The 264,849-nt window shown below is 45.0% G+C and overlaps 16 protein-coding genes, 1 long non-coding RNA gene, 2 other non-coding genes and 1 pseudogene across 26 annotated transcripts; 14 read left to right on the top strand and 6 right to left on the bottom strand.

Annotated features, from left to right (window-relative positions):
* The first annotated feature begins 1,563 nt into the window (after positions 1 to 1,563).
* Positions 1,564 to 33,448, top strand: Cd4 (CD4 molecule). Its single transcript, XM_026403301.1, has 10 exons — positions 1,564 to 1,633; positions 8,375 to 8,475; positions 8,582 to 8,743; positions 27,019 to 27,177; positions 27,635 to 27,865; positions 28,915 to 29,250; positions 30,138 to 30,332; positions 30,852 to 30,976; positions 31,276 to 31,343; positions 31,962 to 33,448. The coding sequence occupies exons 2-10, from the start codon at positions 8,427 to 8,429 to the stop codon at positions 31,990 to 31,992; spliced, it is 1,356 nt and encodes a 451-aa protein (XP_026259086.1). The 5' UTR covers positions 1,564 to 1,633; positions 8,375 to 8,426; the 3' UTR covers positions 31,993 to 33,448.
* Positions 33,449 to 36,391: 2,943 nt separating this feature from the next.
* Positions 36,392 to 40,359, top strand: Gpr162 (G protein-coupled receptor 162). 2 transcript variants are annotated; one of them, XM_026403292.2, is made up of 4 exons: positions 36,392 to 37,403; positions 38,304 to 38,493; positions 39,025 to 39,182; positions 39,702 to 40,359. In XM_026403292.2, the coding sequence occupies exons 1-4, from the start codon at positions 36,537 to 36,539 to the stop codon at positions 40,251 to 40,253; spliced, it is 1,767 nt and encodes a 588-aa protein (XP_026259077.1). In that variant the 5' UTR covers positions 36,392 to 36,536; the 3' UTR covers positions 40,254 to 40,359. The 2 variants fall into 2 exon arrangements, with proteins under 2 accessions (XP_026259077.1, XP_077655279.1); XM_077799153.1 differs by having other exon boundaries at positions 39,025 to 39,175; positions 39,663 to 40,223.
* An 853-nt stretch (positions 40,360 to 41,212) lies between these two features.
* On the top strand, positions 41,213 to 53,518 carry P3h3 (prolyl 3-hydroxylase 3). Its single transcript, XM_026403257.2, has 15 exons — positions 41,213 to 41,790; positions 42,708 to 42,860; positions 43,218 to 43,419; positions 43,508 to 43,639; positions 44,142 to 44,278; positions 44,745 to 44,834; positions 46,164 to 46,216; positions 46,336 to 46,403; positions 46,524 to 46,648; positions 49,319 to 49,420; positions 49,749 to 49,899; positions 50,150 to 50,267; positions 50,370 to 50,445; positions 52,686 to 52,826; positions 52,981 to 53,518. The coding sequence occupies exons 1-15, from the start codon at positions 41,293 to 41,295 to the stop codon at positions 53,143 to 53,145; spliced, it is 2,211 nt and encodes a 736-aa protein (XP_026259042.1). The 5' UTR covers positions 41,213 to 41,292; the 3' UTR covers positions 53,146 to 53,518.
* A 1,077-nt stretch (positions 53,519 to 54,595) lies between these two features.
* Positions 54,596 to 60,705, top strand: Gnb3 (G protein subunit beta 3). The gene is made up of 10 exons (XM_026403264.2): positions 54,596 to 54,682; positions 54,907 to 54,993; positions 55,254 to 55,292; positions 56,443 to 56,549; positions 56,629 to 56,692; positions 56,813 to 56,975; positions 57,058 to 57,124; positions 57,220 to 57,421; positions 59,139 to 59,355; positions 60,204 to 60,705. Exons 2-10 carry the CDS (start codon positions 54,937 to 54,939, stop codon positions 60,308 to 60,310), a joined length of 1,023 nt encoding a protein of 340 aa, XP_026259049.1. The 5' UTR covers positions 54,596 to 54,682; positions 54,907 to 54,936; the 3' UTR covers positions 60,311 to 60,705.
* A 1,329-nt stretch (positions 60,706 to 62,034) lies between these two features.
* Cdca3 (cell division cycle associated 3) lies at positions 62,035 to 63,704 on the bottom strand. 2 transcript variants are annotated; one of them, XM_026403265.2, is made up of 5 exons: positions 63,585 to 63,704; positions 63,228 to 63,357; positions 62,560 to 62,853; positions 62,322 to 62,422; positions 62,035 to 62,190 (listed from the first exon to the last, which is right to left on the bottom strand). In XM_026403265.2, the coding sequence occupies exons 1-5, from the start codon at positions 63,702 to 63,704 to the stop codon at positions 62,035 to 62,037; spliced, it is 801 nt and encodes a 266-aa protein (XP_026259050.1). The 2 variants fall into 2 exon arrangements, with proteins under 2 accessions (XP_026259050.1, XP_026259052.1); XM_026403267.2 differs by having other exon boundaries at positions 62,560 to 62,778.
* Positions 63,705 to 64,381: 677 nt separating this feature from the next.
* On the top strand, positions 64,382 to 78,798 carry Usp5 (ubiquitin specific peptidase 5). Of its 2 annotated transcripts, none has more exons than XM_026403256.2 (20): positions 64,382 to 65,007; positions 68,073 to 68,198; positions 68,586 to 68,652; positions 68,838 to 68,971; positions 69,123 to 69,268; positions 69,536 to 69,720; positions 70,158 to 70,252; positions 71,111 to 71,304; positions 72,011 to 72,082; positions 72,623 to 72,710; positions 72,834 to 72,959; positions 73,702 to 73,855; positions 73,945 to 74,119; positions 74,706 to 74,794; positions 75,743 to 75,865; positions 76,425 to 76,568; positions 76,650 to 76,795; positions 77,011 to 77,164; positions 77,457 to 77,541; positions 78,161 to 78,798. In XM_026403256.2, exons 1-20 carry the CDS (start codon positions 64,897 to 64,899, stop codon positions 78,252 to 78,254), a joined length of 2,508 nt encoding a protein of 835 aa, XP_026259041.1. In that variant the 5' UTR covers positions 64,382 to 64,896; the 3' UTR covers positions 78,255 to 78,798. The 2 variants fall into 2 exon arrangements, with proteins under 2 accessions (XP_026259041.1, XP_026259040.1); XM_026403255.2 differs by having other exon boundaries at positions 64,384 to 65,007; positions 75,743 to 75,934.
* A 788-nt stretch (positions 78,799 to 79,586) lies between these two features.
* Positions 79,587 to 82,878, top strand: Tpi1 (triosephosphate isomerase 1). Its single transcript, XM_026403295.2, has 7 exons — positions 79,587 to 79,845; positions 81,010 to 81,133; positions 81,244 to 81,328; positions 81,402 to 81,534; positions 81,804 to 81,889; positions 82,102 to 82,189; positions 82,315 to 82,878. Exons 1-7 carry the CDS (start codon positions 79,620 to 79,622, stop codon positions 82,431 to 82,433), a joined length of 861 nt encoding a protein of 286 aa, XP_026259080.2. The 5' UTR covers positions 79,587 to 79,619; the 3' UTR covers positions 82,434 to 82,878.
* Spsb2 (splA/ryanodine receptor domain and SOCS box containing 2) lies at positions 82,666 to 85,496 on the bottom strand. Its single transcript, XM_026403294.2, has 3 exons — positions 85,408 to 85,496; positions 84,370 to 85,117; positions 82,666 to 83,345 (listed from the first exon to the last, which is right to left on the bottom strand). The coding sequence occupies exons 1-3, from the start codon at positions 85,441 to 85,443 to the stop codon at positions 83,218 to 83,220; spliced, it is 912 nt and encodes a 303-aa protein (XP_026259079.1). The 5' UTR covers positions 85,444 to 85,496; the 3' UTR covers positions 82,666 to 83,217.
* A 22,721-nt stretch (positions 85,497 to 108,217) lies between these two features.
* Lrrc23 (leucine rich repeat containing 23) lies at positions 108,218 to 117,151 on the top strand. Its single transcript, XM_026403251.2, has 8 exons — positions 108,218 to 108,288; positions 108,920 to 109,107; positions 109,184 to 109,293; positions 109,906 to 110,159; positions 111,580 to 111,710; positions 113,709 to 113,845; positions 116,275 to 116,575; positions 117,126 to 117,151. The coding sequence occupies exons 2-7, from the start codon at positions 108,970 to 108,972 to the stop codon at positions 116,546 to 116,548; spliced, it is 1,044 nt and encodes a 347-aa protein (XP_026259036.2). The 5' UTR covers positions 108,218 to 108,288; positions 108,920 to 108,969; the 3' UTR covers positions 116,549 to 116,575; positions 117,126 to 117,151.
* Positions 117,152 to 117,806: 655 nt separating this feature from the next.
* Positions 117,807 to 126,472, top strand: Eno2 (enolase 2). The gene is made up of 12 exons (XM_026403249.2): positions 117,807 to 117,894; positions 118,999 to 119,098; positions 119,648 to 119,743; positions 119,895 to 119,953; positions 120,255 to 120,324; positions 120,752 to 120,885; positions 121,070 to 121,292; positions 122,544 to 122,741; positions 123,710 to 123,911; positions 124,186 to 124,294; positions 124,722 to 124,780; positions 125,528 to 126,472. Exons 2-12 carry the CDS (start codon positions 119,014 to 119,016, stop codon positions 125,595 to 125,597), a joined length of 1,305 nt encoding a protein of 434 aa, XP_026259034.1. The 5' UTR covers positions 117,807 to 117,894; positions 118,999 to 119,013; the 3' UTR covers positions 125,598 to 126,472.
* LOC144254862 (uncharacterized) lies at positions 122,078 to 123,724 on the bottom strand. The gene is made up of 3 exons (XR_013343617.1): positions 123,657 to 123,724; positions 123,270 to 123,426; positions 122,078 to 122,098 (listed from the first exon to the last, which is right to left on the bottom strand). It is a non-coding gene; the product is annotated as an uncharacterized LOC144254862 (long non-coding RNA).
* A 4,523-nt stretch (positions 126,473 to 130,995) lies between the features above and the next one.
* On the top strand, positions 130,996 to 143,572 carry Atn1 (atrophin 1). 2 transcript variants are annotated; one of them, XM_077798239.1, is made up of 10 exons: positions 130,996 to 131,082; positions 136,343 to 136,508; positions 136,659 to 136,796; positions 136,940 to 137,053; positions 137,654 to 139,671; positions 139,868 to 140,090; positions 140,505 to 141,201; positions 142,067 to 142,210; positions 142,711 to 142,891; positions 143,065 to 143,572. In XM_077798239.1, the coding sequence occupies exons 2-10, from the start codon at positions 136,482 to 136,484 to the stop codon at positions 143,096 to 143,098; spliced, it is 3,576 nt and encodes a 1,191-aa protein (XP_077654365.1). In that variant the 5' UTR covers positions 130,996 to 131,082; positions 136,343 to 136,481; the 3' UTR covers positions 143,099 to 143,572. The 2 variants fall into 2 exon arrangements, with proteins under 2 accessions (XP_077654365.1, XP_026259003.2); XM_026403218.2 differs by having other exon boundaries at positions 137,651 to 139,671.
* Positions 143,573 to 144,439: 867 nt separating this feature from the next.
* Positions 144,440 to 146,350, top strand: C5H12orf57 (chromosome 5 C12orf57 homolog). The gene is made up of 3 exons (XM_026403219.2): positions 144,440 to 144,818; positions 145,108 to 145,284; positions 146,116 to 146,350. The coding sequence occupies exons 1-3, from the start codon at positions 144,767 to 144,769 to the stop codon at positions 146,265 to 146,267; spliced, it is 381 nt and encodes a 126-aa protein (XP_026259004.1). The 5' UTR covers positions 144,440 to 144,766; the 3' UTR covers positions 146,268 to 146,350.
* LOC113193002 (U7 small nuclear RNA) lies at positions 144,449 to 144,510 on the top strand. The gene has a single exon (XR_003302090.1). It is a non-coding gene; the product is annotated as a U7 small nuclear RNA (small nuclear RNA).
* An 8,142-nt stretch (positions 146,351 to 154,492) lies between the features above and the next one.
* On the top strand, positions 154,493 to 167,067 carry Ptpn6 (protein tyrosine phosphatase non-receptor type 6). The gene is made up of 16 exons (XM_026403252.2): positions 154,493 to 154,634; positions 154,724 to 154,846; positions 155,109 to 155,303; positions 159,721 to 159,910; positions 160,062 to 160,178; positions 160,281 to 160,394; positions 160,574 to 160,670; positions 161,263 to 161,342; positions 161,536 to 161,685; positions 163,287 to 163,418; positions 163,551 to 163,705; positions 165,671 to 165,738; positions 165,845 to 165,996; positions 166,094 to 166,185; positions 166,563 to 166,704; positions 166,885 to 167,067. Exons 1-15 carry the CDS (start codon positions 154,627 to 154,629, stop codon positions 166,675 to 166,677), a joined length of 1,788 nt encoding a protein of 595 aa, XP_026259037.1. The 5' UTR covers positions 154,493 to 154,626; the 3' UTR covers positions 166,678 to 166,704; positions 166,885 to 167,067.
* Positions 167,068 to 171,963: 4,896 nt separating this feature from the next.
* Phb2 (prohibitin 2) lies at positions 171,964 to 176,824 on the bottom strand. Its single transcript, XM_077799215.1, has 8 exons — positions 176,569 to 176,824; positions 176,314 to 176,398; positions 175,996 to 176,075; positions 175,019 to 175,203; positions 174,195 to 174,324; positions 173,981 to 174,084; positions 173,497 to 173,574; positions 171,964 to 173,251 (listed from the first exon to the last, which is right to left on the bottom strand). Exons 1-8 carry the CDS (start codon positions 176,693 to 176,695, stop codon positions 173,171 to 173,173), a joined length of 870 nt encoding a protein of 289 aa, XP_077655341.1. The 5' UTR covers positions 176,696 to 176,824; the 3' UTR covers positions 171,964 to 173,170.
* On the bottom strand, positions 173,665 to 173,928 carry LOC113193005 (small nucleolar RNA U89). Its single transcript, XR_003302092.1, has one exon. It is a non-coding gene; the product is annotated as a small nucleolar RNA U89 (small nucleolar RNA).
* A 101-nt stretch (positions 176,825 to 176,925) lies between the features above and the next one.
* On the top strand, positions 176,926 to 184,441 carry Emg1 (EMG1 N1-specific pseudouridine methyltransferase). Of its 2 annotated transcripts, none has more exons than XM_026403208.2 (6): positions 176,926 to 177,232; positions 182,469 to 182,570; positions 182,686 to 182,827; positions 183,364 to 183,422; positions 183,499 to 183,648; positions 184,019 to 184,441. In XM_026403208.2, exons 1-6 carry the CDS (start codon positions 177,065 to 177,067, stop codon positions 184,130 to 184,132), a joined length of 735 nt encoding a protein of 244 aa, XP_026258993.1. In that variant the 5' UTR covers positions 176,926 to 177,064; the 3' UTR covers positions 184,133 to 184,441. The 2 variants fall into 2 exon arrangements, with proteins under 2 accessions (XP_026258993.1, XP_077655342.1); XM_077799216.1 differs by having other exon boundaries at positions 177,172 to 177,246.
* On the bottom strand, positions 178,516 to 231,420 carry Lpcat3 (lysophosphatidylcholine acyltransferase 3). Of its 3 annotated transcripts, XM_026403206.2 has the most exons (14): positions 231,080 to 231,164; positions 226,048 to 226,129; positions 191,441 to 191,548; positions 189,905 to 190,011; positions 189,275 to 189,368; positions 189,070 to 189,107; positions 188,463 to 188,641; positions 187,544 to 187,652; positions 186,684 to 186,770; positions 186,422 to 186,588; positions 185,590 to 185,737; positions 185,353 to 185,511; positions 185,132 to 185,260; positions 184,589 to 184,900 (listed from the first exon to the last, which is right to left on the bottom strand). In XM_026403206.2, the coding sequence occupies exons 2-13, from the start codon at positions 226,052 to 226,054 to the stop codon at positions 185,144 to 185,146; spliced, it is 1,320 nt and encodes a 439-aa protein (XP_026258991.1). In that variant the 5' UTR covers positions 226,055 to 226,129; positions 231,080 to 231,164; the 3' UTR covers positions 184,589 to 184,900; positions 185,132 to 185,143. The 3 variants fall into 3 exon arrangements, with proteins under 3 accessions (XP_026258990.1, XP_026258989.1, XP_026258991.1); XM_026403205.2 differs by lacking the exons at positions 184,589 to 184,900; positions 226,048 to 226,129 and adding an exon at positions 178,516 to 178,782 and having other exon boundaries at positions 231,080 to 231,420; XM_026403204.2 differs by lacking the exon at positions 226,048 to 226,129 and having other exon boundaries at positions 184,588 to 184,900; positions 231,080 to 231,420.
* A 30,072-nt stretch (positions 231,421 to 261,492) lies between these two features.
* On the top strand, positions 261,493 to 261,614 carry LOC113193003 (small nucleolar RNA SNORA42/SNORA80 family; annotated as a pseudogene).
* The last annotated feature ends 3,235 nt before the right edge of the window (positions 261,615 to 264,849 follow it).

Genomic DNA, 264,849 nt, shown 5'->3' with positions numbered 1-264,849 from the left:
AGGCTTGCCTTGAATTTGCAATCTTCCTGCCTCAGCCTCCCAAGTCACTGGGATTATAGGTATGTGACACCACGCATGGCCTAACACTTTCATTTATATTTATTAACCCAAATAAGTTATTTGGTCACCTCCTTGCTGCAAGGGAAGCTGAGAAATATCTATTAATTCTATGTATCTAAAGCTGGGGCATGGTGGTGCACGCCTATAGTCCCAGCTACTATGGAGGCCAAGGCAGGAAAATCACTCAAGCCTAGGGAATTGAGAACAGCTGGGCAGTATAGCAAGACCTCTTTACAAAAAAAGTATTTATTTATTTATTTATTTTTGTTGGGCACAGTGGTGTATGCCTATAATTCCAGAGGCCTGGGAGACTAAGACAGGAGGATTGTGAGTTGAAAGCCAGCCTCAGCAATTTAGCAAGTCTCTAAGCAACTTAGCAAGACTCTGTATCTAAATAAAATATAAAACAAGCTGGGGATGTGGCTCAGGGGTTAAGCATCCCTGAGTTCAATCCCTGATACCAAAAAAAAAAAAAAAATTATGAGCTCAGCTAAAAATGAGGGCTCTATTACAAGGGAAGGAGAAAACAGATTTGGGGGACAAGTGAAGTGATCGCTAAAACCTGAAGAATGAATAAAAATTACGTGGAGTCCTCATTCTCAAAGTGTAAGTGTGGTGGCCTATTGACTTCTGGGAGATCCTGATACCTTTCAGGGTATCTTCAAGTTCAAACTATTTTTATAAAAGTGACTGGCTATTCTTTGTAACTGTGTTGACATCATAATGATGTTGCAAAAGCAATCTGGATAAAACTGCTGCCTTAGCACAAATCAAAGCAGTGGCACCAAAGCAGGCACTTGCAATAAAAAAAGAAAAAAGAATAATAATGCCAGTTTTACTGAAGAATGCCCTTGATGAAGCAATAAATGTTAATTTTATTAACACAACTCTTAAGTACAATGTGTTGTGAAAAGAGAAGTTGCATAAGAGCAGTGGCCGGTGTAGTGGAGCATACTATAATCCCAGCGGCCCAGGAGGTTGAGGTAGGAGGATCTCAAGTTCAAAGCCAGCCTCAGCAACTTAGTGAGACCCCCGTCTTAAAATAAAAACTAAAAAGGGCTGGGGATGGGTTCAGTGGTTAAGTACTCCTGGGTGCAATCGCTGTAACTGCCCCCCCCCAAAGGGAGTTACAAAGTGGTAAGTGATAGCTCTGTATTAATTATTGGTGTTGCAAGCTGAACTAGTAGTGTTATCAGCGTAGGGAAACCGTAAGCTCACAAGTGCTTCTCACTTCTTTCCCTGAAGCCCCACTAGATCTGGCTGCATCATTGAGGGAGTCTTTTCTTGCCTCTCAACAGTGACAGTGGCACTATGGGCTCCGGCCTGATTCTGCTTAAATTTTTCCCATGACTTTGGCATTTTCACTCTGACATCTTCCCTGACGTTGGGGGTTGGCCCAAGCCTGGGTGGTAGAGAAGCCTCGCTACGAGGGTTCTTCCTGTCTCTTTATTTAAGTTCCTCTCCACGGAGGAAACAAAGCCCTCTCCCCACTGGGCTCCTGGTTACAGAGCTCCAGGCCCTTACATAGACATATCTGTGCAAGAAGCAGAGTGGAAGAAAGACAGGTCCAGAGGTAAGAGAGGCTCACTCAACTTCATTTCTTTCCAGGGAGCTGGGAAGGGGAGGTGAATGTGGCGCAGGTGCAGCGGAATGTGCTGGGCTCTCGGTCCTGTGCTCACAGCCCAGGATACCTTCTTATGCATTTCTCTCAGAACTGGTCATAAGCAGTGATGTCCCACTGGAACTGTGAGCTTCAAGAGGCCAGGACTAGGCCATACTGCTTTTTGCCTCTGTACCAGACATAGCTCAGTGCCCAGAACATAAGAAGGGCACTGAGGTACTCTCTAGAGGGGTATTGACTAGAATCACAAGATCAGAGAGTAAACAGCCGAGAAAGGCAGTGGAAGGCAACTACTCATGGGGCAGTGGAGGAGGTGAAGACGGGAAGACCAAAGAGAAGAAAAGACCTAAGGAAGGGTGAGGGGGCAATGAAAAAGAATAAATAAGTATTAAGGTGTAGAAAACCTATAAATAAGAAATTAAAAGAGGAAAAATGGTAAAGGCAAGAAAAGGGCAATAAGAAGTGGAATCTAGTCTAGAGGCAATTCTCCTAAAATCAATTTTCCCAATAATACGATCACTAAAAATTCACACCAAAAATCATACATGCAGCATTTCATAGGCCATGTGATCTATGTGACCTTTTAAAAATCTTATGTATTTTAAAGATTTTGTCCAATTTTGTGCATTTAAGGATTTTTGATCGATATATCTAAAGGTGCTTGTACTTTAGTTGGCTTGGTTAAAAAAAAAGAGAAAGCTCAAATTGTCAAAAAGTGCATAACTGAGCTCTTAGATATGAAATGCTATAAAAGCGTTAGATCGTATTTTTAGGTAACTATGTCATTAGAAAAACTGATTCTAAGATTATTGGTTTTGGAGGCTGATAGAGTTAGAAAAGGATTTGCAGACCGCCCCCACCCCAGGCTTAATGGGGTTCTTCACCCAAGAACCCTCAAGATGAGATGCCCTGCACCACCCAGCCTGCTACCTCTGCAGCCTCAGGCCTATCCCTTCTGAGATCTCACAGCTTTGAAGCCCTGCTGCCTGCCAGGTGTTCTCTGCCTTCAATTCATAGATTTGTTCTGGGAAAGACTTCTCCTGGGGGTACAGTCTGATCCCTGAAAATAGAAAGGTTCCATTTTTAATAAGTCAAAGATTTTACCCAGCGACTTGCGAGGCTGAGGCAGGAGGATCTGTGAGTTCAAAGTTAGCCTCACTAACTTGGCAAGGCATTTAGCAACTCAGTGAGACCCTGTCTCTAAATAAAATGCAAAAAAATGGGTTGGGGACGTGGCCCCGTGCTTAAGCGCCTTTGGGTTCAATCCCTGTTAGCAAAAGTAAATAAATAAATAATCCACTCTGAGTGGGATAGCTCTTCCTGAATGACCTGCTCTTATAAGACACACGTTTCGGAGCACAAGGCTGGGAAAAGAAAACCATGGTGGAGATCACTGCTCTTTCATGTTTTGACGATTTCGATTTCGTGTGCTGTGTCAGATTTTGTAGGCTGATACAAAATGGCTCCCCTGAGGAGCAGCCGGAAGAGCTCCTGAGGACAGGCTCACAGATGTTCAGTCTTTGGGTCTGGTCTACTTCTAAGTAAAACTGCCCCCATCATCTGGTTGTAGGCAGAGCCTCAGAGCAGCCCCATGCCATGTTCCTGGTCATGATGGTGGGGTGACACTGAGGAGAGTTGGGTGGTCAAAGGTCCTGCACATTTTAGAAACCCCATAAATGTTTGTGGAATGAAATAACTTTGATGCAGATGGGAAACCGGATACTTGGGTGATGGGAACAGTTCAATGGGTTAGGGTCTGGTTTGCAAGGCTTGAAGATCCAGCATCTGTTCAGTACCCTTCTTTCGGGGGATAAGGGAAGGAAGGAGGGCACAGCGCCCCCCCCCCCTGCGTGGGCGTTGAGGCAAAGGAGAGGATGGCGGAGGTTGCAGCCACTGAACCACAGGGGTCCCTCAGAGGGGTCATATATCTAGGAAGTTTGTAGGAAGCCAGTCAGCAGTCGCAGGGTGCCATGTGGGGCGGGCATTCTGCGGCTGGGCTTGAGTGGGCTGACTGGGGGCAACAGGGGGAAGATAAAAGTGCTTGTGGGACCACAGACTGTCACTGTGGTAGGGCTGTGCCCTCTTCCTCTCCCCAGCCTCCTCCTTATCCCACCCTGGGGGGCAGGGGGTGAGGGTGGCAGGAACCTCAAGCGCCCTGGCGGAACTCAGTGTGTGTTGCCATTTTGTTCACATCCCTGTCCTGGTCCCTCTTTGTCTCTAGTTTGGTCTGCTGCTGTCTGTGTATGTCTTGCCTCCAGAATTTCTTTTTCTTTTTACTTTTTTTTTGTACCAGGGATTGAACCTAGGGGCACTTAACCACTGAGCACATCCCAGCCCTTTTTATTTTGAGACAGGGTCTCGCTAAGTTGCTTAGGGCCTCACTAAGTTGCTGAGGCTGGCTTTGAACTTGCAATCTTCCTTCCACAGCCTCAAGAGCTGCTGGTATTATAGGCGTGGACCACCATGTCTGGCTCCCTCCCAGAATTTCTTCACTTCTTTGCCTCTGTTCTACCTTTTCTGTAAGACTCTGAGCTTTGCATGTGATGGTAGATTGTATTGAGACAGAAAGACCATCCATAGGCAGCCATAAAACGGGTCTCAGAGAGGGAAAGGAAGAAGAGAGACCTGAGAAACCAAGGCTTCTGATCTCAGCTGATCCTAGCCACGAGGACAGTTTGTTAACAACTACAAAAGTTACTTCCTCTTGTGCCAACAAATCCTCACTCCTACTCTTGTGCTAATTAAGTCTTAGACATCACTTTTCTCTAGACTTTCTGAAGAGGACAAAATAGAGTTGATTGGCCCCTTTCTGAATCCTGTTATCCCACAAATCAACTCTAGGAACAGATCAAACCCAAAAAACCCTTTAGACAACAGACACCCATTGGCACACCTCCCCTTTAGGAACTCTGCTTTCTTTCCTTCTACTACTCTAATAAATCCTGTTTATACTTTGTTCTCACCCTAGTGTTGTAGATTTCGTTCTTGGAATTTGTGAAACAAAGAACCCACTCAACCAAGCTCCGTGTACAGTATGAAGAGTGGCTGTTGCTTTAACCGGCTGCTCTGGGTCTCTCTCTTCTTCCCTTCCTCCCTCCTGTCCTCCCAGAGACCTCTGTGTGCTTCTGAGATGATCTGCCCACCTCCCTTTGTCCGCTGTGTCCCTTCCACCATGCAGCCATCTCCCTTGCCCACCCACAGACCAAAGCCTGTGAAAAGCTTGCTTTCCTGCAAGAAGCCTTGCCGCCTGTTTACAGTATAGAAGGAACTAGATCTTGGTGGCAGCTGGATGAGAAAGGAGAAAAGGCAGGGAGAACTCCAAGTGAGAAGAGAAGGAGAGCCCAAAGGTTCCTGGCATGAGGCACACACAGGAGTTGAAAGGAGGCATAGGCATGGGGAAATAGAGTATCAGAAATGTACAGGTGTAAGCAGAGGGAGAGGCAGAAAGAGAAACAAAGAGAGAAAGGGAGGGAGGGAGGGAAGGGGGGAGAGAGACAAGAGACCAGGAAGGTGGGGGGGCGGGGAGACACACGACCAGTCAGCCCTCCTAGTCTCTCCCAGGGATGATGGTACACAGAATGCTACTGTACTGAGGTACAGTGCCTCTGGGGACGCTGAGGATGTGAGAATCAAAGGCCAGATCTCTAGGGTGGCAGCGGAAGCCCAAAACACCAAAGTGAACAGCAGCTGGAAACCCACAGCCTCTAGCCTCTTCCACTCAGCTGAACCCTTACTGAGATGGGGCTGTGCAAGGAATTAGAAGAAGGAGGTGGCCTTCTGCACAGACCCTGGAGTTGTGGGGAGGGAAGAGACAAAATGGCCACCATCCAGGGAAGGCTGAGGACACTCCTCTCCTTCCTCAGGCATGGTAAGCTGAATCTGAACCCCAGAGAAGGAAGTCTCAAGTGGAGACATTGTCCGTCTTCAACGTCTCCTCACAAGGACACAATCAATCTGGGATGGGGGGCAGTGGAAACAACTAAACATTTAAGGCTGTCCCTACCCTCCTCTTCTCACCTCAGACTCCCCCTAAATGCTTCCCGCTCCCTGTGTTAACTTGTAAACAACTTCACCCGTGACTGTGACTAGCGTGACTGGAGACTAGTCTCCCTCCCTCTTTTCCCGGAAGCCTCTTGCCTGACTGGGTAATTCTTCTTCTGGGCAGATTAAGTAACTGGAAAGGGCTTTTCTTGTCTTCTCCCAAACCTCATTAGGGTGAGCAAACCCTAACACCTCCTCTGAGTGCTACACCCCTATAAAGAATTATATATTTGTGTCTTAAAGAGAACAGAGTCGGGGGTGGGGGGTGGTGGGGGGGTGGAGTTGTGGCTCAGTGGTAGAGCACCAGCCCAGCACAAGGGAGGCACTGGGTTCGATCCTCAGCACCGCATAAAAATAAATAAATAAAATGAAGGTATGGTGTCCAACTACAACTAAAAAAAATATTTAAAAAAAGGAAACAGAGTCTGGGGGATGGGGTTATGGCTCAGCAGTAGAGCACTTGGCCTAGCACGTGTGAGGCCCTGGGTTTGATCCTCAGCACCACATAAGAATAAATAAATAAAATAAAGGTTTGTGTCCAACTACAACTAAAAAAATAAACATTTAGGGGCTGGGGATGTGGCTCAAGCGGTAGCACGTGGGGTGCTGAGTTCAATTCTCAGCACCACATAAAAATAAAGATGTTGTGTCCACTGAAAACTAAAAAATAAATATTAAAAAATTCTCTCTCTCTCTCTCTCTCTCTCAAAAAAATGAATATTAAAAAAGAAAAGAAAAGAAAACAGAGTCTGCTTCAGGTGGTTCAAAGGATTGTAGAAAGGGGGTTATTTACAGAGATGTGGATAGGGTTAAGGAAAGCAACTAGTGTGTTGAGGCAAACACTAGTAACAGAAGCAAGGGTCCTAAAGAGGTAGAAATGCTGTTTCTGGAATCGACAGAGGACTTGAGCTGTGGATAAGGAAGCACCTGACCAGAGCTGTGATGTGGCAGAGCAGGAAGAGGTTAGACACAGAGTGATTACCAGAAAACACACACAGAGCAAAGTCAGAGCAGACATACCCCAGCCTCTTGTTTGAACCCCTTTGTCTCTTCCTTTTCAGACATTTCCTATTGTCCAGCCCCAAGTAGTAACAAGAGCATTGCATCCTAGCCTGGCTCTGTGTTGTGTTTCCCATGACTTTGCCACCTTTGTTGGGAATCCTTTTCTAATCTCAAATGGCAAACAGCTCACTTCCCCCTCCACCTTTTTTTTTTTTTTAAACAAACAAACAAAAACCCATACAGGGTCTGCAAGTGTAGATCAGTGACAGGGCTCTTGCCTAGCATCTGTGGGGCTCTGGGTTCAATCCCCAGCACCACCCAAAATAAATAAATAAGCAAACTATTTTTTCCACCTCAATATGTGGTATGTTGAATTTTTATGCTTTAAAGCTCAGGATGCCTCTGCTTTCAATTCTACGTGGGCCTGATGCATCCAAGCTTTTGGCAAGCAGGCAGGAGACTCAACAAAATCAAAATGAGAAAAAGGCAGCCTGAATGCAAGGCATATCTGGAAACATATTGTATATTTGAAAATTATAACATTGGGGTTAGGGAAGAAGCTCAGGGCACTCAGAGCACTTGCTGGCATGTGGGTTTAATCTCCAGGACCACACCAAGAACAAACAAACAAACAAAATGACATCTGTAGAAGTGACACAGTTAACAGTTCACAGGTGAAATAAAATTTTATATATAAACGTGTGTGTGTGTGTGTGTGTGTGTGTGTGTGTAATTTACATGAAGTGAAATTGGCAATTCATGCTTACATTTTTAAAGTCTAAGCAGGGAAGAAATCCAACTGAAAAGAGATTTTCTTTACTTGAGTCCAGTATTTCCTTTCATGAACTATTTGTTAAAAGCCTCAAATAATCAACAGAACAAGAAAACCCATTCATACCACAGACTTTCAAAACTGGATATTTCTTAAGCAAAGAAAAAAATCAAATGTAGTTACTTTCTCTCAAATTCTCCCAAGAAATCTATTATACTTTTAGTAGAAGACTACAACTCTATATAAATGCCCTGATACTTAAGCCTGTATTTTTTAATACAGTACAATTTTTATTAATATAAAACACATAATATATTCATATTTTTATTTAGTATCCAGGGATACATTAATTTCTGTATGTTTGTGTGTGTGTGTGTGTGTGTGTGTGAGAGAGAGAGAGAGAGAGAGAGAGAGAGAGAGAGAGAGAGAGAGATGTGAGGCTATGTCAGGCCAGAGAAATTGCCGTTATGCTACTAATATCACCCAATATTAACCAGGGCATTACATTTGTTTTTTGGCACTAGGTAGTTTTATTCAGCCATTTAGAAAAATGAAGAGCTATTTAACCACTGAGCCACATCCCCAGCTCTTTTTATTTTTTATTTTGAGGTAGCTCTCACTATGTTGCTTAGGGTCTTGCTAAGTTGCTGAAGCTGGCTTTGAACCCATGAGCCTCCTATCTCAGCCTCCCAAGGCGTGCACCACCATGCCTAGCTAGGGCATTACATTTTGTGACATGTACTAGAGGTATAAGCAAGTCCGGTTTCCTGGGCTGGATTAAGGGTCCTGAGGAAGAGCGAGGTCTCCGCATGCCCAGGTCCAATGAATACCTATTGACTAATGATTATTAACTCTCTTGGTCTCTACCATTTCTGCAGGTTCAGGTCCCTGATGATTCAGGCCCCTGCCTGATACCTCAGCAAGGCTAAAATGAACCAAGGAGTTGCTTTTTGGCAACTGTTCCTGGTACTGCAACTGGGTAAGTGCTCACACTTGGGGTTTGGGAGCAGATGGTGTGGGAGGTGGGGAAATGCTAAGATGAAGCATTGCAGTACAGAGGCCTGATCCCTTTCTGTTTCACCCAGCACTGCTCCCAGTGGTCACTCAGGGAAAGGAAATGGTGATGGGCCAAGTGGATGGTTCAGTGGAACTGCCCTGCACAGCTTCCCAGAGGAAGAACATGTTGTTTACCTGGAAATATTCTAACCAGAAGATTCTGGGAAATCAGAACAACTTCTTGACCAAAGGTAGGATTTCTCTGTCCCCCATCCAGGGAGGAAAACAATGGATTGAACACTCCTGTGGTCAGAGATCTGCTCCTAGTAAATTCTGGGACCCCCAAAGAGCTGGAGTTGATAGAAATTCTGTGGCACTGTTTTCTGGAATTTCCCTACTCTGACTGCTGGTGACAAAAGGCTTTTAGTACTGTGATATTTTTAGTATTTTAATGGTTATTAGAAAAATAATTATCACATAAAATGCATGGTTTCAATAATATTATTGCTACAGCCGAGCACGGTGGCACACACTTGTAATTCCAGTGACTGGGGAGGCTGAGACAGGAGGATTGCAAGCCAGCCTCAGCAAAAGCTAGGCGCTAAGCAACTCAGTGAGACCCTGTCTCTAAAGAAAATACAAAACAGTGCTGGGGATGTGGCTCAGTGATTGAGTGCCCCTGAGTTCAATCCCAGGTACTATACCAACAACAACAACAACAACAACAAATATATATATATATATTTACAGACTCATGTGGATGATACTTTATTTCCATTGAAAGCAACAGAATAGCCAGGTGCTATGGCATACTTGCAATCCCAGCAACTCCAGGACCTGAGGCAGGAGGACTGCAAATTTGAAAATGCCACAGCGATTTAGCAAGCCTCTCAGCAATTTATAGAGTTCCTGTCTGTCTTTAAATTAAAAAGTAAATAAATAAATAAAGAAGGCTGGGATGTAACTCAGTGGGAGAGTGCCCCTGAGGTCAATCCTTAGTATCAAAAAAAAAAAAAAAAGTAACTGAATGATTTTTTCCTTGCTTTTAAAGTAAGTAACATCTCCTTAGAAACATTTTGTAAACTTTTTCATATATATTTTATTCTCATTGTCTTTATAACTCTGTGTTTTTTTTTTTTTGAACCCATACTAAGCAAGTAGCTCTACCACTGAGCTACATCCCCAGCCATCGAATTTTTTTTTTATTTTTAATCTTATTTTTTTTTTGGTGGGGTTCTTTTTTTTTGTCTTTTTTGGAACTGGGGGTCAAACCCAGGGCTTTGTGAATGCAAGGCAGACGCTTTGCCACTGAGCTACATCCCAGCCCGAATTTTTTAAATTATTATTTATTTATTTTTTAGACAGGGACTTACCAGTCTGGCCTCAAACTTGTGATCTTCCTGCCTTATCCTCCAGAATGGCTGGGGATTGTAGGCATGCTCTGGCTGCTACTGTTCCTTCTTGTTGTTGTTGTTGTTGTTCTTCTTCTTCTTCTCTCTCTTTCTTTCTTTTTTTTTTGTTTTCTGTTTGTTTGTTTGTTTGTTTTGTACTGGGGAATGAACACAGGGGTGTTTACCACTGAGCTACCCCTAGATCATTTTATTTTTAATTTGGAGGCAGGGTCTTCCAAAGTGCCCCGGTTGACCTCTAATTTGCAATCCTCCTGCCTCAGCCTCCCAAGTAGCTGGGATACAGGCTTATGCCACCTTTTCACCTTGTTTAGCAGCTTTTGTGTTTTTGTTTGTTTGTTTTACTGTTGCTTCCTTTTATGGCAGGTAACACTGGCTTTCTGTTCATGTTAATGTTATAGTTTCCTTTTTAAAATATTTATTTAATTAAAAAAATTAAATGGGGCTGGGTTTGTGGCTCAGTGGTAGAGTGCTTGCCTAGCACATGTGAGGCACTGGGTTCGAACTCCAGCACCACATAAAAACTAAATAAACAACTAAAAACATCTACAACTAAAAATTTTTTAAAAAATTAAAGATATTACATAAATTGGATAGGTAGATTTGGCTAAAATTGTATATGAGGTCTGTGAATGGATGAAGTTTAGGAAATATGACTCCAAGTGTCGGTTTTACTGGTAAGGAAGCTAAGGTCAGGGCAGAAATCCTTGCTTTTGTGCCCACATAGAGTCAGAGTTTGAGCTAAATGAACTCTGGTCTTTTGACTTTCAGGCCTAGGGTCTCTTAGAGAAAGTTGTTTCAGAGCACTCAAAATTTTCTTTTTTTCTTTTTAAAAAGTGTATCAGATAGCCAGGTGCAGTAGTGCATGCCTGTAATTCCAGTGGCTTGCAAGGCTGAGGCAGGAAGATTGCAAGTTCAAAGCCAGCCTCAGCAAAAGCGAGGCGCTTAGTAACACCCTGTCTCTAAATAAAATACAAAATCGGGCTGGGGATGGGGCTCAGTGGTTGAGTTCAATCCCCAGTACAAAAAAAAAAATATATATATATATCTTTTGAAGATGGTTTTATATTCATATGTGTGTATGACACATACACACACATGTATATATATACATACACACATACATATACACATATATAAATATTTTTAACTTCACTTCTTTTAAGTAATTGCATAGATCCTTTGCATAACTACAGCATGATTTCTTTGACTAATCTTGTATTGTTGGACATTTAAGCTATTTTCAATTTGTTATCATAAATAATTCTGTAGTGAATTACCTTATGTCTTTGGACACACATGTAAATGTCTTTATATGATTCTCTTGCCTCAGCCTTCTGAGTGGCTGGAACTAGAAGCACATACTACCAAGCTTAGCTTTATCAAACTAATTTTTTTTTTGGTAGTGGGTATTGAACCCAGAGGCGCTTTACTACTGATCCTCATCAGCTCTTTTCATTTTTTGAGACAGGGTCTCATTAAGTTGCTTAGGGCCTTGCTAAGTTACTGAGGCTAGCTTTAAACTTGTGATTCTCCTGCCTCAGTGTCCTAAGTTGATGTGATGACAGGCATGTACCAGCACACTCAGTTTATTATAGACTAATTTTTAAAAATAATTTGGCATCAGGTATGGTGGCTCGTTCCTGTAATCCCAGCAACTTGGGAGGCTAAGGCAGGAGGCTCACAAGTTCTAGGTCAGACTCAGTAACCTAGTGAGACCCTGAAGCAACTCAGCAAGACCTTGTCTCAAAATAAAATAGTAACAATAATAATAAACTAAAAAGGTTGTAGCCCAATGACAAAGCTCCTCTGGATTCAGTCCCCAGTATCAATAAATAAACAAATATTATCTGGCAATATTTTATAAATAAAAAAAAATCTAAAATCCTTTACCTAGTAACAGCTATTCTGGAAAATATGTTTAACAGAAATAAAATTGTGAATACTTATTGATATCTGTGCAAGGATTATAAAATTACAAGAATTATTTGTAATACCAAAACAATAGAATTCAACATGAACATCCATTAATGAGGGAAGAGTTAAATTATAGTACAATTGTGAGTAATTCAAGAAAAGGAGGGCTTGTGGGAAAAGGGAGTAAATATATATCTTAAGTCTACTAGGGATACCATATTGAAACATCATAGACTGGTGGCTTAAGCAACAGAAATTTATTTATCACAGTTCTGGAAGCTGGAAGTCTGATTTCATGGGCAGGTTCTGGTGAAGGCTTTCTTCCTGGCTTGTGGACAGCAGTCTTCTTCCTGTGTCCTCACATGGCACAGAGAAAAAGAAAGTAAGATCTCTGTGGGTTGATATAAAGATCCTCATCCAATCATGAATGCACTATCCCCATAATCTCATCTAATATTAAACACCTCCCGAAGGCCCCATCTCAAAATACCATACCATCGTGTTGGGGGTTTGAACTTCAAATGAATTTGGAAGAAGGACTCCATTCAGTCCACAGTATTCAGCTAGGTCCCTCAAAATTCATCTCCTTTTTACATGCAAAATGCACTCATTTAATCTTGACAGCCCCCAAAGTCTTAACTCCTCCCAGCATCAACTCTGAAGCCTAAAATCCAAAGTCTTATCTGAATATTCTCCAATTAGCCAGGCTCAGTGATGCACACCTGTAATCCTGGAGACTTGGGAGGCTGAAGCAGGAGGATCACAAGTTCAAGACCCTATCTCAAAATAAAAATATAAAAGGACTGGGAATGTAGTTCAGTGGTAGAGCACTCCTGGATTCAATCCCTAGTGCTATAAAAAAATAATAAATAGACTAATAAAAATATGATCCAATCAGATAAGGGTGATATATAATTCATTGAGGTATATTTGATCCCCAGGAAAAATTCCTCTCCAGCTGTGTGTGAAATCTGACAAGTGTGGCCAGGCATAAGACAGATTTTTTCATTCCAAAAGGGAAAAATCAAAAAGGGGGAAGAAGTGACAGAGTCTTTCTAAGTTGCCCAAGATAGCCTCAAACTTGAGCTCCTCCTGCCTCAGCCTCTCAAATTGCAGGGATTACAGGCAAACTTTCTCCTCTTCTTGAAAAATGGCTCACACTCATATCTGAATAACTCTATTGTCTGTCCTGTCAAATGCAAGGAGTCCGTTCTTCATTGCCTCCCACCTCTGACCTCTTCAATTCAAACAAGTAGCGTTTCTGCTCTTATAAGCCTGTAGGTTCTTTGTTGAATGATAGTATACCCAACTTTTGGTGTTCTCTTGGAAACACGTTTTCTCATTTTTGCAATATGAATAGGCTGAGAATTTCCCAAATCTTCAAATTTTGGTTCCCTTTTGCTTAGAAATCTCTCAGCTTTAATCCCCAGAACCAAAAAGACAAACAACCCCCCCACCCGCCCACCCACCTAAAACAACTCCTCAGCTAAATATCCAATTTCTTTTTTTCTTCGTCGTTTCCTTCTTTCTTTCTTTCTTTGGAACTAGGGATGGAACCCAAGGGCTTTTATAATTGAGCCACATCCCAAGCCCTTTTTCTTTCTGATTTAGAGACTAGGTCTCACTAGGTTGCTTATAGCCTCACTAAATTGCTGAGGCTGGCTTAGAACTTGCGATCCTCCTCCTTCAGCAGCCCTAGCTGCTGGGGTTTCAGGCGCATATCACCATGCCTGGCTAAATACCCAATTTCAATGCTTGCAAATTCTACCTCTGCAAAACACTACACAATTAAGTCAAGTTCTTTGTCACTCTATAGTAAGGATCTAATTTCCAGTAACATGTTCCTCGTTTCCATTTAGTCCTGGAAACAGCAGTAGATACAGACAAAAATATGCCTCAACAATCGCCAGCTCTCTCTAGCTAGAGACTAGGAAAGAGCAATCGAGCAAGACTTTTAAATGAAAACCGCTTTACTCCAGCCAAACACCAGAGGAAAAAATGGTGGCCCTATCTCCACCTATGCAGCATGGGCTGAGTGGGGAGCCTAAATTTGACCCTCCTGAGAGTGCAGTGAGTTGTCCCAACAATTTCACTGGGATGGTGTCAGAGAAGGCAAAGTAGAGAGCTGGGATGTTCATCCCCACCAATTCACACTCTGCAACATTAGTGGAGAATAAGCAGTAAAAAGCCACCCTTCCTGCAGGGCTGGTGTCAGAGGAGGCCTGGTGGAGAGTCAAGACTTTTGTCATCACTCAGCAAGGACAAGGCCACCCCACTGCACAATCTATGGAGGCCATATGGAGAACTGGAATCCCCACTCTCTCCAACTGTAGTGAAAAACATCTTCAAGTGGCAATGAAAGATGAGAGGGAACCGAGATTTCTACCTCCACTTGGCAGTACTAAGGCAGCCCCCTCTTTCCTTGACAAAGCAACATCAAAGAAAGCCAGTTAAAGCAGAAGGTTTAATACAACTCAAAATTTCATAACATAATACTCCAGTGTCTAGTTTTCAATAAAAAATTACTCACTACAAAAAAAAAAAAACAACTCAGACCAAATTAGAAAGAAAGAAAGAGGCTGGGGATATATCTCAGTTGGTAGATTGCTTGCCTTGAATGCACAAGACCCTGGGTTCAATCCCCAGCACCAACCAAAAAAAAAAAAAAAAAAAAAAAAGCCACAATGAAATGCTGAAATGGAAGTTAGAATTTTCTGACAAAGATTTTTAAGGCAGCCATGGTAAAAATCCATATGTAAGCAATAATGAACATGCTTTAAATGAATGAAAACACCTTAAGGAAACTCAGCAAAGAGAAGAATTAAACGGAAATTTTAGAATGGAAAAATTTAATAGTTAAGATACAAAAATGAGTGAATGGACTCAACAGCAAAATGGAAAGGGCAGAGGAAAAAAAATAAGTGAACTACCAGAGAGAAAAATAAAAAGTACACAGTGTGAACAACATAGAGGAAATAGACTAGAAAAAAAAAAACTTTTAACAAAGCCATAGCAACCTGTAGGACTATATTAAAAGATTTGTGTCAATGAAGACCAAGGAAAGAAAAAGGAAAATTGTGTTGAAAAAACTACTTGAAAAAATAATCACTGAAAACTCCCCAAATTTGGCAAAGGATATTAACCTAGATTCAAATGCAAGTAGCTGAGCAAACAACCTCAAACAGAATAAATCCACATCAAGAAATCCACATCAAGACACATCATAATTAACTGGGTACAGTGGAGTGCAACTCAGGAGGCTGAAGTAGGAGGATTGCATGTTCCAGGCCAGCCTCTGCAACTTAGTAAGACCTGGTCTCAAAAAAAAAAAAAATTAAATTTCTGGCAATGTAGCTCAATTGTAGAGCACATCTAAGTTCAATCCTCATTACTGCAATAAACTAAATAAATACATACATAAATAAAAATTTAAAAATCTGTATACTATTAATCCTATACCAAAAGAAATGTATTTTGGGAATGAATGAGAAATGAAGACATTCTCAGATGAATTTGTTGCAAGCAGAACTGCTCTGAAAAAAATGGCTCAAGGAAAGGAAAATAAGAACAAATCTTAGCATATCAAGAAGGAAAGAGCCAGTAAACAATGTATGGCTAAATACAATAGGCTTTCTCCTTCCTCTTGATCTCTTTTTCTTTTTTTCTTTGCGGGGGTTTGGGATTGAATTCAGGGTCTGGCAACTGCTAAGCATGTGCTTTTATATTGAACTATAACACCAACTTCTTTCCATTATGAAGTTGAAAGCAAAAGTTGTGCCACTATTTGAGTAATTCTAGATGTGTGTGGGGAAAATATTTAAAGCAATTATATTATAAATGGGGACGGCAAAGGGACATAAAAGGAAGTATGGTAACATGACACCAGTAGACTACATCTGTGTACATATATATGTAATACCTAGAACAATCACAGGAAGTAAACAGAGCTACACTCAAAAACTTTATAGAAAAATCAAAATGTATTCTAAAACACTCCTTAAAATGTCTATACCCCAAAGTATAGACTAAATATATGAAACCATACTGATATAACTGATTGAATAAATAAACGGACAAGAGAGAAATCTCTCTTGTAGAAGAATTCCAAATAATTTGTATTGATTATCTGTCCTCAAGGAGGTAGGACATAAGGGCTAATGAGGGCTAATGTATAAGTTCTTACTCCCAAAGAGTTTGATATGGAGAAGAGGGGTGAGGGCAAGAATAACTTTGCTTAGCCTTCTGAGTGTCAGGCCTGTGCCACTGCTCAGGGGAAACTGGGTGTGGGGTATATGAGAACTCTGTACCATTTTTACAATTCTTCTGTAAACCTAAAATGGTTCTAAAACACACTTGGTTACAAAATGATGTTCAAGTAACCCTTAGGAAGGCAGGAAAAAGAAAACAGAAAAACCAGAAAGCAAAAATAAAATAGCAGACTTAAGCCCTAATCTCTCAATAAATATGTTAAATACATGTGATCTACATACACTTATTAAAAGACAGAGGTTGATAGAGTGGATTAAAAAACATAACCCAACAATATACAGTCTATTAGAAACTGACTTCAAATATAATAACATAAGCAGGTCAAGCAAGTAAATCAAAGGGAAGAAGGAGTAGATATATTAATATTAGATGAAGTCAACTCCAGAACAAATAAAACTAGCGGAGACAGAGAACTACACTGTATCATTATATAATGATGAAACAGTCAATCTACCAAGAATCCCAGGGGACATAGCAATGATTGGTTGTTGGGGTTTTTGTTTTGTTTTGTTTTTGCATTGCACCTGACCAGTAATCCTCAATGTGTATGCACCAAATAACAAAGCAGCAAAAAATGAAAAAAAAAAAATAGGGAGAACTAAAAGGAAAAATGGACAAATACATCTCTTCACTCCAAACAATTGATTGAACAACTACACAGAAAATCAGCAAAGACATAAGAGAATTCAACAGCACCACGCTTGCCATTTATAGAACAATCTGCCCAACAGCAGCAGAATATACATGTTTTTCAAATGTCTACAGAACGTGTATCAAGGTAGTCCATATCTTCAGCCATAAAACAAACCTCAGGAATGTTTTTTGTTTTTAAGTGAAATTATTCAGAATGTGTTCTCTGATCACACAGAATCCAACAGACATCAGTCTTGATAACAGAAAGATAAGTCTGTTAAGAAAGGAAAGTCTCCAAACACTTGGAAATATAGCAGTAATACTCATGCAAGGGTTTGCATACTAAAAACTACACACTGGAGATGAAAGAAGTCAGAGAAGATCTAAATAAATGCTCATGGATTGGAAGAGTCAACATAGTGAAGGTTTTCCCCAAATTGATATGAATTTAACACAATTACTACCAAAATTCCAGCAAGTTTTTTTTTGTAGATATAGACAAGGTTATTCTTTTTTAAAAATATGTTTTTAGGGGTTGGGGTTGTGGCTCAGTGGTAGAGCACTTGTCTAGCACGTGCGAGGCACTGAGTTCAATCCTCAGCACCATATAAAAATAATTAAATCAAATAAATGTATTGTGTTCAACTACAACTAAAAAAAATATAAAAATACATTTTAGTTGGTGATAGACTTTTAATTAATTAATTAATTAATTAATATGTAGTGCTGAGAATCAAACCCAGTGCCTCACACATGCCAGCAAGTGCTCTACCACTGAACCACAACCACAACCCCCTAGACAAGGTTATTTTAAAATGTATATGGAAAGCCAATGGAACTAGAAGAACTGAAAAAAAAATGTTTTAAAAAGAAGAAGAAAGTAGGAGAAATCAGTCAATCTTAAGACTTATTATATACCCAGAATAATCAAGACTGTGGTATTGACAGAGGGATAAACAAATGATAAATGGAACAAAATAGAGAAACAGATCCATATAAATATGTTCAACTGATTACTTTTTACAAAGGTGCAAATGTAATTCAATGGGGGGAAAGACAGCCTTTTCAATAAATGGTTGCTGGAACAATTGGACATCCATAGGTTAAAAAAAAACATAGTGAACAACAAACCTAAGTTTTCTGCCTTATTCAAAAATCAACTTGGTCTGGGGTTGTGGCTCAATGGTAGAGTGCTCACCTAGCTGCGTGAGGCACTGGGTTCAATCCTCAGCACCATGTGAAAATATAATAAAAGTATTGTGTCCACCTACATCTAAAAAATAAATATTAAAAAAAACATAAGGGGCTGGAGTTGTGGCTCAGTGGTGGAGCACTTGCCTCATATGTATAAGGCACTGAGTTCAATCCTCAGCACCAAATAAAAATAAAGGTATTGTGTCCATCTACAACTAAAAATATATAAAAAAAATTAACTCAAAATGTATTATGACTTTAAATGTAAAATATAAAATTATAACACATAGAATACCTTCAGGATCTAGTATAGGCAAAAAATTCTTAGATTGACATCAAAAGCACAACTCATGGGCTGGGGTTGTAGCTCAGTGGAAAGTGCTTGCCTAGCATGTGTGAGGCACTGGGTTCAATCCTCAGCATGACATAAAAATTAACAAATAAAATAAAGGCATTATGTCCATCTACAACTATAATTTTTTTTTTAGAAAGCACAACTCATAAAAGGAAAAATTGACAAATTAGTCTTCATCAAAATTTTAAAAATTTGCTCTGCAAAAATTAAAGACAAGTTACAGGAAAAGTAAAAGAAAATATATTGATAAACCATGTATCTAATAAAGGAATGGTATCTAAAATATATTAAAAGAAATAAAAAATGAACATGAAAACCCTAATCAATCCAATTAGAATATGGGTAAAATACAGGGCTGGGGTTGTGGCTCAGCAGTAGAGTGCTTGCCTAGCACGTGCAAGGCCCTGGGTTCAATCCTCAGCACCACATAATAAATAAATAAATAAATAAAGGTATTGGATCCAACTACAACTAAAAACATAAATATTAAAAAAAAGAATATGGGTAAAATACATGAACAGATATATCACCAAAAAGGATATACTTGGCTTATATAAAAATAGACATATAAGCAGTTTTTCAACATCATTAGTCATTAGGGAAATGCAAATTAAAATCACAATGAGATATCACTACACCTATCAAAATAGCTAAAGTAAAAAATAGCTTTTTTGGGAAGCTATTGGAAGGTGTAGCTCAGTGGTAAAGCACTTTGCCTAGCATGGATGAGGCCCTGGGTTTGATCCCCAGCACTTCAGGGGGAAAAAAAAAAGTGTCAACACCAAATGCTGGTGAGGTTGTAGGATAACTGTAGGTTGTAGCCACTCTGAAAAAATACTTGAATAGTTTTTTCAAAAAATTAAACTTGCAACAACCCAGCCATTGAACTCCTAGGTATTATTCCAAATCAATGAGGACCTATTAACACAAGAATCTATAATAGCCACAACTAGAAACAACCTAGATATCCTTCAATGGTGAATGATTACATTCATTCCATGGAATACTTTTCAGCAGTAAAAAGAAATGAATTGTAGCATACACAACAACCTGGATGAGGCTCCAGAGAATTGAGTGGAAAAAAAGCGCCAATCTTAGAAATATAATACACTGTATAAATACATTTATATAACATTCTTGAAATGACAAATTATAGAAATAGAGTGCAGATTAGTGATACCAAGGATTAGCAAGGTGAGAGATCCAGAAGGGAAGAGCATTTGCTTAAAAAACATCTTCATGATGCTGGAAGTGTTCTGTATCCTGATCATATCAGTGTCAATATCCTGGTTATGATCTTGTACCATAGGTTTGCAAGATGTAACCATTGGGGTAAATCAGGTAAAAAATACACAGGATTTCTTTGTTATTTTTTAGTTGTAGGTGAACACAATACCTTTATTTTTTATTTTTATATGGTGCTGAGGATCAAACCCAGTGTCTCATGCGTGCTAGGCAAGCGCTCTACTACTGAGCCACAACCTCCACCCCTTGTATTTTTTTTATAATTGTATGTGAGTCTACAATATCTCAAACCAGAATTTAAAAATTAGCTTTCATAATTGCAAAGCAAAAGAAACAAAAAGAATAAAGTTCTACATATATATGCTTAGAAGGATGTCAAGGGTATTTCCTTAAATGAAAAGATTAAACTTTTAGGATGTGGCAGTGAAGGCCTATAATCCCAGCAATTTGGGAATCTGAGGCAGGATGATCACAAATTTAAGGCCAATCTCAACAACTTAATGAGACCTTGTCTAAAAAAAAAAAAAAAAAAAAAAATGAGGGCTCAGGTGTTGGCTCAGTGGTAAAGCACTTACCTAGCATGCAGGAGGCCTTGGGGTCAATTCTCAGCATTGCATATAAATAAATGAATAAAATAAAGGTCCATCAACATCTAAAAATATTTTTTAGAATTAATAAATAAAATAAAACATGAAAAGGAAAATAGATGTGACTCAGTGGTTAAGGGTCCCTGGGTTTAATCTCCCATACCTACAAAACAAAAAGAGAAAACAATCCAAACCTTAAAAATGTATGAGTAGCCGGGTATGGTGGTACACGCCTATAATCCCAGCGGCTTGGGAGGCTGAGGCAGGAGGATCATGAGTTCAAAGCCAGCCTCAGCAACCGCGAGGTGCTAAGCAACTCAGTGAGACCCTGGGGAACCCTGTCTCCAAATAAATTAAAAAAAAAAAAAATAGGACTGGGAATGTGGCTCAGTGGTTGAGTGCACCAGAGTTCAATCCCGGGTATCAAAAAAGAAAACAGAATTAAGGATATGAAATTTTTTAAGTTGTGGGAGAAGCCAGGCACAGTGGCACACACCTGTAATCCCACATACTTTGTGAGCTGAGGCAAGAAAATCACAAGTTGGAGGCTAACCTAGACAACTCAGTCAGACCCTGTCTCAAAATAAATAATACTATGGGCTTGGGTTCTATCCCTAGGACTGCAAATCATTATATATATATATATAAGAGAGAGAGAGCAGAGAGAGAGTTGGAGCTGGGAAAAATGGCATGAGCCTATAGTCCCAGCTACTTGGGAAGTTGAGGCAAGAGGATTATTTGAGGCCAGGCATTCCAGGCCAGCTTGGGTAACATAATGAGACCCTGTCTAAAAACAAACACCAAACAAATAAGTAAAAATAGTGGGCATATACTGCATTCCAGAAAGATGCTGTTTACATTAACTCTGGTTAATGTTACTGTGTGCCTCTCTCACTAGCACCCTAGCCAGCACTGAATGTTATTTAAACTGTCTTTTCTAATTTGACAGTTGAAAGATTTATCATTATTGCTTTAATTGGCATTTCTTCTATCACCTGTAAGATTCAAATATTGTGCTGTTTTCTAAATCTAAAAATTCTTATGTCTTTTGAATTTCTGTTTTGTTTCTACGATCCGATCCATGTTACTTCAATTTCTGAATCAGAGAGTCAAAATTTTTTTTCCTCTTCTTCAATCTCTGGTTTCCCATGAGTCACCAACTATGGCTACTCCTTCCTTCGACAATGTTATTTGGTTTTGTCCTTTTCTTTCTTTCTTTTTTTTTCTTTTAATGACATGTTATGTGAGCAGCCTCATATCTTTTTTTTTCTAATATCTTTATTTTTTCACTTGTTTGTTTTTATGTGATGCTGAGGATTGAACCCAGCGCCTCACACATGCGAGGCAAGCTCTCTACCACTGAGCTACAGCCCCAGCCCCTGGTCCTCTTCCTTGTTGGGAATGCCACTATTACTAACCCAGGCCCACATATCTTTCATGTGCACTACTGAGAGCACCCTGACAATTCTCTTTGCTACTAGTCTCTCCTACTTGGATTTCTTTTCCTCCTGCTGCAGTAATGACTTCCAAAGCAATGTTTTATACACATCACTCCTTAGCCCATTAGACCAAGCCAGGGAGCCTCTGCGGGACATTTTGCCTTCTCAGTACCACTTCCCACAACTTCCTAGCTGAAAACTGCCACACACAGGTGGTCTCCAGACAGTTTGCCTACACTACTTTTCTGGGCCTTTTCCCCTTTCTTGGAATGTCCTTGCTGCTCCCCTTCTCTCTCTCCCATTCCCTATAAAACATTTTTTTTTCCTTGCTGGTACACAAGGAACCCAGGGCCTCGTGAATGATAGGCAAGTGCTCTACCACTGAGTTGCACCCTCAAACTGCCTACACTTTTTTTTATTTTTTGGTACCAGGAATTGAACCCAGTGGTGCTTAACCGTGGAGCCACATCCCCAATCTTTTTGTATTTTTTTTTTTTTTTTTAGAGAGAGAGAGAGAGAGAGAGAGAGATAATTTTTTTTAATTTTTTTTTTTTTAGTTTTCGGTGGACACAACATCTTTATTTGTATGTGGTGCTGAGGATCAAATCCAGCGCTGCAGGCATGCCAGGCGAGCGCTCTACTGCTTGAGCCACATCCCCAGCCCTGCTTTTTGTATTTTATTTAGAGAGAGGGTCTCACTGACTTGCTTAGGGCCTCACTAAATTACTGAGGCTGGCTTTGAACTTGCAATCCTTCTGCCTCAGCATCCAAGCCGCTAGGATTACAAGAATGTGGCACCGTGCCCAGCTCACCTACACTTCTAAGACTTGTTTCCATACTGGTCTCTCCCATGAATTTATCCCAGGTTTTCCCATTCTCTTAGATTTTCCATACTATCTAGCAATTGCTTTTCCAAAGTATAGAACATCACAGAAAAGTGGGTCATGGTTTTCCTCATAAGAAAAACAGGAAAGCAAGAAGAAAGAGATATTTTAGGATATACATTTTGTTTTGAACCAATGGAGTCTGGAGCAATGGCAGGATATTTATATAGAGTTTTCTGTTGGTCCATTGAAAATGTGAGCCCAGAATTGAGGAGAGAAATTGGAACTTAGAATATGAATTTGGGGGCTGGGGTTGTGGCTCAGTGGTAGATCACTTGCCTAGCACGTGTGAGGCACTGGGTTTGATCCTCAGCACCGCAAAAAAATTAAATAAATAAACATATTAAAAAAGAATATTGGTTTGGGAGTCATCTTCAGAGCTGACTGGGGATGCATCAAAATTTAGAATGTCGGGGCTGGGGATGTGGCTCAAGCGGTAGCGTGCTAGCATGTGTGCGGCCCTGGTTCGATCCTCAACACCACATACAAATAAAGATGTGTGTCCACCGAAAACTAAAAAAAAAAATAAATATTAAAAAATTCTCTCTCTCTCTCACCCTCTTTTAAAAAAATTAGAATGTCTATAGAAATGGGGGGAAATACCAAAGACAGTCTCTGGCAACACCTAAATCTAGATGTCAGAACGAGAGTTCAAGAAGAAGAAAAATAAGTGGTACTTAGGTATAGAGGGGGGACTCGAAAGAGGTAAAAAGTGGGTAGAAACAGAGTAGGCTACTTTTTTAAGACATTTGGTCAAACTAGTGGGCACAGTGGCACATGCCTATAATTCCAGAGACATTCGAGGCTGAGGCAGGAGGCTCATGAGTTCAAAGCTAGCCTCAGCAACTTAGCAAGGCCCTAAGTAACTCAGCAAGACTCTGTCTATAATGTAAAAAAAGACTGGGGATGTGGTTTAGTGGTTAAGCGACCCTGGGTTCAACCCCTAGTGCTAAAAAAAAAAAAAAAAAAAAAAAAAAAAAAAAAAAAAAAAAAAAGTTTGGACAATTGTGTAAAAAATGTAGAAAAACTGGGGAACTAAATCAATGTGTAGATCCAGGGGGAAAGAGCAAGAGCAAGTCAGGTAGAAACTACAAAAGGGACAAATAAAAGGGTAGAGTGGTCAAATATTAGGTGTGTGCCCAGGGCTACAAGGTTGTCTGGAAAGGGACCTGGAGAGAATGAGCCTGAGCAGAAGGGAAGAGAATGATAACCTGAGATCAGGGATGCTGGAGTGCATGGTCAACATGATATCCGGTCTCCAGCACCAAGGCAACAGCGGGAATGGGCCTAGGAGTGCTCAAGGAGGCAGAGACATGCCACTGGGGTGGAGAGAGGCTTCATCCTCAGTCACATTTGTCCTCTCTCTCTAATTATATATTCTAAGTGAAAAATGTCTGTATTTACTATACAAATTTAGCTTCTATTTTCCTCTTTTTCCTTGGTACCAGCATTGAACCCAGGGGCCTTAACCACGGAGCTTTGAACCCACATCACCATCCCTCTTTTACATTTTATTTAGAGACAGGGTCTCCCTGAGTTGCTCTGGGCCTCTCTTAGTTACTGAGGCTGGCTTTGAACTCAGGGTCCTCCTGCCTCAGCCACCCAAGCTGCTGGAAATATAGGCGTGTGCCACCATGCCCTGCGCAAAGTTAGCTTCTAACTCCCTTTCCTACAGGAATTGTGGAGCTGCCACTGCACCCAGAAAATGGTTAGTTAAAGAAAGGAATACCCTCTTGATGATAGTAGTTAGACATTAACAGAGTATGAGGGTGGAGACTGAAGCTGGGGCTGTAGCTCAGTGGTAAAGCACTTGCCTAGCATGTGTGAGACCCTGGGTTCAATCCCCCAAAACAGAGGAAACCACATATCCATGCTAGAGGAACTTACCAGAGATAATATTGCACAGTGTACCAATCAGGCCTGAATTTTAATTCTAGCTCTACTTCTTATTGGAGATTTAAAAAAAAAAAAAATGGAAAGGGCACACAGTGAACTCTCTCTCCTACACCCAGCACATGATTATTTATTTACTTCTATTTTCCAGAGGCAAGTGAGATTATTTTCTTTTGTTTACTTTCCATATTTTTTACAAGGCATACACACATAATATATGCACACACACACACATGCACAGACATACACTTTCATTCTTAGTTTTCATGGGGAATTAGTTCCAGCACCCCCTCTCCTCACTAATGAAGGTACCCTGATCCACAAATGCCCACCTCTCTTATAAGCAACAGTGTAGTATCTGCATATACCCTAGGTACATCTTCCTGTATACTTCAAATCATCTTTAGATTATTGATAACACCTAATAATGTAAATGCAAAGTAAATAGCTGTTATACTGTACTGTTTAGGGGGAAAGTCTGTATAAGCAAGTATAGATGCAATTTTTTTTCAAATATTTTTTACCCATTGTTGGCTGAATGCAAAACCCACTGATATGGAGGGCAATCTCCCTCTCTCTCCATATATATACATTCACACACATGATTTTTTTTTTTAAAGAGAGAGTGAGAAAGGAGAGAAAGAGAGAGAGAGAATTTTTAATATTTATTTTTTAGTTCTCGGCGGACACAACATCTTTGGTGGTATGTGGTGCTGAGGATCGAACCCGGGCCGCACGGAAGCCAGGCGAGCGCGCTACCGCTTGAGCCACATCCCCAGCCCCATGATTTTTTTTTTTTTTTTTTTTTTTTTTGGTATCGGGCATTGAACACAGGGGAACTTGACCACTCCATTGAGCCACATCCCCAACCTTATTTTGTATTTTATTTAGAGTCAGGGTCTCACTGAGTTGCTTAACACCTTGCTTTTGCTGAGGCTGGCTTTGATTCTCCTGCCTTAGCCTCCCAAGCTGCTGGGATTACAGGTGTGTACCACCATGCCTGGCATATATATAAATTTTTTGTATCATTTTAATTTTAATATTTTGAATTATATATATATATATATATTTTTTTTTCCTGTTTATTTACTTCTGGTGCTAGGAATCAAACCCAGGACCTTGTGCATGCTAGGCAGGTGCTTTACCATTAAGCTACAACTGCCAGCCCTAGCCCTTTCTTTTAAAATAAATAATAACTTTCCTATGTACACGTATGAATATACCCCAGAGAATCTCCACATCATGTACAACCACAAGACTGGGATCCTAATTAGAATAAGATATACTCCATGTTTTTTGTAAATATGTCAAAATAAACTTTGCTGTCATATATAACTAAAAAGAACCAATAAAATAAAATAATTACATTATAAAAATAAATAAATAATAATCTGTTTATTATCTTACTTTATTCAGTTAGTAATATTTCTTGGGCTGGGGCTGTGACTCAGCGGTAGCCCACTTGCCTGGCATGTGTGAGGCACTGGGTTCGATTCTCAGCACCACATGTGAATAAATGAAATAAAGGTCTATCAACAACTAAAAATATATTTTTTTTAAAAAAATATTTATTTTTAGTTGTAGTTGGACACAATACCTTTATTTCACTTATTTGTTTTTATGTGGTGCTGAGGATCGAACCCAGGGTCTCGCACATGTGAGTGAGCACTCTGCGGCTGAGCCACAACCCCAGCCCATAAAAATATATTAAAAAAAATATTTCTTAGGTGATATTGTTTCATATCAGAATAATGTAAAAAAATCTTCCTTATTCTTCTCCCTTCCTTCCTTCCTTCCTTCCTTCCTTCCTTCCTTCCTTCCTTTCTTTCTTTCTTTCTTTCTTTCTTTCTTTCTTTCACCAGGGATTAAACCCAGGGGCACTTCACCACTGAACCACATCCCAGCCCCTTTTCTATATTTATTTAGAGAAAGGGTCTTGCTAAGTTGCTTAGGGCCTCACTAAATTGCTGAGGGCAGCTTTGAGCTCAAAATCCTCTTGCCTCAGCCTCCTGAGCTGCTGGGATTACCACACCTGGCTCCTCATTCTTTTTTTAATGACTGCATAGCAATCCACTGAAGGGTGAACTATAATTTATTTAATCTATTCTTCTGTGTGTGTATGTGTGTGTGTGTAACTTTTAGCATTTTTATTGTTGTTGTTGTTATTATTATTTGTTTGTTTCTTTTTGAGGTTTCTTTTTGTGATGAAACCAGTGCTTCATACATGCCAGGCAAGTGCTTTACCACTGAGCCACATCCCCAGTCCATGGTCATTTAGTTTTGCATGTGCATTTGCGATTCTGATAGATATCACAAATTAGCTTCCAAAGAAATTGCATTGGTAGTATGTAAGAATTTGGGCAATTGCTTAATTTCTGACTCTCAATGTCCTTATATGCACCATAAGTAAAATAGTACCTTTTTCTTGACATTATTGTAAATATTACTGGATATAACAATGTTAAGTATTTGATGCTCTCCAAATAAGTACATTGTTTCACAGTATTTTTGAATTAGTAAGACATGATCCTTGCCAGGTAAATGGATATGATGGGACCTCCTCTCCAGACTGGGATTCTCTGACTAGGACAAGCAGCAAATTCTGCAGGAAATTAGCAACTCAGAGTTGTGGGCACTACTCCTCCCAGGGGTGCCATAGCATCAGAACATCTCAACCTTTCCATATGGCTTCTACTCACAGGTTCCTCCCATCTGAGTGATCGCACTGACTCAAAAAAATCCCAGTGGGATCAAGGATCCTTTCCTCTTATCATCTCTAAACTTAGGATGGAAGACTCAGGGACCTACATCTGTGAAGTGGAGAATAAGAAGATAGAGGTGGAATTGCAAGTGTTCAGACGTGAGTGGAACAGGCCTGGGATGCAAACGACACAATCCATCTCCCTTCCTCCCCTACTCCCACCTCTGCACCAAAACCAGGGCCTGAGCTAATGACACATCATAGCCTGCAAATGGATCATACTGGTCACTGAGACTTCTCAACCCTCCTCAGGCCTTTGGTCGAGGTTAAGGAGGGAGCAAGTCCTAGAGAAAGGGAAAGAAAAGAAATGGAAGCAACCAAGAGAAGAATAGAGAAAGACTAGGGAGGAGATGAAGATGTGGAAGAGAGTGAGATGGAGAAAGAGGGAGAGGAGAGAGAAAAGTCCTACCTTGGGCTGGGAGTGGGCCTCAGGATGTTGGGAAGAAAGGTAATATTGGGACAAGGGACAGTGGAGAAACATTTTTGGTTTCCTCTCCTCTTCCCGTCTCCTTGAGGATGGTATGAATGTGACACAGGTGATTTGCTTCCTCCACAGTAACTGCCAACCCGAGTACCTCTCTGCTACAGGGGCAAAGCCTGACCCTGACCTTGGAATCCCCTCCTGGTAGTAAACCTTCAGTGAAATTCAAGCAACCAGGGAATAAAATTAGTACTAATGTCAACGTCTTAGTACCCAATGTGGGATTCCAGCACAGTGGCACCTGGACATGCTTCATCTCCCAGGACCAGAAGAGTCTGGAGATAAAAATAAACATCTTGGTGTTGGGTAAGAAGTGGGGCTTTCTCTGCAGGCTCTCCCTGCTTAGGGGCTCCCAGGCTCACCCCCCGGCATTCTCACTGCCCAGCTGCTGGCTCTGCTGCTGGAGGGTGGGTCCAGACTCCCCTCGATTGAGATCTGTCCTGAGTAACACACTGGGCCCCTCCCCCTCCTCGGTAAGCTAATGACAGCCACCCCTGAGCATGGCAGAACTGGGGGAAGGAAGAGATAGGGAATATAAGGATGTGACAGGCCCCAAAGGAGGAATGGCAAAAGCATCTATTTTCTTTTTTGCCCCAGCTCCCAACCCCTACCAAGTTGGCAAATCCTCCTGCTCAAGGACACTAACCCCAGCAAGCCAACCCTAATGACTTTCTGTATTGCAAATGTATAATACTGAGTGAGAGAATTATAGGGAGACCAAGAACCCAGAACATGGGTTCTACCCCAGATTCTTATGTGCTTTTGTGACATAAGGCAGCATAGTGTGGTGATTTAGTGCACAGATTCTGATTTAAATCTTGACTCTGCCACAACCATGTATGTGTCCTCAAGCTAGGCATGGAACCTCTGTGCCTTAGTGTCTACATCTGTAAAATGTAACGGTGCTAACTGTGGCTGTGACAGTGCCTACCTGTCATCTCATAAATTGCATGTAGGACTGTGCCTGGTACACAGTAAGCTATATTTAAGTGTTAGCGCTTATTCTATGAAGGGTGATAACTTATGCACCTAAGGAGCACAGGCTAAATGGTTTCTGTGCTCCTGGAGTCTGGAGGAGGGAAAGTTCCCCTATCCCCTGTGGCTGAGCTGTTCTATAAAGACTTCTGGAAGCCATGGAAGACGGTCTGCTACAGGAACATGATGGATGAATGTTAGGGTGGAAGGGAAGATGGGAGAAACAAGAAGGAATATAGTACCTGACATGAGAACCTCCATGTGTGGGCTTACCTGGTCCTCTTCCATCTCTTTGCTGCCCTGCCACATGCCTACCAACCCTTTACTCCCTCATTTTCCTATCTCCTCCTCGCTCAGGGTTGTTCCCTTCCTATCTCCAGGTTTCCAGGAGACGCTCAACACAGTCTATAAGAAAGTGGGGGAGCAGGTGGAATTATCTTTTCCACTGAATATCGGAGATGAGGACCTGAGAGGGGAACTGAAGTGGCAGGCAGAGAGGTCTTCTTCCTCCAAGACCTGGGTCACCTTCTCCTTGAAGAATAAGCACTTTTCTGTGCAAAAGGTTACCCAGGACCCAAAGCTCCAGGTGGCTGAGAATCTCCCGCTGCGCTTCACCCTGTCCCAGGCTTTGCCTCAGTATGCTGGTTCTGGAGAACTGACTCTGACTCTTGACAAAGGAAAACTGCAGAAGAACGTGAAGCTGGTGGTAATGAATGGTAAGGAGTGGGCTGAGAAGAAGAGGGCAAGAGAAGGAAGTGGAGGGGCTGGCCCAGGGTACCCTCTGAGGCTGGCTAGGTCCCAAAAGGAGGTGCCTACGTCTTGCTTGGTTGATTGAAGTGATCAAGGGCCCTCTGAGTTTGGGCCTGGCATATTTGTTCCTTTTGATTTTGGTGTGGGGGACGTAACCCAGGGCCCCTGTATATGATAAGCAAGTATTCTACCACTAAGCTACACTTCCAGCCCTGGACTGGTTTTGAACTGAGTCTGAAATTTGTATATTCTTCCCCAATATCCATGAGACAGCCTGGATGTGGCTCCCTGAGAATCTCCAAAGGGCTTGGGCTAACAACCAGGGGTCTAGATCTGCCTCTGCCCAACCTTAGCCCTCTGTGATCCTGGCTAAGGCCCCTACCCACTGTGGGCCATCTTTCTCATCTTTTTAATAAGCTAACAATTTGTTCTGTTTATGATAGTAATGAAAAAATATCAAGCTTAACATTGAGTTCTTTGAATTCTTACTATAATAACTAAAAAAAAAAAATAATGGCTAACACTTGATGCTTAGTGCATGTGAAGCCCAGTTCAAATATTTTACATGTATTCATACATTTAAAATTATCCTCTGAGGTTTAGCTGTTAAACAACTTTCTCAGGGACATACATCTTATAAGAAGTAAAGATAGCTTGGATTCAAACCCAAGACCAGTGGAACTTACAAGCTGTTTTCTTCCTTACAATGGCACGAAAATGTGCCCCGAAAAGAGTAAAGAAGGCTACATGTGGAAAGGATCACTTTATTGTCCTACTGAATCCCCTTAGAGCTTGAAGGTACTAGGAACCCAGAGGGCCAGGCTCCTGGTCTCAGCCTCTTGTTCCTCTACAGTGACTTATCACCAGAATGACTTGATCTGTGAGGTGCTGGGACCCATTCCTCCCAAGCTGGTGCTGAGCTTGAAGCTGGAGAACCAGGAGGTCTCAAAGCCCGAGAAGAGGATTCGGGTGCCAAACCCCAAGGCAGGGATGTGGCAGTGCGAACTGAAAGATGGGGCCAAGGTTCTACTGGATTTCCAGATTGATGGTGAGGATCCAGGTTCCAAGGCCTAATCCCAAGATTGGGCCTCCTAGCTGTAGAAGCTTCCTGGGGTTTGTAGAGACCACCCAGTGCCCCACCCTCTCAATCCCTCTAAGATGGAAGAGTTATATGTATGGTGTTCTGGAGACACAGAGGTGAGGTGGGATATGATCCTGGGTCCCACATATACCTTCCAAGTTCCCACCTCCTTAAGGTTTGCAGCTGAGGAATAGGGCCTCCTTCCAAGAACAATCCTCTTTGACTTCTCTTCAAACCAGACATAAATACACACATATTCACACACAGGCCCCCAGGGTCTGAACTACTGCTTCTAGCTCTCTGAATACTCTGTAGTCTCTAAAATATATAATCCCTTCCCAGTTTTGCTCTCTCAAACCCTTTTGAGAGCCCTGCTTCCCTGATCCTTTCTCTTAGCCCTGGGGACCAGATCCTTGTTTTCCTCTCCAGCCGGCCCTCTGACCCTCTGATAGTGGTTGGTGTGCTGAGTATCCATCTCTCTTGCAGTTTCACCCACAGGGTTAGACCAGTACCAGCCAATGTTCCTGGCTGTCATAATTGGAGGCGCCTTGAGCTTCCTGCTCCTCGCCGGGCTCTGCATCTTCTGTTGTGTCAAGTGCCGACACCGAAGGGTAAGCAAGCCCTCAGGACCCACTCTGTCCCCCACTAGGCCCTTGAACACCTGAGGCTGGTAAAAACACATCCTGCATGTGTGACCTTTTCTGCCCAGCCCCTCACTGCAAATCAGGCCTTGTCCTGGATCCTATGCAGAAGGAGAAGAAGGAAGGAGTAAAGAGTCAATTCTAGGACAGATGGTCTTAGCCATAATAACTGCTTCTCCTCTACCAGCTTTCCCCACTCCTCCCTCCAAGGGGTGCCTACCTTCTGGAGGCCTGGAACCCTCATGACTCTCCTCCTTGTTCCTGGACAGCGCCAGGCAGAGCGGATGTCTCAAATTAAGAGGCTTCTCAGTGAGAAGAAGACCTGCCAGTGCTCCCAGTAAGGATTTGGGCAGAGTTGTAAGGGAAGGGAGGAGGGAGGGAGAGGAAAGGGAGAGAGGAGGAAAGGTGAGGACAGTGGGGGAGAAGGGAAGGAGATCTAAGAAGTTGAGAAGAGAAAGAAGGAAGGGGTAAGGAGGAGGGATGGTAGTGAGCCCACAGGGGCTGAGGGGAGAGGGTAGAGATGAGAATGGGCCCAAAGGGATGTGGAGGTGGTAGGAAGGAGGAAGGAGGAAGGTAGAAGTTGAGGGTGCAAGTGAAAGGGCAACAGGCCTGGGGCATTTCTGGGTGGGCCCTTAAGTCATGCCCAGACACTTTCACTGTGCTGGAGAAAAGTGGGGTCTGGGAGCCATAGAGGTCCTAGAATACAAAGTGACTTAGGGACACACTGGCTCCCTTTTTTTTTGGTACTGGAGATTGAACCCATGGGCACTTGACCACTGAGAAACATCCCCAAACCTTTTTATGATTTATTTAGAGACAGGGCCTCACTAAGTTGCTTAGGGCCTCAGTAAGTTGCTGGTTTTAAACTTGTGATCCTCCTGCCTCAGCCTCCCAAGCTGCTGGGATTATAACTGTGCACCATCGTTCTCAGCTCCCCTATTCTTTCTTCCTCTAGCAGGCTGCAGAAGACTCACAGTCTCACTTGAGGTGCAAGAGCCTGGGAGTTTCCCATGTGCATCCTCCCCAGCTATCTTCCTCGAACTTCCTCTTGGACTTGGGCCTGCAGACCAGATGAATGTAGCATATCCCAGCACCCCTGGCCTCCTCTTGCTTTCTTCCTCCACACTGACCATTGTTTCTCCTCTTTTGTTCCCAGCACCATTGGCAGAGTCTTGCTCTCAATTTTTCCTTAACAAAATCATTCTTCCCTATTTCCTTTTCTTCCAAATCCTAGCCCTTCTTTAATTACTTCTTCTGGACCTACTCCCCAGCTGTTCACTTAGATCCCAGGGCAGTGAGAAGGACCAGCCTTGCCTGGCATGAGGGCAGGCCTGGGTCTAGAAATATGCAACCCAAGACTGTCAGTTTGTTGGAGAGGAACCTGGCACCAAAGAGGGTGGAGATTTGCCCAACTGGTTAAGGACAAATACAGATCCAGGGACTCCTAAAGCCAGTCCCCATAGTCCCATGTTGCTTGCTTCTCACCCTATGTGAGCAGGGCTGTACCTTGATCCAAATAGGCTCAGGTACACAATCCATGTACAAAAACACTAGTCCACAGACAATTTCTTACACCTAAGCAGTTTATAAACCATTTTCTCATCTTCAATTTGACCCTTACAAAAACCCTGCAAGACTGATAGTGACAAAACCAAGATTATTATCTCTAGTTTTCCAGAAATGAAACCCAGAGAAGCAAGAAGATTCCCCACGGCCCTATAGCCAGCAAGTGCTGGAGTCAGGACTAACCCAGGTCTCCTCACCCCTGTACCACCGCTGTTTCTTAATGCAGGGACAAATACCACACAGATCTCTGCGGTGGCTAGTCACAGGTACCCAGCATGCACCTTTGGATCCACGGAAACACATCACCCACAGGAAGGCCTGTCTCAAGAGCTCAGGAACATGGGAGAAGATCTTAGTGTCTAAAACCCCCTCCTTTATCACCTGCTGGTCGTGAGGCTTGATACTGGAAGAAAATCCATTCAATTTTCTTAATCAGAACACAGGATGGGAGTATCGGCCCCTTGGGAGAGAATGTCCAGGGAACTGCCACTTACCATGTACAGAACCATCAGGAAGGCGAGCTGTGCTTAGGGGAAGAGGCAGGGAGTTATCCTCGGGTGACCCTCTGAGGGGACCTCCTATGAAAGGTGATGATGTTGGGCCTCAGCCCACCTCTTGTACCCTCCTTTTTCTCCCCCAAAACAATTCAGGACATGGGGAAATTGAGGTTATATGTATTCTCATTCCTTCCCTTCATGATCCATTTCTCTCAGGATCCCCAGCCTCCTATGCCTCTCTCCTTTCCCTTTCTTACCACCTCCCTCAGTCCCAACTCCTTGTCTGTTTTCCTTTCTCCTCTTTTTCTTTTCATCTTGCCTCTCTTACATACAGGAAGATCACCTATCTGCTGCCAGGGTCCCCATTGCTTACTTTATGTTTGTGCCTACTCCCAGTCCTAAGCTGACAGAAAATACAATAAAATTACTATGAAAAATATTGTGTGTGTGTGTGTGTGTGTGTGTGTGTGTGTGTGTGTGTGTGGAGAGAGAGAGAGAGAGAGAGAGAGAGAGAGAGAGAGAAGGGAGGATCCTTCTCTGGAGAGAACAGGAATCTTTGGAATCAGACCCAGAGAAGAGGTTGCCAGACCTGTCCCAGAAGGAAGGAGATGAAGAGATGAAGTTTCCCTGGGAAAAATCCCCACAGGCTGATTGCCCACTTCAACCACCCAAAGTGTGTGTGACTAAGACTTTGTAATTACATGTGTATGACAGGCCAAGGGGGAGATAATGTAGGGTTTATGTGTGGTTGGGAGAAAGGACTACAAGAAACTGCAATGTATGTTTGCAAATGGTGTGTGTCTCCAACATAAGCGTGTGCTTGTGTTCCAGTAGGAGGAAGCAGGATGTGTGTCTCACCACTCCCCAACTCCACCAGCAGCACCAGCTTGCACCACATGCCCCCTTACTCCCAAGAGCCTACAGTCCATGCCCCTTTGAACTCTACCCAAGGCACAGCCCTCACACGGAGGCACACAGTGACACACAGTGACACACGATGCCTCCTCCCCAAACAGCTAGCTCCTCAGTCCCCCAAAACACCAGCTGCCTCTCTGGGCTTGTGTTCGTGTTGAAAATCCGGGATGGGGTGGGGGCACAACACCAATCATTTCACCCATGAAGCCCGCTCCCCGCATCCTCCTCGCCCCCTCCCTCCAGCGCCTTCCTTGCCCCTCCCCCTCCAAGTCACCACCGTCCAGTTTCCCCGCCCTAACCTCTCCGCCCCCCACCCCAAAGCTGTCTTTCAGTCCCCTAACCCCGGCTACCAGGCCCGACGACCTCGGGAGAGGGGAACCTGGAGGGGCTGACAGGGGCAGAGACGGAGTGAAGAGCGGGCTGAGCCGGAGAGGCCGGGGCTGGGGGGAGGGAGGCCCGAGGGAGGGAGGGAAGAAGGAGGAGGGCGGGCGAGCCGGAGCCGGCAGGCGGCGGGAGCCCGAGCGAGCCGCGTCGGGAGTGCGTCTCCACGGCGGTGCTGGGCGCAGCCAGAGGTAAGACGACCCCGGCCCCGTCCCCCCAGCGTCGCCTCTGCTCTTTCCCCCACGCTGCCTCCTCTCCCCTCCAACCCGCCCCTCCTCCCCAGCCACCTGCTGTTTCTGCCCTGAAGAACGCGGTGGGTGACTGGAGGGAGGAGCCGCCTGACCTTACCCCTTCACCGCGAAGGGCGAGGGACCCTGTGGGCGTCGGAGCCCCTAGGATCCTTCTCTTTGCTTCTGATCTCTCTGTCCTTCACCTGCTTCTCTCTGCCCTTCACATCCTGCCTGCCTCCCTGCCTCCCTCTGACTCCCACCTCTAGCTTCCTAAACCCACCAGCTGGGCCTGGGGGTTGGTGTGTGGGAAGGGGTCCAAAGCTGTAGAGGAGGGTGGTGGTGGGGGCCTCCTGACCAATTCCCTCCACCTCCTTCTGGCTGGCCATTGCCATGGCAACTAGGGAGTACTGGGCTCCAGAAAAGAGACAAAGGTGGGGGTGGACTCGGACCTCTTCAGGAGGGCAAGGGTCTTCCACAGGAAATAGACGCTGACACTGTTGTGCCTGGTCTTATCTCATAGTTCAAAAGCCATTATGCCCATCTTTATAGCCTCCACTCTATTCAGAGTTTCACCCGATTTCCTCTTAGCCCCCTCCCCAGGGCACACTGAAGCTCAGTCTTACTAAGATCAGGCTATTCTCCTTTCCATCAGAGGGAAACTGAGGCTCTGGGCCAGGGGAGGAAAGCCTCAGGTCTCTCAGTGGGAGTGGATACCTTAATGAGCAGCGGGTTTTTCTTCTCAGCTTGCCTATTCCCGGCTCCCTACCTCCATCCTATCCCTCCTCCTTCTACGGTCTCCTCTCCAGGGGCTTCTGTGCTTTTCCTTCTATTTTCAGATACTATCACTTTGCCCCCTCTTTCTTTTCTGCTCAAACTCTCCTCCTTCTCTCTAGTTCCCCCTCTTTCCATTTCTGGATGATTCTGATGTCAGTGGTTTCCCCGCCTTCAGGTTTCCTAGCCCCCCCCCCCACCTCTGGTCTCAGCCTCCTTTCTCCCATTTTCCCAGATCCCTGAGTAGCTTGGAGGGAGGGTGATTATCCAGGCTTGGGGAAGTGGGGCTGAGCACCAAGACCACTGGTCCAGGAAACTGGCAGTAGGGGAGTTGGTTTACTGTAAACCCCCAAGAATAAACAAGTCATGTGTCTCCCATCAGTAGCTCTGAAGGGAGATTTGGGGACATGAAGATAGGGGTGGAGTAGTACTGAGCAGGGGATATTATAAGAAGGAATCTGGAAGTTGGTATGGGGAGGGCTAAAAAGGGATGGGAGACAGGAAAGTAAGAATACATTTTTCTCTGGCAGTCTGGAAGCATGGGTGCTCATATCTACGTGAGGTGTTTGGCCATCTAATTTCAGGCAGAGGAATGCTCTGAATCACTCCCTTGACTCACAATAATCAATCATTTCATTAGTTTAAAGAGAATGAAACTATTGGGGGTACAGGAAGCTGGTTAGAGAGCAGCCTAGACTCAAACTCTGCCCTCTCCCACATCTCATCTTTCCCTTGCAGCTTGTCCAGGTGGAGAGCCCCACACCCAAACCCTCGGGGCATCTAGAAGATTCACTGGTCAAGAACCTGAAGGAAAAAGAGACCTGCAAGTCTCAGCATAGGGACCAGAGTCCCCCAGCCAGCCTCATAGTTGGGAAAGTAGCCAGCTTGCCTCCCTCATCAATTACGGGGATACTTAAGGAAGGGCCCCAACTACCATGGAGGCTGAGGACTGCCTTTGCTGACCGTCAGTCAGCCTCCTCTCCTGCCCTGCCCATCTGACCTTAACTGGGTCAGTCATGCGAAGCTGAGCAGTAGGGTGGGCCTGGGGACAGCCTGCCTAACTATAGGGCAAGAATTGGGGGCATCATGGGGGCGCTTGTGAGTGGGGCTCCTGGGTGAGACCTAGCCCCCGCCCCCAGGAGCTCAAGGGGGTGGGGGGCTGAGGATAGGATGGCTCGGGGCGGGGCAGGGGCAGAGGAAGCCTCCCTGCGCTCAAACGCATTGTCCTGGCTGGCCTGTGGGCTCCTGGCACTGCTGGCCAATGCCTGGATCATCCTCAGCATCTCAGCCAAGCAGCAGAAGCACAAGCCACTGGAGTTGCTGCTCTGCTTCCTCGCGGGCACACACATCCTCATGGCGGCTGTGCCCCTCACCACCTTCGCTGTGGTGCAGCTACGGCGTCAGGCTTCCTCTGACTATGACTGGAATGAGAGCATCTGCAAGGTCTTTGTGTCCACCTACTACACACTGGCCCTGGCCACCTGCTTCACAGTTGCATCGCTCTCCTACCATCGCATGTGGATGGTGCGTTGGCCTGTCAACTACCGTCTCAGCAATGCCAAGAAGCAGGCACTGCATGCTGTCATGGGCATCTGGATGGTCAGCTTCATCCTCTCCACACTGCCCTCCATTGGCTGGCACAACAATGGCGAGCGCTACTACGCCCGGGGCTGCCAGTTCATAGTCTCCAAGATTGGCCTCGGCTTTGGTGTCTGCTTCAGCCTCTTGCTACTTGGGGGCATTGTCATGGGGCTGGTTTGTGTGGCTATCACCTTCTACCAGACGCTGTGGGCTCGGCCTCGGAGGGCTCGCCAGGCCCGGAGAGCGGGGGGCAGTGGGGGAGCCAAGGCGGGTGGGCCAGGGGGACTGGGTACCCGGCCAGCTTTTGAGGTGCCAGCCATCGTGGTGGAAGATACCCGAGGGAAGCGTCGATCCTCTTTGGATGGCTCTGAGTCTGCCAAGACATCCCTGCAGGTCACCAACCTGGTCAGCGCTATCGTCTTTCTCTATGACTCACTCACAGGGGTGCCCATCTTGGTGAGATTGGTGTCCTCTGACCTGTTCTCCCTTAGTCCCCTGCACCATCATCTGACCTTCAACTTCATTAGTCATGCAGCAGTTTCATTATCTTTCTCCAGTTCCATCATTCATCTTCTTCTCCTGTACCTGTCCCCAAATTCATTGTTTTTGTTATGTTTTTGGTACTGGGGAGTGAACCCAGGGGGACTTTACCATTGAGCTACATTCCCAGCCCTTTTTATTTTGAGACAAAGTCTCACTAAGTTGCTTAGGGTCTCACTAAATTGCTGAGACTGGCCTCAAATTTGCAATCCTCCTACCTCAGTCTCCTGAGGTGCTGGGATTATAGACATGCAACACTGAGCTCGGCCCCCCCAATCCATTTGTGATCCTCCATCTCCATCATTTATTTTCTAGTTCCTGCCACCCCACTTCCCAGCTCTATCATCTGTGCTTTAGTCCCCATTATTCAACTCTCTTATCCACCCTTCAGTTCCACTGCCTATCCTTCAGCTCTATCAGCTATCCCACAGCTCCCCTGTTCAACCTATTCAACTGCTGAGAGCCATTCTCCATTCCCTAATTCCCTCATGAGACCATACAGTCTCATGCACAAAACTCCCCCATGGTTCACCCCACTACCCCAGCCAGTCTCTATTCCTGGATTTCTCCCCGTCTTCAAATTTCCTACGCCATCTGTGTTCCTCTCCCTCCTGACTCCAGCACACTCCCCTGACCTTCCCCTGAGTTGATCCTTTCCCCTCTGTTCACTCCATCTTCACTTCCAACTTACTTCTGTCCATTCACAAGGACAGATATCCCTTCCTGACCTCTTGTCCACCAACTGCACTAGGATATCCAAATCAGGTAGGCCCCCTTGGCTCTAGCTCTAAGCCTCCTTCCCTATCTCCCCACCAGGTGGTGAGCTTCTTCTCTCTGAAGTCAGACTCAGCTCCCCCATGGATGGTGCTGGCTGTGCTGTGGTGCTCCATGGCACAGACGCTGCTGCTGCCCTCCTTCATCTGGTCCTGTGAGCGCTACCGTGCCGACGTGCGCACAGTATGGGAGCAGTGCGTGGCTATCATGTCTGAGGAGGATGGCGATGACGGTCAGAGGAGGGGCCTGGCTTGTGCTTTCCTGGACATCTCTATTCTCTTTTCTGTCTTTTCTACTGCTTGGAGCGCCCCCTGCTGGATGGAGCATGTGCACCCGGGGGGTGGGGGTCCCCTTTGCCTAATCATGCATTCTGCCGCTCATGGCTTCCTTATGCACTGTGGGCTCCCTTCACTGGAATTGGGCACCCTCTAGAAGGCCACCCTGCTTAGCTCTACCCCCTGCTCCAGGTAGAGTGCCTGAGAAACAGTCCCCAGTCCTAATGCAAAGGCTATGATACTAAACAGAAGCTAAACTTCCTGGGAGAGACCCCCACTTTGGGGACAGTTTTTGGAGGACAGGTAAATTTCAATAAGTAGGTCTATAGGTATGAAGCACTAGGGATTTGGCAATGACTGCAGCAAATACAAGCCACTCTCAAAGTCTTCTTAGAACTTATAGATTAAAGGGTACTGACAGGTTCTCTGGGACTTCTGGGACAGGGTGGGTGTTTTTTGCCTGTAACTCTGCCCCTTTTCTCTCCTAGATGGAGGCCTCGATGATTATACAGATGGCCGGATATGCAAAGTTCGCTTTGATGCTAATGGGGCCACAGGACCAGGGGGTCGGGACTCCACCCAGGTGAAGCTACTTCCTGGACGGCACATGCTTTTCCCCCCTCTGGAGAGAGTACACTACTTACAGGTGGGGGAATGGAGGTCCCACCCTCTACTCTGGTTCCCTACTCTACTTTTTTTGATACTTAAACCCCTAATTCCTACTCCTAGACCGCAGGGCACCCTAAAGGGCAGGTGAAGGAAAGGCATGGGAACAAAGTTTCCCTCAGATCTCTCAGAACCAAGTTTTCCCTCTGGAGGAAAAGTTTTGAAGTTAAAGACGTGGAGCCATCTATTTTTATTTTTTTGGGGGGGGGCAAATTATTATTATTTTAAAATTGGATTACAACCAATTTTGTTGGCATTAAAATTAGAGATATTTTAAGTTTGAGTAATGGCTACATACCAGTACTCAGAAATTAAGTTTGGCAAAAATGGGAATAGTTTCCTGTAATTACAGATCAGAAGGTAGAATTCAATTTCAGGAAACATAGACAAAACCCATGTTTACAAGATGGGCCCATCTTGCAGAGTCCCTACTGTGGTTCTTGCCTTCTCTTCCTTTGTTCCTGCAATATCTCCAGGTTTCACCTGCTCTTCTTCCCAGGTTCCTTTGTCTCGCCGTCTGTCTCATGATGAAACCAACATCTTCTCTACCCCTCGGGCACCAGGCTCCTTCCTGCACAAGTGGTCATCCTCTGATGACATCCGAATCCTCCCAGCCCAGAGCCGGGCCCTTGTGGGTCCTCCTGACTATCTGGGACAAAGACACAGGCTGGAGGACGAGGAGGATGAGGAAGAGGCTGAAGGTGGAGGGCTGGCCAGTCTTCGCCAATTCCTGGAAAGTGGGGTTCTGGGATCAGGTGGGGGACCCCCACGGGGTCCTGGCTTCTTCCGTGAGGAGATTACCACCTTCATTGATGAGACACCTCTGCCATCTCCAACTGCCTCTCCAGGACCCTCTCCTCGCCGTCCCCGGCCACTGGGTCTCTCACCCCGCCGACTCTCCCTTGGGTCTCCTGATACCAGAGTTGCTGGACTTCCTTTGGGGCTAAGTGCAGGGAGACGATGTTCCCTAACAGGGAGTGAGGGGAATGCAAGGGCTTGGGGAAGATCCTGGGGCCCTGGAAACCCCATCTTCCCCCAGTTGACCCTGTGAGCCCATGTGGGCCTGCTGGACTCAGGAGAGGGGCCTGGGTGAGTACACCTCATTCTGGCCCTGAGACAAGGGCAGTTGTCTCCAGACTCTGGGGAGAGGGGCACTAGATCTGGGGCTCCAAAGCCCATGCTGTCTCCCATCCAAGTGACCAGATGACCTGCTCACCTTCCATCATCCCTAGCAAAATGTATTAAAGTCTGAAGTGTTGCCATGGAAACTTCAGTGTCCAGTGTACTGTGGTGGCAAAGGGTATAGTCGGAAGTTGGGGGTGGAGTGGGGCATGGAGTGCAGTAGCAGGGGACAGTGGCACAGAAAGACACATGGAGAAATCATCACACAAACTCCAACATGCAGTCCTAGCAGAGAAAAGTACTAACATATAGTGCTGGAGCACTGAGAGAGACACTTGAGTTTGTTGGTCTGGGGGTGTAAGGGATCTTTGTTCAGATTTGTGAAGGTGGTTTTAGAGTGTGGGTCCATCCCCAATGCCCCAACCTGCCTGCTTCCCCAAAATCCATCCAGGGACTCACCTTCTGAGCAATAAAGGTTTGGGGCCTGAATTGGTATCCTAGGCTTGGAGTTACCCTCCTCCAGACTGCATTCTAAAGCTTTTTCTCCAAAGGGGTGGATTGGTACATGAGAGTGTGGGAGGTCCTTTTCTTGCGTCCTTTTCCTGGACACAAGAACTGAGGAGAACACAGCTCCAAGTACCCTCCACACTCTGGGCCACAAGCATGGCATCACCGGGTCCTCCAACAGGCGCCAGTTCCCCTCATTCTGTTCTCCTCTCTCCATTTTCCCTTTTTCACCCACACTAGCCCCACTAGTCTTAAAGACCTGTTCCCCCACTGCTCACTTGGCTCTCTCTGACTTCTCTCTCCATCTCTCATTGGCCTCCCTCACGGCCTCGTCTGGTCTCTTTGGCCTCACTCATTCCTTCTCTCTTCCTCTCCCTCCTCCTCTCCATCTCTCCTTCCTTCCCCTCCCTCCTTTCCCCCTTTCCTCTCCCTCCCTCGCGGCTGCCGGCGGCTCTGGCACCATGCTTCGGCTCCTCCGGCTGCTGCTGCTACTGCTGCTGCTACCTCCCCCGGGGTCCTCCGAGCCCCCCGGCTTGGCCCCGCTCGTCCCGGGGGCGCCTCCCCAGGCCCCCGACTTGCTCTACGCGGATGGGCTGCGCGCCTACGCGGCCGGGGCTTGGGCGCCGGCTGTGGCACTGCTGCGGGAGGCGCTGCGAAGCCAGGCGGCTCTGGGCCGCGCGCGGCGAGACTGTGGGGCTAGCTGTGCAGCGGAGCCGAGTGCAGCGCTCCCCGCCCAGCTTCTCGGCGCCCCAGAGCCTGATTCCGGGCAGGAACGCGCACTGGAGTCCTGGGAGCCGCTGCTCCTCCGCGCCGCGCTCCGCCGCGCCGAGTGCCTGACCCAGTGCTCTGCACGGAGGCTGGGCCCCGGGGGCGCGGCGCGGTTCCGCGTGGGGAGCACGTTCCGGGACGCCTTTCGCCGTCGGGAACCCTACAACTACCTGCAGAGGGCCTACTACCAGGTGCGGGAGCCGCGAGGGTCCTACCCCTTCCCAAGTTCCTGTCCTACTCGGAGCTGACCAGAAGAGAGAGGATTGCTAGCGGCTGTAACTCTGGGTGGGACCGACTTCTACCTTTGAGTAGGTCCCGTCAAAACTAGGGCAAGGACTAGTGAAGGTCCCAGGACAGCCAAGGAAGTGTGGGAGCCAAGTTGGATTGACGGTGGAGAGGTCATGAGGCGGGGTGGGAGTGGATTGAAGATAGAGGGAAGAGGTCTGGTGATTCAGTTTAGTAGGCCTTATTGAGACCTACATGGGGTGAGAGCGCCTCTTCTAGAAATGAAAAGCAGAGGGCGTGGGGGCGAAACCGGCCAAAGGATGGGAAGTGTGAATATGCGTGTGTGTTTGGTGGCGGTGGGGGTAGATTGAGTGTGAGTGTTTGCTGGGAGTAGGAGGGAGCTTCGTAAAGGTTAGAAAAGAGAGGCAAGACTGAGGGCCCCTGAAGTCAGCCTCTGGGGCCCTGCCAGTGGACACTGCTCAGCAGCCACCAGGACAGTAGCTATTGCCTACGTGGCTGGGGGAGGCGGGGGCGTTGGTTCCACACACCTCAGCTCAGGGTCCTAGAGACCTGCGGATTTTGCTAATGGCTCAGGTCTCTACCTTGTCGCCTAAACTGAGACCAAGTCCTCTCTGACAACATCCCACCTACTTCAAAGTTTTCAGACCCCTTTTTCTTTAAATACCAGTTTCCTGAGAGTCTCAATATTCTGGCTTCTGCGGGTCTATAGGTTGGGAGGTGGGGCAACTGGGATGGGCCAGAGTTTCATAAGGCTCTTAGGCAGTCCCAGAGTATGTGTCTGGGGTAGGGAGGCTGGCCAGGGGACAGTGGTCTGACACCTCCACTTATGGGCTCTGATATTCCCATTCCTCTGTCTTCTCAGCTGAAGAAGTTGGATCTGGCAGCAGCTACAGCACACACCTTCTTTGTAGCAAACCCAACACACCTACAGATGAGGGAGGACATGGCTAAGTACAGACGAATGTCTGGGGTTCGGCCCCAAAGCTTCCGGGACCTGGAGACACCCCCACACTGGGTGAGACCCTCAGCACCACCTCTGTTTTGCCACAAACCTTTGACTGCCTAGATACACAAGCCTCACTGGATTGTGGCCCAGTGCCGTGTGGGCATCAGGTGATCTGGATAATGGTTATTAGTGGCCCTGGATAGAGAGTCCTTCCCAAAAATTTAGTTTCCCTCCTTGGTGGTCACTAATATCTGATATTCTAATAGTTTGATTCTGAGGCTATGACTGTTCTTCCCCAAGGTTCAGTTGGACAGGGAGTCCATTCCCCAAATGAGATCAGAATGCCTCTCCTTCTTTCTACCTCCCAATCTTGTTTGGTATCCCTCTTCCCCCAGAATCTCAGGTGACTGCTCCTCTTCCACACAGGCAGCCTATGACTATGGTCTGGAGCTACTGGAACGCCAGGAAGCAGAACTGGCACTGCCCAGGCTGGAGGAGGCCCTGCAGGGCAGCTTGACTCAGATGGAGAGCTGCAGGTCTAATTGTGAGGGGCCTGAGGAGCAGGAGGAAGTAGAAGAGGAGGAGGAAGGGGCCAGAAGCCAGGGGGGCCTCTATGAGGCCATTGCAGGTAAGGGGAGGGGACTGTTTGAGTATAGGAGGGGCTGGATGCCAAGGAGCAGCAGGCACAAGCCAAATGGCTCACATGTCTTCCGCAGGACACTGGATTCGGGTCCTGCAGTGCCGGCAGCGTTGTGTGACAGACATAGCCACACGTCCTGGTCGAAGTTTCCCTGTCCATGACTTCCTTCCTAGCCAGCTGAGACATCTGCATGAGGCCCATGCTCAGGGTCAGTTGGGGAAGGGTAGGCCCTGGGATTGAGTGGGGTTGGAAACAGACAAGAGTGAAGATTTGTCTCCGATGATATCCTGAGCCCCATCTCTCCCTCCCATCTGTCTCTGGATCTATAGTTCTACTGTCAGGGGCCATGGGGACCATCACTTCAGGAGGAAGACTCTTAATTTGCTCTCCTTCTTTGGCGTCTTCATGAAAAGCTCAGGAGATGGTTCAGAGGGCTCCTTCTACCCTTGCTTCCTCTCACCTCCCTTTGCTCTCTCTCCTTTCTTCCTCTTCTTTGAACTCTGCCAGCAAAGGTATGTTTGGGTACGTTTCTGAAAGAAATGATAGGTGGGTATATTTGCCAGACAGACTGGGGGCTCTTGGATTTGTTCAGATGGTCCTGGGAGACCACCTTCTATAGCTCTGTCTCTGTCTATGTGTCTTGTTTGCCCTGCCCAAGGGTCATTGTTGTTCTCAGTCTCTGTTCCCCTCCCCCATTCCTCCATCTTCAGTGGGGAATCTGACTCAAGCCATGGAAAATGTCCTGAGTGTCCTACTCTTCTACCCAGAGGATGAGGTTGCCAAGAAAGCTCTAGCCCAGTATCAGGCTCAGCTGGGAGAGCCAAGACCTGGGCTTGGACCAAGAGAGGTAACTCCCTTCCCTGCACTTACCCTACGTGGCAGCCCTAGATCAAACAAATAGACCTAAAAAATAACCTGGACACTCCATCCTGGCCTCTTACCCAAGTGCTCTAGCCACCAGTGGGAACCTGAAGTCCAACATCTGATTTCTGCTTCAACTCCCTGCTCCCCACTTCAGACTGCTTTGGAATCCAGCTCCCCCCATACTCTTCCCTTAACCTCACTCCTGCCTGCCTTGCCTTCTCTCTCTCTCTCTCTCTCTCTCTCTCTCTCTCTCTCTCTCTCTCTCTCTTACACACACACACACACACACACACACACACACACACACAGACTCCTTTCCAGTTTGAGCCCAGATCTCTGAAGTCACTGAGGAAGGAAAGTTGAACCCATAACCAGAAGGAGCAGTGAAGGGCTCAAGGAGTGTCCAGGCCTTCACTTCCCTTCTTCTTGTCCTCCTCTACCCACCTCAGGACATCCAGCGCTTCATCCTTAGATCTCTGGGGGAGAAAAGGCAGCTGTACTATGCCATGGAGCACCTGGGCACCAGCTTCAAGGATCCTGTGAGTAATGCTGTTTTCCCATCCAGCCCACCCCGTTATGCTGCCCAGGAGGGAAGGAGCAGGAATGGCCTACATTTATATGTCACTTCTGTTTGCAACAGTCTTCCACTTTTCCGTAGCCCCAGGAGGCTAGGCGAGGGCTGTCATCCTACTTTCCCAGGGACAGAGGCAGAGTGCCTGTAGTTAAGGGCAGCTTTGGGGTTATGCCAGGCTAAATGTCAGTCCTTCCTCGGCCACAGGCTCTGAACCTCAACTTGCTGTGGCCTCAGTTTCCTTACCTGTAAACTGAATGATCACACCTGTCCCAGAGCGCTGTTGAAGCCCTGTCATATGATATAAAGCACAGAGTGCCATTGCTACCACTTACCTTGCCCTCCTTGTTGTTATGAAGGGATAGTGAAGGGTGGAGGTTATCTATGGCTGGTATGTTACCATAGAGCGCAGTTCTCTATTGATTTTTTTTTTTCCCTTTGGTACCAAGGATTGAAATCAGGGGCACTCAACTACTGAGCTACATCTCCAGTCCCTTTTTGTATATTCTTTTTTAGAGTCAGGGTCTCACTGAGTTGCTTAGTGCCTCACTGTTGCTGAGGCTGGCTTTGAACTTGCAATCTTCCTGCCTCAGCCTACTGAGCTGCTGGGATTATAGGCATGTGCCACCACATCTGGCTCTCTATTGACTTTTTGAGGACTGGAATGTAGCTCAGTAATAGAGCACTTGTGTACAAGGCCCTGGGTTCAACCCACAGCACCAGAGGAAAGGAAGAGATTTTAGCTCTAATAATTATTTGTTGGGGATCAGGAAGGAAGCTGTTCTGTGCATTATAGGGGGTTCAGCACCTTGCCTGGCCTCAGTGATGTCAATAGCACAACTATAGCCCGAGTCACAACAATGTTCCTTGCTTCCTCTTAGAACTCCTAGATAAAAGCAAGGGCAGTGAAGCTGGTTTAAATCCTACTCTGTTAATTACTAGTTGTATGATCTTAAGCATATTACTTGACCTCTCTGTGTCTCAGGGCCCATGACAAGAGGGCATTAGCACAATTTGTTTCATAAAACTATTGTGAATCCTAAGTTCCACTTCCATGTATAAAGCTCTTAAGGTACCTTACAGATAGCAAGTGCTATTAAATTGTTTTTATTGCTATAGAGTTTGGTCTAATGCCCAGGGTACTACATTAGATAGCCCTTACATTGAGATCAGGGCTTTTTCTACTTCTGCCTTCTCTTCTGGAAACAGGAGGACCTTAATGTGATAGCTTGGATTGATTGCAGGGATCCCAGGGGCTGGACTTGTTTGGTGATAGCACTTTTCTTGACTGTCACAGGATCCTTGGACCCCAGAAGCTCTCATCCCTGAGGCACTTAGAGAGAAGCTCAGGTAGGAGATGCTCTGTGGTGGGAGGCACCTGGTCTTGGCTGGAAGGAGATGAAAGGGGTGCTGGGAGGCTGGGTCTGGACTATCCTGTGCATGCGCTGAGCATGTTTCTCACCCCTGAGAGAGGATCAAGAGAAGAGGCCTTGGGATCATGAGCCTCCACAGCCAAAGCCCTTGACCTACTGGAAGGGTGAGTTCCTTATGGTGGTAGGATATAGGAGCTGGAGGGTCTGGGGGCTGCCAGCTGCTGCTGGGCTTGCCCCTCAGAGATCCTCAATGACCTGTGTGTGCCCTGTCTCTTTCCTTGCAGATGTCCTTCTCCTGGAAGGAGTGACTCTGACCCAGGATGCCAGGCAGCTGAATGGATCAGAGAGAGCAGTGTTGGATGGGCTGCTCACCCCAGCTGAGTGTGGGGTATTGCTACAGCTGGCCAAGGTAGAAAGACCCATGAGTGCAGCCTGCTGGTTAGGGATCTTAGTCACAGCTTCTTGCTCCCTTGCCCTTGGCCTGTCCCATCCCTTCTTTGGTTTATCCTAATTCTCCACTGGGGACTGTACTAGCCACTGCCTCTTCAGTGGAAAAGGCACCACTGATATGGGATGGATGTTCTTTAAAAATGAACTTTGTCAGAAATTGATAGGAAGAACAAAAGAAAAACACAAAGGCAGCCCAGTGTAGTGTTACACTCCCAGCTACTTAGGAGGCTGAGGCAGGAGGATTTCGAGTTCAAGGCCAGCCTCTGCAACTTAGCAAGACCCTGTCTCAAAATAAAGCCTAAAAAGGGTTGGAAAAGCAACTCAGTGGTTAAGTGCTGGGGGCTCAATCCCTAAAAAAAAAAAAGAAAAGAAAAGAAAGAAAGAGAAAGAGCAGTGCTAGCTGTTGCTATTGTCAGGCTATATATTATCAAGAGGTGGTAAGAGAAGAGGGAGAGAGCCAAAAGTGAAGACCCAGGGACAGTGAGGGCCTTTTGCCCCCTAGCAGGGAGTTGGGACTTTATTGTTGGCTGGCGGACAGCTGCTAAAGGATTTCAGAGGTTGACTTCAGTGTTCCCATAGACCTTCCAAGTGCAGGTTCTAGCGTCAGCATTTTGTAGAATCAGTAGAGCTCTCTAGTGGCAGTGTGTAGAATGCAATGGGAGAAAAACTATGGAAACTTCTGGAGTGAGTCAAGTGCCACTGCCTTAGGTCTTCATTTCAAGGGAATAAAGAGAGAAAAGGTGAGAAATGTTCAGAACATCAACTATAGAGAAGTTAAGGACCATATCTGTGTGCAAGGTAGAAAGAGGAACGAGTCAAAGATAATTGTCAAGTGTCAGATCTTCTTTCTATTCTTGATCACATTTAACTCATTCTGGCCTCAGGACCTTTTCATTTGCTGTTTCCTTTGGAAAATTTTCCTTTAGACACTCAAGTAGTTCCTTTTCATTATTCCATTTCAATTTAGATGCCATCTCTTCAATTAGCTGTCAACCCCTACCTGAGAAATTTCAATGTTGTAACTCTGTTTTAAATTTTCTTCATAGCATTAATCATGTCCTGAATTTTCTGGTTTGTTTATTTATTTACTTATTTGTTATCTCAAAATAGAAATCTTATAAGAGCAGGGACCTTTTCTTATTCCCATTTCTCTCCCCAATGTCTAGAATAGTGACTGATACATAGTAGGTGCTCAGTATAAAAGTGTTGAATGAATACATATAAAAATAGAAGGTTTGTGTCAGACATCGTGGCACATTCCTTTAATCCCAACAACTCAGGAAGCTGAGGTGGGAGAATTGTATGTTTGAGACCAGCCTCAGCAACTTAACAAGACCCTCTTTGTTCTTCTTCTTCTTGGTACCAGGGATTGATCCCAGGGGCACTAAACCACTGAACCCTATCCCAAGCCATTTTTACTATTTTATTTATTTATTGTGATTATTTTCCTTTTCTTTTTATTTTATTTATTTATTTATTTATTTATTTTTGAGACACGGTCTTGCTAAGTTGCTGTGTCTGGCTTTGAACTCTAGATCCTCCTGAGCTGCTGGGATTACAGGCATGTGCCACTGCATCCGGCAAGACCCTGTCTTTTTTTTTTTTTTAAATATTTATTTATTTATTTTTAGTTCTTGGCGGACACAACATCTTTGTTGGTATGTGGTGCTGAGGATCGAACCCGGGCCGCACGCATGCCAGGCGAGCGTGCTACCGCTTGAGCCACATCCCCAGCCCCAAGACCCTGTCTTAAAATAAAAAAGGAAAAAGGATGTGGCTCAGTGGTAAAGCTCCCTGGGTTCAATTCCCAGTACAAAAAAGAAGGTTTGGGCTGGGGATGTAGCTCAGTGGAAGATCACTTGCCTAGCAGGCATGAAGCCCTGGGTTCCATCCCTAGCACCAACAAATAAAATAGAAGATTGGGTAACTAGGAGGTCTCACAGAGATGAGATTTGTATGCTGGGGTAATGTGGTTGTGGTACTTAAACTGAGATCTAAAAAGAAAACAGAAAAACAGATGTCAGAAAGTGAACAACCCAGTAATGGACATCCAAATAGTGGGTGACCTGTAGATGATGTGCTGAATGGTGGTAGGGTAATTAGCACTCAAGATCAAGAAGCAATGAAGACATAGAGATCATAGGTTCTCCAAAAAAATATATCAAACGGGAAGAGGTCAGGCTGTCTTCCACCAAACTCAGTTTCCTCCCAGGACCTAGTCTTCAGACTTCCTGTTAGGATTCCACTTCCAGGAAGACCTCTCTATTCTCAGCCAATCAGGGATGAGTGGCCAAGCCCTTCCTGCCCCAGTCCACAGCTCTGCTTCTCTCCAGCTATCCTTACCTTCTCAGAGGCCCCTTCTCTACTATAGGGAGTTCTCCAGAGTTCTGGGCACACATAGTTCCCTTGGAAAGTGGGATTTCAGACCTTTGCCAGGAAATGATATTCCAGACAACCATGGTGATATCATTCTCTGGAAAAGGGCAGCAGCTCAGGAAAAGGAGCCACAGGGAACAAGGACCTCTAGCCTCTTCCGGGCAGTGGGAAGACCAGAGGGAAGGCCTGGAGCCCTATTGACAGTGGGTGGGCTGGGAAAAGTGAGTCTACAATGAGTTCCCTCTCTGTCTAGGAGGCAGCTGGGGCTGGAGCCAGGTCTGGCTATCGTGGTCGCCGCTCCCCTCACACCCCCCATGAACACTTTGAGGGACTCACAGTACTCAAGGCTGCACAGGTGAGCAGAGGCACCCATGGCTCTGGAGAAGACTGGAGAAGAGGGTATGCAGGATGCTGGGCACCTAAGCTTGGGCTTCTGTGGAAGAACTCTCCTGGGACCAAGACTACCAGAGTCCTAGGCTGAGAGTTGAGAAAGAGGATGTTCCAAGACCTGGGGACCTGGGGTGTTGCCACAGAGCTGATGGAATGAGCAGTTAGGGTTGATGGACAGAGATGATTGCTGAGACTCCAAACCCATGGGTGGAAAACAGTGGAGATTAACCAGGGGCTAGGGCTGGGACCACCATTCATTGCTTCCCTCCTTTATTATCCTTTTTCTGCTGCAGCTGGCCCGGGCTGGGATTGTGGGCAGTCAGGGTGCCAAGCTGCTTCTAGAGGTGAGCGAGCGTGTGCGGACCTTGACGCAAGCCTACTTCTCCCCAGAACGGCCCCTCCATCTTTCCTTCACCCACCTGGTGTGCCGTAGTGCCGTAGAAGGTAACTGCCAGGGACCTCCACTCTCCCCACTCTCAGGTCCCTGTTGGGTCCCGAACATTCTCAGCACCCACAACTTGCATGGGTTTCTGTCTTCATTCTACAAAGACCCCAATTCCCCTGCCCAGGTGGGGGATGGCTTCTCCACCCAACGTGATTGCAGGAGCTGTAGGATACTTGTGGGTAGTGTGAGTCCATGGGGTGGTGAATGACAGGAGCACAGGAGCATTCACCAGATCCCTTTGTATACTAGGAGAGCAAGAACAGCGCATGGACCTGAGTCACCCAGTGCATGCAGACAATTGTGTCCTGGACCCAGACACCGGAGAGTGCTGGCGGGAGCCCCCAGCCTACACCTATCGAGACTATAGGTGGGAAGGCCCTCCAGGGAACAGGCAGGTGGGCACGCAAAGGACATCCCACAGCAGGCCTGGGTGGGAGTCTCACTGCCTTCTGTCATCTTTGTTCTGCAGTGGACTCCTCTACCTCAATGATGACTTCCAGGGTGGTGACTTATTCTTCACACAGCCTAATGCCCTTACAGTCACGGTAGGTGTATATGTGTGGTGGGATGGGGGTTAAGGGGGTGGGGAGGTGGGGGAGTAGGTGTAACAGAGGACACACCTGTGGGGTCAGATTCAAAACAGAAGGTTCCCAGAGGCAAATGCAGGGAAATGGCTGGGGCCACCTTAACCCTTTCTCTCCCCACTGCTGCACACTTCCTGGCCACTTGGCTGTGTTCATGTCAGGGCTCCTGACAGAGGTTGATTGAGTGCCCCCAGCAATCTCTAATTAGCTCCCCAGGCCTTAACTTCAGGGTTTTCTGTACCCCCTAAAAGAGGGTGAATATAGCCAGGTGTAGTGGTGCAGACTTATAGTTCTAGCTGCTCAGGAGGCTCACTTTAGGATCACTTGAGACCAGGAGTTGGAGAGCAGCCTGGGCAACATAGAGAATATCACACATACAAAAAAGGAAGGGTCCCTCCAGAACCCCATGTCCCAGCTGGGTAGAGCAGTGTACACCTATAATCCTAAAGACTAAGAAAGTTGAGGCAGAAAGATCACAAGTTTAAGGCCAGCCTCAGCAACTCGGTGAGACTCTGCCTCAAAAAAAAAAAAAAAAAAAAGGGCTGGGGATGTAGCTCAGTGGTAAAGCACCCCTGTCTTCAGTCCCCAGTACAAACGAACAAACAAAAGAACTCCATGTCCCTAGGGATTTGAAGAAATTAAAGTAGTCCTTCCTCCCCCATAGCAAGACAAGCATGGTGGTTAGTAGCACAATGTTGGGCCACCTGGACTAGAGTTCAGATTTTTTAAAAATAACTTTATTATTATTATTTTGGTACTGGGGATTGAACCCAAAGGTGCCAACCACTGAATCACACCCCCAGCCTTAAATTGTTTTGTAGTTGTAGATGGACATGGACAGAATGCCCTTACTTTATTTATATATTTTTATGTGGTGCTAAGGATCGAACCCAGTGCCTCACACATTCTAGGCAAAGTGTTCTGTCACTGAGCTACAGCCCCAGACCTAGATTTTGGTTTTTAATTTTTCTGAGGTTCATTTCCTAAATGGAGGTTATAGTAATAGTTCCTACTTTATTTTTAAAATTTTTATTATAACCAGGCTTTGTGATGCATGCCTATAGTATCAGCAGCTCAGAGGCTGAGGCAGGAGGTTCACAGGTTCAAAGCCAGCCTCAGCAATTTAGCAAGACTCTAAACCACTTAGTGAGACCCTGTCTCAAAATAAAACATATAAGGGCTGGGGATGTGGCTCACTGGTTAAGTGCCCTTGGGTTAAATCCCTGATACAAAATATGTATATAAATTGGATTTATTTGGGGCTGGGGATATTGCTCAGTTGGTAGAGTGTCTGCCTTACATGCCAAGGCCCTGGGTTCAATCCTCAGCACCACACACACACACACACACACACACACACACACACACAAATATATATCTATATCTATATCTATATATATATATATATATACTTATTTTGCAGTGCTGGGGATGGAACCCAGGGTCTTGAGGGAATTAGTCAAGTGCTCTACTACTGAACTATACCCCACCTGATTGTACCTATTTTAAGGGTGATTATAAGAAGTTATTTAGATAATATATCTAAAAGAATGAGCTAGTGGCTAGTATTAATAAGCAATTTGTGAATGTTAAGACATAGCTCAGTGATAGAGTGATTGCTTACCCTGCAGAAGGCCCTAGGTTCCATTTCTGGCATTGCCAAATAATGATTGAATGAATGTTAGGTGGAATTATCCCCCTATTCCTAGGTCATGGAAATTTCTAGGTAGACACCTAGAAATGGGTAAGAAAAGAGAGGCTTTTAATTCTTGTCTAATCACCTTCTTCCTTCCTTACCCACCTATAATCCAGGCCTTTCTTGCAGGATGGAAAAATGCCTTCCAAAGTCCTATCTCCTTCTGTCCTAAGTCTAGTACCCTTATTCATACCCTCTGATATCTTTATACCCCGGGCTCCAGGGATTGGGCAGGAATGATCAGAGCACCAGGGGAAGGAACCAACAGGCAACACTCAGTGGAAGCCACTGTACCCTTTGGCTCCCAACTTCCCTAGCCTAAATCTGGCCTTTTTGCTCCTGAAGTTGAGGCCCATTTCTCATTTGCCCAAGTCAGTCCTCAAATGAGGAGGGGAAAGTGAAGACCATCTGAACCCCCTGTCCATGTCCTGCTCCAGGGAGTGAGGGCCATGTTCCCTGAGAGGGGTGGGCTGATCCCTGAAACTGAACCTGCCCTCACCCCCAGGCTCAGGTTCGTCCTCGCTGTGGACGCCTTGTGGCCTTCAGCTCTGGTGGGGAGAATCCCCATGGTGTGTGGGCTGTGACACGAGGAAGGCGCTGTGCCCTAGCATTGTGGCACACATGGGCACCTGAGCACAGGGAGCAGGTAAGGAGGAGTGGAGGTATGAAGGAATGTGGTTCTCCTGGGGAGTGAAGGGTGGGCAGGCAGCCACTGAGGAGGCTCTCAGGAGGGTGAGATGGGGCTGAGATGGCCTAGGGAAGGTAAATGCAGGGGTCAGACTATCTTCCCCATCCCCCAGGAATGGACAGAAGCCAAAGAACTGCTGAAGGAGTCAGAAGAAGAGGAGGAAGAAGAGGAGGAAGAAATACCCAGCAGAAACCCTTCCCCAGAACCCCCTAGTCAGAAGCTTCAGAGGGTCCAAGACAAAACTGGGAAGCCACCTCGGGTTAGAGAGGAGCTGTGAGTGGCTGAGCCAGCTTCTGGGGAATGTGACCACTTAACTTGTGAAAGGACCCAGGAGAAGCTCCCATGTGACATCAGGAAGAGAACAGCAAGATCTCTGTCCCTGCACTCCTCCAACTTGGAGATTCATGAGGGCCATCCCTCACTGGACTCAGAGAACACTGAACAGACAGCCTAGAACTCATCAGGCCTGAGAACTAGGCCTGACCCCAGCTGATGGACCTGAAGCCCCAGGATAGACACAGGACACTACGCCTCCCTGAAAAGAAATGGCAAGGGTAGAAAACTGACTGCTTTCAGTGAGGAGGATAAAGGGAAGATAACCCACCCCTCTCTCCCAGCCTGTGCAATAAAGAACATGAAGATCCTCAGCCAGGGACCTGTCCCGTGTATCACAATTTCTGTGGTGGCTGGCCTGGGAGGAGACAGTTGTCTGGGGCTCTCAGAGTTGGGACTGTGTGAGCCTGTGATTTGTCAGGGAAATCTCAGCCACCTGCTCCCTCATGCAAATGGACCCAAGCCCCTGACAGCTGTTCTTTGGGCCTCCAACTCTAAGCCCCATCTTCCCTCCCTGAACTTGGTTGAGATAGGGCGGGTGTGATCCCTCTGGCTTCTGCTTTCACAGTCCCAGCAGGGCCCATAAGTCTAGGGGGCAAGGAGGGGGCCACGCCCCATCCTGGAAGCTGGGGACAGGTTTGTCCTCTCTTGCAGTCCTTCTTCTGCCCAAAGAAAGGGCAATTCTTTCTAGCCTTCTCTCTGGATCCCCTGTACCTTTCTCCCTCCCTAGGATCAGGCCCAGGGGCAGCTGGTTAGGGTTTGTTGAGAAGAAGGATTATCCAGATCAGTCCCTTCTAATCTCAGCTCCTGTCTGTACCCTCCCAGATTCACCATCCTCTTCTCCCACCTCCCTCAGCAGGGGAATACAATTTGGGGTGTTGACAGTGGGTCCGTCCATTGTCCTGATATCCTGGTTACTGGCCTGGTTTCTGAGCAGGCTCTGACTCCAAGATCTTGACCATAGGTGGGGGCTAGAGCTGAGGGGGCCACAGGAACTATGGCTTCTCCTGCTCCTCTCCCAAACCCCACCCTTAATCCTCACAGCTTTGCTCTGATCCATGGGGCCTGATGCTCTTATCTCTGCCTGCAGAGACTGACCAGGGAGGCACCCCTTCATCCCCTCCTCCCTCTCTAGGCTAGCTGTGGGGGGCCACTCCTTTCTCTAGCCCATATTCCTGCTCCCACCCCTCCTACAGGCTGGGCCCAAGTCTCTCTAGAAGCCACACACCTTCCTCCCTCCCTATCCTCTCCCCCAGTCCCTGCCAGCTGATTTCATTTGCCTGAGTTGTTGGTTGTTGTCATTGGCCCTACCCTTCCCAGTCAGTCTCCCCCCCCACCACCCAGCACAGTCAGGGCCAGGCCAGGCCAGCTTCTCTGGCAGCAGAGCGGGGCAGGTGACAGGCAGGCGTCGCAGCTGAGGGAGTGAGGAGGCGCCTGGGAACCGGAGCTGGAAACCTGGGATAGGTCCAGCCAGAGCCCAAGTAAGAGGGAACTGGCCGGGGGCTCTTCCTTCTGGGGTTGGGGGGCCGCAAAACAGAAAGGGCTGGGGTTGGAGGCATAGGACTCCAAATGGGAGGATCTAGCTGGGGAAGGGGTTCAGGCACCCTCTCCATAGTTTTCCCATTTACCATAATGGGACCCAGTCTGGGGTGGGGTGTGAAGGACAGAAAAATGGCCTGCCAAATCTGCCCCATGTTCCTGGCAGGAGCCGGAGCTACCCCTCTACCTGTCCGCCATGGGGGAAATGGAGCAGCTGAGGCAGGAAGCGGAGCAGCTCAAGAAGCAGATTGCAGTAACCCCAGAACCTTCTCATTAGGGACCCCAGAAAACTGAGGATAAGAGGGAGTGTGGCCTGGGGGAAGAGGGCTGGGTTTTCTCCTGTTTGACACCTCAGAGGCCTCTGACCTAGAAGGGTCAGAGACTTTCTGAACTTGGATTTCACATTTGAGACTCCCCCAAAACCCAGAGCCCCATACCCATCTGTATCTGAGGCTCACACATGGTGACCCCCACCCTGCTTGTAGCTTTCCCTGATATCTGCTTTCCCTACAGGATGCCAGGAAAGCCTGTGCTGACACTACCCTGGCAGAGGTGAGACCCCCCTATACCCCCAAGGGTAGGTCATGAGGGGAGAGGACAGGAGCTCCCTGACTAGCAACAAACTGGTGCCTGGGCTTTTTAGTACAGTGTGTTCTTGGAGTAAGGAAAGGCATTAATGAATTCATTCAACAAACATTTAGAGAGAGCTGCTCTGTGCCAGGTACCATATTAAATGCTGAAGATGCAGACATTGTTCCTATTCTCATCCAAAAAACAAGAGTGATGATAGCCCCTCTTGGGCCCTGGAGATGAAAGAAGTGAGAGGGCTTGGCAAATCCTGAAGGCCACATAGATTCTAGTTGATGGTTATCTAAGACTGATTTCCACTAATTCTAAGATATGCATTTCTTAATTTTTTAGGCATCTCTGAAATCAAGATGTATCCAACAATTGGATGATGCCCTACAATTATTATTGATAGCACTTTTGCTTTCATAGTGGGACATAAAATAACGGTGCTTTTTAGAATTGATGGCATATTAGATTGGATTAAATATGTTAATAATAGTAAATACCGTAGGCCAGACCCTGGGCTAAATTGTTTAGGTGCATAATTTCACAGAATTTTCATGACAACTCTGCAAGATAGGTGCTATGATATGCCTCATTTTATACCTTGAGGAAGAGGGTAAGTAACTTGACCAAGATAATAAAACAAGTAATGGCAAATTGAGTCTGTTGATTCTGGAGCCCCAGTCTAAGTCTAGAGGCTGGCTAGCATTCAAGGGGCCTAAAATCTCAAATTTTAGGAGGTGAAATGCAGGGTCATAGTGATACCTGGGTACCCAGTTAGAGCTGGCCATGCTGCAGTGGTGTGAGAGAGCAAGTGCCTACAGGCTTGGGAAAGCAAACTGTGTACATCTTTTCCCAAGTTCATTTTGGAAGCTTGAAATTGATCAAGGTGTGAGAATTTACATTAGAAAAACCTCTCCTTCCTCCCTGCAGTCTGGTGAAGTGTTGCTAAACACAGGCTACTGGTCATGCAAGCATCTGTCTCCCATAGGAGTCTGAATCACTTCAGGGCAAGGACTTATTTCTCTAAGGCCAGGGCTGGGAGAAGGGGGGCTACCCTTGGAGCAGGAACTTGTATTGATCAGTGGCTGTGGAAGATATCTGACATCTAATCCCCCTTTCTCTGCAGCTGGTGTCTGGCCTAGAGGTGGTGGGACGAGTCCAGCTGCGGACACGGCGGACATTAAGGGGGCACCTGGCCAAGATCTATGCCATGCACTGGGCCACTGACTCTAAGTGAGGCTTGAGAAGAGCCCAGAGGGGAAGGGGAGGCAGGGAAGAGAGGTGTAGATGACATGGGTTGCCCTTTCCCTAGGCTGCTGGTAAGTGCCTCGCAAGACGGGAAGCTGATTGTGTGGGACACCTACACCACCAACAAGGTACCAGCCATACCTACCCACCTCCACCACCACAATCTTCCTATGCCCACTCTCCTCTGCCCCTGAGCACCTGGAGCTCAGCTCAGTTCTCACCTCTGCCTGAATCTGCCCTCCCTGCAGGTGCATGCCATCCCACTGCGCTCCTCCTGGGTCATGACTTGTGCCTACGCCCCATCGGGGAACTTTGTGGCATGTGGGGGACTGGACAACATGTGCTCCATCTATAACCTCAAATCCCGTGAGGGCAATGTCAAGGTCAGCCGGGAGCTCTCTGCTCACACAGGTGAGAGATCCTCTCTTCAGTTCAGGCCCCTGGCAGGTTGTGCCCTTGCAGCCTGGGGCACTGTCCTTCTAACCACCTCCAGGTTATCTCTCCTGCTGTCGCTTCCTGGATGACAACAACATTGTGACCAGCTCAGGGGACACCACGTGGTGAGGACCAATTGCTGTGGGTGCTGGGGCCTGGGAGATAGTCCTGTTTGGGGCACATGTGGCCTCTCAGTGATAACTTACCTCCCTCTTGGCAGTGCTCTGTGGGATGTTGAGACGGGGCAACAGAAGACTGTGTTTGTGGGACATACGGGTGACTGTATGAGCCTGGCTGTGTCTCCAGACTACAAACTCTTCATTTCGGGGGCTTGTGATGCCAGCGCCAAGCTCTGGGACGTGCGGGAGGGGACCTGCCGTCAGACTTTCACTGGCCACGAGTCTGACATCAACGCCATCTGTGTGAGCGCCTCTCCCTGTGCCCATTCCCGATACCACCTCACCCCATAACATACATTCCTTGCCTCCCCCAGAGCTCCCTTAGCCCCTTATTTTTCACTTCTTACTTTGAAATAATTTCACCTTATAGGACAGTTACAAAACTAACAAAAGAAGGCTAAGGCTGGAAGATTGCAAGTTCAGAGCCAGTCTCATCCACTTAGTGAGAGCCTAAGCAACTTAGCGAGTCCCTGTTCCTCAATAAAGCAACTTAGTCACTAAGCAACTTAGCAAGTCCCTGTCTCTCCACGTCAAGCTCAAGGGCTCAGTGATTAAGCACTCTTGGGTTCAATCCCCAGTACCCTCCCCCCCAAAAAAAAAACTAAACTAATAAAAGAACTGCCAGGTACCTTTAAGTTAGACACACTGTTAACATTTTGCCACATTTATTTATCACTGTTTCTGGAGACACACACACATATATATATATACACATACACACCAGGTGTCTGCCCACTTCTTACTGATTCTGTTTACTTTTGTTTTGAGATGCTGGGGATTGAGGAATCCCTGTAAATGCTAGGCAACCATGGAGCCACACCCCCAGAGTCCTTTCTCTGGGTCTTTTGATAGTAAGTTGCAGACATCATACAACTTTACCCCTTAAATACTTCTAAAAAATAGGCCATCCTCTAATGTAGCCACTGTATAATTCTTAAAATCAGGAATTCAACATTGACACAATACTGTAGTATACATTCAGATTTAACCAGTTATCAGCCAAGTGGCATATGCCTATAATTCCAGTGACTTGGGAGGCTGAGGCAAGAGGATCTCAAGTTTCTTAGCAATTTAATGAGACCCCCAGCAACTTAGTGAAAAACCCTGTCTTAAAATAAAAAACAAATAGACCTGGGGAATGTAGCTCAATGGTAAAGTGTCCTTGGGTGTAATCACCATTACAAAAAAAAAAAAAAAAATTAATCGGTTATCAAAAAATGTCCTCAAAGGCAATGTGTTTTTCTGTCCAGGATTCAATGCAGAAACCTATGTATTTCCTATCACATTATTTTTTTTTTAAATATTTGTTTTAGTTGTAGTTGGACACAATACCTTTATTTTATTTATTTATTTTTATGTGGTGCTGAGGATCGAACCCAGGGCCTCACACGTTTGGTGAGCGCTCTACTACTGAGCCTCAACCCCAGTCCCCTTATCACATTCTTTTAGTTTCTAACTAGAACCATTTACCCACCTTTCTCTTTCATGACATTAACATTTTCTTGAGTACAAATAAGTTTCTATACTTTCCCTATGAGTTTATCTGAAGTCCCTTATGATCAGATTCATTTTATTTTATATAGCTGAACTGGCCCTATTCTTATATACCCTAACCAGCCCACTTGTGTAAAATCTGTGATGACCTCAGCCCTTCTAGCTATGTGACCTCAGAAGAGCCCTTGTGCTCTTGCCTGCAACATGGGAATAACACCTGCCTGAAGCACTGTAGTAAGGATCAACGAAGGTGATGGGGGAGCTGTGCCTGAGCCAATATGTGATAAATTTCAGCAGTGAATAGCCAAGCTCTGGCTGTTTCTCACCTCAGGCCAGGGAAGGGACAGGCAGGTGGACTGAGAAAAAAAGCTTGCCCTGAGCAATCAGGTGGGGGCCAGAGAACAGGCAGGAGGGCAGTGGCTGCCTCCAGTCTGAGTCCCATCTGCTTTCCCACCCGTACCCTCAGTTCTTCCCCAATGGAGAGGCCATCTGCACAGGTTCAGACGATGCTTCCTGTCGCCTCTTTGACCTTCGGGCAGACCAAGAACTGACCAACTACTCCCATGAGAGCATCATCTGTGGCATAACATCTGTGGCCTTCTCACTTAGTGGCCGCCTGCTCTTCGCAGGCTATGATGACTTCAACTGCAATGTCTGGGATGCCTTGAAGTGTGAGCGTGTGGGTAAGGACCCAGCCCCCAGCCCTCCTTCCCAGTTCTGTCCCTTCCTACCACCAATCTTTATAGGTACCATCTTACTACTGCTGCTCTTCCCTAATTACTGGATAACTCTACCCTAAAAAACCATCATCCCTTCTTCCCAATTTAGGACCATGTCCCCTCTCCTCCCCTGCCCAGTGGCATGGCTGCTCCCTGCTGGCCACTCCCACATCTGTGGACCTTGAATGTCCAGTCTATTCTGGGTGCCTGAAGCTTTAAGAACATGCACTGAAGGGAAGGTTAGTCTCAGGGAGCCAAGGAAGAGAGTAGAACCAAGATCTGAAGTGCCTGGAGCATCCTGTAGCCCCAATCTAGGGACTTGTCTTGGATCAGCCTGGACTAGAGCTGAAGCAGATAATTTCATTTCTTCAACTGGGAGAGACCAGGTGCTAAAAAACTTGGGCCTGAGAGTCAGGATCAAAAACCTAATTTGGTTGCTTATTGTCTAAGTCCCTTTGCACAAGTCACTTCTCTCTGGGCCTCATTTTCTTCATCTATAAACAAAGGAACTAGATGAAAAGGGTGTCCCTTCCCTATTTCCCCATTCCCATCAAGGTGACCCTAGCTTTTCTCATAGCACACAACACTTTGAACCTTTCCCTGCCTGCCCCACCCTACCCCCAACCTGAGTTCTAGACAGAGGAATTGGCCTCAAGAGTAATCCCTCCCCTTAAGGCTAATCCTCTTTTAGTCCTTTAGTCTCCTTCAGGGGCTGAGTCCAGCCTACCCCATCTATGGTTCCTGCACACACACACACACACTACTTTCCAAGACACATGGGAGGATGGCTGATTCCCTTTCCTCCTCCTTAGGCATCCTCTCTGGTCATGACAACAGGGTCAGCTGCCTGGGGGTCACAGCTGATGGGATGGCTGTGGCCACTGGTTCCTGGGACAGCTTCCTCAAAATCTGGAACTGAGGCCTGTGGAAGGCCATGAAGATACTCAGCTGACCCCCGACACCTGATCTCTTTTAGGGTCTCTCTTCTATATCCCAGGGGCCACTCCCACTAAGCTTCTTCCTCTGAGGTAATGGGAGTATGGGAGTGTGCCTTTGGGAGGCAGTATCAGGGACAAAGGGGCAAAGAACTGCCCAATCTCCTCCCATGGCTTCCCCTCCCTAGAGTCCTTACAGCCTTTCCCTTAGGTGCAACCCTTACCCATTCCTTTGTAGGCCTAGAAGTTTTCCAAGGTGAAACCTCAGGCCCTAGGAGTCCTCCTCTAAGAGCCATTACTTTTGTACACAGCCCTGTGACTATGGCTCTAACACTGATAGACTCCTGGTCCTTTTCTCCTTCATGCTCTCTCCTTTTTCTATTTTTTGTTCCTCTCCCAAAGTACTTGTAATAAAATGTAGAACTCGGTACCTCTGTGATATTTGGCTTCCATTCCTCTTCCAAAATGACGTAGGTCCCACTTAAGGGAAATAAGGTAATATTGGTGATTTGATGAAGGCTGGATACTGTGCAGATTGTGTACAGGAAGAAGGCTGAAGGCAAAAGCTGTAGGGAGACCTGAGTGGGTCAGAGAAAAAGGTGAACTCACAGGTGGCTGGGGGTTTGTATGTGTACAACAGTTCACTATTGCCTACTGTAGTGAATATGTATGCATGTGTGTGTGTTGTGCAGGGTTAGATTATAAAAGGACTCTAATGCAAGGCTAACAAGTCCAGACTTTACTCTTCATATAATGGGAGGTCACTGAAGAGTTTTGAGCAGAGGAATATGATCGGTTATGCTTCTAAAAAAGAATGCTCTAACAGCAGTGTAGGCTGGTAGAATGGAAGGAGAGACTGGCACTCTGGAGATGAGGTAGGAGGCATGTGGCAAGAAATGCAAGAGAGACAGGACAGCACTGAGGATGTAACTCAATTGCAGAGTACTTGCCTAGCATACACAAGGCTCTGGGTTGGATCCTCAGCATCTCAAAAAGTGACAGGACAGGGGGCAAGGGAGAGGAACTGGGAAGAGATTAAAAGACATAAAATTATCAAGATTTAGTGACCAACTGCTAAGATATGGGATATTAAGAGGGAAGGATTTGATATGATGGCCAATGTTTGGGATTGGGCAGATGAATAGATGCTATTCACAAGAACAGGGAAGAGGGAATGAGAAATAGCTTTTGGGGGAAGATCATAAATTCAATTGTAGATAAATTGACTTTAAAGTGCTTATAGGGCAGTTACATAAGGATCAGGGTTAGAAAGAAAAAGACCTAGAAGTTACCAAAAACTAGGTAAAGGATAGCTAAAGTTCTAGAAGTCAACACTTAAAAGAGAACAAGAGAAAAGGGCCAAAGAAAGAGCCTTGGGGAACACCATGACTTAAGGAAGGTATGCAAAAATGAGTCAGAAGTATCAGTGGGGAGATACACAGGGAATACAAGGTTGCCATTCTACACACAGAAGAGCCACTGCAAGCTTTAGGTCTTTTAAAAGCATCATTTAAAATAATTTCCTTTAATACACAAGAAATATACAAGACAAAAAGTAAGTCTGATAAAATTCTAAGTCCCAGAGTTGGTAGTTTTGGAGGAATCAAAGAAAATAAGCCTTTCCTCAGTCTCCCTGGGAAAGAAGGGGTGACAGGAAACAGAATATCACCAGGCCCAAGGTGAATCCAGTATAGGGGTAACACAGGGCCTAGCTCTCTACCAAAGCAAAGTGCTGGTTTTCCTTGTCATGGTCCTGGCCTTGCTCCCATGCTCGTCCTCCAGTTTTCAGAAGTCGTCCAGTTCCAAGAATGGCTCCTTCCTTTAATTCCCTAACATTTTCACTTAGGGGAGAAGGTCGCTTACCCTGCAAAAGGCAGTATGTGAGTTGGGGGAACAGGGGATAGATGTTGTTCAGGAGAGGGAAGACCTGGGTAAAAGGGCCTCCCACCCTCTATGTTGGATATCTTAGTAATAGCTTTCACCCTTTCTCTTTACCTGCCGTGGTGTCAGGGTCCCTGGGGAGTTGTCATCCTGCAGGATGGTGAGGGGGGATCTCCCTAGGACCTTGTTTGGTTTCCGTCTACTGAGCTTAGAACCTAGGGTGAGTAATGTGTTAAAGCAAGTACTCAAAATAGGGGGCTTGCAGTTTATTTTCCCCATACTCATCCATGTACATTATCCCAGGATATTACCCTATTTTCTCTTCCCTATACCTTGCCCTTAGATTTTATACCTGAAGATCGAGGACTCTCAGGGTCTTTTGAGAGTTTGTCTGAGCTCTGGCTGGCCACAGGGGTTTCTGTGGGATGTCTTGCATCCTCTTGAGAAGACACCTGTTTGGAAGGGAGCTCAGTGTCGTTCCAAGGTAGCACCTGGTCCTTAAGGGATAACTGGGTATCCAGAGGCAAGTCCAATTCAGAAGATGAAGGTACTCCCAGGGGCAGAACAAATTCTGGGGGAGGATCTGATTTGGATGCTTCAGTCTCAAATACTTCACTCAGCTCTCTTATTACTGGACTCTGAGGGTCTAAAGGAAAAAAAAATGACTTAAGTAGTAATCTACTTTTAGGATACAAATTTATAATGATACAAATCATTCAGCAGGGAGGGAAAGATACAGGAACCTTAGGGCTTGTGTCTGGGTGGTTGAGGGAATGGGAAGAATGAAATCAAAGTAAGAGGGCAAAATGTTGATAAGAGTGAGATGGTGAGATGCAAACTGGGGATGTAATTCAGTGTCAGAGCGTGCAGTAGGCCCCAAGTCTGATCCCCAGCACCTCCCCCTGCTCAAAAAAAAAAAAAAAAAAAAAAAAAGTCTTGAAAGGATGGCTTCATCACCTTGACTCCACCCAAGAATAATAAAGGATGGCCTCATCAACACTCCCTGGGTCCAACACTTACCTGCACTGCTGGTCTTCATAGGTGTCCGTGCAATGCCAAGAGTAGGTGAGCGGGGATCTGAGTCCAGGGCCTGTTTTGGACATTTCAGTTGTTCTCCTGCTGGTAGGCTTGACTGTGGGGAGCTCTCCACCTGTCAGGACAATAGGCTAGAACAAGCCTGGGCCCTGATTTTCTTATCTCCTCCCCATTTTCCAGGCAGGAATTGCTAAGGCTCTCAGACATTCAACCTACCCCATGCAGAATGAGCATGTAAGAAAATGTCTCCGGTGGGGTGGGGGTATGAGGGCTCTCCCAGAATCAGGTTAGGCAGAGGCCCAAGGATTCAGTTTCTCCACCTTTTTCATGATGGCCGAGTACCTGGATGGGAGTGCGCTGAATGCCGGCACTAGGTGAACGAGGGTCCGCTACTCGAGCCAGATGCTTGTTGTGCGGTGGAGCCCGCGCTGGAGTGACTGGGACGCTCTTGGCTGAGCCCATCTTCACTAGGGGCGGGGACAGGGCCCGGCAAGGGTAGAGGAGAGGATGCCTGTGAAAAGTGACTCAGGTCTCAGCTCTTACTGCGACCATGTCGGACCTCTGACTCCAAATCACTCAATTTTTCCAGCTGAGGAACTTCCTAGTCACTGGCCCAGAGGCCTCTGCAGGGTAATGACTACTCTATGAGTCGTTTAGAAAAGGACTCATTCTGGGTCTGCCGGATCTTCTAACTTATTCATTAATTTACTCAAATCACTTACCGGGCCCCAACTGGACTTTTGGGTGCACACAAGCAAGCGCCAGACTCAACTCCCGAAGCTAGGAGTTTCAAACTTCCCGCCACGCCCCTCACCCTTACTCTATTGGCTGGTTCGACGTATGCTCCCATAGGCTTGCTATGTGAGACCCGCCCCCAAGGAAGGAAGCCATTGGTCTATGAGGATGTCTATCATGAGGACTGCGGAGGAAAGGGCTTGGTTTGCCCAAGGGTGACGCCTCCTTGGTAGGTGGGGACTTTTTTTTATTATCTGTGAGCTGTACGTGGTGAAATTTTGATTAATGCCAGTCTTCACGGAGACCTCTAGTTTTAAACACAAATTACTTTATTAAATAAAATAGAACCATGAATGATTACGTTATTATTCACAAATTCAGATAGTTATGGTGGTTTTCCTGAGACGAGACGGTAATCCTTATTGGTTGACGGAGTTATCACTCACGTTAACCCTCTCAAACTCCGCCTCATTGGAGACCTTATGTTCATGTTCAAATACCGAGAAAACAACCACCCTTCTACTTTCCGATTGGACGAAACCCCAGGAAAGTTTCAGAAGTGGAGAGGTTTAAACAACCGTCGGTTTCGGCTCTTCACGCGAAGGAACTGCAAGGGTTCCCGTGTCCGAGCAGTCGCAACTCCGGAGACCACCTGGCTGCTCTACATGCGCTCCTACCCTGGAAGAGTGGGATTGGTCCTTTTGACTATCAATTGCATTAGGAGCGCTTTTCATTGGCGTTAGCCAAGAGTAGGGCAGAGGGCGGAGCGCTAGCAGGCTGGCTGCCTCCAACTGCCATTCTCGCGCGTCTTGCCTTCGGCGCATGCACCTAACGAGTAGTGCTCATTGGACGGGAGAGCAGGGGTGGGGGACTGGGAACGGTGGGAGCCGCCGTGTGTGGAGGAGCTGCTGCCGGTGTCATGGCGGAGCTGAGTGAGGAGGCGCTGCTGTCAGTGTTACCGACTATCCGGGTCCCCAAGGCTGGAGACCGGGTCCACAAAGACGAGTGCGCCTTCTCCTTCGACACGCCGGTAAGCCCATTTCCCATACCCGCAGAGAACACGACTTCCTTCCATCGCCCTGGTCATTCTGCCGGGGCCTGCAAGGCTTGCGCTACCGCCTCCCTGCGATGCACCCTGGGATTTGTAGTCTCCCACGCTCCTCTTTGCCATTGCTTTTCATTAGATGGGTCTGTCCTGTGACTACCGCCCCCGGAAGCCGCCGTGCTCGACTCGCCCGCTTCGGGTCTCGTGGAGCACTGTGGGCATTGTAGTTGCTCACTGCCCTCGTTGTCGTTCTAAGCCAGGGTTGCAACCCAATGGTCGGACTACATCCTCCATCGGCCCCTTGCGAAAGCATGGGAGTTGGCCCTGCCTGTCGCGCACGGCTCTCCGGGTTTTGTAGTTTCATGTCGGAGGGATGGGGGAGACTCCCCAATGTTCTGGGCCGGGGTTGGGGTTGAGAAGGTGGGGACTGCAGTTGGAAGCGGCTTATAGTCTGGAAGTGGACTGTGAAGAAAACCGATTCTGAGGAAGATGGAGTTAGCCTCCACCCATGGCTAATATGGATAGGGGGCGGGGAGGTGGGTCATTAGTGGTAGGGAAGAGAGGAAAAAGGAAAGCTTTAGTTCTTTTTCCTTTGAAGTGAAATAGGCTGCAGTCCCCTCTCCTCCCCCCTCCCCGCCCATCACAGGGAGTTGAGAGAATCCCTTTTAAAGTATTCCTACAGGGATGCTTTCTTTCTTGGAGGATGTTAGGGCCCCCTTCCCATCCTGCTCCCACTCTTGTCTACTTAGACAAAGCCGCCACCCACACTGTGCTTCACGTTTTACAAGATCCCACCCGTTACCTCCCTTCCTGCTATTCTGCCTTCCTCTGTCACCGTCAACCTGAGACTAGCCTCCAGGCCTGAACAGAGAGGGCAGCAGCTTGGTTGGGATCCGCCCCCCTCACCACCCCTCCCCTTAAGCCATTGCTGGGCCCTGCCCAGTGTGTTCAGCCAGACCAGCTCATGGCTTGAAAACTGCAAGTCAGAGTGGAAAGGCTTCATTAATTCATCACCAGTGCTGAGTATAGCAGCATGATGTGAGGCCCAGTTCACGACCATCACTGTGATTTGTGGTTTGCTTGGTTGCTGGATTTTGATCCGGGCCAGATATTGTGCTGCTTCTCTGAAATCTGGGTTTGGCAGAGGTAAAAAAAAAAAAAGATGCTTGGAGCAGAGCTCCAGGGTTCCCAATTCATGGTAAACCATCATCTTTTATTTCCAACTGAAGAGTTTAATCATTTAGGAGCTCCCACTGTCCTCCCAGGAGGGAAAGGTTTTTCTTAATTACCAGCAGATGGTAGAAGTCAGTGGGTCCCTCTTTATACTTAATTCTCTCTTTTTTCTCTCTCTCCTTAGTAACTTCTTTGCTTAATACAAAAAAAGGTTTTTTTTTCTAATTTTCTGACATTTTTCCTTTTTCATTCCAAGTCAGAAAATCTTCAGTGTGGCCTAGTTTACTAACCAACTTCTAGCATATTTGGTTATCTTCAAATCATAATAAAAAGAAGGCTTAGCTGACCTTTCTGTTAGAGATGCTCCATTTGTTTTATGAACATTGCAGTAATAGCATCGTAGGAAGTGGTACAGAACAAATTGATGGGCCCAAGAACAAACTTAGACAGTGCCCTTTATTTAATATCAGAGCAGAGAAATTTTATTTCAGCTAGAGGATGCCTGTTGCTCAAAGACTTGTAACTGAGGCAAGACACTATTTTTTCCAGTTCCCTCTCCCACCTTCTCCAGCACTCTTGTTTACAAAGGCCTTTGTAGACTTGCTCAGCTTTGAGGGGTAGACACTTATCTTCTCTTGTTCTTCTTGGGTTGTATGTGTTCTAGCTGTTTCAGCAAGTATTGCTAAATTGTTCTCGAAGGGGATGGCTTTGTTGTTGGAAGTTGAATTTCAGTGGGGATCTTATTGGTCAGAGGGCAGGAGTTGGGGGCTGGTGGCTGTAGAATGCTGGACTTCCTGGCCTTACTAGACAGGTTCAGGTTTAGCTGTGAATCTCAAACAAGGCATGGTTCCCTGGAGTCAGGCTTCAGCAGGAGAAGAAAGGGAAGGACTCAACAGTATGGACCAGTGTTCAGTTTTCCTGGCCAGTATGGGAAAGGAAAGGTCTAGGCTCTTAGAAAACTCAGGGTCAGGTGTATTGTTCTGTGCTGGAATTTCTGTTTTTCCAGTCTGAAAGGTTTTCTAAGTTATGGAGATCAGATAAAGTTTGTTGTGGTGTCCCAGCATCTGACATTTTTCCTTTCCCAAGAAAAGGACCCCTTTTCCCTCTGAGTATAATCCCTGGCCCTGGAAGCCTACATTGTTTGATCCCCATTTATTTTCTAGAACTCTTGGCCCTAGGAAAGAGATGAAGGGTATCCTGTGTGATTATTGGGCTCCAAAGCCCAAAGGAGGAGCAAGAGGTCAGATGAGGGGCTAGGGTTGTAGCTCAGTGGTGGAGTGCTTGCCTAGCACATGGAAGGCACTGGGTTTGATCTTCAGCACAATGTAAAAAATAAATAAATAAATAAATAAATGAAATAAAGGTACTTAAAAAAAAAAAAGGAGGGAAGCTGGGCAAAGTGGCACACACTTGTAATCCCAGTGGCTTGGGAGGCTGAGGCCAGAGGATCATGAATTCAAAGCCAGCCTCAAAAAAAGTGAGGCACTAAGCAACTCAGTGAAAACCTGTCTCTAAATAAAATACAAAATAGGGCTGGGGATGGGATATGGCTCAGTGGTTGAGTGCCCCTGAGTTCAATCCCCAATACCCAAAAAGAAAAAAAAAAGGGGGGGAAAGGTCAATGGTAACTGAGAAATGTTACTCAGCTTCTTGGTGTCCTTGTTGGTTGTTACCACAGTCACAGAAGGAAATGGAGGAGAATCTCAGCCATCTCCCGTAAAGTCCTAAAAGGCTAAATAAGTTGCCAAGGGCCCCACAGTATTAAGAAAACAGAAACCTTTCTGGAAACTAGCATTTTCTGACTCCATGTCCTTGGTTTCCCCACCTGGCCAGGCTTCATCCTCCTTGTGTTTCCTTCCTTGCCTCGTGCCCTGCAGGAGTCTGAGGGTGGCCTCTACATCTGTATGAACACATTCCTGGGCTTTGGGAAACAGTATGTGGAGAGACATTTTAATAAGACTGGCCAGCGCGTCTACCTACACCTCCGTCGGACCCGGCGCCCGGTAAGCCCAGGCTAGGATAAGACACTTTCCATAGGGTACTCATTTTGAATCTGTTTGATTCTGACCCCCTGTTGGCCTCAGTTTCTCTCTTTCACCTACTTTTGTTTATGTCATTAAATCTTGGCACAAATGGGTTAGGACTGTAGCTCAGTGGCAGAGACCTTGTCTAGCATGCATGAAGCACTGGGTTTGATCTTCAGCACCACATAAAAATAAACAAAATAAAGGCATTCTGTTCATTTATAATTACACACACACAAAAAAAGCACAAATGTTTTTTAGCTTTAGTCCATTCAGAGAGAGATTAACCACTAAATTCTCTCCATCTTCCCCATTTGTTTTGTCCCTGGTGCTCATTGCTGATCCTGCCCTTGCCCTTCATTGTAGAAAGAAGAGGACACTACTGCAGGCACTGGTGACCCACCGCGTAAGAAGCCTACCCGGCTGGCTATTGGTGAGCTCCACTGCAGTCCTAGTCTCCCAAGTTGGTCTTTCACGCTCTCAGTGGTACTAGGAAAGCCGTGGGTCTGAACAGTGGCTCTAGAGCTCTGGAAGGGATAAAGTAAAGTGCTATATTGAAGGAGGGGCATTGACCTGTAGTGGTTGCCCTACTCTCCCTCTTTTTCCCTGTCCCACCAGGTGTTGAAGGCGGATTTGACCTCACCGAGGAGAAGTTTGAATATGACGAGGATGTGAAGATTGTCATTTTGCCAGATTACCTGGAGATTGCCCGGGATGGGTTGGGGGGGCTACCTGACATTGTCAGAGATCGGGTATGAATGTCTTCCCTTCCCACCAAAGATGCTAGGGCAAGAAGGGCTGGAGTAGTGGTGGCTTGGGCAACACTGACAAAGCTGAAGACCAAGTGGGAAAGCAGCATGTCAGGCAGGGGTTCGGTATTGTCTGACCCTCTGCTTCACCCAGGTGACCAGTGCAGTAGAGGCCCTACTCTCAGCTGACTCAGCCTCCCGAAAGCAGGAGGTACAGGCCTGGGATGGGGAAGTTCGGCAGGTATCTAAGCATGCCTTCAACCTCAAGCAGTTGGACAACCCTGCTCGGATCCCTCCCTGGTGAGGCCTGGCCCCTCTACCTCTGGGCACAACCCCCAGAGCAAGGGCAAAGAGTCTACCCTTTGGGGGATCTGGTGGGAGAGAGGCTAGGGAGTGGGACAGGGAGGGAGACTTGGGGGATGGTGGGGAAAAAAAAAGCTGGGGACATCCAAAGGAGAGGAGAAGAGTGGGTTCTTGGACTGACAGGGAGCCTGTAGAGTCTTCTCTCCCTACCAGTCCCATATATCCCTGACCCATATTTTAGCTAACTTTCTTCTTCCTGGGTAGTGGCTGGAAGTGCTCCAAGTGTGATATGAGAGAGAACCTGTGGCTCAACCTGACAGACGGCTCCATCCTCTGTGGCCGACGTTACTTTGATGGCAGTGGGGGCAACAACCATGCTGTGGAGCACTATAGGGAGACAGGCTACCCATTAGCTGTCAAGCTGGGGACCATCACACCTGATGGAGCTGGTATTATTCTCCCCCTTCTCCACTTAATTTTTCAATTGTTACTCATTTTGTATGGTATTAATAATGCACAAATGCATTCTCTTTATAAAAATTAAAATACAGTAAATTTTCAACACCCCCTCACAAATCCTAGTCTGCTTCCTAAAGTTAACTATCTTTATTTATTGATTATTCTTCCAAACTTATCCTAGTACCTTATGCTACAGGAATAGAGTCAGAATCACACTTAATTTCAATCCTCACCCTGTTTCACTCCATCATCATGACAGCTTATCCCAAAAGGACTTGTGACCTCACTAATATTCTTGGGAGCCAAGAAAGTGACCCTTACAGACTGTCCTTCTATCTGACCAAGGCCTCTCTGGAAAGGAGATGGGGTGGGTGGCCATGCTACCCTCATCCACATCCCCTGACTCCATGTCTGTCTCCTGTTCTAGATGTGTATTCATATGATGAGGATGATATGGTCCTGGACCCCAGCCTGGCTGAGCACCTGTCCCACTTTGGCATTGACATGCTGAAGATGCAGAAGGTGAGATCCTCATTAGCTTCCAATTCTTTTAATTTCTGCCTGAGGCTGAGGGGTGTTTTGGACAGAGCTTCCACAATTAACCCAGTCCCCTTATATGTGGGCTTCCCTGGAAGAACTTTATATATATATACATACATACATATTGTTTTTTGGTCCTGAGGATTGAATCCAGGTCCTCGCACATGCTAGGCAAGTGCTTTACCACTGAGCTATATCCCTAGCCCCTTGAAGAACCTTCTAGAATTATTTAGTTTTTTTTTTCTTAATTAAAATACATGACAACAATGGAATGCATTACAATCTAGTTATTCTGTGAATGCTACTGAGTAGCTACTATGTGCTAGTCACTATGATAATACAAGTGTGGTCCAAGTTTTCATAGATTTATATTCCAGAAGGAAAGGTAGGCATTAGTTACATACACAAATAAGTGAATAATTAAACTGATAGGTGCTGTGAAAGAGAAGTGAGGGTAGTATACTGCAATACTTTAGAGCAAGGGAACTTGGCATAGTCTAGGGAATCAGGGATATTTCCCTCCCTAAAGATGTGCTCCTCAAATGACAATCTGAAGGGCAAGTAGGAGTAACTTTAGAATGGAAAAACCATTTTAGATAGAAGGAGTCTTACTCATTTCATTCTCTCATTCAAGCAGAGGTCTGATGACAGCCTCTGGGATTGTTACCTGTGGCCTTCCAAAACTTGGATTGGTTGATAACTCAACATGCCTCCCTGATGAAGTCCATAATTCCAATAATTCTGCGCTATAGCTGAGTGTCATCCTAAACTCTGAGAGATCAGTGTAAAAAAATACAGGGCTGAGTTCTCATCTGGTCTAAAGTGTCACTTCCCATATAGACGGACAAGACGATGACTGAGTTGGAGATAGATATGAACCAGCGGATTGGTGAATGGGAGCTGATCCAGGAGTCAGGTGTGCCACTTAAGCCCCTCTTTGGGCCCGGCTACACAGGCATCCGGAATCTGGGTAACAGTTGCTACCTCAACTCAGTGGTCCAGGTGCTCTTCAGCATCCCTGACTTCCAGAGGAAGTGAGTGGTTCCCTCTCCCCACTACTGACCCTTTTGCTTAACATCCCCTACTCTTCTCCTGGTTACTAACCTCTGGGCATACTCTTCTTCAGCTGCCCTCAGTACCTGTGTATTTGATCTCAGTCTTAAATAGTTTCTATTGGTGGTGTGCTGTGAGGAGAGCAAGTTTTAGAACTACCTCAACACACACATCCATTTCTGATAGTGTAGAACACCAAATCTCGTGGCCTTCTGATGGCCTCAAGGGTTAGCAGGTGATCTTTATTTTAGGCAGTGACATCAGATGAACACCTAACATGGACATGTAGTACTTTGGGGGGAGAGAGGAGAGCTTAAGACATTAATGTAGAAGAAAGGCAGATTCTTAGCATAAACAAGTTTACTATCTAATTGGGAAACAGAATGTGAGAGCTTAGAATGTGTTGACAAGTTCTGTCCAATAGAATATAAACTCTATCCTAATTCCAGGCTGCCTTCTCCCTTCCCTGGCTTTATCTCAGGGAGGAGCCAGGGAAGAGTACCTTGGAGGACACTCATGCTGATTTAGTTGAGAAAGGGAGAATGGACAAGTTGCTGGGGAATTAACCACAGTAATTCCCCACTTTGGGTTGAGCCTGTTCATAGAATTAGTAGATAAATTGTTCCCTTCCCTTTTCTTCAATGCTTGGGTTAGATGTCCCTCCAGTTATCTTCCTTTGACCCTTAGGTACGTGGATAAGCTGGAGAAGATCTTCCAGAATGCCCCGACAGACCCTACCCAGGACTTCAGCACCCAGGTGTATGTAGTCAGGTCCTGTGTATAAAGGCATTTGAGAATCACAGCCTATGTGCTTGCTTGCTTGCTTGCTTTTTTTTATTTTTTGGTACTGGGCTTTAAACTCAGGGGTACCTTACCACTAAGCCACACCCCCAGCCTTTTTTATTATTTATTTGAGGCAGGGTCTTGCTGATTTGCTTAGGGCCTTACTAAGTCACTGAGGTTGGTTTTGAACTTGAAATCATCCTGCCTCAGCCTCCCAAGTTGTTGGGATTACAGGCATGTACCACCATGCCTGGCCAATATGCCTTCTTTCTCTTCTGTGACCATCTAGGGTGGGCAGCAGTTGAGCCTCTAGATAGTATAAGATTTTGGGTGACTGCTTTTGAACATGTTGTCTGCCTTGAGCTGGGTTCCTATGCATTTCCCCCCCCCCCCACATTCTTGAGAGTTGTCTAAGGAAGTCCATGAGCAGGGTTGAATTAGGGAGGAAAAGATAAAGATAGCTGTGAGAACCTCCAGTTGACTGAAGCTAAATGGTTTCCTTGGCTATTAACACAGGGCCAAGTTGGGCCATGGCCTTCTTTCGGGAGAGTATTCCAAGCCAGCACCAGAGTCCGGTGATGGGGAGCAGGTGCCAGAACAAAAGGTAAGTTTGGGATTTTGTCACTTTCAGAATCTGGAATTTGGGGGATATAGGTGTAGGAGATGTCTAAAGAAGGCCACTTGAAGGCCTCAGCCCCAGCTCAGTCCCTGTCCTGGCTCTTCCTAGGAAGTTCAAGATGGCATTGCTCCTCGGATGTTCAAGGCCCTCATTGGCAAGGGCCACCCCGAGTTCTCCACCAATCGTCAGCAGGATGCCCAGGAATTTTTCCTTCACCTTATCAACATGGTGGAGGTAAGGGCTGAAAGATGGCAAAGGGTCCACACTTCACATTCCTTCACTCTGCCTTCAGTTCACTCTCACTCCCTCTTGCCCATCCTTTCCTTTGTCCACATCAACCCAGTCTTATCCCTGTAACCTGACAATCTTGCACTGAGCCTGCCCTATGAGTAGTGTTTGTTCCTGAGGAGAATAGTCAAGACAAGTGATAATCCTTACCCTTGATGGGCTTGTAGTCTAAATGAGGATAGACCCAAAGAAAATGGCCCAAGCAGGCTACAGGTATTGCTCAGTGGTAGAGCCCTTGCCTAGCTGGGTTCAATCCGCAGCATTGCAAAAAAGAAGAAAAGAAAATGACAGAATAAGCACCTAGCTGGGAGTTGTGACTCACACCTGTAATCACAGCAATGCAGCAAGGCTGAGGCAGGAAGATCTCAAAGCCAGCATCAGCAACTTAGTGAGACTCTGTCTCAAAAATAAACAAGGGTAGGGACATAATTTAGCAGTAGAGTGCCCCTAGGTTCAGTCCCTAGTACCACAAAAAGAAAAATATAAGCACCTTCCAATACAGTCCCACAATGCTATGATGGGGTCAGAATTGGGTCAAGAAGATGTTTAATTAAGGGAGGCTTTTACTCTCCTCTTGCATCCCCATGCCCGCAAATAGTCTTCTTCTATCCATTTCCCTCTCCCAGTGAACCAAGGTTGTTCTGTTCCTTGGCTTCCCACACCTCCCTACCCTGCCTTTTTCCCATAGAGGAATTGCCGGAGCTCTGAAAATCCTAATGAAGTGTTCCGCTTCTTGGTGGAGGAAAAGATCAAGTGCCTGGCCACAGAGAAGGTTAAGTACACCCAGCGAGTTGACTACATCATGCAGCTGCCCGTGCCCATGGATGCAGCCCTTAACAAAGGTGGGTTGCTTGTTCTGCTAGGCCTTGGTATAGATGAAGGCAAAGAGGCAGCATCCTCTAAGAACCTACTATCTGATTCTATTCACCAGAGGAGCTTCTAGAGTATGAGGAGAAGAAGCGGCAAGCTGAAGAGGAGAAGGTGCCATTGCCAGAACTGGTTCGTGCTCAGGTGCCCTTCAGCTCCTGCCTGGAGGCCTATGGGGCTCCTGAGCAGGTGGATGACTTCTGGAGCACGGCCTTGCAGGCCAAGTCAGTAGCTGTCAAGTAAGTCCTTTTGGCCTGGGCTTAGGCTGCAGGCCTGTGGCAGAGTAATTCCTAAAAACATATCTGCCTCTTGGCTATTTTTTAATCCTTACTGTTGGATCTCAGGGTTGAATCTGAGGAATTAGTCAAGGGAACCAGTAGATCCTGACAAGGATAGACATGGGTGATGAACTCTGTTACCTCATCCTATACCACTAGTCCCTCTTCCTTTGTAGTAGAGTCTTTTTCCAGTGTGGCCTCTCTGTATTTCCTTCCTCTATATGGCAGAGCACAGGCACTTAGTATCAGCTCTGGGCAGAATTTGGACTTCCAGTAAATGGTCTCTGACACAGGCCTAAGATTAAAGGAATGCTTTAGTCTCAGGGATTCAGCCCCCAGGCCTTTGCTGCACTTGCCAACAAAACAGCCCTCCTTCTGGCTTCTACAGTTCCTTTGCTGCTGGAACTAGATGCCTTCCTAGGGGAGGAGGAGGAGTGTGGAACATTTTTTGGGACTCTTATTCAGGAGAGGCCAAGCCCCAGGGTAGGAGTTTCAAGAGAGGAGAGCCTTGGGGTCTCTGGGTTCCATCATATTCTCTCTTCCCTAGGACCACACGGTTTGCCTCATTCCCTGACTACCTGGTCATCCAGATCAAGAAGTTCACCTTCGGCTTAGACTGGGTGCCCAAGAAACTGGGTATGGTGGCTGGTATGAGGGTGGTGAAGGAGAAAATGCTAGAGAAAGAAAGAAGACCTTAGTACATATAAACTAGTATTTCTCAATGGGGAAAAAATTATCTTAGATATTTCAAAATGTATTTAGTTTGAAAAGTATTGACTAAAACTATTAAAAGACTAATTTGGGGCTGGGGGTGTAGCTCAGTGGTAGAGGACTTGCCTAGCATGCTTAAGGTCCTGGGTTCCATTCCTAGCACTGCACCAAAAAAAAAAAAAAAAAAAAAGTAGTTAGCTGAATATGGTAATATGGTAGTACACTCCTATAATCCCAGCAACTTGACTGGGGGAAGCTGAAGTGGGAGAATAACAAGTTTGAGGCTAACCTTGGCAACTTAGATTCTGTCTCAAAATTAAAAAATAAAAAGGGTTGGGTATATAGCTCAGTAGGAGAGTACCTATGAGTAATCCTTAGTACTGTGCTTGTGCATGCACACACACACACACACACACAACTTTGACTTCATAGTTATGATTTACAACTAAAAATTCTTTTTGGTTTTGGTCTTATAATTGATAAGATGTTTTCATTTTGATAATCTTGAAACAGTTAATTCTCATGACTCTTACAGGTCCCTTGCCATAACTTGAAGACTGCTGTTTTACCTTCAGTTTCTAGATAAAGAAGTTAAGACCCACAGCAGTACAGTCATTTTGTCTCACAAGCCAGAGCCCCTGCCTTGTCTTTAGCCAGAGTGGTAGATCTAGTACTAGAATCCAGCTCTCCCGACTCCTGGACTCACTAGTATTTATGTTACATTGCAATTCCAAAGTTGGTACTGCTTTTAGCAGTCCCTTATTTCAGAGTAATTCCAGGATATGGGCAGAGGTTTGCGAGTACCAAAGTGCCTTTACAAGTGAGCCTCAAGGAGCTACTGAGGTGGTCCTTTTCTTGCCCTTCTAATTGTAGATGTGTCCATTGAGATGCCAGAGGAGCTAGACATCTCCCAATTGAGGGGTACAGGGCTGCAGCCAGGAGAGGAGGAGCTGCCTGACATTGCCCCACCCCTGGTCACTCCGGATGAGCCCAAAGGTAGCCTTGGTTTCTATGGCAACGAAGACGAAGACTCCTTCTGCTCCCCTCACTTCTCCTCTCCAACATGTTAGTGACTCTTCTTCCTGCCTGTCTCTCTACCTTGCTGATTGTTGGGGGGCTTCTCTGCTTGCCTCCTCTGGCCCTGTCCTTTGTGTTTCTCCTGTCCTCCCTTTCATATTTTTTCTGCCCTCTTTGGATGGACATGGAAACTGGAGTACTCCCAGCCACATCCTCATTCATTGTGGATGGCAATAGCACTGATTGTTTTTCTACTCTTGTTACCTCCTTGGTTTTAGTAGGGTGGGGAAATCATGCTCCAGAAATGGTACCCATTCTGTGAGAATGGGCAGGAAATCAATAGTCTTTGAGATACCAGGCCCACATTATATTGCATAGTCATTTTAGTTTTGGGATCAGGTACCAGTCCATGGAAGAAAAATACATGGAATGGTTGATTGGGAGAACACTAGGGGCCTGATGTGTGGGAGGGAAGAGGGGCAAATAGAAATAGTGGCCTAAGAAGTCAGGTTACTGAGCCCACCATTCCCCACTGCAGCACCCATGTTGGACGAATCGGTCATCATACAGTTGGTGGAAATGGGCTTTCCTATGGATGCCTGCCGCAAAGCTGTCTACTACACGGGCAATAGTGGGGCTGAGGCCGCCATGAACTGGGTCATGTCACACATGGATGATCCAGGTAGACCAGTGGGTACATGGTTGGGTGGCAGGGTAGGACCTCCATCCTCCCCCAAAAACTTCAACCCCTTCACATTCACAGATTTTGCAAACCCTCTCATCTTGCCTGGCTCCAGTGGGCCTGGCTCCACAAGTGCAGCAGCTGATCCCCCACCAGAGGACTGTGTGACCACCATTGTCTCTATGGGCTTCTCAAGGGACCAGGCCCTGAAAGCTCTGCGGGCCACGGTATGGACTGTTCTAGCTAAAAACTTGGAGTCTCTGTGGACAAAGTGGTGGGATTGAAGTTCATACTTGTCGAATAGGACCAAGGACAAGTGTAATGCAGCCAAGGCTGGGTGCCCTCTTGTGTGGCTGCAAAGTAGGAACTAAGGCTTCCCCTCACTGTTGGTATCCTTGCCCCAGAACTTTTTAGGAAAAATAACACTTCCCTCCTCTCCAAGAACAACAGTTTAGAACGGGCTGTGGACTGGATCTTCAGTCACATTGATGACCTGGATGCAGAAGCTGCCATGGACATCTCGGAAGGCCGCTCAGCTGCTGACTCCATCTCTGAGTCTGTGCCAGTGGGACCCAAAGTCCGGGATGGTCCTGGAAGTGAGTATTCCCAGGAAACAGGACAAACCTTGGTGGAAACTAGCCACTCTGCTATACCAGGTTCCTCATTCTAAGGCAGCTCTGCTTTCCTTAGATCCAAGGGGTCAGAAGCTTCTTTCCACTAAAGAAACTTGTGAGGGTGGGATTCCAGGAGGCTGAGATAGACTTTGGCCCAGGATACACCCCATATCCCCTAAAACTCCTGTCCTGAATTTGATCTGTTATATATATATCTTTGGACTGTCAAGGGTCACGCTCCTATTTCTCTTCTGCCTTCTATCTTCTTCCTTAGAGTATCAGCTTTTTGCCTTCATTAGTCACATGGGCACCTCTACCATGTGTGGTCACTACGTCTGCCACATCAAGAAGGAAGGCAGGTGAGGGGCTGGCAGTGTGAATGGAGAAGTGGTGATGGGAATGAGGAAGGATAACCTGGAAATCCCTAGCATGTATATGGGAGAGGTAAAGGATTCCCTGAGGGGGCATGAATACACCTGAGATGGAGAGAATGTCTTTTGTCAGAGACAAGCAAACTGCAGCCCATGGGCTAAATCAGGCTACCTGCTTGTATAAATGAAGTTTAACTAGACATAGCTATGTGCTTTTTTATGTATTACTGCCTGTGGCCATTTTCATATGGCAGCAGGAAAATTGAGTGGTTGTATCAGAGATTAGGTGACCTGCAGAACCAAAAATATTGACTGCCTGGCTTAGAGAAAGTTTTCTGACCCCCTGCCTCATAGGAATTGGGGTGAGGGTTAAAAGGAGACTAGAGGAGCTGAATATACCAAATAGAGGAAATGACCCTTGTTATGAGATTGGGAAACTCCCTTCAGATTAGTAGCAGCTGGACAATAGATATGGAGATCCAGGCAGAGAATGTTGGGAGCCTTGCTCCAGGATTACCTCCAGATGCCATGGCTGAGAGATGAAGTTTTTGCAACTTGGAGTGCCCAGTTTGTTCATCCTATTCTGTCCCTTCTCCTACCCCATCAGATGGGTGATCTACAATGACCAGAAAGTGTGTGCCTCTGAGAAGCCACCCAAGGACCTGGGCTATATCTACTTCTACCAGAGAGTGACCAGCTAAAACCTGCTCTCACCCCTTACCACTGAGGGCAGGGGACAAACCACCTGGTATGAGGGACAGGGGCTGAGGGATGAACTTCAGCCCCCTGCTCTATACCCTTTTTCTTTTTGTCCCCAGCAGCAGGGAAGAAGCTGGAGGCCATAGGAGAATGGCCAAGCAAAGCAGAGGGGCATTCGATAGACTTTGGGGATAGAGTGAGAAGGGGACAGGAGGGGGCTGACCACCTGTCTGTAAGGAGACTCTGTTGGTTTCCCCTGCCCCTTCAATTCACAGTGCTCTACTTCTGTGTAACCCTGCCCAGCCCCTGGTGTAGGGGGAGGGGTCTTATTTGTGTCTGCGAGTGGGTGTAGCTTTGTGCATCCTCTTCCAGGGGAGGGGAGCACCTGTGCTTCCCCTCCTATGTGTTTTCTCCTGTGTGGTTGGGCAAGGAGGGATATGAGGGAAATGGGGACCCCCCCTTGCCCTCCTGCCTCAGTCTTTCCCCCACCCTGTCTCTTCCCTGTCCTCTGAAAAATGCCAAAATACACGATGTGAATAAAAATACAATGGCTAAACTGTCCTGTTTGTTACCTTGGGGGAGACTTATCTTGCTGGGGAAGATGATTGTCCAGGGGACCAGATTCAGAAACTCTTGCTCCTCCCCAGCTCCTAGACATTTTTCTACTTGTCACTAGCTTTAAAATTCTTGGAAAATTGAGTGTGAGGTGGGGAACTATAATAAAGTGACCAAAAAAAAATGCAGAACACAAAGGAAAAAAAGGGGTAAAGAGCCCTTCCTTATGGCAGTCACATAGGAAGAGGCCTAAGTATTTCCCCAGAAGTCTGAGGTGGACCTCTACAGTTCTATTCAGGCTTTGGCCAACTGAAGCAAAGAGTGGGACGCCCAGGGGTGAGGTGGGGGTATTAACTGGCTTCAGATTTCTGAAGTACCTCTTGTCTGCACAGCTGATGATATGAGCTGATCCTCCTACTGAACCTAGTATTTGCCCAGTAATTGTGGGTTAGACCAAGGGTGTCTGCTTAGCCATCAGAGATGTAGTTAACTCCGATGGGGGAAGGGGGCTCTGAGAGACATTCCCTCAGCGCTCAGTCCTAGTGAGCGATCTGGTCTAAGGCCAGGTTGCTCAGCTAACCCCACTCTGAACCCTCTCTGGGGGGCTGAAGTTATGAAGAGAGTTTTCCTGAGCGCAGGTTCTCACAGTTTTCACTTCTACAAATCAGACAATTGAGACAAGAACGACTGATCCCTCGGACACCCCTAGAACGTTGCTACAAGAAAGGGGGGAACGTCAGAACTTTGCAACACTGGGCGGTCGGGGGACTGGGCTGGTGGGGAGGCCGCTGAGGCAGGGGGCCGGGCTAATCATGGCTGAGGGCGGGGAGGAGGCGGAGTTCTGCTTCACAGCGGTATATATAAGCGGGCAGTGGCCGCGGCTGCGCGCTGATACTGACCTTCAGTGTGCCGGCACCAGCACCATGGCGCCCTCCAGGAAATTCTTCGTGGGGGGCAACTGGAAGATGAACGGGCGGAAGAAGTGTCTGGGGGAACTCATCTGTACCCTGAATGCGGCCAAGGTGCCCGCCGACACCGGTGAGCCCTCCTTGGGGACCGTTGGGACTGGTGGAGAGTGTCGGGCGTGGCAGCGCCCTCTCCCGAGCTCCCCGAGTCCTGGTAACCGCGTGGACCTGGATGCAGGGCTGAAGTACAAGGGTCGTTGCGTGTCTGAGAAGTGGCCCTGCAGCCGCAGTACCGGAGATGTGTGGACGTGGAAAGAAGGGCATTTAATGGTGCTCTAGCCTGGTGGGGCAGGAAATGAATTATTGGGTCCCCGGGAGGAAGATGGCCCCTGGGCGTGGATTGGGTTTGCACCAGCCTTGAGCCAGGGTAGGAGCCGAGCCTGAGCCTCTGTGGGAGATCCGGAGAAGCGGGATACAGCACCGCCAGAGTGTGGCGGTGGAGGCCGAGCTGGCGCGGTCTCCCAGTTACCCGCGGCCTCCAACTACCTGCCCCTTCGGCAACCGGCTCCGTGCGCCTCTGCACGTAGCCCATGACTCCTCCCCAGCGCCCTGCGGGGCTGGGCTCCTGAGCGGTAGGCACTGGTCGCTTCTTGGCAGCCTGGGTGACTACTGCCTTCCATGGAAGGGACTGGGTAGATGCCTAACAACCTGAGCCATTTGTAAATGAGCGATCCTACAGCTTTCCCCAACCTGGAAACGAGAAAGCGCAAGGCCGCTATGAGCCGCTCAGCTCCCTGCCACCACAGGCAGAGTGCTATCCTCCATACTTCCCTTCCACCCACCTAAATCATCAGACCACAGATCTGATCAAAGGGACATCACCTTCTCGATTATTTCCCTAAAGACGCCAAAACAAGCCCAAGAGTTGGCCCCCTCTCTTTTTTTTTTTCTAGTGAGGATAAGCTATTTTAGAAAGGAGGTAGATTGGCCACCAGAGAATGCTGAGTCTGGGAGGTACTCATGCCCAGAATAACCCGAGGAAATTGGAGCCACAGCTGTTAAAAGAGCAGAGGGCAGGGTGAGGGCTGTAGCCTGGAAGGGATACTTGGAAGTCTCCAGGAGTTGGGTGCAAGCCTAGGCTGGGAAGTGGACAAAGGTCATCTTGCTGGGGTTAAAGGAGGAGGAAAGCAAAACCAAGAAAGTTGAAGGCTAGAGGGCTGCCAGACACTGGATGGGAAGTCTGGAGAATGAAGGCTTCCTTTGGTCTCATCTGGGTATGCCAACATCTCATCCTCAGAGGTGGTTTGTGCGCCCCCCACTGCCTACATCGACTTCGCCCGGCAGAAACTAGATCCCAAGATTGCTGTGGCTGCGCAGAACTGCTACAAAGTGACTAATGGGGCCTTCACTGGGGAGATCAGGTGAGATGGAGATGGAGAGAGAAGTGGTGGGGAACCTTTCACTTTTTTCATGGAGGGGAAAGGTACAGGGTGTGCTTCCTGCTAAACTTGAGCTTTCTCTCTTCCCTTAGCCCTGGCATGATCAAAGACTGTGGAGCCACGTGGGTAGTCCTGGGGCACTCGGAGAGGAGGCACGTCTTTGGGGAGTCAGATGAGGTTAGTAACCATGAGAAGAGATAAGAGATGCTTATTCCAAGAAAGGTGTCTCACCAAGTCTGTTCCTCAACAGCTGATTGGGCAGAAAGTGGCCCATGCCCTAGCAGAGGGACTCGGAGTGATCGCCTGCATTGGGGAGAAGCTAGATGAGAGGGAAGCTGGCATCACAGAGAAGGTTGTTTTCGAACAGACCAAGGTCATCGCAGGTATCTCTGGAGAAAGGGACCTTTGAACCTAGCCAGGGCCACAAATGGGGCGGAGGGCGGGGGGGGGGGGGGTGTCAGAAGCCCTGCAGACTGCCTTGATCCCCATGTTGCAAAGAAAGGTGGAGTTCCTTTCAAGCTAATCACTTCTGCTCTTGCAGAATGTATAGATGCCACCAGGGGGCAGTAGGCCATCATCATTCTTCACACTCTGTGGAAATTGGCTATATAGCTCCTTGTTCACCCTTCCCTCTGTGATCTGTGTCCTGCAGATAATGTGAAGGACTGGAACAAGGTCGTCCTGGCCTATGAGCCTGTGTGGGCCATTGGTACTGGCAAGACTGCAACACCCCAACAGGTATCTGAGCCCAGGAGTCCTGCCTTCCCAAACCCCAAAACACAGTGATTTGTCCAAGGGCATCCATTCCAGGGCTTGGCTGGTTTTGGAGCCTTAGTATTCTGACTCAGATTCCAGGGCTCTTGCCTTGACACACTCTCTCTCCATTGGTGCCAGTGATTTCCTCTTTAAAGGGCAGAAAGGGTCTTTCTTAGACTGCCTTCTTGTTTTAGGCCCAGGAAGTACATGAGAAACTTCGGGGATGGCTCAAGTCCAATGTTTCTGATGCAGTGGCTCAAAGCACTCGCATCATTTATGGAGGTAAGTGGGTTTGGCTCTAGCTTGTGAAGCCTATCAAGTAGGCTGAGCCCACTATAGACATGGAGGTAGGGATGGAGTATATTCATCTCATCCCTGACAAAACCCTCTTTCTACCTCCTCCCCAGGTTCTGTGACTGGGGCAACCTGCAAAGAGCTAGCCAGCCAGCCTGATGTGGACGGCTTCCTCGTGGGTGGTGCTTCCCTCAAGCCCGAATTTGTGGACATCATCAATGCCAAACAATAAGCGCCATCAATCTGTTCTTCCCGATAAGCCAGGGATTAGGTAGTCCAGAAGCCAAGTAACTGCCCTCACCCTTCACATGCTTCTGATGTTGTCATCTGCCTCCTCTCAAGGCCTAATCCACTGTACCTTCCTTTACCATTTACACCTTTCCCCTGTGATGGTTTGAACCAGGTTAATCCACCACTTACTATAATGGTTAGAACTAAACATGTCACCAAGGTGGCTTCTCCTCAACTGAGAGGTAGAAGGAATGGAGCTCGCTCATGGGTCCCCTCAGGCCCTGGTGAGAGCAAGAGAGAGAAACCATGTTCCTTTCCCTTCTCACATCAAGGCCAATATCCTCCCCTCAGAGGCCAGGGATGCTCCTTCTCCCATGGTGCCAATTCCTGTGTGTTGTGTATGTGAGCTTTCGCACATGTAAGGAAAATAAAACATCTGGCACTAAGTCGGTGGTTTGTTCTCCTTCACTGTAAATATTTTTCCTTTTTAAGGCCCTCTCCAGACCCCAAAATGGGCTTTTTGAGGTAGTCACAGACTACCCTTGTTTAAAAAGGCAAACAAAAAACCCCATTAACAGGTTTCTATAACAACACATCTCTTAGTATTTTTACTTTAAAAAAATGTCTTATGTACCAGGCTGCCACAGCCTTGAAAATTCTCTGCCACACTGTTTTGGGTAGCACTGAGACTTGTGGAGCTCCCCAGAGCTTGAATTGGGGGAGGGACCCAACCTCACTGCTGGTCTAGGCCCGCAGTGGCTCCAGCACACTCTGGTATCCCAGGTTCACTGGTAGAGCAGGTAGCGCTTCATGGATGGGGGCAAGGGCAGAGCAGACACCTGGCCCAGCCGGGTATCCCCCAGGGCGTGGCGTACACACAAGCGGCTCAGATGCAGAAGGGAGTGTGGTTCCGCTGGGAGAGAGAAGAAGGAAAAGGTAAATAGGGGTTCAGCCACCAGCCAGACATCTTCAAACTACAGGATCTTACCCAGCCTCCCTCCTTTCTTGCTGTACACCTGACTCCACCTTGGCTGAGGGAGATATAAGGCATCACAATTGATTTCACAGCTGAGATTATCTTGAGAGAGCTGGACTGAAGCTCTAGCTAAAGACCTCTAAGCAATAGGCCAATATGGGCCCATTAGTGGTGGAGGTGGCCCAGGCTTTGATTCAAGAGGGACCTTGGAGGGGATGGGGATGTGGCTCAAGCAGTAACGCACTCGCCTGGCATGCGTGGGGCGCTGGGTTCGATCTCAGCACCACATAGAAATAAAGATGTTGTGTCCACTGAAAACTAAAAAATAAATATTAAAAGGAAAAGAAGTGGGGCCTTGGAGCTGGGGTGAGGAAATGAAAGGAAGGATGGGCCTGCTCCACTGTGTGGCTCAGTATGGGTAACAAGAGGACAGGCACCAGCCCTCTGCTGAAGACTGCAACTTCAGAGCTAACTCCCAGTACTGGTCCCATTCGGTTCCCAAGGAGGCTCCTCCCTTGCAGCCCCACCCAAAGCCATGACCAGGGCCCCAAAGGCCCCATCCTGGGATTTGACAGGAAAAGGAAGTAGGTATGTGGCACATACAGGTCAGAGCCCAGGAAATCTGATACACACTCTTGGTACCGGGCACTGCCAGTCCTTTTCTGGACCTGTAAACCCAGCCCAGGACCCATTTAACCCTTTGCCCATCTTGCTCAAGGGTTGATATCTCCCAAGAGCCTCCCTCCATTCTGAGGGTTCACCAAGAGAATATGAGCAAGTTGTTCCCAAGCCTCAGTTTTGCCTCCAAGTAAATTAGATAACAGCTTGAAGAACCTCAGCCATTCCTGGAACTGAATAAGGATAGGAGACAGGTCGAATGAAAGCCTCTGCTCTTGTCCAGCATTGGACAAATCCCTGCCACTAGTGACAATACCTTTCTTCCCCACACCCCCGGCCTCACCTCTCCTTTCGCCCAGGTAGCGGATGTGGACCTGGCACTGGCCCCAAACAGCGCTTACAGCTGGATAGAGGGTCCTGCCCTTCAGTCCGCGGAAGGCTGGCCCCAGATATGTGCCCCCAATAGCGTAGCCCAGAGTTCCCTCCTCCATGTCCAGAACCACCAGCAGCCTCTCTGGCACCTCCAGCTGCTCACCCTGAGGTCTCGCTGGATACTGGGGGGCCTCAGGCCCCTTACTCTGATGGTACAGCTTTCCCCGCCCAATGTCCCAGCCCCACGACTCGCTGTTGCTGCCCAGCAGCGCCGCATAGTGGTCTGCCTGCAGTGGGGCGAGGGCCGTGGCCACGCCCACTACCGCGTGTGTGCCCCTCTGTTCCGGGGGCCAGCAGATCTCCCAGGCGTGCAGGCCTCTGGAGTAGCCCCTCTTTCCCCGGACCCCATCAGTGCTCTGGGCCACAGGTCGCCGCTCAAAGCATAACCCCCCTTCTTTGACCTCGATGTTCTCTGAGCAGTCCTTGGGGTTCCAGCCATGGCGCCGTTGGGCCCCCAGGTCAGGAGGGGAAGCAGACAGGAGCTCTTCCAAGCCCTCGGGACAAGAAAGGTCAGGATACAGAGCCTGCGAGGTGGGGGTGCTGTTGCTGCCCCCTGCCAGGGCCGTCTGGCCCATGGAGGTGAGCAGCTGGAGGACGCCCCGAAACAGTCTTGCTGGGGCGTCTCTCTTCTCAAAGTTGAGTTCCAGATTGGGAATGACCTGGAGGGGAGTTGGGAGAGAAAGGGATATGAAGCGCGGTATTCTGGATGGGTGGTCCTCACCCGGACAACCATCCTTTCACCACGCATGCCGACTGGCCGGCTTCTCTCTGCCGGCACCCCCAAAGCTCCAGGGCCCATCACCCTGCCTTCGCTCTGTGCTGGGTCGCCCAAGACACTCGAGTTCGCCCTCTCCGGACCTCACAGTAGGCTGTCCTTCTTGCCTACACAGAGTCCCCGACCCCGTCCCCACTACCGCCCCTACCCCTGCCTCCGACCCCGACCCCGAACCTCGCTCGCCTTCCCAACCGGGAAGTCGCGGGGCATCGGGATGAAACCAGCCAAAAGAAGCCCCGTTGCCTGGAAGCGGACAGCAGGCCGCTTCCGCCTTTGGACCCTACCACTGCAGGACACGCAGGCCTCGCGCCCCGCCCCCAGGGGGGGCCTCTGGGGCGGTTAACCCTCTCGTCGCCAACCACGTCACGCCCACCCAGGCCACGCCCCCAGAGTACCTCACTGGGAGGTTAACAGCAATTGGGTTGCTGTGGTAAAGGGCGCGCCCTGTTCCCGGTTCCCGTAGAGCACTCTCGGGGCGGTTAACCAACTTCTAGTCACCTGCCCGAGCCACAACCCGCCCCAAGGCCTCGTCTCCGTGGGTAGGACGTGCAGAGCCGTTAACCCTTCCATCGCCGCCACAGAATCTGCTCTCAGGTGTCCCAGCTCAGAATTAATCCTTTGATGTCATCATCACCTTGGGATCTCTGTGGAGGTGTTCTCCCCAATGAAGACCTTTGAGCCGCCTGAGCCACCAACCAACTCCTGAGCCCAGAGTTTATGATACAGGGCATGGGGCCAAGGAAGGTCTTCCATCATGCCTGCATTGTTTCCATTTCCCTGCGATTCTGGGTCAGTCTTCCAGGGCTGCTCTCTTTCTGCCCCAAGTTGTGAGTCAAACTTGTGCTTTTATCTGAGGTTCTGAACTCTGTACGGACTGAAGGTTGTAGATGTCAAAATGGGTTTCATCCGGGACGCCAATCCCTTCCAGGGTTGTCGGCAGACACAACATCTTTTGTTGGTATGTGGTGCTGAGGATCGAACCTGGGCCGCACGCATGCCAGGCGAGCGCGCTACCGCTTGAGCCACATCCCCAGCCCCCTTTTTTTTTTTTTTTTTTTTTCAATATGTGGTCTTGTTATATTGCCCAGGCTGAAGGGATTCTCCTCCATTTCCTGAGTAGCTGGAATTACTGGCGCGCTGACACCTTATAGGTTTGCTTGTTTGTTTTAGTTGTAGATGGACACAATACTTTTGTTTGTTTGTTTAGTTATCTTTATGTGGTGCTTAGGATCAAAACCAGTGCCTCACACGTGCTTAGGCGAGCACTCAGCACTCCTGAGCCACAACCCAGCTCATTTTACCGGGCTTAAGACACTGGTCTTAAGTTATAATCTAAGTAAAGCATTTAGCACAGAGCCTGGGGTGTGGTATGTACTCACTGAGCATAATTATTGGTTACTTAACACTTACTGAGTGCCCACTCTATACACAGGCAATATAATAGAGCATGAAATATGCCAACTGTTGTCTAGTGTGGTGGCACAGGCACCACAGCAGTTCCGGAGGCTGAGGCAGGAGGATCCTAAGTTCAAGGCCAGTCTGGGCAATTTAGTAAGACCCTGTCTTAAAATAAAAAATGAGGGCTGGGCTTGTAGCTCAGTGGTAGAACACACCTGGGTTCAATCCTTTCCACCAAAAATGAAGTCAACTTTGGAGACAAACTGGGCATGAGTACCTGAAGGCCAATATGCATGCAACCTTGAGGAAATTACTTCACCTCCCTGTGCCTGTTTCTTTCTCTATGTCAGCAATAATAAGAGTATTTATTGCATAGATATAGTGAGGAGGCAATGAGTTGATATAAATGTAAAGCACTTAGAATGGTTTCTGTTTCAAACTTAATTATTTGTATTAAGCACTAGAGATTAAGCAATGAATCTTCCAAAAGGATACAAACTATTTGTAAAACAGTTTATCAGTGAATTGATGGAGATATAAAGAAAGTAGGAGTAAAAAAGGACCCCAAGTAGGGGTGGTCAAGCAGTTAGGAAAGTAAATGTTACCCTATAGGACAGGCCAGTAATGGAAAGCCACCTTAGGAGATAAGCAGGAGAAGAACATAGGGAGAAAAGGATCTACTATGCTTAATTTCTGGTAACTGGGATTGAATCCAGGATCACTCTACCGCTGAGCTACATCCCCAGCCACCCCCACCCTCATATATATATGCTTAGTTGTAGTTGGACACAATACCTTTATTTATTTATTTATTTATTTTTTGTGTTGCTGAGGATCGAACCCAGCACCTCACACATGCTAGATCCCCAGCCCTTTTTAATTTTTATTTTGAGACAGGGTTTTGTTAAGTTGCTGAGGCTAGCCTCAAACTGGTGATCCTTCTGTCTCAGACTTCTGAGTTGCTGGGATTACAGACAGATGAAGGAAAATTCAGTTTTGATTACTGTACTTAAAAGATTTTGGGGGCTCAAGGTTATTGACAGCTTTGGTGAGAGAACACATATTGGGAAAGGAGGTGGAATTCCTGGGTAAAGTGGCTGGATTTTCACTTTCTGGGTGTCAAGAATTGTGCTACAGGGGTGGGATTGTAGCTCAGTGGTAGAGCACTTGCCAAGCAAGTGTGAGGCACTTGGTTCAATTCTCAGCACCACATATAAATAAATAAAATAAAGTCTATCAACAACAACAAAAAATATATTAAAAAAAAAAGAATTGTGCTACAGATTTCTCATTTGGAGGAGATAGAATAAAAAAGGATAAGGTAACAATTATGTCACCTAGTCAAAATTCCTTACTCTACTTATTACATACAGCGTGTTTGTTTTGTGTAAAAATCAACATAGGGCCAGGTGCAGTGGCACATACCTGTTGTTACAGCAACTCAGAAGGCTGAGGAAGGAGAATTAGGAGTTCAAGGCCAGCCTTAGCAACTTATCAAGACTCTAAGCAATTAAGTGAAACCCTGTCTCAAAATAAAAAATAAAAGGACAGGGATGTGGCTCAGCAGTAAGTGCTCCTGGCTTCACTCTCCAATAAAAACAATAGCAACAAATCAATATATGGTAGTATGATGTACAGAATAAAAAAAAAAATAGGGGGTATTTAACTCAGAGGCCCTTACCCAACTGAGCCACATCCCCAGCCCTTTTTTATTTTGAGACAGGGTCTCTCTAAGTTGCTAGGGCCTCCCTAAATTGTTGAGGCAGGTCTCTAACTTGCAATCCTTCAGCCTCAGCCTCCTGAGTCTCTGGGTTTACAGGTGTGCACCACTGCACCCAGTCCAGAATAAAATTTTATAATAAATTAATGTGCATGTGCATGTACCACACACATATACATACACACACACACACACACACACACACACACACACACATATTTTCTTGATGGAGATCCATTTCAAGCCCTCTTATGCAAATATTCTACCACTATGTTACATACCCAAGTGCACTAAAAGCAAAAATAAATGTGAATAAATGTAAAAAAAAAAAAAGTTGCACCCTCAGCCCTTAAAATATTTTATATTACAGAGGAAGAAGAAGCATACTAAAAAGAAAGAAGTGAATCTGAATGCTTGTCATCCACCCAATCTAGATATTCTTGCCAGTGTGTAACAATAACAATAAAGACATCATGACTATGGATAGCTTGTACATAAAGGCTTGGGAACACATAGGGAGCCTAAGAAATGGCTGGCTCTAGTTCAGCTTGAGAAGTTAACCACACTTGCTCAGCTGCTGCTACTTTTTAAAAATGTTGATCAAATGTTGCCACTGAATTTTAAGCTGCTCAAGTATTTGTTGATATAGCTCCAATATTTGATAATGCTACAAGTAATTTTAACTTTGTACTTTTTTGATTTGCAACAAATATAAACTAACTTTTTTTTTTTTTTTTTTTTTTTTTTTTTACCAGGGATTGAACTCAGGGGCACTTAATCACTGAACCACACCCCCAACCCTTTCTGGTATTTTTTTAGAGACAGGGTGTTACTGAGTTGCTTAGGGCCTCATTAAATTGCTGAGGCTGGCCTTGAACTTGCAATCTTCCTGCCTCAGCCTCCCAAACCGTTGGGATTACAGGCATGCACCACCATGCCTGTCTGAAATAAACTGTCTTAACTTAAATTACCCAATAATTGGCTTTTCTTCTTTTTCTTTTCTTTGGCACTGAATCCAGGGTCTTGCACATGCTAGACAAGAGATCTACAACTGAGCTACACCCTCAGCCCTGCCTAACAAATTTTTTCATGTACCATACACTTGCATGATTACCCCCACCAAGATCAAGATCAACAGTCATGGTAGCACATGCCTGAAATCCCAGCGGCTTGGGAGGCTGAGAGAGGAGAATCTTTTTTTTTTTTTTTTAATATTTATTTTGTGGTTTTTTAGGTGGACACAATCTCTTTATTTTATTTTTATGTGGTACTGAGAATTGAACCCAGTGCCTCATGCATGCTAGGCCAGCGCGCTGCCACTTGAGCCACATCCCCAGCCCTGAGAGGAGAATCTTGAGTTCAAAGTCAGCCTCAGCAACTTCTAAGCACTAAGCAACTCAATGAGACCCTGTCTCTAAATCAAATACAAAATAGGGTTGGGGATGTGACTCAGTGGTTGAGTACCCCTGAGTTCAATCCCCAGTACCAAAAAAAAAAAAAAAAAAAAAAGAAGTCAAGATCAAGGATCTTTCCAGGATCCAGAACACTCTTTCTTGCTCTTCCCTGACACTACATCCCCAAGGTTAACTCCTATTTGACCTCTATCATCAATGAAACCATACTACATACACACAATACTACAATATAGTATTGCATTTTTGTGTCTGATTTATTCTTCTTATCTGTGTCATCTATGTTGTTGCATGAAATATTATCTAATTATGTACATTATTCCATTATCTGTTCTACTGTTAATAGACATTTGTTTCCAGTTTTTAGCCATTTTAAAGAAAGCTTCTGGGGCTGGGGATATGGCACAGTGGGTAGGGTGCTTGCCTCGTATTTACAAGGCCCTGGGTTCAATCCCAAGCACCACACACACACACACACACACACACACACACACACACGCTTCCATATGAACTTCTATATGTACTTCTATGTACTAATATACATAGAAGTCTTTTTGTAGACTTCTATGTACAGTAGTACTTCTATGTACATTAGTACATAGAAGTCTATACAATTTTTTCCCCTGGTACTAGGATAGAACCCAGGGCCTGGCACATGCTAGGCAAGAGCTCTACTACCAAACTACATCCCCAATCTTTTTTTTTTTTTTGGTTGGCGGGGGGGGGGGGGGGGGGGGGATGGAGAATGGTGGTATTTTTTGTTTGTTTGTTTGTTTTTTCTGGTACTGGAGATTGAGCCCAGAGGCACTTTATTGCTGAGCCACATCCCCAGACGCTCTTTTTTTTTTTTTTCTTTAATATACAGGGTCTTACTAAGTTGCTGAGGCTGGACTGGAACAGGTCTGTGCCACCTCACCCAGCTGCTGTTGCTTGATTTAAAGGCACCAGGATTAGTAGCCCTATAGAACTATACTACCACTGGACCTGGGAGTAGGGGAAGGAAAGTGTTCAGAAGGTTGCTTTTCAAACAGGGCCTTCTTTGAGATTTTTTTCTTTTTTCTTTTCTTTTTTTTTTTTAAAGAGAGAGTGAAAGAGGAGAGAGAGAGAGAGAATTTTTAATATTTATTTTTTAGTTCTCGGCGGACACAACATCTTTGTTGGTATGTGGTGCTGAGGATCGAACCTGGGCCGCACGCATGCCAGGCGAGCGCACTACTGCTTGAGCCACATCCCCAGCCCTTTCTTTTTTCTTTTTATGCAGTGCTGGAGATGAAACCTAGGGCCTCATGCATGCTAGGCAAGCACTCTACCACTGAGCTACACTCCCAGCTCTTTTGTTTCTAGTTTGGAAACATAAATACAGTTAGGCATAATTTCCCTATAAGACATAAGCCTCACTGTATTCTGGAAGATTGCTCTTTTGCCAATCATCCTAATAATACTGGGTAGATTTCGCTGCCTCTTACTCCACAGACACAGCCTCACCAACGGTTTGCATGCTTTTGAGGTTGAAGTGGTTTCTACAACTCTTACACCATCCTCCACTAGTTGTGAAATCCTTCCATCCAAAGATTATCTTCTCTTTTTTTTTTTTAAAGAGAGAGTGAGAGAGGAGAGAGAGAGAGAGAGAATTTTCAATATTTATTTTTTAGTTCTCGGCGGACACAACATCTTTGTTGGTATGTGGTGCTGAGGATTGAATCCGGGCCGCACGCATACCAGGCGAGCGCGCTACCGCTTGAGCCACATCCCCAGCCCCAGATTATCTTCTCTTGACTGAAGGTTTTGAGGCAGGAGTACAGGTCTAAAAGTTGGTGAGAGTCAACAGGAAGGCACACATGTTATATGCTTAAGATAAATGGTATAAGTGGGGCATGGTAGTGCGTACCTGTAATCCCAGCAATTTGGGGAGGCTGAGGCAAGAGAATCCCAAATTGGCAATTTAGTGAGACTCTGTCTCAAAGTAAACAATGATAAAGGGCTGGGGATGTAACTCAGTGGTAGAGTACACTTGGATTCAATCCCAATTACCAAAAAAGAGATAAATGACAGTGGTAAACACCTGTAATCCCAGTGACTCAGGAGGTTGAGGCAGGAGGATCACAAATTCAAACCCAGCCTCAGCAAAACTGAGGTGCTAAACAACTCAGCAAGACCCTGCCTCTAAATAAAATACAAAACAGGGCTGGAGACATGGCTCAGTGCTTCAGTGCCCCTGAATTAAATCCCTGGTACCATCCTCCACCCCCAGAAAAAGATAAATGACAGGCACAGGAATGCAGGGTTAAAGTTTAAGTTGTTAAGGTGAAAACAATTACAAAAAAAAAAAAAGCACTACACATTTTATGTTTAAGATAAATTGTAAAAAGTCCTCCCCAACTACATCATTGTTCAACACAAACAGCAAGAAAGCACTGAAACCTATAGAAGGAGGTCTTGATCAGAAGTAACCTGGATCATCATTTAAATGCAGGGTCCATGTTAAAAGATATGCCCAGGAGCTGGTGTGGTGGCATCTGTAATCTCAGTTTCTTTGGAAGATAAGGCAGGAGGCTAGCAAATTTGAGGCCAGACTGGACTTAGGGAGACTCTTCTCTCAAAAGTGATAGAGTGCCTTTGGGTTCAATCGCCAGTACTGGGAAAAAAAAAAAATTAACACAATTAGGCACATTTTGAACCCTGTGCAAATATTTTTGACTGTGTGTAAAATGACACAGGTGCAATGAATGCTTATCTGATAGTTTAGGAATATGTTAATTTCTAGCCCAGAAAACCTATATATGCTGTTCACCCCTTGATTTCTTTTTTTTTTTATTAGTTGTTCAAAACATTACAAAGCTCTTGACATATCATATTTCATACATTTGATTCAAGTGGGTTATGAACTCCCATTTTTACCCCGTATATAGATTGCAGAATCACATCCGTTACACATCCACGTTTTTACATACTGCCATCCTAGTGTCTGTTGTATTCTGCCTTTCCTATCCTCTACTATCCCCCCTCCCCTTGACTTCTTCATTACTCTACCTATTAAGTAGCCACATTGCTATGATATCGATGCAATAAATGATTTTTTTCTCTCTTTGTTAACTGTGGTTTCTGTCCAGCACAAGCTAAGGAACCTGCTGAGCTGATGAAAGTTTGAACTGTAGATGTCATAAAAGCTGTAAACTTTTCTTAAGTCACTTGAGACAGTTTTTTTTTTTTTTTTTTTTTTTGGTATGGGGATTAAACTAAAGGGCACTTGACCACTGAGCCTCATCCCCAGCCCTTTTTTATTTAGAGACAGGGTCTCACTGAGTTGCTTAGCGCCTTGCTTTTTGCTGAGGCTGGTTTTGAACTCATGATCCTTCTGCCTCAGCCTCTGGAGCCACTGGGATTACAGGTGAGACAAGAGAGTTTTGTTTGTTTGTTTTGGTGCTGAAGATTGAACCCAGGGCCTTGTGCATACCAAGCACATGATCTTCCATTAAGCTATACCCCCAGCTTGAGACAAAGAACATTCCCCACCTCCCTGTTTTTGCCACTTATTAGTATGGTAAGGCACACATTTCTGACTCATGTCTTCTAATACTTAGTGGACTCTCAACCTTCAGTAAAGGGTAATCATTTGTACTTTACTGTTACTGTAGCAGTGGGAGAACTTGATTGGACTGCCTTCAGATGGGTCATGTTACACAAAAGAGAGGTATGGTAAAACATTAGAACCTAACTTTAAAAACAAAACACTAAAATTACAGATAGCCCCACAAAATACCCACTGAGAGGCCAGGCACTGGGGCCCAGAGAACACATTTCCATTTACCATCTTACTCACACTTCCGTGGAATGGGACAGCACTCTTGGGACCCTCACCTCTGAGCTATACTCCCAGCCCTTTTTTGAGACAAGATCTTGCTAAACTGCTGAGGCTGGCCTCGAACTTGTGAGGCTCCTTGATTCAGACCCCCAAGTCCCTGGGATCACAGACCTGCGCCACCGCGCCGGGCTTGCTCTGCCCGTTTAACCTATTACTGAGTGCACCTTAAGTACGTCTATGGTCAAATTACATCATATTGCTTTTCATTCTTACAAGAACTTATTCCAGTTTCTACAGACTCCTACGTGAGGCCTAAGGAAGTTAAAATACCTGTCCAAGTGGTAGCGTCAAAATTCAAACCTAAAAAAACTCTCTAAAACTCATCGATGGGGAGGAAATGGCGACTGATTCGATTTATAAACCCGGGATTTCTGGGCGCCGCCCCGCCCCACGCCGTCGCCCCGCCCACGCCGTCGCCCCGCCCCCTCCGCGCCGCCTCCTGCTCTGGGGGCTAGTTACGTAACTGCAGCACAGCTCCGGGCGGACTCACCCGCGCCAAGGGTCACGTGAGCCCGAGCGGCTGGCGATTCTGTGGCCAGGTTGCTCAGCGGAGTCTGCGCAGCGGCAAGCGGCGCGCACAACCCGGGGCCCTCCCTAGGAGGGCAGCTCCTGCGTCGCGGGTGTACTCCCCACCTGGCCACCTGCCGCCCTGGGCACGTTTTGCCCCGAACGAAGGCCCCAGGCAGAAACCGGGGCCTGAGGTTGAGGGGCCTCTAAGTCAGCTGCGTGGGGCAGTTTTAGCCCAGGATCCAGAAAGTGTGGTGTGCTTGTGAAAATCTCGTAACTGAGGCTTCCCCCTACCTCCTCGAATTTCTTTACGTTTTAAAGGTCCCATTCTGTCATTCCTTAAAAAAAAAAAAAAGAAAAAAAAAGTTTTCCTTGTTTCTCCTATTCCTTCCCTAGTATATCTAGGGATCTTACACAGGGAATCACTTGTCCCAAAGAGGGCGGTCATAAGAAGGAGATGCCCACGTTGCTAGGATCTACCGGATAAGGGGCACACCTACTGAGTAAGAATAGTCAATGGTCAGCAATCAGAAGTGATAGGCCCCAATTGAGTGAGGTCTTTTGTTTGTATTGTTTTGATATTATTGAGTTGTTTTGTTCAGTTGTAGTTTTATTTTTATGTGGCGCTGAAAAGCGAATCCAGTGCCTCACACAAGCTAGGCAAGCACCCTACCACTGAGCTACAACCCCAACTGAGGTCTTGTTTAAATGCAGAAACCACACCTGGAGGCTTACAGGTAACATTAATGAGCACCCTCAGGGCCTATTTCAAATGTAAAAGACCTTTGGTTTCACCCTAGAGAAAACTCCCAGCCCTCTCCTTTGTCCCAGAAACAGGAAGGTGGAAGTGGGAGTTACAGGAATGATTAAAAGTCCAGGCTACCGGACACTGCTTATACTTTTTAAATTTTTTTTTTCCTGCTATGTAGGCCCCCTCCCCCACGAGGGTGAAACCGGAATTTTGAGATGAGACTGGCTTCCCCGCGTTGCCAAAATCCTTCTAGGTTCTTGTCTCACTTTTTTTTTTTTTTGGGGGGGGGAGGTGGTGCTGGGGATTGAACCCTGGGCCTTGTGCATACGAGGTAAGCACTCTACCAACTGAGCTGTATCCCGCAGCCTTCACTGTCTTGTTTTTGTTTTTTTGTTTTAAGAATTGTTTTGATTTTAGTTGTTGATGGACACAATACCTTTATCTTATTTATTCACTTTTTTTACGTGGTGCTGAGGATTGAACCCAGGGCCTCACACATGCTAGGTGAGCACTCTACCACTGAGCCACAACCCCAGTCCCAGTCTCACTATTTTTTAAAAATATTTATTTTTTTTAAGAAATATTTTTTAAAGAGAGAGAGAGAATTTTTTAATATTTATTTTTTAGTTTTCAGTGGACACAACATCTTTGTTTGTATGTGGTGCTGAGGATCGAACCTGGGCCGCTCGAAAGCGCGCTACCGCTTGAGCCACATCCCCAGCCCTATTTATTTTTTAGTTTTAAGTGGACACAATAACTTTATTTTATTTTTATGTGGTGTTGAGGATTGAACTCAGCGCCCTGCGCATGCCAGGCAAGCGTGCTATGCTTGAGCCACATCCCCAGCCCCTCACTATTTTTTTTTTTTTTTTAAGAGGAGAGAGGGAGGGAGAGGGAGAGAGAGAAAATTTAATATTTATTTTCTAGTTTTTCGGTGAACACAACATCTTTGTTTGTATGTGGTGCTAGGGATTGAACCAGGGCCGCGTGCATGCCAGGTGAGTGCGCTACTGCTTGAGCCACATCCCCAGCCCCCCCCCCTCACTATTTTTGAAGAGTAAAATCCATGGACAGGGCTGGGGTTGTAGCTCAGGGGTAGAACGCTCCCCTAGCACGTGCGAGGTACTGGGTTCCATTCGCAGCACTATATAAAAATAAATTTAAAAAAATAAAGGTATTAAAAAACAAAACAAACTTAAAAAAAAAATCCATGGACAATCACGGAAGGGATGAGTAAACCGAGCCATGAGGGAGGAGGCCTGATAGCAGAAAAACATTTAAGCTTAAGAGTTCGTATATATGGTTCATATGTATGGTTCTGGGTAGAGCATGGAGCAAAAACAGTGTAAAACAGGTCCTGAAAATAGCACCAAGCGCGGGGGTGGAGGTGGTGCACCCCTGTAATCCCAGCAGTTGAGGAGGCAGTAGATTGACAGACCAGCAATTTAAGAAGGTGCGAAGTAACTCAGAGAGACCCTGTCTCTAATAAACTACAAAAGAGGGCTAGGGATGTGACTCAGTTGTCAGGTATGCCAGAGTTCAATCCCGGTACCCCCGCCTCCCCCCCCAAATAAAGCATCAAAGTCTACCTAAACAAGTACTGAAAACTGCACCAAGGCTATCTTGTTTTTTTGAATTCTAATTCTTCCTATCAACTTCTAGCTGAGTTCACCCCCACCTTCTGGTTTTCCCATTTCTGGGACAAAGGAGTTGGCTGGAGGTCACCACGGGTAACCCTTAAGGCTTTTCACATTTGAAATGTGCTCATTAATATTTCTACTGGTTAGCCTCTGGTTCCTCCAGGTGTGGTTCCTGCCTCCAGGTGTGGTTCCTGCCTTGGAACATGACTGACCATTGATATTCTTATTTAGCAGGAGTTCTAACTCTTCTCACTTAAATTCTATACCCTCTACTCTTCCCTTCTGTTATTGTCTGTGGATTTTATTCAAATTTGCTAGAAAGAACCCAGAAGAAAATTGGGGAAGCAGAGAATCTAGTTTCATTTCTAGTTTCAATAAATGAAATGAAGACAGTCTCAATACCTTTATTTATTTATTTTGTATGTGGTGCTGAGGATCAAACCCAGTGCCTCACAGGTACTAGGCAAGTACTCTACCACTGAGCCACACAACCCAGTCCCTGGCCTGGAAATTTTGATCCACCAGACTCAACCTCTGGAATTGCTGGGATTATAGGAATACACCACAGTACCTGTCCTATTTAATATTAAAAAAAAAAAACTACTTGGGCTGGGGGAGTGATTCAGTAGTAGAGCACTTGCCTAGAAGACATGAAGCCCTGGGTTCAATTCCCAGTACCACAAAAATTAATTAATTAATAATACTAAATCACCTTTGTAGTTTTCCTTCCACTTTTTTTTTTAATATTTATTTTTTAGTTATCGGTGGACACAACATCTTTGTTGGTATGTGGTGCTGAGGATCGAACCTGGGCCGCACGCTCGCCAGGCGAGCTCGCTACCGCTTGAGCCATATCCCCAGCCCCCCTTCTAGTGAATTCTGAGGATGTCTTCCAGGCTTATCATTTGTTTACTCCTCATCAGTGATGCTCAAAGCAGAGGGAGGAAATAGAGTATTTATTGATAAGAACAAGTCCAAATTCAGGGGAAGTTTCCATGATTACATTAAAATAAATAAATAAATAAATAAAATCTAATATTATTCTCTCAGGAAATATTTATTGAATATTTACTATATCCCATGTAGTAGGATGCAGAGTGAAACAATCTATTGGAGTTTGCTGGGGTTGTAGCTCATAGGTAGAGGGCAGTGCTTAGCATTCCTGAAACCAAATGAAAACCAAAAAAAGATCCATTAGAATAATTCAACACAGCCAACCTTGACGACACCAAGAAGGTGCAGAATGGGCTGACTGTGAAATAAAGGTTAAGAAAGGTTGAGCAGCAAAAAAAAAAAAAAAGAAAGAAAAAAAAAAACAGCCTCAGCAAAAGCAGGGTGCTAAGCAACTCAGTGAGACCCTGCCTCTAAATAAAATACAAAATAGAGCTGGGGATGTGGCTCAGTGATTGAGTGTCCTAAATTCAATCCCCCCCCCCAGCCCCGTACCCTACCCCGCCAAAAAAAAAAGACAAATTATGGGCCCACAGTAGTGGTTCACCCTTCCAGTGAAACTGAGAGCTCCTGGTGTTACTGAAAGCTTGGTCCTTGTCCCCATACCAATCTCATAATAAGGAGACTTTTTTTTTTTTTTTTGAGAAAAAGGAAAAAGAAGTTTGTTGCTTTACTAGAAAAGGAGAAACATGAGGGACTTAATTCCATAGGCTGTTTCTGCCCATCAGGAGGAACAGAGGGGTTTTAAAGAAACACTAAAAATACTCCAGACTCAGTGACTTAAACAACAGAAGTTTATTTTCTCATAGTTGTGATGGTAAGATGTCTACAAGCAAGGTATCAGCAAGTTTGCTTTCTTTTGCTTACAGATGGCCACCTCCTCACTGTGTCCTTACATAGCCTTTTCTTGTGAGCACACATGTCATTGGTGTCTCTTTTTTCTTTCTCCTTCTCTTTCCATCCTGGGGACTGAATCCAGGTGCTCTCTATCACAGAGCCACAAGCCACAACACAAACCGTGCTTTTTTTTTTTTTTTTTTTTTTTTTTTTTGACAGGGCCATAACTAAGTTGCCCAGGCTGGCCTTGAGTTTATAATCTTTCTGCCTCAGCCTCCCTCCCAAGTAGCTAGGATTATAAGTAAGGCCAGCTTTTTGTTTTTTTTTTCCCCCAGAAATTGAACAATTTAGGGGTGTTTACCATTGAACTGTTCCCACCCACGTCTCCTACGGGCATTGGGAATGGGGTTCCTCTTGGTGGAATGGGCTAGCTGTGAAATAAAGACTAAGAAAAGTTGAGCAGCAAAAAAAATATAGATCACAGAAAATATTTTAAGATCTAGATGATCTTAGGAATTGAGCATCCACACTAAAAAGAGCAAAATGGAGCCCACTCTTGCTATATTTATATTGGGGAACATCAAAAGTTTTCCATGGAATGTTCTTTGCCAAATAAGGTAGAGGGTGGGCTGTCCAGTTTCCAACAGGTTATGCCCAATTCTGGAGCTATGAAAGGGGTCTTCCTAGTAGAACAGAGATAGAGGTCATGTGCCTTGGGCAATCTAATGCCACTGGGGGAGCCAGGATTGTTTCCAAGGAAAAACCTAAATATCCATGGCTCAATACCAAATGAAGACCCTCAAATAATTCACTGGTGGCTCCCTGCAAACTATAACCCTAGTCTTTTCATTTTTTCAGTTTTGGGACAGAATTTCACTATATTAACCAGATTGGCCTTAAACTTGTGGTACTACTGCCTCAGCCTCCAGAGTGGTTGGGATTGTAAGTGTGTGTCATCAAGCCCTGCATTTGTTTTTGTGTTTTGCAGCGGTGACAATTGAACACAGGGTTTCCCACAAGCTAGGCAAGCACTCTACAATGGAGCAAAACATGCGGTGACAATTGAACACAGGGTTTCCCACAAGCTAGGCAAGCACTCTACAATGGAGCAAAACATGCGGTGACAATTGAACACAGGGTTTCCCACAAGCTAGGCAAGCACTCTACAATGGAGCAAAACATGCAACCTTGGGCTGGGGATGTGGCTCAAGTGGTGGTGGGCTTGCCTGGCATGCGTGTGGCCCGGGTTCAATCCTCAGCACCACATGCAAGCGGAGATGTTGTGTCCGCTGAAAACTAAAAAAATAAATAAATATTTTAAAAAATTCTCTCTCTCTCTCTTTACAAAAAAAAAAAAAAAAAAGATTCTGCTTCTAAGCTCCCTTAGCCCAATTCCCTTAAAAAACAAACAAACAAAACAACAACAACAAAAAAAAAAACATGCAGCCTTCCCCCACCCTTTTTTTTTTTTTTTTTTTGGTACTGGGGATTGAACTCAGGGGCACTTAACCATTGAGCCACATTCTCACATCCTCAGTGTCAGGTTGGTGGCGGGAAAGAAACATCCATCAGGCACCGACAGAAACGCCTATCAATCAGCGGTATCTCCTGACTAACATCTATCATCAGGGCCCCCTGGCCAATCCTGGAGTTCAACCAGCTCCCCTGACCAACTCCAGCTGGACAAGGGACTCTAAAAACACCTTTTCCGGTCCCAAGCCCTTCCCTTCCTGTCTAAGCCCCATAAAATCCCAGTCCCCTGGAACTCCCTCGCAGTTTCTCCTCAGACCCTTCTCCAGTCCGCTCTGTGGGTCTGATTCCCGCCCCCCCCCCCAACCCCAGTGATATCTCAAATAAAGCCTCATTGGGCGGCCTTTTAAAATCTGCCTCCTTTGGTCTCAGACACTCAGCCCTATTTTGTATTTTATTTAGAGACAGGGTCTCACTGAGTTGCTTAGCACCTTTCTTTTGCTGAAGCTAGCTTTGAACTTGGGATCCTCCTGTCTCAGCTTCCCTCCCCTAGTTGCTGGGATTACAGGCGTGTGCCAACCATACCCTGCTTCCTCCAATTTTTTTATTGGTGCATTATAGTTGTGCATACTGATGGGATTTGAATATGTAGCAACACATTAGTACATGCAAACAATGTAACAACATAATTTGGCCAATATCACTCCCCAACACTTTCTCCCTCCCTCCACACTTCCCACCCCTTGGTCCTTTCCTCTACTGATCTCCCTTTGATTTTCATGAGATCTGTGACTATGTTACTTTTCCTTTTTCCTCTCTAGCTTCTGCTTATGAGAGAAAACATATGACCCTTAACCACCTTCTTCTCCTCCTCCTCCTCCTTCTTCTTTTAATATATTGGGGATGAACTTAGGGGTGCTCAACCACTGAGCCACATCCCCAGCCCTATTTTGTATTTTTTCTATAGAGACAGGGTCTCACTGATTTCCTTGGTGCCTCGGATTTTGCTGAGGCTTGCTTTGAACTCCTGATCCTTCTGCCTCAGACTCCTGAGCCATTGGGATTACAGGCGTGCGCCACCATGCTCAGCATATGACCCTTAACCTTCTGAGTTTAATGAATTTCACTTAACATAATGATCTCTTGTTCTATCCATTATCCTACAAATGATGTAATTTCATTTTTTTATGGCTGAATAAAATTCCATTTTGTATTATATACCACATTTTCTTTGTCCATTCATCCATTGATGGATACCTAAGCTAGTTCCATAGTTTGGCTCTCATGAATTGTGCTGCTATTATAAACATGAGTATTCATTATCACTGTCATATGACTTTAATTCTTCAGGATAAATACCAAGGAATGGTATTGGGGGTCATATGGTGGTTGTGTTACAGAGCTGGGGACTTCTGGAAAACTGAGGCAGCTTGAAGACCCACCCTTCAAACTCCAATTCTTTCTTTCTTTCTTTCTTTTTTTTTTTTTTTTTTTTTTTTTTTTTTGGTACCAGGGATTAAACTCAGGGGCACTCAATCACTGAGCCAAATCCCCAGCCTTGTTTTGTATTTTATTAGAGACAGGGTCTCACTGAGTTGCTGAGCACCTTGCTAAATTGTTGAGGCTACCTTTGAGCTTGCAATCCTCTGGCCTCCGCTCTGCCTCCCAAGGCGCTGGGGCTACAAGCATGTGCCACCATGCCAGGAGAAACTCCAATTATTGAAATTAAGTGAGGACATGTTGCTCAGAGCAACAGGAATGAGTTTATTGAAGGAATATGAAAAGGGAAAGGGGGACACTCTCAAGGGAGAGAATAAATCCTCTCAGAGAGGAGAGGAACAGTATGCCTCTCCTGCACTCCAGTTTTATTGGAGATCCCAGAGAAATTTCCAGAGAATCCTGCCCAGGTCCACCTCTTGACTTATCTGACAGCAAGATGACATCAGACTTTCCAAGTCCCCATTGCCTTGGCAACTTTAGGTCACCTTGGCCCATGCTGACCAGTTTTAATTGGATTCTTACCCATACATTCTTACAGATTTTATGATCAGGAGGAATTCTCCTTATCTCCCTGAGTTTCAGGATTTGATCTATGAAAAGGGTCCCAAAAGCCAGCAGATAACAGATAGTTTGCTGAGGAATGTGACATATCCTGTTCACTTAGCCCAGGCAGGGCTTCAGGTAAATTGCTTCTTAGAAAAGAAAGCATGTAGGGGTCAGCACAGTGAGCCCATTTTGTAGAATTATTTTCTTAACTTTGGTTTCCCACCATTCTAATCTGTCTGTCCCCTAACAGTTCCATGGCAAGCCTTTTTTTTTTTTTTTTGTAGTGGGGACTGAACTCAAGAGCACTGAACCACTGAGCCACATCCCCAGTCGTTAGAGATAGGGTCTCACTGAGTTAATGCTTTAGTACCTCACCTTTGCTGAGGCTGGCTTTGAACTCACAATCAATCCTCCTGTCTCAGCCTCCTGAACCACCGGGATTACAGGCATGCATCAAGCCTTCTGAGGAAGCTTTATACTGATTTCCATAGTGGTTGTACTAATTTTGAATCTCAGCAGCAGTGTAAAAGTATTCCTTTTTCTCTACACCCTCTCCCACACTTATTATTATTTGTATCCTTGATGACTGCCATTATGACTTGTGTGAAATAAAATCTCAACGTAGTTTTGAATTGAACATGGAATTTTGAAAATGTGTAATACCATACTATGATATAGTGTTTCCAACATATAGGCACAATAAAGATCATAGATAATAGGTCTAATGTGGTGGCCCATATAATCTCAGCTGCTTGAGAGGCTGAGGCAGGAGTATTGCAAGTTCTAGGCCAGCCTGGACAATTTTGGGAGAAACTGTCTCAGGAAAAAAAAAAGGGGGGGGGTGGCGGGGAAAACTACACTTCTCAAAGGAAGAAATACAAATGGCCAACAAATATACATAAAAATTGTTCAACATCATTATCAATTAGGGATATCAAAAGGACTGGGGATGTAACTCAGTGGTAGAGCACCCACTATCAATCCTGAGTATCAAAAAAGAAAAGAAGTGGGGCTGGGATTGTGGCTCAATATTTTATATATATATATATATATTTTTTTTTTTTTTTTTTTTTTTTTAAGAAAGGAAAGAAAGGGGCTGGAGATGTGGCTCAGCGGTAGCGCGCTCGCCTGGCATGCGTGCGGCCCGGGTTCGATCCTCAGCACCACATACCAACAAAGATGTTGTGTTGTGTCCGCCGAGAACTAAAAAATAAATATTAAAAAAATTCTCTCTCTCTCTCTCTCTCCTCTCTCACTCTCTCTTAAAAAAAAAGAAAGGAAAGAAAAAATAAGGGACTGGGGTTGTGGCTCAGTGGTAGAGCACTCAATTAGCATGCTTGAGGCACTGGGTTAGATCCTCAGCACCACATAAAAAATTAAATAAACAAAATAAAAGGTATTGTGTCCATCTACAAGTAAAAAAGAAATTCTTACAAAAAAGAAAAGAAAGACATTCTTCTGAGTATCTAAGATTTACAAAGAGAGGTGTATTGAAATACTTTTCATTGAGTTTCTGAACTCATGTTGTTCCCAATTTAGGGAACATAGATATGTATGTGGGGTGCCACTGGGAAGCTCCAGGACATAGGGTTCGAGCCATCCAAGTCATCATGTCCATCTGCACTAAGCTGCAGAACAAAGAACATGTGTCTGAGACCCTACATTGAGTCAAATTCAAGTTCCCTGGCAGCCAAAATACCCACATTTCAATAAGTGACATTCTTAATGGATGCATTTGAAAATGTGGTATCTGAAGCTGGGTGCACACTGTAATCCCAGCAATTTCTGAAGCTTCGGCAGGAGGATTGCAAAGTGGAGGCCAGACTCAACAACTTAGTAAGATCCTATCTCAAAATAAAAAGTAAACTGGAATGGGAATGTAGCTTAATGGCAACATGCCCCTAGGTTCAATCCCCAAATCCCCAGTACCAAAAAATAAACACTAAGAAGAAAATAAAAGAAAGAGAGAGAGAGAGAGAGAGAGAGAGAGAGAGAGAGAGAGAGAGAGAGTAGAAGAGATGGTATTTGATTTTGGAATCATAAAAAGCAGAGTGCCTTCCATCTTGGTCTCTTCTGTCAGAATACATGCTTTGGGGGAAGACAGCTGCCATGTTATGAGGACACTCAGTCCCCTTGGAAAAACCCAGATGGCAAGGAGCTGTCTTGCCAACAATCATATGAGTGTACCATGTTGGAAGCAAATCCTCCAGCCCCAGTCAAGCTTTCAGATAACTGCAGTCCCAGCTGACAGTTTGACTGCAACCCAGTATAGCCGCTCTTGGATTCCTGACCCACAGAAACTGAGATAACAAAGATTTAAATAAATTAAAAAAAAAGTTTTTGGCTCTTTTTTTTTTTTTTTTTGGTACTGGGGATTGAACCACCCAGGGGCGCTTAACCACTGAGCCACATCCCCGGCCCTTTTCATATTTTATTTTGAGACATGGTCTCACTAAGCTCCTTAGGGCCTCACTAAATTGCTGAGGCTTTTTTTTTTTTAACGTCTTTATTTTATTTTTATATGGTGCTGAGGATCAATTGAGCCCAGTGCCTCATGCATGCTGAGTGAGTGCTCTACGTCTGAACCACAACCCCATCCCTGGGACAGGGTCTGAACTTGCAATCCTCCTGCCTCAGCCTCCCCAGCCACTGGGATTACAAAAGTACACCACCATACCCAGATAAAAATGTTGTTTTAAGATCATAAATTTTGGGATAATATTACAAATTCTGTAATCACTTAAGAATTACATTTACCTACAACAGAGATTCCCTCAAGCCCAGTGGCTTAATGATTTTGTTTTTCTTTCTCACAAAAATATAAGTTGGAAGATTGGCAGTTCAGAATTGGTATGACATCTTCACATTCTCTTCCATAACCCAGGTTGCTCTCCATTTTTATTCTGGCATCTTAACTGTGGCTTGATTTCTCTAGTTTTTCTCCCCATATTGCTGCTGGAACTCCAGCCATCACATTTTAGACAGGAAGCAAATGAGAGAAGGGTTTTCTGGAAGTTTTGCCCATGACTTTAATTAATAGGTACATCATTGACTTATGGCAGTTGAGAAATGTTTTTTAGTTGGGCACAGTGTTGACCAAATAGTATAAATCGTCTGTTAGGCAGGGCAAGGTGGCTCATGCACACCCGTAATCCCAATGGTTTGGGAGACTGAGGCAAGAGGATCTTAAGTTAAAGCCAGCCTCAGCAGTTTATTGAGACCCTGTCTCAAAATAAAAAACACCTAGAGGCTTAGGAGGCTGAGGCAGGAGAATCTCGAGTTCAAAGCCAGCCTAAGCAACTTCGAGGCACCAGGCAACTCAGTAGACCCTGTCTCTAAATAAAATACAAAATAGGGATGGAGAATAGGGCTGGAGAATGTGGCTCAGTGGTCGAGTACCCCTGAGTTCAGTCCCCAGTTCAAAAAAAAAAAAAAAGAAAGAAAGAAAGAAGACTCAGTAGTTAAGTCTCTCTGAGCTAAATCCTCAGTACCACATAAATAAATAAATAAATAAATAAAAATAGAATTAGTAGAACGTTTTCCAAATAAGATATTCAAGTGGGCAATAAGAACATAAAAATATGGGCTGAAGTTGTAGCTTAGTGGTAGAGCACTTGCTGAGCATGTAAGGCACTGGGTTCTATTCTCAGCACCACATATAAATAAAAATAAAGGTACATTGACAACTAAAAAAAAGAAAAAAAATTTAAAAAGGACATAAAAATATGCTCATTATCTTTAGCCATTAGAGAAATGCAAATAAAAACCACAATGAGATACTACTGCACATCCACTGTGATGACTATTATCAAATAGGTAACTATTGGAGAGAACCTGGAGAAATGGGAATCCTCAAACACTACTGGTGGAATTGTAAATGGTACAGCCACATTGGAAAACAGTTTGGGAGTTCTTCCAAAGGCTAAATACAGGATTACCATATGCCTAGCAATTCTACTCCTGGATATATAACCAAGAGAAATGGAAACATATGGCCACATAAAAACTTGTACATGAATGTTTATAGCTGCATTATTCATAATTGCCAAAAAATAAACTGGGTATGTTGGCTCACTCCTATAATCCCAGCTTCCCTGGAGGCTGAAGCAGGAGGATAGCTTGTACCCAGGAGTTCTAGGCCAGCCTGGCAACAAAGTGAGACTTTGTCTCAAAATAAAATATAACAACTGGGTGTGTGATGTATGCCTGTAATCCCAGTGATTTGGGGAGGCCTAAGTAGGAGATTGCAAGTTTGAGGACAACCTCAGCAATTTAGTGAGGCCCTAATCAATTTTTTTTTTTTTTAGACTAGGGATTGAATTTAGGGATGCTTAACCACCAAGCCACATCCCCAGCCCTTTTAAAATTTTTTTTTTTTTTTTTTTTTTTTTTTTGTGGTGCTGGGGATTGAACACAGGGTCTTGTGCATGCTAGGCAAGCACTCTACCAACTGAGCTATATCCCCAGCCCCCTTTTTAATTTTTAAGACAGGTTTTCATTAAATTGCTTAGGGCCTTGCTAAATTGTGGAGGCTGGCTTTGAACTCCCTAACCTCCTGCCTCAGCCTCCTAGGATTACATCTATAGTTAGGGATATGAAAGAGGCTCAAGGCATGATTAAATTAAAAAAAAAGTCCTGTTGATGAACAGTATTTATGATTGATGTGATTTGTTTTATAAAAATTGAACCCAGAGGCACTTTACACATCCCAAGCCTTTTTTTATTTTGAGACAGGTTCTCACTAAATTGCTTAAGGTCTTGTTAAATTGCTGAGGCTGGCCTGGAACTTGTGATCCTCCTGCCTTAGCCTCCTTAGTCCCTGGGATTACAGGCCTGTACTATCACACCTGGCTTTGATATCTTGGTCTTTTTTTTTTTTTTTTTTTGGTACCAAGGATTGAACCCAGGGGCGCTTAGCCACTGGGCCACATCCCCAGTCCTTTTAAATATTTTATTTAGAGATAGGGCCTCCCTAAATTGCTGTGGCTGGCTTTTAGCTCAAAATCCTTCTGTCTCAGCCTCCTGATCTGCTAGGATTACAGGCATGCACCACTGCCCGGTTTAGCTTTGATCTTTATTCAAAGGAGAATGGTGCTGTGGGAAATCATGTTCTTCTATATATGCTTCTGAATTTGCTTTTTGTTTGTTTGTTTTTGTGGTGCTAGAAGCCAGGCCATGGAGCATCATGCTAGGCAAGCTCACTACTGCTGAGTCACAACCCTAGTCCCAACTTGCATTTTTATTTAAAATAAAGATTACTTTTGTAATTGAAGTAGATTCTATCTAGATCAATCGTTGGAGGAAGAACATCAAGAATATCATGGACTCTATAGCATTAGTTACAGTGTAGTCAGTCCTTTCCAGCTAAAGACAAAGTCTTCAGTGACTCCCTACAGCTTCCAGGAAAAAGTCCAGATTTCTCACTGTGATCTGTTCCCTGCTCCTAGCTCATCCTGCTCCCACACCAAACTTAACTGTTCACCCAGTAGAACCACCTGCTTTCCTTGCACAGGTACTACATGTGCTTTCTCTGCCTAAACATATGATGGATTATGAAATCATCTCCTAGCACGGAGGAGATCCTGGATTCAATCCCCAGTACCACAAAACAACAATAAAAACAAAAACAACAACGAAACAACCAACACTTAGTAAAAACTCTACAGTATTGGCTATCATTATAACATCTTTCTCAGTACATATTTTCTTTTTTTTTAACCCTGTTTTCTTTCTCATTATATTGAGTTACTTATGCACTTGTGTACTTCACAAGTTGTTAATTTGGTGAGACCTGGTCGCCAAATAAAAAAATGAAAAGGGCTGGGATGTAACTCAGTGGTAAAGCACCCCTGCTTTCAATCCCTTACCAAACCAAACCAAACCAGATTAAACAAACTCCAGAAAACAAACACGCCTTGACAAGGTTCCTTCCAAAAGTCTACCTGAAAATTAATGGGCGAGCCTTTGGGGGAATTAGACCATGTATTTTGGTATTTCTTCTCCTTGTATACCGCCCCTGTCCCTTTTGCTTTTAGGGACGAGTTTCTTCGGAATTCACAGTGCTTTTGCATCAAAGATATCCAGTCCCGGGGCTAGGGCTGGGGCTCAGTGGCAGAGGCACTGGGTTGATCCTCAGCACTACATAAAAATAAATAAATCAAAAAAAGATATCGTGTCCATCTACAACTAGAAAGAAAAAAAAAATCCAGTCCCTTTAAGGTCTTAGATGACGTAATGGCTAGCCCCTCCTCCCTCCCGCCTCTCTGGACTCTTCTAAACCCTTCCCACTGTTTTACGACCTCCGGCAATTAACTACACGACGTTTTCTGTGCTTCATCCGGGCTCCTGGGACTGGGAAAGTGGCTTCGTAACTAGGCAACTACGGATCCACCCCCTCCCGCGGATTTGCAGTTCAGTTGGTCTGTGCTTCTCACTGAACGGTTGCGGATTGCGGTAGCCAGGTGCCCCCTTCCCGCCCGCCTTGCGTTGCCATCACAACAGTACACAACCCTATTAACCACCCTGCTCCTCTTCCAAAACAATCCTTCCTTCTCAGATTCAAGACCCTCTTCAGAACTGCTTCTAGTTGAGCAGAACCGGGGTCAGCACCCCTTTGCGAATGGGGATTAGTTTGGAGGGTTGAAGACTGCACGTCAGGCTGATGTTCCAGAAGAGTCAGAGGAATGAGGCTAAACTGAGAGGCAAAGTTATTCGTAACTAATGCAGGGGGGTTAGAGTTGGAAGAGGGGAGGTGAGGGTAACCGAGGGGAGGAGGAGAAATTGGTAGGGAAGATTGAATAGGACTTGATTGAAGGGGAAGGTGGAAAAAGTGGGGAGAGGGAAGTCCAGGAAACAGGGACTGGAGAGTTGGAGCCACTGCAAAGGGCAGGAAAGATCTGGGGGTCCAGGAAGGCATTCTGAAAGGAGAGGAGTCCTTGGTGGTATGTATGAAATGGGTGTTGGAAGTCAAAACGAAATATTCACAGGATGAGGGAAGAAGTTCAGTTGGAAAGGCAGGGGTGATAGGCCAGGTACATGTCCATGGAGGCCAGGGAGTTGAGGGTTGGTGGAAGCCAAGTCTTTCTTTCCCAGGTCAAGGATTGAGCTTGATCTGATTCCAGAACCTTCCAGCGGGGAGAACGATGTCAGATGAGGATGATCTGGATGACTTTGAGCCAGAGTCAGAGCCAGACCAGGAAGATCTGGAAAAAGAAGAAGATGAGAAGGAGACAGAGGAGTGGGAGGACTACAAGAAGGAGGGGGAAGAGTTCTCCGAGGAAGTGAGAGCCGACAAGGGGAGGGTCCTAGGGCTGGGGTGGGCTGAAAAGGGATGTCTCACTTTACTTCCTCCTGCAGTGGATGCCGGTCCCCCTCACTGAGAACATGATGAAGGAAGGGCTTTCTTTGCTGTGTAAGACTGGCAATGGGCTGGCTCATGCTTATGTTAAGCTTGAGCTTAAAGACAGGTGCGTTTATGAGGGACCAGATAAGGACTAAGACATTGTAGGGCCCTATCTGCTTTCCCACTCTCATTCCTGGGTATTTGGACTGAAAGTTTGGATCTCTCTCATCCTGAACTAATGGGGAGGGAAAGATGGAATTTACTTTTTAGGATCTCTTAAGTCTTCCTAGGGGAGGGAGGTATAGCTCAGTGGCAGAGTGCTTGCCTAACATGGGCCCTAGGCCTTGGATTGGACACCATTGAAACAAAACTAAGGAATAAAATTCTCCTTGGAGAAATGTAGCCTGACAGGATATTGGAGATGTTGTTGCTGGACTTCCTCACCTGTCCTACAGAGTGTAGATCTCAACTCTTCAAAGACACAGTCTCTGCCCTCCGTTAAGGACTCATGTACTGGGCTGGCTATGTAGCTAAGTAGTAGAACACTTGTGTTTGATCCCTGGCATCACCGAAAAAAAGAAAAACAAAAACCAAAAAAATCCTCCTCTATCTTCTCTTCCCCCTCCTGTCACCTAGTCACTCCATTATAAGCCATCTCCATATTGCCTTGTGCTTTAGCACCTCTGCCTATTCTAACTGTGTTCTTACCTCTAATCCTTCTTCTGCCATCTCCTAGGGACCTGACAGATATTAACTTGCTTCACTCCTACATCCATCTGCGCTATGTGGATATTTCTGAGAACCACCTGACTGACCTATCTCCACTCAATTTCCTCACTCACCTGCTGTGGCTTAAGGCTGATAGCAATCAGCTTCGGACTGCCCGATTGAATGAACTACCCTACCTGCAAATTGCTAGTTTTGCCTACAACCAGATCACTGATACTGAGGGCATCTCTCATCCTCGTCTAAGAAGCCTAGATCTCAAAGGTGGGTTCTTAGGATGGGCTACACAAGATTCTTCCCTTCATTTTTTTTTTTTTTTCTTTTGGTACTGATTAAACCGTCGGCCTAAAGCATGCTAAACAAGCACTGTACCACTGAGCTACATTTCTGGGCCAATTCTTTCCTTCCTAGTCTGGGTCTGATAGAAGGGCAGTGTTGTCCTTGACTGAATTACACAGCACTCTTCATTCATTCTTTCTTTTATTCATTAAGGCATTTGCAGAGGTAGGGGTAGCTCAGTGGAAGAGCACTTGCTTAGCATGTATGATTCCCTGGATTCATCCCCAGCACCAGAAACACACACACAGACACAGACACACATAGAGACACGCACACACACACACACACACACACACACACACACACACACATACACACCAAGAAGCTCACTATGACTGGATGCAGTGTCGCACGCCTTTAATCCCAGTGGTTTGGGAGGCTGAGACAGGAGGATTGAGAGTTCAAAGCCAGGCTTAGCAAAAGCAAGGCTGCTATGCAACTCAGTGAGACCCTGTATCTAAATAAAATACAAAAAGGGCTGGGGATGTGGCTCAGTGGTTGAGTGCCCCTGAGTTCAATCCCCAGTACAAAAAAAAAAAAACAACTCATTATAATTCATCATGACAGTTCTTTGTGTTGGGGATATAACAGTGAACAAAACATAAATTTCACCCCTGTAATTCCAGCAATTTGCAAGGCTGAGGCAGGAGATCACAGGTTCAAAGCCAGCCTCAGCAATTTAGCAAGGCCTTAAGTAACTTAGTGAGACCCTGTCTAAAATTAAAAAAAGAAAAGGGTTGGGGATGTAGCTCAGTGATAAAGCACCTCTGGGTTAAATCCCTAGTACCCTCCAAAAATATTCCAATTCTTGTGTAGCGTACATTCTAGTTGGGGAAGACAGACAATAAACAATTAAAAAAAAATAAAATTATCTGAGCATGGTGATGTATTCCTGTAATTCCAGTGACTCAGGGGACTGAGATAAGTGGATTGCAAGTTTGAGTCCAGCCTGGGCAACTTAGCAAGATCCTGTCTCCAAATTAAAAAAAAAAAATGCTGGAAGTATAGCTCAGTGGGTTCAATTTATAAAAGATAAATGCAGTGGAAAAGATCAGAAAAGGGGGATGGGGGCAATTTTAAGATGACATTTAAGCAAAAACTTGAGGAGAGGGAGTAGATAGGTAGATTGCTTGGACACTCTTCATTTGATCCTCAAGGCTTGGGTGGACATGTCTATCTGGTCCACCTGCCCCAGGGCTCCAGAGACATTAGTCTGAAGCTATCCCTTCTCACTCTCCACCCTGTGTTAGAGGGAGAGGACAATTAATAAGCACCCCAAATTCAGGCTCTGTTGCTGAACAATCAGAGTGGCCCTTTGAATTCTTGACACCTTCCTTTTTCCCAGGGAACCACATCCACATGGTAACCGGTCTTGACCCCCAAAAGCTGAACAGTCTGCACACCCTGGAGCTTCGGGGAAACCAGCTAGAATCCACCCTGGGAATCAACCTTCCTAAGCTGAAGAACCTCTTCCTGGTAGCTCATTGGACCATAGGGTGGTATGGGAAGAGGGTACTATCCTAGGATCCTTAGGCTTTGCTACTAACTTCATCATCATAATTACAATCATTATATATTTTTTCAAAATACATTTATAGTTCATATCCAAGAGTCTAAATAATCTTAACAGTTACAGATTGCCCAAAAGTCCAAGTCCAAAGTCACATCTGAGACTCAAGACAAATTCTTGGCTGTGAGGCCCTGTAAAGATCAAAACAAGTTACATATAACCAATATATAGCGGCAAATAACCGCTGTCATTTTTTGAGCCTTTACTGTCATTTTCTGAGTTGTCAGATTGTCCTTGACTGAATTACACAGCACTCTTCATTCATACTATGGAGATGTAAAATTAAAGCTGGCAAGATGCTTCCTACAAAGCAGGACTAACAATACACAATGTGTAGATAATAATAATTTGCTTTGATACAGCAAAATGCAGCAGTAAAATGTACCATATCTGAAGTACAGATATCAGGCTAAGGAGTCCCCTTAAATGGTTGGGTTTTTAGATTTGAGATTCTTCATTCTAGGATGGTGCAATAGCCACTTCTCAGTGGAAGAATAGGACTCCTGGGCCTGAGAATGGGTTAAAGCATCTCCTCCTCCTTAATTAGAGGTAGCTTTGGTGGGATATCTGGTAGGCAATTACAGCTGACCTTTCTCTGGGATGGCAGCTTCTCCTAGACTACCAAAAAAAAAAAAGATTTTATACTGGGGATTGGATTGAATCCAGGCACTACCACTGAGCTACATCCTTAACCATTATTATTATTATTATTTAAAATTTTTTTTAGTTGTAGATGGACACAATATCTTTATTTGTTTATTTTTATGTGGTGCTGAGGATCAAACCCAAGCACTCTATCACTGAGCCTCAACTCCAGCCCCAACCCTTTTTATTATTTTGAGATAAGGTCTTTTTTTTTTTTTTTTTTTAACCACGGATTAAACTCAGGGTGCTACACAACTGAGCACATTCACAGCCCTTTGCCCTATTTATTTTTTATTTTTAAATTTTTGTCACTAGGTTGCTGAGGGTGGCCTCAAATTTGTGATCTTCCTGCCTCAGCCTTCTGAGTTTCTGGGATTACAGGTGTGCACCACTGTGCTTGGCTTACTTCTCCCCACCCCCACCAGGTAGTGGGGATTGAACCCAGGGTGATTAACCACTAAGCCACATCCCCAGCCCTTTTGATTTTTTATTTTGAGACAGGGTCTCACTAAGTTACTTAGTGCCTTACTGAGTTGCTGGGGCTGGCTTTGAACTTTCAGTCCTTCTGCCTCAGCCTCCTGAGTTACTGGGATTACAGGCATGAGCCCACCACACCTGGCTCCTGCATACTTTTAAAACTTTTTTGGGGGGGGTACCAGGGATTGGACTCAGGGGCACTCAACCACTGAGCCACATCCATATCCCTATTTTGTATTTCATTTAGAGACAGGGTCTCACTGAGTTGCATAGTATCTCACTAAATTGCTGAGGCTGTTTTGAACTCGGTCCTCCTGCCTCAGCTTCCTGAGTTGCTGGGATTATAGGTGTGCACCACCATGCCTGGCTCTTTTTTTTTTTAAGTTGTTGTTGGGCACAATATCTTTATTTTATTTATTTATTTTTATGTGGTGCTGGGGATCGAACTCAGGGCCTTGCATGTGCTAGGCAAGCGCTCTACCACTGAGCCACAATTCCAGCCCCCATGCCTGGCTCTTTTAAAACATTTTGCAGTTCTGGAAATGGGGCCTAGGACATAGCAGGGCCTTGCATGTTAGGCAAGCATTCTACCACTGAGCTATCCCCTTAGCCCTTTCCTGGACTTCTTCACTCTCTATACTATCCTCTACTCATTCATCCTCATTACTCTTCCACAGCCCCCCACCACTTGGATTTCCTCTTTTGCTTCATCTCTTTCTGACTTCCTTTTCTTCTCTATCCCTGTTCTATTCTTAATCCATTTACTGTATCCTGCTGTCTAGGCCCAGAACTTGCTGAAGAAGGTTGAAGGCTTGGAGAACCTAAGCAATCTCACTACCTTGCATCTCCGAGACAATCAAATTGAAACTCTGAATGGGTTCTCCATGGAAATGAAATCACTGCAGTACCTCAACCTGAGGTATGTGCCTCCTCCCAAGCTTCCCCTTATGTCGCCATTGACCTGGATTTTGAGCCTGTGTTCTTCCCTAGCTCCTTCTAGCGCATAGCTAGGTACTCACCTCATCCTTCTGGATCATCACCCCTGCTTTTCTTACTTAGTTCTGCATTTGGTTCTAATTCTAACACTAAGACCATTTATAACTGGTAACTCTTAAATCCTTAATTAATTAAATACACAATTAATAAGAATATACTATTGCCAGGCCTTGTATTGTGTTGTGTTTTGGGAACATCTAAAGGAATCAGAGATAGTCTCTGATTTTCAGGGGCTCACAATCTATCTCCAGCTCTTTTCCTGGCAGCAGTATTATTATTATTATTATTATTATTATTATTATTAGTGGTGCTGGAGATTGAACCCAGACCTTGTGCATGTCAGGCAAGCATTCTACCAACTAAGCTATACCCCCAACCCCTTGGCCTTATTCTATAGGAATTCCCACTTCCTTTCTCTATGTCCTAGGCCCCATTTCCTGCCTCTCTTCGCCTTGGCCCACCTGTAAGGGATGGCTTCCTTACTGATATTAAACACAAGATGTGTTCAGATTTGAGGGAGGAGTATTTTAAAGAAACTCTCCAGGTAGAAAGGTGCTAGGGTCTGGAGATTCTTTCACCAACTCTTATCTAATGAAAGATTTTTTATTTCTTCCTTTCCTACCATTTGCTTCTTTCTTCTTTCTTTTTTTTTTTTTTTTGGAGGGGGGGGCGGTGCTGGGGATCAGGCCCAGGAACTCACACATGCTAAGCATACACTCTACCACTCAGAGATATCTTCAACCCCTGGAGGATTTTATGTGTGTTTCTTTAAGCAATGATGTAAGGAAATTGTCTCTATCCTTGGGCAATAAGAAGAAATCAAGAGCTGGAGTTGGGCTCAGTGGTAGAGGGCTCGCCTAGCAAGCGTGCCCTCATAAAAATAAAATAATAAAGATATTGTACCTACCTATAACTAAAAAATAAATATAAAAAAAGAAGAAATCAAGAGAAAGAGAATATCCAAATAGGAAGAGGTGGTTGCGCCTTGAAATCCCAATTCCTGCCTTTGACCCCTGGAGCAATCTCTTATTAATTAGTTCTGCCACATAGATCTGCTAGAGTGCATTTGTGTATGTGAGTTTTCCTATTAATGGGCTAGACAGGGATAATAGGCCCTTCCTTAGTGACTGTTAATCGGGTATGTTTAGAGGTAAGTGGAGGAAGGGGTGCACATGTTGTCTAAACCACTGGAAGGTGCTTCTGAGGCAAAGACGCTAAACAGAATATTCAATACAAAATGCACCTGCTCTGCTCCCTGGCATCTTCCAACCTATCCAAGTGAGAAACACTGCAGGAGGCCTAGCACATTCACTAAGATCAGGCTGAAACAGCTAGGTGCAGTGGCCACACTTGGGAAGCTGAGGCAGGAGGATTGCAAATTGGAAGCCAGCCTCAGCAACTTAGGGAGGCCCTAAGCAATTAGGGAGACTCTGTCTCAAAATAAAGAATAAAAGTGGGGGCTGGGATTGTGGCTCAGTGGTAGAACACTCACCTAGCACAGGCGGGACCTGGGTTTGATCCTTTATTTTTATGTGGTGCTGATCCCTCAGCACCACATATAAATAAAGGCATTGTGTTGTGTCCATCTACATCTAAAAAATTTAAAAAAAATTAAAAAAAAAGAATAAAAGTGGTTGGGGATGTAGCTCAGTGGTAAAGTACTCTGGATTCAATCCCCAGTACAAAGAAAAAAAGAAAAGAAAAGAGGAGAGAAGAAAGATCCGGCTGAAATATTTAATAAATATGAGTATCCCACAGTGAGGCACATTAGGAAACCAAACTTGTTCTTCAGACTGGGAGGCCTGGCCCAGCCCTAGCTCTAGGCTCCTTCTTGTGGGGAGCATCAACACAGCACCTACTTTGCATCCCTTCACAGTTAATACTCTTTTTGTGTGTGTATGCTGCTGGGGATCAAACCCAGGACTTCAAGCATGTTAGGCAAACACTCCGTCAATGAGGTACATCCCCAGCCCTCCTATTCCTTCTCTACTGACCTTGGTCCTACCTTCTATCTTGATGTGTGATTGACACAGAAAAAGTCTGTTCTGTTTATATACGGACATTTGCCCACTCCTCCCTAGCTACAGGGCAGGGTGTGACCTAGCTTTGCTCCTCCAAAAGTATAAAGATGAGACATCACAGAGTAGAGATTCATGGAAGGGCAGAAGCAGGACAGGAGTGGGACTGGACAGCATCTCTGCAGCAAATCTGGCAGCATTTAGCAGGCCTGTCCTCATAGTCTGTTTCAAGAAAAATAGGCCTGGTGGGAAGTTCCCTCCAGAGGTCCCATTCCTAGCAGCAAGGAACCAAAGTCCCTTATTCCTGGATGAACCCTCTTGACCACACCTGCAGGGGCAACATGGTGAGTGACCTGGGAGAGCTGGCAAAGCTTCGGGACCTGCCCAAGCTTCGAGCCCTGGTGTTGCTGGAGAACCCAATTACAGATGAGACTGATTACCGTCAGGAGGCCCTGGTACAGATGGCACACCTGGAGCGTCTGGACAAGGATTTCTATGAGGAGGAAGAGCGGATTGAGGCTGATGAGATCCGTCAGAGGATCAAGGAGGAACAGGAGCAGGAAGCTGAGCCTGAGCATGACTTGGAACTGGAGCAGGCATTGGTCTAGCAGTGGTTCTTCTACCCTCCAAGGATAGTAAGGATGCTGGCAGGGAGGCAGCAAGAAGATGCCAAGGGCTGGGCAGAGAGGGGAAGAGAAGGTGCTGCAAAAGGCAGTGGGTAAGGCAAGGAAGGGCTAAGGCAAGGAAGACCCTCAAAGAGACCAGAGTTAGGGGAGAAAGGTGAGGAGAAAGGACCAGAGAGCCTGGGAGAGCTGATAAAAAGCCTAGGAGATACATCAAGAGGTCAGAAGAATAGGTGAGAAGAACTGGGGGTGGCAGGCAGAGGACTTGGTTAGCAGCCAACACTAGCATAGAGTGAAGATCATATGAAAGGACAGATCTTGGGGCATGGAGTGGTATGGGGAGTGGTAGGTAGAATATGAGGAATGCAGCAGGGCCTGAGAGAGAAGGCAGGAGAGGAAGATCCTGCACTAAAACTCTAAAGCTAAAAATAACAGGACACAGGAGTGAGGAGAAGAAAAGAGGGCAGGGTGAGGCAGAAAGAGATTGAGAGGAGCCCAGGGAAGTGATGCAGCTGGCACTTCAGGTTTGGATGGACACTTTACTTCTGTTCTCTTCCTCCAGGAGACCAATGACCTCGGCCCCAAGACCTGATAACACTCCAGTCATGGAAGACAGGATGCTTCCTTTTGCTCCAGAACTGGGAATTCATCACAGCCTGAAATCCAGGCTCAGTGATGGTCACCTGGGCACTGTTGGGTGCAGTGTGAGGTGTTCTGGGGGCCTGGGCTCCCTCTGGAGCCTAGGCAGGGGGCAGCCCTCACGCAGGTCTGGGTAAGCAGCAGGGGATGCTTATGCTTGGAGGGTTGGCTGGAGAAAAGTGCTGCGGAGGCAGGCAGGGGTGTTAGGGACACTTCCGTTGGTTTTCAAATAAATAGACATTTTGATACTCTTTTGTCTAACTTGATTTATGAGATACTGAGTCTTCCATGGGCTTCTCTGTCAGTGTGGGACTCAGTACCCGCTGGGTTATGGCGTGAGACCGCGCTTGTACCCTTAGAGTGGATCGGAGCATTGGTGAGCGCCCGTGTGCTCGGTCGGTCGGTAGCAGGGCAGGTCGCGGGTCTTCCCTGCCTCTCCCAGTTTGCTTCTCTCACCTCCCCACCCCACCGATCCCCCACCCGCGCTGGTACGTGCGCCTTCGCCGGCAGCTCCTGACTCATCGGGGGCTCCGGGTCACATGCACCGGACCGGCCCTATAGGCGCCTCCCCCCGCGCCCGCCCCCCGCCCTCGCTGGGGAGCCGCAGCAGCCTCTGCTGCTGCCACTCCCGCTCTCTTTGCGCCTTCGCCACCGCCACTGCCGTCGCCACCAGCTGAGTCTGCAGCTCCGAGGTGAAGCCCTGGTCGGCCGGCGCCCCTCTGGCTCCCTTTCCTTGTCCGTGTTCCCTTCCTCCTCCCTCGTCTTTCGTGCATCTCTGCCGGTGGCGCTACGCACCTGCTCTTCACCCGCGCTCCCTGGCGCCTTCCATCCCCCGCCTTCGCCGACCTCTCCTCTCTGGCTTTCAGGTTTTCGCCCCCTGGTTTAGGAACTAGCCTCTCTGCACCTGCTTCTAACTGCGCGTTTCTTCACCCTTGCCTGCTTCTTTCCCCGCGCTTCATGTCCAGCCGATTTGTTTCTTAAGTTCGGCGTCTCCGCTTTGTGCATTTTATTCTGACAAGTCTTTTTTTTTGCTTTGCGGTTGGGGAAATGTCTTCTCTCACCCTTCCTCAGCTCCCCCAGACTTCCTCTAGACTGCCCTCTCTCCCACTCCTTTCCCACGTAGCCCCTTTCCTTTTACATTTCCTTTTCTCAGCTCTATGGAAGGAGTGGGGAATTTGGGGAATGGGGAGAGAGTAGGCCTAGCTTCTACTACCCCATCTGGTCTCATGCTTTCCCACTCAGCTGCAACCCCCAGGGACTGGAGCCCCACCCCCCACCCCCTTCCTCTACTGCACGTTTCTCAGGAAGAGGGACTCGCGTTTGGGAGAGAGGTTGGGACCCTGGAGTGTTAAGTATGGGTAGGATGCGGACTCTTTCAGGAAAGGTTGCGCAGACAACCCACCTTCCTTCCTCTGAGGAAAAATGCCAGCCTGGCAGCCATTCTGCTCTGGGGATATCTGGGGGAACCCCACCGGCTAGAGAAGCTGCCGAGGGGCGAGGGAACCACTGTCTTGTCCCTCCTCCATTCACTGCGGAGTTATCCCATCTTCTTTTTTGATCGCACCCCGCCTCCGTCTGCAGTGACCTCCCCTTCCTCACTGCATTGACCTTCTCCTCTCTCTATGGCGGGAGGGGGGTACCTCTTCTATAGCCTCTGACTGCAGCCAGCTCCTCCCCACGCCCCACCCACTGCAGTAACCTCTTTCTCATCCCTCCCAGCCTATGGCCCCGCCCACTGATATGAGGCTCCACCCCTCTAAGCCTCCTATCTTCTCCTTTCTTCCCTTTCATCCTAGGAGATCCCAGCCATCATGTCCATAGAGAAGATCTGGGCTCGGGAGATCCTGGACTCCCGTGGGAATCCCACTGTGGAAGTGGATCTGCATACTGCCAAAGGTAATGTACTAGGTCTGGTCTGGGTTGGGAGGCCTTCCCTGATACCCTGAAGGAATGGGTTCCAGAGCCAGGCTCCCAAGCTGGATTGTGGGGTTGAACCTCCTTATCTAGGGGAGCCAGGTCTGTGTTCTAGTTTACTGTGAGACATGCCTTGCCTCTACATATCTACTTGTATGCAGCCCCACTTCCAGCTTAAAGACTCATTCTATCCTTGGACATCAGAATAGAAGGGCCCCCACTTTAGGAATTCTGAGGAATGTGGGTGAAGGTGTGTGTGTGTGTGTGTGTGTGTGTGTGTGGTGTGCTTCCTGGCATAGCTTCATTTCTGTGGCTTCCACTTGCGCCTGTGGGCCTCTGTTGGGTGGATGAGGAGCCACTATTTGTGCAGCTGGCTGTGTGTGCGTGGGTGGGTGTGTGTAGTGTTAGGGAGCAGTATGGGGAGAGGACTGGATGTAGCAAGCAGAATTTTAAGATCAGGACTGAAGGCTGAAGGAATCCCTGTCCCTATAGTGCCTTTCTCCCTCCCTCCTCATTCTTTGTCTTCTCCAGGTCTTTTCCGGGCTGCAGTCCCCAGTGGAGCCTCCACTGGCATCTATGAGGCTCTGGAGTTGAGGGATGGGGACAAACAGCGTTACTTAGGCAAAGGTGAGGCCCTTTCTCTTTTATAGGGTCTGCCACTCCTCAGCCTTATAGCCTTACCTCACACCCTCGTCAACTCTTTCCTAGTTTGCCTTCCCCTCCTCCTATTTTCTAGGGCCTGACTCTGACCCAGTCTAGCCTCTCTTCCTCTTCCTAGGTGTCCTGAAGGCAGTGGATCACATCAACACCACCATTGCACCAGCTCTCATCAGCTCAGTGAGGCCCGCTGTTTGCTAAGGATGGCAGGACCAGTATCCTGGAAGGAATCCTGGATGGGGAGGAGGATGGGGAGGGAAAGACCCACTTTTTAGGAATCATGGTTACAAGGGGAAGGGTGGGAAAGTGTTCTTATTGTCCCCTGCTTCTATGGGAGTTCATATCCCATAATGCTAGCAGGCTGCTGTCACAGAGACCTGGTTGGATGCTGGCCAGATGAGAGCCTGGGTGAATGGGGGGACCCTCTACCCTAGGGCCCAGCCTCTATCCTGGCCATGCGTAATGGGGGCTGTGCCCACAGGGTCTCTCTGTGGTGGAGCAAGAGAAACTGGACAACCTGATGCTGGAGTTGGATGGGACTGAGAACAAATGTAAGTAGGGGTTGGGAGAAAGTGGGCATAATGGTGAAATAGTAGAACACACAGGAACTAAAGGAGTCTCTGCTGAGGGGCTCAGAGACCATCAGAGGACTTCTTCCATCTTTTTCCCAAAGCCACTGCAGTGGGAAGGAGTAACATTAGACAGAAGAAGAATTTCTTTGTAGCATAAAGTGGAGGGAGTTGGCCTAGATAGTCTGGGGGAGTTTAAAAGGGGTGTGGCTTTCTGCCCTTTCTATCACCCTCCTTTCCACTTCCTCCCTCTGTCCTGCCTTTTGCAGGAGAGAATGGATGGGATGTCACTGGGGTGGGGAGAGGAGAGGGGTCTCTTTTCCTGTCTCTTTTTGGGGAATATAGGTAAGTCCAGGGCTAGAAGAAAAAGGAATATTTTTGCTCAGTGACTTCTTCTTTAATCTTCCAGCCAAGTTTGGGGCCAATGCCATCCTGGGTGTGTCCTTGGCCATTTGTAAGGCAGGGGCAGCTGAGAGGGAATTGCCCCTGTATCGTCATATTGCTCAACTGGCTGGGAACTCAGACCTCATCCTGCCTGTGCCGGTGAGCACTGAACTTTGCCTGCGCCTTTCTCAGGGGTGGAAGGGAGGGAGCGGGGAAACCTCAAGAGAAACAATGGAGAAGCTAATGAGAAGGGATGGGGACATGAGACTCAGTCTGGTGATCTGGGTTATATTCCCAGGGGCAGGGGGGAAGGGCTGTTTGACTATCTTCTGTGGCTCCCTAGGCCTTCAATGTGATCAATGGTGGCTCTCATGCTGGAAACAAGCTGGCCATGCAGGAGTTCATGATCCTCCCAGTGGGTGCTGAGAGCTTTCGGGATGCCATGCGCCTTGGGGCAGAAGTCTACCATACCCTTAAGGGGGTCATCAAGGACAAGTATGGCAAGGATGCCACAAATGTGGGTGATGAAGGTGGTTTTGCCCCCAATATCCTGGAAAACAGTGAAGGTGAGGTCAGAAGCCCCACTTCCAGCTTAAAGGCTCATTCTATCCTAGGACATCAGGATAGAAGGGCCCCCACTTTAGGAATTCTGAGGAATGTGGGTGAAGGGTCCTTGAAACTCCTATAAACCTCAAGAGGTACCAACCCTTGGGGTGGGTTCCTGGGGGTCTGCCAAGTTCACATGCAGACACAGAACAGTCTTTTACCTGCTTAGCTAGATCTGTTAGTATCTGTAAGTTCTCACAGCAGCCCCTGAGAACAATGGGAGATGATCTAGGTAATCATTCTTTAACATCATAGGAGTCTCAGTTTGATGAGATATCATATTCCAGAGAGCCCATTCCAAATCTGTCCCATCCTTACCCCAGCCTTTTAGGCCTCTAGGATCCCTAAATCTTTCTGTGCTCTGAGAGACGCTGTATTGTGGTTCAGTTATAGGTAGTGATTAAGAGTTAATTTCTGGGCTGAAGGTGTAGGTCAGTGGTAGAACATTCACCTGATTATACTGGAGACCTAGGTTTCATCTCCAGCACTGCAAAATAGAAAAACAAAAGTAAAGAGAAAGAAGAGTTAAGTTTCTGGGACCAAATTGCTTGAATTTATTTGAACCTTGACTTGAAAAGTTATACAGTAGTGATCTTTCTTTCTTAACTTCTCTGTGCTTCCTTTTCCTTATCTATAAAATGGAAATAATAACACTTTATACCTCATAACATCATTGTGAGGATTAAATGAGATTATATCTAGGGGCTGGGATTGTGGCTTAGTGGTAGAGTGCTTACCTAGCACGTGCGTGGCCCTGGGTTCGATCCTTGACACCACATAAAAATGAATAAACAAAATAAAGATATTGTGTCCAACTACAACTAAAAAATAAATATAAAAAATGAGATCATATCTATAAAGTACTTAGGTGATGTGATATCAATAAAGAACAACTATTTGGGGCTGGGGTTGTAGCTCAGTGGTAGAGCGCTTGCCTAGCATGAGTGAGGCACTGGGTTTGATTCTCAGCACTGCATATAAATAAACAAAATAAAGGTCCATTGACCACTAAAAACTATTTTTAAAAAAGAACAACTATTCATAATAATGCCATTTCTCTGTCCTAGAAGATGACTTCTCCCAGACCTAGAGACAATCCACATAACCACCTTACCCATACCTCCCCAGCAACAGTCCTTTACTTCTGCTTAGAATTTTTCTCTCCCTCTTCCCTCCCTCCTGCATATAATCTCATTGTATTCCATCTCTAGCCTTGGAGCTGGTGAAGGAAGCCATCGACAAGGCTGGCTACACAGAAAAGATTGTCATTGGCATGGATGTTGCTGCCTCAGAGTTTTATAGAGATGGCAAATATGACTTGGACTTCAAGTCTCCAGCTGATCCTTCCAGATACATCACTGGGGACCAGCTGGGGGCACTCTACCAAGACTTTGTCAGGGACTATCCTGGTGAGAAAAAAAGGGTATGGGAGAGAGGGCAGGGGGAGGAGCAGGGGCCAGACAGGAATATGTAAGGGCAACTCTGGACTTAATGGTTCCAACTCAGGTGCCAGGTAGAGGAACTTGAGAATTAAGGATAGAGTAAGGGAGCCTTGGCAGACTGACTTTGTTGTGCTAATGTGCAGGTACCTGTGATGAGTCTGTTCTACTTTGGATCCTGATTAAAGTTGTGGGCTCTAAAAGCTACTAGGAAGCTGGCACAGTGGTGCATGCCAGTTAATCCCAGCAACTTGGGAGGCTGAGGTAGAAGGATTTTAAGATCAAGGACAGCCTAAGAAATTTAGTAACATCCTAAGCAACTTAGTGAGACCCTGTCTCACAATAAAATATAAAAAGGGCTGGGGATGTGGCTCAGTGGTTAAGCACCCTGGGTTCAATCCCCAGTACAAAAAAAAAAAAGCTACTAGGATCATGGGGAGGATTCTGGAAGGAAACAAGGATGATGAGAGAGTGAATAACCTAGCAGGGAACTAGCACCTTTCAGTCTGTTTGATTGATGAAACTGGATGCTTAATGGAGCCAGGACTGATGTCTGAATGGAGAAGAGGCTGAGGAGGGACTGAATTTGAATTATCTTCTCCTAGTCTTCCAAGGGCTTTTATCCTAGGGTGAAGGGCAGGTGAACTCCATCTTCCTGAGACAGAGTAAGAGAAAGTAGACATCAATTGAAGAAGGAAAATTTAGATGAGTAATAACAAAGGGCTTCTTGGCAGTGAGAATGGGAAAATACAATGGGAGGTTGTGGGAAGGTTTTATGAAATAAAAATCAGGATAGGAATCAGGACAGGCTTGTTTTAGTGAGGGGTAGGGGAGAAAGATGAGGGGACCTGTACATTTCAGGGGATCAAAGTGGGGTCTCCCTACCTGAAGCAGAGATCAGGGTAAGATCAACAGTCACTTCATCACTCCTTCTGCAGTGGTCTCCATTGAGGATCCATTTGACCAGGATGATTGGGCAGCCTGGTCCAAGTTCACAGCCAATGTAGGGATCCAGATTGTGGGTGATGACCTGACAGTGACCAACCCAAAGCGTATTGAGCGGGCGGTAGAAGAAAAGGCTTGCAACTGTCTGCTGCTGAAGGTCAACCAGATCGGCTCAGTCACTGAAGCCATCCAAGCGTGAGTGCCTACTGGCCCTTCTACTTGACCCCTGTTTTTATAGGATCCCAAATGCTCCTGGTCTGATCCTGCCCAGGGCTGCTGAAAAGAGCAGGGAACTTAGAGTCCCCTTCACAAATTCTCTCAACTCTGCTCTCTTCACCCCAGATTCTCTCTGCTCCTTTCCCAGACACTTCCCTCCAGGTGTTTCTTGACATAGACTAAGGTTGGGAGTGGGAGAGAATGACCATTGTGTGGGGCTCGGCTGGGGATCAGTGTTGATATGTGGACACAGGTGCAAGCTGGCCCAGGAGAATGGCTGGGGGGTCATGGTGAGTCATCGCTCAGGAGAGACTGAGGACACATTCATTGCTGACCTGGTGGTGGGGCTGTGCACAGGCCAGGTGAGTGGGGACAGCCTGTAGGTTGGAGGGAGATCTTTGTGGGATTGATGGGTTATAGGCTCAGGTGGGTCTCTCCAGGTGTTTGAGGGTGTCAAGGAAATTTCAAGAGTAGAGGTTTCGTGGCTTAGGAGGCTGAGGCAGGAGGATCACAAGTTCAAAGCTAGCCTCAGCAACCGGGAGGTGCTAAGCAACTCAGTGAGACCCTGTCTCTAAATGAAATACAAAATAGGGCTGGGAATATAGCTCAGTGGTTGAGAGCCCCTGAGTTCAATCCCTGGTGCCCTCCTACCCCACAAAAGTAGAAGTTTCAGGGATGGGGTATAGCTCCTCCTTGGTGGAGTACTTACCTAGTATGCATAAGAGGTTTCTTTTTAGCAGTGAAGGGGTAGCTGCTGAGCTAATCTGCATATCTTTTGGAATGTTTCAGATCAAGACTGGTGCCCCATGCCGATCTGAGCGTCTGGCTAAGTACAACCAGCTCATGAGGTGAGGGTCTCCAGGGAAAGGGAGCCCAAGGTCACAGAGAGTTAAAAACCATGATTGCCCAGCATCTAAGACCTGAATTAACAGTAGAAGTCCAATTGGGTGTGGTGGCATATTTCTGTAATCTTGGAGACTCAGAAGGCTGAAGCAGAAAGATCTCAAGTTCAGGGACAGCTTTAGCAACTTAGTGAGATCCTGGTCTCAAAATAAAATATAAAAAAGGTTGGGGATGGCCAGGTCCACTGGCACATGCCTGTAATCCCAGCAACTTGGGAGGCTAAGGCAAGAGGATCCCAAGTTCACACCCAGCCTCAGACAACTTAGGGAAGCCCTAAGCAACTTAGTGAGACTCTGTCTCTAAACAAAATATAAAAAGGGCAGGGGATGTGGCTCAGTGGTTAAGCGCTGGACTCAATCCCTAGTACCAAAACAAACAAACAAAAATGCTGTGGATGTAGCTCACTGGTAGAACCCCCTGGTCCAATCCCCAGTCCTAAAAACCAAACCAAACTAAACAAGACAAAACCCATGACAGCAGATGTATAGCAAATATTTGTCTTTGCTGGATTGGTTTACTGATGGCCTGATTGGTAGGCCACTGAAGTCACATGGGAAAGCCAAGAAATGCTGGCTGTGGGACAGGCCTCAAAAACAGGTGGAATGAAGGAAGGTAGAGGCTAGAGGGAACTCCTGGAAAGACATGCAGGTCCCTCCTGCTTCCCTGACCATTTCCTTTCTGGCTCATCTCAGAATTGAAGAAGAGCTGGGGGACGAAGCTCGCTTCGCTGGACACAATTTCCGCAATCCCAGTGTGCTGTGATCCCTTTACTTGCCTGGAGACTTGGACCCTCTGTCCCATCCTCCTGGAACCTCCTTCTTGCTATCCTGACCTGTGATAGTTCACCCTGATACCCTGAGCCCCAGGGCACTCAGAAGTCCCCTGATTAGCCTGCTCCAGATGCCCGTCAGCTTCCCTGCCCCTTTGCTGTTTCTGTTCTCCCTCCTATGGGCTCCATTCTTTGGAGTACCATACTTTCCACTCTTCCTTTTTATTATTTTCCCTCAGAAACTGGAAATGAGAATGAGGACTTTAAGGGGGTCCATGAAAGAATGATTAGTGTCTGTGACAGGAACTTCAGGGTTGGTGTGTTGAGGTGCTTAGAGGGGGGCCATGTGTCACTTATGCTTTGCTCTGTTCTGTGTTTTTTCCATGTTGCATATGAGCCATGAACTGGGCATAGTGCTGAGCAGTAGGGAGTGCTTGGTGTGTGGCCGTGCCCAGCTAAAGCTTAGTGTATTTATTTATTTATTTATTTTTAATTCACCTATTAATAATTTCCTTGAAACTCTCAGGCCTAAATCTGGCCTGACTTCACAGAACTATGCACCTGTATTTCCTGTGGCTATAGATCTGATAATGATCTGGGGTGGGAGGTCATGCTAGAATGGGAAGGTAACAGAAAAGGGCCTTAATATCAGTTATGTTGTGTTTACTGACTGAAGCCTGGGTTGGTCCAGAGTGGGGCTTTGTGCCTGGGGGGACTCTTCCCCTAAAAATCTCTCTCCAGCCCTACGTTCCCTGTTCTTCCTCCAGCTGCACCAGAGTGCCGTCTCACTTCCCTGTGCTGTTCCACACTTGCCACTACCTCTGTGGCTTGAAATGAGCACCATCATTAAAGTCTGAATCACACTGCATTTTTGTGTCTGAGGACTCTTACTCAGTTCCATGTGAGTGAAGAGAAGATGGAAGACTTGGAAGTTGGTGACACTGGATAGCATAGCTAGGAAGGGCACAAAGAGGAAGACCAACTGAATAATTTTGGTTAAGTGATGGCACTGCCTACCCCAACCTGGCTGGGTTGGGTCCATGTTGTTGTACCTGCCTTTAGCAGCAGGCCTGGCCTCAGGACTCAGAATTAGGGGTTCTTAACCTGGAGCCCAGGAGTCATTGGAAGTATCAAAAGTTGCGTGTATGTTTATGTGTGTGTTTGGGGGGGAAAGCAGTCTAAAAATTCCCTAAGGGTCCTTGTCCAAAGAAAAGATAAAGCTGTAGACTGGAGCAGCTCCCATACTCGTCTCTCTCCCCCAAATCCTGGCTGATTCTGAAGTGGAACAGGACTTCATGGCCATCAGTCCCCGAAATGGGGGTGTGGGGAGGGAAAAATAGTAGCAGGGGTGCAGAGGCAGGCCCAAGGAAATAGTCCTCCCTCTAGTAAACTCAAAGTAATCAACATACTCTTTGGCTGTTGGACTGTAAGGTGGGTGTCAATTTGTGACTAGAGGCCCTCTGTAACTCTTCCCGCTCTTATGGAGCCTCAGCATTGAGCTGCTCAACTTAAGGACCACCTTGGGGAACAAATCCCCTCCCAATACCTTGGAGCTAGGGCAGGCACATCCATCCCTTCAGGCAGGGTCTACACACAAAGATAGTGCCACTAGAGGGAGTCAAGGTTCTACAGGACACTACTGGACACAACTGAGGTGGAGTGGGGAGCGATTTCAAGGTTGTACCCTTTGCAGGCCTCCCAGTCTGCTCCTACTCTCTTAAGTTCTGGTCCCAGGCTCCCTCTGCCATTTTGCCCATCTTAAGGCTAAAAGAGGATTCTGGTTGTGTATGAGCAGGGCCCAGGTCCCTTTGTCCTCATTCCTGTATTCCTGACACTTCAGCCATTTTCAGTTCAAACAGCTTCTTATGCATGGGCATGATGTCACACACCTATAATTCCAGCGACTCTGTGAGGCTGAGGCAGGAAGACTCCCAAGTTTGAGGCCAGTCTCAGCAATTTAGGAAGACCCTCAGCAATTTAGGGAGACCCCGTCTCAAAGTAAAAAGGACTGGAGATGTAGCTCAGCGGTAAAATGTCCCTGGGTTGGATCTCTGGTACCAAACCAAAAATAAAAAACAGTCTGAAGATGTAGCTCAGTGTAGAGTGGCCCTGGGTTCCAACCCTAGTACCCAAAACAAAACAAAGCTTCTTGCCCTGGTCTCGCCTGTGCCTCTTAATTTCAATATGGGCATCTCATCTTTCGCTTCTCTCCTAGGTCCCTTTATGTCCCATGGGGCTCTTCCCACTTTTCTCTTGGCTCTCTTTTCTCTGGGGTCTATGAAACTTATCTTCCTCAGTGACTCCCAGGCTGGCTAGGATTATTATAGTTGAAGCTACCTTTGCTAACCTGTCCTTTCTTCCCTCCCTCCTTGCTAGGTTACCTCTCTAACAGTTATTGCAATTACACACACACACACACACACACACACACACACACACACACACACATGTGCTTGCGCCACACCAGGTACAGGGTTGGATTGGGTTACAGCTAGCTCTGCTTGGGCCTCCCAGGCCCCTCTCTCCACTTTCCTTTTGTGCCGTTGCCTGGAGACCAGTGGGTTGTGGGGGACTGGGGCCAGAGAGGGAGCTGGGGTGAGGGATGGTAGAGGGTGTGTATGTGTGATGGTTCCTGCAGTTAAGATGTGAGCCTGGCCCCCAGGTAGGGAAGAAATTGGAGAGGGTAGGTCCTGGCTTCTCTTCCCACTCTCATAATCCTTGCCCTTACCTGATGTCTACATTTTTCTTTTAGGTTCCTATAAGTCACCATCCTGTCCCATCCATGCCTTTGTGGTTAAAAAACAAGGGAGGAAAATCTCAGAATGGAAGGGATTTGGGAAGGGCCTGGGCCAGGGCCCAGTGGGAGAACTGAACTGAGAAGTGCAGAAAGAGAGGGAAAGCAATGGCTGTGAATAGGGAAGGAGGAGTTAGGTGATAAAAGGAAGAAGTAGAGGCTGTCCTAGAGCACTGAGGAAGGGTTCCAACTCCACAGTCCTAGCCAGCCTTGGAGTCACCGAGGACAGATAAGACGCCAGAAAAAAAACAGAGCCACAGAGAAAAGTGCCCTAAGAGAGACAGAAAGGAGATAAGAAGATAGGGAGCTGGCCTGATTTCTAGGAGGCCCTGGGAGGGGCAAAAGGTGGACCTGTGGTGGTAAAGTGAGTGCCAACAGATTTAGGGCAGTTCAGAGGGGAATTCATTCCTAGGCCAAGGAAGCATTCTGACTTCTGTTCCTTGTTCCCAAGTTCTTTGGAATCTGTTTAGAGCTTTTGGATACTCCCAGATTTGGCTGAGTTTGGCCTAAGGAATTGTGAGACAAAAATCTACCGAGTTGCTACAAAGCCAACCACCTTCTTCCCAGAAGACAAGTGGAAGCCTGCCAGTTCAGGGTCCCCTAGGTCTCCAGAGGGACTGGCCCCACAAGTATCCTACCCCCACCCCAAATCTGGAAAGCTACTGAAGACTCCCAATCCACACTCCAGCTCCAGTTCTTCCTGTTTCCCAGCCTGCCTCCCTCCCTTTTTCTGGCCTTCCCAATTTCAGCTGCCAAAAATCACCCTGTGTCTCTGGTGTCCTTTGTCCTAGGAGATGTTGCTGCTTGGTGTGGGGCCAGGGAGGGAGCCAAGAAGAAGGCACTGATGGTAGACTGGTGGGGGTGCTGGCTTCATGGTTGAAGACTAGGAATAGCTGCACACTGAGTCAGAGACTGCCTAGAGATCAGGGGAGGAGGAAGGGTTAGGAAGAACCTGTGGCCTATAGTAGGGACTGTCTCTATGTATAAACAATTGGGAGAGGGAACCATGATACATACCTAGGTCTACCCTGAACCCTTCAGGTGACCTAAGAAACCATTAGTGATAACTTCAGACTTGGGAAGGAAGATGGAGATGAACTGGATGGATGGGCCTGAGATGGTGTCCCACTCCTTACCCACCTGCCATCCCCCATTTCTGTCATTTTCCTCATAGCTCTCTCTCTTGCCATCTCCAAGTTCTTCTCTTTCTCCATCAATGACTTTCCCTCCATATTGCCACCAAAGGCGTTATCTTCTATTTTCTTCCAATATTTTAACCCCTTCTTCCCCATTTTATTTGCTAAAGGAAAGCCTCCTGACTGGAAGCTCCCATCTCCAGGATCCAGCCATCCCACCTCCTTTCACACCTAGCCCAGTCTTCCCCTGAAATAGGCATCTGGTTCCTCCTCCTTCATCCCTAAGGTTCCTCATGCTTTCACTTCTCTGTACTCACAGATATCTCCTCTGGGTTTTCTTCTCCTTCACCAGCCTCGAATTCTTTACTCAACCCTTTTATTCATCTTCCAGAAACCTCATCCTCCTATATATGTCTTCTTTTCAGTTTTTCCCAAGTCCCCAAACTTCCATCTCATTCTCTCTGAAAATATTTCCCCAACCCTTCCACCCTAAGCTTCTTTCACTTCTCCATGCCACACACCTCATGGCCCCAAAGATCCCAAGAACCTCCATCTTTCCAATCTAACCCTATTATACAAATCTCCACTTCAATATCCCCCAAACTCCTCTCACCTCACCTCTGCTACCAACCGTGTCGCCCCCAAACTTCTCCAGCCTTTCTCCTGTCTGCCTTCACAATCTACAACCTCTCCTAACCAGCCCTCTCCCACACTAGGCCCGCGGGCTCCCCATATTCTGCCACAGCGAAGCCCTCCCCGCGCCCCGGCCCCCTAGTCCTCAGGCTCGGCCAACTCGCACGGCGCCTCCCCTTCCCCGATCCCCCTCTCTCCCCCCTCGCAGCTTGCCTCGCGCTCCCTCCCTCGCGTCTCCCTCCTGGCCCCTCTCCTCCGTTCCTCCGCTCTCCCTCCTTCTCCCTCTTCCTCCCTTCTCCCATCCCCCTCTCTCAAGCGCCCTCCCTCCGCCGTCCGCTTTCCTGTGCGAGTCGCCGGACGCGCCGCCCAGCCCGCCCGCAGCCCCGCGCCGGGCCGGGTCCTCGGGCCGGGACCAGTTTCGGGGGCACCGCCGGCCTCGGGGAGGGCCTAGGGGGCGAGGGAGACCACCGCCGGGAAGGGGCGGGGGGGCCGCGGGCGAGGCCGCCTCGGGGCCGGGGACCGCGCGAGTGCGGGCTGCGCGCGGCGGCGCGGGCGGCGGCGGGCCAGAGCGGCGCGGAGGGCCGGCCGGGCGCGGGGGCGAGCGGCGCGGCGGGGGCGGACGGCGCGGCCCGGGGCATTCCGGGCGGCCGGGGGGAGGCGGCGGGCCTGGGCGGGGGAGAGCGAGACCGCCGATCCGGGTCTGCTCCTGGGCCGGCGAGCGACCGGGGCCGGGCGGGGGAACAAGGCATGGGGGCCGCCCTCCGGGGGGGTCAGGGCCGCCGCCGCCGCAGTTGCGGCGGCGACTGAAGCCGGGAAAAGAAGAGGGGGGCGGGGGATCGGCCGCCACCGCCCCCCGAAGGCGCTGGAGCCCGGACTCCCGCTCGGAGCCAGCCAGCTGTCCCGAGCTACAAGCAGGTAAGATCCGCGGGCGCCCGGCCCCCCGGCCCCGGGCCCGCCGGGGTTCTGGCCCGCCCGGGTTCCGGCCTGCGACTCCCCACCCCCACCCCTCCCCGTTCCCCTCCCGCCGCCGCCTCCATTTGTTATTTTCCCAATCCTGTTTCCCCACTGCGGGCACTGCCTGGCCCGAGACTGGGGGCTCAGGGGGTGGGGCGGCTCCGAGGAGAGGTGGGGGCCTGGGAGCTCCTGGTGGGAAGGTGGGGAAGTAGGGGGTCTCAGGAGTGGGGCTGGTGGGGCAGGAGGGTAGCTCGGACTCGGAGACCAAAAGAGGAGGATCGCCGAGGTGGAGGGTTGGTGAAGGAAAAACTGGAGATGCTGTGAGGGTGGTTCATCGAGAAGGCAGAATGGATTGGAGAGATGGCAGCAAGGTGGGGCATGAAGACGGAGAAGACCCAGAGGCCCAGAACATGGGTTCCAGAGCCCGCCGGGGTGGGGGGGGTGGGTTGCGGGTGTTAGGAATAGAAGGGAAGTGGGAGCCGGGAAAGGGGTGTGGTAGGTGGAAAGAGAGGGATTGTAGCTACTGAGAGGGGAATGGAACCTGGGGAAACTGAGGATGGGAGAAGGGCCAGAAGAGGTCCATCTTTGAGAAGGAGAGTCAGAGGTTTTCTGAGGGTGGAAGTGGGAAGGCCATGTCTTTTGTGATTCGGTTTTCTTTTCTCTACTCCAGTTCACCTCTGACCCTGTTTTTCCAATCCCAGACAGTTACTTCTTGAGAGGGGCGTCGGGGCTCAGTCCTAAAACTAATGAGAAGGACAGGAACACTAAAAGGAAGAGTTAGGAAGAAGGGGTTTCTGGGAATATGGAAAAGAGGGAATTGGGCAACCTTACAGACATTCCAAACAAGTTGTGACCTCCACCCTCAAATCCTCAAAGCACTGGATGTCCCTCAGCTGAGAGCTCTATAGAAAGGCCTTTCTTACTACTATGAAATTAGAGGTCTCCCTTTGTGCCTGGGATAGGGTCAGGGGACAAGATACCCTCCCTGTAGGTACTACAGAAGGATAGGAGTTGTTTTAGCAACTGTGGTGCTGGCAGTGGCTGCCAAGATGGGATGGTCTCTTGAAGGGCATGTTGTTTTACCATTTTGTTGCGTGGCAGTGATGCAGTGGGATATCCAATAGGTAGGGTTTCAGAATGTTGATAGGACCCAGCCACAGAGACTGGGACTTTTGACTGGATTCTGCAGAATGTTTCTGGTGCTGCCAGTGGATAGAAGTTTCCACAGGGAGTGTACCCGCTTCCATCCATCAGTCTGTTGGAACAGGTAGATGTGTTACTTTCAGGTCATTGTGTTTTTCCATGCCTCTCCTCCTAGGAATAGTTGGGAAGATGAAAATGGTCTTGTTCAAATCATACATCTGGGATTGGAGGGTAGGTAGTTTAGTGGTAGAGTGCTTGCCTAGCATATTTGAGGCCCTGAGTTCAATCTCCAGCACTGAAATAACAACAAAATAAGTTTTACCATCTTTGGGCAGATTGTTCTGGCTTCTACCTCTCTTATTATAGTTCATATACAGTACTCGTTTTGCTGCTTTGCACTATTGTTCCATTTTCTTAAACTGGATTCCTCTTTTTTGAGTCTCCTTTCCTGAGTATCTCTTCTTCTTTCCCAGAGAGTCCCCAAGGTGAGCCCTTTCCTCGCTAACCTTTGACCTTCTACTTTCCTGACCTTTTAGGTATGGCTGGGTTCTCCATGTCCGTTCTAGGTGAGGGGGGTCAGGGGACAAGACTGTGAAACAGCCAAGAGCAGAGCAGATATTCTGGAATGAAAATCGGGAGACCTGATGTCGGCTTGCCTGTGCCTCTAACAAACTCTGACCTTGGGCAAGTCAATTCTCTTGCTTTGAACCTCTCCTACATTGTAAAAATGAAGGGATTATAGATGAGATGATCTCAGGCCCCTCTGATCGCTCTGGATTCCAAGAAGGCTTAGGCCAGTGCGTTGTTATCTGCTGGTCTCTGCTGGTCTGGGCTGCTTTAGTATCAGAGTCACTTTGGACACTTTAGTCTGGCAGCACTGGAATGGTGGGGGATGGGCCAAAGATCCTGAAATTCACTCTGCAAACACTTCCCAGAGAGCCTTGTGATTTGATTGTATTCTTTGACATCCTTCCCATATTTTTTTCCTTAATTTCTTTTCTTCTTCTTACTTAGAGTTCTTTTCCTGTTTTTTTTAATTTATTTTTATTTTTTTTATTGTTAATTTTCCACCTGCCACATCAATACATCAATTTCCTTTTGTAGTAACATAATGAAAGTGAATGTGTATTGAAAGTGTTCTGTGTATTGACAGATACATAGAAGGTACTATATAAATATTAGTTACAGTATCTGTCTTCTAGGACAAAGATGAGTTTAGTTTAGCTGTTGGTGCCAGAACACAGCTCAGGTTCAAAAACAGACTTACAATTCAACCCAACTCTGTCCTTCCTGCTGTCACCCTTGTCATTACCTCCCTTTTAATAAGTGCTTTTCTCCCTTAAAGCTATTCATTGCAAATTTTATCAGTTTTCAGCTGATTAAAAAATAAGAAGAGCACATATGATTGCTCGGTTATTCAGGTACATTTCTGAATTTTTCTGGTCTTTTGGATCCCTAGGTCTTACCTGACTTAGTCAACAGGTCTGTGATGAGAAGGAGAGAGGGGCACCCTGCCATAGGAAGGCTGGCAAAGATACACCAGCCATCTTTGCTCTGCTATAGTTTTTTTTTTTTTTGTGTGTGTGTGTGTGTGTGTGTGTGTGTGTGTGTGTATGTGTTGCTTTGTGCATGCAAGTTAAGCACTCTACCAACTGAGCTATATCCCCAGCCCCCTGTTCTGTTATTGTTAAGATTGTTTTCTTCTTTTATTTTGTTGGTTCTTGTTCTTTGGATTTGGTTGTTGTTGTTGTTTTTAGCTGATATATTTTATTTATTTATTTATTTAGGTACCAGGGATTAGACCCAGGGGTGCTTAACCATTGAGCCACATCCCCTTTTTATTTTTTATTTTGAGACAAGGTCTCCTTGAGTTGCTTAGGGCCTCTCTAAGTTGCAGAGGGCAGCTTTGGACTTGCAATCCTCCTGCCTCAGCCTCTTGAGCTGCTCAGGTTATAGGCATGTGTCACCCCCCCCCCACCTCCAGTTGATAGTTGTTAAGTAAAACCAATATACATAACAACTCAAAAATGTGGTATTAGCTGTAGTTAAAAGAGAATGACTAGTCCACTGGGCAGAGCATCAGTTGAAAGGTCAGACCTGGGGTTCTGTCTCAGCTATCTTGTGACTCTTAAGTAAACTGCCAGTTTTCTGGAAAGGTTAGATGCATTCCCTGTTGCCTCCCTCAATATGGTTCAGTGGGGGCGAATGAGAAGTAATTATTTTGTATTCCTTATGGAAAATATGCTATAGAATATGAAAATGCCATTTACCTAGCAGGCCTTCTAACTTTGGATAGGTAGGCAAGCTTAATACAGTCCCACCAAGGCTAGCAGTACTTAAAGCAAGAAGAAAGATCTACTGAAGTTGCTGAGTTTAAACATTAATAGCAAGAAAAGAAAACACACACACACACACACACAAATTATATCAGCCGAGGATATAGAGAGGAAAACTGTATGAAAATAGCATTTTTTGCTCACAAAAGATCATATGGTCTGTAATATGGAGCCTTGACTCTTAGCAAGAAATACAAACAAGTGCAGATGAAAATAGCTGGCTATGGAGAAACCAATATATGACAACATCTATATCTATTGATAGGTATCATCTTTGCCAAGCAGGAGGATAGGCTTAAAATTATAAATCTGTATTGTGTGCTCACTCATCTTTTGAGTCTTTTTTGTTGTTGTTTAATATTTTGGTTGTTAATGTGAAGCCTGGCTTCTCTCCTAATTTTAGGGAACACATTGTTCCCTTGATGTCTGAGGAAATTCATTCCAGGACCCCCTGCTGATACCCAGATCAGTAGATGTTGAAGTTCCCTGTGTAGAATAATGCAGTATTTGCACATAACCTATGCAGTCCTCCCATACACTTTAACTCATCTAATACCTAATACAATGTAAATGCTATTTAAATTGTTGGCATAAATAGTTGTCATACAGTATTGCTAAGGGAATAATGACAAGAAAAGCAAGTCTGTATGTATTCAGAACAGAGGAAACAAGTTCAGAAAGAGGCAACTAGCAATCCTAGGCCTAACTACATAGTATATGAAGGACATGAGGCAAATAGTGAGAGCTGAGAAGAGATTGAGGACCTGTGAAGGCACAGGAAGCTATAGCAGGGGACGTCTAGACATTATTTCATTCTCAGATTCAGCATAGGGCTTGGTGTATGGCAAATTCAAGTTTTATTTTATAGAACTCTCTGGAATTTTCTCTCCAAATATTTTACATCTATAGTTGTTTGAATCTGTGGATGCAGAACCAGTGGATGTGGAATGTCAACCATATTGGAGGATGGGTTTTTGTGAGGTCTCCAAAACCAAGTTCTGCAACTTGGGGGATATTTAGATTTGGTTTTGGGATTCACTGGGCTCTGCTCCTATGTATTGTAGAATGGGACATTCTTCCGCCTACTCTGGTATGAAAAAATTCTTATCTCTGTGACTGATCTAGGCTCTCTGAGAATTCTCCCCACCAACTTCTAAGGAGAGTATAGCAAAGTATAGAAGAAAGAGTTTGAAGTCAAGAGAGACAAGGGCTTGATTCTGGCTGTCATTGGGTCTTCACTGTGGGAGGTTGGGCAAGTCACACAATCTTTGAGCCTAAGTTCCCTTCTAATGAGAATAATACTAATACCTACCTTTCAGGGTTGATTGTAAATATTACATGATATCATGTATTAAAGGACTTGACACAAGGAAGACACTTAATAAATTAATACTTCAGCTTCATTTCTCTGTCCTCCTTTGTAAAGCTCTGTGGAATTCACAGGTACATAAATATTCTTTAGTGATCATAAAGGGGAAAACTGAGCGATCTGGATTGGAGCTCACAGGTACATCTCAATTTTTTGTCTTCCCCAGAAATAAGAGATTGTAGTATGAGTAGAATCTCCCTCATTTAAACAGCTGAGATAACCCATGGGGCAATCCAGCAATGAGTGTCTTGTTAACTGTCCCACTTGTCCAGAAGGCTCAGGGCTGAGCTGCTTAGCCCTCTGACAGGCACAGTAGTACCTCTTTCAGATTTTGTTCTCCAATATGAAGACTCTTATGGTCTTTTCCAAACAGGTTTTGCTGAAAACAGATCCGTTCCAGGTGACTACACCTGCTTCCCAGGCCACGGCTGTGGGGAGCTTGAGGCAGAGCAGAGAAGTTTCTGTATTCAGCTGCCCAGGCAGAGGAGAATGGGGTCTCCACAGCCTGAAGAATGAAGACACGACAGAATAAAGACTCAGTGAGTAATAGCTACTATGAGAGGCATGAAAGGTTGGGGCAGGTGCAGAGAAACTAGGAGGAAGGATCTAGAAAGGAAAAACAGAAATAAGATGCATTATAAAGTCAGGTGAAATAAAAAACATTACTTGCCTCCTTCTTCCTTCCTTAGATGTCAATGAGGAGTGGACGGAAGAAAGAGGCCCCTGGGCCCCGAGAAGAACTGAGATCAAGGGGCCGGGCCTCCCCTGGAGGAGTCAGCACATCCAGCAGTGATGGCAAAGCTGAGAAGTCCAGGCAGACAGCCAAGGTATTTTGTCCCCAGGTCTTCACACAGCATGTTCTGGCACTGGGGCTAAGGGTGTGTCATGGGGGGAGCTTTCAGGCTGGCAGAAGGTAGTAACAGTGGAGGGTTGGGAGGAAGAAGACAGGAATTTTCTTTCTCTTTTACAGAAGGCCCGGGTAGAGGAAGCTTCCACACCAAAAGTCACGAAGCAGGGCCGGAGTGAGGAGATCTCAGAGAGTGAAAGTGAGGAGACGAATGCACCAAAAAAGACCAAAACGGAGGTAGGAGACCTTGTTATCCATTCTGACTCGTTTTTTGACCATTCTTTCCCCAAACTTCCTTTTGCTCACATTTCTACCTTGCTCTCTGCTGGGATATAAGAGAAAAATCATAACTTAGTGTTTATTAAAGTGATCATGTCTATATGTCAGACTGATCTTTTGGCTTTGGTCAGACCAGTAGATGACCAGGCAGGGTTAAAGGAGAATGGAAGAACTGAAGGATTAAGAAGTCTTACTAGAAGGAACAAATAAGTCATAAGGAAAATGCAGAAGTGGTCTTTTTGAGAACCAAGGGTTTGGGGGTTGAAAAATTAAAGGGAGTCAATGAGATGAGATGAGGGTAAATATGAGGTAGTGGAAGACAAGGATATGGAGTAAGCTGTGGAGGGGGTGAAAATGCTTGAGATGAACACTTGAGAAGGAATAGGGTTTGAACAAGGAGGGAAATAAGCCTGGTTGCTGGGAAAGCTGAGATGTGGGGAGATTGGGGGAACCCCAGATGGTAGGAATCCCCATCACATCACAGCACAACAGTTTGCTGTGAGGAGGAAATGACTGTGGGAGAGAAAGGAAAACATGGTCCTCTTCTCTATGCAGCAGGAGCTCCCTCGGCCACAGTCTCCCTCAGATCTGGATAGCTTGGATGGGCGGAGCCTCAACGATGATGGCAGCAGTGACCCTAGGGATATAGACCAGGATAACCGAAGCACATCCCCCAGCATCTACAGCCCTGGGAGTGTGGAGAATGACTCCGATTCATCTTCTGGCTTGTCCCAGGGCCCAGCCCGCCCCTACCATCCACCTCCACTCTTTCCTCCCTCCCCTCCACAACCAGACAGCACCCCCCGACAGCCAGATCCTGGCTTTGAACCCCATTCCTCTGTGACACCAACTGGATATCATGCTCCCATGGAGCCCCCCACTTCCCGAATGTTCCAGGCTCCTCCTGGGGCCCCTCCCCCTCATCCTCAGCTCTATCCTGGGGGAGCTGGTGGAGTTTTATCCGGACCCCCAATGGGTCCCAAAGGAGGAGGGGCTGCCTCTTCAGTGGGGGCCTCTAGCGGGGGTAAGCAGCACCCCCCACCCACAACCCCCATTTCAATATCAAGCTCTGGAGCTAGTGGTGCTCCCCCAACAAAGCCACCTAATACTCCAGTGGGTGGTGGAAATCTAACCTCTGCTCCACCACCAGCCACTTTCCCTCACGTGACACCAAACCTGCCTCCTCCACCTGCCCTGAGACCCCTCAACAACGCTTCAGCCTCTCCTCCTGGCCTAGGGGCCCAGCCACTCCCTGGACATCTTCCCTCTCCTCATGCCATGGGTCAGGGCATGGGTGGACTTCCTCCAGGCCCAGAAAAGGGCCCAACTCTGGCTCCCTCACCCCACCCTCTGCCTCCTGCTTCCTCCTCTTCTGCTCCAGCTCCCCCAATGAGGTATCCTTATTCATCCTCTAGCAGTAGCTCTGTGGCAGCCTCTTCTTCCACTTCTTCCTCCTCTTCCTCTGCTTCCCAGTACCCAGCTTCCCAGGCATTGCCCAGTTATCCCCACTCCTTCCCTCCCCCAACAAGTCTCTCTGTCTCCAATCAGCCACCCAAGTATACTCAGCCTTCCCTCCCATCCCAGGCTGTGTGGAGCCAGGGTCCCCCTCCACCTCCTCCCTATGGTCGACTCTTGGCCAATAGCAATGCTCATCCAAGCCCCTTCCCTACTTCTGGGGGCCAATCCACTGCACACCCACCAGCCCCAACACATCACCATCACCACCAGCAGCAACAGCAGCAACAACAGCAACAGCAGCAGCAGCAGCAACAGCAACAACAGCAGCAGCAGCAGCATCATGGAAGCTCTGGGCCCCCTCCACCTGGAGCATATCCCCACCCCCTAGAGAGCAGTGGCTCCCACCATGCACACCCTTACACCATGTCTCCCTCCCTGGGGTCTCTGAGACCCTACCCATCAGGGCCAACACACCTGCCCCCACCTCACAGCCAGGTGTCCTACAGCCAAGCAGGCCCCAGTGGCCCCCCAGTCTCCTCTTCCAACTCGTCCTCTTCTTCTCAAGGCTCCTACCCATGTTCGCATCCCTCCCCTTCTCAGGGCCCCCAAGGGGCGTCCTACCCCTTCCCACCGGTGCCTCCGGTCACCACCTCCTCTGCTACCCTTTCCACGGTCATTGCCACCGTGGCTTCCTCGCCAGCAGGCTACAAAACAGCTTCCCCACCTGGGCCCCCACCCTATGGCAAGAGAGCCTCGTCCCCCGGGGCCTACAAGACAGCCACCCCACCGGGATACAAGCCCGGGTCACCACCTTCCTTCAGAACGGGGACCCCACCGGGCTTTCGAGGCACCTCCCCGCCAGCAGGCCCAGGGACCTTCAAGCCAGGCTCACCAACTGTGGCGTCTGGGCCCTTGCCACCTGCAGGGCCCTCAAGCCTATCATCTCTGCCGCCACCACCTGCGGCCCCTGCCTCAGGGCCACCCCTGAGTGCCACACAGATCAAACAAGAGCCAACTGAGGAGTACGAGACCCCAGAGAGCCCCGTGCCCCCAGCCCGCAGCCCCTCGCCCCCTCCCAAGGTGGTAGATGTGCCGAGCCACGCCAGTCAGTCTGCCAGGTGAGCAACCTGGGTCGGGTGCCGGTGGGTTTGGAGTCGGGGTACGGTGGACACCGGAGCCTCGTGTTTATGTGGTGCTTTCTAGAAGTACACTAAACAGCTCTCCGCCTTCACGGAGGCTGCTTTTGAGGATGGAGCAGGATGGCCGCCGGGCCGCTAGCAGGAACTGAGCGCGCACTGCCTCCGCGCCCCACAGGTTTAACAAACACCTAGACCGCGGCTTCAACTCGTGCGCGCGCAGCGACTTGTATTTCGTGCCGCTGGAGGGCTCCAAGCTGGCCAAGAAGCGGGCCGACCTGGTGGAGAAGGTGCGTCGCGAGGCTGAACAGCGAGCGCGCGAAGAAAAGGAGCGCGAGCGGGAGCGGGAACGCGAAAAGGAGCGTGAGCGCGAGAAAGAGCGCGAGCTCGAACGCAGCGTGGTAAGTGCGTCACAAAATGCGCCACCCGCCGCCTTTCCCTCCCTTCTTGGCGCTGCGTAGTTGGGCTCCGGATGGGCTGGGGCTGGGACTAGGGGCGAGACGAGAATCACTTCGCCACCTGTCGGAGAGGATGAACCACTGCAGCCCATAACTAGGAGCCTAAGAGGATTGCAGTGGGAGCAATCTGTATTTCTGGGTTTGGGGAAGGCTTGCTTAGGTCAGACTACCAGTAGATCACAAGAAGGGCAAATTTGCGGCGGGGTCGGGGTGCAGGGACGTTCTTTCACAGTCAGGGTTGCAACATTCTTTTATAAGCATCGTGGCATTCAGTTGCTCAGACAGTTGGGCAACTTGGGACCAGCCAAATATCCTCGTAGGTCCTCTTTTAACTCCACTTCTTCCTCTACCCCACAGAAATTGGCGCAGGAGGGCCGTGCTCCAGTGGAGTGCCCTTCTCTGGGCCCAGTGCCCCATCGCCCTCCATTTGAGCCTGGTAGTGCTGTAGCTACAGTGCCCCCCTACCTGGGTCCTGACACTCCAGCCCTGCGCACTCTCAGTGAATATGCCCGACCGCATGTCATGTCTCCTGGCAATCGCAACCATCCATTCTACGTGCCGTTGGGGGCAGTGGACCCGGGGCTTCTGGGTTACAATGTCCCAGCCCTATACAGCAGTGACCCAGCTGCCCGGGAGAGGGAGCGGGAAGCCCGTGAACGAGATCTCCGTGATCGTCTCAAGCCTGGCTTCGAGGTGAAGCCAAGTGAGCTGGAACCCCTACATGGGGTCCCTGGGCCAGGCCTGGATCCCTTCCCCCGACATGGGGGCCTGGCTCTGCAGCCTGGCCCTCCTGGCCTGCACCCTTTCCCTTTTCATCCAAGCCTGGGGCCTCTGGAACGAGAACGTCTAGCGCTGGCAGCTGGGCCAGCCCTGCGGCCGGACATGTCCTATGCTGAACGGCTGGCAGCTGAGAGGCAACATGCTGAAAGGGTGGCAGCCCTGGGCAATGACCCACTGGCTCGGCTGCAGATGCTCAATGTGACCCCTCATCACCACCAGCACTCTCACATCCACTCTCACCTGCACCTGCACCAGCAGGATGCCATTCATGCAGGTGAGACCCCTGCTTCCTGGCTTTGACATGTGGGGCTGCCTTACCTGATTGGGCTCTTCTGTTTCTCAGACCCACTTCCCTTTACTGTTCTGACAGAACCTCTCCTGAGAAAGCTCCCCTGATTTTTGCCTCCCTGACATTCCTCCATGCACTTGCTTAGCCGTAGAGCTTGTGCATTCCCCACACCCCTTCCCCTCGATAGAGGCCCAAGCTGGAGTCTTTTTGAGGGCACACCACTTTTCCATCCTTGCATCCCTTTTCCCAAAGCCCTTAGCATACTAATTTTCTTGTTCCCCTGGATTCAAATCTTGTTTCTTGCCATCCTTTCCTTCTGTTCCAGCTGGAGGTCTTTTATGTTCCTTCCCATCTCTAGGTCTGAAACCCCCTAGAAAGGGCTCTTTAACTTTGTTTTGGGTGTTGCAGGCAATAATGAGCTTTACTTACTATCCTTTCCCCATATTTCTTTATAAGAAACTTTTATAATATTTCATAAACATTGCCCAGCCTAGCCTTACACTCATGTTCAGTTTGGGATCCCTTGTGCTGTCTTCTTAATCTCCCTACTCTTCCTGTTTCATTTTCTAAACTTCCATCATCTCCCACCTTCTCAAAGTAAGTTTACTCTCTCCTTCCTCATTCTCAGAACCCTTTGGCAACTGTAATCTGACATCTGTGTGTCCCTACTCCTGTAGGGTCTCTTCTTGTCCATTCCCCAGGTCTCTAGTGCTTCCATTCTACCTTTGTTCCACTTTGGATTCCCTTGTGTTTGTCCATGTTTCTTCCCAGACTCAGATCCCCCACCCAAATGCATGGTTTTTACCAAAACATGCCTTCTAGTGACACATTCCTCTTTTCTGCCCTCTAGCCTCTGCCTCGGTGCACCCTCTCATTGACCCCCTGGCCTCAGGGTCTCACCTTACCCGGATCCCCTACCCAGCTGGGACCCTCCCTAACCCCCTTCTTCCTCACCCTCTGCACGAGAACGAAGTTCTTCGTCACCAGCTTTTTGGTAAGGACAGAGGTTGGGGTAGGGAAGCACTAATGAGAGGACAGAATGCGGGTATTGGGGATGGGTCTAGTGAGAGTTGGGAGGCATGAATAGCTGGAATAAGAATAGGAGAGCTACAGCTCAGGAGGCTGAGGCAGGAGGATCATGAATTCAAAGCCAGCTTCAGCAAAAGTGAGACACTAAGCAACTAGTGAGACCTTGTCTCTAAATAAAATACAAAATAACGCTGGGGATGTGGCTCATGGCTGAGTGTCCCTGAGTTTGATCCCTGATACAAAAAAAAAGGAGAGCTGAGGTTTTGCTCAAGAGAGGCTCAGGTTTTAGGGCCAGGCTAAGAGGTTTGATTTCTAATTCCATTCCACCATCGGCAGCTTGCAAGATGGGCAACGTTACTTTATTTTCTACTCTTTTCTCTATATGGAAAATGGTTGTCTAACCCCTGGCCCAAAGCATGTACTCAGTATCCATCGGTCATGTGCCCCTTGCTTTTCTACTCACAGCTGCCCCTTACCGGGACCTGCCAGCCTCCCTCTCTGCCCCGATGTCTGCAGCTCATCAGCTGCAGGCCATGCACGCGCAGTCTGCTGAGCTGCAGCGCTTGGCGCTGGAACAGCAGCAGTGGCTGCATGCCCATCACCCGCTGCACAGTGTGCCGCTACCTGCCCAGGAGGACTACTACAGGTACTGTGGGGTGTTCATAGACCACGAGTCAGGGAAGAAGGGCTAGGCCAGCATGGGATGGGCAGTAGGGTCCTAGGGGAGGAACCCCCTGCTTTCCATCTATCTGTGAAGAAGACAAGGTCACAGTTGATCTCAGTCTCTCATTTCTCTGCTGTGCATCACTTCTTCCCTAGTCACCTGAAGAAAGAAAGTGACAAGCCACTGTAGAACCTTCGATCAAGAGAACACCATGGCTCCTACATCTGAACCTTGAAGGACCCCCTCCTAGCTGCCACCCAGAGCCAAGGAGAGGGTGCTATTCAATTGCAGGGCCTCCACAGCTGGGCAGAGGGAGGGAGGAAATAAGGAACAGACAGAAGGCCAAGGCCCAGGTGGTGTGCAGAGGGCAGAGGTGGGGAGGTGGTAAAGGTGGGGATGGAAAGTGCACAGTACCTTGGACCAGGTCCCTCTTCTTTTGTGCCCTACTTTCCTCCTCCCCTATGCCCAGCCCTCGGTGGTCACTGCCCTTCCCCCACCCCGTTGGTGTGATTATTTCATCTGTTAGATGTGGCTGTTTTGCGTAGCATCGTGTGCCGCCCCTGCCCTGCCCCTTCCCAATCCCTGTGTGCGCGCCCCCTCTGCGATGTATGCCCCTTACCCTCCCCCACATTAATAATTTATATATATAAATATCTATATGATGCTCTTTAAAAAACATCCCAACCAAAACCAACCAAACAAAAACATCCTCACAACTCCCCAGGAAGATGGCTGTGACTTGTTCTTTGTGGGCTAAGGGGGTTCGGGTGAGGTCTTGTTGCAACAGGGAAGTGGGAAGGGATGGGATTATTAAGGAACTGGGTGTAGGGACCCAAAAGAGTTGAACAGGAACCTCAGAAGAACTCAGATTCTTGGCTCTGCTGGCAATGGTATACTATGGTGCTAGGCCTTTCCTTGACCTCAGCAAGGAGGGCCTGGGATGAGCCTACATCTGGCAAACCCAGATCAAAGAAACTACTTAAATCTTGAAGGTGTTCCTGTCACTGATCCTACTAGGTGCCCCCTGAGGCCTCTAATGAGGGCCTCAGGGTCGCGAATCCTTTCCGAGAATAGTCTGAGGCACATTATGAAGTGCGAGTGTAGATTCGGTAAACTCGTGTGATTAGGACTTGGCATTCAGTGGGTGACAATTCCAAACGCCTGGAAGGGAAAGGATATAGAGCGTTATGCACCACTACCTACGACTATACAAGGCCATTTTAAAAGATCCGAAGGGTTCTCGTTTTTTTTGAGCTTTCATTGCTGCGAATCACTGTCTTGGTTCTTAAGAAAGGGGCTGTGATTGGCTGCTTTCTCAGCCAGTCAGCATAGAGCTCATTTGCATACACGAAATCAAACATTCACAAACTCTAGAAATGAATCACTTAAATTCCTTAGAATATTGTTTTTCTTACCGAAGGTCATAATATGTCCTATTGCTTCTACATTAGCAAGGGTTCGAAAAGCACCACTTTGATCTCACCCTCACTAATAATGGAGTTAATGTACACCCCAAGCTGGCTCCACACTTTCCTTCATAAGTGTTGCAGCTCTTTTAGAATTTGTCTAGCAGGCTTTCTGGCAGTTGCCGGAAAGCCCCTCTCACATGATTTGTCTCTAACGACAGAATGGCTCTTACTGGCTGGTGCAGTTCTTTATTTTCCCGGACAAATAGAGTCGGGAATTTACAGTCCCCGAGATTAAAGCTCAGCTAACACTTCCGGCTACGGATGATGCTGTTTCCCCTCCGCCTCCACCAGCCTTGAGAACTGCTGTAGGAGGTGGCTTGTTTGTCTAGGTGTTTCATTTCTCGTTTTTGTTTTACATCTTCGCTGCACGTGCAGCTTTCGTCGTTCTATGGCGTCTGCCGCGGCCCAACCCGCGCCCCTGAGCGCGGAGCAGGCCAAGGGTGAGAAGCACCTTAGTCATGGTTTGGGCTGCCCGTTGCGGTGGGGGTTACTGGGCCAAAGACCCAGCCACTTTCCGCGGGAAACGGGGACGGAGGGCTTGGCATACCGTCCCTTTCCTCCGCCTATGTGGGGTCCTTGCTCGTGGAATTCGGATTATGAGCTTTACCGGGTTACTTACGTTCTCGATTCACTAATTCCCCGCCCTCTTCCCTGCGCTTTCTGCTGGGCCTGCCGGCCATGTCCTGGCGCTACCCCGGGACGCCTCCCTGGGCTGCATCTTGTGCGTAGTGGTCCTGGCGGAGGTGATCCAGGCGTTTTCGGCCCCGGAGAACGCCGTGCGCATGGATGAGGCTAGAGACAATGCGTGCAACGACATGGGCAAGATGCTGCAATTCGTGCTGCCCGTGGCCACGCAAATCCAACAAGAGGTTATCAAAGCTTATGGCTTCAGCTGCGACGGGGAAGGTGGGTCGGACGCGGGTCGGCGGTGGGGTGGTTGGGGCGCAGAATGTGTGGGCCCCAGTGCTGCCGTCCTCTTTCTTGCCACACGGCGGCAGCCACAATCTAACAGTATTGGCACACGCAGCCCAAGACCTACCATGAACTTTTGCCGGCGACGTCCTAAATGCATTTTTTTAAAAATATTTTTTAGTCGTTGATGGACCTTTTATTTATTTATATGTGGTGCTGAGAATAGAACCCAGTGCTTCACACGCGCGAGGCAAGAGCTCTACCGCTAAGTTACGACTCCAGCCCCCTAAGTGCATTTTGTTTTAACTATTAGTCACACCATTTTTCCATATTAAGATGGAACAGACTTTAAAGCAAAACAAGTGCCCAGGGTAACAAGTACTAGGAACTTGAACCCCGTCGTTTTGGTAGTTTTAGCAAGATGTCTGCATGACAGTACACTTCTGTAGTTCCTGAAAGGTGTTTCAGCTAATCAGTTCAAGGCTTAGAGGTTGAATTTCCCAAGCGTGTGCATTGATTCAGTCCAGCTGCCCCACTGTCTTCCTGTGTCCCGCTATAGATATGGGATCTCATGGATGTTCATACTTGGGGTTCTTGTGACTAGTGCTAAAATGGCCCACCTCAGACTGAGCAGCACACTATTTCTGGGATATTTTTATTCACTGCATCCCATCCCATCCCATTGTAACCAGTACAGACCAGAAGTGATTGATTCAAACCCTGCAGAGCCAGTATTTCATATTCAAGCCACCCTCCACTCCCCACTAGCTGTCTTTGTCACACTGGGCCCCAGAATGTGAGTTGACTGTCCACTCCCTCTTCCAGGTGTCCTTAAGTTTGCTCGCTTGGTTAAATCCTATGAAGCCCAGGATCCTGAGATTGCCAGCCTGTCAGGAAAGCTGAAGGCTCTGTTCTTACCACCCATGACGCTGCCGACCCATGGGCCTGCTTCTGGTGGCAGTGTGGCTGCCTCCTGAGAGTTGGCCTTTCCCTGTGCTGCTGCAAGGGAGAGGAAGAACCTCAGGTGTTTCAGAGGAAAATAAATGTACCTGTGACTTAATCCTGTGTCAGTCTTTTGTGATCTTGACAACCCACTCCTATTCCCCAACCTCCTTGGATTCCTTGTGCCTTTCCAGGTTGCTACATTCCCTTGTGAAAGTCCTTCTTGTAACTTCCTGCTGTGCCCAACCCTACTCCAGTGAGAGCCTAAGGCTCCTCCCCTCACGGAAAGGTGAGAGGGTGGGTCTACACAGGTGGCACCTCCTTCTTTGAGAACTGGGTTTCCGGGGTTTTTTCCTTGAACTCCTTGGTTTCCATAGACTGAGAGGTTCCCCATTGGTCGGTGTTCCCTTGGCCAGCATTACTTCCTGGTCTTTGCCCCTACAGGACCTGCAGCTGCTTTATCAGCTGGCACTCCAGGTGGAGCTGCAGGTAGCTCCTCCCCTCTTAAGAGAAGGAAGCCCAGGACTGGCAGGCTGCCTGTTGGACTAGAGTCGGGTAGCGGGGGTGAGCAGGCTGCTGTGGGCGGTCTCAGACCAGCCCCGCCCCACCTGTTCTTTCCCCGGAGACCATTAGTTCAGGGGCTTGTCCTTTCAGTGCTGTTGGCCTGGAGGGCTGGATCGAGGAGGAAGTGGCTGAGATCAGGCGTGTTCTTCCTTCCTGGACCACTGTGCACAACTGTGCCACTGGCTCCTCCCCACCCCCTGTGGCCCTCTGTCTGTGATTCCCCCATCCTTCCAAGGAGATGCTGTCCCGTGGGTAAGTCCTCTGTACCACTTGGTTCCAAAGTCTGTTAGTTTGGGAGGGAGGGACATTGTTCATGTTTATTGCCAACAGGTGTGTGATCATGATTATAATCTGCTGCTGCCCCTGCCCATGCCTGTTTCCTGTCCCTTCGGACTTTCTCCTCCCCACAAGATATAAAGACCCTTAGGCTCATTCATGCTTCTCTGTCCTTTTTCTTTCACACTTTTCCCCTGATAGATGTGTATCTTTTCTCACCATCACATTTCTATCTCCAATCTCTGGACCTCTTCTCTGCCTTCTATCTAGGACCTTTTCCCCTGAGTAGTTCACATCACCTCAAACATGATAGTCTGAAAGGCACACCAGAGAAGACTCCCATTTCCAGCACTTCCCAACCTCTGGCCTTGGTTCCATTTTGTTTCCCTTCATTCCCCCTCCCCTGCAACATTCATTCAATGGGTACATGTTGAGTATCTGCTATGTGCCAGGTATGTTTAAGATTCTGGTGGGAAAAAAAAAAGATGCTGGTGATACTGGAGTGAATGAGATAGACATGGTCCCTGCTCCCCCAGAGCTGACATTCCAGGGAAAGGTGACAGACTGAACAGATAATGCAATAAAATAGAATTATTTCAGATGTTCAGAAATGTTATACAGGAAATGAAACAACTTCATGTGCTAACAAGAGACTGGTGACATTACTAGCTGGTGGAGTCAGGGAGGGCTTCCTGAGAAGGTGACATTTGAACTGACAGGAGTCAAGCACCTCTATGCAGAGGAAATGGTGAATATAAAGCCTGCTGTGGGAACACATAGGAAAAGGACCGTGTGCCTATAGCAGAGGGAACCCATAGAGAGGAAGGAGGACCAGGGTAGGTTAGACTTTGTTGGAGTTTGGATATTATGTGTGAAAACCTGCATACACAATGTTGGTGACTTCGTGTATTGGTTGCCCCCACCCCAGTCCTGCTGATTCTTGCTTCTTACATTCATATGTGTCATTTCTGCTTACACTGTCTCCCTCACTACATGCCTTGTCATTGTTAGCCCCACTAATGGGGACTTTTCTAGTTCCCGAGCCCTTCCATACTCCTGCCATGATCATTTTCTCATCAAGTGGCTCAAAAGACCTCTCCCAGGGCGGAATCCTTTCTTGATTCTTTTTTTTTTTTTTTTTTTTTTTTTTTAGAGAGAGAGTGAGAGAGGAGAGAGAGAGAGAGAGAGAGAGAATTTTTAATATTTATTTTTTAGTTCTCGGCGGACACAACATCTTTGTTGGTATGTGGTGCTGAGGATCAAACCCGGGCCGCACACATGCCAGGCGAGCGCGCTACCGCTTGAGCCACATCCCCAGCCCCACCTTTCTTGATTCTTCATCCTAAACATATGAGATCCTCTGAATCTGGTCCCAGCCTCTCTAGATTTGTTACAGCCACACTGCCCTGCTTACACTGGTTTCTGCTCAAGTGCATCTGTTCATGCTAACTCTGGTTGCCTCCTGCCTCTGTGGGGGAACACCTACTCACTCCATCTTCCATGATGGGATGTGCTAGTACCCATGTCTGCCCACAGCAGTGTGGTTGGTGTGGTAGACACGGCAACAGGCTCTGGCACCAGACAGACTTGGTTTGTTCACCTTCCCACTCATTAGCTTGTGACTCTGGCTTTTACTTAACATCTCTGAATCTTCGTTTTTGTTTCTAAAATTGGGCTAGTGCGGGCTGGGAATGTGGCTCAAGAGGTAGCGCGCTCGCCTGGTATGCGTGCGGCCGGGGTTCGATCCTCAGCACCACATACAGACAAAGATGTTGTGTCCGCCAAATACTAAAAAAATATATATATAAAAATAAATTAATAAAAAAAAAGAATTAAAAAAAAATTGGGCTAGTGCAACTTAATAGGGTTTGTGGTATGTGCCTGTGTGCCAGCTACTCAGGAGGCTGAGGCAGGAGAATGACAAATTTGAGCCTAGCCTCAGCAACTTAGCAAAACCCTGTCTCAAAATAAAAAGTGTGTGTGTATACGGGTGTGGCAGGGGCTATATCTCAGAAGTAGAATCCCCAGTAACAGACAATAAATATAAACAAATAGGGCTGGGTGCGGTGGAGCAAGCCTGTAATCCTAGTGGCTCTGGAGGCTGAGGCAGGAGAAACTCTAGTTCAAAGCCACCCTCAGCAACAGCGAGGCTCTAAGCAATTCAGTGAGACCCTGTCTTTAAGTAAATTCAAAATAGAGCTGTAGATATGGCCCAATGGTTGAGTGCCCCTGAGTTCAATCCCCAGTACCCCACACACAACAAAAAAAAAATCCAAATAGGGTTGGAATGAGAATAATACAGCTGTCCCTTAGCATCGATGGAGAGATGGTTCCTGAACTACCTAGATACCCAAATCTATGAATGCTTGAGTGTCTTGGTTAAATGATATAACATGAGCCATGGCATGCATGGCTGTAATCCCAGCTACTTGAAGGGCTGAGGTAGGAGGATTGCAATTTCAAGGCCAGCTTTTGCAATTGAGCAAGACCCTGTCTCAAAATATAATAAAAAAGACTGGGGATGTAGCTTCGTGCTTGAGCCTCTGGGATCAATCCCTAGTACGCCAATGAATGAGTGAATGAATGAATGAATAAAATGTACAGTATTTGCATAGAACCTTTGCACATCCTCTGGTATATTTTATATCACCTCTAGAATATTTACAATACTGAATACAATGCAAATGCTATGTAAATTCTTGTTACACTGTATCATTGAGGGAATAACGATGAGAAAAAAGTTTATATATGTTCAGTACAGATATAACTAAAACATATAAATTTTCAATTATCCATGTTCAGTGGCCCACACCTGTAATCCCATTGACTTGGGAAGCTAATGCAGGAGAATGATAAATTTGAGGCCAGCCTCAGCAACTTAGTGAGGCCCTAAGCAAGTTGATGAGACTCTGTCTCAAAGTAAAAAATATAAAGGTCTGGGAATGTGGTTCAGTGGTAAAACAGCTCTGAATAAAATTCCTAGTACCAATAAATAAATACATACATAGAGAGATAAATAGTTTTCCATCCATGGTTGGTTGAACCCGCAGATGAGAAACCCTCAGATACCGACTGCTGACTATGTGAGGCAACCTGATAGGATACCTGTCTTCACCCTGGCCCAGGGACACCTTCATCTCAGGAGTCTCTGAACTCTTGAACTCTACCACTTGCCATCTTCTCTCTCTCTCTCTCTCTCTCTCTCTCTCTCTCTCTCTCTCTCTCTCAGCGGGGGGGGGTGTACCAGGGATTGAACCCAGGGGTGCTTCACCACTGAACCACATCCCCAGCCACAGGGTCTTGCTGAGTTGCTTGGGGCCTCACCTCACTAAGTTGCTGAGGTTGGCTTTGAACTTGTGATCCTCCTGCATCAGCTTCTCAAGCCACTGGGATTACAGGTGTATGCCACTGTACCTGGCTTTTCTTTTTTGAGATGAGTTCTCACTATGCTGCCCAGGTTGGCCTTCAACTTCTGGGCTCAGGAAATCCTTCTGGCTCAGCCTCCAGAATTGCTGGGTTAACATTTTACATCATATTTAGAAAATATTATTAAACACATTTATCAGATGGGGATATTGAGGCTCAGAAAAGTCCAATGACTAAAGATTATTTCACATTGTTTGCTCTTCCAGGCTGCCTGTCTTCCTGCATCACCACTGATCTTGATTTCTGTCTCCCTGCTTCCCAAGAGAATACTTTTCTGAATGATTACTGAGCTGTCCGAGGTCCAAGAGGGATGACTGTTTATGTGCAGTGTTCTGTCCACTTCAGTGTACTATGCCATCATAAGGGAGGGTTGTTATTATTTATTTTCCTGCCCAGGGACAGCAGGATTATACTTTTTTTTTATTGGTTGGTTTTCTTTTTGGTACTGGGGATTGAACTCAGGGGCACTTAAACACTGAACCACATCCCCAGCCCTTTTTCATATTTTATTTAGAGACAAGGTCTCACTGAGTTTTTTAGGGCCTTGCTCAGTTGCTGAGGCTGGCTTTGAACCTATGATCCTCCTGCCTCAACCTCCTAAAATGCTGGGATTATAGCCATGCACTACTGTGCCCAGCTGTTTTGTTTTTCATTTGTCCTGGGAATTGAGCTGAGGGTCTCACACTTACTAGCTCTACTACTGAGCTATGTGCTTGTTCCTTTTTATTGTATTTTGAGACAGGACCTTGCTAAATTGTTGAGATTAACCTTGACCTTTTGGTCCTCCTGCCTCAGCCTACTAAATTGCTTGCATTACATGCTTGCACCACTGTGCCCAGGAGGGACTCTGAATTTCATCTGAGTATCAGTCTGTCTTCTGGCTTGATACCCCTGGAAGAAATTCCTACCTCTTCCATGGATCAGGAGTTTTGGGTTCCTAGTTTGTTCCTTGCCACCAGGTGGATTTAACCTTGGAGGGAGAATGTTGTGGGTGTAATGGGTATTTGATGCTGAGCATGCACCTGAAATTTAGTTTGTAATCAGAATTATGTGTCCACGTTGGGATTTTGCCCCAGAGTAGATATATTTGTGGATGCGCCTGGATCATGAAGTGGGTCTGGTGGGACTGTGCACACGGAAGTGGTGTGCTCTTGTGTGCACTCATCTGTAGAGACCAAGTAAGGTGTGTTTGGGACCAAGAAGATATACTTGTGACCTTGTCTGTGCACATGTATTGATGTGTTTGTTCACTGGACACGTTCTCTGTGCCAGGCACTGTGCTAGGCTCTGAATGTTGGGAGAGGCAAGCTAGGATGTCAGTCAGTGGTTTCTCTCCAAAGTTGGTGGAACCAACTTTGTACAGATTCTTCCTACCTCTTGGTGTGGGCAGAGTCCATGGGAGTTCCAGATCTTTCAGGGTTTAATGTCTCAACTGAAAGTGTAGTCAAAGTTGAACCATGTGACAAATTGACCAAGCAACTTCCCAAGAACAGCCATAAGAGAGAAATACCAAAAAGGTTAAACCAGGCTCTAATCCCAGTGGCTCAGGAGGCTGAGGCAGGAGGATCCCAAGCTCAAAGCCAGCCTCAGCAATTTAGCAAGGTGCTAAGCAACTCAGTGAGAGTTGCTGTTTCTAAATAAAAATTTTAAAAAATGGCTTGTGGCTCAATGGTTAAGTGCCCCTGAGTTCAATCCCTGGTACAAAAAAAAAAAAAAAAAAAGAGAAAACAATTTAAATTTTTTTGGGAAAAATTATACTTGAGTAATGTTTTCAAAAGTGATAAAATGAATGCTGTCATAGGGATATTACACTCTTTTTTTTTTTTTCAGTGCTGAGGATGAAACCAAGCATCTTATGCATACTAGATAAGCACTCTACCACTGAGTGACACCCTCAGACTGTGTTGGGCTTTACCACTTTGTTATTTATCTCTCTCTCTCTGTCTCTCCTTTTGGGTACCAGGGATTGAACCCAAGGGCACTTAACCACTGAGCCACATCCCCAGCCCTTTTAAATATTTTATTAGAGTCAGGGTCTCACTGAGTGGCTTAGGGCCTCTCTAAGTTGCTGAGGCTAGGTTTGAACCATGATCTTCCTGACTCAGCCTCCCGAGTTGCACCACTGTGCCCTGCTATTTCTCTTATTTTTTGTTGAGTTATCACATGCATAATGAATAAAATATTAAGCCTACCTGATTAATTTCACACTTATTTATTAATTTATTTATTTTGGGGCTAAGAATGGATCCCAGGACCTTACACATGCTAAGTATGTGCTTTGCCATTGACTTATACTCCCAGCTTAACTTGACATTTAAATACTGTCCAGATGGAGAAAAAGTGTTCCCAGCACCCCTAAAAAGTTTCCTAGAAATTACTCTCTCCCAGTCAGTTTATAGTGATGGGAGAGAGTTGTATATTTTTATAAAGGTCACACATAACCACTATACAACATTTGTGTGTGTGGTTCTGGGATGGAACCCAGGGCCTCACACATGCCAGGCAAGTGCTCTACTGCTGAGTACAATCTTAGGCCCTTACAACATTCAGAAAGATGTAAGGATGCCAGGCACACTGGCACATGCCTGTGATCCCAGTTACGCAGCAAGCTGAGGTGCAAAAGGAGGATCACAAGCCAGTCTTACCAACTTAATGAGTTAATGAGACTCTGTTTCTAAATAAATAAATAAAACAAAGAAAAGGGCTGGGGATATAACTCAGAGGCAGACCATTTGTTTGGGATGTACAAGGCCCTGGGTTCAGTGCCTGGTGCTGTAAAAATTAAAATTTAAGTAAAGGTATAATGACAATGTGTGATCCCTCCCACCTCTGTCCCTAGGGAATCTACCAATAAGGGTTTCTTTGTGTCCTTTGTTGAGCAACTTGCCTCTGGTCTTGGCTTGATGGTGTTTGTGTTTGTACTTGGGATTTCATGTACAGACAAACTTTTAGTTATTTTCTTTAAAAATTTTTTTGTTGTTGTTGTTGACGGACCTTTATTTTATTTATTTATATGTGGTGCTGAGAATCGAACCGAGTGCCTCACACCTGCTAGGCAAGTGCTGCACCACTGAGCCACCACCCCAGCCCAAACTTTCAGTTTTTATAGCTTCAATTGTCAACCAGTCCTGAGAATGTCTGCCATGGCAGGGAGATTGACCCAGGAGACAAGCGCCTGCTCTGAGTCCTGGGACAGGGCAAAGGCCTAGGGACTGGAAGTAGAAAAGGCTCAAGTTTGACAGGGCTTTTCAGGGCTCGTGTTGTCTGTTCCTTCAGAGGTGTGATAGGTGCAGGAGGGCACCCTTCCCTCTCTTAAACTTCTGCAAGGTTTTGCTGTTAGGGAGTTGTCCTCTCCCAAGGCAGTGACTTTAGACATGGGGTCTCTCAACTTCTGTTCTTTGAGGCCCTGAGGGCTGGAATATTATTAAAATCATTGGTTGGAACTACCAATTACTAATTATACGGCCCCTTAAACTCCCTGAGCCTCAGTTTCCTTGTCTGTAAAATGGGGATAAAGATGGTAGTAGGGTCATAGGGCTAAGGTGAGGAATAATTCACAAAAGGCATGTGAAAAATGTTTTACTAGAGTCTGGTATGTAGTAACACTCCATTAAATGATAGTTGTCACTGTCACCATTATTATTAACTTGTGCCAGCAAAGGCTGTGTAGAAGCAGCTGGTGGAGGAGGCAGAAATGATGTGGAATTGTGGGAAGTCACGTGTGTAAGTCATGATCTTGGCCTGGAGGGTCCAAGGCACATGTGTGTCCTTATTTCTTGAGTTTTCACGTATGCTCAGTGCCATGCTCCTGAGCCTTTGACGGCAGACGCGTGGGAAGTGGGCCCCTCCCCCGGCCCTGCCACCCTCTTGCTTCTCCCTTGCTCTGTTCTGAAAAGAGAAGTACAAGTGAGTTCCCCCAAGGGGTCGGCCGCGCCCCTTCCTGTCCCCGCCCTGCTGCCCCAGGCCAGTGGAGTGGCAGCCCCAGAACCAGGACTGCTGGGGGGTCAGGTGGCGAGGTGGCTAGGACGCTGAGGACCACGATTGTGGATAGCCCCAGAGTTTTCCGCCTGCGCAGACAGGTGGCACCTCCCAATTCCCTGTACCCCCTTCCTCTCTGGAGCCCCCAGGATGGTGAGGTAAGGGCCTGGAACCCACAGAAGGCAAGAGGCAAGGGAGCCCTGGGGCCCAAGGGACCTCTCCTCATACTCTGTGGGGGACCTTTCAGGTGGTTTCACCGAGACCTCAGCGGACTGGATGCAGAGACCCTGCTCAAGGGCCGAGGGGTCCATGGGAGCTTCCTGGCTCGGCCTAGTCGCAAGAACCAGGGTGACTTCTCTCTCTCTGTCAGGTAAGTGACCCTCCAGTGTTTTGGCAGTTTTTTTGTGCCAGTTCAGCCTCTGAGCACTCCTTCCTGGTTCTCCAGGGCAGTGCCGATTCCCCAGACCCTAGGCCTCCTTCGTATCCTTGCCCCTAACCCCAGCACATTCCTATCCCTGTCTGTGTCCATCCCTTGCCTTTGTGTGCCTCAAACTCGGGATCCCCAGCCTGTCCCCCACCCAACCCCACCTCTGCTCCTGCACCCACTGGCCTCACTGCCTGTTGCCCTGCAGGGTGGGGGATCAGGTGACCCATATTCGGATCCAGAACTCAGGGGATTTCTACGACCTGTACGGAGGGGAGAAGTTTGCCACGCTGACCGAGTTGGTGGAGTACTACACCCATCAGCAGGGCGTCCTGCAGGACCGCGATGGTACCATCATCCACCTCAAGTACCCACTTAACTGCTCCGACCCCACCAGTGAGAGGTGAGGGGCACCCAGCCTGACCATCTCCCCTATGGAGGCAGCTGCCTTCTCCTACCTGTCAGGGAGACGAGCACCTGGTCCCCTGGCACCGTCTGCTTGCAATCCCTTCCCCATCCTGCTCCATCTCAGGGTTCTGAGAGTCTTTCCTCATGTCCTAGTGACTCATAAGATTAACCCCCTCCCCTGTGCCCCTGAGGAAGCAAGAGAGGTCTACCTTGCCTTTCTCCAGGGTCCCTCTCACCTGGCAACTCAGTCCTGAGTGACAGGGAGGCCACTCCTCATGGCTGGCATGTCCTAGCAGGTCACCTCTGTTTCTAGAAAGCTCTTCCTTCTATGGAGCTGAATCTGCTTTCCTACAACTTCTCTGCTCCAGCCTGCTTAGTATAAGGAGATGTTGATGTTGAGGATGGTCACTCAATTCACTTTCATTAGGACACTCAGTGCTTTTTGTCCGCAACCCCTTGAGGGTAGGTTTATCCTTTGGGACTGGATAGAGTTTGGCTAGTCCTTTGGCCCAAACATAGGTAATTGAAAACAGGGTGTAATGTTCTGGACATAGGGTAATACTCAAAACAGCTCCTCCACACTTTTGCTGCAAAGGTGTAGCCCCTATAACTGGGTTGACTATCCCTATGTGGTTCTCCCAAAGCATGGGTGATGGGAGGGGGAACATAAATGTTCCTCATTACACCATGGCTCACTTTTTAAAATTCATGGCTCACTTTTTTTTTTTTTAAAGAGAGAGAAGGCGAGCCAGGCAAGCACGCTACCGCTTGAGCCACATCCCCAGCCCTCATGGCTCACTTTTAAAAATTATATATATATATATATATATATATATATATATATATATATATATATATATATATATATATCTTTTTAGTTGCCAATGGATTTTTTACTTTATTTGTTCATTCATATGTGGTGCTGAGGATCGAACCCAGTGCCTCACACATGCTAGGCAAGCGCTCTACCACTGAGCTACAACCTCAGTCCCACCATGGCTCATTTTAGCTGTTACATCTCAATAACAGAGTCTGTTAAGGTAAAGGGCAGCAGAATAAACCTAGGCTTTTTATCCCATGGACTCCTAGGGCCAGACCAACTTACCCTTGTCCTGTATTTGTGTATTGATTGTTGAAGTGATTTTGAACCTTGATCCTGCAGTTTTTAGTCTTTTTTTTTTTTTTTCCAGTACTGGGAATCAAACCCAGGGCCTTTATACCAAGCATGAGCTCTACCATTGAGTTGCCCGCTTAAGTTTTCCGTTGTTTTGAGATTCAGTGCCTACATACTTGTATCAATATTTTTGTTAAAAGCCAGGCGCAGTGGTGCACTCCTGTAATTCCAGCTGCTCAAGAGGCTGGGCAGGAGGATCGAGAGTTCAAAGCCAGCCTCAGCAAAAAGTGAGATGATAAACAACTCAGTGAGACCCTGTCTCTAAATAAAATGCAAAATAGGGCTGGGGATGCGGCTCAGTGGTTGTATGTCCCTGAGTTCAATCTCTGGTAACAAAAAAAAAAAAAAAAAAATATATATATATATATATATATAAAACAACAACAACAACAATATATATATATATATTTGTTTTTTTTTTTTTTTTTTTGTTAAAGCCAGACATTGTGGTGCATGCTTGTAATCCCAGTAGCTCTGGAGGCTGAGGCAGAAGGATCGAAAGTTTAAAGCCAGGCTTAGCCATTTAGCAAGGTCCTAAGCAATTTAGTGAGACCTTGTCTCAAAGTAAAAAATAAAAATGGGTTAAGGATGTGGCTCGGAGGTTAAGTGCAATCAATGTGGTACCAAAAAAAAAAAAAAAAAAAAAAAAAGAAAGAAAGAAAGAAAGAAAGACAAATATTTTTGATTTTTGTTGAAGTCATTGATTAAATCTTAGAAATAGCTGGCCACTGGGGCACATGCCTGTAATCCTAGAGACTTGGGAGGCTGAGGCAGGAGAATCAGAAATTCAAGGGCAGTCTCAGCAACTTAGTGAGACTCTATCTCAAAATTAAAAAAATATAAAGGGCTGGTGATGTAGTTCAGGGGTGGAATGCTTGACTAGCAAGCAAGCATGAGGCCCTGGGTTTGACTCCCAGTATTTCCAAAAAAAGAAAAAGAAAGAACTGGATAAAGTTAAGGTGAAATGAGGTAAAAGCCATGGCCCACCTCTAGAGATCTCCTTGCAGTCAATATAAAGTCATTGAAGCACTTTTTCTTCTAGTAGCGAAGCCTGGAAATGGATTTCTGTTGATCTACTCATGGTTACCCAATTTACTTTTTCCTGCAAGCCCCCACCTGCTACCTGCGGCTCTCACGGGGGTTTGGACACTCAGACCCTCTTTCGCTCCCCATGCCCTCTCTTCTGCAGAGGAGAAGGTTGGCTGCTATAGAGGAGCAGGAGATGGTGTTGGGTGGGTTGAAGGAGGAAGGTGGAGCTGCCAAGGTACCCAGGACAGCAGGCTGAGGCCTGGCTTTGAAGAGTTTGGGAGAAGCAAAGGAGGGAAGTGGGGGCAGAGCTGAGGTGGGCAAGGATAAGGACAGGTGACTCCCAGGGGTACTTTGGTTTATCTGAGCTAGGAAGCCTGACCCTGGCAGCATGTGGGAGGCTTTTTCTCTGAACTTCTGTTTGTGTTCCCTGCCTTTAGCTGCACATCCTCCTCTTCTGTGGGAATTTGCATTTGTCCCCTTAATTGCGTGCTCTCTGACTGTGGTCAGCTTGACATTTGCATGGGGACTTCCTCATCCTGGGCCCTGAGGGAAGGGGCTTAGCCCCCTCCCCATTGCCTGGGGGAGGGCTCTGGCCTGTCTCTGAAGGGTGGTGTGGTATTCCCCAGGGTGCTTGTGCTGGACTGGAGACCCTGGATGTCTCTGAGCTGCAGTGCTCTCTGGGCAGGGGTGAGATGGGTCAGGACAGACTGGCCCCCTCCTTTCTTCCCCCATCCCTGCGGTTGGAAAATGGCCCCCCTTCCCCTGTCCCTGGGCTGAGGAAACCTCACAACCTCACTTCTCACTCTCTCCCCAGAAGGAGTTTTGTGTTTTTTCCATCACGTGGTTTCCTGTGGGGCTGGGCATTGTGGGGCTGCAGTTTCCTCCTGGGAAGGGGTTGTACTTCGGGGAAAGGCCTTAGTTCTGCTTTCTGCCTCGATGGCCCCTTTGAGCCCTTTTAAGCCTGGCCTCCCCTGCAGTGACATCACCTTAGGTACCCTCCAGCTCCTACACCCCTCTCTCCAAGGGTGTTTGTGATCCCCACTTCCCTGGGGGAGTTCTCCTTTCTGACTTCGGTCTCCCCCATGTTTCATGGGGGTGCTTCCTTGGTTTCATTCCTCTAACTATTCTGGATACTGCCTCCTGCCTTTCTGTCTGTCTGAAACTTTCAGAGGTGGACTCTGGATTCAAAGTCTGATTAGAACTCTTTGTTATTTTTTTCTTTTGGTGTTAGGGGTTGAATCCAGGGCCTTGTGCATGCTGAGTACACATTCTACCACTGTGCTACAGACCTATTTATTTTATTTTGAGATAGGGTCTGGCTAAATTGCTGAGGCTGGCCTCCAATTTGCAATCCTCCTGACTCAGCCTCTTGGGTTGCTGGGATTATAGGCATGTGCCACCATGTCCTACTCTGTGGTTAGAGTTCTTGAGGTTTGACTCTTATCAATTAAGGGTCTGGGGCCAGTTTCCAAATGTTCAGCCTCAGTTTCCTCATCTATAAAATGGGGATAAATGCTACTTGTGAACATTCTTATTTTTGAGAAAGTCTTGCTATGTTGCTGAGGCTGACCTTGAACTCTCTATCCTCCTGCCTCAGCCTTCTGAGCATTTGGGACTACAGGCATGGGCCACCTGGCTTTTTCCTCTCAGCATTTTTTTTTTTAAATTTTTTTTAATATTTATTTTTTAGTTGTAGTTGGACACAATATCTTTATATATTTATTTTTATGTGGTGTTGGGGATCGAACCCAGGGCCTTGCCCGTGCTAGGCAAACGCTCTACCGCTGAGCCACAACCCCAGCCCTCCTCTCAGCATTTTTGTGGGATGGTAAAAATCCAAATATAGTGGTGGTTTTAAAAGCACCTAGCATGGGGCTGGGGATGTGGCTCAAGCGGTAGCGCGCTCGCCTGGCATGCGTGCGGCCCGGGTTCGATCCTCAGCACCACATACCAACAAAGATGTTGTGTCCGCCGAGAACTAAAAAATAAATATTAAAAAAAATTTAAAAAAAATTAAAAAAAAATACCTGCTGTGCTCACTTTAAAAAAAAATAAAAATAAAAATAAAATGGTTAAAAAAAAATTAAAAGCACCTAGCACAGGGCCTGGGCACGTAGAGGGTAGTGGGTACTGATCCCCTCACCCGAGCTTTGAATTCTCTGCTCTACCTTCTCTTGGGGCCCTCCTTCCTTCATGCTTCCTTCTCTAGGTGGTACCATGGCCACATGTCTGGAGGACAGGCAGAGGCACTGCTGCAGGCCAAGGGTGAACCCTGGACATTTCTTGTACGTGAGAGTCTCAGCCAGCCTGGTGATTTTGTGCTGTCCGTGCTCAGCGACCAGCCCAAGGCCGGCCCGGGCTCCCCACTCAGGGTCACTCACATCAAGGTCATGTGTGAGGTAAGGCAGTGGGAGAGGCATCATGCTGGAGCTCCTGTCTGTGTCCAGGGCCTGGGCTGTGGGGAGGGACTGCCTGGGCTTGTATCCAAGGCTATGGGTCCGGGCAGGTAGACCCAGGCCCTGAGGGTTGATCCTACTTGATGCTTCTCAGGGTGGACGCTACACTGTGGGTGGCACGGAGACCTTTGACAGCCTAACAGACCTGGTGGAGCATTTCAAAAAAACAGGAATTGAGGAGGCCTCAGGAGCTTTCGTCTACCTGCGGCAGGTGAGGGGGCAGACCCTGCTGTCTCCTTTCTTCCTCTGACCATCCCCTGGCATGGATTCTGAGATCTCTAAGTTGCTGACTTCTTACCCTCACCAACCCCAGCCTTACTATGCCACTCGGGTGAACGCGGCTGACATTGAGAACCGGGTCTTGGAACTGAATAAGAAGCAGGAGTCAGAGGACACAGCCAAGGCTGGCTTCTGGGAAGAGTTTGAGGTGTGCAATGAGAACAGCAGGGATGGGATATGGCAGTGGGGGGTGGGGCAGTCACCGGTGTGGGGTCCCAGGTGTCCCTTGTCTTCTTTAGGCACCTCCAATACTGATCTGCCCCCATAGCATCTCTACCACCAGTCACCCTCTCGGGCCGGTGCTCATTTCCTATTCTCACCTCTCAGAGTTTACAGAAGCAGGAGGTGAAGAACTTGCACCAGCGGCTGGAAGGGCAGCGGCCAGAGAACAAGAGCAAGAACCGATATAAGAACATTCTCCCCTGTAAGTTCCAGGCAGTTGCCACTCATGTCTACCTCCACTCAGAGGGTCCACTTGCCCACCCCAGCACAGTTCATCTTCCTCTAAGAAGCCTCTTTTCCCAAGAGCCTCCCCATAAGCAGATTGCCTCCAGCTACCACCATCCTCCTTTTTTATGATATGGCGATTGAACCCTGGGGTGCTCTACCACTGAGCTATATAGCCAACCTTTTTTTACAATTTAAAATTAATAATTATTTATTTGTGGTATTGGGAATTCAACCAAGGGACACGTTATCACTGAACTGCATCCCCAGACCTTTCTACTTTTTCTTTAGAGACAGGGTTTTACTAAATTGCCAAGGCTGGCCTTGAACTTTTGATCTTCCTGCTTCAGCCTCCTGAGTTGCCGAAATTACAGGCATGTACCATCATGCCCAGCCACCTTCATTATGAAGCCTCTTTCTCAAACCCCAGACAGGTCTATCACCTGCCCACCTGCAATCCCCTATGAGCCTCATGGCTTTGAGGCAAGAATGGCCTGTTAGCTTAGGAAGGGTGTGGCCCAGCGGGTGGTAAGTCCTTGGCTGACCCAAGCTATTTTTTTCCTGTCCAGTTGACCACAGCCGAGTGATCTTGCAGGGACGGGACAGTAACATCCCTGGGTCAGACTACATCAATGCCAACTATGTCAAGGTTGGTGGTGTGGGTCATGTGGGAGCAAAGGCTGGACCTTAGGAGTTCTCTGTCCTGTGGGGGCTCTAGGATCCAGAAATACCTGGGCAAAGCCAAAGCTGATGTCTAGGGTGGGGGAGGGCGGAGTGGTACGGGCCTGTCCGGGCCATGGGGCTCACAGTCCTAGATTATGTTTCTCTGCACTTGCATCCAGAATCAGCTGCTAAGCCCCGATGAGAACTCTAAGACCTACATCGCCAGCCAGGGCTGTCTGGAGTCCACAGTCAATGACTTCTGGCAGATGGTATGGCAGGAAAACACCCGCGTCATCGTCATGACCACTCGAGAGGTGGAGAAAGGCCGGGTAGGCGTAGCCCTGTGCCATCATGCTAGTTCCCAAATTCCCTCCATAGTACTTGTTATTCACCACCATAAAACCAAAGAAAGTTTAGATGCAAGGGTGGAAAAGTGTCTCAAGGGTGGAAAAGTTTAGATGCAAGAGTCAGATGCTTGTTGGGAAACTGAAGTCTAGAGACAAAGTCTCTACTATACACCGTGACTCTCAGACTCCTACTTTCAACCTTAGACCCTTGTGAGCTCTTGACTCAGACTTTAAGGACGGGGGATGCAGCTCGATGGTAGAACACTTGCCTATTATGTTTAGGCCCTGAATTGAATGTGCAGTACCACACACAGATACATAAAATCATGTGAGACTCAGACTTTAAACTGTCCTTAGGGGCTGGGAATTAGAATGCTTTCCTAGCATGTGTGAGGCCTAGGGTTGAATCTCATATTATTATTATTTTTTTATAACACATTTTTTTAAGAGAGAGAGAGAAAGAGAGAGAATTTTAATATTTATTTTTCAGTTCTCGGCGGATACAACATCTTTGTTTGTATGTGGTGCTGAGGATCGAACCCGGGCCGCACGCATGCCAGGCGAGCGCGATACCCCTTGAGCCACATCCCCAGCCCTAGGGTTGAATCTCTAGTACTGCAAAAAAACAAAACAAACAAACACAAAACTGCTCTCCTTAATGTGTGCTAAGGCAAACATCCCTCTTACCTTTTCCTCCCCTGCCCCTCTGTCTACTCTCTGTGCTACTTCCAATCTCTCTGGAGCCTGCTCCCTCCCTCTAAACTCCTCCTTTATGCCGTAGTCAAAATGATTCCATCCCCAAACAAACTGGATCAAGTTGTTTCCTCTTTGAAATCTCAATGGCTGCCAGTTGCCTCTGGGATGAAGTCATATTTAAAGGCCTGGTGGCTTCCCTCCAATTGCCATACTTCCCTATAATACACCTGCCTCCAAACAGGCCAGGCTTTTTCAGGTACCCATGAATTGCACAAGCTCATTTTTTAAAAAATTTTGGCCTAGAATTACTTTCTCTTTTCATATGACCTCTGCCTGGCAGAGGTCTCATATTGGAGGACCCACTCAACTGCTACCTCCTTGTGACACCATCTTGGATTGCCTCCCTAACCCATAGGGAGAATTAACCTCTTCCTCAGCCACACTCCTGAGCAGCACACTGTTCCCCTGTTCCCCTGTCTTTCTGTGAGCTCCTAGGGACATCAGGGCTTGGATGGTGTCTTACTTGATTTTTGTTTTTTTGCAGTGCTAGGAATAGAATACCCAGGGCCACCCACCTGCTAAACCTACTCTCTGCCACTAAGCCACATGCATCCTGCTTCTTGTGTTGTAACTCCAGCCCAGTTTACACAGCCTCAATGGGTATTGAATGAAACGTAAGGTCAAGTGGCTGGTCAGGTCACACCACCTATAGGTAGCTGGTCTGAGATTGGATCCCAGGTCTTCTGACCCTCAGCCAGCTCATCCATTCATTCAACAATGTATGGGCCAGCATCAGGGACTCAGGACTTAAGAGTGGAATCCAGAACAGCCCCAGGGCTCTGCTTCTTGTGTCTCATTCTCCATTCCCCATCCTCCTCCATTTTCAGAACAAATGTGTCCCCTACTGGCCAGAGGTACGCACTCAGCGTGTCTATGGACCCTACTCTGTGGTCAACTGTGGAGAGCATGACACAACAGAATACAAACTCCGTACTTTACAGGTCTCCCCACTGGACAATGTGAGTGTCACTAGGCCCTGCACACTCCCAGAGCCCCTTCTTGGACTCATTCTCTCTTCTGGGTGTGTGGGATGAGGCAGGATGGGGTGTTACATAGGAGCAGGGGGCACTGACCCCATGTCCTTGACCCAGGGGGACCTGGTTCGGGAGATCTGGCACTACCAGTACCTGAGCTGGCCTGACCATGGGGTCCCCAGTGAGCCTGGGGGTGTCCTCAGCTTCCTGGACCAGATCAACCAGCGGCAGGAAAGTCTGCCTCATGCAGGGCCCATCATTGTGCATTGCAGGTGAGAATAATAACGGCAACGACAGTGGTAATAAAAATAACAGCTGGGAAGCAAATAGAGCTAAGAAAGTGCCTACACTGCTTCGAACTCATTGACTGTCTCCCCCAGCCCCAGCCTCTTTGGGTTCCCTCCTGGCTCTGGACATGTGGGTGGATTTAGCTGCAGCCAGTCCCACTGCTGGCTGGGGGTGCTTCCCCCGAGACCTCCCTGGAGGTGCCATCTGGTCTACCCCTGCCAGCTACAGATGAGGAAGCCAACTCTGTGACGTGCCCAGTCGCCAGCTGGTCAGTGGGAAAGTCTGGACTGGTGGTGCAGCAGACCTGGGTCCTGGCTGCCTGTTTTTTCTTGGTTCTCCTCAGCCAGTTTCTTCTTTACCTTCCATTTGGGATCAGTATGACTCTATGACCCTTGTCTTTTTCTATTTGTAGCTCTGGGGACTTGGGCTTCTTCACCTTCACTGTTTTTCCCCCTTCCTCAGCCCATGCCCCCATCTTGGCCCCAGAATTGTGTCAGTGGGTAAGGTCTTTGGGATGGGCCCATGCACCCAGAGCTCCTCTGAAGATCCTTATGTTCATATGGAGGAGACTTGTTCCTGTACTGGCTGAGACAGAGAAATAGGGTTCATCCAGGAGGAGCAGGGGTTCCTCAAGCGAGCCTACCCCATTGGCCTGGCCTGGATGTCGGGAGGCAATAGATACGCAGTCCTGGACAAAGGCTGCTTATTTAAATTCTGGCTCCTTCATTTATCAGCTGTGTGTTCTTGGGCAAATTACTTAATTTTTCTGATGCTCAGATTTCTTGTCTGTAAAATCAGGCTCAGAGGGTTGTCATGAGACTTAAATGACATCCTATCACTACATCTGGAATACTCTAAACTCTCCAAAAATGGGGGCTGTTGACAGTTTAGTAACTCATGTTGGGCAGGGAATGGGTGAAATGGGAACCTGCTTTGTCCTCTTCCCTTCCTGTTCCCTCCATGTGACCCCAAGCCTTTAGGGCCTCAGACTTCCTCCTTCCTACTAGCAATGGTTTGTTCTGGGACAGGGCTGGGTGGGCTGAATGTGGAGGTACCCCCATGCTGTCTCAGCCAGGCTCTGCCTTCTGCCCTCCCACAGACAGGTCCATCCCCAGAGTTACCCCTCCTACTGCTACCCGCTCCCCCATTCTTGAAATCCCCAAAGTCTTTATTTAGACATTACAGGAAGGAAGTGGGTGAGGGGGGGTTATTTTTGACAATCTGGGTTTGAAATTAGACTCAGGGCACCAGCCTGATGGGCTCAGCTATGGGTGGGCCTCAAGGTCACCAGGGACTGTTTTCTCAACGGCAGGCACCGGCAGAGTGTGCAGGAGAAGGGAGACGTCCTACTGCACTGCTGACCCCAGTGGTCCCTGTACCCTGCTGCCCCAAGTGCTGCCCATAGCCTACTGCCAGGGTTTAAAGAAAAAGGGAAATGAAGCTCACGGAAAGAAGAGGCAGATTTCACTCTCCCCTCCCCCCCCCTTTTGTTTTTGCAGTGCTGAGATTGGAACCCAGGCCTTTTGCATGGGAAGCTATACCCCTGGCCAAATGTAACTCTTAAAAGGCAGCATGGGGAAGGGTCCAGACTGCCTGAGGACAATAGTGGGAGCTGGGGGTCCTGGATCTCCAGGGGTGGGGGCAGCCAGCAGTCAGGAATGAGATGGAGCAGGATGTAGAGGAGTGAAGTGCTGGGAGATGGATGTGTCTGGAGGCCCCAACCTCAGCAACCCAGGTCTTGCCAGTGAATCCTTCAGCTGAGGTGGAACCATGAGTGCAGAGCGGGGCACATCTGCATTGGCTTGCCTAGTGGCTCTGGGCACATTACCTCAAGTGGCTGGAGCTTCAGGCTCTTTACATCCTGGCCAGGGATGGGGCTGAGCCCATGGCTCCCTGCTTCTGGGGGAGGGGCTGGATGGACCTCTGATAGCTGCCCCTTCTCTCTGTAGCGCGGGCATTGGCCGCACAGGCACCATCATTGTCATCGACATGCTCATGGAGAGCATCTCCACCAAGGGTGAGGGGCACCTGGGGGAGCAGGTGGGCATGCCTGGTGGGTGCAGGGAAGCCTCTTGGCCTCTGCCTGTACCTAGGCCTGAGGTCCAACCACTATCCCTACCCAGGTCTGGACTGTGACATTGACATCCAGAAGACAATCCAGATGGTTCGGGCGCAGCGCTCAGGCATGGTGCAAACAGAGGCTCAATACAAGTTCATTTACGTGGCCATTGCCCAGTTTATTGAAACCACCAAGAAGAAGTTGGAAGTCATTCAGGTGCATGCAGAATGGGGTCACTTTGGGTCACAGGGGAGAGTAGGTGTCACCTGGCCCTACTGGGATCACTGCCTTCCCTCCATACCTCTGCCCACAGTCCCAGAAGGGCCAGGAGTCAGAATATGGGAACATTACCTACCCACCGGCCATGAGGAGTGCCCATGCCAAGGCTTCCCGGACTTCCTCCAAGTGAGTGACCCCTCCCTGCCACCTCCTAGCATCTTCTCCATTCTCCTGCTCAGCTTGAGCCTCCGTCTCTGGAGAGGACAAGTGTTGCAGTTGGAAACACTTGGGTTGAAGTTCAAGCTTGGTTTTCACTACCTCTGTGCATAAGTATTTCCTAAGTGCCCACCATGTGTGGGCTTGTGCCAGGTGCCAACAATGTATGAGATGTGTTCTTTGCTCCCATGGGAGCAGTGAAGGGACAGTGACCAGGTCGCCTTGCTTACCTGGCTTCAGTTTGCTCACTTGTGAGATGGGGTGACTGGAGGGGACTGTGGGTGCCAAGTCACCCTGCACTCTCCTGAACCACATCCACTGCCCTTTTATGTCCACCCCTACCACAGACACAAGGAGGATGTGTATGAGAACTTGCACAGTAAGAACAAGAAGGAGGAGAAAGTGAAGAAACAGCGGTCAGCAGACAAGGAGAAGAGCAAGGGTTCCCTCAAGAGGAAGTGAGCTGGGCACCATCCAGAGGTGGCCATGGTATGGCCCCTTCTGTGTGGACTCCTCCCTGACTCCTCCCCTGCCCACTCCCCCATCTCCAAGGATGAATGAGGTGGCTGGAGCCTCACCCTGCCCTTCCAGCATGTTCCCAGACCTTTTCCCTGTTTCCCTCCCCTTGTTCCATCCACACTGTGACATCTTCCTCCCTTTTCTCTGCAGCCTCAGGCCTGATCCCTACAGATGACTGAACCCACTCATGCCAGAACTTAGGACCCCTATTCTATCATAATTTAAATGGCTGTGCCCCTATCTCCCTCTCCCCTCACCCTGTATATAGCTCAACAAGGCTCCAGGTAGAGCCAGGTTCTTCTATTCTTGTAAATAAACCTCTGAATCACTGTGTGTTGACTGGACTGTGTGTCTTCCTTGCCCAGTGACTCTGGATGGGAGGGGCCAAGGTGGTGTTTTGTGCCTTCAGGGTCAGACAGATTCCTGGTTCTGCATGCGGCTTTACATGGGCATGAGATCCAGTGTGAGTTTCCTTGGTCTCCTTTCTTCCTTTTTCCAGGGGGGACCAGAGGTTGAAACTGGGGTGCCTTTGCCCCTGAGCCACATCCCCAGCCTTTTTTTTTTTTTTTTTTTTTTTGTACTGGGGATTGAACCCAGGGTCACTTAACCACTGAGCCACATCCCCAGCCCTGATTTGTATTTTATTTAGTGTCAGAGTCTCACTGAGTTGTTTAGGGTCTTGCTAAGTTGCTTAGGCTGGCTTTGAACTTGTGGTCCTCCTGCTTCAGCCTCCAGGCCACTGGGATTACAGGCGTGTGCAACCACAAATGGCCCCAGCCCTTTTATTTATTTATTTTTAGTAGATGGGCACCATACCTTTGTTTTATTTATTTTTATTTTTGTGGGGCTGAGAATTGAAACCAGTGCCTCACAGATGCTAGGTAAGTGCTCTACCACTGAGCTACAACCCCTGCCCTTATTTTTTCTTTTGAGGCAGGGTCTCTCTAAGTTGCTCAGGGCCTAAGTTGCTGAGGCTGGCTTTGAACTTGTGGTTCTCCTGCCTCAACCTCCTGAGTTGCTGGAGTTTTAGGCATGTGCCACCACACCCAGATCTTTCTTTCTTGTTGGTGCTGGGATAGAATCCAAGGCTTCTAGTGTGCTGGGGAGGTGCTCTACCACTTAGCTATACCCCCAGCACTCTTTTTAAAACTGAGTGTGATCCTAATTCTTCTGCCCTCCCCAGGGTGGTAGTGAAGATCATTGAGATAATGGATGATGATAACAATGACAACAATAATTCATTAAATGCTGGCCATGTGCCCAAGCACTGTTTAAGAGACTGCACAATTAATTCACTCTAGGTGTCTTTTTATTTTGGTGCTGAAGATGGAACCCAGGGCCTCCTACATGCTAAGCCAGTGCTTTACCTGTTTGCTACCATACCACAGCTCTCAATCTAGGTACCTTTGACATTTTACGGTGGAGGGAACTGAGGAACAGAGATCAAATAAATTGCTTAAGGTCACAGGACTACTGCGCTCTGAAGCTCAGATTTTTAATGCAGCCTTTCTGGCTCCAGAACCCACCTCCTTATCCTGAAGATGCATCTGGAAGTCTTTCTAAGAGGGACATAACACAATCTGCTGCTGGCTTCCAGATTCAAGAACTAAGATTTTCAGGAAGGGCTAGGAAGCATGAACTTCATCTGGGTCAAGAAGGATAAAGAGGGGTACACAGGATCCTGTGAAGCTAAAAAGGGCCCAGTCACCCCCTACCACTAAGGTCACCACGGCCCTCACCCTCTTGGGCAGTTTGCATAGCAGGATGACTCTCAGACATGTTTATTATTTTGTCCCCCTTTCCTTCCAGAGTGGAATTCCTTTATTTAAAACCCAAATCTCCTGGGGGGTTGAACTAGTGAGTCACACTTGGGGAAGAACCGGCCCCACCATTGGAAAGGCTAAGGAAATGGGGTGGGTCTTGAGGCACACAGGTTGAGTGTCCATTATAGCACAGGCACAGAACCAGTTCTCTGGGGATGATGGTGACATGATGGTTTCTGTCCTCTGGAACTCAGGAGGTTAGTCAGGGAGACAAATCTTGAAGTAGTTCACAAACCAAATAATTACTGGCAGGTGCGGAGGAGGCTGCACAACAAAGAGCAGACCTGGCTCAACGACTGAGCCACACAATAGCTCCCTGGAGCTGTGGCCCTCCAGGGGGTGGGTGGGTGGGGCCATTACCTGTGGGCCTCAGGGCCCTGTGCCCAGCAACGCCTGAGCAGCACGGAAGAAAGGCAGGTCCCACCCCTCTAAACCGCCCCTGGGCTAACTGCCCTTGGTTCGGGACTTGGGACTTGGACTCCGGCTTCGCTGTGAGGTGGGTCTGTGAGAATGAGTGCAGCGAGAATATTCCTCCTCCCAGGACTGCTGGAAAACAGCTCTATGCTTTAATCAAAAAGGTCAGGCCAGCTGGGTCCTCTAGTGGGGCTGGAACCCCAACACCAGGGGTGAAGACTTGGAGGCACCTGTGGGGACCTGCCGGGACCTGCAGGAGAGAGGGTCTCCTCTCTCCCCTCTCCCTCAGGGGTTGCCCAGCTCAGGCCAGCACTGCACTAGGGCACAGCCCAAACCCTGCTGAGCTGACCCCTCACTGACCTCAGGGATTCTAGTCCTCCAGGTCTGGCTGTGGGCAGGCAGGGTCAGAGGCCTCAGAGGAGGGGGGTAGGCCTGAAGGCGTAGCCATGGTGGAGAGAGGACTTAAGGAAAGTTTCTTCCTTTATTCCCTTGGAGACTGGGGAGAGAATAGGCAGGTAGGAGGAAACAGGCCACCGAGCCAGAGTGAAAGGCCTAGTGGGTGGCCAGGCCTCAGAGGAGGTGACTGTGGCTGATGCTGGGAGAGAAGGAGTTAAGACGGTGAGGGGGGCAGCCTATGGCAGGAGGACACACCTGTGCGCAGGGCGGCGGGCGGGGCCCAGGTGAGGCGCTGGTGCTGCTTGGCAGGCAGAGAAGGAAGAAGGAAGAGTGGAAGCCAGGGCTGGCTCTAGGGCGTTGAATCGGGGCTTTGACGCTCCTTCTTCTCCTCTCCTCAGCACCCACATTCTAGGGGGCAGGCGGGCCTGGTGACAGGTAAAAGCCACCAGGCAAGGGGTCCTGGGGCTGAGTTAAAACTGTAGAGTGGGGGCTGAGGGCCAGTGAATTGGGGTGTGTTGGGGGCAGGGACAGGCTGTAAGGGTGGCAGAGGAAGGGGCTCAGAAGCGGAGAACAGAAGGACAAGGGGCTGCTGAGGTCCTGCCCGGGCCCTGGCAATCTTAACCACTCAGGGTGGGGCTGGTGGTGGGCAGCAGGGCTCACCCGGAAGTATCCCCAGGGACACGGGTAGTGGGGGGATGGGAACCAGGGATCTGTAGCTTCTCAGCAGAGAGTGTGGGGCTGGGCCTGATGACTGGAGGTGGGCACGCTGGGTGGGGGCCCTCGTCTTACCCAGCAGTGTTTGGGTGGTTGGGAGTCTCTAATACTGCCGGGTAATGATGGAGGCCCCTGACCCTATGTTCGTTCCCATCCATCCATCCGCTCAGGTTGGGGTGGGGTGGGGGTGGGGGGTGGGGGGGCAGCTGGTTGTGACCCCACCCCCACCCACATAAGCTGGAAGCCCCATGTCTTGAGCTGAGGGTGCTGCAGGAGGGGTGGCTCTTGGTTGGCTGATTGCCCACTGAGGGAACACAATGGCTCCAGCCCTTGTCCAATCCCAATGTGTTATCCAGCACTCACTGCTGACCTTGAGCTTGGGATTGGCTCTTGGTCTCTCAGGAGGCCTCAGCAGGCTTGCAGCCAGGGTCCCTGTAGCAACTGGTCAACTGTAGCCTGGAGTTCCATGTTGGCCGGCTCTGGGTCCATCTTCCAGTACAGTGTTGGATGGTCTTTGTGAAGCTCCTAACACTGTCTGGTAAAGATGGCCCCCGGGTTGGTTCCTTCAGCAATGACTTTCCTGGAGCTCTGAAGACCATGGAGGCCTCCTGATTGAGAAGCTATGAACCTTTCCCCTTTTGATGAGGGTGTAAATGACTAGGAAAAGGGGAACAATGGAAAGGGAAACAAAATGGCTGCCCCTGGTGCAGCAGCAAAATTTGGAAACATACTTATTCCCCATTCCCCAGGTACCTCCATTGTCCTCCCACTTTGGGAACTTGAAAGAAATGAAGTGTGAATGGTAACAGGTGGATGACAAATCCAGGTCCCTTGACCTTTTTTTTTTTTTTAATCTTTTTTAGAAAAATTTTTATTCTTAAGTTTTAGGTGGTCACAATATCTTTATTTTACACTTATATGGTGCTGAGAATTGAACACAGTGCCTCCTGCATGTTAGGCAGGCACTCTATCACTGAGCCACACCAGCTCCTCCTTTGACCTTCTATCCGTAAATCTTACCTTAGGGAGAGTGGCTGCTACATCAACTTCTCCTCCCTTTCCTTTCTCCACATTTAACCCTCAGGGCATGGAGAAATTGTCTACTTCTTTCAAAACCCTAAAGTCTGAAGACCTGCCCCTTTTGACCCTATTAAAGTTTACTTTCTCCTCTACTATGCATCTTGTCATTCCTTTATCCCCAGTGTTGTCCCCCAAAAGGACAAAGGACAAGAGTACGGATGTAGTGTGGGAGGGATTAGGTATAATAAGCAGACTTCATTTTATTGGTGCTTGAGATCCAGTGAAGGCTGTCTTGGGAAATGTGAGACAGATTCTCAATGGATTAAAACCAGGCTGCTTTTCTGATGGGGCTCCAGAGCTGCAGGAGTGAGAAGCCCACCTTTATAGGTCAGGATTTTTCTGCAAATTGCACCTCATACCTTGTAAAATTCAAAGTTGCAGGTAGCCCACAGCAGGCAACACAACCCACTGGGCTTTTGAATGTTGCTGAGGTCCCTTGTTGGTACTCATGATCTCCCCACAATTCCACAGAGGTCTGTTACCAAGGAAGCAGGTCCCCTTGGGATCATCAGATTTTTAGTTTGGCTCAGCAAAACCACAGCTGCTCTAGCCTTAAAAAAGGAGATGTTGATAAATAAATGGGGGTGGTGTGGTAGACATGGAGGGCGGGGTAGTGGGTGTAGCTGGGCCTCTGGATATGAGGCCTGCTGCTCCCAGCTTTGATCCTCTTTTGGAGCAGATTGGTGGGTTTGGAGAGCCTAGGCAAGACTCCTTGCGCCCTCTGCTGGCAGATAAGAACGTGGAGCACAGGCATGATTGGATACATTTGCTTCCCTCCCACATGACACAGACACCTAAAGCCTTAACTTTGGCTTAAGTAATAAAAATTTATTGAGAATTCCTGGTATGGTGGTTATCTCCTCCCACCTCAGGGAGGGAACAACACTGTAGGAAATCACTGAGAAATCACACACTGTCCCAAACCCCCTGGCCAACACAGGGAGAAAGAAAGTCATTCCCCTAAGAAGGGCTAGTCTTCAGTCTTCCTTAATCCAAGAGGGCTCAAGAGGATGGGTGCAGAGGGGACCATCACATGATATTGGGGTTGGGGTATGCTGGACCCCTAGCTGGTTCCTCAAAAACTGGAGGAGAAATACACCTGCTTCCTCCCTGGGGTAGAGTTCTTCTCATCAGGCTCATTTCTTACCCTTGATGAGGCTGTCACTGGAAAAATGGGACAGATGGATGACATTACTGGAGACATAAATGTGAGATGCAGAATATTCCAGGTCATTCCCACCTGTCCTGATTGAGGGTCTGGGGGGGGGGAGGGTGGTGACTTAGGAGAGGTAGTAGGGCTAGTTAGTGGGTGGTAGGGCAGGTACTGGGAAAAGATGAACTGCAGGACCCCCCAAAAATAAGGACACAGCAACAACTTACCTTCCTCTGTGGACAACAGACCACGAGGTAAACAAGACAACAGAGAAAAAGAGAAATGCTTGTGATTTAATGACTTCAGACCCCAGTCAGCTCCAAACCCTTTGCTCCCAAAAGCAGACCACAAATTGGGTAGAGGTTAGGATCTCAGGCTCATGGAAGACTGTTCTCTGCTCTTTCCTTTCCTTACACATTTCCATGTACCAGAGCAGCTGTTTGAGAATTCTTAACACTAAATATCATCTGTGCTTACAATCAAAGTGCCTTTTTCACAAATAATCTCATAAGATCAATTCTATGGGTAAGAAAGGAACTACCACTCCCCCCCCCCACTTTTCTCGTGGTACTGGATATTAAACTCAGGGGCTCTCTATTGAGCCATATCCCCAGCTCTTTGGATGTATTTTTAAAATTTTGAGATAGCATCTTGCTATCCTAGAACCTGCAATCCTGAGTCAGTCTCTTGAGTAGCTGAGTTGCAGGCATGTGCCACTGTACCTGGCCAGCCACCCCCTTTTCTAATTTTGAAAAAGTATCAAGAGTCACAAGTAGCTGTAATAGGCTCCAGAGCCCAAGGAACCCCAGACTCAAGCCCCATGTTCTCTGTGACATCACACTGTGCAGCCCTATTCTTACCGGGTAAAACTTTCATCCTGTAGGTTCAACACAAGGTTATCAGCTGTGAGATAGATACGATTTTGTGATGTGGCGATCTGCAGGGCAGCAAGAAAGACAAATGGGGGCATTAGTAAAGCCCTTGACTCCTGTCTTTGTGATTCAACAGCTACTAAATGGAACATGTGTGGCTGGGACAGAGATATAGCAATGAGCAATGACTATGATGTACTAATACTGTAACAGGAATGAATAGAAGATCAGGGAAGTGGTGGGCAATTAAGTGTCAAGAGAAATCAGTTTGAGTAGAAACCTGAATGAGATGCAGGACTCTCACACTTACCGTCTTGGAGATGTTCTGGGCAGCCCGTATCTTACGAAGCTTGATGTAGCCAGGATTCTTGCTCAGTGCTTCTCCAAGGTGAGCAAAGAAGGGTTAAGTGTCCACACAAGATGAGATCTCAATCCCTGGCCCCATCTTTACTACTCTCCCGCTAGTCCTCCTCTGGGTTGTCAGATCCAAGGTTGTGCTCACATGGCTGGTGCCCATCCCATCTTTGGCCCCTACCTGTGGGCCTCCCTGTAGGCTACTGCCAGGAACTCGGGGCAGCAGCAGACATGAGGGCAAGGCCAGCAGTGCTCTTGATCTGGCCTTACAGCAGGAAGCCAGGACTCAGGTTTCCCCACCAAGATTTCAGATCCCATCTGTACCTACCCCCCAGGAGCCAAGGGTCTGAGAGCACAAAGTCACATTCGCCTTATTCTCATCAGCCAGCCCTTGAGGAAGGATGGGGAAAGCAGGGTGCCTGGGGTCAGGCCAAGGATATCATCTTGGCAGCCTCTGCTTCACCCTCAGCCTGCACAATCTTCTGCCGTTGTTCCTGTTTTGCTTTTTCCACCAAGAACTGGGCCCGCTGGGCTTCCTGCTGGGCTGTGGTGAGAAAGTCAGGGGGTCACAGTGAGGTAAGGATCCCCAACCTTGGATAGATCTGTCTGGTTTCTGTTTTCAGAAGCCCCTGCCCCATTCCTCTTGTGACTCACCCACTTGTTTGGCTTCTACAGCAGCTGTGTACTCCCGGCTAAAGCTCAGCTCCGTGATGGCTACATCATCCAGGATAAGGCTGAAATCCTTGGCCCTTTCTGTCAGCTCCCTGCGGATCAACAGGGATACCTGGAGGCAGTGGTGGGGATGGGAATGAAGGGGTGTTGAGAGGACTGAAGAACTGGAAGGAAGGCTGTATTGCTGTGCCCATTTAAATACCAGATCTCCTGGGATGCCAATTGGCCTACTCTCAGTTCCTGAGACACTCACTAGAACACTTGAATTGGAAACACTTGGTTCAATCTATTCATTTGATAGATTAAATGGCCTCCTAGAGGTAATATGATTGTTCCAGGTCACAATGACTCCTAAACCTTCACTCTCCAATATAAGTGTCTCCTTAGCTTCTTGCCAGGCAAACCTGCAACACAACGCATTATTTCCTCCTATGCTTCCTTCACAACACTGATTGCTACTGAGTTCTATGTCCTACAGTGGCAACTAGTATAGCTTTTATGTGGATATGGAACTAGATTCTTTTTTTTTTTTTTTTTTTTTAAAGAGAGAGTGAGAGAGGGAGAGAGAGAGGAGAGAGAGAATTTCAATATTTATTTTTCAGTTATTGGCGGACACAACATCTTTGTTTGTATGTGGTGCTGAGGATCGAACCCAGGCCGCACGCACACCAGGCAAGTGGGCTACTGCTTGATCCACATCCCCAGCCCCTGGAACTAGATTCTAATAAGATGTTTTTCATGGTCCCTAGTACTCTGGGTCTGGGAGGGAAATGCTGCCACCATGCAGATGGTGATGGGAGCCAGACCTGAGCCCGCTGGGTGATCAGCTGTGATGCATTGAACTTGGCCACCACACTCTTGAGCACCTCGTTGACAATGGATGGTAATACTCGCTCCTCGTAGTCTAGCCCGAGGCGCTGATACATGCTGGGGAGCTCTTGGGCATTGGGTCGAGACAGCACACGCAGGGAGATGTTCACCATCTGCAGGTCTGAGGGAGAGGTCAGCAATGGCTGGTCAACGTCAACCCTCCCCTCAAACATTTTCTTTTCCATGTGCTTCCATCTATGCCTAGTATACAGCCTAGCACTTTTCCTGGGGCAGAATAATAAAGTTGTGAAGGAAGATGCTACATAGCACATGTGAAGTGCATACTTGTCCACTGGGGACCTACAACTCCTCCATTAGTAAAGCTTACTTCTACTTTTACCACTGAATCTTGAGCAACCTCTTAAGGTAGTCTTAAGGTAGTTTATCATGCAGCATCGTGATAAACTGTCTCTTTTTACTAGACTATTAAGAATTGATAAGGATTGTTTTAAGAATCTTATTCCCAGGGCTTAGTGATACACACTTAAAATGTGTCTCTCTCTGAATGAGGCAGGGGCCAGCAGAATCTCAAAGGCACAGCTTCTAACTAAGTAGTCTGTAAAGAGAGGAATCATACTTCTTCAGGACAGGGCATATCAGTAAATGTAACTGGATATAATTAATAAGTCAAAAAAATAAGAAAACGCTTTAATAAAAGGCTTTGACTTAGGCACTATGACAAAAATGGGACAAAGTTCGTAAGTTTATGTAACAGATAAGGAACTATTAATAAAAAGAAAAACATGGAAACATCCTACGTCTTGGAATATACTGCTTTAGCCCCAGGAGGCAGGCACTTTTGCAGCTGTGGAAACCAAGGCCTAAAAGACCCCACCCACACTACCATCTTGCAGCCTCCCGGTTCACTTTAGTTATATCTTCTGTCATGTGACTTCCAGTTGCCCACACTTACCTTTGGAGCCTGTAGGGGAGGAGATTTTTCGGGGTCTGGCCCGAATGTCATATATAATGGGGTATTGGAACCAGGGAATCCTGAAGGGAAGAGGACAGGGATAGGAATTAGGAAACTGAAGTTTCATTGGTTTCCCCTCACTGTTGTGCCTTGCTCCTTCTCTCAACAGAATAGTTTATGTGTTGCTAGAGTATTGGCAGCCAACACTGTCCTGGGGTGATTAAGGGAAAGAGCAGTGCTGAATCCTGATGCAAGTCCTACTAGTCCTTGGTGGGTCGTGTCAAGGGTGAAGGGTTAGTGTGCTCTGCTCACCATTACCTGAAATGAAGGCCCTCGGCCAGGATGGTGTCCTGCTGTACGCCACCGATCCGATTAAAGAAGATGGCTCTTTGCCCGCCTTCCACTGTGGAGAGAGGGATAGGAATCGGACTAGGCCGCTGCTCAGAGTACGTTCGCGGCTCAGAGTACGTGTCCGGTTCAGGTGAGGCAGGGTGAGGGAGCTAGGTGAATGTGGACAGCTGGAGAGACAGGGCAGGGGGCAAGGATTCCAGCGAGCGGGAGGAAGCTGCTCACCAGTGAACACGGATTCTCGGACGCCGTAGGCCAAGGCGCCGGCCCCCAGCAGCAGCTTCAGCGCCGTGCCCATGCCCCGGGGCCCGGCGGGCAAGCGTCCCGCTAAGTCCTTCAAATTCTGGGCCATATCTGATTCTGAGGGCGGCAGCACCGGAGGTCAGGAGGGGGTGCCCGCCTGTCACTACCCCACTCCAGTTTGGAGATCACAAACAGCACACGAGGGCCCCGAGCTGAAGAGCTCGCGGGAGAAAGGGCACCGGAAGTGCGCTCTCTTTTAAACCCTCCCCTTTTGCTTACAGCGGACCCGAACTTCGCGCACAGGAATCACGCACCCGGAAGCTCCTCCCCTTTTTGGAACCCTGCTGACCCGGACTTCAAGCCCTCGCCGTTTCTGAGCGCCCACTTTCAAAATGGCATCCGGAAGGAAGTTTGCGATTCTGACGAGCTCGAGGTGCTAGTTAAAGACGTTAGCACGACTTCCGGGCTGGCTGTAAAGATGGCCGCGCCCAGTGATGAGTTCCAACCTCGTGAGCTGCGCTTTGGCGAGCAGGAGCAGGACTGGGATGCTGTGGCTCCTAAGAGGCCTCGACTCGGGGCAGGAAGCAAGAGTGGAGGTCGTAGGCTCATTGTGGTGTTGGAAGGGGCCAGTCTGGAAACCGTCAAGGTAGTTTGGAACAGGTAGACATAAGCTGGGTCTCCGTGGGATTTAGGGAGGATGGAGAAAGAGTTGAAGGATGGTTCACCTAGTAGGCAGTCTCTGGTTTCACATTCTGTGTTGCAATACCAATTTTCTTTTGTTTTTCTTGACTCCCACTCCCACTTTCTTGACTCTCACGTCCTTGATTCCATTTGTTTACCAAGATTACCTAATATAAAATCAACTCAAGTGAGGCGAGATCGTCTATCGCACCCTCCTACATCCCAAAGGAGAAAGGTAGTTACTGTAGCCTAGGTTGTCCAACCTTTTATTGCTAAGGACTTAATCTTTAATTTCGTTAAAGGATTTCTGCTGTCATCTGTTTCTATCTACCTCGAATACTGCCTGGACCAATTAATTTAATACATTTTTATTTAGTTTTTACCATCATTTATTTATTTCTCTCAACGGAATAAAACTTAAAGCCTTGGGCAAGCTAAGCTTGTTCATGGAGTAGCCTCCAAAGAAGTTTAGATGTCATATTGCCTTTTTTTTTTTTTAAGGTTATAGGTTGATGCAATCTTTTATTTATTTATTTTATGTGGTGCTGAGGATCGAACCCAGTGCCTCACGCATGCTAGGTGAGCGCTTTACCTCTGAGCCACAACCCCAGCCCCAGATCTTGGTTTTTAACACTTATTTTACTGTATGATTTTGGGAAAATAAGTTTGCTCTCATTTTATAAAATGGGGATATGCCTCAATTGTGTACCACAAAGGGGGACTGTAATGAAAATGCTTTTAAAAAGTATGGGGATTGTGGCTCAGCGGTAGAGTGCTTGCCTAGCATGTGAGAGGCCATAGGTTTGATCCTCAGCACCACATAAAAATAAATAAGTAGAATAAAGATATTGTGTCCAACTACAATAAATATTTTTTAAAAAGTAGTAGTATGTTTTCATAATCTAAGGTGAGATTCTTTTTCCATCTTTTTTTTTTTTTTTTAATTTGTGTTCGAATCCAGAAATGCTTTACCACTGAGCTACATCCCCAGTCTTTTTTATTTTGTATTTTGAAACAAGGCCTGGCAAAACTGCTGAGGACGATTTTGAACTTGTGATCCTCCTGTCTCAGCCTTCTATGTGATAGGGATTACAGGCCTGCACTGGCACGTTTTCATTTTCTCTGGTAATTGATATCTTTCTTCTCTTCCTTTCTTTACCCCTCCTTTTTGCCTTCTTTCTGGATTGAACCCAGAGGTGCTCTAGCACTGAGCTATGTCCCTGTCCCTTAAAACTATTCCAGACGGTCTTTTTTTGGGGGGGCGGGTATTTATTTTTTTGGGGGGGTTAGATCCAAGGGTTCTTTACCACTGGGGTACATCCCCAACTATTTTTCAAATTTTTAAAATTTGAGAGTCTTGCTAAATTGCTTAGAGCCTTGCTGTGGCCGACTTCAAATTTGTGATCCTCCGGCTGGGGATGTGGCTCAAGCAGTAGCGTGCTCGCCAGGCATGCGTGCGGGCCGGGTTTGATCCTCAGCACCACATACAAACAAAGATGTTGTGTCCGCCGAAAACTAAAAAAAAAAAAACAAAATATTAAAATTCTCTCTCTCTCCGTTTTTAAAAAAACAAAAACAAATTTGTGCTCCTTTTTGCCTCAGCCTCCCAAATTGCTGGGATTACAGGTATGCACCACTGCATCTGGTGAGGCTGGGTCTTGCTATGTAGCCTAGGCTGGCTACTATTTGTGATTCTCCTGCCTCTGCCTCCCATGTGCTCCATCATGCCTGGCTTCTGTAATTCATATTTTTTTCCTCTCCAGATTGAACCCAGGGTGCTTTACCACCAACCTACATCCCTAGCACCCCCCCCCCCACCACCCAATTTTGAGAAAGTTTCTTATTGCCCAGGCTGGTCTTCTACTTGGAATCCTTCTGGCTCAGCTTCCCTGAGTCACTGAGATTATAGGTGTTGTCACTGTGACCATGTCCCAGCCCTTTTGACTGTGTCTTCCTAAATTGTCCAGGCTAACCTCAAATGTAATATATATTTCTACCCTAACAGGCTCTTCTTTCTCACTAATTACTTACTAGCTTTCTGGCCTATTAACTATTCTTTTTTTTGGTACCAGGGATGAATCCAGGGGTGCTTAATCATTGAGCTACATCCCCAGCCCTTTTTTATTTTTTACTTAGAGACAGTTGCTTAGGGCCTCACTAATTTCTGAGACTGGCGTTGAACTTGCAATCCTGTCTCAGCCTCCTGAGCTGCTGTGATTAGAGTCTTGCACTACCTTGCTTGGCCTAGCCTATTAACTCTGAATGTTAATTTTGACATTTGTCATGTCAGGCTATCCCATATAACTGTAATTCGCAAATGTGAAAAGCTTGTTTGTGTCAGCAGTATTTGAGAATGCAGACTCACACTAGACTACCTGGGTTCAAATCCTTTTGGCTACTAGTTGTGTGGCATTAGGCAAATCATTTTACTTAATTGCTTTATATAGTCCATGGGGATAATAATGATTAGAAGGACTAAAGGAATTAAAAACAAAGTGTTTAGAATAATGTCTGGCATTGGAGTAAGTTGTGAATATTATTTATTCCAGATTACTTACTGAGAAGTTTATGGCAAATTAAAATTCATAAAGCAAACTCTAGAAGCATTTGGGCTGTTGTCAACAGTGGTACTTCAAGGGTGATGTAGAATTCATAGCTGGTGGAAATCTTCATCAGACTATATTGTCAAGTTTTGTCTTCAATGTACTGACACCTGTTGTTTCTGCCAGTCTTATTTGAGGCTGTTCTATTTATTTCTATATTCTAACCTCATTTAAGTTCTTTGAAAGCACTAAGTTCTCTTATTCCTTGAGGCCATTGGACATATTGTTCTTTAATTGCAAGCTCCCTTGGTCAGCTTGTTGCAAAAGTGATTTCTACTTTTATCTGTTTATTCACTAATTATTGAGTTTCTGCTGATCATGGTGTCACATGCTATAATACCAACAATTTGGGAGACTGAGGCAGGAAGGTCACAAGTTTGAGGCTACACTCAGCAATTTAATGAGAACTTTTCTCAAAATTAAGAAAAAATAAACCATAAAAAAGGGGCTGGGGATTTAGTGATTTGAGTGTCCCTGGGTTCAATCCCCAGTACAAAAAAAAAAAAATTCTTGAATTTTTATGATGCTGCTCATTCTTCTGTTATTAGGTTAAACCAAGGAATTGCAGGTTGTTTTATTACATTCAGGGAAAGAGATGAATGAATGATAGCTAAAAATAAAGATGTTGAAATTCTTCTATCTCCAATATCTTTTTTTGGTACTGGGGTTTGAACCCGTGGGTGTTCTACCACTGAGCTACACATGCCAACATGTTTTTTAAGTTTTATTTTTTAAAGATTTTTTTCATTGTAGTTGGATACACTACTATTTATTTATTATTATGTGGTTCTGAGAATCGAACCCAGCATATGCTAGGCAAGCGGTCTACTGATGAGCTATATAACCCCAGCCCTTAAGTTTTTTTTTTTTTTTAAAGAAAGGGTCTTGCTTAATTGTGCAGGTTGGTCTCAAACTTGTGATCTTCCTGCCCCAAACTCACAAGTCACTGGGATTATAGGTGTATGTCAGCATGCCTGGCTTTCAATACCTTTTACAGTCAAGACACCTGGTATTCATTCTCTTTATTCTAGTCAGTGATTTTTCAAGCTTATTAACCCACCAAAAAGTTATATTGTGAGCCAGTATACACAATGAACTGTATGACACCAAAAGTTTCATAAATCATTATGTGAAATATTTTGACCCCCCCCCTCCTTTTTGGTAGTACTAGGGATTTAACTCAGGGGTGCTCTAACATGGAACTATATCCCCAGGTTTTTATTTTGCAACAGCGTAGGTTGCCCAAGCTGGGCTTGTACTTGCTGTCCTCCTGCTTCAACTTCTATAGTAGTGGGGATTACAGGCGCCACCCACCCAGCTACTTTGATGTTTCTATTCTGTTTCACTGAAAGAACAAAGTCACTGGTTAAATTCTAATGGATTGAAACTGGATTAGTCTGTTTAAGAGGTTCTTCTTCAAGGAATCCCATGGCTTCAGTTTTTGGTTCTTTGTTCTTTCTTCATGCTTACTCTTTGTGACATTTCTGTTTTTTACTGTGCATGCTGAGCAAGTGCTCTGCCACTGAGCTATACCCCTGGCCATTGTTATTTAGGCTGTTCAAGTGATTTCAGAATCTACATCCCTCTTCCCATAAACTTGCAATTATTTGAGATGCTACAGGTGTAGTCCAACTCTTTTTTAAAAATCATACTTCTATTTGGTCTTTTTTCACATATACATAAAATTACTAGAGTAATATTTGAGACATTTCCATTGTGCTCCTCTTACTCCAGAATTCCTTCTGGCTTTATGCTTGATACATAGGCAGTTTCATATAGAATCCCAATCTTTCAGTGCCTCTGTTCTCACTTTTCCCCAAATAATGTTTCTGCTCTTTCTTGATTTTTTAAAAAAATTTTTGTAGTTATAGATGGGCAGAATGCCTTTTTTAAAAAAAATTTATTTTGTATGTGGTGCTGAGGATAAAACCCAGTGCCTCATGCATGCTAGGCAAGTGCTCTGCCACTGAGCTACAGCCCCAGCCCCTTTCTCAATTCTCTTTTATGTCTTTACTCATGCCAGTCAAAAACTAGGAGTAACCCTTCTAAATTGTTTTACATCTTAGAAAAGTGTTCCTTGACTTCCTATCATTAGGATTTCCACATTAACTTCTATTCACATTTGTAGCATATGCACTTAATCCATGTTTGTTTTAAGCAAACTGAGGGTAGAGGTTATGTATTGTTTTCCCTAGAACATACATATTGCGTCTGTGATAAACATAAGCTTTCAGCCTTGTTCAATAACCTAATTCCTACCTGGTTCTAGAGTGGCCTTCCTAATAACTGCAGTTTTACAATTAGATTTAGTGTAGATTATAGGTTGTGCCCTTCCTCCCTTTCTCTTCTAAGATCTGTTATTTAGGGAGGTATGCATGTAAATGTGGCTGCACAGTGATCCCCTGAAGGACTTGCTGGGCCCCACCCCCAGAGTTTCTGACTTCATAGGCATTAAGTAGGCCTGAGAATTTGCCTATTGAACAAGTTTTCAGTGAACAAGTTTTCAGATGACGATGCTGGTTCAGGGACCACACCTTGAGAATGACTATGCTAAATAATAGAAGCTTCTGTTGCTGTATCACGTTCTCTGTTCTTCAGGTAGGAAAGACATATGAGCTACTCAACTGCGACAAGCACAAGTCCATGTTGTTGAAGAATGGACGGGATCCTGGGGAAGTGAGACCAGACATAACCCACCAGGTAACTAAAGAGATAAAGCTCACACACAGCCTTTTCAACCTTTATATTGAATGTAAGGCAGCTGAACGATATGTCTCTTTAGCCTTCACTGTGCCTTGATTTCTGTCTTCCTCAGAGCTTATTGATGCTGATGGACAGTCCCCTAAATCGAGCTGGCTTGCTGCAGGTTTATATCCACACACAGAAGAATGTGCTGATTGAAGTGAACCCACAGACTCGAATTCCTAGAACCTTTGACCGCTTCTGTGGCCTAATGGGTGAGAAGCCTTTGGATTTAAGTTCAGAATGAACTTGGCAGTAGTGAAGAAGGGAGGAAGAGGAAAAGGGAGAATGAAATGTGGCATTATTCAGTGAGGGGAAAGGGATGTGACTAATGCCAGGACAGACTCGTGTTATTTTTCCACATTCATGGAAATTCTACTCTCCTATTTTTTGTTTTTTCTTTTCTTTTTATATTCTTTTTTGAGTTGTAGATGGACACGGTACCTTTATTTTTTTATTTTTATGTGGTGCTAAGGATCGAACCCAGTGCCTGACACATTTTGGCTCTGCCACTGAGCCAAAACCCCAGCCTACTCTCCTGTTTTTTGTAGTAGGTTCCTGGCTGAGCGAAAAAGGGAGATCTGAACATCTCACTACCTACTGGTTGTATGCCTGACAGTCGTTTTTTTGTAACATTTTAAGAGTACAGTCTGGGGATATAAAGGGAACGTAGAACTCGTCTTAGCTATGGGTTTTGCTGGTTGTGTCACTGGTAGGAGTAAACCTAACTCTGAACTTTTTCCTCTTCTAGTTCAGCTTTTACACAAGCTCAGTGTACGAGCAGCTGATGGTCCCCAGAAGCTTTTGAAGGTGAGGTCTTAAACCTACTGATTGGAGGTGGGGTTCTGGGACTGTTATTGGGGCTGATTTTTCTGTTTTTCTTTAGGTAATTAAGAATCCAGTGTCAGATCACTTCCCAGTTGGTTGTATGAAAATTGGCACTTCATTTTCTGTTCCAGTCATCAGTGATGTGCGACAACTGGTGCCTAGGAGTGACCCTATTGTTTTTGTGGTGGGGGCCTTTGCCCATGGCAAGGTAAAGTCTGGGCTTAACCCTTAGATTCTTCATAGAGTTGAAGCTCAGTACAGAATTCCAAGAGCAAGCACTTATCAAGTGTTCTGCCCATGCCAGTTCCCCAGCCTTGACAATCCTTGTCCTTATAAAATGAGAAGTAGAGGGTAGCAATACATCTAGAAGACAAATGGTGGTTCCAATTCCTGCCTCAGTGTATCCTTTGAGGATTGCTGGCATATTTGTAACAGACAAAGCTAGCATCTTCTTCGTTCTTTTTAGAAGTCTTGATATTAAACACACTGGTGAAAAATTAGCTGAGCCATTTTTCCCACCCTGAAGAAGGGCCGAACTTGCTATGGAGTGACTATTGACCAGATTCTTCTCTCCTAAGGTCAATGTGGAATATACAGAGAAGATGGTGTCCATGAGCAACTACCCTCTTTCTGCTGCCCTCACCTGTGCTAAACTTACCACAGCCTTTGAAGAAGTATGGGGGGTTATTTGACAGTAGCAGAACCTAGTTCTGAAACAAAGGACTGTTGGCGTTGTATCCGTTGACTCTGTTGACTGCTGCTGCACTGAAGACTGTGGAGTTTGGGGAAAATATTGCTGTATATTTGCTCTTCTTTAACCTATAAATACTGTTTTTTTGCAAACCTGGTTATATCTACTTGGATGAACTGTTTGTTCCTCTTAGACTTCAGAGATACACAGAGTTTGCAGATTTGGTTGGTTGAAGGCTTTGAAGGCAGGCTTTAGTTCCTGTTTTCCCAGATTCCTGTACTGTTAAGGGAAAGAACCTGATGACTTCAGCCATGGCAAGTACAGAGAATTGTGTGTTTGAAAGAAAGCAGTCAGGAATGCTAGCAGTGAAAAACTGAACAAACAGAAGTGATTTTATCTGGTACAGTTCCAAGATAGAAAAAGTGGAGCAGGTGGGGCCTTGTGCCCTCCCTCCCCCCCATGGGGGGGGTGGACGTAGCAGCACATATACAATCGTAGTAAATTGGCAGAAGAAGAACACAACAGATTCCTGGCTAGAGAGGAGAGATAAGGCAACGTGCATGGGGGAGCCTGAGGGGGGTGCATCCCCTCTGCTCCTCCCACAAGAACTTCCCCTTTGGCCCAGTGAAGACTTGGCGGGCAGCAGAGGCACAGCTGGGAGTGGCATGGCTTCCAGCTCCCTGGCTTTTCTGTTCACTGTGCTCTTAGGTGAGGGAGTGCTATGAAAAGGGAGACAAGTAGTTTCTGCACCAGTCCTGCTCTAGGCCACCTGCAAGGCAAGATGTGAATGGAAGGCTGGTCAGAGTGGCATGTCCAGGTCCTGGTCTGGGTCCTGCAGCTTCTGCCTACATTCCTTAGAGTATCAATACCCCATACTGTGTTCCTCAGCGCCAGACTACATTGAAATCCACCCCAAATTTCCAATACCAGCTTTTCTCCTAGTCTGTGGCTCCAGTCTAAAACCTGGCAGTTTTACATTAGGTGTAGAATATTTACTTACCAGGGAAATAGATTATTCCATTTTCTTTAACTTCTCTTTCCTTGGCACCATTGATTTGTGAATATAAGGCAATATGAATAGTAGGCTCAGGAAGAAGACATGACCAAGAAAATAGATGGATTTATATACCTGTGGGAAGAGAGAGATGAAGCATGTGGTATCTTGAGGTATGAGAGGTTTTAGTGAGTCTCCTGGTAACCATTTAGGTGGGCCTTAATTACCTTAAACCACTTGTCCCATGTGAAGAGGCAGAAGGCAGTCATTGAATAACCCAAGAAGAGCCAATGGATTGTCTGTTGCACCAAGTAGAAGAAGGGCTGCAGGATAGTAATAGAAGCTAGGTTGCTCAGGGCTGGGCTGTCTCGAATTAGGTTGGCAGCCTGAGGAGGAAGGAGAGTGGTCATCAGTGCCTTGTCTCCTTCTGAATGCCCTTTCTACCCAGCACCCTTGAGGCCCACCTTCTTTTCCACAATAACAATGAGGAATTCCATCTGGAAGCAGACCAGGTATCCTGAGTGTAGGCCATGCCAGAGGGCCAAGAACAGCAATGAGAGACCCTGGGATAATTCTTTATTTCCAAGGAACTTGAGCCGTTTGAAGAAGTAACTAGAGAAAAGGGTGGGCAAGGATGAGCCTTAGACGAACTATTCTCATTCCCACCATCCTGTGTCTGGGTTCTTGGTTCCCTGATGAGTAACTTGACCCACTTGTGGCCATAGGGGGTTGAGGTGCGGGAGACAGTACTAACTGGATATCTTTAGAGATGGAAGGTGATGGCTTTTAGAGTCAGAAAACAAGACTCCAGGTTAACAACTGAATGAATGCCTACTAAGTGCTTGACAGTGAAAGGGCAGTGGGAAAAGAGATCAATCTCAAACTGCTACACTCTAGTGAGGACAATTGAAGAAATAAACAGGGCAATGGGTAACAAATACAGTGGCAGAACTGGGATTAAGCTAGGGCTTGAGGCCCTTTTATGGAATGTTTTTAGGAAGATGAGATAGGTTAAAGGGTATGTAAAAATGACTGGAGGGCTGGGGCTATAGTTCAGTGGCAGAGCACTTGCCTAGCATGTGTGAGGCACTGGGTTTGATCCCTAGCACCACATATAAGTAAGCAAATAAAATAAAGGCATGATGTCCATCTACAACTAAAAAAAGAAAAAAAAAATGGACAGTCTACCCAAGTGGGAAAGATGGACAGAGGAGGCATCAGATATCTCTGCCTTCTAGTGCGGGAAAGCAACAGAAGGAAGGAGTTCAGGTCTAGGGCTCTTCTCCAACTGCTTACCGGGCTACCCAGGCATTGGTGTTGATGTTGAAAGAGGCGATGGTGCCAGTGAAGCGGGGATTTGTCTCGAAGAGCCACACCTTCATGTTAGCACAGGCATCCCACTTTGCTTTTCCATTTTCTTCAAAGCCATTGAAGCCCAGCCCGGTCAAAATGCATACTCCTTCCTGAGGGGAGGCACAGCTCAAGATTCTCTCCACTCCTGCCCTACCAGCCCCCACAGCTTGTCTAAATATGACCCTGTTTCATCTTTCCTACTTACTGTGACCAGCCAACAGGTGACGTATTTGTAAAGCACAAACTTGCCCCAGACCAGCATGTACATGCAGCGGAACCAGAAAGGGTGGTTCTTGAGGAAAGAGAACACATGTGTTAGAGATAGTATATGGGCATGTTCCCCTTAGTGCTCTTCCTTTTCCAATCTGTGTCTGGTTACTTCATACCTGTCAAAATCTGTCAGATGGGCCTGGACAGTCTGGCCTAACTGCCTTTATAACAGGCTAAAGGGAAAAGGCAGGGGAGTGCAGCAAACATCTCTCATCTTCCCTGAGGAGTCCCAGAAAACAGCTCTGTCCCTAACTCTTCTACTGGCTGCCTGCCTTCACAAGGTACTGTCTGAAACAGTAAGTACTAAGGGACCTTACATATCCACATTTCATGTTAGTTTAAGGAGAAACCTACCCAGAATGGATACGAAACTGCTGCAAGCCTTTCAATTGGGCAGGAACAAAGCCAGCATTCCCCTCTCCCTTGGTTTCTGAATTCCCTAGAAGGGCCCAAGACTGTCAGTCAAGAGAAGAAAATAGGCTGGAGGATCAGCAGCTGCTGCACTCCAGGGAGGAACTTGGACATAACAGAGCAAGCTAAGAGCCACTTTAGGGGGAGGAAAGGGGTGCTAAAGTGCACCTGGCACAGCCATGTGCCCACGAAGGTCATTCAGCAAAGGCTGCTGAACATGTCCTGGCCTGGCTGATACTGACACCAACTCTCACAGATCTAGAGCAAAATCAACATGCATTTGTAGATGGCATCACCTACTTCTTTGCTATCTACAGGGGTCCTTGCCTGTCCACTTTCTATCTGGGAGGCAGTGGCAGTGCTGCTGTGTTAACAACCACTCACTTCATAGTCTTCAGTGAGGAGATAGTCTTCTGTGATGTGGGGACTGAGCAGGGTGTAGCCGACCAGGTAGACAAGACCAAGACTCAGGCGCTTGAGAGCAGGTATGGTGCTGGAAAGGAATGAGCTGGGTCACAGAGGGCACAGTCAAAGCCCTTCACCCTGTGACCCTCAGTTAATCAGAAGAGTGTTTCAGGGTAAAAATGACACGAGGAGCTCTGCTTCCAAAGTTGGTACTGTTTCCGGGAAAGAGCTCTCCCCCGAGTGGTTGGTTATAAGGAATGGTACCCACAAACCTGTAAGTCACAGGATGGTAAGGGCAGTGGGGGAGCAGTGTGGGTAAGTCTTGTAGTGTTTAACCCTTCAGGGATGCTATTGAGCTCAGGTTCTTACCAGGGTTCTCAATGTACACTGGGACTGACAATCTCGTGTAGAGAATAATAACCACCAGCAAATTCCAACTTGCTCCTTCCTATCTTGGTTGAACTGATACTGAAACTCATGTTAGACAAGTTCTCAGTGAAGGAATTCTGGTGACTTTTAAATTTTCTTCTGATATATATTCATATATACTTTTACGTATTTAACATTCTCTTGTCTTTTTTCCCTTTAAATGAGAAAACAGGCTTTAAAGACAGGAATGTGACTGGTTCAGACAAAATCCTGTGGCATAAAAATGAATGTTTATGTCTGTGCTACAAATTCAGCATGGATGGCTAGAAGTAACCTGGGTAGAAAAGTGCCCACTAGGACAATGGGCAGATAGAGTGCCTGGTGTGAAAGTCCAGGTCTGTGTGACATGGCTCTGTGTGCTAGGACAGGCTGGAGAATGCAGCTGGGGCTGGCCTTCAGGAAAGTCATTTCAGAAGTGACTGTTGGGTGAGACACCTACACAGAAGTCTTGACCAGGAGGGGCAGTTACCTGTTTGGCATCTTCCCTGGTATGTCAGTCAGCTGCCCCTGCACCAGCTTCATGTAGTGGTTCATTGAGAATTGGGGCCCTACCAAGAAGGCCCCATAGAAGTAGGAGAAACCAGCAACTTCCAGCAGGGAGGGGACACCCCGTATGGCATATTTCTGTTGCTCAGAGGACAAGGAATTCTATGCCGAGAAGAGAATGCATGGTTCAGGATAGCCTCGAATCTCCCCCCAAGAGCCAGTTTGAGTGTCCCCCACCCCTGTGCCCCACTATCTGGGGTTCTTCAGCTTGCCTTCTCCTTGGGGGATGGAAAAGAGTTGCTTCATGTGGAAATGAATATGTGTGGGGTAGCTCAGCAACTGTTGGCTGTTGCTGCTTTGACAAATGCCTTGTTGGCACTGATCTCTGGACTTTGTGCAGGAGCTGGATCCTGAGCAAGTTAAGAGTTGTTGATTCTTGCTCAGAGCTATCTGAAATGGATATCACACAGGCTGGGGAATGAGGGAGAGGCTCTGCCCCTGGTATTTGGGTCCAGTCTTTTGGTAACAATAGCCTTCCTCCTTCCCTCTGGTTAAATGCTTAACCTCTCTGCAGAGGAATTGGTACTTACCTGATTTTTCCCTCCGTCAAAGTAGTCAACAGCCAAACCTGAGCAGAGAGAGAAGGGGTGGGTAGAGTAGAGGGAGAGGACAATGTGAGGATGTGGCCTGTGGACTGAGTGCAGCCAGGAGTGTAATGGGAAAGTACCAGTAAGGTTTTGGTCCGAGGTGGGTAGGGCCCAGCTGGAAGGAGGAAGGCAATGCTCAACCACTCACCAATCAGCTTCAAAGTCAGGACACAATGTGGCATTGTCCACTTGATGTCATAGTTGCCTGTGGCTGTGCAATAATATCCAGCAAGAAGGTAGGCCTAGGAGAGAACCAAGTATTTATTCTACCATCACTACTATGTTTTCTTTACTTTCTCCTCATTCTGGAATCCCTCATTAGAAGCTTTAAGGAGTTTTTTTACAAATGGAGACACTGAGCCTATAATGGGAAGAGATGTGCTCAAGGATTATTAGCAAAATAAGGGCTAAACTGAGACAAGAACTGAGATGCTTAGCTTCCTTAGCTCATTCTAAATTGGTGTTCTTCCTTGCCTTTAGAAAACTTCCCTCATAGACTGCTAGGCTAATCCTGATGAGAACCAATGAAACTCAATTCCATAGTCTTGTGCAAAGGATTAGCTGGTGCACCTTCTTTGAGGCACGGCAGGTGTTAGCATTATGATCTGCATATGAAACACCTGGGCCCAGTAATAGGGTGACCAAAAGTCAGACTGCTGAGTATTGGAAGGAGGGGTTGGAAATGAGATCTCTTAATCCACTGCCTTTTCTACACCATAGTCTCCTACCTCCCTTTTGCCTCAGTTGTGACCTGAGATGCTAAGAGAAAGATGCTTACCATTTGCAAGCAAAAGGTAGTGAGGACAGCAGTCCTGGTGCGGCCCATCAGTCGAAGGATGAGGAACTGAAGTATAACACAGAGCAAGGAGTGGTAGAACTGGTATCCTAGATGCAGAGAACAGAATTTTAGCTTGGTTTTTTATATTTACACTCTTCTGAGGATTTTCAACCACAAAAAGATATCAAAAGAAAACACTTTGGTATTAGGAATATTAATTTTTTTTTTTTTTGTAGTTGTAGATGGACAGCATGCCTTTGTTTTGTTTCATCTTTATGTGGTGCTCAGGATCAAGCCCAGTGCCTCACATATGCTAGGCAAGTGCTCTGCCACTGAGCTATATCCCCAGGGCTGATTTTTTTTTTTTTTAAAGAATAATCTTGTGGCTGGGGATGTGGCTCAAGCGGTAGCGCACTCGCATGGCATGCGTGTGACCAGGGTTCAATCCTCAGCATCACATACAAACAAAGATGTTGTGTCCGCCGATAACTAAAAAATAAATATTAAAATTCTCTCTTTAAAAAAAAAAAAAGAATAATCTGTGATTTTGGTGGAAGGGGATGAAAATTAGTTGTGTAAACATTGGGATTATCAAGGTGTTTATGGAATTTCTGTATGTTTAAATGGAGGGATCATTCTGAGAGGGGTATGCTTGGATCTGTCACTCAGTTATAGCCATGGCACAGAAAGTGATACTTCTCTGTTGATAGGGTCAGGCAAGCTACCATCAAAATGCTTGTATTTATTATTTAAATTTATTTCCACAGTGCTGGAGAATGAACCAGGAACTTGTGCATGCTAAGCAAGTGCTCTACTGCTGAGGTACATTCCTAGCCCTTAAATTTATATATTTATTTTTTGTGGTACTAGGGATTGAACCCAGGGGAGCTCTGGCACTAAGAAATATTGCCAGCCCTTTTTATCTTTTTTATTTTGAGATGGGGTTTCACTAAGTTGCTTATGGTTTTGTTAAATTGCTGAGGCTAGCTTCCAACTTGCTATCTTCCTGCCTCAGCCTCCAAGTATCTGGAATTATAGGTGTGTTCCAAACCTGGCTCTGAATTTATTTTTTAAATCGATATAGAAAAATGTAAATATTTTACATGCTTCTGGGATACCATGTGATGTTTTCATACATGTATAATTTTTAATTGCTTTGCTTAACACATTATTTTTCTTTTTTTAATATTTATTTTTTAGTTTTAAGAGGATACATATCTTTATTTTACATTTATGTGGTGCTGAGGATTGAACTCAGTGCCTCAAGCATGCTAGGCAAGCATTCTACTCCACTGAGCCACAACCTCAGCCAACACATTATTTTTCAAAATGTTTTTACTTGACAGAGGAATGTACATAAAAAGGGGAAAAAAGGAAAAGTTAAGCTGAGCTCTTTCCATATAACCCTCTCTTTGCAAGCAGAGCATTAATTAAAACTTCCCAAACCATCAAATTCTCTCAAGGAAATTTTGTTCAAGTATGTTCCTTCCCAGCATCCTTCTAATCACAGGGTCACTGCTAACTTGGTTTACTTACCAAAGTTAAAATAAGCAATTGAGAGGCCTGTAAAGGCATGGAAGAGATGAATGAGGTAGCTGTCCTTGTAGAAAAGGTAATGTCGATAAAACAAAGCCAAGGGGTACCCTAGATGGGGAGAAAGATAACAAGGTTATTCATGCGTGGTGCCATTTATCTGCTTGAAGCTCAGTCCAGAACAGAGAAAACAAGAACAAAAACAAAACCCCACATATATTATATGGATGTCAACAGAGAGGAGGATAACAGTACCTTAATGATTCCAAAGTTGTTTTGTAAATAAAATTTAGAAGTAAACATACTGATTTTTTTACTGAGGTAATACAGATTCGGATCCTAGGACTAGGTTTTATTTATAACCTATTAGTTATTGCTGGGAATTTTCTCTTCATTGAAATTTTTTTTTGTGTATATGTGTGCTCGGATCAAACCCAGAGCTTTGCACATGACAAGCAAGTGCTCTAGCACTTTTTATTTTTATTTATCTTTTAATATTCTTTTTAAACAAACAGCACCAGGAATAGGGGACCAGAAGAAGGGGAGGAGGGGGAGTGAGGCTCCAGCCCTACAATCCATCCCCACCCACCCATCCCCTTTATATTTTATAATGTATTTACAAGCCCCAGGGGGTGGCATGGGGGGAAGGGGAACTCCCTCAACAGGGTGGAGGCAATTCAGGATCCTTGTCCCTTTGGGACCAAGGCTCTTCTGCTCTTCTGGAAGGCCCTTCTAAGGAAGGTGGCCCTGTCGGTTCCCAAGGTTTTGACATCCAGTACGGAGGCTTGAGGGTAAAGGTCAAAGTGCTGGGTGTGGAATACTCCACTATAGGTGGAAGGGATGGCCTTGAGATCGGAATTGAGACCAGACAAGGACCTTCCAGGTGGGGGAGTACAAGACAACCCAGATCCTCCAAGGCTGCTGCTTAGCTTCTGGTAATTCTGGAAAGGCTTTAGTTCTACTGGGTGCAGCTCTGCTTGCCCCAAGCTAGTGGCGAAGGGTCTAGCAGGTGGAGGCCACACAGTCAGGCTGGGAGGTTGCAAAACAGTGCCCAGAAGTAACAGGGAAAGGGGGTAGGGATGGTGCTGGTGGCAGGGGGCCAAAATTCACCACAAGCAGCTATGAATCTACAATAGGTAAAAGCATCTGCTATGCAGGGGCCCCTGAGGAAGCCATTTTGGCCACAAGGCTACAGAGGAGCAGAGTAAAAATCTGAAGGGGATGGCAGATCCTGGCATACCTGAAACAAAGGTGGGTCAGGTAAAGGGCTGGGGCAGAAAGCTGGAGAGTAGAGGAAAAGAAGCCATCAACTTCTCCAGTTCTGTTACTTGCAGTGTTGAAATCCAGAATCTGGCCCCTTGAGTGCTTCCTACTCCAGAGAGCAGTACTTGAGGGAAGGGCTGGGGTTCTGTAAGGGTGTCCCAGAGCGGAAGCCTCCATTTTGGGATGTAATTTAGAGTCCATGGCCCCCTCCAGAGACCTGGGAACTGGGAGGCACAGGGCTGCCATAGAAGACATGAGGATATAGGTGCTAGCCTAAGAAATGGCCACAGTGCCCAGAACCCAGGCTCTGGGATTGTGGTTCAGCTGAGGCAGAAGCTCTGGGGAGAAGCTCTCGATTTTGGAATATCAGAATGGCCTCAGTGACTGATGCTGTTAGTTCCTTCTCTGATTTTAAACTGTCTCCTACCACTATGTGTTGGTCTGAGTTCTTGTCATGAGGGCCTGTGAACGTCTAGTGCGTTCGGGTCCCTGGGTAAGGGTCGCGAAATCACCGGGACACAGGGGATGCAGAGCCAAGGCAGCAATTGCAACTGCATGCTGAGGTTTATTTGTAAGTTTCTTTTATATTCTTCTTCTAACAAAGCAAGCAATTCTTCAGTAACACTTCATCCACATTGCCCAAATATCATGCCTCAGTGGGTACACAGAGCTAAATCCAAATTGTTCCTGTTCATTTGATAAGTACCCTCCCAAAGTTCTTTGTAGACATTATCTAATCCCCGAATGTACTGTTCCCAGGTCCAGTATGCAGGAAGCTTCTTCCTCTAGGCCAAACCATGCAGAAGCTTGTGTCTTGTGATAAGGGGAAAAGGACCTTTCCTTCTCCTAGCGAGGCATGCCTTCAGCTGACCTAAATCACAGCCACAGCTTCTTGCAAAGTGTCAGGCTGAGGGAGCTAAACTCTGCACACTTAAACCCCAACAAGGGCCAAACTAGATTGCAGGGCCAGGTTGATGGGATGGCTAGAGGCCAAGCTCTGACCCTCAGTCCATGTGCTGCAATTGTTCTGTGCCTATGGGGCCACATGGTAGAGGCTGCTCCAGGGGCAGTTCCTTGGTGTCCCCATCATGGGGATCAGGTGGCCATCTCCTAGGGGGTTCAGAGCCAGGTGGACCCTCATCAGAAACAGCATTCAGGGATGAAGGGGCCTCTGGTCTGCTTGGAGGATCCCTCTGTTACCCCTTGAGTCTTATATCAGGGCAACTTTGCTGACTGCAGAGACTTGATGACACCTGAGAATCCCCACCAGTCTACCCCATGTCAGACTGACTCATCTCTGTACCAGGCATAACCTCAAATGGACTCAGGAGCTCTATCCAGGGCTCCATGGAGCTGGGTTGGTGCCTCTCTTGGCTGGTGGCAGTATGTAAACTATCCTAGATGTGAGGGGTCAGGGCCTCTGTGCCTACATCTTCGGATTCTCCCTGAGGGCCAAGGACCTCAGGCTTTCAGGCAGGATTCCAGAGCTATGAGAAACTGAAAAAGATTCCTCCAGTAGCAGCTCCAGTTTTCCTGGAGGTGACTCCTGCTGTTTGGTGGGGGAAGGGATTAACCCCGGCACAGTCCCAATCGTCAGACTTTAAAAATTTTATTTTGAGACAGGGTCTCATTAAATTGCCCAAGATGGCCTTAAACTTGGAATTCTTTTGCTTCAGCCTCCCAAGTAGCTGAGATTATAGGTGTGTGCCACTGCACCTAGCTCTTTATTCAATTTTCAATGATATGAATGATATAAAGGCCAGGCATGGGGACTGGGGTTGTGGCTTAGCGGTGGAGTGCTCGCCTAGCGTGTGCAAGGCCCTGGGTTCAATCCTTAGCACCACATAAAAAAAAATAAAACAAAGGGCAATGTGTCTACCTAACCACAAAAAAATAAAAAAATAAAAAAAAAATAGCCCAGGCATGGTAGGACATGCCTGTAATTGCAGCAACTCAGGAGGCAAAGGCAGGAGGATCACAAGTTTGAGGTCAGCTTTAGCAACATAGCAAGACTCTCAGCAACTTAACAAGGCCCCGTCTCAAAAAAGGAAAAAAGAAAAAAATGTCTGGGGCTATAGCTCAAAAAAAAGTCTAGGTAAAGCATCTCTGGGTTCAATCCCTATTAGCCACTCCCCGCTCCCCAAAAAAGAGATACAAGGAATCAATGTTCACCTATGCCTTAGAAATATTATTTTACACTTTGTGATCTGTCCTGTTGGCATGTTATCAGATTATCAAGAGGGTAAACATAAATTGATACTGGGCTACAATCTGGGATAGCACCTATAGACAGATGTTCCTCACATTTTACAATCTGGGCACCAACCAAGTTATAACTCTGCTTAGGTATACCAGAAAAATGTCTTTGAAAGCTGTGATTCATAGTACAGTTCAAGGGCCATGTGCAAACTATAGGGGATCTCCTGATGCGCCATGTACTGATTATTCAGGGCCAGAGGTTGCTTACTAAATTAAAAAGGATCAATACATTTGGGATTCTTAAACTAAAATAAAGTGTATCTTGTGGTTTTACTGCAGATTCACCTTCAATGTTCTATGAAAAAATCTGGCTGACATGCTTGCCAACATTCCTACTGCTCTAGTGTGTTTTGAAGAACCAGAATCTCCCTACTGTTTTCTGGAAGGACACCTTACCTTTCCTGTCACTGCATAATTAGTATTCTTGAGTTGGCTGTGGCTCACAATTGCTGCAATTCTTGCTTTTAAATTATAAACTGCAGTTTGTTTATCAACAGCAATACAGTTTGTTTTGAGTTTGGTTAACTCTGCAATGTTTAGAAGTGTCATACAGAAAGAAAGTGCTCATTTATGTGTAAACAGTTAAGTAAATGGATAATAACGTTATATTTTGGCTTATATCCTTTTAGTCTTGTTTTAAAAATATTTTTTAGTGTTGACGGACCTTTACTTTATTCATTTATTTATACGTGGTGCTAAGAATTGAACCCAGTGCTTCACACATGTGAGGCAAGCACTCTACCACTGAGCCACAACCCCAGCCCTAATCTTTTTCCACTATACTTTTTTAAAACTTATGAGCTTGTACACATATTTTTTTCACATAACAGTATATATTTTAAAAATATTTTTTAGTTTTAGGTGGACACAATACCTTTATTTTTCATTTATGTGGTGCTGAGGATCGAACCCAGTGCCTCGTGCATGCTAGGCGAGCACTTTACCACTGAGCCATAACCCTAGCCCCCACATAACAGTATATTACCATTTGATCTTGGTTCCAGAATTTACTGGTGTTCTCTTCTGCTCCCATAATAGGCTAGGCCCTTTATCAAATTTATAGCTTCATACAAACATAGTAGGCCCTTGAATATTGGGGGGATTGGGGGACTCAACACCCCACCTCCCAGAAGAAAATGTGCATAAACCTTTTTTTCCTTCCAGTACTAGGACTTTAAGGATGCTAGACACTAGGCCACATCCCTATCCCCTGCACATAATTTCTTAACTACTAGCAGCCTGCTATTGACTAAGAGCCTTTTCAGTAACATCAATATTCAACACATATTTTGTACATTATATGTATTATATATTTTTGTTTTTTGCAATACTAGGGATGGAACCCAGACATTACTCTACTACTGAATACGCCCCCAGCTTTTTTTATTTTTATTTTGAGATAAAGTCTCCCTAATTTGTCCAGACTAGCATCAAAATTTTTTCCTTTTTTTTTTTGGTACTAGGGATAGAACCCTGGGGCACTCAACCACTGAGCCACATCCCCAGCCCTATTTTCTATTTTATTTAGAGACAGGGTCTCACTGAGTTGCTTAGGGCTTTGCTAAGTTGCTGAGGCTGGCTTTGGCCTTGCAATCCTCCTGTCTCAACTTCCCAAGCTGCTGGAATTATAGGTGTGCACCACTTTGCCTTGCTGGCCTCAAACTTTTGATTCTCTGGCCTCAGCCTCCTGAGTAGTTGGGATTACAGGTATGCACCATCATACTCGGCCACTAAAATCTCTAATTATATGGAATGCTTGAAAACTAAAAGATGCAATCATGTTACTCTGTCCTGTTGAGCTGAATATGATTTAACATTTTCTTGTAGATCTGGGTCATTTCTATTCCCAAGTAGAGTCACCATGGCTTTTTAACCTTTAAGGTTGTAGGAATCTGTTTACTCTAATTCTACACCATCCTGGATTCTGAGTTCATGCATTCATTTCTTACAGCTTTTCTGTCTCTTTCCTTGCTATTGTGGGTTCAATAAGTCACTTCTTGAACTTTCAGTGAGTCTGCAAGAATAGTTACCTTTTTTTGTTGCTGGGAATTGAACCCAGGGCCTTGTATGCCAGGCAAGTGCTTCTACCACTGAGCTACTTCCTCTGCCCCTCCTTTTCCTTTCTTTCTTTCTTTTTTTGGTACTGTGAATTGAACCCAGGGATGCTTAACAACTGAGCCACATCCCCAGCCCTTTTTACATTTTATTTTGAGATAGGGTTGAAATTGCTTAGGGCCTCACTAAATTGCTGAGGCTGGCTTTGAATCTGCAGTCCTCCTGGCTCAGCCTCCTAAGCCACTGGGATTATAGGTGTGTGCTGATCCTTCTCCTGTTTCTAATTTACTGTAGGCCTTAGAAACTTTGTTTAACTAGATTAAAAAAAGAGATGTAAGACAAGAGCCAGGGCCTTAAGTGTTTTCCCCAGTAGACTTATAAATGGGCCTGGTAACATCAGTTCTGGCCACTCAAAGACCTTGTTTGGCCAGGTGTTGTGGTGCATACCTGTAATCTCAGTGACTCAGGAGGCTGAGGCAGGAGGACTGCAAGTTCAAAGCTAGCCTCAGCAATTTAGCAAGACCCCTATCCCACTGTCTCAAAAATAAAAAGGGCTGGGGATGTGGTTCAGTGATTAGGCACCCCTGAGTTCAATCCCCAATAGGGGGGGAAAAAAAAAGAGATCCTGTTTGTTCTGACCCATAGAGGCACACCAGCAAACACATGATAATAAGATGGATGAACTGGGAGGATGATACAATAAATGCAGCAGGCCAGGTTACCAAGATTAAGACCCTAACAGAAGGGCAAAGCCTGGAAGGAAGCTGCAAAGGAGAAGGAAGGAACACAAATGAATTGCTGTGATATCCTGGGTCCCCTGAGTGTATAAATACCAAAGCTTGCTCTTGGCTGCCACCCTGCTTAGCCGGCTTGAGCGCCTGGCGCCTGCTGTTTTTAGGGAGGGTGGTGTCCTGCAAGCTGTTTCTGAGTCTTAATGCATTTTTGTGGGAACCAGTGCTTTATATAGTGGCTACAGTCACCTATAGAATCATAAAAAAGCCACCAAAGCGCCTCTTCACTCACCCACCTACTCATCAGAATCTGACTCAGGAGGTTTGAGTGGAAAAAGACCTGTACTTTTTAAAAGTGCCACAAGTTCCAGGTTGGTGAAGACATGGAGGTGCTGGTAGAAAGATTTCCCAGAGAGGACAAGCAAGTTCTGTGCCCCTTCCCCCCTCCTGTTGCCCTGTGCATCTCTTCCATATGATGATTCCTGAGTTGTAAAAAAATTCCTGTCCTTTAAAAAAAAAAAAAAATCTTTCCTTACTCATTTATTTTTTATGTGGTGCTGAGGATCCCAGTGCCTCATATGTGTGAGGCAAGCGTCCACCCCTGAGCCCTAATTCCTGTCCTTTTAAAAAAATTCTTACTTTAATTTTTTGAGATAGGATCTTGCTATGTTGACTAGGGTTGTTTTGAACTTATGAGCTCAAGTGATCCTTCTGCCACCAATTCTGGAGTAACTGGGACTACAGTCATATGACACCATGCCCTGCTCTGAGTTGTATCCTTTATAATAAAATGGTAATAACAAGTAAATTGTCAAAAAAAAAAAAAGTGCCACAAGTGATTCTATGTGCAGCCAGGGTAAAGAAGCAGCACCTTCCTAAAACTCTAATGCAAGGCTACAATTTTTTTCCCCCTCTTACCAAGAATAAAATTCTCAGCTTGGAATTTGAGGGTGGCTTTCCTTTCTTTAATTGTACCAAATGGGTTTTATATAGCTGGTCCAGAGGTTTTCAAGAACATGCTGGCACTCTTTCTCATTCGGCAGTACTGGGGATTGAATACAGGATGCTCTATCACTGGAGCTACAATCTCAGCCCTTGATTCTATTTTGAGACAGGGTCTCACTAAATTGCCCAGATTGGCCTCAAATTTGTGTTCCTTTGCCTCAGCCTCCCAAAGAGCTGGGATTATAGGTGTGCCTCACCATACCTGGCCTTTTTTTTTTTTTTTTCTCTTTGCTGAGGGTCTTTACAAACTCATTAACAGATGGAATGATGAACTAAAATGTGCCCTAAGCTAAGGATCACCAATTAGAATGGGACTCCCCAAGAACAAACATTAGGACATTTGAGATGCTGTGCTCTTTAAGGTCGGCTGTTGAGACACATTTAATGTGGTCCTCTCCAGGGGCTGCAGTCAAGCACATGGAATGAATTCATTTGTGTTCTCCAGTCACTGGAGGTTTACATAGTTCCATGTGCTGTTTGCATTTGGGACCAGGATCGATTATAAATGAAGGTAACTCTTTATTTTCTGTTCAACAGTTGGGAAATACCAATGTGATTCTGCAATTTGTATATGGGGTAAAAATGGGAGTTCATAACCCAATTGAGTCAAATGTATGAAAGATGATATATTATGAGCTTTGTAATGTTTTGAACAACCAATAAAAAAAAAAGTTGGGAAATTACTTAATAATCCTAAAGTTGTAAGGCTTCACTTGAAGGAAAAGGAATGTACTGTTTAACAGGTAAATTTCTTTTTTCTTTCAGCCTACACATCTATTTCTGGGCTTTGAAGGAATATATCTTAGTCCCATTCAACCTTGGTTAAAGAAAATAAGCATGTTTTGACAAGTGTGAGGGAGAAGTTGTTCACTGAGCCAGATGTTGATATCAGTTTTATAAAAAAGACTACTTTGATAGACACTACAAAGGACTAATGTGACATCCTAGCATACAGTGGTAGTTTTCAAACTTTTGGGGCTCAGGACCACTTTTATGCTCTGGTGCACACCTATAAATCGCAAAGTTCAAGGCCAGCCTTAGCAGCTTAGCAAGGCCCTATGCTACTTAGGGAGAACCTACTTCAAAATAAAAAATTGGGCTGGGGTTGTGGCTCAGTGGCAGAGTGATTACCTGGTTTGTGTGAGGCACTGGGTTTGATCCTTAGCACCACATAAACAAAACAAAACAAAACAAAACAAAAAATAAATAATATAAAGGGATGCTGTCCATCCCCAACTACAAAAATAAATAAATAAAAATAAATAGATAGATGGATAGATAAATAAATAAATAAAAAGGGCTGGGGATGTGGCTCAGTGATAAAGTGCCCTGGGTTCAATCTCCAGTACAAAACCCCCCAAAACAACAACACCACCACAAAACCAAAAGTGGATATTTTCCTTTGATACTATATGAAAATCAAAAAGTAATAGTTTCTTAAAGGTTAGTTGTAATGTGGAATGTGAAACCATAGCAAGGAACTTTTCACAGTGTTATCCACTGATGCCTGCAAAGGTGGTGCACACTTATAGTCCTAGCTACTCCAGAGGCTGAGGAAGCAGTTTGAAATCAACCCAGGGCAACAGAGTAATACCCTCATCTCTAAATAAAAAGGTTTAAAAACAAAACAAAACAAAAAACCACGTCTCTCTTGAGTTTTGAATGGGTCTATAGCCCAAGCATGATTCTATAACATCAGACATTGGTCAGCTAGAAAATACGGGCTCAATGAGTCAGGCAGATCTTCAAATATTAATATACTTCATTAGACTATAGTATAAGAAATACACATTGCTTCATATCACCATTGATTTAAGCAGAAAAGTCCACATATTGGGAAACGGTCAAGCTCATGATAGTAGTGAACACATTTTTCTAAAATTCGAATTTTTACTTGAAAGCTTGAATTTTATCATTGGCTACAAACATTGTCAGTTGTTTTCTTTGAAATGAAAAATTTCAAGAGACTGTCTGCCAAATGTTAAGTCCAAATAACTAGGTTGTCAGTTATTCTTTCAAGTAAAACTGGTAGCCCATGAAAAAAGAAGCTGCTAAACCAGAATATAACTCAAGTTATTGCCCAAGTGTTTCCTCCAGAGAGCCACTATTCTCCACCAGGACAAAGATCTGCTTTATGCATATTTCCTGTTTCTTCAATTGGAAGATTAAAACAACATGTACTCAATGATTCAGGTAACTTTAAGATCATGTGGGTAATACTTTGGCAGCCACTGATGGTTTTGTTTTGTTTTTCTTCTTCTTATAATGCAGTCCTTTTCTTCCTTCCTAGTTTCAATTGCTCTGTTTTATTTGAGAACTTCTTTTTCATTGGTTTGAGATATACAACCTTCTGTTTCTTTACTTTTTCTTTCTTCCTTTTTTAAAAAATTTTTCCTCCTGGTATTAGGGATTGAAACCCAGGGGTTCTCTACCACTGAGCTACATCTTCAGCTGTTTTACATTTTTTTTTTTTTTAATTTTGAAATAGGGTCCCATTAAGTCTCCCAGACTGACCTAGAACTTGCTATCCTCCTGCCTTGGCTTCTGGAGTGGATGCTATTACAGGCATGTGCCACCATGCCCAACTGTGTATAAGTTTTTAAGTGAACCTATCTTTTGCATTCTCTTGGGTACATGCCTAGGAGTGGGTCTTCTAACTTTTTCCTGTAACCCAGTACTTCTCATCTAGACCAGTTTTTAAATTTTCCATCCACTGTAGACCAAACCTTTTATAAAATACAAAGTCATTCATGTGGCTGTGTTAGTAATGTCAAATTGCTATAAAAGTTCCTGAGCATTTACTCTTATTTTCTATGCTTGCTTTGACTGGCATGGGTTGGCTGACTATAGTTTGTGTAGATTGAACCCACTTATCTTTTTGTTTCACTGAAGGCTTTCTTCTGGCTCTTAAATACAGCTGACCTCCAGGAGGACTCTCTGCAACTTTGGAAACACCACCTATGCTCATGTAACTTAATATAATCTTTATGCCAAAGACAAGCTAGTCCTAACTACTCAAATTTCTGTTCCATGTTTTCTGTTCCCTTGCTGGATATTTTTAGTATAATATTTCATACCAGCTCAAATCCTCTGTAACTAAAGCATCACTTTCTCTTTAAATTGGTCTTCTTTTAGCATTATTAAAATTAATGGTGTTACCATTCTCCAGGTACACAACCACATTCAAATACTTGAAGCTGTCTTTGCATCTTGCCTTTCCTTGGTTCCCTGTAGCTGATCATCAAATCCTTTGATACCTCCTTTCCCAGGTCTCTCACTATCGGTATCACTATCACCATCCCCCTTTTCAATGCTACCTCAAGTACCTCACCCTGAAACTCTTGTAATGACCCTCTGACCTCTGTCTGCAACCACATACTCCTGTAATCCTACACTAGAATAAACTTTCAATTCCTTCTAAGAATCCAGCAATGGCTCCCAACAGACTACTCACCAAGTTAGATATTCCTATTTTCTAAACTACATTTCTAGTTAAAGCTTCCATTTCTCTGCTTCAGTTAAAACTGATTTGCCTTCTTTTGCCCAAACACATATTACAATGTTTTATGTCTCCATCTTAGCTCATACCAGTTCCTTTGGGTATAATAATTTTCCTAAGAACCCTCTATTAAGTGAGGTCCTAGCTATTCTTTTTAATATTTATTTTTTGTTTTAGGTGGACAAAATATCTTTATTTTATTTTTATGTGGTGCCGAGGATCAAACCCAGTGCCTCACATGTACAGGTTAGGCGAGCGATCTACCACTTGAGCCACAACCCCAGCCCCAGGTCCTAGCTATTCTTCAAAACCAAGTTCAAGTGTCTCCTTCTGTAGGGCTACCTTGGAACACAACAAACTCATGACTCAGTGTATTATGGACTTATGACTTAAGTACCTGGCATGTAGGCCTAAAATTCTCATTTCACAAATCATTCCTCACATTTTTGTTTTGTATTAAAATTTTCAAGCTGGGCATGGAGGTGTACACCTATAGATCTCAGCAACATGGGAGGCTGACATAGGAGGATTTCAAGTTTGAGGTCAACCACAGCAAATTAGCAAGACTCTGTGTCAAAATAAAAAATAGACAGGACTGGGGATATAGCTCAGTAAAGGGCCTCCAGGTTCAATCCCCAGTACCAAAAATTAAAAAATTAAAATTAAAAAATTCATATGTTTGTAACCCTTTTCCTAATGGCCACCAACATTCATATGCACATACATACATATATCTTTGGATCTTCCATAAGGTACTATCTGGCATACTTTATTTTTTGGTTGATTGACCAATAGTTATTGACAATAGCTGTTTGATCTTGAGCATCAGTTTCCTCAATGAGTTGTTTTAGGGACTAAAGGAGGTAAAATGCATAAAATATTGTACGTGTTCACTAAATTATATCTATACACATTCACATAAGGCCAGAGGGTGGTAGAACAGCTTTCTCTGAAAAATGCTGGGGCAAGTGCATATCAGAACTTCTGAATCTACTTTTCAAACAGTGTAACAATCAAATTGAAATAGGACAGAAGACATAAAAGACATATAGAAAGGAGACAAAAGGAAGAACAAGTGTGTGTATGTATATGTGTGTGTGTGTGTGTGTGTGTGTATATATATATATATATATATATAGAAATATATATATATATTTGGTACCAGAGTTTGAACTCAGGGGCACTTGACCACTGGGTCACAACCCCAGCCCTTAAAAAAAAAAAAAAATTTTTTTTTCAGTTGTAGTTGGACAGAGTGCCTTTATTTTATTTATTTTTATGTGGTGCTGAGGATCGAACCCAGCGCCTCGAATGTGCTAGACGAGCACTCTACAGCTGAGCCCAGCTTAAGGAAGTATAGTTTTAATTTAAAGCTTCACATACTTTTTCAGGCCTGTCACTCCCCAAAGCAGTCTCTCTTCCAGGTCTGTCACTCCTAAATTTCTGAGAAATCTGTAAATCTTAGTTACTATAAATTCATCCACTTATAAAATAATATCTTGTGTACTGTTAATCATCCCACTAATAACTAGATTAAGCAAAGAGATACAATATTTTAAGAAATCTATGATTTCCAGCATTACCTACTGATTGGATAATGGATGCCACATCAGCCTAGGGGTCCTGAGAATGATCATACCAAACTGTCTTGTGATCACCAGACTGCTGTCATCCCCATATAGCTTCTCATACCCACCCCTCACCAAGTCCTTTAAAAGAAGAGCCCAAGATCCCCAAAGCACATCTCACTCTTGAGATAATCCTCATTCTCCTTTGAATATTTATCTGCTTTCCTTAATAAACTTATATGAGTCTCTGAATGACATGTGCTGAAATTCTTTTCCATTAAGGACCCCACTAGTACTGGAGTTGAGGACCCCTTTTCTAGGAATTGCTCTCACCTCTTCTAATGACAAAATGATTAAGGGATTTCCTTTACATCAGTGTTTCTGAAGATTTGCATCATATTTATTTTATAAGGATATTGGTTATAGCTTGCTGGGAACCCTCTCTAAATTATAAATGTACTATCTACATTAAAGCTGCTAGGTGTGGTGATGCTCGTCTGTGACTTCAGTGATTTTGAAGGCTGAGGCAAGAGGATCGCAAGTTCTAGGCCAGCCTGGGCAACCTACTGAGACCCTGTCTCAAATTAAAATAAAAAGGGCTAGAACTGGTAAAGTGCCCCTGGGTTCAATTCCAAACCAAACTACCAGAACCTAAAGAATCGATCTGTCAACTCTTCTCCCTGTCCCACTTTTCTGTTTTTGTGGTGCTGGGAATCGAACCCAGGGCCTTGTGCCTATGAGGCAAGCACTCTACCAACTGAGCTATATCCCCAGCCTCCTGTCCCACTTTTCTGTGACTCATCTTTTCTCTGACCTTCAACATTCTGCTCTAGCCACAAAGCTCTCCTTTCCTAGAATATTAGGCAGGGCCAACCTTAGAGTCTTCACATGAATGGGTTCCCTGCCTAGAATGCACTTGTCTACAAATAAACATTTCAGATCGTCAATAAACATCACCTTAACATTGAGGTCTTCCCTGACTGGCTTATTTAAAATTGCATACAACAACAACAAAAATTGCATACAACAACTACTCCCCACCCCTGCAACCTTCCCATCAACAAACATTCCCTGTTCTACCGTGCTTTATTTTTCTCCTCAGTACTTATTGCTACTTAACATACTATATATTTTATTTATCAGTCTTTGAAAACAGGGATTGTTGTCTATTTTGTTTTCTATTGTACCCTAGTGCCTAGCATCATTCCTGGACCCCCAAAATATTTGTTGAACTGATGAAACAATCAAAGACAGTGAATGAATGCTCTATATTCTGGGTCAATAAAATATTTATTAAGCATCTATTATGTGGTTAGCATTGCACTAGGCATTAAGAGGAATATGGCAGAACTGTTAAGAGGTGCTTTTACTGTTAAGGAACTTGCTTCTTAGAGATTAAAAATATATAAAATATGATGTTCTATGGCAAGTGCTATTGTAGGAAATACACAATGTTGTAGAATTAGAGAAGAGAGATCAGCCTTAACCAGAGTAGTCAGGATAAGTAAAATTCAAATAAAGAAAGAAGCAAAGGTATTCCTAGGGAGGAGAATAATGCCACAAAGACATGGAGGTAGGAAAGCGCATGGGATATTCATTCCAAGAGATAGGGCTAATTAAAACAGGGGGAAAATAGTGCAATAGAATGAATAGGAAAGTTTGGAAAACTAGGTAGTGTCTGAAATTGTTAAAAAAAAAAATCAAGGGGCTGGGGATGTGGCTCAAGCGGTGGCACACTCGCCTGGCATGCGTGCGGCCCAGGTTCAATCCTGAGCACCACATACAAACAAAGATGTTGTGTCCGCCGATAATTAAAAAATAAATATTAAAATTCTCTCTCTCTCTCTCTCTCTCTCTCTCTAAAAAAAGTTGGCTACAGTTTGTCTTCTTAAAAAAAAATCAAGATGATTGATAGGATCTGAGGGAAGAGGACACATCAAAGATGGTTAAACTATTAACACAGAGTCTTCAAACATTTTTGGTGGTATAGCTGCTAAAAGAATTGTGACTATTATCTTTCTCTCACTTTATTTTTGATGCTAGGGACTGAATCTTTGATCCCAGCACTTTTAAAATGATGCCACCTAAAATTTTTAAGTTTAAACAACAGCAAATGATGTACGTGTGTGGGGTGCATGTGCTTTGATTTTGTTTTCACAATGCCAGGGACTGAATCCAGATGCTCTGCCACTGAGCTACATCCCCAGCCATTTTTATATTTTATTTTGAGACAGGGTCTTGCTAAACTTCCTGGTTGGTCTTTAGCTTGGGATCCTCCTACTTTGCCCCTCAAGAAGCAGAGATTACAGAATGTATCACCTTGCCTGGCTGCATGTATGCTAGTCTACTGAGGATGTGCTTTAATTTTCATTTAATTTATTTAACCTTTTTAGTACTGGGATTGAATCTGGGGGTGCTTTACCACTGAGCTACACTTCCAGCTCTAATTATTTTTTGAGGTAGGGTCTCCCTAAATTTCTGAGGCTGGCCTCAAACTTGCAATTCTCCTGACTCAGCCTCTTTGAGTCACTGGTATTTATAAGTATGTGCTACCAAGTCTTGTTGAAAATGTGTTTTAAGTATATGGTGAATATCTGCCATGCAATCTGTTAAATAAGAATTATAGGAAGCCATTATTTTGGACTAAACTCCTACAGTGGGCCTCAATAGACCTAGCTGAAAATTACTCATGCTTAAGTTCTGTGTTATCAGCCACAGAGATATATGCCTGTAATCTCAGCTACTTGGGAGGCTGAGGCAGGAGGATTACAAATTCCAGGCCAGCCTGGGAAACTCAATAAGACATGTCTCAAAATAAAAGACCTGGGTGTGGTGGCATATGCCTGTAATCTCAGCAACTCAGGAGACTGGGGCAAGAGGCTCACAAGATCAAGGTCAACCTCAGCAGCTTAATGAGACCCTGTCTCAAAATTTAAAAATATGGGCTGGGGATGTGGCTCAAGTGGTAGCGCGCTCGCCTGGCGTTCGTGCGGCCCGGGTTCGATCCTCAGCACCACATACCAACAAAGATGTTGTGTCTGCCGAGAACTAAAAAATAAATATTAAAAATTCTCTCTCTCTTTCTCTCCTCTCTCACTCTCTCTTTAAAAAAAAAAAATTTAAAAATAAGGGCTGGGGTTGTGGCTCAGTGGCAGAGCACTTGCCTCTCACATGTGAGGCACTGGGTTCGACCCTCAGCACCACATAAAAATAAACAAAATAAAGATGTTGTTTAAAAAAATTAAAAATAAATAATAAAAGGGCTTGGGATATGGCCCAGTGGTAGAGTACACGAGTTCAAACTCCAATACTAAAGAAAGAGAAAAAAACTAAAGAAATAAAAGTTCCATGTTATCAGCCCAAATGAAACTATTTATTTGACCATCCCAGAATCAGGATTTGAGAGAAAACAACCAAATAGGTCAGGTTTTTTTTTTTTTTTTTTGGGTGTGTGTGTGGGGGGGTATGGTGGGCAGTGGAGCTCAGGATTGAAGCTAGGGTCTTGCACATGTTAGGCAAATGCTTTATCACTGAGCTATATCCCTGATCCTTTTAATTTCGACACAGGGTCTCACTAAATTGCCCAGGCTGGCCTTGAATTTGTAATCCTGTACCAGCCTCCCAAACAGCTGGGATTATAGGCCTGTGCCATTGGCCAGCTGTCCTGTCAAATTTCTATACCCTGGGACAATCTATCATGCCCCACTCAATTTTTTATGCATTGCAGATTGAACCCAAGACCTCCAAGGTCTTCTACATGTGAGGCAAGTGCTTTATCACTAAGCTCATACCCGGGAGCTCCCTCTTTTTTTCCTTCCTTTTGCTCTCTCTTTTTCTTCTTCAGTACTGGGGATAGAACCCAGGGGCTCTCTACCACTGAGCTACATCCCCAGTCCTTTTAAAAACTTTTTTTGAGACAGGATCTTGCTAAATTGCTGAGGCTGGTCTTGAACTTGTAATCCTCCTGCCTCAGCCTCCCAAGTTGCTGGGATAACAGGCTTACATCAAGAGGCCAGTCCTTTTTTTTTTTTTAAAGGATGATTATAAAAAAAATTAGGAAAGATGATGTCTCAGGGTATAGACATAGCCTCAAGCATACCATACCAATTTTAGAAAAAGCACAGATGGAGATTGACAACCTGAAATTGCTTTTCTTTTCTTAAAAAATATTTATTTATTTTTTTTTAGTTGTAGTTGGACACAATACCTTTGTTTTTATTTATTTATTTTTATGTGGTGCTTGTTGGGTGTGTGAGAGACTCCCCCTTCTTGGAGAACATCATGGAATCCCTTACCCTCCACCCTCCCTCTCCTCTCCAAAGGGCTCCAAGCCAAGAGCGTCAAATTCAAAGGTTTCCTCGACCAATCCCCATAGGACACAGTGTCCCTGGACAGTCTGTGAGGAAGGAAGAATATTTCAGATGGGAAAAAGAGTCTAATGAGTCACCCTGCCAATAGCACCTGCTACGTCCCCTACGCAACCTTTCTTAAGCCAAAGCTTGTAAGCACAGCTCTCTTCTCTCTGTCCTCTGCCCTCTTCCTCTTCTTTCTCTCCTCTCTCTACCCTTTCCTTCTCTCTTTCTGCCCTCCTCCTCTCCTTCGGGCAACCCTCCAATAAAATCTCTTGGTTGAATCTCTGTCTTGGGTGAGTCACTCGCCTTTCAGTGCTGAGGATCGAACCCAGGGCCTCATACATGCTAGGAGAGTGCTCTACCACTGAACCACAACACCACCCCTTGGAATTGCTTTTCTTACAACTCTCCATGTCTGTGTATCTCCTGGAAAGTCTGTGTACCATTGGGCACTGGTATCCCAGTGACAGGGCCCCATCTCAAGGTGCCAAGTCTCATGATATCATGGTTAGCAAGAAGGTGGTACCACTGACAGGACAGAGAGATTGTTCTGCTCTGGTGTGCTGCTGCTGGAGATAGCTGAAGCCTGGAAAGAAGATAAGCTCTCACACAGACAGACTAGAAAAGAAGGCAGACTAAGGGCTGAGTCTTGGAAAACACCAGTATTTAAGGGAATGGAAGCAGACTGAAGGTGAGGATGTGACTCAATGGAGAGTGCTTGCCTAGCATGCACTAGGCCCTGGGTTCAATTCCCCAGAATCTCAAAAACAGAGGTTGAGATAAGACAGGGGTAGTGGTACATGCCTGTAATCCAGCCACTGTGTAATCCCAGGCCTGCAGGAGGATTGCAAGTTCCACGCAAACCAGGGCAAGTTAGTGAGACCCTATCTCGAAATATAATAAAAAAGGGCTGGAGATATAACTCAGTGATAGAGTGCCAGTTGAGAGGGACTATGTTCAAGTCTCAGTGTGGAAGGGTGGGGGAGGGGAGGCTAAGATCTGAGATAAAATAGGAAACCAGCAGGTAAATCAAGACAGTCTGTGAGGAAGGAAGAATACTTCAGCTGGGAAAAAGAGTCTAATGACATAAAATGTTACGGGAGGAAAGGAGAGTTAGAAAAAGCAAAACATCATTAAATTTTACAAACAGGCATTATTTTGGAGGAAAACAGCCCACCCCCAGGGAATCACTCAACCAGAGCAGTTCTCTCTGTAAATGCTACTGAAACCAGAAGTGGCCACCTGTAATCCCAGCTACTTGGGAGGCTGAGGCAGGAGGATCACAAACTAGAGTACAGCTTTGACAATTTAGTGGAACCCAACCTCAAAATTAATAAAAAAGGGCTAGGGACATGGCTCAGTGTTAGAGAACCCTGGATTCAATCCCAGCACCAAACATATATAAACAAAAACTGTACATTTCAAAATAACTGCCAATTATGCATGCCTATCAGTCTAACCCTGAGTTGCTCAAACTATGGAAATCAACAGAAGCTGGAGGACAAATATGATATATCCATTTTACTAGTTTTACAGAAAAAAAAATTTCAAGTAATTCAGCCAGTAAGGAACTTATCTATAATAAAACAAACAAATCAGATTTGGAGATAGATGTCCCACCCCTCTCTTCCTTCTTACCCAATCAGCTGAATTCTACCTGAACCAATCTTATTTTGAGAGCTTCCTTTATGTTCTTTCTTGTTGCTTCTTCTTTTCTTTCTTTTCAATAGTAACAATAACAACTATTATCATCATCAACAGTAGCAACCACCATTTACTGAGCACTTATGATGTGTCATGTGAGTGAATTAAAAACTTGATACACATCATTGCACTTAACCTTCACAATAACTATGTGAAGTAAATAAGCAATATTGTCTTCACTTTATGAATAAGGAAACAAATCAAAGCAGTTATCCAACCTGTCTGTGCTAATCAGCTAGTAACTGATGAAGCTGGATTCTAACCCCTGGGTCTCATCTCTGAGTCCACACCTTAACTACTTAGTACATTATTTCCTTTGCCTTCAATTTGCTCAGACTCTTTTTTCCTATTCCTCCCTAACCACCCTTGTTCGTTGTTGCTGCTTATCACTACTGTACAATTTTGTTATTCCCTTCACTGTCTCCTAGAATCATGGTCTCATTTACTGCCTCTTTTCTACTCATTTCTTTTTTTGGGGGTGAGGTGGGGTACTGGGGCCTGAACTCAGGGGCACTTGGCAACTGAGCCACATCCCCAGTCCTATTTTGTTATTTTATTTAGACAGGGTCTCACTAAGTGGCTTAGTGCCTTGCTTTTGCTGAAGCTGACTTTGAACTGGCAATCCTCCTGCCTCAGCCTCCCGAGCCACTGAGATTACAGGTGTGTGCCACTGCCAGCCTCTCATTTCTTTCCTGGCATCAGTAATGGCCTCAAACTTGTGGTCCTCCTGCCCACAACAAGCCTCCCAAGTCCTTAGTATTATGGGCATGTGCCATGACACCCAGCTGTTAGAAATTTGATTCAACGAGCAGGCAGCTATTTGACACAGCCGGAATGTGACTGTGCCCACAACCCAGGCTACCTATCTGACTCTTACCTCATCTCTTAAGACACAGTTTAGATCGTCAGTTATTTTCTTAAAGTGAAGTGACTGAAATTCATCTCGGATAATGAAAACTTTTATGCTGGGTGTGGTAGCTAACACCAATAATCCCAGAAGTGTAGGAGACTGAGTCAGGAGGATCACAAGTTCAAAGCCAACCTCAGCAATTTAGCAAGACCTGGTCTCAAAAAAAAAAAAAAAAAAAATATATATATATATATATATAATTTTTTTTTTTTTAAGGACTGAGAATGTGGCTCAGTGCTCCTGGGGTTTAATCCCTGGTACCAAAAATTCAAAATTTTTCTAGACTATGAAATGTTACCATAAATAATGGGTAATTTCCTTTAGATAACCTTGGACAGCCACATTCAGGGTGTATCAAATAGCTGCCTGCTCGTTGAATCAAATTTCTAATAGCCGGGTGTCATGGCACATGCCCATAATACTAGGGACTTAAGAGGCTAGGGCAGGAGGACCACAAGTTTGAGGCCAGCTTGGGCAACTTAGTGAGAATGACTCAAAAAAAAAAAAGGTATTGGAGATATAACTCAGTGGTAGGGTACTTGCTTGAGGCATTGGGTTCAATCCCCAGTACAATGCACACCCCCCCCCCCAAAAAAAAATTATGATAAGATTTTCCTCAAGAATCACAGACTATAAAATAGGATTGGTGGGCTGGGAGTATAGTTCATTGACAGAGGGATTACTCAACATTTGCAAGGCCCTGGGTTCAATTTCTAGTACCATCAAAAAAAAAAAAAAAAAAGACTGCTTTAAAATATAGCTTATTTGTAGTTTGTTTTTGTCAAATATTTTGATATGCAATTTAAACTATTTCTACTTTGAAGATTTGTCATTTTCCTATGCTTTCACCAAAATGGAAATTCCTGTGCTAGAGAACTGACAGAAAAGGGAGACAAATGGAACTAGAAAGAAGAGCTCAGCCCTGCCTTGCACTTGATAGGTAACTAAGTAAGCACATCAGTTCTTAGAACTTCCTTATTGACCTACTCTGTCACCTGACAAAAGTCCTTGTAGGTTATGGATATTTAGGAGAGGGTGTGCCTCACCTTTGGAATTTGCTCAGAACTGGTCCTGTTCAGCAGATTAAGCCTTGCTGATAGTATGGGCAGGGTGCCAATCCACCTTCTGCACTCCAGCAATCCTGTGTATCTCCAGCTGACTCATATGCTGAATGGTTATTTATGAATACAGAATCTTCGAATTAAAGAAACCTAAGAAATTATCTACTCCAAACCCTTCATTAGAAAGATAAGAAACTAAGGCCCAAAGGGGTTAACTGGCAAGTTTAATAGGGTAGTGCTCAAATTAGAATCCACATCACCTGATTTCCATTCTAAAATTCTTGCCACATGCCTTGGTACTTGGTAGTGACCTGGGAGTGGAATCACTAGTAACTGTGTGTTCCTTTGCAGCTACAACTGTTATTTTCTGGTTTCTAGATAATAATCTATACTCCACAGACACATACTTCCTCCCTACCGACTTATCTTTCTAGCTAAAAACATTTATAAACTTAATTTTAAGCCAGGTGTGGTAGTATATTCCTCTAGTCCCAGTTAGGCTGAGGTGTGAGGCAGAATTGCTTGGGCTCATGAGTTCAAGGCCAGCCTGATCCACATAGTGAGGCCCTGTCTCAAAACAAACAACAAAAAACATTTCATCTTAATACTACATTTAAGTGCTCTACTGTACTTTGTTAATCTAATTCTTGGGGACTCCATCTCCTCTCCCTGCACTGTGGTGAGAAGATAGCAGTTCATTTCTGAAAGTTACACAAGGCTGAATATCTCAAGCAGTTTGACAACTGTGATAAGAGATACAGGGAAACTAGGACAAGTCATCAAAAATGCCCTGGGGCCAGGCACGATGGTATGAGCTTGAAATTCAGGAGTTTGAGGCCAGAGGATTAGCAATTTAGCAAGACCCTGTCTTGAAATAAAACAATAAAGAGCTGGGGATGTAGCTCAGTGGCAAAGTGTAACTGGGTTTAATTCCTAGTACCTGCACTCCTCTACCCTCCCTGCAAAAAAATCCTGGGGATGAAGAATAGAGGAACTTTTTTTTTTTTTTTTTTTTTTTTGATGTCAGGGGATGAAACCCAGGGCTCCATTCCTTTAAGGCCAGAGCTCTACCACAGAGTAACTCCTTCATCCTAGAGGGGACATTTTGGTGTTTGTACTAGGGATTGAGCCCAGGGGCACTCTACCACGGAGCTATATTCCTGCCCCTTTTATTTTTTATTTTGAGACTGGGTCTAAGTTTTTCAAGATGGCCCCAAACTTGCAACCTTCTGCCTCAGCCTCCCGAGTTGCTGGGATTACAGGTGTGTACCACTGCACCTGAATCTAGAGGAAACATTTTAAAGATGAACTAATGGATGGTTAATACTTGTGGAAAAGAAAGTTTTGTTATCAATGTTAATAGTTTGTAGTTTCAGGCCCAAATTAATCCTGAACTACCCCCAAAGCCCTACCAAAAGTATTTTTTAAATTTCTCCATTTAAGCAAAATATTCTTCCTTAAGTAAGGTTTCTTCATTCAATCCTAGTGACTGATGTTATACCAGTTGGCTGACTGGTATCAACAAAACTGAAAAGTTATGATACGACGTACAGGAATTAGGCACTCAAAGGTCATAAGCTTCTTAGCCCAGGAAGAAGTTAGTCATCCATCAGTGGCTGCCCATATTTCTAGTCTGATCAAATGGCAAAAAGAATGACAAAAAACATTATGCTTGAACACCTGTATCACAGTACTTTTCTATATGACTTACTGTTTGCTCAAATGGCTACATAATTATTTTATTACTTTAGATTCATTTCTTCTGAAAAATATTTTCATAAAAATTTATAGACTGAAACATAAAGCTAAAAGAAACTTTTTACTGTCATTTCTTTATTTCAGCAGAAAAATGAAGTGCCCCCAGGTTTAATCCACAGTTAAAAAAAAAAAAAAAAGACACCTCAGTGACCTGTATTTGGGTTTTTAAAATTTTTACTTTTTTGTACAGAGGATTGAACCCAGAGATGCTTAACCAATGAGCCATATTCCCAGCCCGTTTTATTTTCTATTTTGAGACAGGGTCTCACTAAGATGTTTAGGGCCTTGCTAAATTGCTAAGGATGCCCTCAAACTTGTGATCTTCTTGTCTCAGCCTCTCAAGCCCCTTATAGGCATGCACCACCATGCCCAACTTTCTATATTCAGGACATTTAATTACATTTTAATTTTTTGTAAATTGATAACCATGGGGCTGAGCTCTGGAATCAAGAGAAATCTATTTTAGAAATTCAGTTCTGGGGCTGGGGATGTGGCTCAAGCGGTAGCGCGCTCGCCTGGCATGCGTGCCGCCCGGGTTCGATCCCGATCCTCAGCACCACATACAAACAAAGATGTTGTGTCCACCGATAACTAAAAAAAAAATATTAAAAATTCTCTCTCTCTCTTTCACAATCAGTCTCTCTTTAAAAAAAGAAAGAAAGAAAGAAAGAAAGAAAGAAAGAAAGAAAGAAAGAAAGAAAGAAAGAAATTCAGTTCTGCAGCCTGGGCAGATTATTCACATTATTTGTACCTCAATTTCTTCATCTGTGAAATAGGGAAAATACCAGCCATCTTGCAGGACTGTTGTGCAGATTAAATAGAAGATATTTGCAAAAGCATCATATATATACAGTATACCCCCTTTATCCAAGATTCTGCTTACTGAACTTCCAGTTACTTGAGGTTTCAGTTACCTGTAGTCAACTTTATATAAAAATACTGAATGGAAAATTGCAGAAATAAGCAATAATCATAAGTTTTAACTTATACACAATTCCATTCTGAGAATCGTAACAAAATCTTTCACTGTCACGCACTGTTCATCCCAGGATATAAACCCTTTATCTAGGGTATCCACATTGTATATGCTACCCACTCATTAGTCACTTTGATAAGCACTTAGTTATCAGAGTCACTGTGTCCCAGTGAGTGTATTCAAGTAACCTTTGTTGTACTTAATAATGGTCCCAAAGAACAGAAGTAGCAATGCTGGCAATTCAGATATGCCAAAAAGAAGCTGTAAATAGGGTTCCCCTTAAGTGAAAAAGTTGCAGTACAGTCAGATGCAGTGGCACACATCAGAATGCCTGCTATTGGGAAGCTGAGAATGAAGGATCCCAAAGTTCAAGGTCAGCCTGGGCAATGTAGTAATACCCTGCCTCAAAAAAAGGTGGGATGTACTTCAGTGGTAGAATACCCCCAGCCCTCTGAAAAACAAAACAAAAACAAAAAAATCCCAAACCATAAAAGAACACATTCATATAAATTATTATAATACATTGTTATATTTATTTTATTATTATTTATTATTAATTTCTTACTGTACCTAATTTATCAATTAAACTCTATCATATGTATGTATGGGGCAGGGGGAACATTATATATAGGGATTGGTACTGTGGTTTTTGGTATCTACTATGGGGGTGATCTTGGACCCTACTATATTTCCTTTAGACCACTTTAAAAATACTTACTCTATATATAGCCAAATATTCTGTATAAGCATATCTATCTTCAGGTTCTATAAATTCTGGATTACGACGTAAAAGAATAAACTGGGTATGGTGGTACCAACAATAACAACAACAAAAAACCTAACACAACAAAGCTAGACATATGCCTAAAAATTCTGTTATTCCTTCCAGAATTCTGTGGTTACAGGGCTTCATCAAGATTTTCCAATAAATAGACATATTCCCAAAATTAGTTCCAGTGGTGCTTGGTGGGAAGGGGGTTGTCTGGCCAAGTGTTGGGGGTGGTAGGATCCTGGCTAGCAGTGGCTGCATTAGGCCTGAGGAGGGGTGAAGTTTAGTAGGATCTGCCAGGAGTGTGACACCCAGGAAGGGCCAGCTGGAATGTGGCGGGAAGGGGTGGTACCTCAGAAGCAAATTTGAAGAGAAGAGGCAGCAAGACTAAAAGTGTGGACTTTGGGATGCACCATTACCCCTAGTTCATGGTGCTTACATGTATAAAGGAAAATCATGTGATGCAGAGCCTCCCTTTCTTTTTCCTTAACATTTTTTTACATAAAGTGGCTAAAATCCGGTGTTTATCAAAAGAGATGAAGCCAGAATTAGGGCAGGCAGGGAAAAGAAGGGTGGTGGGATGTAGTTGAGGTAACCTGAATCTTTATATGCTAAGGCTTGTATTATAGATAGCAGGGGTAACTGTTTCAGTCCAGAATTGGAAAGGATGGTGGAAATTGAGCACATCTGTTTCCCACCTGGGGCAACAGGTCCTTTAGAGGCAGAGAGAGGCAGTGAGCAGGCCACTCCTGTTTCATGTTTCTCTCGCTTTCCCACTTGCTCCTGATGTCTCAAGTCCTTTAATTTCTTGTTCCCCCCTTTTCATTCCATTCTATATTCTTGGAAGTATTATTCCTATTTTTAATGTTTGTTGGATTATATATACTTCATGGTTCTCAAGGAAGTCCAACTAGTGTGTAGTGTTATACCCCCTCCCCCTATTCATGGCCCTGGTGTGCAGTAGAGAAAAGGTGGTTCACTCCTGGTCTAACTTGATCTAGATTAGAGTTGCCCACGGGATGCCCTGTCACTGCCAAGTGACTAATCAGCTGATCTCTTTCCAATCCTCGCAAACACTTATCTTGGAAACGACTCTCTTATAGAGTGTCCAAACTTAATCTCTGTATACACAGATAAGAGGTGAAACTTCTTTTCTCAACAGGTGTTTCAGCAAATGAAATAATAAGCTGCTTTTTACCCAAGTGAGATTCTAAGAGAACCCTAGTTGTTCTTAGGAATCTAAATACATGGTCTTTCTTTCTCTGTATCTCTTCAAAAGAAAATAGAAAGGGGGAGTAGACCTCCGTAAAAATATTTTCCTGCTACTTTTCTCTTCCCATTTTCCCTTCTGGGAATTGAACCAAGGCGCTTTACCACTGGACCTTATCCTCAGTTTTTTTAATTTTGTTTAAATTTTGAGACAGGGTCTTGCTAAGTTGCTTAGGGCCTTGCTAAGTTGCTGTGGCTGGTCTCAAACTTAAGATTCTCCTGCCTCAGCCTCCCAAGTTACTGGGATCACAGGCATGGGCTGCAGTGCCCAGCTTTTCCCACTACTACATATGCAATGTTTTTTCTTCTACACCCACATACATTTGTAGCAGTTCTTCCTTTAGTAAATGAAAAAACAAGTAAAAACAGGAGAAGTCAAACACTGGATTTTGTTAAGACCTGTGTCACCTTAAGAACTTGAAATTGGCCTAAATAAAAATCATTTTATTTTCAGTGATAGAGCCCCTGCTGAGCATACACAAGGCCCTGTGTTCAATTCCCAACCCTCCACAAAAAGAAAAATTTAAAAACAAGATTTCACAGACAATGCACTACAAAATGTTCTTTATTCTCTCACTATAGCATTTATTAATAGAAGTGCTTACAGTGTAGGTTTTTTTTTTGGGGGGGGGGACAGGGTCTCAAAATTAACTAAACTGCTTAGGCTGGCCTTGAACTTGCAATCCTCCTATCTCATCATCCAGAGTTGCTAGGATTATAGGTATGTGCCACCATGCATGGTGGGAGAAGGGTATTTTATTTGATACATTTTTGATTCAATTAAGTACAAATATCTTGTTTCATGTTTCAATGAAATGAATTAATTCTACTATTCATTGGTTTTCTGTTTTTCATGTACCATAGATGAAATACAAGTAACTAAAAAATGACTGCTAAAGCCTGGTATGATGGCCCACACCTATAATCCCAATGGCTTGGGAAGCTGAGGCAGGAGGATCACAAGTTCAAAGCCAGCCTCAGCAACTTAATGAGGCCCAAAGAAACTTAGAGAGACCCTTGCTCAAAATAAAAACTAAAAAGGGCTGGGGATGTGGCTCAGTAGTTAAGTGCCCCTGAGTTTGATCCAGGTACCAAAAAAATAAAAATAAAAATAAAAAAAATAAAATGCAGCTTCCCAATTTCTGAAGGGGGGCCATGCCTTGACATCATGCTGCTGAGAAAGTATAGGGGACTGATTCAAAGCAAGAATAGAACCAGAGTTGGGAATGTGGCTCAAAAGTAGATGGCTTTCCTGCTTGTCTCTCAAGTGGAAGGCCCTGGGTTCCATACCCAGCAGGGCAAAACAAAACAATCACCAAATTCAACATTATACTTGCTAATGTATACAAAACCTTTTCTGGCTAAGAATGATCATTCTGTCCCTTCTACTTCATTATTAATAGGTGGGTTCTCTCTATAGGGTCATTTTACACAGAGTAAAGATTGTTGTTTTTCTTTAACACTTTATGATTGTTACTTCATGTTATCAGGAGCAGAGAACAAAGCAGCACATAGCTGCCCACTAATATTCATGCCTGCACTAGAGTCTCAGACTAGTAACTAACATTTATTGGAATATTTCTTTGAGCAACACATTGTAAGCACTTTGCAAACATTAACTCTCACAACAACCTAAAATGGGATACCCTCATTTTATAGCACAGAGAGGTTTACTTACTTACCTAAAGCTACTGAGCCACTTAGTAGCAGAGCTGGGATTTCAATCCAGACCTCTGGCTCCAGTTTGTTTTTAAACTACTCTGCTGTACTACCTCTTTAGTGCCTCAGCCTTCCCCAGGTGACTACATATTTTATACATGTACATGCATACCCAGGGTCATTCATGAAAATCTGAGCCTTGAATCCATGACTTTATAGAATTTCCTACCTCTCCTTCTGGCTGCCCAGTATTTTTCCTTTCCATTTCACATATCAAACTTCTTCTAACTCTGCTTTAAACATACCACCCCCTGCTCAAAATACTCCACGGTTTCCTACCATTCACAAGATGATAATCTACTTTTTAACTTGGCACTTGAGGCCCTTCAATCTGTCTTTCTGATCATACTGTTCATTTTATCCCTATGTGAATGGGAGGTTTTTTTTTTCCCCCCTCTATGATCACACATAGTCCCTCTTCCTTTTCTGAAGAAGTGTTCAATTAGTGGACTACAATATATTCACAATGTTTTGCAACTATCTCCAAGACCTAATGCCAAAATATTTCTATGATCCCAACAAGAAACCCCATACTTTAGTGCTGACTCTCTCAACTCACCCCTTCTCTTATTTCCAGGCAACTGCCAATCTATTTTTTGGTTTTTGATGGACTTACTTATTTAGGGTATTTCATATAAATGAAACCAAGTAATTTGTGTTTTTTTTTTTACTTAGCATAATATTTTCAAGGTTTCTGTGTGTTGTAGCATGTATTAGTACTTCATTCATTTTTATAACTTAATAATATTCCATTGTATGTATGAAATATTCATCAGTTGGTGGACAGTTGGGTTATTTCTACTATTTCTTTTTACATGATGCCTACACTTTATTTATTTTTGTTGATGCTGAGGATCCAACCGAGTGCCTCACACATGCTAGGCAATCACTCTACCACTGAACTACAACTCCAGGCCTATTTCTACTTTTTAGCCCTTATAATAATAATACTATGAACATTGAGTTTTTAGTCATTATAATAATATTATGAACACTGAGTGCAGGAGGCTAAGGCAGGAGGCTCCCAAGTTTGAGACCAGCCTGGGCAACAGACCAGACAGACCAATCTGTCTCAAAGTTTAAAGGAAAAGGTAGGGCCAGGTACGGTGGCACATGCCCGTAATCCCAACAACCTGGAGGCTGAGGCAGAAGGACTGTGAGTTCAAAGCCAGCCTCAGCAAAAGTGAGGCACTAAGCAACTCATTGAGACCCTGTCTCTAAATAAAATACAAAATAAGGCTGGGGATGTGGCTTCAGTGGTTGAGTGCCCCTAAATTCAATCCCCAGGACCCCCTCCCACCAAAAAAAAAAAAAAAAGGAAAGGGTAGGGGATATAGCTCAGGGGTAAAACACTGGGTTCTATAACAAAGGGGAAAAGGAAAAAAAAAAAAAGCTATGAACACTTAAGTACAAGGTTTTGTCTGAGCTACTGTTTTCAGTACTTTTGAGTATATCCCTAGGAGTGGAATTGCTAGGTCATATGGTAACTTTAACTTTCTGAGAAACTGCCATACTGCTTTCCACAGAGGTGGAACCGTTTTATATTCCCATTAGCGATGCTTGAGAGTTCTAATTTCTCCACGTCCTTGCCAACACTTGTTTTTTTTCTGTTGTATTTTTTATTATAGCCATCCTTGTGGGTGTGAAGTGGTATGTCAGTGTGGTTTTGATTTGAACTCCTTTAATGAGTAATGATGTTGAACATTCTTCCATGTGCTTATCAGCCATTTGTGTATTTTCTTACAGAACTATCTATTCATATCCTTTGCCCATTCCGGTTTTTGTTTTTTGTTTTGGTGATACCCAGGGTATTTTACCATTGAGCTACACTTCCAGGCCTTTTTATTTTGTATTTTGAGGCAGGTTCATTAGTTGCTTAGTATCTCATTAAGTTGCTCAAACTGGCCTTGAACTTTTGATCCTCTTGTCTCCCATGTTGCTCGGAATGCACAAGTCTTAAATTTTGATCACATCCAATTTATCATGAACCATACCAGTCAGAAATGATCTACTTCTTTCAACATCAGCATCTTAGGATTACTTGATTTGAGGTGAATTTTTGAAAACATAAAAAATTATATATATTTTAGAATCTTATAAAACATACATACATAAAATTTAATGTATAACAAGATGGCAAAATCTGATGGTGTGGCTCAGTAGTAGCCCTGGGCTCAATTCCCAAACCAAAGCAAAGAAAAACAAAATAACAACAATCAACCTGATCTTCTTGACAGTTTATTAGGCTCTTAGTGGCTTATAGCACTTCTGCTGTGTTGGTGAGCCTGACACTGGGCATACTTGCAAAACTGGCTATACACATTTAAAAAATAAATGTATGTGGGTTGGGGGGTGTAGCTTGGCTCAGTGGTAGAATGCTTGTCTAGGCTTGATCTCAGCACTAGGTGGGAGGGAATATTCATTGCTATCTAGGAGTTTGTATATTTGCCTTTAACTTCCTTTTTTTTTTGGGGGGGGAGGTACTGGGAATTGGATTTGCACACATTATCTGCACATAAATCCTTTACTTTTCACAGTGCTTTACCACTGGGCTACATCCCCATCCTTATTTTGAGACTATCTCACCAAGGTACAGAGGTTGGCTTTGAACTTGTGATCCTCCTGCCTCAGCCTCCCAAATTGTTGAGATTACAGACATGCCCTACTTATTCCCTATTCTTCTTCTTCTTCTTCTTCTTCTTCTTTTTTTTTTTTTTGTGGTGCTGGGGATTGAACCCAGGGCCTCATGCATGCTAGGCAAGTACTCTACCACTGAGCTACCTCCCCAGCTTATTTCCTATTCTTTCAGAGAGCCAATGATCAGGAAGAATTAAAAAGTAGAGTTAGATTATCCTTTAAAGAATGAAGATTTCTAGTTATTTAAGGTTCATCATTTTCAGGCAAGGTCCCAGTATGTCTGTACTTCAACTCTAATCAATCTTTTCTACTTCTGGCTTACTAGGAGCCCTGGGCTCAATTCCCAGCACCAAAACAAAGCAAAACAAAGCGATAGCAATAAAAAACAAAACAAAACAACAACAAAAAACAACAACACAGAGAACAACACTTGAAGAAATCTGTCTGAGGTATATGCCATAGGGACCTAAGAGGGTACTAAGGCACTATTCCAGTTGGCTTCTGCTTGCTGGCCTGTAAACAGTAGTTCTATGGACAGTAATCCAGAGTAGTGTCCAAGTCCATCTGAGTTTAGAATTGCTATCATAGCAGAAATTGGAAACTCTAGAACTATAAGCCACTTGCCACACCTACATGGATAGCATTTCTCATTATAGAATACAAATATACTGAAATAAAAACTTTAGCCTTCTGGAATTTAATATCCCAAGATTTGCACACATTATCTGCACATAAATCCTTTAGTTTTCACAGTGAGTTCTTTATTGCCTGCAACATTACTATCTTACCATATGTAAATTATGTAGCAGATATGACCACGTATGGTTTTCTTACGAAAATGCCATAGCAACCTGAATACTTGGTACTAAAAAACATCTTTAATTGACAAAAGCTTTTTATTCTTAATTTAAACTTAGCCTGTAGTTGGAGTGAGACATTTAAATGGTCTACTTGAAGACTTTATGTGAACTAAAATAAAAATCTGGGGCTAGGGTTATGGCTCAGTGGTAGACTGCCTAGGCTTCACAAGTTCAAAGCCAGCCTCAGCAACTTAGTGAGGCACTGGATTAGATTCTCAGCCCCATTTATACATAAAGGTCCATAGACAATTTTAAAAATATTTAAAAAAATCAAAACCCAGGTCTGATCATTTCTGACTTAATCTTCTACCCACTCTCTGATACACTGTCCTTATAGTTAGAAAGAGATGGCATATATATCTGTTACTAACAACAGCCACACACGTATGTGGTTCTTATACAGAATCCTTTATTCTAGGTGTCTAGAGCTTCATGCATTTCACTGATCTTCAAAACTATTGACTGAGGGCTGGGGCTGTAGCTCAGTGGCAGAGCACTTGCACTGGGTTTGATCCTTAGTACCACATGAAAATATACAAATAAAATAAAGGCATTCTATTCATCTACAATTACAAAAAAAAATTAAAACAAAACACAACACAACTACTGACTGAATGAGGTACTTTGATTAAAAAAAAAAAAAAAAAACAGTGTATCTCAAGTCAAATAGAAATTCTTATCCAGAAATTACTCATCCTTTCTTCTCCATTTAATGTTTTATTCTCCCTGCCCCCTTCCTGTTTTGAAAACAGGCAAGAAATAAGGACACCTTTTGAACTATACAAATTATAGATAGCTGTGGAGCGTCTAAGAAGCCATTATTGTTTTACCAGAACTCCTAGTGGGTTCCTGGTACTTGATTTAGGCAACTGTTGGGAAAACCAATCTGTCTCTCTCTTTCCCTCTGTCTCTCTTTTACTTACACACACACACACACACACACACACACACACACACACACCTTAAAAAATATGCTTGGGAAGTTTTTTTTTTTTGTTGTTGTTGTTTTTAGGGGCACTCTACCACTAGCTGGCCTTGAACTTGTGATTGTCTTGCTTCAGCCTCTTGAATAGCTGGGATTACAAGTACCTGGCTTGGAGAGGATTCTTTACTTTGACATTATAACAGCCTTCCCTGACACCTGCAACTGGGACACCTGATTTTTGTTATAGCTATAAGTCACAGTTATTAAGTGTATTAAGAAAAATGTAAGGAGATCAATTAGGAGTGTTTTATTGCTCAAGGTGGTTGACACAAGACAGAAGGAAAGATGGAGCCATTAGTCCAACCACCTTATGAAAAAATTCTGTATCTGACCTCATTAAAAGCATGAAGCAGTTGGTGCATGTTATGATAGTTAAAAGACAATGACAATCATGATCTTAACAATATTACTTGATAACATTATCAACTTCTGAAGAATAACAATAGATGCCAGCTAATAGGGGAACACCAAACCATAAAGAATAATCTAAGAAGTGGGCTGGGGATGTGGCTCAAGCGGTAGCGTGCTCGCCTGGCATGCGTGCGGCCCGGGTTCGATCCTCAGCACCACATACCAACAAAGATGTTGTGTCCGCCGAGAACTAAAAAATAAATATTAAAAATTAAAAAAAAAAAAAGAAGAAAAAAAAAAAGAATAATCTAAGAAAGTTTTGATTATTCCTAAGATCATAGTACACAACAACATTTCAAAAAGTTTAAGATCCTATTATAACCTCAAGTATTACAAAATTCATGAAGGAAAACCTACCCCAGTCATCCTCAAATTCTAGGGGTAATTAATAGAATCTGGAAGTCTTGTTAAAAGGCGGATTCCTGCATCTCTGGTCAGTTTCTCATTCTCCAGGTCTGGGGCAGACCCAGAAACATGCACTTTTAACAAGTTCCCAAGAGATGCAGATGCTCTTAGTTCAAAGATCACACTTTGAATGTCCTTGGAAAGGGAGAAGATTAATGTTTACTGAGAGGAAAGGGAAAAAACAATTATTTAAAACTGTCTTGGGTCAGGCTTAGTCAGGTGTTTACATAGTTTACATACATTTAGTGTTCATGGCATCCCAATAAGCAATGATTCTCAATAGTTTCCAGAGGAGAGGAGAATGAGCCCATCACACAAAGGGCATGCCTAAGAAGTCCTTTAGAAATATAAAATTAAATTTTTTTGATGACTGTATTATTTTAAAAATTCATATGAATTTTGCATTGTTTGAAAATACTGCTTGCTTTTGTAAATTAAATATAATTCTGTTTTTTTTTATTACATAAAGGTTCTTAACTCTTAGTCTCAATACTTTAGTAAAATTGGTCTTTGGGACATGAAAAAATGATGGCTTGAAAGGCTAGTACATATTTGATCCAGAACTTGAAGCTAGGCCTACAGGTCTTTAAAAACAATCACAAATTAATACCTTATTCTGCCACCCAACCCTCATCTACCTGAAAGGTCTATCTGATTTTTTTCTCCTACTCTTTTTTAAGGCTATTTTATTGTTCAAGCCAAAGTGTATTATTTATTGTTCCTCAGATTTTTCTCATTTTTCCTGATCTCCACACATATGCTCATTATTCTTTATAGTTGGCAAGCACCCCCTTTCAACTCTACCTGACTGGAATCTTTCCATCCTTTTTAAGGCCCTGCAGAAATGCCATTTTTCCCTCTGAAAACCAAATACCATTTCTGTAAGGCTGCTGGACTGAACACAAGTTCCCATGGTTGCCCAGACATGCTTCAATGCCAGTGGGTATGTAATTTTCTCGTAAATTAGCTTGGTCAAATAATCTCAAGGGCCCTAATTACATGTCTTTGCAAAGAGATGCTTCTGTTTGACAATAAACTTATACTAGAATTCAAAACATGAAGTTTTGTACAATGTAAGATCTTGAAGTATAGAAAAAGTCATGAAAAATATATTTAAAGGAAATTCTCAAATAAGTTTTAGGCGATGATGAAATTTATGGCTATGAATTAGCATAAAATCTAAAAATGAAGAAGCAATAGACTTTTAGAATTGGAAGGGCCCTTGAAAGTCATTTAGGACACTTCCCCTATTTTATAGTAAAAATTTTGGATCCTGCTTTATATTATAATCATAAGTCCCATTTGTTTAGTTAATTCTATTTAATTTCCAACTAGTTGTTGTATGTATATATGTATATGTGTGTGTGTGTATATAACCCAGTGCCTCACATGTGAGAGGCAAGTGCTCTTTCACTGAGCCAAAACCCCAGTCTGGTTTCTTTATATTTTGATTTTAAAGCTACCTGAAGAAAGTTTTTTGCACTGAATAATGAATTTTTCCTGAAGAGTCAGTTGTGACTTTGGTTCAAAGGGAACTAAACCACATGATCTCCTTTGATTTTAAAGGTCCCTAACATTAGTGATGCTAATTCTGAATCTCTGAGGAGTGCATTCTTATCCCCAACTGCAATTTTTGATCAGCCTGACAGCTAAGCTACAGACATGGCCAAGACTAGGGAACACTCATACTTAGCACTGTGGCCATCTGCTCCATTTGGCCAGCTCTAGCTTTGGACACTGAGAGGTATCTCGTGTTGAGCACATCTTGGTTTAACCATGGAGAGTGAAGAAAAAAATTATCAAGGGCATTTCTTTTCCACCCCCACTCGCTCTTCCCAATTAAACTATGACCAAAAGCAGATACAGAAGAGTCCAGCAGAACTGAGTGTGATCTTAGGCAAGTTATTTAACCTTTGTAGGCCCTCATTTCCTATTTGTACAAGGGAGATCATACTAGTACTGTAATTATCTTATGGATAATTGGCAGGTTTCACCAGGGAGTTGCCTGTGGAGCATTTAGGATAATGTCTGGTTTACAGCAAAATCCTTAATAAATGCCAGCGGTTACCACTATCAATAAAGAGCAATAACATTAACATAATCAATATGAATTAGATTCTGTCTTCTTTTTAATGGTACTGGGGAATGAACCCAGGAGCACTCTATTACTGAGCTACATCCCTAGTCCTTTTTTTTTTTTTTTTTTTGATACAGGGTCTCACTAAATTGCTTAGGCTGGCCTTGAACTTGTGATCCTTCTGCCTCAGCCTCCCAAATTGCTGGGATTACAGGAGAGCGCCACCATACCCAGCTGCTGCTGCTTAATGCCTTTTCTGAAGAACTGAAAGGTGGCCATGTGGCTAAAGGTTGTGAACTTGCTTGACGCGAGGCTGGAGCAACAGGCAGGGGCTTACCAGCCATGTATGGAAGCCCCTGAAGGGTTCTGAGCAGAAGAGGCACAGCATCGGCTCACTCTGGCTGCTTTTGGAGAGTGGACTGGAGGGGGCAAGAAGAGAATTAGAGACCAGTCAGGAGGCTGCTTGGGTGTTTCTAATGAGAGATGGCTGGTGACTGTGGTAATGGAGAAAAGTAGATGAATTTGAGACACAATTTGGAGGTCATTTTGATAAGATTTGGTGACTGGAATGTGAGGAGTGAGTGACAGGAGTATGACAAAGTTGATTCTTTGGTTTCTGGCATGAACAGCTGTGTAGATAAAAGTGTGTACAGAATCTACCTTTGAAACAATTGAGATTTCTTCTTCTCTCAGTGCAACCCCCCTCCCAATCCCCTCCTCCAAGTCATTAGAACATCCTGTCTAAATCATTGTTTTTTCTCATTAGTTTCCCTAGCTCTTGTCTATGACTACTTTAGATCACCCTATACTGTTGCTGGATGCAGTGGTAAATTTCTATAATTACAGCAAGTTGGGAGGCTGAGCAGGAAAATTGCAAGAGTGAGGCCCTCAGCAACTTACAGAGACCCTGTCTCAATATTGGGGGGGGGGGTAGAATATAGCTCAGTGATAAAACACCCATGGTTCAATTCCCAGTACCATAAAACAAACAAAAAAATCAAACCACCCTATGCTGTATTATCTTCTCAAATACACTTCCAATCATACTACTTCCCATTCAGAACTCTCCAATGTGGGTGAAGGTGTAGCTCAGTATGTGTTGCCTAGTATGTGTGAAGCCTTGGGTTTGAGCTCCAGCACCATGAAAAAACAAACAAACAAACAAAAAACTCCAATGGTTCCTATCACTTACTTAATTAAGAACTCAATGCTTTGGTTTTCACAGCTTCATAACCCACAGTTATGGCTTTCTTTTCTTTTCTTTTTGTACCAGAAATTGAACTCAGGAGCTCTGTAACCACTGAGCCACATCCCTAGCCATTTTTATTTTTTATTTTGAGAAGAGGTCTCGCTAAGTTGCTTAGGGCCTCACTAAGTTGCTGAGGCTGGCTTTGAACTTGTGATCCTCCTGCCTCAGCCTCCAGAGCTACTGGGATTACAGGTGTGTACACTCAGCTCAGCCTTATTTTCTAATACTTCTTGATTCCTTTTCAGTTGAACTGAACTACTTACTGTTCCCTGAATTATCCCACACAGTCTACCCCAGCAACTCTGCTCATGTTCTCCCTTAGGTCTTACCATTTGTCTCCAGAAACTTTACTCAACTTCTAAAGTTCATTATTTACAAAATGTCCCATCTTTAAACCTCAGGATGCCTTCTTCCCCTCTTATAGCACTTCAGTTTTTGCCTTTCATTAGGGTTATTAGTGTATTTATCTCATACACATTCCCTACCCCCAACAGACTATAATGCCTTTTGAGTATAGGTACTATTACTTGCTCTGCTCCCACTGCCCTTGCCCTTGCAGGGTTAAGAATACTGCTTCATCCACAGTAGGTATGTTTGTTTGAATTTATCTCAAACGATTTATGTTAAGGAGTGTCATGTTAAGGAGTGACAAGACCCAAGTTATTGAAGGGGAGTTTTCCCAGCAATATCTGCCAGCACTAGGGCTCAAGCAAAATTCACCTTCAGCACCAGTCTACCAAATTCCTTGAAATGAAACATAAAACAAATGTACCAACACACACCCTTTTAATAGAATCCTCTGGGTATTCAAAATGCTCCAACACAGAAGTTTGCAAAAACTTACTCTTTTCTTAAAAGTATTAAATATTAAAAACTACAAGGGAGAAGGGGGGTATAGCTCAGTGGTGTGTACTTAGCATGTGGGAAGGCCCCAGGTTTAATACCCAGCCCTGCTCTCCGCTTCCACCACTCAAATGACAGCCTCTAATTCAGAATTTTTCAAACTGCTTTCTGTAATTCATTAATGGATCATGAAATCAATTTAGTGAATCATAAATAATAATAAGAAGAAAATAGTAAGGGCAAATATCATTTCCTAAAATTTGTTTGAAATACAAATATAGATATATATACGTGTGTGTTCTGGGTCACTTTGTAAAATATATTTTCTTTCTTTTTTTTTTTGTAAAATGCATTTCTTACCATAAGTCCTAGTCAGAAAAATTTGAAAGCCAGTCTGCTCCACTTCAAGATCAGCACACAAAACTCAAGTAAGATATTAACAGTGATGATTAAAAGTGATTTACACTTTAAACTTTTTGTATGTGTGGTACTGGGAATTGAACCCAGGGGCTCTTTATCATTGAGCTACATCTCCATCCCTTTTTAATTTTTTTATTTTAAGACAGGGTCTCTCTAAGTTGCTAAATGCCTTATTACATTGCTAGGGCTGGCCTTGAACTTGCAATCTGCCTGCTTCAGCGTATACAATTTAAAATGTGACTAATACAACTAACTCTTCCCTTCAGAGGTGCTTTTAATTCAAACTTATCTCTAATCAGGAGTAAGCAAATAAGAAATTATTTTGGACAACAGGCCTTCTTGCTACCTCTACCAAGATTTCTTTCAGAGCCCAGCACAGTGGCATCCACCTATAATCCCAGTGATTCAGAAGCTCAAAATTTTTAAAAAATAAGAATTAAAAAAAGGGCTAGGGATGTGGCTTACTGGTAAAGTGCCCTTGGGATCAATCCTCAGTTCCAAATTAAAAAAAAAAAAAAAAATTCCTCCAGGATTCCAGTTCCCTGAGAGACCTGGGTTCAGGAACCAGGAACTCACTGCTAAAACACTAATATTTCTAGATTACATACACAGAGCGGTAAAATCTTTGTAAGAGATATATATTTAAAACCAAATACACTCCTTCTTCCATGCACATGTCTATCAATTTATATTTACATGTACTTAACCTATGTCTGCAAATACAATCATACATATCTACCTAAAAGAGCTTTAACTGGGCTGGAGTATAGCTCAGTGTTAACTAGTTGCTCAGTTTATGCAAGGCCCCAGGTTCAATACCTAGAGCTGAAAAAACAAAACAAAACAAAACAAAACAAAACTATAACTAACATGAGGCAACATTAAGCCCAAGTTGATCTAAAATGAGAAATACAATTAATTACTAGTACTGAAAGCAATATTATATTTTAGATAAAAAGGGAAATGGTAGTACGGGCAAGGGGGCTTGGGAGTACTACACCAAGTAATGATGAAAAAGAGGGGTAGCACATGGAGCTATTTCCTAATCAGCTGTATGCCCAAGACATAACAGTACATAAAGTAATGCCCAAGAGTGCACAGACAGTATTTGATTATTCAGCACACAAACAACAAATTCCAAGTCCTAATTCCAGCCCTGCTCCATTTAACAGGTTGCCCCTTATAATTTGTCACTACCTATGTTATGTTTCCATAATTTCATAATTTATAGATCAACAGTGAGCTTCCTAAGTAATGGATGTAAACACTCTTAATTGCCAATTCCAATTCCAACAAATAACTGGGTCAGAAGCAAGGTTCAAAGAGTAGAAAGTTCAAAGCTAATGTGGTACAAAGAAGCCTTTAGATCCGGGTGCCGATAAAATTGGGTTATGCCTGGGTGACACTGAGCAAATTTTACAACCTGAGATCTCTTCTACTTCTGAAACCTTATAATTCTACAAGGGAGGGAAAAAGTGACCTTTATTTGGAAGAAAGGAAAATCATCTTGGTTCTATAGGTTAATAGGCAAATAACAATGATATTAGCTAAGGTTGTTTAAATATGAATTGATGCCTCTTCCATTATCTAGATTGGGTTAACACCCTTTGGTGATATTAAATGTCAACATCTCTACTGACTACTGGAAAAATTCCAAATTTCATTCTGGCAGTTAAGCCCTTCCACATCTGTCCAACCTTGTCTCAAACTTCTTATGGTTCAGATCTGTAATATTCTGTTCCTGCCCCATTCCTGTTTATTTATCATCCTTTTAGCTTTCACTTCATTCTTCCTACCACTCCCTCAGCTGAAGTTCTACAATCTCCTAGCTAAAGTTTTATATAACCTTCAAAAGAACTTCCACTACTCAAATTATCTATCAGTCATCTATGATCTTGACGTTTAAATTCCTACAGGACTTTACAGTAATCCTATATAGGTGCTGTTGTTCTCATTTCATAGATAATCAGGCCCAGAGAGGTTAAGTGGCTTGTCTGGGGTCCCTTCATTTGTGAGCAAGCAGCAAGACTGGGTCCAATTCTTTTGCCTTCAAAGTCCACATACTATTTCATTGTACTATGCTGCGCCCCCCCCCCTCTCTCTCTATATATGCGCCTATAAACCAGTTATAATACAGCTTGTTGTGACATAAATTCAGACACATCACATCCTTTGAACCATACGGGTAATAAACATTTGGAACAGCATGGATAGTTTTTAAGGAGGTTATTGGTCCTTTTTCCCAAGCTCAACATTAAAATGATATTCCAGGATAAATGACAGGTGGGTAGCAAAGGGGAGGGGCAATATGGTATAAGAAAATATTAGAAATGGGACACAAAAAAGATGAAAGTGTAATATAAGCTGGCAATGCACAAAATAGATTCAGAATATGGAAGTATGGTATATGGGGCTGAGGAGGCCTGATGGACTAAAATACCTGAGTTAGGGAGCATATGCCTACCGATAGAAGCACGCATGTGTGGGGGCTGCTAATATGAGATTAGCAATACACATGGCCTGAGAGTGAAACTCAAGAGAGCAACATAATAAAAAACAGTTCGTGGGGGCATAGCAGAGCATGGCTTGACGAGGTGGGGGCACAGAATACGGGGCCAGAGGGCAGAGCAGGGGTCAAAAAGAAAGGTGAATAGGTTCAAAGGGCACAGTGCCCCCAGACTCGAGACCTGACTTCTGTCTTCCCCTCAGTAAATGGTTGGTATGTTTTAGGATTCACACCCGCACCAAACAGAGCCCTCCTGGGTGGCTTCAGGAAAAGAGGGAGGTCCTGTCCCCATTCCTTCACAATTCCCCGGGGACTCCGCGAGGGGGCGGAGGGAGGCAGAAGGGTCCTTACCCAGGAAGATGGAGATGATGAGCCGCAGCGCCTGTTCCGACGCGCCCAGGGACGTCGCCAACTTGTTAAGGCTCAGCTCCTCAAAACCTGACCGTAGACCCCCAATCGGCTCCACCACCTTTCCCACGTCCCCCTCCACTGCGGACGCCATCTTAACTGCGGGCGCCCACTAGGGACCCCCCCAGTTCCGCGCGCCCCGAATGTGAGCAAAAATGCTGTAGCTTCACCCCCAATTCCGGCCGGGGACCCGCCCACGGCGTGCGCATTGGCTGCGGGCCCGCCCAGAGTCGCCAGGCCCACCCGATTATTGGTTGAAACGAGCAGAGGGCGGGGCCTAGCGAACAAGGTAGGAAGAAGGCGGGTCTGAACGCTTGTAAGGCAAAGGTGACTCCTACCGAGAGTGAAAACGGGGCAGACCCAGGACGGGCGGGACCTGGAGTCGGGACTCTGCGCTGCTATTGGAAAAGTCTAAAACGCGCGGCATGATGACTGTTCAACTCAGTCCTAAGTGCTCGGGGGAGGAGTCGGCGCGGGCCAGTGTCGGGCCGGCTCGTTCGCTGCCTTCCCATTGGCTGAGATAGAAGCAGGCGAGAGTCGGGGCGGGGGGGGGGGGGCGTCACCCGACCGCGAGGTTACTCTCGGTCGCCGGCGCGCTGGGGTTACTGGGGCATGTAACCGAGAGGCGGGAATTCCTGATGCAGCTTCGCGAGCGCCTCCTAACGGTACCTCCCGGGCCCTTCTTCAATTACGGAACTGTTAGGCTTTTCGCCCTGTCGTCCCAGAGGTCTGGGGAGAGCCCAGTGCCCAGGATCACTCCTGCCTTTTTTTTTTTTTTTTTTAATATTTAAAAAATGTATTCCACGGACCTCTCTCCCATTCAGTTTCCTTTTTGGAAGTTCTAGGAATCGAACCCAGAGTATCCCCCATGCTAAGCAAACACTCTACCACTGAGCTACATCCCCACCCCACATAGTTTCCTATAGTAAAACATGACCTTCTCCCTTTTCCGAAAGGCGATGAAATTAAGATATGCCTATTTAACACTTATTACTTTAATTAACAATTCAACTAGTTTTCTCACTTTTCAAGCAATGCATGTTCGTGATAAAAGATCAAACAGAATAGAAACATGAAACAAAATATAAGTCCTCTCTTCCCACGCTGCTTCCTATTCTCATTTCCTACGTGTAACCCTCTCCTCTCCACCATGTATTGAGTGCTTTAGTGTGTGCCCAGGACTGGGCCGGATTTGGAAATATAATAACGACTACAAAGCCATGGAGTGCACAAATAGTGGCATTAGTGAATGTGTGACTATATGTGAAGGCAAGCACTCTGGAGGAAAGTGCCAAGGTTCTATGAGAGTCTGTAACAATGGAACACTAAGAGTTTCTTGTTAACAAGGACTTTGTAAAGCATTCTTCTGCGATGACGGTTTCTCCTTCTCCTTCTCCTTCTTCTTCATGGACCTTTATTTTATTTGCTTTATTTATATGTGGTGCTAGGAATCGAACTCAGTGCCTCACACATATGAGGCAAGCGCTCAACTGCCGAGCTACAACTCCAGCCCCTGACGGTTTATACTTCTGTAGCATTTTGTACTTTATAAAACACAACAGGGGCTGGGGATGTGGCTCAAGCGGTAGCTCGCCTGCCATGCGTGCGGCCCGGGTTCGATCCTCAGCACCACATACCAACAAAGATGTTGTGTCCGCCAACTAAAAAATAAATATTAAAAAAATAAAAATAAAAATAAAATAAAACACAACAGGATATTTATTATTATGGTATCTTTTTGCAGACACAGAGGCTTGGAGAAATTAAGGAACTTGTTAAGTTCCTTTCCAGCAGATAGCAGAGATAGAATTGAAACCTAGTACTGTCAAATTCTCCCCTACTCCTTTTTGGGGGGCTCTGTGTGTGTGTGTGTTTAAATTTATCCTACTGGAGATTGAACCATTGAACCCAGGGCCTCACACAAGCACTCTACTACTGCGCTCCACTGCCAGCCCCCAACTTTTAAAAAATATGCAACATTTCACTTACACAGAAAAGTAAACAATACTGTAGATCATATTATAACCTTCCTAGATTAAAAAACAAACATCACATACACAGTTGAAGAACCTGTTTTATCTTTTTACAATGGCACTTCCTTTCTCAGAACCAATGGAATGGATACACACACACAGCCCACACACACACACACACACACACATCCTCTTATGTTCTCCTTATGAATATTGCTGCAGTGATATTATTTTTTTTTCTTTTTTTTCGTACTAGGGATTGGGGGTGTTTTACCACTGAGCTACATCCTTAGTCCTTTTATTTTTATTTTGAGGCAGGATCTCACTGGGTTCTTGAGGGTCTCACCTCAAGCTTGCAATCCTTCTACTTCAGCTTCCTGAGTAGCCAGTGTGTGCTACCACATCTGGCTCATGGATATTTTCCTTTAAGCAGGGGAGTGTTTCCTCTAAGAACTATCACTTCTAAACCTAAAAAAAAAAAAAAAAAAGAATTATCTGGAAATCATATATATATAAAATTTTTTTAAAAAAAATCTAAGTCTGAAGGCCTTAGTCACTTGCCACTTGGCTAACTCTGGTATTTATTGTCAAGGGTTTTTTGGTGCTAGGGATTGAACCCAGGTCCTTGCACATAGGTAACTTGGTACAGTACCATATCACTGAGCTAAATACACTTCCTGACCATAACTTTATTATTTATCAATGTCTTTCCTATTTTATACTTTAAATACTGTGCATATCCAGAAACCATATACAGTATAATTTTGCATGCTTTCAAACTTTATGTTAATGTTAATGCAATGAATGTATCATTTGCAATTTGTTTTTGTGCTTGACATCTTTAATGAGATGTATTAATGTTGTTGTTACAGATAGCCCTAATCCATTCATTCTAACTGGGATGTAAGTAAGAGTCCATATAGTGTAGTATGATTATACTACAATTAATTTGCCATCCTCATATTGAAAAATACTTGGATTATTTATTTATTTATGTTTATTTCTTCGTTCAAACATTGCTGCAGTGGATATTCTCCTTTAAGAAACAATAGGAGTTTCTCTGGACCATGACTTCCAACTTAAAAAAAAAAAAAAAAACATTAACTTGGATCTACTGTAAAAAAACACATGGTGGGGCAGCTAGGGTTGTGGCTTAGTGGCAGAGTGCTTGCTTGTCTTGCACATGTGAGGCACTGGGTTCAATCCTCGGCACCACATAAAAAATAAACTAAAAAAATAAAGAATTTGTGTCCATGTATAACTAAAAAAAAAAAAAAAACAGATTTGTTTAAAAAATACATAGGCGGTGCTGGGGTTGTGGCTCAGCGGTAGAGCACTCGCCTAGTATGTGTGAGGCACTGGGTTCGATTCTCAGCACTGCATATAAATAAATGAATAAAATAAAAGTCCATCAACATTTAAAAAATATATTTAAAAAGATACATTGGTACTTAGTACACATACATATTCATATAATACACAACTAATATATATACTACTCACACAAATATGTACTAGACACTCCCATACTATGAATGTGTTCTTGGATAATTTTGATCCTATTCTAATTCATTAAAAAATTGCTGGCCAGATTGGTTATGTTGGCACTTGCCTATAATCCCAGCTGTGGGGAGTAACTTGGACGTTACCCCAGCTCAGATAACAAGGCGTGGCTCCAGGTGTAGATGTCACCCTAGAATGTGCTAAGAAACAGTGCCCATCTCCAAATAAAAGTCCTCTCTCATGTCACCCTCTGGTGACCTTCTCTTTTCCCCCTTTGGGGAGCTTGAGGCCAGGAAATGGGGAAGCCATCCTGAAGCTCATATAAAAGGGTCTGTGTGGTATTTTGCATCACTCCAAATTCACACAAGTGACTTTAGTTCAGTCTCCCGTGCTGGACAGGGGTAGAACCCGGCTACTCAGGAGGTTGAGGCTGGAGGATCCAAGTTCGAGGCCAACCTGGGCAATTTAGTGAGATCCTGCCTCAAAATAAAAAATAAATAAATAAATAAAAATAAAAAGGTTTGGAGAGATGTTGTTCAGAGGTAGAAAACTCCTGGGTTCAATTCCCAGTACAGAAAGAGAAAGAGAATTATAAAATAAACTGGAAATTCTGGTATAGAAAAAAACAAAATGTATTGGTGAAATCACTCTTCTCTCACTTTTTTTTGTTTTGTTTTGTTTTTAAGATGGGGTCTCCTTATCTTTCCAAGTCTAGTCTTGAATTCCTGGACCCAAGAGATACTCCTGCCTTTGCCTCTAATGTAGCTGGGACCACAGGCTCACCCTTCTTTTCTTCCTTAGTGTATTTGTGCTGCTATAGCAAAATATCTGAAACTGGGCTATTTATTTATTTATTGGTACTTGGGATTGAACCTAGGGGCTCTTACCCACTGAGCCACATCCCAGGCATTTTTTCATATTGTCTGTAGAGACAGGGTCTTGCTAAATTGCTTAGGGTCTTGCTGAATTGCTAAGGCTGACTTTAAACCTGCGATCTGGGCTGGGGATGTGGCTCAAGTGGTAGCACGCTTGCCTGGCTTGCAGTGCGGCCGGGGTTCGATCCTCAGCACCACATATAAACAAAGATGTTGTGTCTGCCGAGAACTAAAAAATAAAATTTAAAAATAAATAAATAAACCTGCGATCCTCCTGCCTCAGTCTTTCTAGTCTCTGGGATTACAGGCGTGTGCCACCATGCCTGTAATTTATAACAGACATTTATTTCTCAGTTCTCATAGCTGTAAGTCCAAGATGAAGTGTATTATTTCCTTGTCAAAGTATTAAAGGGCCAGTGTAACTACCCAATTTCTCTCCTTACAGTGACCTTACAAAGGCCATGTGTTCTATATGACATAGCTATAAAATAGAGAAGGCCATCTAACTTGCATCAGACTTAGCTTGAACAATATAATCTTCATAGTATTAAACACCCAAGATTACCCAGGCCTTGTACATGCTAGGAAAGTACTCTATCGCTGAGCTGTCTCTAGTCCTTGCTAGTTTATTTTTAAGACAGGTTTTGCTAAGTTGACCAGGCTGGCGTTGAGCTTGTGATCCTCTTGCCTCAGCCTCCTGAATATCTGAGAGTATCAGAGTGTATATCACAATGCCTGCCTAGCTACCCACTACTCTATTCCCATTAAAATTTGGTATTTGTGTCAGTTATAAAAATACTGAGATAGGAATTTGGGGATATAGAGAAAAAATATATTGAATCTCAAAAGAGAAGCACCCTCGGGGCACGGTGGCCTATAAACCCAGGTGTCTATAAACCCAGCTACTCCGGAGGCTGAGACAGGAGGATTGCAAGTTCAAAGCCAGCCTTAGAAATGGCAAGATGCTAAGCAACTCAGTGAGACCCTGTCTCTAAATAAGATACAAAATAGGGCTGGGGATGTGGCTCAGTGGTCGGGTGCCCCTGAATTCAATCCCCAGTACCCCTCCCCTCCAAAAAAAAGCACCCATGAACCTTTGGAATTCGGAATCTGCTTATGAACTATTGGAATGCTAAAGAAGAAATTGGTGAGCAATCCAGTCCAAGTCCTTGTGCCCATATCATTACCCACAGAAAGTAGCATGATGCAAAGGCAATGAGCAAGCAAGGAAAATTGGTGAGAAATTGTGTAATTCCATCTGGATTCTACCACTAGTTGAACTCCCAAGCTACTGTCCTTCTATAAATATTAGAACCCCAGACCAAGGCATTGCTTCTCATTCTCAACATGGCCCGTACTCTCTTTCCCTTTGACTGCATAATCTGTTTTCCTAGATAAATCCCTGTGTGTACCTCTATTCAGTGGGTCCTTAAATTCTTTTCTGCAACATTTGTCAAGAACCCCACTCATCCTGAGTAGAGGTCCCCTTCTCTGACCCTCCTTCAGTGACACTGCTACTCACATAAGACCACAATTCCTTAATATTACATTCACTCTCCATTTTCTGTCTAATGTTTTCATTCCCAAGAACCCTTCTTTATGTTCATTTCTTCCCTCATAGCATTTTAGCTTTCCAAGAAAATTAACTGGGGCTTGGGGAGGGGCTCTTTTTGTTTTTATTTTAAAATTCCTCTTCTTTTGTTCCCAGCATTTTCCTTTACTCCATTTGTTTTGTTACTTTTACTATAATGAATGTCCTTTCATGTGAAAGCAGAGCATTTCAAAATTGAGCAAACAGATGAGTTGTAAGTAGGGCTTATTGACAGGTGAGTTTCTCTAAAAATATTTAGACTGGGAGTTCTCCTTCTGGTTGAGAAACTTCCAAATGTCAGTATTTGGAGGGTTTATTGTTTAGGGATTATATATAAGGTATATGCCCATTTTCAGCTCCACAAGTCTCCCCGTTCCTTGTTCTGCCTCATGTCCTTGAGCCCAGGGTTTCTCACATCTGTTTTCTCCAGAGAAGCTAGCATCAATCACCTGTCTGGTGGTGGTGAGTTTGGGTGTTTGTCTTGTTTTGGGAACAGGCTGAGAGTCCAGCCCTGAGTCTTGGCTTCTCACTCAGGTGCCTCCCCTCTACTCTGTCACCATAGGCTACCATTACCTCTCCACTTTCCTAAAATGTGTTGGAGTGTTTAATCTGCTGGAATATCCTTTTCATTCACTTTATCCCTAGATACTTGTACCTTCTATGTCTCACCCTTCATTATTATTTTAGTGAGCTATTGAGCACAGGAGGCAAGTCAGTCTGACACTCTTATTGCAAGTTTCCTTTTTTAAAGAAAAAAATTTAAATAAATGGTCCGTTTTTAAGAAATAACAAAATAATTAATTTTTCTAATAGTTTTATCTCTTTAAAGACCATGCTTACGCTTCTGTATTGTTCTGGGTTCTCCAGAGAAACAGAACCAATAGCCAGACAGGGTGGTGCATGCCTGTTATCCCAGCAATTTGGGAGGTTGAGGCAGGAGAATCCCAAGTTCAAAGGCAGCCAGAGCATATTAGTGAGACCCTATCTCAAAACAAAACAAACAAATAAATAAATAAAAAGAACTGGGGATGTAGCTCTATGGTAAAGTGCCCCTGGGTTCAATCCCCAGTACCATTATTATGTATTCAAGATTTCCCATTTTGAACAGGGTAAAGAGAGTAAATTTTCCCTTACTCAAATTTTTATTTTATTCATGCTTTTAACAGATTGGATGAAACACCTCACACTGGGTTGAGGAGGAGAAAAACAATATGCCTTACCTAGTCTCCTAAATTAAATGTTATTCTCATCTAGAAATGCCTTCCCAGATATATCCAAAATAATGTTTGTCTAAATATAGATATTCCCCAGAACCCACTCAAACTGACACCTAAACTTAATCATTAAAAGTTAACTTCTTGGGGCTGGGATGTAGTTCAGTGGAAAGGTCCTTACCTAGCATGCATAAGGCTCTGTGTTCAATCCCCAAAACTGCAAGTTAAGGAAATAAAAAAATCATGTACACTATAGTAGAAAGAAAAACTAAACAAGTTCACTTCTTGCTGGGTGTGGTAGCGCATGGGAGTCTAAGGCAGGAGAATTGCAGTTTCAAGGCCAGCCTCAGCAATTTAGTGAGGCCCTAAGCAAATCATTGAGACCCTGTCTCTAAATAAAATACAAAATAGGGCTGGGGATGTGGCTCAGTGGTTGAGTGCCCCTGGGTTCAATCCCTGGTACCAAAAAGAAAAAAAACAAGTTCACTTCTTGTCAACTTGGTACCCATATTTATCTCCTTGAACCGTACTTATTATCTAAATAGACAATGACAAGGTCATAATTCTACCTAACATGGCATTCTGTGTATGGCTGAAAATGCACTAACCTTTTCCCCAGGAGACAAAAATCCTTGAATGATGTTTACTCTTTCTCTTTGATATTTCATAACTTCTATGATGAAAAATTAAAACTAGTCAAGTACTATGATATAGACTCAATATATCCTGAGTGTTTTAGTCAACTTTTTTGTTTCTCTGACCAAGAGACTGTTTCAGAATTCTCAGTCCATAGATGGCTGACTTCATGGCTCTGGGACCAAAGTGAAGTCTAATATCATGGTGGAAGAGTGTGGAGGACAAAAGCAGCACAGGACATGGCAATCAGGAAGCAGAGAGAGGGCCTTGGCTCACTAGGGACCAAAGGCATGTCCCCAGTAACCTACTTTCTCCAGCCATACCCTATCTTCCTACAGTTACCACCAAGTTAATTCCTATTAGTGGATTAATGCACTTATTAGGTTACAACTCTCATAGTCTAATCATTTCACATCTGAATGTTCTTGCATTGTCTCACACATGAGCCTTTGGGGGACATTTTATATCTAAATATAACATCCTGTGTTACATGAGGTAGAATAATACCCAGGGGTGTTTTACCACTGAGCTATATCTCAGGCCTTTTTATTTTGAGACTGAATCTCACTAAATTCCTGAGGATGGCCTTAAACTTGCAATCCTCCTACCTCAACCTCTTGAGTAGCTGAGATTACAGGTATGCATGGCTGATACAATGTGCCTGGCTCCAAAGCTGGTATTTATAACTATGTTCTTCCATTGCCCATTCTGTATTTTCTTTGCCTTTAGCAAGAACGTTACTCACTGGCCGTGGTTCTTTACCTGGTAAAGTGAGCCAAACTTTCATTGATGAAGTATCTAAACTGTTGTAGTCCTGCCTGGATTGAGTTGTAGTTTTTCATTGACCTTAATCACAGGCATGGTAGTACTAAGAACTAACCTAAGCATCTCTGTGTTTCAGACAGACATATTCTTCCTTATCTCCATTGTGGAGTGGCAGTTTGACTTCCTTTTGGTAGTCAGGATCAATCAGCAGCCAGCACAGTAACTCCCTTTTTTGCCTATTGATTCAGAGGCATGAGGAATCCTAAGTGACTGGGTAGCAACCTGGAATCATTTTGTCTTCTGGCAGAAGCATTCTTCCCTTTGGAAGTAAGACCAGCAAAGCATAAAGTGCTCTACCATTGCACCATATCCCATAAAGGAAGCAAAAAATTTGTTAGTGGGTCACAAAGTGTAATAGCAAGTGGTGCCACTTTCATTTTTTTCCTCTTGATTCCTGAATCTGTCAAATCTTGGCTATGGAAGAAATAGTACCATATATTGGAGGCTTATTCAAAATACACATAGCCCCTTGGGGAACATTGCCCCAGTACTGTAAATTATGGTCGTCTAGTTGATGCTGTATCTGTGTCTTCAAACTAATCCACCATGCTATCAAGTTAGTTACTTCAAGATGAAGGGGAACATGATGAGACCAGTGAATTCCATGAGCAGAAGTACATCGCCACACTTTGTTTGCTTTGAAATGAGTTCCCTAATTGGAACCATGCTGTTTGGAATATGATGATGGATAAAACATTAAGTCCATAGATGGTAGTTTCAGCAGAATCATCCTGCCTACACAAGGAAGGTATATCTTTGTTCCAGAGTATATACCTAATCAAATAAGAAAAACATTGCACTTTCTCATGATGGAAGCAGTCCAATGTAATCAACCTGCCACCAGGTAGGCGGCTGATTAACTTGAGAACTAGTGCCATACCAAAGACTCAGTATTGGTTTCTGATGCTGTCAGACTGGGCACTCAGCAGTGACTGCAGATTTAGTGAGTGGAAATCCATGTTGCTAAGGCCATGCATAAAATTCACCCCTGTCACCATGGCCACTTTGTGCATTGGGCATTTACCAGGGTGGCTGGGGAAAGAGGATGACTGGTATCCAAAGAACAAGTCATCCTACCTACTTTGTTATTTAAATCCTCCTATATTTCAGTCACCCCTTGTTGAGTATTCACATGACATGGAACACAAATATCTTGAAGGGTTTTTTGCCCATGAAAGGATATATTCACACACCTTTTCCCTAAGTTTTCTTGTCATGTTTCTTTCAAGATTTTTTTTTCAGTGCTGGAAATTGAACAACCCATGTCCTTGTGATGCTAGGCAAATTCAGGTGGGACTTTTGTTCACTGTCTAGAACTTTTCTGCTTACATAGCTCAAGTAAGAATTTAATAAACTTCCTATTTAATTTACAGGAATACCATGATCAATAATAGCTAATGCCATAGGTCTGTGAGAATCAAGTATCCTAGCCAGGTGTGGTGGAACATGCCTGAAATCCCAGTGACTCTGAAGTCTGAATCAGGAGGATTGCAAGTTCAAGGCCAACCTGGTCAAGTTAGTGAGGTCCTGTCTCAAAATGAAAAGTAAAAAGGGACTGGAGATATTGCTCAGTGGTAAAGTGCCCTGGGTTCAAACCCCAGTACTGAAAAAAATGCAGGGGCTCCTCTCACCAATTTATTTCTCACCGTATTGGTTAAAGGTCTTCTGGAACTTTCCAGTTTGAGTGAATAGGTCTCAAATGGCAAGGCATGTAACATTCCAATCTTCCTAAACTTTCCTGTAACACTAAACCAAAGGCAGGTCTGAAATTTCTAATCGGCTCACTTGGGCCACATTTTGGTGCATGTTTCAGCTGCATTGTCAGGGTCTTTCCTAAATCACTGAGCTACAACATTAAATGCAGAGTCCCTACTTAACCCGCGTCAATAAATTTGGCCTGAATCAACTTGATATTCCTTCTACCATTATCCAAACCCTCAGTATCCATCCCACACATTCCCAAGATTTCTGTCTATATAAATTAGACAAGTCAGGCTGGGGATGTAGCTCAATGATAGTGTAAGGTCAGGCACTGGTGATCAAAAGGAGGCAGATTAAAAGCAGCTGAACAAGGCTTTATTAAGATTCACTCCCGGGCGAGACCCTCCACTATAACAGAGTGGGTCCAGGAGAATCGCACCCAAGCTCAGCCGGAATGGAATTTTATTGAGTGTAGGGCAGGAAGGGAGGGCTTGGGACAGAAAAGGGAGGTTTTTAGAATCCCCTGTCCTCCTGGGGTTGGTCGAGGGATCTTGCTGAGATCCATGTCCTTCCAGGATTGGTCAGGAGACCCCACTGATTGACAGGTGGTTATGAGGCACCATCACTGCTTGTCTGTTGACACTTGATTGGTTGGTTGTTCTTTAGCTCCGTGTGCTGTGCTTTGTTCCTTAGCCACCTCAAATCGACCTAACAGAGTGTTTGCCTAACATGAGCAAGTCCTTGGTTTCAGTCCCCAGTTCTGTTACTAGATTCTTAGCCCAGAGGCCCAACTCTGGAGATACAACAAACCAGGTCTGGCTTCTCACCCTAAAAACTGAACAGATAAGGTAATGGTGAAAAGCATGAAAGGAACTTTAATCAGTATAAGCTACACAGGAAAGCAAAGGATGTCCTTAACCCTGTCTCTGAGGAACTGACACGGACTTTGAGGCTTTATAGGAAGCAGAATGAGGGCAAGGATTGGGGGTTGGTTGCATAGCTGGAGTCTTTTCCCAGCTTCTGAAGCAGGTGATCTTGATCAGGTGTGGTCTGGCCTTCATTATCTCAGGTTTAGTTAGGTAACCTGTCTTTGATAAGAAAGTTGCTGTTGCCTGGATGGTAGCTTCAGTTCCTCACAAGATTATCAGATCAGACTTTGTTCCTGGCATCCAAGATGACTCAGAGCAAAGGAGGCAGATGCAAAATGGAAGCAGAGCTGGGTGCAGTGGTGTACACCTATAATCCCAGTGACTTGGGAGGCTGGGGCAGAAGGATCACAGGTTAGAGGCCAGCCTGGACAATTTAGGGAGACACTGTTACAAAATAAAAATTAAAAAGGACTGGGGATGTAGCTCAGTTGTAGAGTACTGGGGGTGGGGGGAACCCAGATTGTCATATTTTTGACCACCCAATAGATACTTGCAGGCAAAAGTGAAGAGTAAATCTGTTGCCAAAAGCTCGGTCCTTGTCACTGATGCCAATACAACAACTAGGACACAGTTTTGAGAAAAAGGAAAAAGAAGGTATATTGCTTTGCTAGCAAAGGAGAAACACAGGGGACTCCTGTCCCAAAGGCTTGATTCTGCTTATCTATCTGCAGGAACAGGGGGCTTTTATAGAGGTGAGTCAGATAAAATGAGATTAGGGAGGAGAGATCAGAAAGGAGAAGATCAGGGAAAAGAAGATCAGGGAAGATCAGGAGAAATAAGGTCAGGAAGGAGAAGTTTGGGGAAAAGAAGACTGGGAAAAAGAAAAGAAAAACAAACAAACAAACAAACACATAAGTTTTAAAGCCACATGGGATACAGTCAAATCATCAAGTGAACTCCTGTTACAAATCCTTGAAATCCTTGTTACAATTCCCCTTTGTTTTTGTCCATTCATCAGTCTTGAGGAGCTAGTATGTTAGTCAATCTGGCTTTTCAGGCTTCTAGGGCTATTAATTAATAACTAGTCTTTAAATAATGATTGAAGCATATAAGGGAAGAGTCAGATGCTTAAGCTTAAAGTGCAAGTACCACTATAAATTAAAATGCTCTTGGGTTGGGCTGAGGAAAACTTGTTCTTCTGGGCAGTTAGAGAAGTAGGACTCTAAACAATGAGATAAAGAAGGAGCTGGGCACAGTGGTACACACCTGTAATCCCAGCTACTAGCAAAGCTAAGGCTGATCACTTCCCTAGTCTTCAATCTTTAGGTAAGTATCAAAGCAGAGTGACTGACCTTAGTTGTAAATTGAAGGCATGCGCTCAGAAAACATCGGAAGAAATTCATCTGCACAATGGCCATGCACCTGCTTGCAGGTGCAGTGCAGCCCTCCATTGTATCCCTGCCTGCCATCACTGACTAATGACTAATAATATATCCGAAACGAAAAATGTTGAATCCTACAAGTTATTTTTTTGGGGTTGGTAAACAGTATGCTTGGGGCTGCAGTCCTGGGGCTGAACAAATACTGAATACAAAAGGGAGTCCCTGGGTGAGAAGGTATAGCCTGTAATCCTTAGGAGACTGAGGCCAGCCTCAGCAATTTAGCAAGGCCCTTAGTAACTTAGTAAGACCCTGTTTCAAAATAAAAAATTAAAATATAAAGGGTTGGGGATGTAGCTTAGTAGTTAAGCTCCCCCTGAGTTCAATCCCTGGTACAAAAAAAAAAAAAAAAAAAGGGCTGGGAAGGGCTAGAAATATAGCTTAGATAATTCAGAGGTAGAGCATCCTTGGGTTCACTCCTCAGTATCAAAAACCAAACAATGGGCTGAGGCTGTAGCTCAGTGGTAAAGTGCTTGCCTTGTATGTGTGAGGCACTGGGTTTAATTCTCAGCACCACATACAAAATGAATAAAGATACTGTGTGTTCAAATACAACACAATAAATATTTTTTAACCCCCCAAAACAAACAAACAAACAAACAAAAAACAAAAAAACAAAGGGGCTGGAGGTTTACTTCAATGGTAGTCTGCTTGCCTAGCATGTACACAGCTCTGAGTTCCCATAATTGCAAGCAACAACAACACTGCCACCCCCCAAAAAATGAGCAAATAAAAACACAAAAATCAAAAAGAAATCAAAGTCTGAAGATATCCAACTACATAAATTGTGTTGGGGGGCTGGGGTTGTGGCTCAGTGGTAGAGCACTTGTCAGTGAGGCACTGGGTTTGATCCTCAGCACCACATTCAATAAATAAATAAATAAAAATAATATTAAGGAAAAAATAGTTCCTTTCTTGTTTCTATCTAAATAGATCCTTATCATAATACCAGGTCTTAAACTTTATAGCAGAGCTATGGTAACAAAAACAGCATGGTATTGGTACCAAAACAGACATGAAGACCAATGGAACAGAATAGAGGACACAGACACAAACCCTCATAAATATAGTTATCTCTTACTAGACAAAGCTGCCATAAATGTACACTGGAGAAAAGGTAGCCTCTTCAACAAATGGTTCTGGGAAAACTGGAAATCCACATGTAACAGAATGAAATTTAACTCTTATCTTGCATTCCACAAAACTCAAAGAGGACCAAGAACTTAGGCATTATGGGCTGGGGATGTGGCTCAAGCAGTAGCGAGCTCGCCTGGCATGCGTGCGGCCTGGGTTCGATCCTCAGCACCACATACCAACAAAGATGTTGTGTCCGCCGAGAACTAAAAAAAAAATATATATATATATATATATTAAAAATTCTCTCTCTCTCTCTCTCTCTCTCTCTCTCTCTCTCTCTCCCCCCCCTCACTAAAAAAAAAAAAGAAAAAAAAAAGAAAAAAAAAAAAGAACTTAGGCTTTAGACCAAAGACCCTGCACTACTAGAAGAAAACGTAGGCTCCACTTTCCATCATGTCCGCTTAGGAACTGACTTCCTCTGTAAGACTCCTAAAGTGCAAGAAGTAAAATCAAGCATCAATTAATGGATGATAACAAACTAAAAACCTTTTTTACATCAAAGGAAACAAGAATGTGGAGAGAGAGCCTACAGAATGGGAGAAAATATTTGCCACCTGCATCTCAGATAAAGTATTAATCTCCAGGATATATAAAGAACTCAAAAAACTTAAGAAAATAAAGACAAATAACCAATCAGTAATTGGGCAAAGGAACTGAACAGACACTTCACAGAAGAAATATGAATGGTCAAGACATATATGAAAAAATGTTCAATATCCTAGAAATTAGAGAAATGGAAATTAAAACTATACTGAGATTCCATCTCATTCCAATCAGAATGGCAATTTTCAAGAATATAAGTAACAATAAATGTTGGCAAGGATGTGGGGACAAAGGAACTCTTACACATTGCTGGTGGGACTGCAAATTGGTGCAACCACTCTGGAGAGCAGTATGAAGGTTCCTCTGGAAACTTGGAATGGAACCACCATTTGACCCACTCCTCAGGGTATCCCACTCCTCAGTTCATACCCAAAGGACTTAAAATTAGCATACTACAGTGACACAGTCACATCAATGTTTTTAGCAGCTCAGTTCACAATAGCTAAGCTATGGAACCAAACTAGGTGCCCTTCAACAGGTGAATGGATAAAGAAAATGTGAGATATATATATATACACACACACATACACACACAATGGACTGTTATTACTCAGTCATAAAAAAGAATGACATTATGACTTTTGCCAGTAAATAGATGGATATAAAAACTGTCAAGCTAAGTGAAATAAGCTAATCCCAAAAACCAAAGGCTGAATGTTGTCTCTGTTATGTGGATGTTAACACACAATAAAGAGAGGAGGGAAGAATAGAGGTTCAGTGGAATAGATAAAGGAGAATGAAGGTGCGGAGTGGGACTAGGAAAGACAGTAGAATGAATTGGATATAACTTTCCATTGCTCATAAATGAATACATGATCAGTGTAACTCCACATCATGTACAATCACAAGAATGGGATCCTAATTACAATAGGTTATACTCCAGGTATGTGTAATACATCAAAATACACTCTACCTTCATGTATACCTTCATGTATATCTAAAAAGAACAAATAAAAATAATAATAAATAGAAACTTATCTAAGCTATGATTTCCACTTTCTGTCTGGAGGTGTCTGATGGAAGGACCTTAGTGTCAGGCAATCATGCATAAGAACCCCTTCACCATTATTTCTAGGATTTACAAACTTTTGATAGGGCTGACACAAGTGCACATCACAAGTTACATTTAAAAAGGCCTTTATCTTTTATTTTTAATTGTCCATACATGACTATACCTTAAGTTAGTGTATTTATTTTTGATTCTACTGTGGTTACTTTATTACCATAACTTGGTTCTACAATCTTTTCCTCTACCAGTTATGCCATCTACGAGAATGTGTCAGGGTCTTGATGACCACATGTGGCTTCCCTTGGAAGTGTTAGGGACATTTCTATCTCTAATGATCCTCCACTTTGCAGAATGTAAAATGGTTGTTTTCATGTTCTCTATGGGTCTCACAGTCACGGGGATTGTTCCAGTGATTCACTGGAGTTTCCGGGACATTAGGGTAGTCATGTTATTCTCTGGATTCTGATGGACCTTGGAGGGCAAGGGAAAAGTGTTGGCTATTTCTTCTTAGCTCTATTATAATCTTGGGCTTTGGTTTCCAAGTCTTGGTTCTTTAATACCCAGAAGACCAGTTCCATCAGTCTTGAGTTGGAGTAGTGTGTTTTATTTTGTAAGTTTAAAGTTTCCCCTTCCATTTAATTGGGGCCAGTAATAATATTGGGAGTAGATATCATATCCTATCTGTTTTGTAGGTGATGGCTTATTATCTCAAAGTAACTAGGCTTATTCTGTTAGAAACTGTATTTCTGCAAAACACTGATAGTCCACGATTATAAAATTTGAAAAGGACAATATAACATGCAATTAACCAGATAAATAAATAAATAAATAAATAAATAATTTTAAAAAGGAAATTAACCAAGAGCAAAAACACTCAGTTTCTATAATGCTTCTAAACCAAGAAACATAATTTTTACTCATTTTTTCCTCTGCCTTCCTCTGTTTCTTCTGGTCAGAGCTCACCCATCAGGTTGTCCCCAGTATCTGTTTAAAGAGCCGCCTCTGTCTCAAAACCCCATTTCTTCTATAGCAATCACCATAATCAGTCATGAATCTACCTGTTCACTTACTTTTGTCTCCCTAGTTAGACTATGCTCTATGAGGATAAAGACTATTTCTCATTCACTCATTCTTATGTTCCCACTGATTGACTGTCATAGTTCCTGATCTAGAAGAGAATAGGGAATAAATGAATGTCCCAGCCTACCAGACAAATCTAGAGTCAGTGGTTTATGGTCCAATTTTTGTGTCTTGCTTCCCTTTCCCTCTGCTTAACTGACTCCTATGCATTCCTCAGAGCCCTGTTGAAATATTCCCTTTCCCTAGAGTGCTTGGAGCCTCACAGTACTTCCCTGTTCCCTCCTTGGTTTCGGATTCCATTTTCTGACTCCTCTGCTACATTGTAATCTCCAAGGACAGGGAATTGGTTTGACCTTGAGGGCCCAGAAATGAATGATAAGGCATGCAACTACTTCTGGATCAATGAATGGATGAGCTGGGAGCATGAGCCTTACTGCCATGAAGGGAAGGGGCGCAAACTTCTGGATGGAGGGGACACATGCAACTCTCTTCTGCCCTCCATCTCCTTTCCTTCTCCATGGTAATTCAGCTATCCCAGCAGTATTACCCTTCTCCTGGGTCCTCAGAGGTCTGCCTCTCTGGGGCAGCTTAGACTTGCACAAACTCATCCTGCCAGCAGCCTGTGGGGTTGTCACACCCCACCCCTTCCAGTCCCTGACCCCTCCTGGCTCTGCTGTACGTTTCCCCCACCCCTGCATCATTTTGCCTGGTAATGGAGATCCCACTTGCACACTGGGGCAGGGGAAGAAATGAGCCCTAAACAGGCCTAAGCTGAGCCTTGCAGCAGCTTGACCCAACAGAGGAAGCCTCAACTGTTATCAAGAAACATAATTTTTATAACAATAGTGACGTACCTTGAGCGTCTGTTTAGCCTCCACAAAACCCATAATTTGTCAACTCAGACACATACAAAGTCTTTTACAAATTCTACTTTTAAAAAACCCTTCTACAACTTTTAAATATACTTTATAATTTACCCAAACCCCTACTTAGTTTGGCATTTTATCTCTATTTTGGGATCACAATAATTTACAAACAAACAACTTTAAGTTGGCTTAATTTTGGCTTATTTTGGGGCCACCCTAACATAGAGTAGGGCTAGTCTTTTGACAAATCTTAAAATGTTTTACATTTGAAGCTAATTTTTCTCCCCTTTCTATATATATATATTCACAAATATATATAATTACATATAAAATTATATATATGTAATATATATATTTCAGTAAAGCTTACTTTTTTCTTTTTAATTTTTATTTATTCTTTTTAGGTATAAATGAAAGTATAAAGTGTTTTGACGTATTACACATATGTGGAGTATAACATTCTAATTAGGATCCTGTTTTATTTATTTTTTAGTTGTTGGTGGACCTTTATTTTATTTATTTGTATGTGGTGCTGAGAATTGAACCCAGTGCCTCATGCATGCTAAGCAAGTGCTCTACCAGTGAGCCACAACCCCAGCCCTAGGATCCTACTCTTGTGGTTGAACATGGTTTGTAGTTACATTGGTCGTGTATTCATATATGAACATAGGAAAGTTATGTCCAATTCATTCTACTGTTTTTCCTAGTCCCATCTTTCTTCCCTTCCCTTCATTTCCCTTTATCAATCCAATGAACTTTGATTCCCCCCATATCATCTTATTTAAGAGTATAATAAAATAAAGTTCTCATATATTGTTTCCTGAGTCATATTTGAATATCACTTAACATAATAATATAACATCTGAAAAATGAATCAACAAAGACTAAGAGAGCTCTTCCAGCCACCCTGCCCCACGGATTGAACTCAGGGACACTTAACCAATGAGCCATATTCCCAGCCCTTTTTTATATATTTTTTAGAGACGGGGTCTCACTGAGTTGCTTAGGGCCTTGTTAAATTGCTGAGGATGGCTTTGAACTTGCGATCCTCCTGCCTCAGTCTCCTGAACTTCTGGGATTACAGGTATGTGCCACTGCACCTGGCCTTAATTTTTTTTTTTCTTTCTGCAAAAAGCAGTAAAACATTTCTATGTTCCACATTGCCAGCTTTACATAAATCTGTCTTTCCCTTTTTCCAAAAATACTTTTAAATTCCCACCCCAGTTTAAGGAATAACATAATTCTCTACATATAATTTATTGATAAAGATTATTTTTATCCAGTTACAAAATATTATATTATATAAGTAAATCCCCATCTGAATTTTTATATAAGCCTGAAAGAGGCTATTGCAACTAACAATTTTAGTTTGGAGGACACCAACTTGGCAAAGCACTCTCCTAAACTTTACATGTTAAAAGGTTTGTATACTTGGAGAACATGAATATACTTAACCTACAAAGAAGCCAATAATACTTAGCATCACAGTCACACAGATATCATTCATTTATATGCATATATAAATACATAAATGTTTATATATATACATATATAAATACATAAGTATCTATGTATTTATATAAATACATAAATATCTATAAAATATATATAAATACATAAATATCTATGAATTTATATATAATTCTTTTTAACTTTTGAATCAATATTCAGAACCTATGCCTCATATGATAACTATAATATAGATCTACATAGATTAACAGCACTGACAAAAGTCAAAGGATAATTTTAAACCTTTTATGAGTTCAGAAAACAATGCTAATGACCACAAATAGACTTATTGCCTGATATACAAGTGCATCTCATATATACAATAATGAAATGTTTATTTGGTAAAGCAAACAGATGCAGACCAAATACAAATAGCAGCAACATCAAAAGTTTCATGGACCGTTTTATATGTTGACCATATTATATGTCTAGACGTAACAGGGGTTCACTTGATGCTTTGACTATATCCCTTGTGGCTTTGAAACTTACATGTTTTTTTCTTTTCCCCAATCTTCTCCTTCTTGATCTCTCCTCCCTAATCTCATTTTCTCTGACTCCCATCTATAAAAGCCCCTTATTCCTGCAGATAGGAAGAATCACAGTCTTTGGGTCAGGAGTCCCCTGTGTTTCTCCTTTGCTAGCAAAGCAATAAACCTTTTTCCTTTTTCTCAAAACTGTGTCCCCATTATTGGATTGGCATCAGGGACAAGGACTGAGCTTTAAGCAAAATGGATACAACATATATTGTATAGAGGAGAACACTTATTGGTCACCTTGCTTGTATTAAACCTACACAGCGTTAATTCTACAAACTTTTTTTCTATAAAATATAGTCAAAACTCAGACAAACATATTTAGCCCTCAGGTATATGCATATCTCTAGTCATATATCTAGGATATTGATTTAACATTTGAGCAGCTATCTTAAATGTTAACCACCATCTTATGAATTTCACTTTCTTGTATTTCCTCTTACCTAAACTCCCCACACCCCCATTAGTGACCTACTTCATGGTACCATAACCCTAAGCCAATCCCAGGACAAGACCCCCTCTGATTCTGGAAAGTCTCTTGGTTCCATTGACCTAAGCCAATCCTATGCTATTCCCCACCCACCTAGCTCTGATGCAAGCACCCACAAGCCTATTCTATAGCGCCACAGCCACAACTCCAAACCTCTACCCCACAAAAGCTCAGCACCCGAACTTCTGGGGCCTCCCTCTGCTCTATAGAGAGATAGCTTTTATTTGTCAGCTTTGATAAATAAACTTTTGTGTGGATCTCTGCCTGGTCTCCATCCTTCATTTCTCGCCCACCCATCTCTTGCTTTCTCACTTTCCTTTCAATATATATTTAGGGTGTCAGATGTAATACTAAAATAGCAATTAGTTTAAAAAAACATTTTTTTTTTAGTTGTAGGTGGACACAATACCTTACTTTTTTATTTATTCATATGTGGTGCTGAGGATCGAACCCAGCGCCTCACTAGGCATGCGCTCTACCACTGAGCCACAACCCCAGTCCCAGCAATTGTCCATTTAACCAGAGCTATGAAGCAATCATTTAAAAGACATTAAATCAGACAGGAACTTAAACAAACCTTAATTCTTTTAAGACTCAGTGTCTCTAAGTAATGAAAACCTAATAGACAAAATAAATTATCCTGATAAAACATAAAATCTTAGTTCCTTAAGTCAAATTCTTTTTTAAATGCTATAAGAGCAGATCAACATTGTTGCTTTACACATAGAGAACTAGGGCTGGGGATGTGGCTCAAGTGATAACGCGCTCGCCTGGCATGCGTGGGGCGCTGGGTCCAATCCTCAGCACCACATAAAATAAAATAAAGATGTTGTGTTCACCAAAAACTGAAAAGTAAATATTAAAAAATTCTCTCTCTCTCTCTCTCTTTAAAAAAAACAAAACAAAACATAGAGAACTAAAGTCTGGGGTTTTGTTGTTAAATATCAATCTTAGGAAAACCCTTAAATAACCTTTTCATTATAACCAATTTATTACCATGCATAATGTTCCTAAGATTTATCTTCCATAAACCTTTTCGACTTACTTAGACACTCTACTACTCTTTTACACACTTACCTTCTCCTCTCTCTTTTTTTTTTTCCTATCTTGATCTTTAGGACAAAAATATTATTTTACCATACAAAGCCTTTTCTTATCTAAAACCATTCCCTTTCTTCTTAATTTTCCTTACCAAAATATATCCCCACACCTGTAACTTTCTTATTTCTTTCTCATATTTGTTGATTTTTTTCTGTCTTTAACTATTTAAACAATTCTTACAAAATTTATGAGTTTAGAAAAATTATTCGTTTTATCCAGTTAGATGAAATTCTTTATGCTTTCTATAGATTTTAATCAAAACACAACTTTGTCTTGTATTTTTGCATATGGAATTGTCTATTAGAATTTTAACTCTTAGTAACCTTTCTTTTTAGTGAAGACCCAGAGACAGAGTAATATTAAACTGCTTCTTCCATATACCAACAATTTATAAAAACACATTTAATAGACATATATGTGTGTGTGTGTGTGTGTGTGTGTGTGTGTGTTTTCAATCTCCCTAATACTCCCCACCTCCGCAAAAAAAAGCTGCCAACATTTTTCACTTACACATTTCTGAATGAATGGGACTTCATCCTTGATTAGGCAAAGAGAAAAAGACCAGCTCAATTTTTCCCTGAGGTAAATGTGTGTCTTCCAGGAACTCCAGCAGGCTCCAACAAAGCCAGCTGAGGATAGGTATTTTCTTGGGGCAAGTTCACTGCCTTGAAGTTGTTGGAGATTTGGAAGTAAGGATACCCACAGACAACACTAGAGATATTGAGGCTGTCAACAAGATAAAATTCTTAATTCAGGGCTGGGGATGTGGCTCAAGCGATAGCACGCTTGCCTGGCATGCGTGCGACCCGGGTTCGATCCTCAGCACCACATACCAACAAAGATGTTGTGTCCACCGAGAACTAAAATAAAATAAATATTAAAAATTCTCTCTCTCTCTCTCTCTCTCTCTCTCTCTCCTCTCTCACTCTCTCTTTAAAAAAAAATTCTTAATTCAGCTTCATCTCATTAATATCATTTAAAATGAATTCAAGAGATTTCCCCCCATCCCTGCCCATTGCATGCATATCTCTTTCCACTTAAACATCTCAGGATACCATAAGACTTATCTAGGAATGAATATTTCAGTTTCCCTCTTCTCTGGACTGCAAATTAAAAGACAATTCCTTGTTCCATGCATCAACTGTCTACTTTTTACGTATCCCTGCAGTCACCAGTTTTGGAGTTTCAACCCATGGTTGGCTAGTTCCATTGCTCTGGGTCTGAGATGAGGTAGAACATAACAGCTACAGGGCATGGTCGAGGAAAGCTGCTCAGCTCATGGCAGCTGGGAAGTAGAAAGCATGTGTGAATAATTTAAAGGATATTTTTACTTTTCTCTTAGCAATAAATTTAAAGTAACTTATTTGTCAAAGATTTAAGTCACATGAGCTAAGACATTTGGATTTATGTCCTATTTATTTAAAATTTTTTTTATAAGAACTGGGAATTGAACCAGTATCCCCTGAGCTACATCCCCAACCCTCCCCCCCTTTTTTTTAAGACAGGATCTCACTAAGTTGCCTAGGGCCTCACTAAATTGTTGAGGCTAGCCTTCAACTTGCAGTCCTCTGATACAATGTCTCTATGTTGCCCAGGTTGGCATTGACCTTTAGATTCTTCTGCCTCAGCTTCCCAAGTTGCTGAAATTACAGGTGTATGCCACCACACCCAGCTTTATGCCCTTTTAAACTTGATGTGTTCTTATTTATTTATAAACCAATTTGTTATCATATCAACACAACACACATATATTGGGTGAATTTTTGTCAACACAACACACACACACATATATATTTATTTATACATATATATGATACACATGTGTGTATCATATATATGTATAAAAATAGAAAACAAAGATTTTATTATTTTTATTAGATTTATCATTTGCCAATTTTTAAAACTAGTCTTTTGATACTGTAACACAGAATGAGGATTGAGTGAATTTTTGTCTCATAAATTCAAAGAATTAGGTTCACAGACAGTAGCAGGTGAAAGCAAAATCTAGGAGTTTATTAGAGCAACTGGGTGCAGTGGCACATGCCTGTAATCCCTGCGGCTCAGGAGGTTGAGGCAGGAGAATCTTGAGTTCAAAGCCAACTTCAGCAACTTAGTGAGGCCCTGAGCAACTTACTGAGACCCTGTCTCTAAATAAAATATGAAAAAAGGGCTGGGGATGTGGCTCAGTGGTTGAGTGTCCCTGGGTTCAATTCTAAGTGCCAAAATAAAAATAATAATAATTTATTAAAGCAAAGTGAAGCAAAGCTTCCATTGGTTGTGAGGGGATTAGAGAGGTTTGCCAGCGAATGGCTATTGTCTAAGGTGTTTTTTTTTTTTTTTTGATACTAGGGAATTGAACACAGAGACACTTTACCACTGAGCTATATCCCTAGGTCTTTATTTTTTTTTATTTTGAGTCAGGGTCTCACTAAGTGCTTTAGAACCTTGCTTAGTTGCTGAGGCTGGTTTTGAACTCATGACTCTCGTGCCTCAGCCTCCTCATTATTGGGATTGGATTATAAATCTGTGTGACCACACCCCACTGTCTAAGGTTTATAAGGATCTATAGATTTAAGGAAGTCAGCCCCAGGCCCAATCCTGGGTCAGGTACTCATTGTCCACAAGGCATCCTTGCAGCTGTAGTCCAATCAAAATATCTATTGGTCAGGCATTTTCCTTCTTTGGAGAGGCGGTGGACCCCAGGTCACCTATGCCCAGATTTAAAAATAACCTTTTGCAAGTTCTCAGCAAAACCCTGCAGCTGCTGTTTGTGCTCTGCTGCCCAGGAAGTTGCCTAGGGGTCCATTTCCCTATCTGCCTAGCCTTATCTTTTCCTCCCAACCTCAGAATGATTGTTACAGTCCTAAGAAATCCTTAACCATAAATCTATACTTTAACAAAGTATAAAATTTGCATACTTCAGACGTAGAACTTAGTCTAAATATCATTGAGAAAGGTGAAGGCAAAGACCCATTAAAAGCACAAGTTTTAAAGGTGAGGCTTGTCATGGAGGTTTAAGTTAATATCTTTTCCTATTTTAAAAGCTAATCAAAGCCAGGTGCAGCATACCTCGAATCCTAGAAACTAAGGAGGCTGAGGAAAGAAGCTCCTATGTTCTAGGTCAGCCTTGGCAATTTAGCAAGACCCTGTTTCCAAATAGAAGGGGAGAGAGGGAGAGAGAGGGAGAGAGAGAGAGAGGAAGGGAGTGAGAGGGAGGAAGGGAGTGAGAGGGAGGGAGGGAGGGAGAGAGAGGGAGGGAGAGAGAGAGAGAGAGGGAAGGGGAGAGAGGGAGAGAGAGAGGGAGGGAGGGAGAGAGAGAGGGAGAGAGAGGGAAGGGGAAAGAGGGAGGGAGGGAGAGGGAGGGAAGGGGAGAGAGGGAGGGAGAGAGAGAGGGAGAGAGAGGGAAGGGGAGAGAGGGAGATAGAGGGAAGGGGAGAGAGGGAGGGAGTGAGAGGGAGGGAGTGAGAGAGAGGGAGGGAGTGAGAGGGAGGGAGAGGGAAGGGGAGAGAGGGAGGGAGGGAAAGGGAGGGAGGGAGGGAGGGAGAGAGAGGGAGGGAGGGAGAGAGAGAGGGAGAGAGAGGGAGGGGAGAGAGGGAGATAGAGGGAGAGAGAGAGGGAGGGAGGGAGATAGAGGGAGTGAGAGAGGGAGGGAGAGAGAGGGAGAGAGAGAGGGAGGGAGAGAGAGGGAGAGAGAGGGAAGGGGAGAGAGGGAGATAGAGGGAGAGAGAGAGGGAGGGAGTGAGAGGGAGGGAGTGAGAGAGGGAGGGAGAGAGAGAGAGAGGGAGAGAGAGGGAAGGGGAGAGAGGGAGGGAGGGAGAGGGGGGGAGGGAGGGAGGGAGGGAGGGAGAGACACACACACACACACACACACACACACACACACACACACACACGAGCTAGAGAATGGAGCTCAGTGGTAGAGTATTCTTTAGTTCAATTTCCAGTACAATAAAAGAAAAGAAAAAAAAAAGAAAAGAAAGAAGAACTAATTAATAGAGGGAGTTACTCTTACAAGTGGGGATTTCTTTTGTAAGGGGCTAGAAAAATCATATTTTGGAGTACTAGCTCATTGATAAGTCCTTCTAATCAGATATATCCCTTCAGTGATGAGGGCAAAGAGCAGTTCCTATGCCCTCCCAACCTGGGAAAGCCTCCTTTGAATTTTCCAAAGCTTTTTCTTTCTGCTTTATTTTATCCCAGTTTTCTGTCATTTTAGAAAAAGCTTGATTTAAATTTTAAAACATTTTTCATTGCTTCAGAATTAAGATGCAGCTGGTCAGAAAATTGTATATATTTTGTACTTTTGTTTTACTGCCTAAGGAGTCTAGATCAGCCTACAAGAAAACCAATTTAGGAATATTAAATGTTTCCCAATTTTAAAGTACTTGCAAGTCCAGTCACCACAATCATCAAATATGAAACCTGCAGAGCCAGATGGGGTTTTTCTCCAGACATTTTCTCATTCCTTGAATGTCTTTCCTATTTTAGTGGAGATGCCTATTCTCCCAAAATTGTGAACTTTGGAGCTAACTGGTGGACTTGTGTTTTAGACTCAAACTGGTAAGGTTGCAATAATCCAGAGAAAGAGACAAAAAGCAAAAAGACAAATTTACATAATGGAGTGGCAAGAGAAAAAGACCAAATGCTAACAAACACTGTTCTGAGAAGGGTTTGGAAACACAGGGTACCCAAATTAATCAGCTAAGAATAAATCAAGAACTATCAACCAAACAATAAATTTCCAATAGTGACTGTCACTGCCAGCCATCAGATTTGTTTTTTGCCTTTATCAAGGCAGTCATCATAAACTCAGACTAACAGCCAGACCAGCAGACAAAGAACACATGACAATTACATTAAAGGAGAGTGCATTTTCAAGGTACTTAGGCCAAGATGTACTATAATAGTAAATCATTTTTTTCTTAGTTATGGCTTTATACCTATAAGAGACAGTCAAAATTGTCTCTAGTGGGCACTGTCACAGTGCTTTCCATTTTTGTGCAAATCACACAGAGATCTCCTCAACCAACCTGTTATCTCTGTGTACCTTATCTCCCTTGTCTCCCAAAATTACAAAATTGAAACTTTCCTGTAAGACACATGACAGAAATTCAAATTGGTTCAAAATAACCCAAATTGACTCAAAAGAGCCCCAAGTGACAAAGAAAAAGAAGGTCAAAGCCTGTGTAGTGGCAACCCCTTCCTCCACAGAAAATCTTAATCAAGCTTCTCTAGAAATCTTCACCATAATTGATTTTAGGACTATCAGCAAGGGACTCTACAAAACAGTTCAATGTAGTTAAACTTTTTATTTTCCTGTTGCTCTATTTTACTTGGCCACTGGCCTGAAAGAGATCAGCACTCCGGAGGCTGAATGCCCCTTTCTCTAGTTTTTCACAAACACTTATCCAGTATAGTAGTTTGTAAAAGTGTGTTTGCAAATGCAAAATGTGATTAAAAAAAAAAAATAAGATCCTTTAACAAGGCCTCTGGCTTGAGCTAGAGCTTCACAGAGTTATCTACATTTCTAAGATAAGAAAAGTTACCAATTGGGCTCCATGGTAACAGCTGGCAGGAGGAGAAAAAGAGAAGGGTTAACTTGCTCAGAACAGTGAAAAAAAAAAAAAGCTGCTTTTATGTGACCTTCTGCAGACTGTGAACTTCTGAGTCCCTCCCTTTATACGCTGGGTATAAAATTCTGAAACTACCTGGACTTAGGGTCAAGGGGATTAATTGCTTACAGTGAAAACTACCCTCTGGACCTGGCTGCAGCCAAATAAAACTGTTTCCTGCTATCTTCAGTGCCCTGAGTCATCTGTCCCCTACAACACCTGATATGCCCTGACAGGGAGAATTTACTGTTGTATGTGAGGAGTAATTAAATTAGACAACTCAAGTAATTTTTTTTTTCAGTAGGGTCTCACTATGTGATCCTACAGTATAGCTACGCTAGGAAAGCAAAGACCCATGTCCTTAGCCCTGTCTTTGAGGAACTGACAATGTCTTTGAGGCTTTATAGGAAGGGGAATGAGGGGAAGGGTTGGGGGTTGTATAGCTGGAGGTTTTTCACAGCTACCGAAGCAGGTGATCTTGATCAGGTGTGGTCTGGCCTTCATTATCTCAGGTTTGGTCAGGTAGACAAGGTCTTTGGTAAGAAATTTGCTGTTGCATAGAGGGTAGCTTTAGTTCCTCACAAGATTAGCAGATCAGGGCTGGGGATATAGCTGGTAAGTACTAGTCTTACATGCAAGGCCATGAGTGAGTTCAATCCCCAGCACCAAAAAAAAAAAAAAAAAAAACAAGTTTATCAGATCAGACTTCATTCCTGGCACCCAAGGTGACTCAGAGCAAAGGAGGAAGGTGCAAAATGCAGGCAGATAGGCCACATCTTTATTCCTGTTTTTAGCCACCCATCATTTGTAGGCAAAAGCAGAGTTTAAATCCTTCATACAGAATCACACACACACACACAAAGTACATTTATTAAATTAAACAACTCCAGGATTTTTTTTTTTTTAATCAGAGATTGAACCCAGGAGTGCTGAACCACCAAGCCACATCCCCAGCCCTTTTTACAAAAAAGAGACAGGGACTCACTAAGTTGTTCAGGACCTCACTAAATTGCTGAGGCTGTCTTTGAACTCATGATCCTCCTGCCTCAGTCTTCCCAGCCACTGGGGTTATAGGTGTGGGCAACTGTGCCCGACTCTTTCTTTTTATTTTTTCTTTTTTTAATTAAATTTTTTTCTAATTAGCTTTACATGATGGTAGAATGCATTTTGACACATCATACGTAAATGGAGTATAACTTCTCATTCTTCTGGTTGTACATGATGTAGCGTTACATTACACAGGTCTTGTAGTCACATATGCACATAGGGTAATAATGACTGATTCATTCTACTATTATTTCTACCCCCATGTCCCCTCTTTTGTTTTTTATTTCTTTTTGATACAGGGTCTCACTATGTTTTTCAGGCTGGTCTCAAAGTCTCAGGCTCAAAAAATTCTCCTGTGCAATTTGGGCAGGGAACAGAGCAGCTCCTCCCATTGACTTTACTTTGTTATATTTCCTTTTCCACACTAACTTTCTTTTTTTTCCCTACATTCACTTTGTTTCTTATTTTGTCTTTAAAAAGTTAGTTAGTTTTTACAGTGCTAGGATGGAACACAGGGCTTCATGCATGCTAGGCAAGCACTCTACCACTAAGCCACTCCCCAAGCCTATTCACTTTGTTTCATTTGATAGATTCTTTTCTAATATTTTTTCTAGGTCAAAAAAAAGTATGAATATCATTTGATCTAGAGCTTCACAGAGTTATCTACATTTCTAAGATAAAAAAAGTTACCAATTTGGCTCCATGGTAACAGCTGGCAGGGAGAGGAAAGAAAGGGGAGAAGAAGCTCTCCCCTGTTGTCCTTGAAGGGTTAACTTGCTGAGAACAGTGTGAAAGAAAAAGCTGCTTTTATGCGACCTTGTGTAGACTGTGAACTTCTGAGCCCCTCCCTTTACATGCTGTGTATAAAATTCTGAAACTACCTGGACTTGTAGTTTCTATTTAGAAATACATGAATTGTTACTTTGGCAATTATTGTGGAGAGCAGACTGTGCTCTGCTCTGAATTACTATATCTTGTGCAAAACAACAGTTTTTAATATATATATATATTTTTTTTTTTTTTAGTTTTTGGCGGACACAATATCTTTGTTTGTATGTGGTGCTGAGGATTGAACCCTGGCCAAAGGCATGCCAGGCGAGCATGCTACTGCTTGAGTCACATCCCCAGCCCCAAAACAACAGTTTTTAGTTAGTTCATTTCCCTGAATTACTCCATTTTATAAAGCAGCAGTTTGACATAAGTTACTGCATTTTGAGTGCAAGTGCTAAGGCAGAATGACTTGGTAACTTGTCTAGGCAAGTAGATAACAGCTAGTTAGACATATAGAACTTATCAAAAAGAATAACTCCTAGGGCTGGGGTTGTGGCTCAGTGGTAAAGCACTCGCCTAGCCCATGTGAGGCCCTGGGTTTGATTCTCAGCACCATATAAAAATAAACGAAATAAAGGTATTGTGTCCAACTACAACTAAAAAAAAAATACATTTTTTAAAATTTTTGTTTTTGAGTACCAGGAATTAAACCCAGGGGCACTCAACCACTGAGCCACATCCCTAGCCCTATTTTGTATTTTATTAGAGACAGGATCTCACTGAGTTGCTTAGCACCTTGCTAAATTGCTGAGGCTGGCTTTGAACTTGCAATCCTTCTGCCTCAGGCTCCTGAGCTGCTGGGATTACAGGCATGTGCCACTGCACCCAACTAAACAATAAATACTTAAAAAAAAAATAAAAGAAAAAAAAAAGAATAATCCCTAGCTGCACAATCATAAAGCACAAATTGATAAATGAATTATGCTAATAAAAAATGTCAACCTGTGGCCATGTGTGGTGGAGGACACCTATAATCCCAGGGACTCTGGATGCTAAGAAGGATCACAAGTTCAAGGTCGGCCTCAGTGACTTAGAGAGACATTGTGACAAAATAAAAAATACAATGGGGTGGAGATGTAGCTTGGTATTAGAGAACCTCTGCATTCAATCCTAGTACTTCAAAAAGACCCAAATCCAAGAATCAACAAAACCCATATTAGGAAAACCAGGCCCATGAGTTTCTCAATCACACCAGATCTCCAATGATGCAACTCCCTTACCATAATCACATAAAGCACCTAAGATGGTTGAATGGGGCACACACTGGCCTTTTCATCGGACTATGCAGTCGACACATTCTGAGGTCAACAGGTGACACATTCCTGACTGTCCCAGAGACTTCAGCTCAGCTTGATCTCTCCGCTTGACTGGCCCACTATGAAACTACTTGCCATTTGGACCTGTCCTTGAACAAGTTATGTGACCTGAACAGCTCTGCACCTTGAACAAGTTCTTAAACTGCTTCTTAATCTAATCTGACCACCTACAAAGACTTCTTGTATTTGTATCTGTTCTGTCTTTGCTCCTGGCTCGGCTTCTTGAAACTCTGTGGCAACCTTGGACTTTTCTTAGCCTTTCTGTAACTTAAATATGTCATGTGTGAAGTATGATGTATGACTTGAGTGTTATAGATATTAGTAATTGAGATTGGGATGGAATAAAAGAACTTGTGATTGTCACAGTCCTGCTACCAAATGAAGCATGAATCAAAGCCAATGAAAGTTATGTACCTTACAAATTGATTGTTACTCAAAAAATTCTAACATTATGAAAAGACACAAATGTGTCCAGTTATCTTATTGGCAAGGCAAGGTCATGTCAAGACTTCATAGCTAGCATTGTTGCTCACACCTGTAATTCCAATTGATTGGGAGGCTGAGGCAGGATCGCTAGTTCAAAGACAGCATCAGATGCATGGGTTTGGATTTATGGCAGGCCCATCCCCCTGGGTCTCTCATAGTGTCCCATGCTAGAGCAACTGTGGCCCTGAACCATTGCCTGTAGGCTGCTGGCAATGAAGTGGGTTGCACAGTGGAAAACAAAACAAAACAAACAAACAAAAAAACCCCCCAAAAGTCAGCATCAGCAATTTAGCAAGACCCTGTCTCTAAATAACATTTAAAAAAAAATCTTGACAATAGTCTACATACCCGTATGTTGAAGAGTATTGCATTAGCTTTCGGTTATTGTGACAAAAATCTGAGATAAACAACTTATAAGGAGGAAGCCTGTTCCATACATTCCTCCTTGCTTGTAAGTGCATTGCTGAAAGCCCTGTCCTTGTCCCTGATGCCAATCCAATAATGAGGACATGGTTTTGAGGAAAAAAAGGAAAAAAGTTTTATTGCTTTGCTCACAAAGGAGAAACACAGGGGACTCCTGTCCCAGAGAGACTGTGATTCTGCCCATCAGCAGAAATGGGCTTTTAAACAGGGATTCAAGGACTACACTCCATGTGTTCTCTGTTGAAATTGTAATTCACATGTTAATTTGGGAGATAGTCCTCTCTGAGATCTTCTGGTGCCATTCCCAAAGTCTGGATTATTTTGATCCTCTGGTGGGTGAGTGCTCAAGGACAGATAACTCTGTAATCCTGTTTTCCCCTGAGATTAGAGACAGGGAGAAATTAGGGAGGAGCTAGGAGAGAAGAAGAGAAAGAAACACATCCATTTAAAAATGAGTTGCAGTAGCAGAGCAGCAAGGTCTATAGTCAAAGCATAAAGTAGATCGCAGCTATAGGTGTAGGGTGGTACTCCACTGTATCCTTGCCTGTCATTCCTGAGGAGTGCATTGTAACAGTGGTCCTATAAGTGTAGGTATAAGAGAGGCTTGTCTGATTTTTTATCTGTTACTGGCTCTTGGTCCATGCTACATTGATCTTAACCAGTAATCTCTTGAGCAGAGAGAATTTGGCTGCATGAGCCACACATAGGTAGAAGCTTGTCTAAGACAGAAATGGTTTAATGTAATACAGTTTGGCCTTTGAATGTTTTTTTGGGATTATTATACAATTTTGAAGTTGAAGATGGTCTGTAGGGGTAAAGTATTTGAAGAAGATTCTGGATGTACAGGCATTTATGCAGGGTCTGAAGAGTCAGGAACTAAGTTGAAGGTGCCAAAAGGCACTACTTCTGGTGTATGAGGATAGCAGGACCAAAGAAAGGGTTAAAAAATATTTTAATCTTTTAAACCAGTGCAGGCAGTCCCAGCACCATTTCTCAGTCTGGCCCCAGGCAGCCACAGATTATCTCACTATGGTCACGGACACCAGCCCTAAACTGGGGGGGGGGGGGGGATTCCAAAAAAGTTGCCTGGGCTTTAAAAAAATGTCAAAGAGAACCTGACCTCTGCCCTGCCTTCCAGTCCATTTTGTCCATGGGTGGAGCCTGCTGGCCACAAAGGATGTAGCAGTAGGTTCCAGCACTGTCAGTTTATGACCTGGTAGCAGGAACAGTCTCCCCTTTTAAGATCTGACAGGATACCCCATTTGGCCAGGGGATATCCATCACTGGGGCAAAGCAAGTCTTGCTGTCATAGTATTGATGAACCTAGCCTAATTCCATTTTAAGATTGGGAGCCATCTTATCACAAAGTCATGAAAAGTTAATTTCTGTTTTACTATAAATTACTGAGATTTTTAAACTTGTTTGGAATTCCTTCCCATGCTCTGAACTCATCCATGCCTGGTCCTCCTTGACCAGATTACAACCCCCTCTAAAAGCTTAGTGGCGCCTCATAAATTCTGATGTTGGGATCTAAATTTATTCCCTAACTTGAAATATCATGCCATGTAGATCATTAATCTACTATATGTCCTTGTATTCTGTTTGCCAGGACCCTGTTAGCTGTAAGTTCCCAAGACATCTCCTTTTTTGAAACTTCTTGTGCTATATAAAACTTTTTTTCCCTGAGAGCTGGGCTGATCTCTACTGTGGGTTTGGGAGAGACAGTCACTGGCCAGTTTTTGTGTACACAATACAAGCTTGCTTTAATTTGATTTAAAATTGGAGTCAGTGGTCTTTTTTTTTTTTTTTTGCATGATGATTCAACAGCATCCCATCAAACTAAATGCCTGGGGAGACTGGCAAAATAAATACCTGCACCCAGAAGAAAAAAAATAAATTAAGGCTAACCTGTGTTTTGTAGGCAGGCTGCGCAAAGGGATCTTCAAGGAAGCCTAAAGAAAAAGAAGAAAATGACCTCCTTAATTGCATATCAACAGGCCTAGTATAAGAAAAAAGCCCCAAAAGAGGCTGTGGGTACAATTGATAGTTGGGGACTCACTTAAAGTTGATGGCATTGTGATAATGATAACAGAGACAGGTCAGACTCAAAAATACCCTGTGCTCCAACCCCTTGAATGCAACCTGGGAGGAAAAAAATAATATATGATTTTTTTTGATATATGTTGGATTGTTCAACCCTCTCCTGGATAAATTTTTTTTGTGTAAATTAAATGTACAGATAACATTCATGCTGAGAGCCACAGCCGAGTCGGAATGAGGCATGGCATTTTTGCCAGAACGGAGTGGTTGAGAGGTGACACCAGCGAGCCACTGAGATGATGATGGTTATGTCAAGCTGTGTATTCAATTGTATATTAGACCCCTGCAGTCCGCCTCCCCAGCTAATTTGGAGTTCTCGTGGGCATTCCTGGAGAGTTCGAGTTGGTTGGGGAAGTGCTAGAGGAGGGATTTCCTGTTGGTGGTTTTTTCTGGAAGGGCCCCATGGATGGAGTTCAGATAATAAAGGAGTTCCTATTTTGAACCCACAAGTGCCTCATGGCGGCTTGGTTATTTTGTGCCCAGCCAGACTGCGGAACATTCATAAGTTCTGTTTCAGATTATGAATTTAAGAAAGGGTCTGAAACTAGAGAAGATGAAAGAAAGTTACAGGTATGGAAATATATGTTAGTACAGAAAATTAGAAGATAAAAGATATTTCTGGATGAGAATGTATTTTGTCTGGTAAAGTAATATACTTGTGCTAAAATTCTTGATGAAGGAAATAAGTTGTGAATCTCTAAGTAAGTTGCAAAAGGTTTGTGGAAGGAAAATCTCAAAAAGTTTGTGTCTGTGATTAAATTGGCTATAATTAACACTGTCAAAGTTATTTGAACTTTAATATAAACTTTTACAAAGTTCAAACTAATGTGAACTTTTTTTTCCATGGTAGCAGGATTGAACTCAGGGGTACATGACCACTGAGCCACATCCCCAGCCCTATTTTGTATTTTATTTAAAGACAGGGTCTCACTGAGTTGCTAGTG

The sequence above is a fragment of the Urocitellus parryii genome, chromosome 5 (assembly GCF_045843805.1).
Source record: "Urocitellus parryii isolate mUroPar1 chromosome 5, mUroPar1.hap1, whole genome shotgun sequence".
Lineage (NCBI taxonomy): Eukaryota > Metazoa > Chordata > Mammalia > Rodentia > Sciuridae > Urocitellus > Urocitellus parryii.
The sequence above is the reverse complement of the archived record's forward strand: the minus strand, read 5'-3'. Positions and strand labels throughout refer to the sequence as shown.

Coding starts and splice junctions, on each gene's coding strand:
- Cdca3 (XM_026403265.2), bottom strand. CDS start 63,704: ATGGGCTCAGCCAAGAGCGTCCCAGTCACTCCAGCGCGGGCTCCACCG. Junction 62,854..63,227: donor TATGAAGACCAGCAGTGCAG/GTAAGTGTTGGA, acceptor TTTTTCCTTTAG/ACCCTCAGAGTCCAGTAATA. Junction 62,423..62,559: donor TGAGAGTCCTCGATCTTCAG/GTATAAAATCTA, acceptor TACTCACCCTAG/GTTCTAAGCTCAGTAGACGG.
- Lpcat3 (XM_026403205.2), bottom strand. CDS start 231,230: ATGGCGTCCGCAGTGGAGGGGGACGTGGGAAAGGTGGTGGAGCCGATT. Junction 190,012..191,440: donor AATTGCTTATTTTAACTTTG/GTAAGTAAACCA, acceptor CTCTGCATCTAG/GATACCAGTTCTACCACTCC. Junction 186,771..187,543: donor TCCTCACTGAAGACTATGAA/GTGAGTGGTTGT, acceptor TCTTTCCTCAAG/AACCACCCTTTCTGGTTCCG.
- Eno2 (XM_026403249.2), top strand. CDS start 119,014: ATGTCCATAGAGAAGATCTGGGCTCGGGAGATCCTGGACTCCCGTGGG. Junction 120,886..121,069: donor ACCTCATCCTGCCTGTGCCG/GTGAGCACTGAA, acceptor GTGGCTCCCTAG/GCCTTCAATGTGATCAATGG. Junction 121,293..122,543: donor TATCCTGGAAAACAGTGAAG/GTGAGGTCAGAA, acceptor TTCCATCTCTAG/CCTTGGAGCTGGTGAAGGAA.
- Phb2 (XM_077799215.1), bottom strand. CDS start 176,695: ATGGCCCAGAATTTGAAGGACTTAGCGGGACGCTTGCCCGCCGGGCCC. Junction 176,076..176,313: donor GCCGAGGGCCTTCATTTCAG/GTAATGGTGAGC, acceptor TCTTCCCTTCAG/GATTCCCTGGTTCCAATACC. Junction 174,085..174,194: donor TGTAGAAGCCAAACAAGTGG/GTGAGTCACAAG, acceptor TTCTCACCACAG/CCCAGCAGGAAGCCCAGCGG.
- Cd4 (XM_026403301.1), top strand. CDS start 8,427: ATGAACCAAGGAGTTGCTTTTTGGCAACTGTTCCTGGTACTGCAACTG. Junction 27,178..27,634: donor GGAATTGCAAGTGTTCAGAC/GTGAGTGGAACA, acceptor CTTCCTCCACAG/TAACTGCCAACCCGAGTACC. Junction 30,977..31,275: donor TCAAGTGCCGACACCGAAGG/GTAAGCAAGCCC, acceptor GTTCCTGGACAG/CGCCAGGCAGAGCGGATGTC.
- P3h3 (XM_026403257.2), top strand. CDS start 41,293: ATGCTTCGGCTCCTCCGGCTGCTGCTGCTACTGCTGCTGCTACCTCCC. Junction 44,279..44,744: donor CTGGGCTTGGACCAAGAGAG/GTAACTCCCTTC, acceptor TACCCACCTCAG/GACATCCAGCGCTTCATCCT. Junction 46,404..46,523: donor GCCCTTGACCTACTGGAAGG/GTGAGTTCCTTA, acceptor CTTTCCTTGCAG/ATGTCCTTCTCCTGGAAGGA.
- C5H12orf57 (XM_026403219.2), top strand. CDS start 144,767: ATGGCGTCTGCCGCGGCCCAACCCGCGCCCCTGAGCGCGGAGCAGGCC. Junction 144,819..145,107: donor GAGCGCGGAGCAGGCCAAGG/GTGAGAAGCACC, acceptor TCTTGTGCGTAG/TGGTCCTGGCGGAGGTGATC. Junction 145,285..146,115: donor CTTCAGCTGCGACGGGGAAG/GTGGGTCGGACG, acceptor TCCCTCTTCCAG/GTGTCCTTAAGTTTGCTCGC.
- Emg1 (XM_026403208.2), top strand. CDS start 177,065: ATGGCCGCGCCCAGTGATGAGTTCCAACCTCGTGAGCTGCGCTTTGGC. Junction 183,423..183,498: donor GTCCCCAGAAGCTTTTGAAG/GTGAGGTCTTAA, acceptor GTTTTTCTTTAG/GTAATTAAGAATCCAGTGTC. Junction 183,649..184,018: donor GGGCCTTTGCCCATGGCAAG/GTAAAGTCTGGG, acceptor TTCTCTCCTAAG/GTCAATGTGGAATATACAGA.
- Usp5 (XM_026403255.2), top strand. CDS start 64,897: ATGGCGGAGCTGAGTGAGGAGGCGCTGCTGTCAGTGTTACCGACTATC. Junction 69,721..70,157: donor CATCACACCTGATGGAGCTG/GTATTATTCTCC, acceptor CTCCTGTTCTAG/ATGTGTATTCATATGATGAG. Junction 77,542..78,160: donor CACATCAAGAAGGAAGGCAG/GTGAGGGGCTGG, acceptor CTACCCCATCAG/ATGGGTGATCTACAATGACC.
- Tpi1 (XM_026403295.2), top strand. CDS start 79,620: ATGGCTGAGGGCGGGGAGGAGGCGGAGTTCTGCTTCACAGCGGTATAT. Junction 81,329..81,401: donor TCTTTGGGGAGTCAGATGAG/GTTAGTAACCAT, acceptor GTTCCTCAACAG/CTGATTGGGCAGAAAGTGGC. Junction 82,190..82,314: donor CACTCGCATCATTTATGGAG/GTAAGTGGGTTT, acceptor CCTCCTCCCCAG/GTTCTGTGACTGGGGCAACC.
- Gpr162 (XM_026403292.2), top strand. CDS start 36,537: ATGGCTCGGGGCGGGGCAGGGGCAGAGGAAGCCTCCCTGCGCTCAAAC. Junction 37,404..38,303: donor TCACAGGGGTGCCCATCTTG/GTGAGATTGGTG, acceptor TCTCCCCACCAG/GTGGTGAGCTTCTTCTCTCT. Junction 38,494..39,024: donor TGAGGAGGATGGCGATGACG/GTCAGAGGAGGG, acceptor TTTCTCTCCTAG/ATGGAGGCCTCGATGATTAT.
- Gnb3 (XM_026403264.2), top strand. CDS start 54,937: ATGGGGGAAATGGAGCAGCTGAGGCAGGAAGCGGAGCAGCTCAAGAAG. Junction 55,293..56,442: donor CTGACACTACCCTGGCAGAG/GTGAGACCCCCC, acceptor CTTTCTCTGCAG/CTGGTGTCTGGCCTAGAGGT. Junction 56,976..57,057: donor GGAGCTCTCTGCTCACACAG/GTGAGAGATCCT, acceptor AACCACCTCCAG/GTTATCTCTCCTGCTGTCGC.
- Spsb2 (XM_026403294.2), bottom strand. CDS start 85,443: ATGCCCCGCGACTTCCCGGTTGGGAAGGCGAGCGAG. Junction 85,118..85,407: donor CGGTTGGGAAGGCGAGCGAG/GTTCGGGGTCGG, acceptor ACTCCCCTCCAG/GTCATTCCCAATCTGGAACT. Junction 83,346..84,369: donor CTACCTGGGCGAAAGGAGAG/GTGAGGCCGGGG, acceptor TCTCTCTCCCAG/CGGAACCACACTCCCTTCTG.
- Lrrc23 (XM_026403251.2), top strand. CDS start 108,970: ATGTCAGATGAGGATGATCTGGATGACTTTGAGCCAGAGTCAGAGCCA. Junction 109,108..109,183: donor GGGAAGAGTTCTCCGAGGAA/GTGAGAGCCGAC, acceptor TTCCTCCTGCAG/TGGATGCCGGTCCCCCTCAC. Junction 111,711..113,708: donor AGCTGAAGAACCTCTTCCTG/GTAGCTCATTGG, acceptor CCTGCTGTCTAG/GCCCAGAACTTGCTGAAGAA.
- Ptpn6 (XM_026403252.2), top strand. Junction 160,179..160,280: donor CTTTCGTCTACCTGCGGCAG/GTGAGGGGGCAG, acceptor CACCAACCCCAG/CCTTACTATGCCACTCGGGT. Junction 163,419..163,550: donor AGGTCTCCCCACTGGACAAT/GTGAGTGTCACT, acceptor TCCTTGACCCAG/GGGGACCTGGTTCGGGAGAT.
- Atn1 (XM_026403218.2), top strand. CDS start 136,482: ATGAAGACACGACAGAATAAAGACTCA. Junction 137,054..137,650: donor CAAAAAAGACCAAAACGGAG/GTAGGAGACCTT, acceptor TTCTCTATGCAG/CAGGAGCTCCCTCGGCCACA. Junction 142,211..142,710: donor TCTTCGTCACCAGCTTTTTG/GTAAGGACAGAG, acceptor TTCTACTCACAG/CTGCCCCTTACCGGGACCTG.